Consider the following 288,358-nt stretch of genomic DNA (forward strand, 5'->3'; position numbering starts at 1 on the left):
AGCAAAGTGGACTGCGTGGATATTCTCGTATGAGAAAAGCTGAATTGATGGATTTACTCGGTTTGGAATACAACAAACCCCAGACTGTTAGAGAACTCAAAGTTCGCGCGAGAAACAGTGGGCTGAGAGGTTATTCTCGAATGAGAAGGGCTGAATTGATCGCTTTACTAGATAATAATCAACCTAATGATAATGTTGATATTGTTAATGTTGATATTGATAATGATGTTGAGAATAAACAACAAGAATTAATATTTGTACCCACATCCGCCGGCGTTGGTAAATATCTAAGAGGTTGGAAGATGGATATTAATTCCAACATGGATGTTAACAATATTAAGCCCATCATATCGAGTAAAATTAACGAGGAATTGGATGATTTACATAGTATAAAATACCAGCTGACAATTAAAATGACATTGAGTAAAAGTAACACAGACGATAGCACCGAATATACCGAACCATATTTCCGAAGCAATCAAGAAGTTATAACCGAATCCGATACTATAAACTCATCATTAGATACATCAATTCAGAGAATACAGGAAACTTTAGAACGCTGGACTAATAGAGGTTCGGGTTGGGGTGAGGATAAAATCGATAGTTTATATTTAGATATAGCAAATTATATGCCCTTCAAAGGTGGATCTTATATAGATTTACCCCCGTATTATAAGAAGAAAAAAGCCATAATTAACGTAAAAAATAAATCCGATGACTGTTTAAGAATGATGAAAAGATCTGCATTGTTCCCCGTAGACAAAAATCCGGATAGACCTTCTAGCTATCCCCAAAACGATGGACTCAACTTCGATGGTATAGACGAACCTACACCAATATCACAAATTGATAAGGTGGAAAAGCAAAATAATTTAGCTATAAATGTTTTCGGACATTCTAAAGGAATTGTTGTACACAGGATAAGCTCCGCTCCGGAAAATATCCCCAGAATCAATTCATTTCTGATCGAAAAAGATGGTAAATATCATTATACGTGGATAAAGAGTTTAAACAGGCTGCTATACGATCAAACAAAACATAAAGAAAAGAAATATTTCTGCGAAAGATGCCTACATGGGTACAGCAGACAAGATCTATTAGAAGCGCATAAAGAAGACTGTAGAGGTGTTGGACAGAATGCTATCAGGATCGATATGCCTAAAGAAGGAAAAAATATATTAAAATTTGAACATTATTGTAATCAAATGCCAGTACCGTACATAATTTACGCCGACTTCGAAGCGCTTATCAAACCCATAGAAAATACCAACCATAGTATTTTTAAGTACAAAACTCAAGAACATATTCCTTGTGGGTTTGGATATATAGTTGTAAGGTATGATGGGAAAACAAACACTCCCGTGATTTACAGAGGTCCCGATGCAGCGGGAAAGTTCCTAGAATATCTACAAAATGAAGAGAGAATAATCAGGGAAAAATTATCGTGTAAGAAACCCATGCGTATGACGAGGGATAATTGGAGGGCTCATAAGAAGTCAACGAGTTGTCACGTTTGTAATAAACCCCTGGATTGGGATTCCGTAAGAGATCATTGTCACGTCACGGGTAATTATCGGGGAGCCGCTCATAACGAGTGTAACTTGAAACTAAAAATGAATTCTCAAACAATACCCATCCCCGATGTGTTTCATAACCTTAGGGGATACGATTCACATCTCATTATGCAAGCTATCTCAAAGACCGACGGCGGTTTAACGTGCATTCCTAATAATATGGAAAAATACATATCGTTCTCGTTGACTAAACCTATACATTATAGGGACAAGGATGGGGAATCTAGAACAAAGCAAAGTAATGGGCTTAGATTCATAGACTCCGTACAGTTTCTGTTATCTTCCCTGGACAATTTAGCTAATGCGAACAATCCCGATGACTTTGCGATAACAAATCAATATACCGATAAGATAACTCGTCATTTGTTGCTGAGAAAAGGTGTATATCCTTACGAATATATGGATGATTGGTCTAGATTCGAAGAAACTGAATTAACACCCCTCGAATCATTCTATAGTAACTTAACAGAATCTAGAATAAGAGATGCCGATTATGAACACGCTCTGGCGGTCTGGGATAAATTAGGTTGTAAGAATTTAGGTGATTATCACGATCTGTACTTAAAAACCGATGTACTGTTACTCGCCGATATATTCGAGATATTTAGAAAGACGTGTTTAAAACAATACGGCTTGGACCCGGCATGGTACTATTCCAGTCCCGGACTATCGTGGGATGCATTGTTGAAGAAGACCGGCGTAGAACAAAAATTACTCACAGATTACGATATGCACTTGTTTATTGAGAAAGGATTAAGAGGTGGTATATCGATGGCAGCTAAAAGGTATTCTAAGGCTAATAATAAATTAGTGGAAGGATACGATCCGAGTAAACCCGACACGCATATATTATATCTCGACACTAACAATTTGTACGGATGGGCTATGAGTCAACCTTTACCCACGGGTGGTTTTGAATGGGTCGATGATATCGATATCCATAATAATGATGTGAATAAAGGGTACATATCCAAGTTCGTTACATAAAGATCATAACAGTTATCCGCTAGCTCCCGAAAGATTAATGGTTAATAAAGATTGGATGTCAGAATATCAACGCTCCTTGATGGGTAATAGTAGGTTAGCTAACGTAGAAAAACTCGTACCAAATTTGATGGATAAAACAAAATATATAGTTCACTACAGAAATCTCCAGTTGTATCTATCGTTAGGTATGAAACTTAAGAAAATACACAGAGTTCTAAAGTTTGATCAAAGCCCTTGGATGGAGCCCTATATAAGGTTGAACACAGATTTAAGAAAGATAGCTACCAGCGATTTCGAAAAGAATCTATATAAGCTCATGAATAACTCAGTATTTGGTAAAACTATGGAACCCCCATTACCTATACTACTACCGAGCCTGACCATCCGATCCCGTTAGTCGCCTTTTCTCCCAAGCATAGTCGCCTTTTACGGCAAGCATGGGTTGCTGAAGACCTATTCTATTCCGGATCTTCACGGGTCCACAAGCATATGTACACACACTGACATACACCCAATGACACACATGCTGGCACACACACACACACACACACACATGCATGCTCTCGGAAGCGTTCGGTTCAAAATTTAAATATGAAGAATCTAATCTACAGCTATACTATTTAAACTTTCAAAACCCAGATGACTCCTAATAATGACAATTTGATTCTTAAACACATGCTCACAAAGTCAAATCGTACAGTCGACTCTGTTGTTTGGTACATTTATCTTATGATTATGGAAAAGGTTTTACCGCCTTTGTTTACATGGACTGGTCGGCTCGGAGTCAGTATACTGTCTGAGGTTGGTATTCAGACAGTTGGTATTCAACTGCGGCATGGTATCTCACTGGGCTAGCACTATAAATCGGCATCAATCCGGACTAGGACAAGCAGCCACACACACACGTGCCTGCACGTCGCTATATAAGTGCAATAATCTTGGACGCGACGATAAACCCCATTTCACCTCATCTCACGTTGTTTTCAATAACATATAATAAAAATGTCCTACATTTTGGATGTTAGCAGTCTAAAGTATGTATGCCCCGACGGCCATACTTCGGGGAATAAGGGTTTGCAGTTGTAAAATGGTCTCTCTTATCCGTTTAATCATTACTTCATAGTAAACATAGATAGTAGGGGGCTTATAGAGATTATATCTAACAGTGGCATTGTTAAAACAATTCTTAATTCTGTATGATATTACAACATGCATAAATTTAAATGTAGTTTGTATTATTAAATCTGTATTGTTTTGAAATAGTTACAGATACTTTATAAAGTTATACAAAGGTATAGTTCCTATGCTTAGAAGTAAGCTTTCAATTTTGTAAGCTTTCATGGATCAGTATGCAGAGCACAGCAAGATTGTGGTCTTTTTTAATTATTTGAATTAAAGGATTTGAATTAGAATGATAGAATAATTATGCAACCAGATGACTCAAATTTAAAAAGAACTCAGGTTTAGAAAGCATTTTCTCAAACGTGTCTGACCTTTTCAAAATAATCTACTTTTGTTACAATTACATACATCAAAACATATTCGTGGCACCTATCCCTTCCTGTTAAAAAGGCAGTATGCCTGAAACATTTGAATAAACATGTCATTAATAGAGCCGATGCATTCACAAACAAAGGTTATCATTAAAAAGTTCATTTGCAACTGGTAAACTGTTTATGGAGTGAGCAGTAGCGGACGTGTGTGAATATGAAACAGCTTATTTGATCATGAATTTATTTGACCTAAACCAAGTGGGTTTTTTTCAGATTTGCCAGTTTAATTGAGTATTCGATCCATTTTTCAAGTTTCATAAAAGCATCCAAGTAGTGAGACAGAGGCAGAAACACATCTATTGACTCGTGTTGGCATATGTTCATGTCTGAAAACCTACATACCAGGGTGGATCAATAACGACGCTAGGTATTGATCACACACAATTGATAATGTCACCTTGAGCTGACGTCGGGATCAACAGAAACAGCACCATCACATCAAAGACAACACCAGCCATGCTTGGATCTCGTGGTTCTCCCAGGACTAGTGCCCACAACAGCCTTCCATCACTTCATCTCATCGACGTGCACAGGATGTATTTGCCCCTGCATCCGACTGTTCACCCGAGCAGTGAAACAAGTGGAATGAATCTTGATGTCCAGAAACCGGGGGGGTTCGAATTCCAGTTTCAGTCAGGACGACTTGTTCAATATTTTCAACAGTCGTTCATTTTTAAAATGGCGTAAAATTGTATTTTGTATTCGCTCAATGAAGAAGAAAGTAACCGCATCCTATTTCAAAGTTGAAAAGCCACACAATAATCACTACTAAGGATGTAACGAACACAAACCTATCATGTAAATGACTTTACTGCTCATATGGAAACACACACAAAATATAGTAAACTGATTTACAGGTCCATGGTAGATCTCATTTTCGCAGGATGTATTTTATGAAAGGTTCTGCCCAGCTGTTTCAACCATGTTCGTTTACCCAAAGCGTCAATGTAGCCCGTACTTGAAGATACATGTCTATGGCTGACTAATGTGTATTAATCAAAGTCGTTTCAATTCCCTTCACCATTTTACTTGACTGGACACAAATGTAAGTTCACTTATGTTCTAATTCACTATGTTCAACCGAACATAAAACATTTACTATGACAACATACTCCACTCATGGGTAATGCCTACCGCTGTTAACAGACGAGCGGGTTTATTTACAAAATCATACATGTAGACACGCGACTGTCGTGTTATATTCCGTTCCAAACACCGACACTCCATATTCTCTAAGGTATTCTTTCTGTAACAAAAACGTACATTTTAATATTTTTGGCACAAAACCGTTACGAAATACTGCAATATCCTTGTAATATCGCGCTTGAACATTTTATAAATTACTGCGAAATTTACTTTTTGAAAATATAAAGATAACTTTTCTGGACGGTGGGTCTTCTTGTGTATCCAAATCCGTGTCCGGAGTCCTGAATCACCTTTCTGTGGGATCACTCACTGAAAGAAAGCAACACCCTTCTCCGTGCTAAACAGCACTCAATGCCCTGCGGCAATTTTTTTTTTCCATACGGTTTTACCTGCCATTCGGCAACACTGCAATAACAGGCGGTCCAACACAGACAAGCAATACACTTAAAGTCTGATTACCTTTATATGTATATTTTTAACAAACAAAGAAGTCAACAGCTCGCCTGTGTGACGCGAAGGCCTCGGGTGATGTTTCTTGCCCTCTCCTCTGCAACTTAAGCACGTGACGCCACCGCTTTCACGTGCACAGCCTTCTTCAAATCACATTCGTTACCGTATTTACCCCATAGTAAATACATTTAAATGTGGAAGTATGCCGCGGGCATATTAAATCATCCTATACTTGGATTCTAAAAGGCCAAGTCAAGTCAACATGGCAACTTTGCAGATTTTAATACTTAAGGGCATACTTACTGGCCAAAATTGAATTTGAGAAACGGAAATAGCGTAAAACAGACGATTATGAACGACAGGCGAAATCGACATCCAAACGAAAATTTCCGCCACTGAGGGGATTCCCCTTACTGGGGTTAAAACGGGTTCTCGGTATTTGATGCTCTGGTCAATTTCAACGAGCATGACGATTGGGCCGGCGCCCGGTCTGCCTGTCTGCTCATCCATTTGATTACCGTGTCCAAAACTTATGTCACCTCAGTAACAAGACTGAAGATGCCTTCAGTTGTTTACTGGGGGGATAAATTATTCACAGGCATTTATTGTGTGGAATAGGGCCGAGGCAGCAGGTGTTTTAATGCCCTAACAGGATGTTAGTAATAAAACGCTAGTTATCGATTGTTAAGAGTTACTTTTATTATTCACAATGTCAAGTTCAAAGATCGTTTCACACATTTAACAGTGTATGCAATGTAGTTATTTTTGTGGGATTAACAGAAATAGCAGAAACTCTATATGTATGACGGCTAAGAATCAGAAGATAGATAAACGCGGCAGCCAACAGTTGTCACCTTTAGGCCACGCCCCCAAATAGCTGTGTCTTGGGAGCCGATTACTGAGCGTGTGATTTCAGCACTTTTGACATTTAAATACTTTCTACGAATATCATGAGCTTTTCCTCTCTGAAATTGACTAAATGTATCTAGGAAAATTGATATTCGCAACAAAATCGCCATCACTTTTTTTTAACTTTATTTCCACTTTAAGACTGTCACATTCGATGTCTTTGGAATCGTTATACATGCACAGTTGGCCCAGTCGCCTAAGGACGTGCAGAGTTGCGTCCCTTGGGCACGCCAGAAATCTACGATTGTAGGTTCGAATCCTGGTTCGCCCCGATTATGTTTCTAGGTTTGTTAGCACCATACCCCAGCTCGTGGGTTTCACGTCTGAGACCTGCATCACTTCGGGCTTTCCTCTCACATTAAGCTGACACGCCGCGATATAACTGGAATACTGTTAAAAGCGGCGTTAAACCTAACTCACTCACTCACTTACTTATCGCTTGGAAACAATTCACGTCCCATTAAGTACTTGATGTTGATATCGTGTTGGGCGACCTAACATTTTGTGAAACTGGTAATGACTGATGTCATTAATACAGACTTGTGTGGAGGAAGCAGTAACCGACACGCTCGTGTTGTGCTTGAAAACACTACTGATCTGAGGCAATATAAAGTCTGTAAATAGGAAACACTAGCAACAAGGCGTGCGAAATTCCATGTATAGTGAGTGATTATGGTTTTACGCCGCTTTTAACAATATTCCAGCAGTATCACGGCGGGGGGGACCAAAAGGGGCTTCATACATTGTACACAGGGTATCTATGGTGACGAATGCTCCCAGGCGTATTATTATTGAATGGCGATAATCGCGATAATCGAGGCAACTTTGAGCTTGAATATTTTGTTAAGAAAAACACCTTGCAACAATGTAAGTTTGTGGCAGACAATTTCTTCTTTTTTCAAAAGTCTAAAGCATGATTATTTTTTTCAAGAAATTCCTGGGACAATATTTTTATTTCCATAAAATCCCAGCACACCCCTACCACCACCAACCACCCACAGAATATCAAATGGGTATGGGTATGGTTAAGACCAACCATGGTACCAGCGCCATCCAACGATCAAAGAATCCTGGCACACGTCCAGACGTTATAATTTACCAAGCAACTGAAATATACAGACAGTTGTTATATTGCTAGCGTCGCCTTTTAATGTTACATTCTTCGTGGGATATTGATTAAATTTAGGCCCACGCACGGTGTATCAAGAACGGGTGTTTATTTTTAGTGCGCAGTTAGACTATGGTGACCGTAACTTATGTTACGGCAGCGAGAAAGCGAAAACACGAGACGAGAAAGTGATAGTTACAGGCACAACGATTTCGCGTGTGCCATCGCTTTCTCGTCTCGTGTTTTCGCTTTCTCGTCTCGTGTTTTCGCTTTCTCGTCTCGTGTTTTTGCTTTCTCGTCTCGTGTTTTCGCTTTCTTGCCTCGTGTTTTCGTTTCCCCGTCTCGTGTTATCACTTTCTTGTCTCGTGTTATCGCTTTCTTGTCTCGTGTTATCGCTTCCCCGTCTCGTGTTATCACTTTCTTGTCTCGTGTTTTCGCTTCCCCGTCTCGTGTTATCGCTTCCCCGTCTCGTGTTATCGCTTCCCCGTCTCGTGTTTTCGCTTTCCTATCTCTTGTTATCGCTACCCCGTCTCGTGTTATCGCTTCCCCGTCTCGTGTTATCGCTTCCCCGTCTCGTGTTATCGCTTCCCCGTCTCGTGTTATCGCTTTCTTGTCTTGTGTTATCGCTTCCCCGTCTCGTGTAATCGCTTCCCCGTCTCGTGTTATCACTTTCTTGTCTCGTGTTTTCGCTTTCTTGTCTCGTGTTATCGCTTCCCCGTCTCGTGTTATCACTTTCTTGTCTCGTGTTTTCGCTTCCCCGTCTCGTGTTATCGCTTCCCCGTCTCGTGTTATCGCTTCCCCGTCTCGTGTTATCGTTTCCCCGTCTCTTGTTATCACTTTCTTGTCTCGTGTTATCGCTTTCTTGTCTCGTGTTATCGCTTCCCCGTCTCGTGTTATCACTTTCTTGTCTCGTGTTTTCGCTTCCCCGTCTCGTGTTATCGCTTCCCCGTCTCGTGTTATCGCTTCCCCGTCTCGTGTTTTCGCTTTCCTATCTCTTGTTATCGCTACCCCGTCTCGTGTTATCGCTTCCCCGTCTCGTGTTATCGCTTCCCCGTCTCGTGTTATCGCTTCCCCGTCTCGTGTTATCGCTTTCTTGTCTTGTGTTATCGCTTCCCCGTCTTGTGTTATCGCTTCCCCGTCACGTGTTTTCACTTTCTTGTCTCGTGTTATCGCTTCCCCGTCTCGTGTAATCGCTTCCCCGTCTCGTGTTAATCGCTTTCTTGTCTCGTGTTATCGCTTCCCCGTCTCGTGTTATCGCTTTAATTGTCTCGTGTTATCGCTTCCCCGTCTCGTTTTCGCTTTCTTGTCTCATGTTATCCTTTTATCGGTCGTAATTGAAGTACGTTCAATGATATGGCTTCCTCTTCTCGTGTTTTCGCTTTTTCGTCTCGTACTATAGCTTTCTCGTCTCGTGCTATCGCTTCCCCGTCTCGTGTTTTCGCTTTCTCGTCTCATGCTATCGCTTTCTTGTCTCATGCTATCGCTTTCTTGTCTCGTGCTATCGCTTTTTCGTCTCGTGTTCTTGCTTTCTCGTCCCGTGCTATGGCTTTGTTGTCTCGTGTTATCACTTATAGCGGCCGTAATTTAAGTCGATGATGCGAGGTCCGCTCTTTTTTAGTATCATGAATATGCGATTGCCTGCAGAATCGTTGTCTGTGAATTCAGCATGGCTGCATCAAGATATTGCTCCCCCCTCCCCCCAGTATCCAGTGTAATTATATTGGTGCATGTTCACAGGTGTTCAGCCATACAGTGAGGCCAATATGGATATTATGAGGCCTAGATACTAGAGCCATTGTTTCTATGTAATTGGAGAGTAACCATTAACTGTTATTTTGATATACTAGTAAACAAAGTTAATAAAATCAACAAAACCATTTCCGTTATTCATGAGAAATCTCTGCTAAAAGCGAAGTCGATTGTACATTCCGACTATTTGACTTCATCATGAGCATGTGTTTATGAATCACTATCAAATATTGATGATACCAGGTATTTGCGAAAATGTGAGTGTATCCTGCCCCACCGGTGGCATCTGTCACACACACATGCAAAGGCAAGTCAATTGTTCACCTGACAAACACACAGGATATATATATATATGGCACAAGTCAAAACAGGGATTTTCTTCGGACATTATTTTTGTCACTGATGCTCAAATTTGGAAATGTTGGCCCATGGCAACTACAAAACATTTTGAAAGCTTCAGCCGCCTTGAATATTGTAACCTTGGTCAAACTAGTTTTGAGCACGAGTCGTACGACGCTCTTTGAAATCTTCGAAGAAAGAGCATGCTCGATTGCACCTCAAAACGTTGTCAAGACCACCATAATTATATTTAATGTGTTACCTTTAAACTCACTGTAAATTTTTTCTGGTTTAGGAATGTAATATTACTTTAAATGTAACTATCGTGAAAATATTGATTGTGATTTTGTTTCAAATATCAATTTTCCAAGATACATTAAGTTAATTCACAAGAGAAAAAAAAGTCATAACATTAGTATGAAATACAGACTTAACAGTTTGTTATATCTATTAGTTCATTATTAGAGTGTTCGTTATAAACATACTTTACTGTATTCAATTTTCAAAAAGGGCTGAAATCACACACTACGTCACTAGCAGATGTTTCAAGCCGTCATTGTCGCTGGCAGATGTTCCAGGCCTGTCATTCATCAACAGAACACACAAATAACAAAACCAGTTTTATTGACATACATATGGTACACCCCGAAATGATACAGGAATCTCTGGTCCTCAACTCTACCGGTAGCTACGGTTCTTTACATTGGACTCGGAGTAGAAGTGAACGCCGATCTTCTGTTTCCTGGCCTCCCGCTCTAGACGTCGGCGCTGAAACACAAAAGTTGGTTGGTATCAGGGTTATCAAAACCTCATACAACAAAGGATCAGGGCCCCGTTCCACAAAGCGATCGTAGCCCTAAGGTGATTGTAACACCCATACTTTAACATTAGCTTACGACAGTCGTAGTGCTACGTTCGCTTTGTGGAACGGGGCCCAGAACACTGAAATCGGGCAAAGGCCCTGCAGCTCAAACTCATGTTAACCAACAACTCAGTCAACAACTGTACAGCTGCAGAAAATCAGTTGTGGACAGTGCTATCAACAAGGTGACACATCGAAACCAGTACCACTTGATCTTAGCAGGATCTAAAACTAGTAATGGATAATGTCACCCATTGTGCCCCTGGGATCCCAAAATGGCACACAGGGACATGTGAAACAGATAAACTTAGATACCATGACAGACCATTGACCTATTCTTCCCAGGAATCCCCACCAAAAGCTGATCTTGGCCTATCTGTTTCACTGTGCAGATGGAATGACCTTCACCTCAGTGGTGTGCACATGATATGACCTTGACCTCACAGTGAAGTGCACATGGTATGGCTTTGACCTTACCTGTTTACTGTTCATTGGTTGCGGAGACTCCTCCTGAAGTTTTCGTTTCTTGGTTTGCTTTTTCTGTCCCCGTTTTCCAGGGTCCACCACGTCGACACAAGTCACTGCTGACGTCTCCTTCAGTTCGTAAAGACAGCCTTCCCCTTAACACAAGACACATCCTTAATATGTCATCTCAGCATTTCAGAGGCCAAAACACCAGAGAGCAAGAACAGAGTGAGTGAATGAGTTTGGTTTTACACTGCTCTTAATTGTATCAGATAAAAATGTCAACTGATGCAGGCGTGTTCAATGGATATGGTAGTGACACAGATCATAATGAAGATGAATTGTAGATTCAACTCCTGGGAGCTAAGAGATGCACCTCCGCACACAACAAATTGATAGTGCATACTTAATGGCCCAGGATGACTTACAGAAGTTTTCTCCTAATTATCTTTGTAACTTTCATCTCCAAAACAACTACCTACCAGACATATCTTTGACGTCTAATGGATAGAAGGCTAACTTTCAAGATGGAAGCTGCAAATGTAACAAGCAAAGGATGTCATCAGTGGGATGGCTGAACACTTTGGTACACCTGAAGACAATATCCAACCAGTACGTACCCGTCTGAGCCGGTTTCCTGCGATCAGTACTCGTCTGTGCTGGAAGAGCTGTGACAGTCCACTTCCCGCTGGCCACACTGTTGACTTCAGACCCTGCTTGCTCCTGCTCCACTAGCTTCTTCTCCAGCTTCCCAGATTCAGATTTCACATCTTTGGATTCCCCTCCATTTGCCAATGATCTCTGTGTCTTCTTCCTGCCAGCTGCCCTCACATTGTCCTTGGCAACATGAGAGGAGGACTTGTCCAGAACTGTACAAGATTCCTCACTTGATTGATTCTGTTCTCCTTTAGTCTCATCCACTGCCACATCTTCATCACTGTCCTCCCCAGCACTGTCTTCTCCAACAATGTCCTCCACTTCACTGTCCTCCTCCTCTGCACCGCTCCCACCATCCTCCTGAATGTCCTGTACATCGTCACCCCCGAATGTTGGCACCACACGGATCCTCTTCAGATCCTGCATCACCTTCGGCTGCTTCTTCCTACTGGCCTTCCCCTTGACCTCTGTGTCCCCTGACCCCTCTGTGTCCTTGACCAGTGTGTCCTTGGCCTCTTGTGTAGGTGTTGGTGTGTCTGTTGTCTCAACTCTGCTGTGATCCTGGAACATGTATTGAGCATCACATGATCACATTACACAAATGTAGAGTTTTCTATTTGTGCTAATTTAAACCTACACATGCTGTATGACAAACAAGAAAGAAAGAGCAAAATTTGTAGAATTGTATAAGTAATACGTTACCACTGTTATACCGAGGCTGTTGTCTCCCACAACTGCTCTTATAGCGAAATCTACCTCAGAGATTCAATTACCTCATGCAGCACGTGCTTAGCCACCTAGCTACCATGTGACACCCTTCACTCTTGTCTCTTGCGAGAGCAAGTGCTCAAGGGACGGTCGGGCGGGCATCAGCCAAGTGGTAACGTATTACTTATAGAATTCTACAAATTACATTTGGTAATATGTTATCACTGTTATACCGAGGCTGATTACCACAGTAGGCGGTGGGGAGCGCTACAACCCAAACCTGACTGCTCGTTTTTCCTTTTCCGACCAGCGGAAGTAAACAAGGCGGAAGCACTCGATGCGCATGCTCCCAGCTTGGCGTTACCCTATAGGAATACCAAAGCACTGTCAAGCGCATACCGTAAGGCTCAATCGTCTTTGCCAAACGATTGGTGACTCCAAACGGCCTCACTGGATAGGTATTTCATCCCCGCAGCGGATGAGAACACAGTACCCGTGTGAGCTGAACCTTAGATCAGGTTAAACAGCCGGGAAGAGGGAAATTAATTTCATCCGGACTCTATATCCCAAAGCAAGCCTACTTAAAGTATGCGTGACCTAATTCCAGTATTTGTAAGTATGCATTACAAGGTTCGAACACATGACGGACAATTAAATAAATAACTGTCAAAAATACAAATAAGGACAAAACACACAAAAAGACGCCTCACCTGTGGTGTGAGAGTGCTGGTTTGCGGGACCCCCACTCCTGTTACCCACAGCGGTGGGAACATTGGAGTCGACCCAGATTGACCACCGTGCAAAGGTCTGAAGCCTGAGGAGTTTGGAACTGCGCTAAGCACACCCCTTAGATGACCGCTTGTGCCGCGATCAGCGGCCCAAGACGGTGCACACCCTCCACGTCTTCATCAGAAACCTTTCTGAGGTAATGATTGGCAAATACCGAGTCAGAACGCCAGCAACAACCTCTCAATATTCTGTGAACAGAGATATTAGAGTGTAGGGCAAATGTTGCCGAGTTGGAGACGACCCCGTTCGGTGCAGTCTTGGGCTGATACAAGTAGCCCTAACAGCTATTCCCAAAAGTAAACAGTCTGTTGCACCGCTAAGACTTTGGCAATCATCGCCTGAATCTTGTGCCACCGATCTGGGGGGACAAAGAGGCGATGGGTCACCGTGGCGAAATGACCTCCGATGAACTTCTGCAAGTTCTGCAAGGGGGTTAACTCGCTCTTGGGGAGATTGACAATCCACCCCAATTGCTCCAAGAGCCGAAGTGCGAAATCGAGTTGGCGTGACAGGGTGTCCGTCATTTGATTGACCACTAGCGAGTCGTCCAGGTACGCGAAGTACCTGATACCCCTCTTGTGGAGGAACCCCAAAATGGGGGTGGTTAACCGGGTGAACAGCCAGGGAGCGGACGATAAGCCAGAATGGGAGTGCTACCCATTCATAGTGCTGGCCTTGAAAGACGAACCTGAGATACTTGTGATGGTCCGAATGAATCGGAACATGCAGATAAGCATCCTTCAGGTCGATTGATGCGAGCCAGTCGGCGGGCATGATCAGTGCTTACAGGTCCGCCAAGGTCAACATTCTGAACTTGGGCGGTTTGTGTAGGTAAAACTCGTTGAACGATTTCAGGTTGTGAATCATTCTCGGCACTGTCCTTCTTGGGAACGAGAAAAACCCCGGTGTTATTTCTGGTAGCGCTAACTCCCGTACTGCCCTCTTCTCCACCAACCTGCCGATGGTATCGGCCAAGATGGGAAGATCGGCTTCCGAATAGAAACCTTCCAACGGGGCGACGGTGAGTGGCGGACCCGCCTTGAGATCTAGCCGATAGCCGTACCGGATCGTGTTGACCACCCAGGGGACGTCGAACACTTGTTCCCAATTCTCCCAGTAAGTCTGGAGTCTGGCTCCTACCAGGGAAGGAAAGGGAGGCCTGACAGGCTGAGGCAGGCGCAACTGTCCAGGGGCGAGTGCGAGTCACCTCGAGGAGCCCTTGCCGTCCTTAGACGGTTTGGGCTTCCCCCAGTGTCCCTTCTTCCCGCGAAAGGGCGGCAGATTGCCCTTACTGGCGCCCTCGGGGCGGGGCTTCTTCCCGGAGGAAGAAGGACCTGACCCTTTGGACCTACCGGCCGCAGCACCCAGGCGTTGATGCAAGGACCCAACAAGATCCAGCGTGTCCCGAGAGGCCTCGGCGGACACAGCAGCCTGTTGTTCTTTGAGAACGCCAGGGATCTTGTTATTAAACAGGGTCCGTGCAGACCACGGCTGCGAAAGGAGGACCTCCTGGTTAGCAGCGTCCAACCCCGAGGCGGCAAGGTACGCTTGCCGTCTGAGGAAGTGGCACGTGCCGGAAAGAAAGGCCGAAGCCCCGGCGACATACTCAAGCGAAGCATTTAAACCGATTAAACAGTTGTAAATGTGCTGGTCTCGGTCTGTGGGAGAACCTTCGCTGCTGCCAAGTAGGTATCCCCGTGGGACATAGCGAGCATGGAGCGCCTAGCGAGGGTGTCAAATTGCTGCAAGGTAGCCTGTGGCACCGTAGCAGCCAGTGGGGCACGAACACCCAAACGCTCAACGTGGACCTCTGCGGTGGGACCGGCCTCGGGGAAGGCAAGGTCATGCACCGGGAATGAATCCTTTCTCCAGGGAAGGCTTAATACCACCCAACAAGGTTGAAGCGGGGAAAGCCTTGTCAGACGACTCCTCGTAGACCTTGGCGGAACCCACAGAGCCGTGGAATCCCCGCGGTACTGGCAGGGGCTTGGGCATGTCCTCAAAGAGGTCATAAACCATGGCCACGCGGTCCTTAACCGATAGCGGAGCCAACGGTTTCGGGGGAAGGACCGGTGACCATGGGAGCCCCCGTCTCAACGAAAGACCCCGCGTCCGAACCCCCGGCCACCAAAGAGGCCGGGGACAGAACAGCCAGTGGCCTATCCTGGGAAAAGGCTGCCAGCCTGGAGTCAACAAGTTGTGAAAGCAACGCAGTGACTGAATCCCCGATCAGCCCAAGTGCCGCCAGGGGATCCGCTGCAGACGTGGAAGTGGTACCCGCAAGGGGACCCCGACCGGACGAGCCGGCCACCACAGGGGTGGAGACAGACTGCACGTAGAGCCTGTAGCCCTCGGACGCCTCAGGCCCCAGACCGTCGCACAGGGCGCACCAGGTGTTCCGCAAGGAACCCTGCACCGCGGGCAACGATCGTGGGGATCCCGGGACGATCGAAATTTGCGGCACACCGCGTAACACCTAGTTGCGGGAGTGGAGGGGGTGGAGCATGGCGAAGTGTCCATGTCAGACATTGTTTAAGCTATAAACAAAGAACAAAACATGGTTACAACACAAGCGCCACAAATATTCACAATGAACATTTTCACAAGAAAATAAACGAGTAATGCGAATATAAAACATACACATATTTTAGTGTTAGAGAAATAGGTAATGTAAAAAAAACCAAGACGTAAGGCGCAACGTGCAGAAGAAACACCCTGTAAGTATATAGAGAAAAGGGCGGGAAAAGTTTTTCCTATTGGCGGGAAAAATATTTCCGAGTGTAGTTAAAGCAAACGCCCTCAATAGATACAGTTTATATGCTTTTAATAAACAGTAATAAATATCACCAAAGGATGAAGAAACAGGAACGCTTCCGAGCAGTCTATGAACGTCTTGCTGAGGCAAGTGAAGAGACAAGAGTGAAGGGTGTCACATGGCAGCTCAGGTGGCTACGCACGTGCTGCATGAGGTAATTGAATCTCTGTGGTAGATTTCGCTATAAGAGCAGTTGTGGGAGACAACAGCCTCGGTATAACAGTGGTAACATATTACTTAATGTAATAATATACTTTGTATGTTTTACTTCTTATTCTTCTGATAACAAATTGAAAACTCAAAGAAGACAATTTAAGTTGGAAGAAATTTAACAGTCTGAAAGATTTTACTCCTATTTAACAAAGAACATTCACCAACAGCCTTGACCTTACCTGTGACTCTGGTGGCCGGACGAAGTATGGGATCTTGCCTCGCTGCCAGTCGTTGAGGATCATCTTGGACATGGTGCTGACATCTGGCTCCGCACCCTGCAACATCCGCAACATTTGACAAACTCAAACACAATGCAGGACAATATGATGTTCTGTGTGTCAGGTATACACATGGATTGTGTTCAAGATGAGATGTATGTGATGTTGATTGATGATTTCAACACATACAAAAGTTCAGCCTCTCATTACCGAGTAAGATGTACTACACAAAAGAAGTTAAAGAACACACATCTTTTACATATGACCACAGTTAATCTGTCATCCCATGACAGATTAACTATAGTTGTATGAAAAAATCAGATGTTCTTCAACTTCTTTTGAGTGCATGAGTGAGTGAGTATGGTATTATGTTGCCTCAAGCAACAGTCTAGCAATCTCACAGTGGGGGACACCAGAAGTGGGCTTCACACATTGTACATGTGAGGAATCAAGCCTGGGCCTTGGGTGTGACGAGTGGATGCGTTCACCATTCTTCTACCCTACCGCCCCTTTCTTTTTGGTAGTTTACAGTGCTCAGGATACATGGTCTAACGTAATTACAGCAGAGCAATATATTCGCCTTCACCTGACCTCCCCTTTGTCTGCCCATTGCTTGTTTGTTTGCTTGTTTAACGCTACACTCAGTAATATTCCAGCCTCTCACGTAAAGCATGGGTTGCTGAAGATGTATTCTAACCCGGATCTTCATGGGTCATCTGGCCTTTGTATAAATGTCAGTTTGACATAAAGCAACCTGCATGTATCTAAACATCTATAGGTTTGTTAGGACAGTACTATTAGCCCACGCAAAGAGTATTGTGCTAACAAATCCTCGAAACAAAATCTGGCGAACCAGGATTCCACCCCCACAATCATAGTTTTCTGGCGTGCCCAAGGGATACAACTCTGAACAGCAAATTGCACCTTCAGACAACTGGACTACCCATGCCCCCTTGCCCAATGTAAAGGTATACTGCGGGCTAGTAGAATTCTGAATTCCAGGCTTTTGAAAGGGTGTCAGTATTATATATTACTATTCCTGCTATTTCCTTCCCTGGTAAGTACACACAGATACCTAGGCACTGACCTTCAGCAGCCGTCCTGACTTGCGTGCTATCTGTTCGATGAAGTCCTCAGGCCCTGTCCAACTGTCTATCTTGTACGTCTTGTTGATATACTCAGTCTTGACACGCTCCAAAATAGCACCAATGTAGTCCTCAGGATTCCGGATGTTCTCTACACGAACCTAGGGTGAAGAGGTCATATCAAAACAGGGCAGGTGTTACTAGCTGCAGTCACACTAGGACAGGTGTAGGCACCTAGCTTCAGTAATACTAGGACAGGTGTAGGCACCTAGCTTCAGTCACACTAGGACAGGTGTAGGCACCTCGCTTCAGTCACAATAGGGCAAGTGTAAGCACCTAGCTTCAGTCACACTAGGACAGGTGTAGGCACCTCGCTTCAGTCACACTAGGACAGGTGTAGGCACCTCGCTTCAGTCTCACTAGGACAGGTGTAGGCACCCAGCTTCAGTCACACAAGGACAGGTGTAGGCACCCAGCTTCAGTATCACTAGGACAGGTGTAGGCACCTAGCTTCAGTCACACAAGGACAGGTGTAGGCACCCAGCTTCAGTCACACAAGGACAGGTGTAGGCACCCAGCTTCAGTCACACAAGGACAGGTGTAGGCACCCAGCTTCAGTCACACAAGGACAGGTGTAGGCACCCAGCTTCAGTATCATTAGAACAGGTGTAGGCACCTAGCTGGAGTCTCCAATGTGTAATCAGGTTGAGAACATATTCTTATGAACTCATATCAATTCGCAGAAATGTTTCCTATCTAGAACCATCTTGTTTTGTAATACAACTGTGGTCAGCAGACATTCCACATTGCTCAGCCACAGCCAAGCATGGCACAAGGCAGTATCATTTACATAGCCAGTATAAGAGGAAATAAGTTTGCATCATAAAAATATTCTATTCCCTTAAATCAACAATCTGGTCAAAATCGACCTGCTGTCTAATGGACTGGTTGACACGCACTGGTTCAGAGCTATGCAAAGGAAGAGGTACAGCAGAGGGTATTAGATTACTTGATTGTCTCGTACTTCCTGCAGTTTTCATGGAGAATCATGATGATGCTGAATGCAGAACTTACAACTCCCTTGAGTACAATCTCCGTCTGTGTGGCTCCGGTCGGGTACACCACACCAGGACAGTCCACCAGGAAGATCCTCCTCATCAACGTCACGTACTGCCACACCTGCAGCACAGCATTGTGGGTAATGTCACATCTTACAAGGCAAGGATAAACAGCTGTTGGAGTGGGGTGGAGGTGGGGTGGAGGTGGGGTGGGGGGGATGGGGGATATATGTAAATGTTCAGTGAAACACCATTGTGTTGAAATTTGATGTGTCAAACTTATGTTTGTCTCGAAGTAAAAGCTTGGTCCCTTCATCCTTTTTGGTTGTGACGAACCTCGGATAACTCAAAGTACCGGGTATTTGCATACATCCCTTCAACACCGACATAACAGAGTTTTGACTGTAGTTTATCACAGGACCCGAATATGACACAATAGACGTAAGACTGACCTTGGTTTCTCCAGCGATGGGGGCGACCTTGCAGACTTTCTTTGCCTTCAAGGTGTTGATGATGGAGCTCTTCCCCACGTTAGGGTAGCCGATGAACCCTACACTGATCTGCTTCTTGTCAATGTGAAGCTGTAACACAAAGAGAAAGCTGTAACAGATGGATGAAGCTGTCTGTCTGTCTGTCTGTCTGCTGTATGATCGCAGTATGTAAATAATTAAGTCTTGGCCAGATAAACCAGTGATTGATATTAGCACTGACAGGTAGAATGACAGTCAATCAACAAAGCCACTGAGCCTGACAACCAGATCCACCGACTCTTACAACAAGCACAGGTTGCTGGGGAACTATACGAACACGGAATCCCCACTGGGTATGGAAAAGTGTAACAGAAATATGAGGCTGTAACAGAGATATATCACTCCCATACAGGAGTTGTCTCCCTTTACCTACCTTGCCAAACTGCCGGAGGAGGTTGATGAGAGCCCCCTTTCCGAAGGAGTTCGTTATGCTGGCATGGAACGCCATGGTCGGATGTTCTGCAGACAGAATGGCCACCCACTTTTGCTGTAAAATAACATAGAATCACAAGATGTTTCCTTACATACAAGGAACAGGACAATAATAAGCACACACATCTCCCAAATTCTGAGTTTTTAGTCAGACCTCCAACATCCGAGCAAACTGGGTATTTTAGGACAAAATCAGCAATGTCACAGTGTTGTCCTGTTCGCTGTACAGGTTAATCTGACTTGGAGCAGGCCAACTTGTGGTTGACAGTCTAGAACAGCCCACAGTACCCAATGCTACCAGGAGTACTTACAGTCACCCAGATAGGCACCAGGTCGACTTTGTTCAGAACAAAGATCAGATTCTTGTGTGACTTTTCCTTCTTGAGATATTTCTCCACCTGGTAGCAGCGCGTGCCAAGAGGATCCCGGGCGTCCAGGACTTGAACCACCACGTCAGAGGAGTCGATCACCTGCAGCACGGAGGGAAGCATTACAGGACAGTGACGATACAATTTGTTTGTTTGTTTGTTTGTTTTGTCTGCTGCCACAGTCTGCTGCATCACACAGATCAAATCTGGGCCAGACAAACCAGTGGCCGATATCATGAGCAATGTCATGTCCCACACTCACTGGTATCATTACCCACTATCAAGAACAAGACCACACAAATTAATCCAATTCGGGCACCATTGTAATGATGATAACAAATCTAGATCTTTTCCAAATTGGGATTCATAACGAGGAATCAATTTTGGGTTGTAATATCGCTGTCTAGTGTGCTTCAATTGGCCTCATTTACCATAGCCCAGTGTTCGAAATAAGCGCCTGCCCTTGGCAGATAGATCTTGTTTCAGCCCATGGTGTCAAAACTTGTATGGGTCCTTATGGTCTGCAGGACCTCCTCCGTGGTCTTGTGGTAGAGCGTCCGCCCGGAGAGCGGAAGGTCCAGGGTTCGATCCCGGGCCGCGTCATACAAAAAGACGTTAAAAGATTGTACTTGTTGTTACCCTGTCTGGCGCTCGGCATTAAGGGGCTAAAACAAGGACTGGTCAGCTCGGAGTCAGTATACTGTGTCTGAGTGGGGTATTCATGTTAAACTGCGGCATAGTATCTCAGTGAGCTAGCACTATAAATCGGCATCAGTCCGGACTAGTACAAGCAGCCACACACACACATACATGTACACGTGCATGCCATGTAAGTGCAATAATCTTGGACGCGACGTTAAACCCAATTTCACCTCACCTATGGTCTGCAATACATTTACATGTCAATTTATTTGTCACAATAAGCAGCAGTTATTTAAATGAGGGCCTGAAAAGCTTTGTCAGGGCCTGCATCTTCTAAAATCTGTAGTTCCTGATGCTAGGCTGGCATTTTTTATATATTTCAAACACTGCTATGAACCCCTCCTCTCCGTACCTTGTACAGTTCATTCCAGATTCTCTTGGACTGCCCTGCCTTGAAGACAATCTCTGGGGTCTCGTCCTTCACCCCAGTGTCCTCCTCCACTAGGTCATGGTCCTTGCTGATGTCATACTGGCCTCCCAACGTCTCCGCCTGCTGCACCAGCGCCTACAACAAGTCCGCCAGCCATCAACACATTGTCATACTTCCCCCTCAACGTCTCTGCCTGCTGTAATAGAATACTTTACCTATTAAGATCCGGGGTAGAATAGGTCTTCAGCAACTCATGCTTGCCGTTAGAGGCAACTATGCTTGTCATAAGAGGCGATTAATCAGTGGTCAGCTCACTGACTTGGTAGATGCATGTCATTGTATCCAAACGGTGTAGATTGATGCTCATGACGTCAATCACTGGATTGTGTGGTCTAGACTGTTATTTATAAATCGCTGTCATATGGCTGGAGTGTGGTGTTAAACAACAAACAAAACAAAAACACAAAAAACATCCAGCAATTGTTAGGTTCAGCAGATTGCTAGCATGCTGCCTATCAACAATTGTACTGTACTGTTAGTTTGATTCACGAATTAATTCTTCACAATTAGTTGACCTGTCCGTCTGCACTCACCGACATGTCTGCTACTTTCAGATTCGGACGTTTCCTCTGAGACTTCTTCCCAAATGTTGTCTCAAATGATTCTGTGTCAAGTAGATGAACTCTGGCGTTCTGGAACAACAATGATTCAATGAATCAAGCATTTCTACCTTCAGCATCTTACAACTGGCAAACAAGTTAAGCAACTACAAGATAGCTTCAAGGAATCACCTTCATGACTGATAAAAACATCAAAGTTATACTAGTTATTGTATTTGAAGTCATCAAATTGACAGACAATCGAAATATGCAGAGTATGAACAGAAATATAAAACAAGCGTATAGTTGACAAAGTCATCTATATCCCCCGCCCATTTTAACACGTTATGGTCCCAAACCAGGTAACTGACCCAACATTTCTCTTAGCCCATGTCAAAATAGCTGCAATGGAAATTCTAAAATAAACATTTCTAAAACTCCTTAATATCAAATGGCACTAGTTCAGTATGCGCTTTATATATAGACATGCAATGTTTGGCAAGGAAATATTTAACAGTTTATTTGTTATACTCCTTAAGTAAACCAATCCTATATTAAAACTTAAATCCAACTTATTGCCATGGAAACGTGAAAAATAAAAATTTCTAAAATTCCTAAATAGCAAGAGGCACCAGTCCAGTATGTGTCTGGTAAACATGCAAAGTTTTTGTTGGAAAGAATTGAATGGGTTTTGAGTTATGCTCCGAAAACAAACTCTACCCTATAGAACCTAAGTCCAACTTGTTGCCATGGAAATGTAAAAAATAAAACTTTATAAAACTCCTAAATAGCAAAAGGCACCAGTTCAGTATGTGTCTGGTAAACATGCAAAGTCTTGTAAGAAATTATTTAACGGTTTTTGAGATACGCTCTGGAAACGAACAGCATGCTCTGGAAACGAACAGCACCCTTTTAGAACCTAAGTCCAACTTGTTGCCATGGAAACGTAAAAAATAAAAAATTATAAAATTCCTAAATAGCAAAAGGCACCAGTTCAGCATGAGTCTGAAAGACATGCAAAGTTTCGTACAGAAATATTTAACGGTTTCTGAGTTATGCTCCGGAAACGATTTCGGGACGCACACACACACGCATGGAACCCATTTCTATATCCCCCGCCAACTTCGTTGGGGAGGAAGATAATAACATGTTGGCTGATCTGAGATGATTTATTACCATTACTTGTCATAATATCCAGATTTCAGACTGGCCAGTTGCCATCATGTAGAAACACATACAAGTTGGCCAGCCTGAGGTGAGGTGAGGTGAAATGGGGTTTAAAGTCGTGTTTAAGATTATTGCTCTTATATATGGCGATGAGTGAGTGAGTTGGGTTTAACGCCGCTTTTAACAGTATTCCAGTTATATCGCGGCGTGTCAGCTTACTGTGGGAGGAAAGCCCGAAGTGATGCAGGTCTCAGACGTTTACCCATGAGCACGGGTATGGTGCTGACAAACCTAGAAACATAATCGGGGCGAACCAGGATTCGAACCCACAACCATAGGTTTCTGGCGTACCCAAGGGACGCAACTCTGCACAGCGAATCGCGGCACCTTAGACGACTGGGCCATCCGTGCCCCTTACATATAGCGATGACCAACCTCAATGGACATCAAGACATCATAACGTTCCATATGATGTCATCTGCTCATCATATCATAATTGACATTTAATGTTACCATTCCGAACCCACTAGTGGTCGTAAAGCAGAACTGATATTGTCACACAAACACATTTCACTGAAAATAGGATGGGATGGGGTGGGGTGGGGTGGGGTGGGGTGGGGTGGGGTGGGGTGAGGTGAAATGGGGTTTAACATCACGTTCAAGATTATTGCACTATAAGAGCGACGTACGTGGATGCTTGTACTAATCTTGACTAATGCCCATTTGATAGTGCCAGCCCACTGAGATATCATACTGCAGTTTAACATGAATACCCCAGTATACACAGTATACAGTATACAGACCCCGAACTGACCATGCCGAGCACCAGACAGGTTAACAACATGTACCATCTTTTAACGTCTTTCGGTATGACGCGGTCAGGGATCAACCCGCTCTCCAGGCAGATGCTCCACCACCAGACCACAGAGGCGGTCGTGTCCCTAGAGGCGTGGACGGGATGTTACAAGCTTAATGTTTGGTCTCTTGGTGTACATGCCTACAGTACTGGTGAAACTACTGCGGGTAATTCTCAATGAGCATCATAGCATTAGCTCATGCTGATTGGGTATTTCACACCAATTTTAGAATCAATATTCATTGTCTTCCATGTTTTAAAGCGTCCATAGCAACCCGATATCGTATCAAGGCATTGTCGCAAATAGTTGAAGACCACGTCATCCATCATACATGTTTTGACAAGGCATTGTCGCAAATAGTTGAAGACCGCGTCATCCATCATACATGTCATGACAAGGCATTGTCGCAAATAGTTGAAGACCGCGTCATCCATCGTACATGTCGTGACAAGGCATTGTCGCAAATAGTTGAAGACCACGTCATCTATCGTACATGTCGTGACAAGGCATTGTTGCAAATAGTTGAAGACCGCGTCATCCATCATACATGTCATGACAAGGCATTGTCGCAAATAGTTGAAGACCGTGTCATCCATCGTACATGTCGTGACAAGGCATTGTTGCAAATAGTTGAAGACCGCGTCATCTATCGTACATGTCGTGACAAGGCATTGTTGCAAATAGTTGAAGACCGCGTCATCCATCATACATGTCATGACAAGGCATTGTCGCAAATAGTTGAAGACCGCGTCATCCATCATACATGTCGTGACAAGGCATTGTCGCAAATAGTTGAAGACCGCGTCATCCATCATACATGTCATGACAAGGCATTGTTGCAAATAGTTGAAGACCACGTCATCCATCATACATGTCATGACAAGGCATTGTTGCAAATAGTTGAAGACCACGTCATCCATCGTACATGTCATGACAAGGCATTGTCGCAAATAGTTGAAGACCGCGTCATCCATCGTACATGTCATGACAAGGCATTGTCGCAAATAGTTGAAGACCACGTCATCCATCAAACATGTCGTGACAAGGCATAATATTGGCATTGTTCCAACCATAGACTTACTGGGATGATGCAGTTTACATACATACCAATATTATTGTACTCTTCTTGATGAAATTTAGTAAAATCTAAATATTTTTTACATTTGTATACTTATCCTGCATTACTCCTTAATGCATTCACTGCTTACTTACGACAACTAGAAGGACAGCGCTGCGAAGGTCCTGGGTGAAGAAATAAAGTTGTTGTTCTCAAGTCCCAATCAGTGGCCTTCCGTCGCTGTCCTGTGACCTTGATGACACCTAAGGTCATCTTCACATCACTGCTTGTCGCCCAAGCTCTTAGAAAAACAAACTTTTGAGGTTTCTGAAGCCAAAGAGGGGAGGCAAGTCTTACGACGGGTGGGCCTTAAACGTAGTAATGCAGGATAAGTATACAAATGTAAAAAATATTTAGATTTTACTAAATTTTTTACTTATCCTGCATTACTCCTTAATGCATCTGTATCGGACGGTTTGGAGGTGGGTAAACCTTCAGAATACAGAAACCTCAATAATTCACACCCTGCAATACGACACCAGTTGGTCGATAAACCGTGAAGCGGAAAAGTTCAGACAAAAACGCCATTACGTTAGGGTTGTTCAAAAATCAAAAAGATTGAACATAGGAATTAAAGTGAAATTCCCTATACACACTTAGTAAAAAAGAAAATAATAGCTATTCAGCTAATTCTTTACATACTGCATCATACAGCCGTCGCTGACAAACAAGATTGTCTAATATTCTTCCACTGGTGGCGACTGAGTGACTGCACATGGAAGTTGACTGGCTCTGTATAGGGCGAGTTCATTATTTGCCTCAGGGGTTGGCAATCTGCAGGATAACAACCAGAGGGCCAAACTTCGAACATCTTGGACATCCTCGAGAGCCCCAAAGTGAAGGTTATGGCTAACGAAAATATGTGTCGAATCTCCAGAAATATCCTTCGGTGATTGTTCCAAAACCATAATTGCCGTGTTGAGCCCTGGTAAGGCTGACACCTTGAGATCTTGAGGGTAATTGCTCTCGGCGAGTTCCGTTTGACGATCTCGTAGGCCTGAAGGATTACTGCGCGTAACCATAGAGATATGGTGTTTGCGATTATGCGACTAACTTCTGTCCTTGGAGCGTCGTATGAAAACTCGAACTGCTCGCACCGAGCCCAGGAGAACTTCATCACGTACGATTCCCACAATAGTCGATATCAGTGGGATGGTGAAGGAACGGTCGGGTTGGCCTGGTAGTAGATTTTAGCAATAAAATCCCAGCATAACCCTAGATGTCCCGTTCTGTGTGTCCCATGCTCAAAACGGATCCGGGTTGAGTCGATCACATGTAGTTCGCTCACCCGTACCGCCATTGCTAATGCCAAGAGAAACCATTGTTTCCTTGGTGAGGTCATGAAATGAGGCAAGCTCCTCACAGCGATAGCCCGTTCGCGGAGCTCTCTATACTATACCGAGAGTGTAACGAAGGTGTCACGCGCTGGGAAGGAGCTTGAAAATGAGGATGCAATGAGGGGCTCGAAGGCGGCCCTCGCAAACCTCGAAGTACCACGTTCAAGTCCCAATCAGGTGGGCGGAACTTGGCCTTCTGATCCTCAAGCCTGAATTAGCATAATATGGCCTGTAGTTCCGTGACCTTAATCACATTGTGATTTTCCGGAAACGGCCAACACTAAGATAATTGCAGCCAATTATGTAGTAATGGTGCTACCTTCCAAGTGTTTTTGGGTACGCAAGGTAGGAGGTATTCCTCTAGGAATTGTGACGCAATCGTAGGGTCTTGATTCTTTTCTTCCCTGTAAAAAGTCTCAAGTGATCCCCACTTGTCATCGTATAGTCTCTGGCAGAGTAACGATGAACTAAAGCTATAGCTTTGCTGCCCGTGTCGAAATAACCCTTCGCACTTAAACGCCTTTTAAAGACGAACCATGCGTGCAGACGTTGGTTGAGGCAATTTGCTGTTGAGGGTGGATGAGTAGGTTGGGCCACTGTGAGAGGGGTAGTGAATCGTTTTCGGCTAGATTTTTCCGAGCTTGACGAACTACCCTCTCGCCGGTTACCAGGGTGCGACCAAAGGAGAGATCGAGATACCTTGTCTCCTTGATCCCCTGTATCACCTTGGGAAGTAAAAGTGGTGGCAGAAAAGTTTTTTGCCCTTCCCAAGTGATACTGAACTCGTCCAACGCCCAAGTCTGCGGATCCGGCAACGGGGCGATATACGTCATGAGTTGGTGGCCTAGGCAAGTAATAAACAAGTCAATGTTTGATTGCCTGAATTCCTGAAGCAGTAACTGGAATGCTTCTGTGAGAAATTATCACTCGGTGGGAGCCACCCTGTCTGGACGTGATAAAGTATCGGCCAGTATGTTTCTACATCCGGGGATGTGCTGAACTATGAACTTTAGTCACAGCCGATCCACTAGATGGAACAAATCTGAATGTCTGTAGAAGTAGAGAGTGGGAGTGTGTTGTTCCCCGATTGCACAGGCACCACACCGCAATGCTGTTGTCTGTGGATATTGCGAGTCGGGCTAACTGTAGTTGATTCTGCCAATGTGATATAGCCAGAATTAAAGCTTCCAACTCCAAGTTGTTTATGTGCCACTTCCATTGAGCGCCGGGCCATAGCCCTGAGCTTATCTGGTCTTGTTAGTGAAGACCCCACCCCTGAAAGGGGACGTCCACAAACAGGTGTGTATTCGGGGAAAACCCAAATAAAGAGACTCCGCAGACATTCAACGCCACAAATTGATGCAAGGCCCTAGCTTAGTCAGTAGAGTGATGGCCTTGAGTGGATCCTGACTCCTGATGTAAGGGTTCAGGAAAAAATTGAATTGGTCGCAGTTGTAAGCGGCCCATGCTAGTTAACTCCTGTGCCGAGGTGATTAACCCTAGCAACACTTGCCACTGGCGAAGTGTGTGTGGTTGGTGTAGAGTAGATGACAACAGAAGTAGAAACTTGTGCCATCTGTCCCTCGGTACAGATAGGATATCCTGGTCTGTCTTGAACTGGTCTCCTATGAACTGAAGTCAATAGGAAGGAGAATACTCCCGACTTCGCCTCGTTGATTGTCTATCCCAGTTATTGACATGTGTTGATGATACAGTAGATCGCCCTCCATCTACGACTCGAACCAAGTGTTCGTCAAGTGTAGATAGTTATTGGCTTCATTACTCCTGTAAATAGCCATAAGTGTCACTGACATGTCAAATGGGAAATACTACCATTGGTAGTGAACCCCAATGAACTGGACCTGAAAAGTCTATGGTTGGGATGGATAGTCGAGACTGATCAAGAATCAAACGTTCGTTGAACACAGAGAGATTGTGGATCATTCTCATCTTGTCTGGGTCCTTCATGAGTACCAGGTAGGTGTGAGGATAAAACCCTGGTGTAAAGACTGGGTTGTGAACCCACTCTACAGCTCTTCTTACCAACAGTATGTCTATGTTGGATTTTCCCAATCAAACTGTGGTCAACGGTGGGGTTATCTCTACCCTTATACGGACACCATGATATAGTGCGATAAGTACGAAATCGATCATCCTTGAGACTTGTCTCTGCCACGCCCTTTTCCCAGTAAGGGAATGTTGGTCTTCCCTGAGAAACGTGCGTCTAGGCTTATAATTTCCTGACTTGCCAGCCCGCTTAGACTTTCCAAGCTTTTTTGGAACTTGACATGCGTGTCTGCGATCTGTTCGTTGAACAGGGGAGTAGATGACCAAGGTTGACGTAATAGACTGCCCTTGAAACCAGAATCTCAGTTGGAAAGTCTTGGGTGTAACGGTAATCTCCGTCCGAATGGTCTCAAGATGAATTTTCCTGTGGTCAAACTGACGCTGTAGGAAAAACACCATAGTTTGGAAGTGATCTAATCAGATAGGGTTATCCTCTAATAGATTCTGATACACTGCAAACATTGACGATATTGGTCGCTTAAATGACGGAGCAAATGTTAGTTTTGGAGAAGTCTTCCTCCAACGACCTCGTGGTGTCCCTCTTATTTACCCCGTTATCAGGGGAGGGCATTACTGAGGAGCGCTTGGGTAGCAGTCAGACGCTGCGCTCGGCGCAGGTCTATGCTGGCTATGTTTGAACAGCGCTAAGCCTATTTGATTCGTTTGCGTAATAGGAGCGCTTGGGTATCAGTCAGACGCTGCGCTCGGCGCAGGTCTATGCTGGATATGTTGGAACAGTGCTAAGCTGATCGTGCGTCGCTTGCGTAATAGAAGTGCTTGGGTTGTAGACAAGTGCTGCGCTCGGCGCAGATAACTGAGACACAAAGCTCAAAGGTATTGACTGGATCAAGGCTTGCGTCTAATCTACCCCCATCATAGCATCTTGATACGCTGGTGCTGTCGTCGACGTCACAGATTAACATACATGTATCTGGAAGTGTCCGGCGGCTGAAAATATAGGAGCAGTTACGATACTCACAAAATCCTCCGGTATTGTTGATTTCGGTGGATGGTGTACTTCTGCAGTGACAGGCGTAATAATACCTGCCGATAATAACGGTTGGGTTGTAATGACCGAACCATGTCATTCGCTTTTCTGCGATAGTGACATTCCTCTCGTCTCACGACGGAATAACTGCAAAATATGATTGTGAGTAACCTGCTTTTATATAGTAAACTCGTTGGATTAGAGATTTACACAAAAATTACATTTTGAATTTTGGCAAGCACATCTACGTGCATGCCTAGGACCGTGGATAAAGATCTTTGGGCGATTATTCCATGACAATATGTACACCACACAAACATAAGTTACGCAATTTAACCATTGAAGAAATGGTACTGGAAGAACGCCGTAGAATTGAACAGTAATCTATCGGCAAAAATACGAATTGCAAGGGTATACAATATTTTTATATACGCAATTCAATGTAAACCAAGGCTATTTACATTTAGAGATTGGAGAGCACATCTGCGCGCAAACCAACCAACGTGGATGATAATCTTGGTAAGGTTTTTTCCACGACAATTAGTACCATGCTCAAAGGTATGTTACGCAATTAAACCCTTGTTGATGAGACAATACTGGAAGAGTGCCGAAGAATTTGAACACTAATCTATCGGCAAAATTATGAGTTGCAAGGGTATACAATATTTTGCAACTCAATGTAAACCAAGGGTATTTATATTTTCATTTAGGGTTTGGAGAGCACATCTGCGTACAGACCAAACAACGTGGATGATAATCTTTGTAAGATTTTTCCCACGACAATTAGTACCACGCTCAATCATAAGTTACACAATTACGCCATTGTTGATGAGGCGGTACTGGAAGAATGCCATAGAATTGAACAATAATCTATCGACAAAACTATGAGTTGCAAGAGTATACAATAGTACATATACGCAACTCAATGTAAACCAAAAAGACCAACAAAAAACTATTTAATCGCATAAACATAGGTATGCAATAAAAGAATTGTTGATGAAGCGGGACTGGAAGAAACCCGTAGATTTAATATTAATCTATTGGCAACCATATTTTTAACGAGTTGAAAAGGTATACAATAATTTGAGTATACGCAACTCACTCTTACGCCAAAGCTAGTAGTATTTAAGAACATAAGACTATGTTATACATACGTAGCTGAGAATTGTAAACAATATGACTACCTTGGCAGGCAAACGATTGTAACACAATTCAAAATGGCGGCGAACAACAATATTGTGGCGGGAAAAAAGACAAGAGTCTTTTCACGACTAATTAATTCACATAAAACTACACAACATGGTGAAAGTAATATGAAAAGAATACATCACCCATCGCAGATCAATTTAGGATTGTAGACAAACTGAAGGTCTAAAATTAATCCAAAAGGAGAGCTCCGCTGGGACACGTCCTAGCTGTGCTGCGACAAGCAGTGATGTGAAGATGACCTTAGGTGTCATCAAGGTCACAGGACAGCAACGGAAGGCCACTGATTGGGACTTGAGAACAACAACTTTATTTCTTCAACCAGGACCTTCACAGCGCTGTCCTTCTAGTTGTCGTAAGTAAGCAGTGAATGCATTAAGGAGTAATGCAGGATAAGTAAAAAATATCAGTATTATGGAAAATAACGCACTCAGATTTATTCATAATCTGTTCCCATTAAATAATGTTGAACATTCTCACCAAGGCTTGGCACAAAATTAAATCGGGAAAGAATCCACAAGTCCTCATAGTTCCAATATACTACTCAAAACAAGTTAAAGAACACCCACAACTGGCAGGCTGTTTAGAATCCCCACAACTGGCAGGCTGTTTAGAATCCCCACAACTGGCAGGCTGTTTAGAATCCCCACAACTGGCAGGCTGTTTAGAATCCCCACAACTGGCAGGCTGTTTAGAATCCCCACAACTGGCAGGCTGTTTAGAATCCCCACAACTGGCAGGCTGTTTCATAGTCATGTGATAAAATCGGGTGTTCCTTAACTTCTTTTGAGTAGTATATTATTCTCTTAATATCCGATACTTGAGTCTGATGATGTAATCAGATGAAACTGACCTTTGCAACCTCATTCAGCAATGTGATTGGTAGCTTTGTCTGCTGCATGACAACCTTGTAAGGATCACGTTTCACCTTGCCCATTTCATCTTGAAAAGTCTGAAGGGCTGTCTGTGTCACAACTCGTGTGTTTCCTAGAAAGAAGAACATCCTGTGTTCAAGCATACAAGTCAGCCAACCATCAACACATTGTCATACTTGCCCTTCAACGTCTCTGCCTGCTGCATCCCATCAAGATCTGGGGTAGAATAGGTTTTCAGCAATCCATGCTTGCCGTCAGAGGCATCAATGCTTGTCATAAGAGGCGACAAATGGGATTGGTTGTCAGGCTCTCTGACTTGGTTGATGCATGTCATCGTGCCCCAATTGCATGGATCAATACTCATGTTGTCAATCACTGGATTGTCTGGTCAAGACTTGATTATTTACAGACCGCCGTCATAAAGCTGGAATATTGCTGAGTGCAGCATTAAACAACAAACAAACAAACCATATCAATACAATACAAAATAAATTAATATAAAATAAAATAAAGACATTATTTCACTCCTATGATGTCATCCAGTCCAGTACCTGTAACCAGGGTATGCATTAATTTCCAATGTACACTGGCCAGGAGTTAAAATTTAACGTCACATCGGCAGTATTTCAGCCATATCGTGACGAGAAGTACATTAATAATACATATATTTAGACAATACAAAAAGCTGTCAACGATTGACAGTACAATAACTAGAATATCACAGAGTCGATTAAAAACTAGTTGAGAATATATAAAAGTCATAAGTATTAGTGAACAACACAATATAAAAATGGGCTAGAGATCGTCAGTAACTAAAGGGAGATCCCGTGTTAATAAAACATGTTGCAAACACTCATACTAACCCTACCTTATGGAGACCGTCATTGGCAATATGATTCAAAATAGTTTTGAGATTATAAAGCTAAACACTGGCGAAGCTGATACGTTTCTTGGTACTTTTGTCTGAGGCTTGTTGTGGTTCTTTGACTTTCACATGAATAGATAAAAACGTATGTATACTAGCCACATAAAGAAACTGTGCACGGAGAAAATTATATTCTGGATTGAAATACAACACAGCAAGAACAAAATGATGCAGACGCTGTAGCAGCTGAATGATCGGACCATAAGAAAATGTCAACAGGCCTGAACAACATCTGTTATGATGACGTCAGAAGATCAAAATGGAGTAGGGGGTCATACGACAAAGTCACAAAGTCAATAACGGGTATGACCACCCTGTGCGTGAATCACAGCAGTGCATCGACGACGCATGGAGTCCACCAAATGGGCATGGAAGGCCTGGGGTATGGCCTGCCATATCCTCCTCAAATTCTGTGCCAAGTCACGGACGTTATCTGGAGTATATGGAAGACGACGCAGACGGCGCTCCATTTCATCCCACACATGCTCTATTGGGGAGAGATCTGGAGAAACTGCAGGCCATGGCAGTAACATGACATTGTTATGGTGAAGGAAATCCATTGCGACCCTAGCCGTGTGAGGACGATGACGGGCCATGACGTTGCAGGAAAGGAATGACCACAAGCCTCAGAATCTGATCTCTGTAGCCGGTGAGATTGCCCTGAACAACCACCAAAGGGGTTTGGTGCCGTGCTGTTATCCCACCCCAAATCATCACAGAGCCACCTCCAAAACGATTCCTCTCTACAATACAGTTGCGTGCATAACGTTCTCCCAAACGCTGCTAGACACGTTGGCGCCTGTCACTGTGGGAAATGTTGAACCTCGATTCATCTGTAAAGACAATATTTCTCCACCATATTCGAGGTTAGCGAACATGATTTCGACACCATCTTAGACGGTTGACTCGATGACAGTGTGTCAGGATGGGACGTATGGCAGGGCGTCGTGGTCGAATCCCGTACTGACGTAAACGATTCCTGACAGTGTTGGGATGGATACGGCGCAGTCCAGGAATTGTCTGGGACGTCGTTACTGCCGTTTGGAACCTGTGTCGGAGATGTGTAACTCGAATCCATCTGTCCTGTCTTGGGGTCGTTACTCGGGGACGTCCTGAACGTGGGTGGTCGGCAACGTCATTTGTGTTCTGATAACGCCTCACCAATGCTGATATCGTGTTACGATGGCATTGGAAATGTGTTGCCACCTGTTGTTGCCTCATTCTCTGCTCGGATCATTCCAATGGCTTCATGATGCTGTGCAGCTGTCAATCTTGGCATGATTTGCTTGTTATATGCTTGTGTCTGCACCTGAGAAGTTTTAAATTTTTGGATGACCACAGATCATGCTTTCCAAAGTGACAGCGAATTTTGAGTTGCACATGCTGTGTACAGCTGCACAGGATGCACGTGCAGTAACACATTGCACGTCCATAGGCCCCCATCAATGACGTCATATCACATGGCACGTGCATGAGCGTTTGAATGTCTCCAATAATTGCTGTGTTCAAACTTATATTTCATATATGGACGGTGTGCCCTTAAATCTATATTTTCTCTGTGCACAGTTTCTTAATGTGGCTAGTATATATGCTTTGTTTTGTTTGTTTGTTTCTCCATTGTTTAACCACCCGATCCCGTTAGTCGCCTCTTACAACAAGCATGGGTTGCTGAAGACCTATTCTACCCCGGATCTTATTGAGTCGTATGTATATACTTATCAACAGTCATGATCAGTGTACAGCAAAAAACAGTTTCCGATAAACTACGAAATGAAAACAAAATGACAAAATACTTTGACATTAAATAACGCCTTAACTGACTTGATGATTCATTGAAAATGCTAGAAACAATTGAGTATTGACTACAATTTTCAATAAGATAGTCGGGCCAGATGGAAATGTAACTAGCCCAATCTAAAAGTCACCAGCATTTGGCTAGCAGGCAGGCAGCAGTGGGAAAAAACATGCAGTGCGCTTGTACCAACTTCAATATAGGTGGTATCTTGAAAGTGAATAAGGAGTGGTGCTTAACATTTTTCTAGCTGCATATAACATTGATAATTTCTCTCACCAAACCAGCGTCTGTTGGGTTCCACTCGAGCCACAGTCCCAGAGGCCAGGGTTGACTGGTACGGGGCCGGGGATAATATTTTCCCTTTCCTGTCTCTGTAAAGTCATGTTACCATGGTTACAGTAGGGAAAATTTTACCTTGTACCAAGAAACAGACACATATATAGAGACACATGAGAAATGTTATGCTCATTTTATGAAACTATTGTCTGATAGTCTGATAGACATGATGGTTAAGTGTCATGTCTTTATTGTGGCGTCACATCTGCTTTGCTCTCTATACTATCTTTGCCACCAGTCATATAGACTGTCCAAGGCAGCCTACTTCCATGTATGGAGTTTTAATCATAACCAAGTCTGGGCTATATTTTAAAAACTTGATTTAAAGTGCATCTGCGGCATTTTGACATAAAACCCAGTTTCACCAAACAAAACCAGATTGTACCCTGGTCCCATAAATTTATCAAAGTTGAAACATTGACATGAAAGATGCATAAACTAGTTTAAATATATATGATTGTATTGCTGTAAATATAATACAAGAATGTGCACATAATCTTAAAGTACCTGGTACCCACAATTTGATGATGTAAAGCCCAAGAAAGCAGTGTTGACAGTGTAGACATTTTGTCAATAATACTGCAAGGTGTACAATATCAGCATTACATATGTTCTTTGCATGGGTCCCTTTTTATCTAGCTTATTTTGGAAATAGATGGATAGTCTCTCAGGGATACAAATTAACCAAGAATGTCATCTAGCCCTGAATAGTAATAACCTATATCAAAACCCTCCAAAATGTCTGAAATTCTACCAGCCCATAGGATATCTTTATCATGTTTATCATTAACAATACTGGTCCAGACAGTGAACTAGTTAAAAAATTTAAGATAGTGAATACCAATGCAACCTCACACATACAAAATGCAAATTAGCAACTGTTACGATTTTTTAATATTTTTTTATTATTATTATTCCTTAAACAAAATGTTATTTATTCTACATTAGTGCAGAGCCATATGAGGTTAAATTTCACACACAGAATTAATTGAATCAACATTTCTTCCAAGTTATTAAGCTGGTGAAATCATTTTGACTTTAATGTATACCTCTTAGCCTTGAAGTTTTTGTACATGAGCAAACGCTTGATGGTAGTTTTATCTCTCATGTTGTGTCCGCCCTGGCCTTTCACCCGATCTGAAAAATCAAATAATCATTGTTACATCATTTACAATCGACCCTTGGTACAATTTGACATACCTCAATGTTACTGTATCTAGAAGGTGGGATGCAATAAATGTTACAGACGTGGTTGGAATAATGAATGATGATGGTTGAACTGATGGAGCTTGCAAAATCAATATCAGACTATTGTAAAATGTTATGAAGGCCTAAATCCGAGCTATGTGTCAGTGACCAGTGGATGACAGATAGAAATACCATTGCAACATATAGCTATGTGTCAGTGACCAGTGGATGACAGATAGAAATACCATTGCAACATATAGCTATGTGTCAGTGACCAGTGGATGTCAGATAGAAATACCATTGCAACATATAGCTTTGTGTCAGTGACCAGTGGATGTCAGATAGAAATACCATTGCAACATATAGCTATGTGTCAGTGACCAGTGGATGTCAGATAGAAATACCATTGCAACATATAGCTATGTGTCAGTGACCAGTGGATGTCAGATAGAAATACCATTGCAACATATAGCTATGTGTCAGTGACCAGTGGATGACAGATAGAAATACCATTGCAACATAAAGCTATGTGTCAGTGACCAGTGGATGTCAGATAGAAATACCATTGCAACATATAGCTATGTGTCAGTGACCAGTGGATGTCAGATAGAAATACCATTGCAACATATAGCTATGTGTCAGTGACCAGTGGATGTCAGATAGAAATACCATTGCAACATATAGCTATGTGTCAGTGACCAGTGGATGTCAGATAGAAATACCATTGCAACATATAGCTATGTGTCAGTGACCAGTGGATGTCAGATAGAAATACCATTGCAACATATAGCTATGTGTCAGTGACCAGTGGATGTCAGATAGAAATACCATTGCAACATATAGCTATGTGTCAGTGACCAGTGGATGTCAGATAGAAATACTGTTGCATCATATAGCTATGATTTCACAGCTACAAGAGGGTCTTCATTGTCTGACCCATACATAGACTAAGGTATTGGCCCTGTATGACACCTGTGGCGATAGCAGTTTAGAATAGATCCCAGCAACTTTGGTTTTTCTTAATAGGCGACCAAATGCATCAGGTGGTCAGGTTTGATGACTTGGTTGAATCTGTGTCAATGTATCCCAAAAGCATTGATTATTGCTTACAATAATAATCACAGGATTGTCAGGTCCAGACATGATTATTTACAGGCAGCAGTCATATACATGATACAGCTTAAATACTGCTGAATGCACCGTTTAACAACAAACAAATTCAGCTGAATATGAACTATGAACGCTAGGCCAGTCACATACAAATATGGCTATTGCCAAGTAACCATGAGGTTTTCCTGAAACTAATACGAAAGGAAGATATGTGCTGTTTTGTGTTGTGGAGAGGTTGATGTTTTGGTGTACGATTCAGCCTGGCATTTGTAAACAGGTCCCCAGCAATAATCAGGGCAATTACTAGGGGCAGGTTATAGCGTTAATTGACACAGGTTGTCGGCAATCCCTCTTGCTTCATTATCTTGTGTGCCTCTTGTAACCTAAAGGTTTGTTGTGTGAGAGTTAGGGTAGGTTAGCCTGAACTATCCTTAGCCCTTGGAACCCCATAGTGACAAGGGCGGGGACGGGTAACTCAGGTACTCGGGTCAGGTGGGTACTGAGAAGGACCCAGGTACCCACAGAACTACCCAGACCCGTGGTTAGTCACATGATATATTGTTTAATGACAATAATGATCTAGAACTATATGGTTACACTACAAGTACTAATGTTCGCATTCTGTGCATCTCTTTTAAAGATGTAATCTCATGAAAATATTACAATGTTTATGAAGTGTCTGTGTATGAGTTGCTGATCATTTGGTAAACGAGCACTAATTATTTGGTTGGACAGTGGTCCCGTGATAATGAGTTGGTTGACTCATTCGCCTATCTTCGCATTTAGCTGGCAACGCGAGTTCGATCCTCCGCTCGGCGCGAATGGAAATCCAGGCACCCGAAATCCGAAAAGTACCCCCGGTAAAGTGTGATGGTAAAGCATTTTTTATGTACGGTTTTCCGAGTGAACGAGTTGACTTGTGTTCGATTCCATATTACCATGTGTGACTGTGTCACAGAATCCGGCCAGGTTGTTTTCTTAAAAATGTATCAAAGTATTACCTGGGTTCATACTGTGTTGTCCCTTTTTCATCCCGTCTTTGGGGGCTGCTTTCTGTTGAATTTTACGTGTCTTAGCCATAGCTGTTTAAAGGAATCAAAGATATATTGCGGACTAAATGTTTTGCAACACGCAGGGAGCCAACGTGATCGGAAGCGGAAGTTAGGGAAGACAGACAAGGAGAGAAATATCTCTGTATTTTCATTCGTCGAAAAGACTTACTGCCGGAAGCGGGAATTTCGAGAAAAACATATCCTTGGACAAGCTGTTCAAGATCAAGTTCAGTAGTAGAAGTTATGATACCTCAGTGTCGAAAAGCTAGAGTCAAGGTTTCTATGAAGAAACATTTGAATCAATCCAGACTGAAAGGTACAAAGGTTGACAGCTTGGTAAGTGATAAACGAAAAGAACACGGACACGAATTTAGGTTACTTAGCTGTGGAAAAACAAGACACAAGACAAAAACCTAAGCAACATGTGTTTCCGTAGCATGAATTTGAAATGAGGAGTTCATTTATCATCATGGATTATATTTTGTTCGAGGGTAACAATGCAGTTTACCGGGCGCAGCTTACTAGCGCTAATGTTGGCCCAGGATGCCGACTGTGGCCCTCGAATCACAGATCTTACACGTGTGCCTGTTCGATCCTTTGGGTTAACTAGATGTGTTGTGGTTAGGGTACGTTACCCAGACTCTTAGCCCTTGGATACCCGATTTATGGTTGGGTACCCCTTTCCGTTCAAACACCCCTTACTTCTTTGGGTAATGCACTTCTTTACAATCATTAGGGTTGGTTGTGAGGTAGGGTATGGGTTAGCTCTTTAGAAGAATGAATCCAAAGTAATCTGAAGAAACTCCATACACGTTTCATCAAGTTTTGAGTTTCGAAGTCCAAATGGCTACTGGGCGTGCACATTATAGTGAACAATCGGGTGCTGATGACTTGGTAAACAAGCACTGATTATTTGTGATAGCGCATATGGTAGGGTGTTAGCTAAATAGATTAACTAATTAGCTTGGCTTACGTTCAAGCTGGCAGCATGAGTTCCATCCTCCTACTAAGGCAGGCTTGGTACAATCTCATTAAAATCAGATCTTAGTTCTCGCTACCGCTAAACAAAGATCTGAGGACATCCATTTCGGGTCACGTCAGACCGACCTTGCGCGAACTTTGACCGACCTATGGAATGACCAATCAGAAGGCAGCTTTCTCCAGCTTTATGGCACCAATTTCAAATTGGCGACTACGCTTCGTAACATATTTTGACAAATTCTCCATTACAAATTTGAAACCTGAACAAAAGAACATTCCGGAATGGCTAATAGATAGACTAGATTGTATGGATTCGGCCGTTAAACCCATAACTATCGTTCGGAATACCCCATGTCAAAGTTTTCAAGGTTGCATGATTAAAAATCACATTCCGACTGTCACTTTCATAATCTGGTAAGTGACGCTCTGATTGGTCGGATGAAAGGTCATTCTGACATGACCCCAAATGGGATGTCTTCAGATCTTTGTTTAACGATAGCGAGAACTAAGGTCTGATTTTAATGAGATTGAGCTTGGTCTGCTTCATCGCCTACTAAGCCAAACTTGGTATGAATCATGTCCTACTAAGGTGGACTTGGTATGATTCATGTCCTACAAAGATGGACTTGGTATTCTTCATGTCCAACTAAGATGGACTTGGCAGGATTCATGTGCCACTAAGGCAGACTTGATATGATTCATGTCCTTCTAAGACAGAATTAGTATGATTCATGACCTGCTGAGACAGACTTGGTATGATTCTTGTCCAACTAAAGCTGACTTGGTATGATTCATGTCCTACTGAGGCAGTCATAGTATGTGTGTCATGTAAAATTAAAGCGGACTTGTGTGTGTGTGTGTGTGTGTGTCAGGTTGTTATAAGTGGACTTGGTGTGTTTCAGCTGTGGCTTGACTACATGATGTTTCTCCGTCGCCTAGCAACCCAGGCCCATCTGGCCGCTGTGGACCAAAAGGAGAAGACGGTTGCCTTAACACATGTTAAGATGGTTTCCAAGGTAACAGTCAAATGTCAGTCGCAGTGTTGGAAGTGTATTATAATAGTGAGACCCAACTGTCATATCAGTGTCCATGGTGTTGGAACTGACTAATCCCGACATTGATTGTCAATAAGTAAGTTTCCAAGTGTCACGTATATTCACATGTAGGTATTTTCTTGGTATAATTATTTTTTCTAACAAATACTTTTCAACTGTGATAGCAGTCTCTGCCAAAAACATTTTATTCTGCTTGCCAATACATGGCTCTTAGCATCATTTTCAGTTGATTTTAGTGTCAATATATGGACTATTATTAACTGAGCTTACTAGACAAAATAGAATTGTACTAGCCTCGGGCTTCAGACTAGTGGCTAAAGTTGCAGTTGATAATGTGGTCAGCCAAATGTATCTTTATCTTCTCCATGTTGATGTATTGCAAGATGATTTAGGATTGTCTCATCAACCTTTTGGAGATGTTCAGATGGTACAGAGTATTTGAAGCCCCGAAAGTTTCATTGAAAAGTACTGCATTGGCCATTAGTAGTAATGTGAGAGAAAATTGTGAAATGAAAAATATAAATACTACTAAACGTTTGCTGAGAATCAAGCTTTGATGATAAAAAAAATCATCCAACAAGTAATGATTGAAATATCCCTATGCACAATGATTGGGTAACCCCTATAGGACCACAATTTCATGATGAACGGACACAGGCATGCAGTCATGGGCACAATGTGCACGAGGTGTTTGAAAACCTGTTTGGATGTATCGTGACAGAATCTTTGCATATCATTATCAGAGAGCACAACATTTGCTACTGAGGATTGCAACAACTGAATGCACTTATGCCCTGGCAAAGACGTCGTTTGACGACCAATTATATAGGCAGATGCATAGGCATGCTTGAAACTGGGTCAGCACAACATCACATTGCCAATGTCTTTGGTGTCAGCCAAAGTGTCATCAGCGGGGCATGGAATCAATCCCAGACTTTTGGATCAGCTACCCAGCGACATTCAGGAGGTCGACAGCATTCTACCACACAGCGGGAAGACAGGTTTCTCCTGAATGCAGCAATACGTCATCACTTCATGGCTGCCATCACACTTAGAAATGATCTGTGGAATGCCAGTGACATCATTATTGTCTCCAAGAGGCTGATCTCTGGTCACAGAGGGCATGCATTCACATCCTGCTGACCCGACATCACAGGCAGGTACGATGCCTATGATGTCACAGATCGTTGTGCTCGAGTGTGGCGTAAACAAGGAGAAAGATTTCAGGATTCCTACGCAGCCTAACATGACTGCTTTGGAGGAGGCTCAATCATGATTTGGGTTGGGATCAGCAGAGCTGTCCTACAGTTGAGCACGATGACAGGTGTTCACTACAGGGATGACATCCTGGATGTGTATGTGAGGTGCAATCAGACCGGACTTCATCCTCATCGACAATAATGCACCTCATCGTTGATGCCAACTTAGAGCAGGAGAGTATTGTCCATATGGAGTCACCAGCATGGTCACCAGATTTGTTTGTTTGTTGTTTAAGGATGCTCTCGGCAATATTGCAGCTGTATGACGGTGGTTTGTAAATAATTGAGTCTTGACCAGACAATCCAGTGATTGACATCATGATCATTGATCTACACAGTTGGGATAAGATGACATGCATCAACAGTCAACGAGCCTGACCACCCTAATCCCATTAGTCATCTCTTACAACAAGCATAGCCACCTCTCAAGACAAGCATGGGTTGGTGAAGACCTATTCTAACTCCAACTCTACAGGAACTCAGCATTGCTCTCAATGAGTGGAACAATCTTCCCTTGTATCATCCAGATACTTATTGGGAGCTTAAAACGACAGTGTCAGGCTGTGATCACATCAAGTGGATCACATATTGGCTACTGAGAGTTTTTTGGGGCATGATTTTTTTTTTTTTATGTTTAAGTTTTGGCCAGATACTCTCATTTTCATGGCTGATCTGACTGATTATTGGTCACATGGTGTTTGTTGGCGCTGTGTTGTACATGACAACAGACCTTTGTTCTTTCATTATGTAGACCGCCTCCGTGGTCTAGTGGTAGAGCGTCCGCCCGGAGAGCGGAAAGTTCAGGGTTCGATCCCCGGCTGCGTCATACCAAAAGACGTTACAAGATGGCACTTGTTACCCTGTCTGGCGCTCGGCATTAAGGGTCTTAAACAAGGACTGGTCGGCTCGGTATACCAGTCAGTATACTGTGTCTTAGTGGGGTATTCATGTTAAACTGCAGCATGGTATCTCAGTGAGCTAGCACTTTAAATCGGCATCAGTCCGGACTAGTACAAGCAGCCACACACACACACACGTGCATGCCGTCGCTTTATAAGTGCAATAATCTTGGACGCGACGTTAAACCCAATTTCACCGCACCTCTTTCAAAATGTCTTCATGCAATATTGTCTAAACAATTTGATGTATTTCCTTTGAAAGTGGTGATCCTTAGCAAACTTTGAGTAGTATATTTCCCTGGATCAATTCATTGGACATACTATTAAGCAGATCACCGTGTGCATGTCATTATGCCTTAGTTGTCATTGAAAGAAATGTCTTAACAATTATAATACCAGCAACAGTTTTGTGTTTTACAGGGCTCTCGTTTAAGGGATCTTGATTTGACTTGCACCAGGTGCATGTTGAAATGAAAACCTAGTTGCACCAAACAAACAAAACTAATTTCACTCTGGTTCCCTGAATTTATCACAGTTGAAACATAGATGCATAAACTAGTCTAAGTAAATAAAATCTGACATCTCTGATTCCTGTCATGATTTTGGATAAATTAATGGTGAATTGCTGTTGAACGTTCCCTGTAGGGAATGTGCACATGATCTTGAAGTACCCAGGGTTTGAGGACATCAAGCCCAAGAAAGCAAATTCCACTTATCACAGGGATTAGTGATGTTGTATCATATGTTGTGTTGTACATGAAGCTTAGAGGTAATGAGTGTGTACAAAGATAGTTATGTGGAAAAGTAAAGGTTCGTCACAAATTTGAATTTGGTGCAAATGCTGCATATAGACATAAATATTATGTTGCACTTTTCCGTAATAGGTTGCACGGTAGTCGGTACATGTTTTATATAGCTAAATCGAGTTCTGTTTGTTTGTTTTTTCTGTATCAATCGACCATGCCTACTGTTCTTATATTTCAATAATCAACAGTGACTAGATCCCATCCATCAAGTTTTGCAAAGACCAGGCATTATTTGAATAATAATCACTCTTCCCCGATTACTAGTCAGTGTGTGAAAGTTGTTTTATGACCCATTCACAGTCAGCTCTGCCGCCGCAACCTATAAGAGCTTTTCTGTTCCAAGTGAACCCCTGGTTTATTGAATTATTGAATATATCAATGTAGTGGGGGCATGATGACACAATCAGTCAGCAGCTTTTGCTTGTAATAGCTGACAAACAGCGTTACCTAAGGACCTTTTCTTCCCCGACCTCCCATGATTACCATCTTCCTGAGGCAAGGGAATTTACTGACATTAACAGTCTGGTTTCCACCCTTGCCAAACCAGGCTGGAATTTCAGGGCTCGACCCTAGCGCCACCAGTGGCTATTACGAGTTACAGTCTACACTTTCAGCAGGGTATTCCCCATTTTCTTCATTTTCCCGCGTTTTAATGGCCTCGCTTTGAGAATGTGAAATGTGATATCTGAAACTGGCCCCTAAGAGAGATAAGCAGTCTCTTCGATGACATCTAGTTCAACCGCCCCAGGAAAGCAGAGAGTAAGACACAAACATGGTGTCCTGCTATGTCTGCAGTAATATTTGTGTTAGTACATTCGTCAAAGAATAACACAAAACAATATACTTCAATATCTTTTAAATGTAATTATCACAGATAGAATCAAACTGTTATGTAAGTGACTGATTGTCAGGAATATCATAATGTTTATGTTACATTTGTTAATTATGCTAAAAAATACACAAGGATACTATGTATTAACAACAATATGATACAACTTTTACAAACTGTCAACATCACAGATATTGTCTTCATGCATTTACAAAGATGTTATTATGTTACAGTTCCATTTATTTCAACAGGCATGAATTCTGTGATTAAAGAGGAAATATAGGTTATTAACTGAGGATCATTATCATGTTGATGCTTTTGCCATATCATGATTAAAAAATCATGATAGTGTTGAGCCCCATATTTAATTTAAGTCAGAAAATTCCATTGACATGTGTATCTGTTAAAAGAATACATGTAATATATTTAGTTGTGTCAACAAGATAGTCCAACCATGCACGAACCTCCACCAGGGCAAAATTTCCATTATTGTTATCAAAATTCCTCTCCACTATCGCTGGACAATAGTTGGTACTCTTCATTAGGAATATTTAAGTAGTCTCCATCAAAATATGTGTTAAAATCATTCCATTCATAGTCTAATACCGTGTCAGTACCTTTTGAAACTATACTTTCTGTATCTGCACATGTATAGATATTATGCCACATTTGGAAGACGGGGAGTACAATGCAAACTGTATATACAGATGATAATTTCATATCTGTATGTTTAAAAATATATCACTTTCTTAATCCAATCAAGAAACAATAAAAAGAAGTATCTCCCTGGCATAACCTTGCAATATAAGTCTAAAAATGTATGGCAATTTGGAGCAGACGACGGTTTTCCATTTTCAACAAATCCGGCATCTTGGTTTGGTCACGTGACCTAAACACGTCATTATGGGGTCAGAATCAACTAGTGGCTTCTGGATGTTTTTCTTCTTTTGCCAAGATTCAAGTGCCAATACAATTTAATAAATTGTTTACTTAATTATCCCACAAGACTGTAGTAATGACAGTTTGCTTTTAGCACTTGTGAGATAGAAAGATCCTGGACAAGAAGTATGTGACCCTCCAGTCACATCGTTTACCCCTAATGAACAACTGTCCATTTGAATAGATGATATCATTATATTTACACAAAACAAAGACGATATATTTGACCTAGGGTGACAGGTCTTTCACCACGATCACAGATATCAGCGATAAAGTGTAAACTGTTGACACACAGTGAATTCCAGAACCAGCTATTTCTGAATGAAATGTTTCAGAAAGGGTGATGCTCTTTAACCAACCAGATTGCTACACTATACTAAAGCTCCACCTTTTTCTGTGATTGACTCTTTTCCAAATACACCAACAACCAATACAAAATGTAGAATAAATGCCTTATATGGCTTGAGATAAAAAGATCCTGATATTGAAGTTGAACTACACGGAAAAACTGTACAACCGGAAGTGTGAACATATTACTTTTGGACCGTTTACTGGAGCCAGGCTGTATCATTATATCATGATAATTACTTGTAATTGGAGGTGGACCTATGATGAATTCATATGTGAAAAAGTAAGGGCTTCTTTTATTTTAACTTCTAAGTAAATAAGATATTTCTAATGACACCACTTTCTTGTTGATCAGTGGTGTTTCAACCTGGTATCAAATTACATTCTCCATAGGCGCTGTAGAACCAGAACGAGGCGGGATTCCCCTGCTATAAGCAGGCTTTACTACTGAAAGTGTAAGCTGTTATGTCCCTTCTATGTACCCCTACTGACCATCCAGATTCCACCTCTCATATCACTTCATCAATTATAAAGATCTTTGTTTTATTACAATAATCATCCCCTCGGGAAGTGCATCAAATAAAGTGCGACCGACATAAAGTGCATCACTGTATCACCTTGATTAAAAATATTTTGTAAATCTTTCCATGTGTGTCAACACCCAGTTGACGGTACACATGCTCTCTAAATACTGCAACCAAACGAATTAGGCACAGCAGTTGCCTTGTTTATGAACCGGATGTCGAAATCGGATTTAGACTCAACAGTCCAGGCAAAACAACTATATTCTATATCTAATTCTATATCTGCAAGGGTGGAAACTGAACTATTAAGGTTTGAGTCAAATGTTGTTTTTTTCCTTTGGCAGAAGGTGCTCCAGAGCTGTCGTGGATGACCCCCCCTCCCCCATGTTCATAGATGAAACAGCAAAGATGTTTGTGACAAAACTTGATCTCGCTGTTCTATTGCCTTGACTGAGTATCCAAACAGCATGGATAAATGATTTGGTTTCCCCAGGGGCACTGTCAAGCCTATCCTCAGGAAATACCAGACCAAATCACTTCAGGTGCTGCTGTCTCCCACAGCTTGGACAGAAAACCAAACAATCTTGTCAAATAATATATTTTATTCATTAAGGTATGACACGCATCTCATTCACGCTGTGGCGGACATGTCTTAATATGTTGGCAGGAATGGTTGTATATGGAACATATGTTGGTGAAAGGGGGAGGAATGCTAGGAGTTCTGGATGAGCAACCTCACATCATACAGCCATCTCAGACTGCCACCGACATTTGTCAACAAGACAACTGAGATAGGCCATGTCTTAGTAAATCTGTATGAATACTATTGTCACTATGTCAGGCATTAACATCCTGAATGCTTTTGTCCATTTTTCTCTTGTAAAAATTTGTTTTTGTCTAGCTGCTGACTTGTTTGTTATTTGTAAATTCTAGATTCGAAAGCAATTTCTATAGCTGGGATGCCTCTATCATGTGGTCATCTTACGATCATGACTGTCATTAAGGGGACAGTTCGATGTCTGATAAAAAATCTTAAGGAATTAAGTTTAGAGATGTGGGTGTTAATGGCTCTGCAAGTTTTCCATCTGACAAAATCAACTTAGTAACTGAACCAATCCTATTTTATTTATATGCTGTTAGGAGTTGTCTTTCCACAAGTTATAGTTTCTCAATAGTCCATCTCGTGCTGTGCATAATGACAGATTTTATCTACAAATGATTGTCTACACCTAGATATACATAAACTTCTATCGATAATTGTTCCATAAAAACACAAATACATGATTTCATTTCAGAAGTCTAAAAACTTAAATTAAGTTTTTTATCCCGCATCAAACTTTTAAACTGGAATGTGTAGCACCATTCTGCTAGTCTGTGGTTATGTGTAACACTAATATATCAACAATTTGTACAATAAAAGAAAACTTGTACTACATTGTTCCTTGTCTGTTGTATAAAGTTTGGTAGCCTGCTTCAGTCTTGAAATACCACTGAGCATTAGCAGCAGACAGGAACCGTCCATGGTTATATTGCACTTGTCAGTAAACACACTGAAAACAACCATGCTGGGAGCCGCAACCCATAAAATAACAGACTGAAAAAACAGGTAACAGATGACAAACAAGATGTCAAAAAGAACATAAAGATAATATCAGATTGCACAAACGGGTAACAGACAACTAACAGAATATACAGATTACTAACAACACATAAGGGAGAAACACTTAATGGGTAAGCTCTTGATTGATCTGGGGAAAGATAAGTTCAATGCTGCCACTTCATCCATTCCTTGCATTCATATATTGCGCATGAAATCCACTAAAGTATTGCAAGATAGGTACATGGCCTATAAAACCTTCGGTGCTGGTGGGTGGCCCAGGACAACACTTCCCGAATCCAAGACCCAATCAGGGGTTAATTTGTGCCTGATGCTTAAGTACTGTTTTGGAAGGGCATGTAAAGAAATATGAAAGCATTCAAGGCAATGAGATTGTTGTGAGACAAGGCTGCATGTATAGGTAAGGACTGATGAAGGATACAGACTTTAAGCACCAGCTCTCAAGCTAAGTCAAACGTGGACACATGCCTTGATGAAGAATGAAAACAGATTATGTACAGGCCTAAAGCAGGATACAGTTACAACTCGTCTTTAAATTTGAGCAATGTATCTCCGTAGTCTGTGGCCTTGCTAGAGATGAAGTCCTCATCGTGATCCCGGATCTCTGCCAAGGACAGGAAGCCATCTTTGTTTGCATCAGCCTTGCTTGTCAAGTACTCTACCTCCTCGGTTGCAGTTTCCAAATTTCCCTGGGTGAGCCACGTCTTCAGCTCATCACCCTTGAGAAAGCCATCATTGTCAGTGTCATATTTCCTGAACCTCAGCTGGTCCATACTCGTGGCATCCTCATCATCTTCATCTGTCAAACAAACACCATTCAATTTGTCAAATATTTTTACCAAGTATGTACAGTGTAAAAAATCTTGCTCTTTATTATATTGTTTATTGTGAACTTTGTAAAGAAATGTCATTGTTTTTGTCCATGTGCTGTGAATCTGACATGACAATATGTCGACAGAGAAATGTGTCCATTTATTCCTACAAGCAACCTAATTTCATGATTTACAGTAGATTATCACTGGTGATGGGAAGAATGTAGTCTATAGAAAATCTGAAGGAATAACAAAGGTGACACATGGATATTTTTCTACAAAAGTAAATCTAGTGACACAGCTCTGTATTTAACCTGAGCTTTTCTACAACGTTTTCAGTTTTACATTATAAAGGTCATTATAAGAGGGTTTCAATGATTTTAAAATGCCATCCATCTTTTGAATCCGGTAAAAATTGTATAGGGAGCTGCCGGTCACAACGCTGTAAGAGTCATATATAAACCCAGAACTTTGAGAGATGTCTAAATATATCAAAACTGGATAATTGGTTAAGAGAAGACCACAGCCTGGCATGCATCATAGAGTGCATAGTGTTCATATATATGGATGACTACACGAGTTCCTGTAAACATGTTTGATACCACTTTTGCTACAAGTGAAGCAAGTTTGATCATTTAAAAAACAAGTTGCTATACAAACGGCATCAAACAGAAAACCTGCTTAGTAATCATGGTAATGTATTTTTTACTGACTAAAAGTTTTCTCTAATTTCATGTTGATAAAGATATGTCGCTGGTTTCGGGGCGTTGTATGCGAACAATATTTGCTGCGCAGTACAAGAAAGACCATGCTCTCTTGAATTCTGGTAATAAATCGGATATCTTTCTCCAAGATCAATTATCTTGTTACAGTTTACATTAGTGCTACTCCATGCCACCCCTACACTGTAGATTGAACTGTATTATTACTCCACAGAAACTACTTTACCTGTCATGCATAATTTATGTGTTAACTTTTGACAGCGAAACTATTCCTTTCCATGTTACCATTTTATGAAGTAGGGCAAAGTGTGTAAATTTACTGGAATGAAAGCAAACTGACACCACACATCACCATCTACCCCTCCAGACTGACACCTACCCCCCTACACTAATCACTGCTGACCTTCACCTTGGCCATCCAAATAACCTCCCCTCCCTTCCACACTGACAACCACCTCCACCCACATCTATACCTCCACCTGTACCCACATCTATACCTCCAGCTCTACCCACATCTATACCTCCAGCTGTACCCACATCTATACCTCCAGCTCTACCCACATCTATACCTCCAGCTGTACCCACATCTATACCTCCAGCTGTACCCACATCTATACCTCCACCTGTACCCACATCTATACCTCCAGCTCTACCCACATCTATACCTCCAGCTCTACCCACATCTATACCTCCACCTGTACCCACATCTATACCTCCACCTGTACCCACATCTATACCTCCACCTGTACCCACATCTATACCTCCAGCTCTACCCACATCTATACCTCCAGCTCTACCCACATCTATACCTCCAGCTGTACCCACATCTATACCTTCAGCTCTACCCACATCTATACCTCCACCTGTACCCACATCTATACCTCCAGCTCTACCCACATCTATACCTCCAGCTCTACCCACATCTATACCTCCACCTGTACCCACATCTATACCTCCAGCTGTACCCACATCTATATACCCACATCTATACCTCCACCTGTACCCACATCTATACCTCCAGCTCTACCCACATCTATACCTCCAGCTGTACCCACATCTATACCTTCAGCTCTACCCACATCTATACCTCCACCTGTACCCACATCTATACCTCCAGCTCTACCCACATCTATACCTCCAGCTCTACCCACATCTATTCCTCCAGCTGTACCCACATCTATACCTCCAGCTCTACCCACATCTATACCTCCAGCTCTACCCACATCTATTCCTCCAGCTGTACCCACATCTATACCTCCAGCTCTACCCACATCTATACCTTCACCTATACCCACATCTATACCTCCAGCTGTACCCACATCTATATACCCACATCTATACCTCCACCTGTACCCACATCTATACCTCCAGCTCTACCCACATCTATACCTCCAGCTCCACCCACATCTATACCTTCAGCTCCACCGACATCTATACCTCCAGCTCTACCCACATCTATACCTCCAGCTCTACCCACATCTATACCTCCAGCTCTACCCACATCTATACCTCCAGCTCTACCCACATCTATACCTCCACCTGTACCCACATCTATACCTCCACCTGTACCCACATCTATACCACCACCTCTACCCACACCTCCAGCTCTACATCGACAGATAAAGAAGATCAAAGACCACAGCCAGGTATGTGTCATAGAGTGCATAGTGTTCATATATATAGATTACTACACGAGTTCCTGTCAGCATGTTCGATACCATTTTTACTACAAAAAGTGAAGCAAGTTCTATCATTTAAAAAACACAAGTTGCAATACAAACGGCATCAGACAGAAACCCGCCTAGTAATGTATTTTTTACTCACTTAAAGTTTTCTTATTATCTAATTTCAATGTTGATAAAGATATGTCGCTGGTTTCAGGGTGTTGTATGCGAACAATATTTGCTGAGGAGTACAGGAAAGACCGTGCTCTCTTGAACTCTGGTAATAAATGGGATATCTTTCACCAAGATCAATTATGTGAAAGCATAAGATGCAGATTCTGAAAACAACAGCTTCACCACAAACATCCCCAACCCACAAACTTCCCCAACTCACAAACTTCATAAATGTCCCCAACTCACAAACCTCCCCAACTCACAAACATCCCCAACCCACAAACATCCCCAAACCACAAACCTCCCAAACTCTCAAACCACCCCGACTCGCAAACTTCCCCAACTCACTAACATCCCCAACTCACTAACATCCCCAACTCACTAACATCCCCAACTCACAAACATCCCCAACTCACAAACATCCCCGACACGCAAACATCCCCAACTCACAAACATCCCCAACTCACAAACATCCCCAACTCACAAACATCCCCAACTCACAAACATCCCCAACTCACAAACATCCCCAACCCACAAACATCCCCAAACCACAAACCTCCCAAACTCACAAACATCCCCAACTCACTAACATCCCCAACTCACAAACCTCACAAACATCCCCATGTCACAAACTTCCCCAACTCACAAACCTCCCCAACTCACTAACATCCCCAACTCACTAACATCCCCAACTCACTAACATCCCCAACTCACTAACATCCCCAACTCACTAACATCCCCAACTCACAAACATCCCCAACTCACAAACATCCCCAACTCACAAACATCCCCAACTCACAAACATCCCCAACTCACAAACACCTGCATTCAACTAGAAAAGTCTAGATTCTTATAGGATAAAATACCTCTAAATTATGGAAAATATTTTTTTTTGAAGAAAAATCGCAATTTTGAACAACAATAAATTCCCCCAATTTGTCTGACAAAGGCACTTTGTTTGGAGTGATAGATAAATCACTGAATGACACTGCCCAATGGGAAACACAGGTGCACATTGATCAACATGGTTAAACAGTGGTATCTTCGGTGGGTGAGTAATGATATATGTTGATATGCACACCACATACGGCACATCCAATTTCATGATCATACGTGGAAAAATGGTCGAGATATGAGCAAACTATTCAATTCAAATATGGCTGACATTTAAAATTAGCTCAGGAACCTAAGCATCCTTTGTGTGCTGTCCAAGTTCACTCTAACACAAATTTCAACATGGTGTTCACTCAGAGAGGTATCATAACGGAATAACAGATGTGACCTGAATTCTGTGGTCATATCATGCTTATAGTTTCAGAGAAGATGTAAAACTGTCATCATTTCATGATGATTGCCATACGAGTCACAACACAGCTCACTTGAAGTTTAAGTTTAGTTAAACTAACATACTGCTTGTTCATGTTTTTTAAGTTACCTTGTTTTGCAAATGTGGAAAGGGGGGACTACTGGAGTTGTGTTCACTGTTGCAATAGTAATGCCATAGCAGTAAACCAACTTTAAGGCTTGATTATTATAGTAATCATTGGAATAGAAATGAAGCATTGCAGACAATCTCAAAGACAGACATTTTCCTCCTTGTCACTACTAAAACCAAAGGAAGTAACCCTGTCCTACCTGCGAGAAACTCGATCAGAGACACAGCAGTGTCATTGTCCTGGTCAAACTCCTTCAAGCGGTGCTCGATCTCGTACGCGTGCATGTGCTCGTAGTCGTACGGATGCATGAAGGCCACATACTCGCTCTTGTCTAAAATCCCATTCTTGTCCTGGTCAGCTGCCGTGAAACGCTTTTCGTCCTCGCCTATAGTCTGCCAACATCACATGGACGTACTTGGTGATATCAATAGAGGCTGTGACGATATGTTGGGGCATTAAACAGTGTTACAGTTTACATTAGTGCTACTCCATGCCACCTCTATACTGTAGATTGAACTGTGTATTCTTACTCCACAGAAACTGTACATTACCTTGTCATGCAGAATATATGTGTTAACTTTTGACAGTGAAACTATTCCTTTCCATGTTATCAATTTATGGAGTATGGAAAAGTGTACAAATTTACTGGAATGAAACCAAACTGACACTACACATCACTACCACCACCTATACCTCCAGACTGCCACCTACCCCCTACACTAATCACCACCCTAACCACATCTATACCTCCAACTCTACCCACTGCTGACCTCCAACTCTACCCACTGCTGACCAGCTCTCCCACTGCTGACCTCCAACTCTACCCACCACTGACCAGCTCAACCCACTGCTGACCTCCAACTCTACCCACTGCTGACCTCCAACTCTACCCACCGCTGACCAACTCTACCCACTGCTGACCTCCAACTCTACCCACCACTGACCAGCTCAACCCACTGCTGACCTCCAACTCTACCCACTGCTGACCTCCAACTCTACCCACCACTGACCAGCTCTCCCACTGCTGACCTCCAGCTCTACCCACCACTGACCAGCTCTACCCACTGCTGACCTCCAGCTCTACCCACTGCTGACCTCCATCTCTACCCACTGCTGACCTCCAGCTCTACCCACCACTGACCAGCTCTACCCACTGCTGACCTCCAACTCTACCCACCACTGACCAACTCTACCCACTGCTGACCTCCAACTCTACCCACCACTGACCAGCTCAACCCACTGCTGACCTCCAACTCTACCCACTGCTGACCTCCAACTCTACCCACCACTGACCAGCTCTCCCACTGCTGACCTCCAGCTCTACCCACCACTGACCAGCTCTACCCACTGCTGACCTCCAGCTCTACCCACTGCTGACCTCCATCTCTACCCACTGCTGACCTCCAGCTCTACCCACCACTGACCAGCTCTACCCACTGCTGACCTCCAGCTCTACCCACTGCTGACCTCCAGCTCTACCCACCACTGACCAGCTCTACCCACTGCTGACCTCCAGCTCTACCCACTGCTGACCTCCATCTCTACCCACTGCTGACCTCCAGCTCTACCCACCACTGACCAGCTCTACCCACTGCTGACCTCCAGCTCTACCCACTGCTGACCTCCAGCTCTACCCACTGCTGACCTCCAGCTCTACCCACCACTGACCAGCTCTACCCACTGCTGACCTCAAGCTCTACCCACTGCTGACCTCCAGCTCTACCCACTGCTGACCTCCTGCTCTACCCACTGCTGACCTCCAGCTCTACCCACCTTTGGCCAGCTCTACCCAGTGCTGACCTCCAGCTGTATCCACTACTGACCACCAGCTCTACCCACCATTGGCCAGCTCTACCCACCGCTGACCTCCAGCTCCACTCACTTCAATCATGAACTTGTGATCATCATCCAGAGGTTTTTCCTTAATGGCCTTGAGCTCCTCCTGAGAGTAGTCATACTGCTGCTTGAGGTACTCGCCGAATGCCAGCTTCCCGTCACCATCACCATCCTCCTCAGCCAACTTTTTCAGAGCTTCCTCTTCATCCAGAGACCTGCCGACAGATGACCCAGGATATACAGACACTGGACAGAGCAATAATGCAATCAAGTCATTCATTCACACTGGAAAACACTGGCTATCTCTTCATACCTGAATTGCAAACAAGTAGATACGCCTGGGGAAGTTGGAACTGATTCTGCCCAGAGTTCCAACATTTGGAAAGACTCCAGCTACTAATGTATTAACTCCTAGCATCTGACCATGGTCAAACATTGTAGGAAGACATTGTGCTTATTTCTTAGTTGCCTTGTAAATATCTAAGCAGGATTATAAAGGACATGACATGACCTGGCCTATCAAAACGAATAAGTGTTGGTTGGTTTGTTGTTATATGGCGCACTCAGCAATATTCCAGCTATATGACGGCAGTCTGTAAATAATCAAGTCTGGACCAGACAATCAAGTGATTGACACCATGAGCATCAATCCACACAATTGAGATACGATGACATGTATCAACCAAGTCAGCGAGCCTGACCACCCGATCCTGTTAGTCGCCTCTTGTGACAAGCATAGTCACCTTTTACGGCAAGCATGAGTTGCTGAAGACCTATTCTACCCCGGATCTTCAGGGGTCCAAGTGAATAAGGAAGAGATCAGCATACAGAGGTAAGAAACATTTCATGGAATTGTCTCCAATTGGAGATTTCAAAGTCTGACTTTCTAACTGGAAGACCCATGGCCCCGAGTAGTGACATAGAACACAGGTTATATTAAACAATAATCAGATGATTGGATACAGTAACCACAGCTGGCATGCAGATTACAATCAAACACTGAAATACAAGTAGACATTGCACATGGACATTTTCTCCACCTACTTGAGAGACTGCAGGATCCATGTGATGAACTCTTCCTTAGAGATGCGTCCATCTTTATCCAGGTCGTGTGTCTTGGCCAGCTTCTCCAATCTGTTCTTGGCCTGCTCCGGAGTCAGGTCATCAGCATCCTGTGCTTCTTCCCGGGATCCTGGAACCAGATGTACCAATACAGAGTCTGACACACACTTATCTACCGGTAGCATCTATATCTAGCATCTGGCATCTACATCTAGCATCTACATCTATATCTGGCATCTACATCTACATCTGGCATCTACATCTAGCATCTACATCTACATCTAGCATCTACATCTACATCTAGCGTCTACATCTAGCATCTAGCATCTACATCTAGCATCTACATCTAGCATCTGGCATCTACATCTAGCATCTACATCTATATCTAGCATCTACATCTACATCTAGCGTCTACATCTACATCTAGCGTCTACATCTACATCTAGCGTCTACATCTACATCTAGCGTCTACATCTACATCTAGCATCTACATCTAGCATCTAGCATCTACATCTAGCGTCTACATCTAGCATCAACATCTAGCATCAACATCTAGCATCTACATCTAGCTTCTACATCTAGCTTCTACATCTACATCTAGCGTCTACATCTACATCTAGCGTCTACATCTAGCATCTACATCTAGCGTCTACATCTACATCTAGCGTCTACATCTACATCTAGCGTCTACATCTAGCATCTAGCGTCTACATCTAGCGTCTACATCTAGCATCTGCATCTAGCGTCTACATCTAGCATCTAGCATCTACATCTTACATCTAGCGTCTACATCTACATCTAGCACCTACATCTAGCATCTAGCGTCTACATCCCTGACCTGTGAAGATTGGGGTAGGATAGGTCTTCAGCATCCCATGCATAGGCGACTATGCTTGTCACAAGAGGCGACTAACATGATCAGGTGGTCAGGCTGATACATGTCATCATATCCCAAATGCATCGATTGATGCTCATGATGTCAATCACTGGATTGTCTGGTCTAGACTTGATTATTTTAAGACCGACATCATATAGCTGAGTGTGGCATTAAACAATAAACACACAAACAAACAATCACACTTGGCACATGCCAAAGTTAAACATTGGGGTTCTAATTTTGAATTCTTACTTCAGAGGGGTTTCAAATTATGAATTTTTTAACTCTTTGGTTGGTGGCAATTCAGACAATGATTCAAGGATGGCAGAGAATTCTGGGAAATGTGCCTGTATTTTAAGTGCTATATTTTTAGTTGCCACTGGTGTCCATATGTGATTTTTAAAAGAAATATGAGCCCATAACATTATAGAGAGACCAGGACCCAGTGTATCGAAACTTCATTAATTAAGGGTTCATTAACCCTACTGGTTCATTAAATTCTGGACCCGTGAAGATCTGGGGTAGAATAGGTCTTCACCAACCCATGCATGTTGTAAAAGGTGACTATGCTTGTCGTAAAGAAGCGACTAACAGGACCAGGTGGTCAGACTCGCTGACTTGGTTGATGCATGTCATCGTATCTTAATTGCATGGATCGATGCTCGTGATGTCAATCACTGGATTGTCTGGTCCAGATTATTTATAGACTGACATCATATAGATGGAATATTGCTGAGTGCGGCGTTAAACAACAAACAAACTTTAAATTCTGAATGTTTTATTTGTTAATGGGACCTTTATTATGGGTTTTACAAAGTCGTCCTTAAGCAATCATTAACTTAAGATACCTTAAGTGTAAAATCTCCATTGGCATATCATTAAATTAGGGGATTCCCCATAAGCTTCAGACAATTCTGTTTTAGCAAACAAACAGTCCTTCCTGTCATCTGCCAAGTGGTTTGAGTCGTAGCTGTTCCTTCTCTTGTAAGTTATAATTGCAGAACACATCACTTCAGATGTTCATATTGTCATGTAGCTTACATGTTTTGGAAGTTTCAATTCATCAAAGTTCTTTATCGGACCCCTGCATTTCATCAACATATTACCACATATGACTAGGCATGTTTCAGCTTAAGGAAAGCCTGAAGTGACTGAGGTCTCAGACATTTTACCACTTCGGTAAAACCCACGAGCACAGGTATGGTGCTGACAAATCTAAAAACATAATTGGGGCAAACCGGGATTTGAACCCACAATCATAGGTTTCTGGTATGTCCAAAGGATGCAACTCTGCACAGCGAATCATGGCGCCTTAGAAGATTGGGCCACCTGTGTGTGCTAATGCACAAGAGTCCTGCTTATTGTAGCTTAGACATGTAGATCACTGTCCTGATCTTACTGCATGAGAGATGTGAGACACTTGGGCACGCAGTGAATACCAGCTGTGGTAAGAAGTGGTTATCCAGCCAAGTGGTTAAAGCATCTGCTTGTCCTGCAGAAGATCTGTCTTTGATTCCCTACATGGGTACAATAAACCCCATTTCTGGTGCCCATCACCGTGATACTGCTGGAATATTGCTAAAAGCAGCAGAATACCATACTCACTCCATCTGTGATAAAACAATTGGATCACAAGTACAACAGGGGTTCAGGTTACCCAAAACAAAAATTTGGGGGGCCTAATCCACCCATGTCTGCAGCTATCCCAAAGTCTTATGAAATACTCTTCTAGTGTTTAAGATGAAGAACCAAATACATGTACTAACAGTATACCCTGAACCGAGATGCTGGCAGCTGTTGCATCCTGGGTCTCGTCGCCACAAAGGAGGCTGCCAAGAATCAATGGACAAAAGAGGCACAGGCTGGCTGCCTATTAAGCAAAATACCAGAGTCAATAGGCTGTTTGTATGGCTTTTCATGCTTCCCCTGTGACTGGCCTCATTGCCTGTGGAGCTATGTTGCATGTGGCACATCATCCACGTCACAACCTCAGCAACTCATACAGCCAGCAGTACAGACAAGATATTGTATGGATGACAACTTCTTTATTCTATTATGATGTGACATTTCAGTATGGATCATAGAGTCCTTGACACATAAACAACATCCTTCGAACAGACCTACTTTTATGCTGAGCTGAGGTATTCGTGATTGTGCTTATCCACCAAAAGCCAAGTCATTTTAGAATGTTGGACAAAAAGTTGAAAATGAAGCATGACAATTTCTGACACATCATCATCCATGAGGACTGAATTATTCATATTAGTACCACTGATCAAATATATGACTGATCAGAATAATTCCATCTAATTTAGTGATCATACTTATAATTTTATCCTTAACTTTGAGTTTCATAATGTTTTCTGCAGGTTGCATGTTCCAAGGGTGGAATAATGGGACATGACCTGGGTGCCAATTCACAATCTTAGTGCTATGACTGTCCTATGTCTATGTAAAAAGTAAGAGGTTAAGATCAGCTTAGCGCTAAGATCACCATGTGTATTGGGGCCCTGGACCTTTGTCTTTTTGTAGTTTTCCAGGGACAACCAGTGTTCCCGCTGGCTTTTGAAACTGCCAGTCCTTGTGGACTGGCAACTCTAAAAATTACCAGTCCCCCTAAATTTTACCAGTCCCAGCTTTTAACAAATAAAAAAACATATGGAAATTATTTGGTTTTTATTTTTTTAAAATCATGTTCAGTGCAAAGATGTCATGTCTGAAGTAACTTAGTTAGATCCATACCTCACTCACCAAGACTTCAGTCACAAGTTTCTCTTCTTTTTTTAATATTTCGAGACAAAGTCACTACAAATGGATATTTCACCTAGAAATAGACATGGGGAAACCCTGATGGTAACAGACTGACTTTGTTCGAAAAATTTACTTATATGAATATCACTGATGTTTTGTTCAACAACAAAGATTTATAAGGTACTTTATTTGCCGGTCCACAGGGACTGGCAGTCACATGAATTACCGGTCCAAGCCTAATTTTACCGGTCAAAAACTGGTAATCCCGTTAAACAGGAACGCTGGACAACATATGTTCAATCAAAAGTTAATGCTTTAGTATGTACCCATGTCCCAAACTGATATGCGCAGTGTTGGTGCTTAGTTCAGTAAGGTTGATCGTATTCATGTCGTGGGGCGAAATCAGCCGTGGTCGACCCAGCCCTTATTTAAAAAAATATTACCAGACATGATCCTTGGTAGAGACCAGCTCTTAACAGTAACTATGGCCCCTACTTGCACCTAACGTAGCACTAACATCGTCGTGCGACATGAGGCCCTGTTCCACAAAGCAGTCATATCACGAAGACATCTCCCCGAGGCAAGGGTGTCATCCGACCATATAGATAACTACACGATAAATCGCTAAGAACAATCAAGAACAAAGCAAGTTTCATTTCATGATAAAACACTGTTCTAACATGACGTCATTTTAAACATGTGCTTGCAACTTGATGACGTCGTATATTGGACTACAATATTTTTAAGAGAGGAGTGTCTAGTGAGTTGTTCCCCATACATGTAGTTGGGCAACGCAGATGAGGGTGAATAAAACACTGCAGGGCATATAAACCACTTGGTGCTGCGCGTCACATGGTTTATTCTCGCTGCAATGTTTTATTGTACAATAAACAATGACCATGAGTCGTTTATTTCTTAAATAAAAGTCCAGTTTCACCCTTGCCAAACTAGGCTGGAATTTCCAGGCTCAATCGTAGTGACACCAGTTGCAATAATAATAGATCTATAGTATAACCCTGCGAAGTGTATCATATAAGTTGAGCACCTCGATTAAAAACATCAAAGATTTGCAAAATCTATTTTGACGCCCAGCTGACGATACACATGCTTTGCAAATCATGCAGTTGACCAAAATGTGCATGTTGATTACGAACCATGTTTATGAGCAGGATGTCTATTTTGTTACACGATTTTGATTGGACTATGCAAAGACTTGTTAGTCTAGACAAAATTTAACTCGGGAAAGATCAATTCTCAGCTGGAGCTTGGCTGATCATGTATCATTTTACCCTAACATTATTGATTGTTGCTCCTAACACAGACAACTGGTTTGTCTGACCCAGACTTGATGACTTCATAAGAGCCTGTGACATAGCTTACAAATATTGCTGACGACTCACTCCTTGCCAATGCCCTTCACTACAACCACACAACCCAAAACAAAGATGTGAAAGTTGGGTTGATATCACCTTGCTATGAATGAACAAAAAAACACTTCCCCTTCTGAACACGGAGAAGCTCCATGAAGCAAGTAAAAAAAGCATTGACACCATCTTCACGGGCACCCCATCTCTTAGAACCATCCTCCAAGCTTATGGCCACAACCCCCATCCAACAAGCAAGCCCCCAGAGGAGTAATCTATAAAATTAACTGTGACTGTGGTGAGTCGTACATTGGTGAAACCTCCCGTCCAGTAGATACTCACATCTAAGAACACAAGATTTCAACAGAAAAGCAGACAGCAAATCAACCCTCTCAGACCACTAGCAAAAATTCCCTAGCCATCAAATTTGTATCACAAAGTACAAATCCACTCTACAAAACATCAGAACTTCACCCCAAGAAAACTCTCAAAAGCTATAGAAATCAACCGTCAAAAACCATAGATGAACAGAGATCAAGGGTATTATACCTCACCTGCCTATTAAGATCTAAATAAGCAATAAACTAGTTTAATTAGGTCACAATCAGCTTGTCACAACTGTATAATCTCTTTAATCCTTAGCCTTACTTTACATCTGCCCTCACTTCCCGTTTGCTTCATTACCTGTGTGTAATTTGTTATCCTTACTGTACATTTGGCTTCATCCAGTTATCTGTATGCTACTTGTTATCTAATACCATTGTTGTCAATGTTAACCTGCTGCTTATCATGTCATGCATATATACCTCTCATCACTTTGTTATTGCACTCCCGCTTGATAACAGTGTAAGAATCTACATGGAAACATCACTATTTGCAACAAACAAGAAGTTGTTGTCCATAAAGTTGTACTTTTTTTACTTATTTATGAACTTCTAGAATGCCAATCAAACAGTCCATGAAGCAAGACATCAAATGTGATGTTTGTTTGTTGTTTAACGCCGCCTTCCGCAATATTCCAGCTATATGATGGCGATTTGTAAATAATCAAGTCTGGACCAGACAATCCAGTGATTGACATCATGAGCATTGATCCACGCAGTTGGGATATGATCACATAAATCAACCAAGTCAGCGAGCCTGACTGCCCGATCCTGTTAGTCGCCTTTTACGACAATGTGCCGAAAGGCGACTATGTTTGTCGTAAGAGGTGACTTACAGGATTGTACTTGGTTGAATGCATGTGATTCTACTGTGATGTACCGGTAAACAGTAATTCAACCACAAAACTAGAACCTTGAGTACTGTGCTCCACAGCCTGTGTGGCCATTTCCATTCTTCTATTTTCTAGGTCTAGACATTCTGATAACTAGGTGAAACTAGAACACTGTTTCTGTGTAATTAGGGTACACATTAACTACATTGTGTATTATATTTTATATTCATCATAAAAGTAGAGTTAGCACACAACGAACGTCGGAAATTGGAAGAATCCTGTAGATAACAACCCCAGTATGCTAAATAACCATAAATGATAACTGTGGACTCTGCTTTCCATTGATGATGTGCCAGTTGTAAGTGCCCACAAAAGGTTAGTTAGTTTTAGGCACGCAGTACTTACAACTCACCTAAGACTGCTTCGTGGTCGCGATGTTTGTTCCTCTCCCCGTCAGCTGTCTCGTTCACTCCCCCCAAGGGGTCGTGTTGGGCGTGGGCAGCCGGGGCTATCTTTTCTTTATTCTCTGCATTCACTTTGGTAACGGCGAGTACCAGCGTCATGGCCAGGCACATTGACAACACACACGTGAAGCCCTTCATCGTCACACGAACCTATAAAAAAAACAAAACACACGTGGTTTATCATCTGCTGTACGGGTACAGAAAACGAATTTAAGCAAAATCACCCCCAATACTTACGTTGTCACTTTCACTTACAGAACTAGAGTCCAGAAATGGAAAACAACGATTCAACTCTTTCTGAACACGCAAGTGCTCGCGTGTACACTTATAGGAACCGGATGTAGCAGTAGTAGCGAGTTGTCGATTCCTCATTGGCTGTTATCACAATGCCCTTGTTATTGACTGCTATTAAGGCGCAGGTTGTTAGAAGGCACATGTTAAACGTGGACGGGGACAACATGCTTGCTATAGATTACCCACATCTCATTTACTTTCATATTGATTTGCCCGTAGCCACTTTAGACTTTTCAATAGCAACTGGAAAGTGTTCAAATATTTTAGAAGTGTTGGATTGGGAACAGCTCGTAGACTGACCGTCTGTAATCACATCTCGTTATTGTATATATTTATTATTATAATGTACATGGGTGGTATTTCGGTGTTTCTTAACTTCACCTCACACGTCATTTGGTGACATGTCACCAGGAGATGGAGCTCAGTTCTTGGTCCCAGCTGTGGCGGCCGCGTGTCCTTAGCACGTTTGTTAAGTTCTTTACAACGTTTGAATTAATGGATAAGTTACGAAAATTGCAACTGAATGAGAAACATAGTTCGAAATAACTACCCAGCCCATAAACTTATCGTTTTAATGTCTGAATGAGTGGACGCAACATCTCCTGGTAAGAAGTCGGAGTTGATTACCTTTTAAGACTCATTCTATGGCGTGGATCCAGCTTTATAAAAGGAAGGATTGCATTTTGTAATTCTTTTATTGACATTACAAAATGAAATATTGACATCACAAAATCGATTTATGATGTAATAATTATTGTTATTACATTATATTTAGTTCAATTTAGCGATTAAATAGCTGAGTCCATCGTGTCAATTGAGATGAATAGTGAATTTAGAAATTGTGATATCAATAAATCACCTTTAAGGGATTTCATATTCATATTATATATCTGTTATTCAGTTTATTGATCTCTAAACATCTAATTTTTTTATATCAGTAAATGTAGACACGCCTCCTTTATACCGATATATGGATCGGGTGGTCAGCCTCGGTGACTTGGTTGATTGCATGTCATCGTGTCCCAAATGCGTGGATCGATGCTTATGATGTCATTCACTGGATTGTCTGGTCCACACTCGATAGTTATTTTACATACCTCCGTAATATCTGGAATATTGCTGATTGCTACGTTAAACAAAAGACAAACAATCATTTAAATCATGCATGTATAGGAGAATGTCCGAAATCTCGCGATTATTGTCGCACGTTAAGATTGTTCAAGGCCGTTAGGCCGAGAACAAGTTTCACGTGCGATAATAATCGCGAGATTGAGGACTTTCTCCTACTTAAAACAAAGTCTGATCAAGTTGATGCCTCAAACTAATCTTCAAGTGATATTCACGTGCCAAACTAACGGAGGTGTGTTCTAGTTGTACATGGTCATGACAAACCAAGTCGCTAAAACACACCAATAAACGTGCAAAACTATTGGAGTGTGGTGTGTATATCTGCACATGCAACATGATATTTTACGATTTTCGATGAACGACGTTCGACTCGGCAGGATTGTCAGCATGAGTGCGAATGATTCCGACAACGATGTATTTGTCACACAAAATAGTTTCACGAACACTTTTGAGGTGGACGTTAATTCAGATTTTGAAACTTTACTCAATTTGGATTCAAATGAACTTCCAAACTTTGATGTTGGTAAATGTGAGATGATTGATCTCGAAGGGTTTTCCTCAGGTTCTGACACTGATCTGTACAAAGCAAGCCAAGCAATTGAATCTCACCTTGTTAATATGCTACCTTGTAACACTCGCTCGCCATTAACTTCATCAGAAATACCCCAATCACTGGCGCTTCTGAAGAAAGCGTAGATTCAAGTTCAGCAAGGTTTGCCAAGCCAACATCTGATATTGACATTAAGAAGTGTGATTCAGCATACTCATCAAATACTGAAAACAAGAGTATGTGGGCAGTTCGCTTGTTTCAAGGGTGGGTGAAGGAACGGCGTAAGAGGGGCAGAACAGAGAACATGGTATTGAACCCTGACACTGTGTCACTGGCTCAGGAGGAAAGGGAGTATAAAATATTGATGTATTTTATGATTGAGGTCAGAAATCAGAAGGGCGAGGAATATCGCGGAAATACTCTTTATGAAATTGTCTCATCCCTACAATATTATATATATATATCAGAAGAAACGGCACTCAACTGAATTTTTTCGAATCAAGGATTAAGGTCCGTGCAAGATGCGAGAATGAAATATTTGGCAAGACAGGGAATCGGGATAGAGAAAAGACAGGCTGAAGTGATCAGTGTGGACCAGGAAGACATGTTGTGGGAGAAGGGGATGCTGGGGGAGGGTACCCCCAATAGCTATTTGATACAATAGTGTATTTAATTGGCCTCAATTGTGCTCCGAGGGCTGGTGATGAGCACAGATATCTTAGAACGGGTCCGAATGCACAGTTCGAAATAACAGTAGGTGCTGATGAGTTGAAATGTCTAAAATATATGGAAGATCTGTCCAAAACAAACAGAGGTGGCTTAAAACATCGACAGTGTGAACGAAAATGCGTCAAAGTGGGCTAGAACTTGGAACGTCCAGAGAGGTGCCTTGTTCGGTTTTATGAAAAGGACATGTCTCTCAGGTAAGTTATCAATGAATTGGACAGTAAAATTTAATGGTAATGGTATCAGTGAAGTAATTTTTAAGAGTATATTGGCAAGTTGATTTAACTGTCTTGGAATTTTCAACTCAAGTGATATAACACGTCACCTATTATTATGACTTCATTACAATTTAGTGACGCAATTTCCGGGGTAGAATAGGTCCTCGGTATACCCTGGCTGTCCTAAAAGGCGACATAATAGGAGTGGGGTAAGTGGTCATGTTATGTGTTCTGATTGTTGTCGAGCCTTCGTAGATCGTTGCTCATGCCGTCAGCCACTGGCTGTCTGGTCCAGCGCTTATGTTAATACTGCTCCATGCATTACGACCGCCTCCGTGGTCTAGTGGTAGAGCGTCCGCCCGGAGAGCAGAAGGTCCGGGGTTCGATCCCCCGACCGCATCATACCAAAATACGTTAAAAGATGGCACTTGTTGTTACCCTGTCTGGCGCTCGGCATTAAGGGGTTAAAACAAGGACTGGTCAGCTCGGAGTCAGTATACTGTGTCTGAGTGGGGTATTCATGTTAAACTGCGGCATGATATCTCAGTGGGCTAGCACTATAAATCGGCATCAGTCCGGACTAGTACAAGCTTAAGCAGCCACACAAACACATGCACCTCGCTATATAAGTGCAATAATCTTGGACGCGACGTTAAACCCCATTTCACCAACTCACCATGCATTACACAGAAGACATAATACAATAAATGCACCAATGAAGGTTAGATGTAACAAATGAATTTGACATGTCAAGCTAGATGTTTATATGTAATTAAAAAAATTGCAGTTCATGTTAAACAATTCATTTAATTGAAAATCTGCCAGTTTTTAATAAGAAGTTTTGAATAAAATCTAATGTTTGGATTTGCTCTTTACTCAAATATGAATTTCCGCGTAGCACTGTTTGTAAAGAATAACCATGTTGGTAAAAATAATTTCATTTCGAAGAACATAGTAATTTGTACACACAAAAAAGAAGTGAAATCATCTTCGGTATGATTATCAGATATCCACAGGAATAAGTTTTTGTATCCAAAATATATCTACCATACTGATCTGCGTTAAGATCGCTGCAGCAAAGCCCGAGGCGACTGTGAATAATTTGACATAATCTGTTTCCATATTTTAAATCCCCGTGTGTATCATTATCTCCCCTTACGTGAAGCAAATTCTTAAGTTTTGTAACGGTCTCTGCCCCCGTTAGGTTTTCTGGTAACATATTCCAAAGTTGTGTTGTAGCTGGTATAAATGAATCTGCATAAGCTTTTGTTTTACACTTCACTTCACTTCACTAATTTAACATTGATTTAATGTGTGAATCATGTCTGACACAATCTAACTATGACCTGTCTCTGCATGTCAAAGGAATCCACTGTAACCAGCGCTAACAATGACAAATGGCTTCCATCATTCCTTGAAGGATAAATATCCTCAACATGCCTCAACTGTTGGCAAGTAGAAAGGCAGGAACGAGGTATAAGTGAGATGTTGTCAAGCTACAATAGTCACGACAGACAGCTTATAGAGCAAATCAAACGCCTTGACAGTGTTAAACCAGCTACTAACAACTCGTACAGTGAGTGAGTTGGGTTAAACGCCGGTTTTAACAGTAGTCCAGTTATATTGCGGCGTGTCAGCTGAAATGTGGGAGGAAAGCCCGAAGTGATACAGGTCTTAGACGTTTACCACTTCGGTGAAACCCACGAGCACGGGTATGGTGCGGACAAACCTAGAAACATAACCGGACGTAACTCTGTACTGCGAATCGCGGCGCCTTACGCGACCGACCCACCCAAATGGAGCGCCAAGATCGCCAAAAGCGCTAACGGATCTCCATGATCGCCAAGGTCGCCGCCGGTTGACTCCCCTGCACAAAGATCCGTGGCGCTCCGCCCAGAGCGCCATCAGATCGCTAATTGATCGCCTCGATCGCCATCGGAGCGCTACTTGATCGCCAAGGTCGCAATCGGAGCGCTATCGGATCACCATAGAGCGCCGCCGATCGCCATAAAAGCTGGCCTACCGATCTTCGGCGCTCCATGGCGACCTGATGGCGCTCCTCGGAGATGCATTGGCGCTCCGATTGCGCTCCGATGGCGCTCTGATTGTGCTTCACTGTTTGGTTCACGATTAGATGGCGCTCCAGGGTCTCACCCAAAAAGCCTTCCTTCTCCTTCTTCGAGGCTGCTGGGCCAGAAAAGCAATCTGCTGGTTCACGGTGGCATGGTTCACGAGATTGTAAATCACTTGTAATATGGCAGCATCTCTATGGTTCATGGTGATACCCGTCTGCTGCCAAGCACAGAACTGAAGAGCGCGGCTTACTTACTTACTTACTTTGGAGATTTAACGTGCGCTTTCCGACTGATGCGTATTTCGCACACTGGCCCGGCCAGGCCATTTAATGTGTTTCCGAAAGGGTCGAAAGTGGTCTGTGCAACCCAAGAGGGGGCTTTAGGGGTTGCTTATATAGAATTTGGGAATTTTTAGATTTGGAATAGATAGAGCGCGGCTGAACGCCACAGGTTTTTATAGGATCGGGCCCCTTTGCGGCGATCAGGTCGCAATAGGATCGCCTGGAGCGCTTCTTGAGCTCTAACGGATCTTCATACATCGCACTCGATCGCTATCGGATCAGAGAAGAGCGCCATAGATCACAATGATCGCCATCGGATCGCCAATAGAGCGCCATTGGAGCGCATCCTGATCACATCGGATCGCGAATGGAGCGGGATCGCCACATTTTGGGGTGGTTGGGTGGCAATCAAGCGCCATCAAGTCGCTATCGGATCACATAGATCGCTATTGGATCGCAATCGGATCACAAGTACCCCTATATCGCCTCATTATATGGCGATCTATGGCGCTCCTTCAGATCGCATGGATCACCGTGGATCGCCGTCTAGTGGAATCGGGGTATAAGTAGCCTTTTACGGCAAGCATGGGTTGCTAAATAAAATAACAAATACGCTCACCATATTCATAATAAAAGCGTCAGGAACATACATATTCGGGAGTGTGATATGTAACCTAGGTGTCCTCCCATTAGTTAGACGTCCCAATAGTTAGACAGCTTATAACAACACTTTAAACGGTTGGGTGCACACTAATACTTATGCTTGTTACCTCAGACTTTTAAATGGAATAGTCCAGATAAGATCTGACAAACAAAGCAAAGCAGCTTTAAATAGACACTTTAATATTAATGTCGCTCTTCCCTTCTTCCTCTTTAACCTCTATCAAAAAGAACTCACCGAATAAAATAAAAACTAAAAACTAAATCACCAATCACCCGAACCCAATAATGGAAGGACTAAATATTTTTCAGTGAAACGCCAACGGACTCACCTCCCACGGCCATGAACTAAAAACTAAATTTAAACTAAATAAAGGCCCTCACATGTATTTGCTTGTATACAGGAAACCAAATTCTCAAAAAAATCCAAATTCACACTACCTAACTACAACTCAGTTAGAACTGACAGAGCTAAACCGAAAACAAGAAGATCCGCAGGAGGAAACGATCTATTCGAGTGCCTATAAACATAAAAACATGAAACCCGCCTCCCCAATCCTCCAGCTAAACAATCAATCAAATTTCAAAAACAAACCAAATTCTTAGGACTTATTTTTGATGAACATCTCACCTGGGATTCTCACATCCAAAACCTAACAACTTTTCCGACTGATGCGTATTTCGCACACGGGCCCGGCCAGGCCATTAAATGTGAAAGGGGCGAAAGTGAAGTGTGCAACCCAAGAGGGGGCTTTAGGGGTTGCTCATATAGAATTTGAGAATTTTGAGATTCGGAATAGATGCCGATGGGGTTGGGGAGTACAACTAAGGGAGCTGGGTATGGTGGATGTTTGTTTGTTTATGTGATTTTGATTTGGTAGATTATAGTGTTTTTAGATGCGTTTTATTAATTCCGTTTTTATTAAGAATACGCCTAAGGCCTTGAAGTTTTCTTGTTTATTTTGTGGGTTTAGTATTGTTTCTAGAGTGAGAGCCTTGTTTAGATTGAGGGTGGTGTGTAATGCGGTTTGATGTGTTAGGTAGTGTGTGCAGTGGATGAGTGCGTGTTCTGGGGTTTCTACTTCTTTGCAGTGTGGGCAGTTACCTGTAGTGTGTTTTTTATAAAAAAAATTGATGGATGGAGAATTTTTGGTTTGGTTAGTGGTTTGCTTAGTACTTTTTTTATTTGACAATTTGAGTTTAGATATAGGTTATGCCATTTTTTGGTGATTTTTTGCATGTTTACGCTTTTAATTTCTGATTTTGAGATGGGTAAGTTTAAGCTTATTTCTTGGATTTTGAGGGATAGTTTGGCTGCCTTATCGGCGTTTTCAATACCGTATATCCCTACGTGGGCGGGTATCCACAAGAAGGTTATTTGTTTGCCTGCCTTAGTTAGGACGTTGGAGCTTTTGAGTATTTGATTTATTAATTTAGGTCAGTTTTTGGTATTTAATGATACGTACCCCAAGATCATTTATATTTGTTTGATGAGTAGATAATCTCAACTCAACTCAGTTTACATGTGCTGAGAGTAAGGTATTTTAGATTAATTAAACGAAATTGTAACATATATACTCCCTAAACTGTGAGTCCCCTATCCCTACTCAGTACTTTAATCTAATTAGGACTGATCCATTACACCTGTAGGTACAATCCCTCTTTGCCTAAGTAAAATTGTCTAACAATTGGGACGTCTAACTAATGGGATATAATTGCCTGTCCTGGAGAATCAGATAATCGGAATTCACACATCATAGAAAATATCTAATTTACTTACACTATTCATATACGCTTATTTATAAACAAGAAACAAACAAACAAACATTAAATTGTAAACTACCTTGAAAGTACCATGTCCTCAAAATGTGCCCACTTGCTTCCCGTTGTCTGTGGACCAGACAATGCAATAGCTGACATCATCAGCGACCATATGACATTGTATAGTCTCTGATATCATGTACAATGTCCACGTTGTTGGGGTATGTTGGGAGGCAATCAGCCGAGTCGCCTCTTCCGACCAGGTTAGATTGCTAGGTCACCCACGGAACTCGGAATCTCCACGGGTCCCCACTGTACGTTGTTCTGTACAGTCTCGCAAGTATACCCCCTTGTATATGTTGTTGTGTACAGTCGAGCACGTACACCCAGTACAGTCAAGCACGTACCTCCGTTCGTGTGTGTTGTAATATATAGCCCGATCTATGACTTGCTAGTTAGATCTATCAGGAGGACCTCGTGTCCCAATGGCGTGGGTCATTGCTCGTGCTATCAACCACTGGTTTATCTGGTCCATACTCGAGTATTTACAGTCTGCCGTGTAAGAACTGGAATATTGCCGACTCACTTCATTCGCTGAGCTTTCATCAGATGTTTGTCACCAAACCCCAAGGACACTCCGTTCCCTCAGTAACACACGGTGTCATGTTCCTACGTGTATGTTCTGCACTGAAGGCTGTGTACAATCGTATTATAAAATTGTTAATTGATACCACTTTCTTCCCTCACTAAACTGACGATGTACTTAAATCGGCACAAAGCGGTGTACAACCAGTGGTGAGAGGGAAATCAATTTGAAGCTCTCATAAAATCAATAATATATTTGTCAAAGTATTTGTCTAACAACCAACTGTAACTAACGTGCGTGTACGACCCAGTACCCACCACCACCCATGTATGACCCACTACCCACCACCACTCATGTACGATCCACTACCCACTGCCCACGTGCGACCCACTACCACCACCCATGTACGACCCACTACCCACCACCCCTACAACCCACTTGCGACCCACTACCACCATCCATGTATGACCCAATACCCCCACCACCCATGTATGACCCAATACCCCCACCACCCATGTATGACCCAATACCCCCACCACCCATGTATGACCACATACCACCGACCATGTACGACCCACTACCCACTACCCACCACCCACATGCGACCAACGTGCGACCCACTACCACCACCAATGTACGATCCACTACCCACTACCCATCACCCCCACAACCCACTTGCGACCCAATACCCCCACCACCCATGTATGACCCAATACCCCCACCACCCATGTATGACCCAATACCCCCACCACCCATGTATGACCCAATACCCCCACCACCAATGTATGACCCAATACCCCCACCACCCATGCATGACCCAATACCCCCACCACCCATGTATGACCCAATACCCCCACAACCCATGTATGACCCAATACCCCCACCACCCATGTATGACCCAATACCCCCACCACCCATGTATGACCCAATACCCCCACAACCCATGTATGACCCAATACCCCCACCACCCATGTATGACCCATCACCCCCACCACCCATGTATGACCCAATACCCCCACCACCCATGTATGACCCAATACCACCACCCATGTATGACCCGCCACCCCCATCACCCATGTATGACCCAATACCCCCACCACCCATGTATGACCCACCACCCCCACAACCCATGTATGACCCAATACCCCCACCACCCATGTATGACCCAATACCCCCACCCATGTATGACCCACCACCCCCACCACCCATGTATGACCTACTACCACCACCCATGTATGACCCACTACCACCACCCATGTATGACCCGCCACCCCCATCACCCATGTACGACCCAATACCACCCCCACCACCCATGTATGACCCACCACCCCCACCACCCATGTATGACCCACTACCACCACCCATGTATGACCCACTACCACCACCCATGTATGACCCGCCACCCCCATCAACCATGTACGACCCAATACCACCCCCACCACCCATGTACGACCCAATACCCCCACCACCCATGTATGACCCACCACCCATGTATGACCCAATACCCCCACCACCCATGTATGACCCACCACCCCCACCACCCATGTATGACCCAATACACCCACCACCCATGTATGACCCAATACCACCACCCATGTATGACCCGCCACCCCCATCACCCATGTATGATCTACTACCCTACCACCACCCATGTATGACCCAATACCCCCACCACCCATGTATGACCCACCACCCATGTATGACCCAATACCCCCACAACCCATGTATGACCCAATACCCCCACCACCCATGTATGACCCAATACCCCCACCCATGTATGACCCACCACCCCCACCACCCATGTATGACCCAATACCACCACAACCCATGTATGATCCAATACCCCCACCACCCATGTATGACCCACCACCCCCACCACCCATGTATGACCCACCACCCCCACCACCCATGTATGATCTACTACCACCACCACTCATGTATGACCCACCACCCCCACCACCCATGTATGATCTACTACCACCACCACTCATGTATGACCCACCACCCCCACCACCCATGTATGACCCAATACCCCCACCACCCATGTATGACCCAATACCCCCACCACCCATGTATGACCCGCCACCCCCACCACCCATGTATGACCCACCACCCCCACCACCCATGTATGACCCAATACCACCACCCATGTATGACCCGCCACCCCCATCACCCATGTACGACCCAATACCACCCCCACCACCCATGTATGACCCACCACCCATGTATGACCCAAACCCCCACAACCCATGTATGACCCAATACCCCCACCACCCATGTATGACCCAATACCCCCACAACCCATGTATGACCCAATACCCCCACCACCCATGTATGACCCAATACCCCCACCCATGTATGACCCACCACCCCCACCACCCATGTATGACCCAATACCACCACAACCCATGTATGACCCAATACCCCCACCACCCATGTATGACCCACCACCCCCACCACCCATGTATGACCCAATACCCCCACAACCCATGTATGACCCAATACCCCCACCACCCATGTATGACCCACCACCCCCACCACCCATGTATGACCCACCACCCCCACCACCCATGTATGATCTACTACCACCACCATCCATGTATGACCCAATACCCCCACCACCCATGTATGACCCAATACCCCCACCCATGTATGACCCACCACCCCCACCACCCATGTATGACCCACCACCCCCACCACCCATGTGTGACCCACCACCACCACCACCCATGTACGACCCACTACCCTCCACCTATGTATGACCCAATACCCCCACCACCCATGTATGACCCACCACCCCCACCACCCATGTATGACCCAATACCCCCACCACCCATGTATGACCCAATACCCCCACCACCCATTTATGACCCAATACCCCCACCACCCATGTATGACCCACCACCACCACCACCACCCATGTACGACCCACTACCCTCCACCTATGTATGACCCACTACGTACCACCCCCACCACCAATGTACGACCCACTACACACCACCCCCACCACCCATGTACGACCCACTACACACCACCCCCTTCACCCTTGTACGACCCACTACACACCACCCCACCACCCATGTACGACCCACTACCCACCATCCCAACCACCCATGTACGACCCACTACCCACCACCCCACTACTGATGTCCGACCCACTACCCACCACCCCACCACCCATGTACGACCCACTACCCACCACCCATGTACGACCCACTTCCCACCATCCCAACCACCCATGTACGACCCACTACATACTACCCCCACCACCCATGTACGACCCACCACCCCCACCACCCATGTGCCACCCACTACACACCACCCCCACCACCCATACTGGGCTGTACAGTACTGGATGCCCTTGATAGATACTGAGCTGTACAGTACTGGATGCCCTTGATAGATACTGGGCTGTACAGTACTGGATGCCCTTGATAGATACTGGGCTGTACAGTATTGGATGCCCTTATTAGATACTGGGCTGTACAGTACTGGATGCCCTTGATAGATACTGGGCTGTACAGTATTGGATGCCCTTGATAGATACTGGGCTGTACAGTACTGGATGCCCTTGATAGATACTGGGCTGTACAGTACAGGATGCCCTTGATAGTGGGCTGTACAGTATTGGATGCCCTTATAGATACTGAGCTGTACAGTACAGGATGCCCTTGATAGTGGGCTGTACAGTATTGGATGCCCTTGATGTATACCGGTTGTACAGTTGGTTGGTTGGTTGTTTAACGCCGCACTCAGCAATATTCAAGCTATATGACGGCGGTCTGTAATTAATCGGGTCTGGACCAGAAATCCAGTGATTGACATCATGAGCATCGATCCTCACAATGTGGGATTGATGACATGCATCAACCAAGTCAGCTGGTCTGACCACCCGATCCCGTTAGTCGCCTTTTACGACAAGCATGGGTTGCTGAAGATATATTCTTACCCGGATCTTCACGGGAACTGTACAGTATTGGATGCCCTTGATGTATACTGGGCTGTACAGTATTGGATGCCCTTGATAGATACTGGGCTGTACAGTACTGGATGCCCTTGATAGATACTGGGCTGTACAGTATTGGATGCCCTTAATAGATACTGGGCTGTACAGTACTGGATGCCCTTAATAGATACTGGGCTGTACAGTATTGGATGCCCTTTATAGATACTGGACTGTACAGTACTGGATGCCCTTGATAGATACTCGACTGTACACATGGTCCGGTACTGGATACACATTATCGATAAAGCATGTGGTGTCTCCTCAGGCAAGTGACTTTGTTTGAAATGTGCCTGTTCACCCAGATACTTGGCTGTTCCTATGAACATGGTGCCCAGTATTTAGATACAGATATGTGTGTCAGCATTGATAGAAAGTGGACTGTTTGGAATTGTGTATGCGGATCCACACCTTGCTGCCATTATCTCCTACACACAGCACCTTCTCCCAGGTCTGTTTCAGACACTCATTCAGCAATCAAACACAAACACATTATGGGTAGTTTATGTAATTTAATCACAGACATGATTACTTTACTACAAAGGAAACATATGTCAGCAACATGTAGTACTGTTAGAAATCAACAAGTGCAAATTCTCATTTCTTTATATCTTTTCCTCCCACCCTCTCTCTGTCTCTTTATTCCGACCACACTCTCTATACTATCTGTTGATCAGACTCCTACTCCTACTATCCCATGTCAGCTCTGGGTACCACAGGCCAGAGTGGAGCCTAATATCCGGGTACCACAGGCCAGAGTGGAGCATAATCTCCAGGTACCACAAGCCAGAGTGGAGCCCATCTCTGGGTACCACAGGTTAGAGTGGAGCCTAATCTCTGGGTACCACAGGCCAGAGAGGAACCTAATCTCTGGGTAAAACAGGCCAGAGTGGAGCCTTATCTCTGTGTACCACAGGCCAGAGAGGAACCTAATCTCTGGGTAAAACAGGTGAGAGTGGAGCCTAATCTCTGGGTACCACAGGCGAATGTGGAGCCTCATCTCTGGGTACTACTCTCAAGCTCAAGGCTCCATGATTCTCTGTAACCCTAGATGAACATAGTGGGATTGGAAGTGTTTTGACTGATTTCACTGGGTTTGGTTGGATGGTGAAACTGCCACATCAACTGCCAAGGCCTTACCGTGGAATTCTATTCAGTTCTAATCCAGTTGAATCTCATTAAGTAGAAACAGAAAAAGGAATGAGTAGCCACTCTTGCTGAGTCTGGACTGTATTTATCATCACTGGAAACTGGACAACCAGAAGTGTTTAAGTGGAAACCCCAATTAGGTCATACATACCATTGGTCCCCTGGGTCACTGTACATTCAGGTGACACCTAGTCATAATTTTATTTCTCAATTAGAAGTATAGTATGTCATAAGTAGATACTTTGGGCTCAGTCTCTTGATCTGCCACTTAATGAGTCAACATTGTTTTCATGTTCATAAAAATACCTCCACCTGGCCAGTCTAGCTTGACAATCAATATTACTCCCCATTTTGTTCAAGCGCTCCATGCATTTGACAGTTTGCATTTTGAATCATATGCTGTGTTTGATATAAGATGAAGTCAACAACAATATTTGAAAAAAAGCAGGCTTTGATCTTTTCGCTTAACAACAAATAAAGATTGAAAGCTTTAAAATAACAAATAAATTTGATCATAAAATAGGTCCTCATCACCAGAGAGATATTTGAAAGTCAGGTGACCATGTCAGTTTCCAAGTTAAAGTGTGGTTGCCCAGGTCACTAGCTGGTCTACAAGGCAACATGCTCAACAGAACCCCCAGTTTACAGTAAATCAATCTGTAAGTAACCTCGCATTTTTATGTTTCCATCTGTAGGAAACCTGCCATTTGTAGTCGGTAAGTGATCTTGTAGGTAACCAACCAGTTCGCAGGTAACCTAGGCAGGTACCTGGGCATATGTAGGTAACCAAGCCATTTGTAGGTAATTTAGCCACTTGCAGGTAACTTAGCCAGTTGCAGGTAACCTAGCCATTTGCAAGTAACCAAGCCATTTGCGGGTAACCTAGCCACTTGCGGGTAACCTAGCCACTTGCGGGTAACCTAGCCACCTGCGGGTAACCTAGCCACCTGCGGGTAACCCAGCCACTTGCAGGTAACCTAGCCACTTGCAGGTAACCTAGCCACTAGCGGGTAACCCAGCCACTAGCGGGTAACCTAGCCACTTGCAGGTAACCCAGCCACTTGCGGGTAACCAAGCCACTTGCGGGTAACCTAGCCACCTGCGGGTAACCTAGCCACCTGCGGGTAACCCAGCCACTTGCAGGTAACCTAGCCACTTGCAGGTAACCTAGCCACTAGCGGGTAACCCAGCCACTAGCGGGTAACCTAGCCACTTGCAGGTAACCCAGCCACTTGCAGGTAACCTAGCCACTTGCGGGTAACCCAGCCACTAGCGGGTAACCTAGCCACTTGCAGGTAACCTAGCCACTAGCGGGTAACCCAGCCACTTGCAGGTAACCTAGCCACTAGCGGGTAACCTAGCCACTTGCAGGTAACCCAGCCACTAGCGGGTAACCTAGCCACTTGCAGGTAACCTAGCCACTAGCGGGTAACCCAGCCACTTGCAGGTAACCTAGCCACTAGCGGGTAACCTAGCCACTTGCAGGTAACCTAGCCACTTGCGGGTAACCTAGCCACTAGCGGGTAACCTAGCCACTTGCAGGTAACCTAGCCACTAGCGGGTAACCTAGCCACTAGCGGGTAACCTAGCCACTAGCGGGTAACCTAGCCACTTGCAGGTAACCTAGCCACTTGCAGGTAACCAAGCCACTTGTAGGTAACCAGTCACCACATTCTCCTCCATGAAGGGTCAACACACACAATACCTTGGTCCTCATATTCCAACCATTGTTTGATGTCTACCTGACTATAACACATAAATGGTCCAGGTACCTCTATGCAACAACAAACACCAACCACGTCACCAGACAATGACCAGTAAATAATGCCATTAAACATTATGTTGATATCAGACATTGGATTTCATTCATTCACATCCTGAAGAGTCACCCCCCTTGTCTCCACACAGCAACATCCATGTCTAATGCCTCTTTCATACATTCCTTATATTCCAATATTTCATGACAACTACAATATGTTCAAATATTTCATGAAAACAACAACTTTTCATTACATGGCACGTCAGGATGATGTTTAAAGCCTTTTCAGTACAAATATATACATCTGACTGGAAGAATTAAAACGTGAAGTGTATGTAGCTATGTCACTCTCCTGTGATGCAACTAGTAGCTTGAAGAATTCAGGTCAGGCCTGTACACCAGAACAATACACTGTAAGTAGCTAGGGACCGGTCATTTATTGCAGGGGTATGAATATATATGTGTGTGTGTGTGTGCGTGTGTGCGTGTATTTTAGAGTTTTTTTATGCACTTATGTACAGAAAATAAAGACCCCCTAATGCTTGTCACATTTTTGGACAACCCTCCCCATGACCTTGTACCTTTTTTGGATGACCCTCCCTCAAAAGACAAAATGCAAAAGCATGTTATATTTTATTATAAAATGTCCATTGTCATGACCCTCCCAAAATATGTGTAGATATTGTTTATGACCCTCCCATAGAGACTGTAATTTTTGGGGGGACCCTCCCCTGATTACCTCTGACCCACCCTCCCCTGTAATACACGCCCAGTGCCTTACATTCATTAAAGCACATCATAAAGTGCCTCCTGTCTCAAATGATTCTTAAAAGGATAAAAGTATGGCGGTTTCTTCCTTGTGCTTGGTGATTAAGTAAGTAGAAGGGCTTGTCTCTTTGGTTTGTGTGTCTCTCTGTGGTTCTGTATTGATCATAAAATTAAGGTCTGTTACTCAGGTCTAACACCTCTCTGAGGACAGACCTTTCCATAGGAAGTCACGTCACATGAACCCTGAGTGAAGTCTGACTGTCCAGTTAAATGAAGAATTATTGATCTACATTCAGAAGTTGTTGTTTTCGATCAATATCGAGATATCAAATTCAGAAATGCTTGTCTGAATGCCTTGCTCACTCTGCTGAGAAATGAAAAGCCTTGATGCTGATTGGCTGATTAGAACATTCACTGGACGCGACTCTTCATGAATGAGTCCTCAGTTGTTTGTGTGGAGAGGTATGCTATCAGCGTAATAGATCTGATCTTAATGAGATTTTGTCTGGAATTGTTTGTTGCCGGTGTTTGATGTGTCTGTAGGTGTTACTGTTGATGTGTCTGAAGTTGTGTTTATAGGTGTGTCTGAATGTTTGTCTGTCGTCGTGTTTGTTGCCGTGTCTGTAGTTCTGTCTCATTTATGTCTGTATTTGTGTCTGGTTAAAGCACACTGGGTACCCAAGCTACTGTTTTCAGTCAGAAGCAGGATACATCTATGGAGTTTTACAAGAAAGCTATCGGTTACACACTTCCATTCAGACAGACAAGCAGCACACCACTCATGATTCAAATAACATGGCAACATGACAAGAAACTGCCATGGTGAAGAATGAAAAAGAGAGTATGTACACGTCTAGAGCAGGACACAGTTACAACTCGTCTCTCATTTTCTCCAATGTCGTGCCATAATCTGTTGCCTGGCTGCTGACAAACTCCTCCTGGTGTTCCCTGATCTCGGGGAAGGTGAGGAAGCCATCTTTGTCCCCGTCTGCCACATCCATGAGGTGGTCCACCTCCTCCACAGCAGAGTCCATGTTGTCCTGCACCAGCCACTTCTTCAACTCACTGCCCTGCAGGAAACCATCACCGTTCTTGTCATAGCCCTTGAACTGGGTCTCCTCTGTCGTCCTGGACTCCATATCATCAACATCTGCCAGAGAACAACACACAATTCTGTAGTCAGCACAACAACACACACATGTAGCCAACACAACATGCATCTGGGCCCACTTACACAAAGCGATCTTAGCGCTAAGACGACCGTAAGCCAATGTCAATGTGTGGGAGTTACGATCATCTTAGCCCTAAGATCGCTTTGTGCAAGTGGGCCCTGTAGTCAACACATCAACATACATCTGTAGCCAACACAACAACACACATCTGTAGCCAACACAACACACATCTGTAGTCAACACAACACACATCTGTAGCCATCACAACACACATCTGTAGTCAACACAACAACACACATCTGTAGCCAACACAACACACATCTGTAGCCAACACAACACACATCTGTAGCCATCACAACACACATCTGTAGTCAACACATCAACATACATCTGTAGCCAACACAACAACACACATCTGTAGCCAACACAACACACATCTGTAGCCAACACAACACACATCTGTAGCCAACACAACAACACACATCTGTAGCCAACACAACACACATCTGTAGCCAACACAACACACATCTGTAGCCAACACAACAACACACATCTGTAGCCAACACAACACACATCTGTAGTCAACACAACACACATCTGTAGTCAACACAACACACATCTGTAGCCAACACAACATACATCTGTAGCCAACACAACACACATCTGTAGTCAACACAACAACACACATCTGTAGTCAACACAACAACACACATCTGTAGCCAACACAACAACACACATCTGTAGCCAACACAACAACACACATCTGTAGTCAACACAACACACATCTGTAGTCAACACAACAACACACATCTGTAGTCAACACAACAACACACATCTGTAGCCAACACATCAACATACATCTGTAGCCAACACAACAACACACATCTGTAGTCAACACAACACACATATGTAGCCAACACAACAACACACATCTGTAGCCATCACAACAACACACATCTGTAGCCATCACAACAACACACATCTGTAGCCAACACATCAACACACATCTGTAGCCAACACAACAACACACATCTGTAGTCAACACAACACACATCTGTAGTCAACACAACAACACACATCTGTAGTCAACACAACAACACACATCTGTAGTCAACACATCAACAGACATATGTAGCCAACACAACACACATCTGTAGTCAACACAACACACATCTGTAGCCAACACAACACACATCTGTAGTCAACACAACACACATCTGTAGCCAACACAACACACATCTGTAGTCAACACAACAACACACATCTGTAGCCAACACAACACACATCTGTAGCCAACACAACAACACACATCTGTAGCCAACACAACAACACACATCTGTAGTCAACACAACAACACACATCTGTAGTCAACACAACAACACACATCTGTAGCCAACACAACACACATCTGTAGCCAACACAACATACATCTGTAGCCAACACAACACACATCTGTAGCCAACACAACACACATCTGTAGCCAACACAACAACACACATCTGTAGCCAACACAACAACACACATCTGTAGTCAACACAACAACACACATCTGTAGTCAACACAACAACACACATCTGTAGCCAACACAACACACATCTGTAGTCAACACAACAACACATCTGTAGCCATCACAACACACATCTGTAGTCAACACAACAACACACATATGTAGCCAACACAACAACACACATCTGTAGCCATCACAACAACACACATCTGTAGTCAACACAACAACACACATCTGTAGCCAACACAACAACACACATCTGTAGCCAACACAACAACACACATCTGTAGCCAACACAACAACACACATCTGTAGTCAACACAACAACACACATCTGTAGTCAACACAACAACACACATCTGTAGTCAACACAACAACACACATCTGTAGTCAACACAACAACACACATATGTAGCCAACACAACAACACACATCTGTAGCCAACACAACACACATCTGTAGCCAACACAACAACACACATCTGTAGCCAACACAACAACACATATCTGTAGTCAACACAACGCACATCTGTAGCCAACACAACACACATCTGTAGTCAACACAACAACACACATCTGTAGCCAACACAACAACACACATCTGTAGTCAACACAACACACATCTGTAGCCAACACAACAACACACATCTGTAGCCAACACAACAACACACATCTGTAGCCAACACAACACACATCTGTAGCCAACACAACACACATCTGTAGTCAACACAACAACACACATCTGTAGCCAACACAACAACACACATCTGTAGCCAACACAACACACATCTGTAGCCAACACAACAACACACATCTGTAGCCAACACAACACACATCTGTAGCCAACACAACAACACACATCTGTAGCCATCACAACACACATCTGTAGTCAACACAACAACACACATCTGTAGCCAACACAACAACACACATCTGTAGCCATCACAACAACACACATCTGTAGCCATCACAACAACACACATCTGTAGTCAACACAACAACACACATCTGTAGCCAACACAACAACACACATCTGTAGCCAACACAACAACACACATCTGTAGCCAACACAACAACACACATCTGTAGTCAACACAACAACACACATCTGTAGTCAACACAACAACACACATCTGTAGTCAACACAACAACACACATCTGTAGTCAACACAACAACACACATATGTAGCCAACACAACAACACACATCTGTAGCCAACACAACAACACACATCTGTAGTCAACACAACGCACATCTGTAGCCAACACAACACACACCTGTAGTCAACACAACAACACACATCTGTAGCCAACACAACAACACACATCTGTAGCCAACACAACAACACACATCTGTAGCCAACACAACACACATCTGTAGCCAACACAACACACATCTGTAGTCAACACAACAACACACATCTGTAGCCAACACAACAACACACATCTGTAGCCAACACAACACACATCTGTAGCCAACACAACAACACACATCTGTAGCCAACACAACAACACACATCTGTAGCCAACACAACAACACACATCTGTAGTCAACACAACAACACACATCTGTAGTCAACACAACAACACACATCTGTAGTCAACACAACAACACACATCTGTAGTCAACACAACAACACACATATGTAGCCAACACAACAACACACATCTGTAGCCAACACAACACACATCTGTAGCCAACACAACAACACACATCTGTAGCCAACACAACAACACATATCTGTAGTCAACACAACGCACATCTGTAGCCAACACAACACACATCTGTAGTCAACACAACAACACACATCTGTAGCCAACACAACAACACACATCTGTAGTCAACACAACAACACACATCTGTAGTCAACACAACAACACACATCTGTAGTCAACACAACAACACACATCTGTAGTCAACACAACAACACACATATGTAGCCAACACAACAACACACATCTGTAGCCAACACAACAACACACATCTGTAGTCAACACAACGCACATCTGTAGCCAACACAACACACACCTGTAGTCAACACAACAACACACATCTGTAGCCAACACAACAACACACATCTGTAGCCAACACAACAACACACATCTGTAGCCAACACAACACACATCTGTAGCCAACACAACACACATCTGTAGTCAACACAACAACACACATCTGTAGCCAACACAACAACACACATCTGTAGCCAACACAACACACATCTGTAGCCAACACAACAACACACATCTGTAGCCAACACAACAACACACATCTGTAGCCAACACAACAACACACATCTGTAGTCAACACAACAACACACATCTGTAGTCAACACAACAACACACATCTGTAGTCAACACAACAACACACATCTGTAGTCAACACAACAACACACATATGTAGCCAACACAACAACACACATCTGTAGCCAACACAACACACATCTGTAGCCAACACAACAACACACATCTGTAGCCAACACAACAACACATATCTGTAGTCAACACAACGCACATCTGTAGCCAACACAACACACATCTGTAGTCAACACAACAACACACATCTGTAGCCAACACAACAACACACATCTGTAGTCAACACAACACACATCTGTAGCCAACACAACAACACACATCTGTAGCCAACACAACAACACACATCTGTAGCCAACACAACACACATCTGTAGCCAACACAACACACATCTGTAGTCAACACAACAACACACATCTGTAGCCAACACAACAACACACATCTGTAGCCAACACAACACACATCTGTAGCCAACACAACAACACACATCTGTAGCCAACACAACACACATCTGTAGCCAACACAACAACACACATCTGTAGCCATCACAACACACATCTGTAGTCAACACAACAACACACATCTGTAGTCAACACAACAACACACATCTGTAGCCATCACAACAACACACATCTGTAGCCAACACAACAACACACATCTGTAGCCAACACAACACACATCTGTAGCCAACACAACAACACACATCTGTAGTCAACACAACAACACACATCTGTAGCCATCACAACAACACACATCTGTAGCCAACACAACACACATCTGTAGCCAACACAACAACACACATCTGTAGCCAACACAACAACACACATCTGTAGTCAACACAACAACACATCTGTAGTCAACACAACAACACACATCTGTAGTCAACACAACAACACACATCTGTAGTCAACACAACAACACACATCTGTAGTCAACACAACAACACACATCTGTAGTCAACACAACAACACACATCTGTAGTCAACACAACAACACATCTGTAGCCAACACAACAACACACATCTGTAGCCAACACAACACACATCTGTAGTCAACACAACACACATCTGTAGCCATCACAACACACATCTGTAGCCAACACAACACACATCTGTAGCCAACACAACAACACACATCTGTAGTCAACACAACAACACACATCTGTAGCCAACACAACAACACACATCTGTAGCCAACACAACACACATCTGTAGTCAACACAACACACATCTGTAGTCAACACAACACACATCTGTAGTCAACACAACACACATCTGTAGTCAACACAACACACATCTGTAGTCAACACAACACACATCTGTAGCCATCACAACAACACACATCTGTAGCCATCACAACAACACACATCTGTAGCCAACCCAACACACATATGTAGTTAACACAATCAGGATGCATTTTCTAATCATGCAACCGCGATAAGGAAAACACTGCATGCATTTCAAACCACAGTGACGGGCGGTACGACTCATTCTGTCAAAATCATCATCTATCGTTCGCTTCAAACATTTGAAATGGAAGAGACTTTCCAAAGCCCATAGGAAGTATTGCATTACAATCTCAGCCATCTATAAGACATTTCAGAACTTGTTCTGGTTCAAATTTTGAACCATTTTCAAAGTGTAGTTAGAAACTTGTGCTGTAATGTTGACTTCCCGTTAACCATTTTATCATGTCCATTGGTTGGCCAAAGTTTGCAAAAGGTCATTCTGACATGACCTGTAACAGAGTGTCTTCAGATCTTTGTGTAGTAGCAGCGAGAAATAAGACTGAGATTAGGTGCAATCATTGAATACATGTCTGATACTAAAATTGGGTGAATCTAGGATTTGAATCTAAGGTGACAGGGTTTTTTATTTCTTGGTTTACTGATGCGCCGCTCTTTCAGTCCAAATGTTAAAAAGAAATAAAAATGAAAATTACCCATTTTGTATTACCGCCGATCTTTTCGTCAAAAAGTTCAAACAAAACAAGATTTCATTTCCTCGTCGAGCATAAAGCAAAGGGAAGTCACTCTGATATTTCCCACTGGGATCCTTCTCTAATACCATCAAAGCTTATCAACGCAAAGTGCAGTGGTGACCATTTTGACTATTTCAACACTGTTGGCCGGTACACCGGCCAAGCCATGAGTCACCAGACACTACAGGGTAGACCGGCCAAGTCTCATCAAAATAGTTTATAATTTTAGTAACCTACTTGTTATATCATTCATTTATTAGATCTATCACATTTCACAATGTCTGAAATACATATTCCATTTAATTTTATCATTTCTTATCAATAGATTTAATAATTATTCACTATTTCCCGCAATGTTAATGAAAATAAGATTCTCGGACACACTTCAACAACGGGTCCTCATCGAATGTGTCAAACAGCAAAATAAAGACGTTTCAAGCAAATCTTTAAATATATTATACAAAGTAATAAAATCAACAAAAATATATCTAAAAGTTGCCAAACTGACATCTAAATTATTATTTCCATTTTTCGTGCGATCCTGTGTAATGTAAGTCAAATGACATCTCGGCTTTCGTCGCCTCTATTCCTCGGCTTGTACACAAAGTTTAATGCCAAAATATATGCATGAATAATCTTTGTCACAGCTTGTAACCTATCACTATACATCCATGAAGTTCCTTATTTTTAATATAGACTGCAATTTCCTGCTTAAAACGTTCAGAATAACATGATTTAATCAAAACCCTTCGTCAAAGTCTGAAAATTACCATACATGAGCGACTGTACTGTTGCTGAAATTTGATTGGCTGCCTTAAGTCACATGCTTACATTTGACCAATCAAGAACCTTGTAGCAGATTTCGTCAAGAAAGCATCACTAGAAACCAAGTTTTACATGTCACAGCCACGAAAAAACTTCTGTATTATCATTATGTCGGTGAAACAATGTAAGTTTTTGTTATGGATACTGGCATGTCAGCCTTCGACGTACGTATTATTCATAGGAAGCTTTGAAAACGGAGGTATTTCCTCATGATAGTGAGCGGAAAGTCACTATTGTCGGGAAATGGGTGATGACAGATATTATTTGTAATTCTTTTTAAAAATAATTTGCTGATTACGTTAACCATGAAACTAAAAAAGAAATAGGCAAGTGGATTTTACAAAATCTAATATTTGACGAAAATTGTTAAATTTTCGCCACCTTGGTCCTTAACCTGGACGTTATGAATGTGCTAGCTTTATTGCAAAATGAACTCAATTGAGTTGTAAATGAATTATTTAAATAATGTGATACACGTAACTTTCATATTTATAATCAATAGGATTAATTAGACCTTTCAAATGGTGTAGTAGCAAAGATGTTTTACAAGCAGATAATTTCCTTGATAAATGTTGGCTTCATCTATCACACAAGAGTCTCTGGGAACTCGGTGTCACAGCAGTAATCTTCTGGTTGGCTGGCGTTGAAGGAGTTAATCGTCGCCCATATTGTTAGGTTGCCATTTGTGCACAAGCAGAGTTTCAGGGATATAATAAAAGGTACTTGAAAAATTGAGTTATTTTACTTTTGTTTTTAGGATATTTTTTTTCATACCTAAACTTTTTAGGACAAAATTCAAGTAAAAAAAATGTGAGAGACTTCTTTTTTTTAAAAATTGGCCTGCCTCACTTTTGAAATGAGTTTGAAATCCGTAAACCAAGAAATAAAAAAAGTGTCGCCTAAGATGCTTTGGAAGAAAACTCAGTACAAGTACAACACTAAATGTCACTGTATGAGCATCACATCAAAGTGAAAACTAGTGTTAATAACATCTTGAAACATACCTCCAACAAACTCCTTCATTGAGACCTGGCCATCACCATCCTTGTCATAGTCCTTGATGCCTCTCTCAATCTCGTACTGGTGCATGTGCTCAAAGTCATATGGGTGATAGAAAGCCACATACTCGCTCTTGTCTAGTGACCCACTCTTGTCCAGGTCAGCGCCATTGAACCGCCTCTCATCCTCATCCACCATCTGATAACAAGAGCAAATACATCACACACCCATAGTCATAGTAGAGCACAAGATGAACATCTAAATACAGCATTTTTTGACACACCTCTCCACCTTCTGACACGCCTCTCCACCTTCTGACATACCTCTCCACCTCCTGACAAATCTTCCCACCTCCTGACACATCTTCCAACCTCCTGACACATCTTCCCACCTCTCCTCACCTCCTTCCTGAGACACCTCCCCACCTCCTGACACACCTCTCCACCTTTTGACACACCTCCCCACCTCCTTACACACCTCTCCACCTTCTGACACACCTCTCCACCTTCTGACACATCTTCCCACCTCCTGATACCTCTCCTCACCTCCTTCCTGACACACCTCCCCACCTCCTGACACATCTTCCCACCCCCTGAACACATCTCTACCTCCCGACACACCTCCCCACCTCCTGACACACCTTCCCACCTCCTGACACATCTTCCCACCTCCTGAACACATCTCTACCTCCTAACACACCTCCCCACCTCCTGACACACCTTCCCACCTCCTGACACATCTTCCCACCTCCTGACACACCTCCCCACCTCCTGAACACATCTCTACCTCCTGACACACCTCCCCATCTCCTGACACACCTCCCCACCTCCTGACACACCTCCCAACCTCCTGACACATCACAGCACCTTCCTGACACACCTCCCTATCTCCTGACACACCACCCCACCTCCTGACACACCTCCTGACACACCTCCCCACACAATTCCCCACCTCCTGACACATCACAGCACCTTCCTGACACACCTCCCTATCTCCTGACACACCACCCCACCTCCTGACACACCACCCCGCCTCCTGACACACATCTCCGTCTCTAGACACACCTCCCCACCTCCTCACACACCTCGCCATCTTCTGACCCATTTCACCCCAGTGCCCACCTCAACCATATTCTTGTTATCATCCTCGTCAGGTTGTGCCCTCATCTTCTTCATATCCTCCAGAGAGTAGTCATACTGCTGCTTCAGGTACTCGTCCCAACCAATTATGTTGTCGTGATTAACATCCTCCTCTTTGAAACGCTCCAATGCCTCCTCCGCATCCAGTGACCTGACCAGTTATGTTACATTTATGTATTGGGTTAAAAACAAATTTTGTTCCTTCAGTCTAACAAACCACCACCTCATACCATGCATGTACCACTCTCACATATACACCTTTATTTATTGTGTGTTTGTTGCTTAAAACTGCACTCTACAACATTCCAGTTATATGACGAAAGTCTGGCAATAATGGAGTCTGGACCAGACAATCCAGTGATTGACTTCATGAGCATCAATCTATATAATTGGGATGCCATGACATGCATCAACCAAGTCAGCAAGCCTGACCGCCCGATCCCGTTAGTCGGACCGCCCGATCCCGTTAGTCGGCTCTAACATCAAGCATAGCGGCCTCTTACGCATATGTTGCTGAAGACCAATTCTAACTCTGATCATCACGGGGGACACCTTTATGTAACCTTAATACACACATTGGTAATTTTGAACTATAACGAAAGATAATTTGTGTGATGTTAAAAAGTGCTGTCAGCATTATACATATACCCACTTGAGGGGCTGAGTTGGGTTTTTTTTAATGCTTTTAGCAATATTCCAGCAATATTCCAGCGGGGGAACACAGCAATGGGCTGAACACATTGTACCCATGCAGGGATTAAGACCCAGGGCTTCGGCCTGACAAGCAAATGCTTTAACCAAAAGACTACGCCACTGCCCCTGTACCCACTTGAAAGACTGCAGAATCCATGTGATGAACTCATCCTTGGAGATACGTTTATCTCCGTCCAAGTCGTGTTTCGTGGCCAGCTTCTCCAGCAGCTCTTTGGCTCGTTCTGAGCTCAGCTCATCAGCTTCCTCAGCATCATGACGGGATCCTGTAACCATGGCAATATATGTGAGTACATGCACTTGTAAAAATTGTTCACTGACTGTCTACATGGTGGACTATCTGTGTAGATGACTATATATGTAGACGAATGTGTTGAGACTGTCTGTATGGTGCTCGGTTTGTGTATGGGGCTGCCTGTGTAATGGACTTACTATGTTGCGTGGAGGACTGTCTGTGTAGTGGACTGTCTGTGTAGTGGACTGTCTGTGTAGTGGACTGTCTGTGTAGTGGACTGTCTGTGTGATGGATTGTCTATGTAGTGGACTGTCTGTGTGGTGGACTGTGTGGTGGACAGTCTGTGTGGTGGACTGTCTGTGTGGTGGTCTGTGAAGTGGACTGTCTATGATGTGGACTATTTGTGTGGTGGACAGTCTGTGTAGTGGACAATCTGTGGACTGTCCGTGTGGTGGCCTATAGTGTGGACTGTGTAGTGGACTATGTAGTGGACCGTCTTTGTAGTGGACTGTCTGTGTGGTGGACTGTCTGTGTGGTGGACAGTCTGTGTAGTGGACTGTCTATGATGTGGACTATTTGTGTGGTGGACAGTCTGTGTAGTGGACAATCTGTGGACTGTCCGTGTGGTGGCCTATAGTGTGGACTGTGTAGTGGACTATGTAGTGGACCGTCTTTGTAGTGGACTGTCTGTGTGGTGGACTGTCTGTGTGGTGGACTGTCTGTGTAGTGGACTATGTGTGGTGGACTGTCTGTGTAGTGGACTGTGTAGTGGACCATCTGTGTGGTGGACTGTCTGTGTAGTGGACTGCCTGTTTTATGGACTGTCTGTATAGTGGCCTGTAGAGTGGACTGTCTATGTGCGATGGACAGTCTGTGCAGTGGACTGTCTGCGTGGTGGACTGTCTGTGTGGTGGATTATGTAGTGGACTGTCTATGTGGTGGATTGTCTGTGTGATGGCCTGTTTAGTGGACTATCTGTGTAGTGGACAGTCTGTGTGGTGGACAGTCTGTGTGGTGGACCGTCTGTGTGGTGGATTATGTAGTGGACTGTCTATGTGGTGGATTGTCTGTGTGATGGCCTGTTTAGTGGACTATCTGTGTGGTGGACAGTCTGTGTGGTGGACAGTCTGTGTGGTGGACTATCTATGTGATGGATTGTCTGTGTGGTGGACTATCTGTGTGGTGGACTGTCTGTGTGGTGGATTGTCTGTGTGGTGGACTGTCTGTGTGGTGGACAGTCTGTGTGGTGGACTATCTGTGTAGTGGACTGTCTGTGTGGTGGACTGTCTGTGTGGTGGACTATCTGTGTGGTGGACAGTCTGTGTGGTGGACTATCTGTGTGGTGGACAGTCTGTGTGGTGGACTATCTGTGTGGTGGACTGTCTGTGTGGTGGACTATCTGTGTGGTGGACTGTCTGTGTGGTGGACAGTCTGTGTGGTGGACTGTCTGTGTGGTGGACAGTCTGTGTGGTGGACTATCTGTGTGGTGGACTATCTGTGTGGTGGACTGTCTGTGTGGTGGACTATCTGTGTAGTGGACAGTCTGTGTGGTGGACTATCTGTGTGGTGGACAGTCTGTGTGGTGGACTATCTGTGTGGTGGACTGTCTGTGTGGTGGATTGTCTGTGTGGTGGACTGTCTGTGTGGTGGACAGTCTGTGTGGTGGACTATCTGTGTAGTGGACTGTCTGTGTGGTGGACTGTCTGTGTTGTGGACTATCTGTGTGGTGGACAGTCTGTGTGGTGGACTATCTGTGTGGTGGACAGTCTGTGTGGTGGACCGTCTGTGTGGTGGACCGTCTGTGTGGTGGACTATCTATGTGATGGATTGTCTGTGTGGTGGACAGTCTGTGTGGTGGACTATCTGTGTGGTGGACTATCTATGTGGTGGACTATCTGTGTGGTGGATTGTCTGTGTGGTGGACTGTCTGTGTGGTGGACTATCTGTGTAGTGGATTGTCTGTGTGGTGGACCGTCTGTGTGGTGGACAATCTGTGTGGTGGACTGTCTATGTGATGGACCGTCTGTTTAGTGGACTATCTGTGTGGTGGACTGTCTATGTGGTTGATTGTCTGTGTGATGGCCTGTTTAGTGGACTATCTGTGTGGTGGACTATCTATGTGATGGACCGTCTGTGTAGTGGACTATCTGTGTAGTGGACAGTCTGTGTAGTGGACTATCTGTGTAGTGGACTGTCTATGTGGTGGACTGTCTATGTGGTGGATTGTCTATGTGGTGGACTGTCTGTGTAGTGGACTGTCTGTGTGGTGGACTGTCTGTGTGGTGGACTATCTGTGTGGTGGACTATCTGTGTGGTGGACTATGTAGTGGACTGTCTATGTGGTGGATTGTCTATGTGGTGGACTATCTGTGTGGTGGACTATCTGTGTGGTGGACTATGTAGTGGACTGTCTGTGTAGTGGACTGTCTATGTAGTGGACTGTCTATGTGGTGGATTGTCTATGTGGTGGACTATCTATGTGGTGGATTGTCTGTGTGGTGGACTATCTGTGTGGTGGACTATCTGTGTGGTGGACTGTCTGTGTGGTGGATTGTCTGTGTGGTGGACTGTCTGTGTGGTGGACAGTCTGTGTGGTGGACTATCTGTGTAGTGGACTGTCTGTGTGGTGGACTATCTGTGTGGTGGACTGTCTGTGTGGTGGATTGTCTGTGTGGTGGACTGTCTGTGTGGTGGACAGTCTGTGTGGTGGACTATCTGTGTAGTGGACTGTCTGTGTGGTGGACTGTCTGTGTTGTGGACTATCTGTGTGGTGGACAGTCTGTGTGGTGGACAGTCTGTGTGGTGGACCGTCTGTGTGGTGGACTATCTATGTGATGGATTGTCTGTGTGGTGGACAGTCTGTGTGGTGGACTATCTGTGTGGTGGACTATCTGTGTGGTGGACTGTCTGTGTGGTGGACTATCTGTGTAGTGGACAGTCTGTGTGGTGGACTATCTGTGTGGTGGACAGTCTGTGTGGTGGACTATCTGTGTGGTGGACTGTCTGTGTGGTGGATTGTCTGTGTGGTGGACTGTCTGTGTGGTGGACAGTCTGTGTGGTGGACTATCTGTGTAGTGGACTGTCTGTGTGGTGGACTGTCTGTGTTGTGGACTATCTGTGTGGTGGACAGTCTGTGTGGTGGACTATCTGTGTGGTGGACAGTCTGTGTGGTGGACAGTCTGTGTGGTGGACCGTCTGTGTGGTGGACCGTCTGTGTGGTGGACTATCTATGTGATGGATTGTCTGTGTGGTGGACAGTCTGTGTGGTGGACTATCTGTGTGGTGGACTATCTATGTGGTGGACTATCTGTGTGGTGGATTGTCTGTGTGGTGGACTGTCTGTGTGGTGGACTATCTGTGTAGTGGATTGTCTGTGTGGTGGACCGTCTGTGTGGTGGACAATCTGTGTGGTGGACTGTCTATGTGATGGACCGTCTGTTTAGTGGACTATCTGTGTGGTGGACTGTCTATGTGGTTGATTGTCTGTGTGATGGCCTGTTTAGTGGACTATCTGTGTGGTGGACTATCTATGTGATGGACCGTCTGTGTAGTGGACTATCTGTGTGGTGGACTGTCTATGTGGTTGATTGTCTGTGTGATGGCCTGTTTAGTGGACTATCTGTGTGGTGGACTGTCTATGTGGTGGATTGTCTATGTGGTGGACTGTCTGTGTAGTGGACTGTCTGTGTGGTGGACTGTCTGTGTGGTGGACTATCTGTGTGGTGGACTATCTGTGTGGTGGACTATGTAGTGGACTGTCTATGTGGTGGATTGTCTATGTGGTGGACTATCTGTGTGGTGGACTATCTGTGTGGTGGACTATGTAGTGGACTGTCTGTGTAGTGGACTGTCTATGTAGTGGACTGTCTATGTGGTGGATTGTCTATGTGGTGGACTATCTATGTGGTGGATTGTCTGTGTGGTGGACTATCTGTGTGGTGGACTATCTGTGTGGTGGACTGTCTGTGTGGTGGATTGTCTGTGTGGTGGACTGTCTGTGTGGTGGACAGTCTGTGTGGTGGACTGTCTATGTGATGGACCGTCTGTTTAGTGGACTATCTGTGTGGTGGACTGTCTATGTGGTTGATTGTCTGTGTGATGGCCTGTTTAGTGGACTATCTGTGTGGTGGACTATCTATGTGATGGACCGTCTGTGTAGTGGACTATCTGTGTAGTGGACAGTCTGTGTAGTGGACTATCTGTGTAGTGGACTGTCTATGTGGTGGACTGTCTATGTGGTGGATTGTCTATGTGGTGGACTGTCTGTGTAGTGGACTGTCTGTGTGGTGGACTGTCTGTGTGGTGGACTATCTGTGTGGTGGACTATCTGTGTGGTGGACTATGTAGTGGACTGTCTATGTGGTGGATTGTCTATGTGGTGGACTATCTGTGTGGTGGACTATCTGTGTGGTGGACTATGTAGTGGACTGTCTGTGTAGTGGACTGTCTATGTAGTGGACTGTCTATGTGGTGGATTGTCTATGTGGTGGACTATCTATGTGGTGGATTGTCTGTGTGGTGGACTATCTGTGTGGTGGACTATGTAGTGGACTGTCTATGTGGTGGATTGTCTATGTGGTGGACTATCTGTGTGGTGGATTGTCTGTGTGGTGGACCGTCTGTGTGGTGGACCGTCTGTGTGGTGGACAGTCTGTGTAGTGGACTATCTGTGTAGTGGACTATGTAGTGGACTGTCTGTGTGGTGGACTGTCTGTGTGGTGGACCGTCTGTGTGGTGGACTATGTAGTGGACCGTCTGTGTAGTGGACTGTCTATGTGGTGGATTATGTAGTGGACTGTCTATGTGGTGGACTGTCTATGTGGTGGATTGTCTATGTGGTGGACTATCTGTGTGGTGGATTGTCTGTGTGGTGGACTATCTGTGTAGTGGACTGTCTGTGTAGTGGACTGTCTGTGTAGTGGACTGTCTGTGTGGTGGACTGTCCGTGTGGTGGACTATCTGTGTAGTGGACTGTCTGTGTGGTGGACTGTCTGTGTGGTGGACTATCTGTGTGGTGGACTATCTGTGTGGTGGACTGTCTGTGTGGTGGACTATCTGTGTGGTGGACTGTCTGTGTGGTGGATTGTCTGTGTAGTGGATTGTCTATGTGGTGGACTATCTGTGTAGTGGACTGTCTGTGTGGTGGACTGTCTGTGTGGTGGACTATCTGTGTGGTGGACTATCTGTGTGGTGGACTGTCTGTGTGGTGGACTATCTGTGTGGTGGACTATCTGTGTGGTGGACTGTCTGTGTGGTGGACTATCTGTGTGGTGGACTATCTGTGTGGTGGATTGTCTGTGTGGTGGACTGTCTGTGTGGTGGATTGTCTGTGTGGTGGATTGTCTGTGTGGTGGACTATCTGTGTGGTGGACTGTCTATGTGGTGGATTGTCTGCGTGGTGGATTGTCTGTGTGGTGGACTATCTGTGTGGTGGACTATCTGTGTGGTGGATTGTCTGTGTGGTGGACTATCTGTGTAGTGGACTATCTGTGTGGTGGACTATCTGTGTGGTGGACTGTCTGTGTTGTGGACTATCTGTGTGGTGGACAGTCTGTGTGGTGGACTATCTGTGTGGTGGACAGTCTGTGTGGTGGACAGTCTGTGTGGTGGACCGTCTGTGTGGTGGACTATCTATGTGATGGATTGTCTGTGTGGTGGACAGTCTGTGTGGTGGACTATCTGTGTGGTGGACTATCTATGTGGTGGACTATCTGTGTGGTGGACTATCTATGTGATGGACCGTCTGTTTAGTGGACTATCTGTGTGGTGGACCATCTGTGTGGTGGACCATCTGTGTGGTGGACCGTCTGTGTGGTGGACCGTCTGTGTGGTGGACCATCTGTGTGGTGGATTATGTAGTGGACTGTCTGTATGGTGGAATGTCTGTGTGGTGGACTGTCTGTGTGGTGGATTATGTGGTGGACTGTCTGTGAAGGTGGATTGTCTGTGCGGTGGAAAGTCCATGTGTGTGGTTGGCTTTGGGGATTGTTTCGTAACTGAGAAAACAGGCCACTCAGGATTAAGTGTGTGAGTGAGTCAAGTAACAATCTGACCTTAAGAAAGGAAGTAATTCTATTGACAAGAATTTCATGAATGCTGCTGGTCCATGTATGTGAGAGGCAAGAGGGGTAGAGCAGAACAATATCTGACCATTCATCAATAAACACTCAAGACATTAGATCACTTATCCATGGCCAGGAGACTAGTAAAGCATAGTCGCCTCTTAAAACAAACATGCATTGTTGAAGACCAATTCTAGCCCAGATCTTCACAGGTCTCGATGTGACTAGATGTCTCAAGTCAACTATACAGCAATATTTCAGTGAAGTAATGGAATCTATTTCTTATGTTAGTCAGCAATAACTACAACTATAAGACACATAGGCATTTAGCAAACAGTTTCCTCTGAATTGAAAAGTATTTATTTTCTTTTTGTTCAAATGTCTTTCAATATATAGTAAATAGGAGCACCAAGAATCACTTCATTTTCAGAAAACTGAAGAAATAGTGACTTGTCAAAATGGTCGAATATTGTGGACTTTGGCTTGAGTATGAAGAGACAGGAGACAGGGGCCAGGGGCCAGGGGCCAGGGGCTAGGGACCTTATCAAACATGGAATCCCCACTGTGATCAATATTCTGTAAAGACACTTTTACCAGGAACATTCATGAAATGTTTCCGCACCAAACTCCTTGTTAAGTTGTGGAGATTGGACTCACAGATGACAGGGAGTATGACATGATGAACTAAACACCAACTGTGAGTCCATGTGGACAAAATACAATAACAAAACACTTTTCAGCATTTTTTACAGTTTATACATGGGAGACTCAAATCCAGATTATCTTTTGACATGGAAACAATTTAGTTAACATTCTTCATTTTCATCTGCGACACATGATCACTGTGATTTGAGAACGTTTTGGTTTCCTGGCAACACATTTGATCTCACCTCACAAACATAAATATTTAATATTTGACATTCCTTATACTCCTACCTGGAGTATCGGTTACATCAGAGACAGTTGCCATGACAGCAAAAAGCAATGACAATCAATAAGTCTCAAGCATTTCATAGAAAGTCCAAAATTGACAAAAGCATTAAAACTTGGATACAACGAACTCAACAAAAAGCTAAAATCAGCTTGTTATATCTGTAGTTTGTTCGTTAGTCGTGAAATGAAGCGTATGTTCACCATCTTGGATTGAAATGTGAAGTGATAAAAATAATAAAAATATCACAATTATTTTCAACCAATGTTGTTCATTTTGTTCAAAAATATATTCAATAGTGTTAACATTAACTTCTGAAAAATCTTGAATGTTTCGCTATAGAGTACATGGTAAACATGATTATCAATGACAAAATATAGAGCTGCATTTGGGACTTTTTAAATAGTATCTTATGTCCATTTGTTGGCAATATCTGTGTTCGTCATGAACGTGTTCTACTCTACTATATGTAATAACCAGAATGATCAGATACATTATCATACCTCAACTTTAGAATGATGAGATCTGATTGGTTCACGTTGACTTGATAAAATACGATGTATTGCGCCTTGGAGGGAAATAAATTTCTCAGCAGGATATTAAATCCCTTCTACCCTGCCACAAACTCTTTTTCCGAGTCAATGAAATTCATGTGATATAACACAAGTTAACCGCAGCTCAATTGAACAGCTGTTTCCTATCAATTTTGAATATGTTTTACTTCTTTTACAATGCAATCTCATTAAAATCAGACTTTGGTTCTCACTACCACTAAACAAAGACCTGAAGACATCCCATTAGGGGTCACGTCAGAACGACCAATCAGAGCGTCGCTTATCAGATTATTAAAGTGACAGTCAGAATGTGATTTCTAATCATGCAATTTCGAAAACTTTAACACAGGGTATTCCAAACGATAGTTAAGGTCTTAACGACTGAATCCATACAATCTAGACCATCGAGTAGCCATTCTAGAATTCTAATTTGTAATCGAGAATTTGTCAAAATATGTTTCGAAGTGTAGTCGCCAATTTGAAATTAGTGCCGTAAAGCACGAGAAAGCTTCCTTCTGATTGGTCATTCCATTGGTCGATCAAAGTTTGCGCAAGGTCGGTCTGACGTGACCCGTAATTGGATGTCCTCAGATCTTTGTTTAGCGGTAGCGAGAACTAAGATCTGAGTTTAATGAGATTGTTTACAATGTCATATCTAAACATGTCGGTAAGACAAATGTGTTGTAGCAGTATCACGAGGGGAACATGTGGTTTTATGCATCCTGTGCAGGACAAATGCCTGTACATATAGAAATTGAGAATGGATGCAAATGATATGTTCTGTGAGTCCCAACAGATGAAAAATTATATTTTGTCCGGGTAGAATAGGTCTTCAGCAACCCACGCTTGCCCTAAAAGGCGACTATGCTTGTCGTGAGAGGCAACTAACAGGATCGGGTGGTCAGTCTCAGTGACTTGGCTGATGCATGTCATCTTATCTCACTTATGTGGATCGATGCTCAAATGCTCATGATATCAATCACTGGATTGTCTGGTCCAGACTCGATTATTTACAGACTGCCATCATATAGCTGGAATATTGCTGAGTCCGGTGTTAAACGACAAATAATCAAACAAATCAAGAAAACTAGTTCAATTGTAGCATGCACTTTTTACTTCACTGACATTTATCTCGTAAGAAATAAAGCGAAAGTTCAGACTATTCTTCATTTTCTTTACTCAATCACTGAGTTTTAACTAGGAACTTAGTTTTAATGATTACTGCAGGGATTTAGAGAATATGGAAGGTTTTACATATGACATTATTAAAATTGCATGTGGCCAGCTCGAGACATTGTGGTGAACCTGGATGCCCTATTTCATGGGGGAGCACACGGCCCTGTCGTCTAAGGCACCATAATTCTTTTACAATGTCATACTTAAACATGTCAGTAAGATAAATTTGTTGTAGCAGTATCATATGGGGTACATGAATGCATCACAGCACAACAATCTATTCATAATAATTCCTTGGTATTGATATTACTGTTACCATGGTAAAGAAATAAGCACAGGAAGTTTTAGCTGTAAAAAATGAATTCCTTTTTATTAGTGATACACAGCCATACATTTCTGTGTCCCCAGTGTCAACATTGGACATGCCAGGAACTGTGCGTGTCATAACCAACAGGAAACCACAGACAGAGACAATGATTTGTGTACGAGGTGCCATATTTAGTTCATTTACATGTAAACATTACTGTCGCTCCTGCAAGGTTCATACAGATATGGACAACAAAAATACAAGGCCTTTTCAAGGCTTTCAACAGTTATTTTCAAGGCTTTTTTAGTTGAATTATTAGCCTTAGTCGGTCAATATCTTTTTTAATCCAGCATACTATATATTAGTCGTGAGAACTAAAAAGCAGTATGAACATTACAAATTTCCAACTAGATTATTTTCACAACCAACAAATAAAATAAACTAAGTCTGTCATGAACCCGTCATGGTCTTTGGCACACTATGACAAATCACACTTAAACATTTATTCAAAAGTTCACGCATATGTCACTTTGTACAAATTCAACGCTTTTCAAGCTATTTCGGTTAATTTCAAGACTTTTTTAGGGTGATGCAAAATATCAAAGCTTTTCAAGCTGGACCTTAGAATTCAAGGCCTTTTCAAGCCTGTATGGATATTGTCCTGCTTAACATGCAGTGCAGCAGTACTTATCAAATGTAAACAAATTCTTTGTTACAAGTCAATATGTTGAACCTTACATTAACCTTAACCATTATGAACTTTGCACCGGATTATCCAAAAGAACTACCCCTAGTTTCAAGCCAACCAACCTTCACCATCCAGGGTTAGAAACTAACAGATTTTGTCCACTACTCCTTATAATGATAACATAAAGCAAAACCCTTAAAGCCAATTTCTACTAGCCTAGTCCTTAGGATACCTTTACCATTGGGCAGTTCGGTAAGGACTACAGGACTAGTGCCAATTTCTAACGCTGCCATCATCAGTCAGATCAGAACTACTGTATGTAACTGAATGTGCTGATGAATATTAGACAATACGTCATTATGCAAACGCTTTTATTTTGCTTTATAAATTGAAAATATTAACGAAATCATGTATTCAGTAAAAAACATATCTGTACGCCGAAATTAAAAACACAACAATAAAGTTAGTTTTAAAAGATTACTGCCTGGCCATTTAGTGGGCGTTGCACCCACCCATGTCTACTCACCCAGCACAGCTTCATGGTCCCGGTGCTTGTTCCTCTCTCCATCAATCTCTTTCTCCCCTCCCAGAGGGTCGTGTGGAGCGTGGGCCTCCTTCACAGCCAAAACCACCGTCAACGCCACGCACAGTGACAGCACGCACACCAGACACTTCATCATGACGATCTGTCACAATAACAAACAATTTGTTAATTTGAGTGATGAACGCGCATTCAGCATAATAAAAGGAATATATGCAATTTGAAACAAAATGCAATACTTGCAATGCAACTTTAATGCAAAATGCAATACTTGCAATGCAACAGTAATTCGGTCTTCTGGAAACAAAGCAGGATGGCAACTTTCTCTCGGTTTCTCTCAACACCCGCTCGCTGCTCGCGTTTACAAACTCAAAGTAACCGGAAGTAGTTGTAGTAGCGAGTTGTCGATTTCTGATTGGCTTGCAGCAGCGGCAACTGAGCGGTCTAAATTCCATGTTGCTTCGAGCTGCCACATGCACTTCGTGTACGGTGACAGCCTACCTGCGATTAATTAACTACATATCGTTTACTTGCATGATTAGCGTTTAGTCAACCGAGATAACTATAAAGAATCATAAATCGTTAATCGGCAACATATTGGAACATATGCCACTAAAAAAAAACAGACAAGCTTTTATCAGTCCCTTTAATTTTGGTAGATCTACAAACAATGTGTAAGTTGTCTTTTCTATGTGTGTTATGCCATAAATGATAAGAAAATCATCACATATGGCCATATGTTACTGCTGACGAAGTCGGCGCAAATCATTTACCATGTGAGCAGAATTGTTTTAGTGAAGCAGCTGCGTATTAGAAACATTAGAACATGTGATGATGTGCAAATATAAAACTATATATACGTCAGCCAGTATTCTCGATATGTGTGTGTATGTTCTGATTGTCGCCTTAATGTTGACGTTCATATTGTTGTCGTTGCATGGTGGTGCAAAGAGCTAGATGACATTGTCAAAAATATCTTTGTATGCTATACATGCTCATATAGAAATGAATGAGCATGTGTGGTTAACGTATTATAATACACTACGTGTATAGAGGTATCGCGTGCATTCGAACTTGGTGACAATCAATTAAAGGTAGCTACATTGTATTTCAGATTATTTCGGAAGTGCATGATACGGTGGTACAAAGAACAAACCAACATTCCACACATGCAGGAGCTAGAATAAAGGTTTTGACAGAACCTATTCTGTGTACTAAATATAACCAAGTCATTGTACCGGCATATAGGTCCATACGCCAGGCAATATGTACAATCAGCGTCTCTACAATGGTAGACTCGTCACAAATGGTCACAATTAAGTGTTTGGGCAAACTGCTATTTCATACCATAAATCCAGCCACATAACTTTCTGTTGTTGAAAAATATGTATTTTTGGGTCGGGTAATTTAGTTCTGTGTTTTTTAGTTAATGTTAAGGGTGTGGGGTTGCAGGGGTGTGTGGGGTATCCAGCTACCCCTTCATTATAAATAAGAACAATTAAATAAACCATGAACGATATGAACAATGACCAAACGATATATTTGTGTGGTGTCTAACTATTGATGGTCGCTTAATTTGTTGTTTTTTGCCAAGTAAGCAGTTTCAATTCTGAGAAAACACAGATCCACTGATGCCGTTGATGTTTTATCATTAACGATTTCTGTTTCACACCAAGATGTATCAGTGTCGATGCTTCAATCAATATCTCCAAAACAGAACAAGACGCCCTTTCAACAGTTCATACGTATCTGACAATTGAATGTCCGGATATCTGGGGAACCTTCAGTGGCTATATATACGCGGGGTTTTACGTGACGCACAAATGTGCGCCAGTTCGCACAACTGAAGAGAATGGACACCGGAAAAAATTCTTCTGCGTCCCGAGGGACACACAATAACCTTCATTGTACCCACAGTTCATCAAGAGCAGTTATAGGTGTCTGTTATTTCACCCATCAATCATGACCATTGTCCACATGACCATTGATTCATTCCAGGCTGTAATGTTATTATCTAAACGTACAGTACACTACATTCATTCATTTACAGGATCCTCCTATTGCCCGCAAGGACCTTTAAAATCAAATATTGGGGGTCCCCTGAACCTCCACTTGGTTAGTCAAGGTAAAAGCCTGTATAGGTATCTATTATTCAGTCGGCGGTAAGACGCTACCCGTATTGGGTTTCAGTCAGCTATAACATCACTGATCAGATGAATATTTTATGCAGAAGATGAAAATATGTGGTATGAGGTTCTCTGTCATAGCCATATATCAGCTATAGCAGGTTGTGGCAAAGGTCGAACACGAACAGCAGTATAGAAAGTACCTGGAGAGACATTTTGTAACCATAGTGGGCGGTCAATGTTTTGTTTGTTTGTTTGTTTTTTAACGCCGCACTCAGTGATATTCCGGTCATCTGTAAATAACCGAGTTTGGATCAGACAATCCAGTGATTGACATCATGAGTATCGATATACGCAATTGGGATACGATGACATTCATCAAACAAGTCAGCGAACCTGACTTCCCGATTCCGTTAGTCGCGTGTAACGAAAGCATGGGTTCTGAAGATCATTTTAAACCCGGATCTTCACTGCTGAGCTGTCAATGTAGCCGCCAGTGTTGTAATAGTGATGCGTTGTACCCTGCCGGGCAAAAGAAAGTATGCACTAGCAAATTGGATTTGACTCCAAACTTTCAAACTTTCTCAAAACATTACTATAGGCTTAAAACAAGGGCCAATATACTGCACACTTCAGGTCAAAAACACATCAAATACATCATCATCGAATAACCATGATTGTCTTGTTTGGGTCATTTTTAGCCACCATCAAACATGGGTGCATATCTTCTTTTGCCCGGCATGGGCCCGCGAAGATCCGGTAGGGAATAGGTCATCAGCAACCCATGCTTGTCATTAGAGGCGACTAACCGGATCTGGTGGTCTGGCTCGCTGACTTGGTTGATGCATGACGTCGTATCCCAATTGCTTGGATCGATGCTCATGATGTCAATCACTAGGTTGTCTGGTTATTGACTCCATAATTTACAGACCGCCGTCATATAGCTTGGGTATTGCCGAGTGCGGCGTCAAACGACAAACAAACAAACAAACAATATTAAACGTGCATCATGCATCATCATGGTCGACGGGGCACAATTCTTTGTTCATGTCAACAATGTCTGTTCAAAATGTTCACGACTCGTATCCAAGTTGAAACACCCTTCCTGTCATTGCTGATTATCTTACTGATGTCTGTATCACAGGTATGTGTCTTTAACAGAGCGTATTTTCAAATCTATGGTAGAGTTAATATGTTTCCTGATTGCAAATCCACGTTTCGAATTACCGCATTAACCTTTGATTTGTAGCCGTCGTTGCTATCTCTCTGCCCGGCAAAGGTTAACGCGACGCGCGTTCTCTGATAGCGCGTTGCCTGGTGTTACGTCACACGCACCAGCATCATCAACGTGTGTCAAGGAAGAGACCGTGTTTATGGACCGCCCTGTATTATCTACAATGACATGGGAAGGGTTTCCAAAATTATGACAAGCATGAGGGGAGGGTCATTATTTTCAGTTACTGTACATTAAATTGGTGCATCAAAAGGGCGCAGTGTTTAGCGTTGAGAATATAGTGTTTAGCGTTGAGGGTGCAGTGTTTAGCGTTGAGAATATAGTGTTTATCGTTGAGGGTGTAGTGTTTAGCGTTGAGAATATAGTTTTTAGCGTTGAGGGTGCAGTGTATAGCGTTGATAGTATAGTGTTTAGCGTTGAGGGTGCAGTGTATAGCGTTGAGAATATAGTGTTAAGCGTTGAGGGTGTAGTATTTAGCGTTGAGAATATAGTGTTTAGCGTTGGGAATATAGTGTTTAGCGTTGAGGGTGCAGTGTGTAGCTTTGGGGATGTAGTGGTAATTGTGACATTGTCGTGTACAGTATTGGAGGAGCTGTGTATGGCTGTGGCGTCATGGATGTAATATGACGGTTCTGTGTTTATCATTGACATTGTTTAGCAGTGATTGTGTCGTGTATGGTCCAGTATCTACAAGATATAGGTAGTTATTGCCTCATCCTGACACTGAGATAATGATTACTGTCTGTGATAAACTATCATTTACAGCTCGTCAATGTTGTTTCGGAGGTAGAAGAAGATGCGATGGCGGTCATTCACAGTGCCGTTATGGCCAGTCACGCCGTACTCCGAGGAACAACGTACAGGTAGGAGCTGATAGGAGTCGGGGCAACGTACAGGTAGGAGCTGATAGGAGTTGGGGCAACGTACAGGTAGGAGCTGATAGGAGAGGGGACGACGAACAGGTAGGAGCTGATAGGAGTTGGGGCAACGTACAGGTAGAGCTGATAGGAGTTGGGGCAACATAAAGGTGGGAGCTGATAGGAGTTGGTGCAACTTAAAGGTGGGAGCTGATAGGAGTTGGTGCAACTTAAAGGTAGGAGCTGATAGGAGAGGGGACGACGAACAGGAAGGAGATGTGGTAAGGGGCAACGTACAAGTAGAGCTGATCGGAGTTGGGGCAACGTACAGGTAGAGCTGATAGGAGTTGGGGCAACGTAAAGGTAGGAGCTGATAGGAGTTGGGGCAACGTAAAGGTAGGAGCTGATAGGAGACGGGGCAACGTTCAGGTAGGAGCTGATCAGAGATCGAGGTAACGTACAGGTAGGAGCTGATAGGAGTTGGGGCAACGTAAAGGTAGGAGCTGATAGGAGAGGGGACGACGAACAGGAAGGAGATGTGGTAAGGGGCAACGTACAAGTAGAGCTGATAGGAGTTTTGGCAACGTACAGGTAGAGCTGATAGGAGTTGGGGCAACGTAAAGGTAGGAGCTGATAGGAGTTGGGGCAACGTAAAGGTAGGAGCTGATAGGAGAGGGGACGACGAACAGGAAGGAGATGTCATAAGGGGCAACGTACAGGTAGGAGATGAGAGGAGACGAGGCAACGTACAGGTAGGAGCTGATAGGAGAGGGGACAACGAACAGGAAGGAGATGTGATAAGGGGCAACGTACAGGTAGGAGCTGATAGGAGACGGGGCAACGTACAGGTAGGATCTGAGAGGAGACGGGGCAACGTACAGGTAGGAGCTGATCAGAACGAGGCAACCTACAGGTAGGAGCTGATAGGAGTCGGGGCAAAGTAAAGGTAGGAGCTGGGAGGAGACGTGGGCAACGTACAGGTAGGAGCTGATAGGAGTCGGGGCAAAGTAAAGGTAGGAGCTGATAGGAGTCGGGGTAACGTACAGGTAAGAGCTGAGAGGAGAACGAGGCAACGTACAGGTAGGAGCTTATAGGAGAGGGGACGACAAACAGGTAGGAGCTGATGGGAGGGGGCAACGTACAGGTAAGAGCTGATCAGAGAACGAGGCAACGTACAGGTAGGAGCTGATAGGAGTCGGGGCAAAGTAATAGGAGCTGATAGGAGACGGGGCAACGTACAGGTAGGAGCTGATTGGAGTGTTGTCGTATACAAATAATCAACATGGTAGGTTTACAAGTTAATATTCACTGGTGTAATGCTGATGTTATTGTCCCAGCAGCTGCTGCGACGTTAACCCAAGTGTTATAAATCACCACTCTCCCAAATCATTGCACTGATCGCGACTGTTATCCCCTGATGGCTGTGCCACACCAACCGGGCCACAGTTTGATATCCGAGTCCCTAGCTGCTGAAGCCGAGGTTGGAGGTGTTGGTAACGCCTGGCTCCATGCACGTGATGTGTCGTGTGGGGGTTCAACCCCAGGAGGTCCAGGGACACCTGTGGAAGCAAGACAGGCTTGCAAGACAGGTGTTGTCACAATCTGTGTGACCTCCATCGGGACATTATATCTGGGTCGTTTTGATATAAATCAATCAACCATATACTCACTCACCAACAACGCAGTAGTGGTTACGGTTTTACGCAATTTTGGGCAATATGCCATACAGAGAGCGAGATAGACAGTCACACAGAGAGCGAGATAGACAGACACACAGAGAGCGAGATAGACAGACACACAGAGAGCGAGATTGACAGACACAGAGAGCGAGATAGACAGACACACAGAGAGCGAGATTGACAGACACAGAGAGCGAGATAGACAGACATACAGTGAGAGGAAAGCATCGACAGAGACAGACAGTGACTGATTATGACCCATAGAAACAGACAAAGACGGACTGACAGACAGAGATGGGCAGAGCCACAGACAGACAAAGGCACTGGCTGACTAAATGGAGGGACTGCTCCATGCACACGTGCCGGTAAGGTTCAAGATGGGGATGCTCTAAGTTTTAACTCACCTATGCTCCTTGTCTTCCGTTCAAGGCCATCCTCATCAACACAGAGTATTTCGTGAGCAAAGCCATAATCTTTGACGGAGGGACATGACCATGAGAGACAGCCTGAAACACTTATTTATTAATAATCATTTCAAATCTTCCATTTCAAGAGGCCATAACAGTTGTTAATTGTGATGTGAAATGACCATTAAGCTTCATTTAGCCTTACTTGGAAGATACAAATATAAACATATATAAATAAAAGAGTTTTTTGCAATAACCTAAACTGACGAGCAAAAGACACGTTACCAACCAACGGTGAGTGCCATTCAGAAGAACTGGGCTAAATGATATTGGCCTCTAACATTTCTTGCACCTGTCTGGAACATTCTTTCCTAATGACTGCGTTTTGGGTCTAATGGGTCTGACGTCACCTGTTCTATTTTGTGATGATGTAGTAAAGTGAGTATTTCCTAATTCTGACCATGCAGATGCAAAACCTGATCTTTGTGATTGGGGAAATGCATTCTACTGTATACTTGTACTTTCAATATTTTTTAAATGCTTTTGGGGACAAAAACTCCACGCCTTCCACGATATTGATATTGTATATTGTCAATTCAATAGCTTTCTTTAAAGCTTAATTCATCCAAAATACTTAATTGTTTCAAAATGTTTCCAAAGTGCACTGAGTGCACTCCTTTGTCTGTTTATTGTATTGGGCAAACATCCTGCGTATCTCCTCTAATCATAAGCCCCCTCCGGGAGGGACCCTAAATGCACAACACTATCTCTAAATTAACACCTGCTTATGTCGCCGGATCGTCTGTATGTACAGGTACGTGGGTCACCACATGGTCAATCAGGAGACATGCCCAGATCATCGACAGAAGCGGACGCATTGTACGGCTAGTTGTGGGGCGGCTAGGGCCGCCGCCTCACCAACGAACATGTCGACAACGAAGAATCGCCGTCCGACTTCCTGCCTGTGTGTAAGTGCCAGAGCAATGGGAACATTGGCTACTCAGTCCTGGTGTGCGTTCTGTCACATGATTACTATCAGCATATACCTTTTCCCCATCAGCAATAAACATGGCTGCTGTCATCTTAAACGTCACCACTGACTTTTGTCTCCCGTCGCCCATCCTGTACTACCAACAGAGGGCAAAACACGCCCTTGGACAGTACCGACACGGTCTTCTGGACACTGTCCAGTGACTGACAGGATGACTGTCTCAGCTGATGGTGTCATCATGATAATACGATTCCTCAGATGGAGCATGTGTGGTTGTGGTGGTGGTTTTCCTGGGGGATGGTGACAGGATGTTTGCCACTCCTAGGCCTGTCTCCCGGCCGTCCAGTTTGCCTCCAGCGGACCATCAGCCTGGTGACTGTCATTCGGCTACAGCCTTGCGACGTGATCATGCGTTGCTCCTTGATGTATCATACCAATGGCTTGTTCTTTCAGTTGTACCGTTAGCATGTTCACTGTCCAACGGGTTGGGAGTGAATATGCAATGCATCGTTCCTTTTATACCATATCTTTGTAGGTTGGCATGCTGCTAGGGCTGCAACGATACACCTAGGTCACGATACGATACGTATCTCGATACTTACATTACGATTCGATACGTATCTCGATACGCTACGATACACATAGTGACAAGAGAAGAAAAGAGATAAATGAATTAAACTTAGTTTATTAAAATGAAAAATTGAATGAAAGTGAATGAATGTTCATGAGTCAAAAAATGTATACTGTAATGAGTATTTTAACTTAATGAATCATCTGCCATTTCCATGTAAATGGCTAGCAAACACAAAAGTAACAGTCCTACATATTTGTTAGTTGTGACCAGATGGTAGATTCTAGGAGTAAATACTAAATGTACCAGTGTCCAGTAACTAATGATTTGCCATTTTCATGTATAAAGGCAAAAAAACAATTAAAAACAATTGTAGCAACAGCCATGTTATACACCATTTGAAAGGTCTAATCCTGGTGGTTATAAATATGAAAGTTATGTTTATAACATTATTTACAACTTGACAACTTAATTAAGTTCGTTGTAAATGTACAAAATGTAAGCTAACACATTCATAACATCCAGATTAAGGACCAAGGAAGCGAAAATTTGACGATTTGGGGCAAATATAAGATTTCAAAAGATCTAGATCTACTTATTTCTTTTTTATTTTCATTTACGTAATTGGAAAATTATTTTAAAAAGAATAATGAATAGTATCTGATTTCACCCATTTCCAGATAACAGCGGCTGTCCGCTAAGTAACATGAAGAAATACCTCCGTTTTCGAAAGCTTCGTATGAATAACACGTTCGTCGAAGACTGACATATGACACATCGTTAGAAAGCTCGTTGTTTCATCTACACGCTCGTAACATTGCCTGGAGTCTTTTCGCAGGTATAACATAAGATTTCATTGGATAAAAAATGGTTCCTAATGACGCTTTCTTGCCGAAGTCTGCTACAAGGTTCATGATTGGTCAAATTTGAGCTCGTGACCTGAGGCAGGCAATCAAATTACAAATCCTCGTGTACGATGAATTTCAGATTTTTACGAAATATTTTGGTTAAATCGTGTTATTCTGGACGTTTTAAGCAGGAAATCGCGATCTATATTAAAAATATGGAGCTTCGTGGATGTATCATACTAGGTTACAAGCTGTGACAAAGATTTTTCATGCATATATTTTGGCATTGAACATCGTGTCCGAGCCGAGAATTCGAGGCGACGAAAGCCGAGATGTCATTTGACTAACATTACACGCGATCGCACGAAAAGATGGAAATAATAACTTAGCTGTAAGTTTGACCACTTTTAGATATATTTTTGTTGATTTTATTTATCACTTTGTATAATATATTTAAAGATTTGCTTGAAACGTCTTTGTTTTGCTCTTGGACATGTTCGATGTGCACCCGTTGTCGAAGTGTGCGTCCGAGAATTATATTTTCAATAACATTGCGGGAAATAGTGACTAACTTTTTAATCTATCGATAAATAATGATAAATTGAAATAGAATTCGTATTTCAGACATTGTGAGATGTGATAGATTTAATAAATGAATGTGTATGACAGGTAGGTCCATAAATATATATACAATTTTGACGTGACTAAGGCTTGGCAGGTGCCTGGGGACTCGGTTCCTACGGTGTTGAAAGAGTTTAAACACATTTAAAACGTATCTGTGATAAAAGTTTATGTACAAAAACAAAGACGTACGTGAAAAATCGAGATACAGCACCTCACAAATCGCACAACGTATCGTATGGAGTGAATCGCGATGCATCGGTGTCCCGGGATATCGTTTCAGCCCTACATGCTGCAGGTTTCACTTCAAACTCAAGTTCCACTGATCACGGCACAGCAAACTGTTTTGGTCGTGTTTGAGCGATTCATTCTCAACCATTTTGTTATTTATGTCCATCATCCACTATCTTAGCAATTGAAGAGTACATTCCTGAAGTAGTTGTGTGTACAAACATGTCAAGTTGACCAGGTTTTTATCAGTTTGAAGAAAACTTCACACTGGGTTTTGCTACACATGTTGTTGTAAAAATGTCTTTTATGATATAAAAATGTTTTATTATACTGCTATTTTCATTGTTCTGTTTCGAAATCACCTACTCTGTACAGTTTGCTATGTTTTAGTTGACAGAGAAAACATTTTAACATTTTTCCCATAGGTTGAATTTGAAAAGTGCGGTAAAAAACATCTTAGCCCCCAAGACAACAACAACAAAAAACAACAAAAACAAACGCCACCACCTCCCTAAATATTAAATAGTCCGCCCCTAAACGTCTTGTTTCTTTAATTAATTTCACTCCACCAACATTACCTTTGAGTGTCCCGTTTTATAATTTGATTTTAATTTTAGTTCTGATCATCGATCCAATGCTTTTGTAATCGGCAGAAATTGAATAAGCATTCATAGTACTTCTGTATCAATTTGGCGTTGTTCAGACGCTCGATTTCCATCAACTAACGTTTACACAGGCGTTCCCTGATAACAGTATGAACACCTATAATCAATAGCCTACTGAAGAATGTCATGGCCACCTTCAGTGTATAACAATGTGTTTTGCCATCTGTCTAGCGGGCTCATTCCGAGGCTTATTCTGACACCACCAACTAATTCCTGCTGTGCGAACGTCATGTAAGTGTGGTGTTATTCACGGGGAACAGATGTCCCAGCAGTATAGGTCGCCACAATCATTATGTTGCGTCACTTCGTTAGACGTGACAGGACCCGGTTCGAATCCTAGTTTATTACCCTTAGTTTGTCAGCACCATACCGTGCTTGACTGAAAAAGAAATAGCGTCATTGTTGGCGGTCCTTCAACTTTAAGCCATCTTCCCGATGCAAGGGAGTAAACTGGCTATAAAAGTTCGACTTTCCACCTTTACGAGCTATTACGAGTTTTATCCCTTCTATGTCTCTCCTATTGACTAATCAGATTCCACCTCTCATATCACTTGCATTTAATTTTTAAAAAGGCGGCGCCCATTAGGAAGCGAATTACATAAAATCACGTTAGCACCTTGATTAAAAACAAGAACAGATTTGGAAAATATCTGTTGTCTCCTAGTTGGCGGTGCACATGCTTTGCAAATCCTGCAATCGACCTAAATCTGCACGGCAGTTTACGAACCGGGTGTCGATTTTGACTGGAGTATGCAAGACACGGGAAGATGCATTAATTTTTTTACGACTGTTCAAAGCAGCGTGGAACTAAACTCTATCACTCCTATCCTTCCTGACGACGACATGTTTACATCTACTCAAACCCAGGTCTATTCTACCCAGATTGTCACCCCTCGACCCCCCTCCTATCACCCACCCACTCATCTGTGTCATCACCCTACCGTAACCATGGCTCCACCCCATGGTGACGGCGGGATATGTCCATGGTATATTTATCTCGAGTGTATATATAAGAAGATGATGGCGTCAAACAAGTACGTTGACTTTAAAGATTCGTCGACGCCCTACACGTACTTCAGATGATAACCGTCAAGTATCAAGTGAAGATTTAGACAGATTGGCAGACTTCAGTTATTTATTGTCGTTACAGACCAGAGAAGATCCGGGGTAGAATAGGTCTTCAGCAACCCATGCTTGCCATAAAAGGTGACTTTGCTTGTCGTAACAGGCGACTAACGGGATCGGGTGGTCAGGCTCGCTGACTTGGTTGAAGCATGTCATCGATCCCAATTGCTTGGATCGATGCTCATTATGTCAGTCACTGGATTGTCTGGTCCAGACTCGATTATTTACAGACCGCCGTCATATAGCTGGAATATTGCTGAGTGTGGCGTTAACCAACAAACAAACAAAACATTGTCGTTACACTCCTGTCGCCACTATTGCTGCATAGAAGGCTGAACAGTGTAGACCAACAATAAATACATCACCTTGTACATTTCCAGTACATTTCCACATAGCAACAGCAACAAGTATTATTGGAAACTGTATGAATATTTATGGGCATAAAACAATATGATTATTACATGCCATTAACGTAAAGGATTTCCATAAAGGCTTCATATCAAATACATATCGTGATACTGAGAGATGGTTCTACACACAAACAAGTACCACCACAGTTACCATTATAGCGATAACAGCCTCGTGGATTCTGCGATGCGATGAAATATGCATGTATTGTGTAGATAATATGCAATGTGCCGCACGTGTTTTCTATGCGTATTCATATTGAAGAATTGATTAATCAATCATTTAATTCCAGATACAGGCATAGAATATAAAGAGGACGTGGGAGTATTTATTAAAAAAAATTAATAGCGGCGATAATAAATGATGAACCTACCGATACAGTGGCAGACGCGTGAAGATCCGGAGTAGAACCAATGCTTGCCGTAAAAGGCGACTATGCTTGTCGTAAGAGGCGACTAACGAGATGGTCAGGCACGCTGACTTGGTTGATACATGTCGATGCTCATGATGTCAGCCACTGGATTGTCTGTTCCAGACTCGATTATTGTCAGGCCGCCGTCATATAGCTGGAAAATTGCTGAGTTAAACAACAAACAAACAGTGTCAAACAAAAGTGTTATTGCCCTGCGTGATTAATCCAACCGACTCAAGGGAGAGAAATATCCCTATTCAGGGAGTCATCATTTATGAAATATCTTTAAAGCGTGTACTTTTTGCTAACATCCTTATAAATATTGTTTAATTAAGTGTAAAGAACTAAAACAAAAGTGAAAGACAGAGCCAAAATTTTAAACATATTCTTTACTGGGGCTTCTTTCTCAAGAGGTAAACAAGAATGTAAAATAGTAACAAGCCTAATTGTGGTACTTGCCCTCATCTTTTACAATGTTGTTCTTTTACATTCAAAGACGGAAAAACTTTCTATGTCCGTGAAAATATTAATTGTGCTTTGAAAAACTTGAGATATGTCATACAATGTGCTGTATGTAAAGCCGAATACATTGGACAGACAGGGGACACCTTAAGAGCGAGAGTGAGGGTCCACCGACAACAAATAAGGGACCCCTCTTGCCGGTGTATCCCACTCAGTCAATACATAGCCCAATGTGCCGTGAATAAAACACCGAATTTTGTGATATTCCCGTTTTACAAATGTGAAAATGATGCACTGAGAAAGATAAAAGAAAGTTATTTATCAATACTTTCAAACCAAAATTAAATGGCTTCAAATAATTGAATTATTTTATACAATTTTTGTACATTTTACTGCCACTATACACCTCATCTTTGACTTTTGTATTATATATAATAAACGACTCGTGGTCGTTGTTTATCGTACACTACAACATTGAAGGGAAAATAAACCATGAGGGGCACGTATTGTTCTTCATTGTTCTTTGCGATTTATCGCGTAGCTATCTTATATTTTATATTTTTACGTTTCACGGCAGCGAATTGCAGTTTGTGGAAATAGGTCGGATAGAGCCGGTATACGTAGACTACATAGGGTGTGCAGATCCAGTTTATATCAACAATTGTATTATACCAACTGTTTCTAAAAGAATTTAAGGATGCACTGAAAATGTGATCATTGTACGTGAATACAAGTAATTGTCTTTTATGGTAAGTAGTGAGGAAATAATTTCACAATCATTAGGGAATAATCAACAGTAACAGGTTAGTATAACGTGGGTGCAAGAATACATTGTATTCATGATATATTGCAAGGGAATAGAACAGATTTATATAATTCTGATGAATTTAGAAAGAAATATGGTATTAAAACAGAGGCCATTAGAAATGCCTTGCTTGAATATTGTAAAAAAAAGGTAGAAGTTATTTAAATAAAAGATAAATTTAATATGCCCTTTCAATCATTTGACGTTATGCTGGAAAAGACATAAAGGGTAGCAAAATATTTTATGATATTTGATAACAAGAATACATAGTGGTAATAAAAGGAAGATGTTTTTCACAAGCATGAAGACAAAGAATTGGAAAATTTGTATTTAATCTCAAATGTGTACACAGAGTATAAGTATGAAGGGTTCAAGTTCCATATCATTCACAATATCCTTACAACACTTTCTATACAAAAATCGGATATATGTAGATTCCAGCCGTTGTTCGTTTTGCAACAGTTCCCTAAAATAGTTATACATTTTTCATGTGAAGAGGCTGGCCAGTTGGCATGGAAACATGAGAATGACCACTAAATGTAACAACGAAAGCATGTTTTTAGGGATTAAGGCTAAAAAATATCATCCCTAAACCATATCTAGAATCTCAGTAATTTGCCATCACGATATATTCGCGTGTTCAGGGTGACGGTCTGATAAGTTGTCTTAATTAACGATGTATTAAGACATATCACGAAGGTGGGTCAGGCTCGAACACTTAAAAAGCAATCAGTCGATCGAGTCGAATCTCGATGTGCCAATCACCCACTCTGTCTTGTCCTTGTTGTGTATAGAGAGATGGACTGATGCTTGTAAAGTTCACGTCAGTATCAAACCTTGGGTTGTGTCATGGGTACTTAATACTAAATTTAGGGTCCACGGTTGTGTTAATACTTGTTCGCGTGTGCGCCGGTACATGAATGCTTATGTAGGTAATTACGAGCAACGATTGTCACCCTTGACTTTGCGCACCGCTCCTGAACAGACGAGTTGTAGAGTCAGGGCTTACATTGACCATGACGACACGAACGGCAATACGTTAAGGTAACTGTTGTTGGGCCCCTTGACACCCCAAAGGCAATTACGACAATAAGGTACACATATCAATTGTGAGTTTTTAATATTGATAACATATCATGTTTCATATTGATATGATTACATTTTTCATTTTTAGAAATAGATCGAATATTTTAGGTTGCTCTGTTTATATACTTTCGAGTTAGTTTGACCTTCGCTATTGCATCTCTGACAGACAGACAGTTTTATTTCGTGTGTTGAAGCCCGTACGTGGCCCAGAGTAAATCTTACACACATTGCCAATCGTGTGTGCTATAGAAATCTAAAATGTACATTTATCATAAATTCTTTGACGCCATTTGACATTAATCATGAAAGTTTCAATTGAATCGCCTTTTAAAAACTATCTCTTGGTGACACTGATGGACATCGTTGGAGTATATCACACGTGGAAATCAAGTTACAAATCCACACGATTCTGACCTGATGAAAATTGTTATAAGGTTAAAATGTATCTCAAAAACATTAGGAATTAATAGAGAAAGGATATTTCACATTTATCATCAATCTCATTAAAATCAGATCTTAGTTCTCGCTACCGCCAAACAAAGATCTGAGGACATCCCATTAGGGGGTCACGTCAGAACGACCTTTCATCCGACCAATCAGAGCGTCGCTTACCAGATCATGAAAGTGACATTCGGAATGTGAATTCTGACAATGCAACCTCGAAACTTTAACACGGGATATTCCGAACGAAAGTTACGGGTTTAACGACTGAATCAATACAATCTAGACCATCTATTAGCCATTCTGGAATGTTCTTTTGTTTAGGTTTCAAATTTGTAATCGAGAATTTGTCAAAATATGTTTCGAAGCGAAGTCACCAATTTGAAATTAGTGTCGTTAAAGCCCCACCCTGACTATAAATAGCCCGCAAGGTGGCGGTGTTTCAGTTTCGAACAATGACTGACAATGTAAACACAACCGAGTGTCGGGAGACGTTTTTTGAAAACCATACGGGAACAAGATCACCATTGACCGTCAAACTTCGTATCAACTTGAATGACAAACCATGGATACAACAAATGGCTCCATATCAAGATATAAGTCAATAATTTTTCTGTAGTGTTATTCTAAAAAATCGAATCGATCGTGTTTGGCGTCTGCATCGATCACAGTGGGCGGAGCTTATTTACGTTTGCGCTATAAATAGCAAAGCACATGGCCATGTGTACATGTGGCACATTTAATGCATTTGTGGTCAAAGTGTATTGTGTTGTATATTTTTACGGCAGAACAGCAGTTTCAGTTAATGTAACAGTAACGATACAGTAAACTACGGTTATAACGAACACGCTTATAACGAACTAACGGATATAACGAACTAACTTTTTAGTCCCGACTTTTTGCTGTAGTTGTACAGTATATATCGTCCCGTCTCCATTATTCGACGTTCTCCATTTTTCGACGGCCGATGTTATCGCGTTATTTTCCGAGAACACGTGCGAGGTCAGAGGTCACAGGGAGTTGTAAACAACAACCCGACCCCCGCATCTCGCAAACAAAATTTTGCCGATAATGGAGATTCGTAAGGTAAGTTAAACAAAAAATACACACCACACTGCATATAAAGACAGGATTACTTATTCCCAAAAAGTCTTCACTTTTAATGTCAGATTTCATCAAGTCAGTCGGTCAAAATCCCACCAAAGTCAATCGTCTGCTAGCACTTGTCAATGGCCTCAGTAAATACACACTTTCTAATGACGTCACGCTCAAACTGCTAAAAAAAGTACGGAATCTTGACTGGGCCATCCTTACTGAACGTAACAGTACGTTGTTGACTTCCTACATCAGTTAGATTTACTTTTACGCGACCAGTGTTCTTTGTAATTGAAAAGAGTCACATAGCAAGATATAGCAACAAAAAACAGTAAATATTGTGTACAATAAATGGGTTTAATTACTTGCAGCCACTTCCTTCAGCTCGAGGGTCATATAGGTCGTCCTTATACACAGGAAGACTTACACAACTCATATATGACAGTTTTGGAGGAGAATGTCCCTGTTCAGCAAGCTGCAGTACGGTGGGGGGTTCCTATTACTACCTTGAAAGATCGTGTGAGAGGCAGAATCCATATTGATGTCGTTAAATCTGGCAAAACCACTATGTTCACACAAGAGGAGGAGTCCCTGCTTGTTGATCACATTAAAGTCATGAGTGAGATTGGGTACGGCTATACCAGACATGAAACAATCAATTTGGCAACTGATTATGCTCACCATCTAGGACACAGGGACAGAATCACGCCTCTCAGTTTACGTTGGCTGTATAATTTTCTTTCACGTTGGCCTGATATTCGCGTGCAGAAGCCCAGGAAACTGGAATACGCCAGAGCTAGATGTGCTACTCGGCAGTCAGTTGATAGCTATTTTATCGAGCTAGACAAGATTATGAAAAAGCACAGTTTCCAAGACAGACCTCAAGACATCTTCAACATTGATGAGAAAGGTTTACAGACCGATATCACACCTCCTAAAATAGTATCATCGTCGAAGTGTAAACCCCAGGCAGTAACCACTGGAAAGTCCAAAACAGTAACTTTGATTTGTGCCGTGAGTGCGACTGGCAGTTCGATCCCACCATTCTTCATTTTTCCTGGCCAACGGATGAGAGAAGATTTGATGGCAGGAGCTATACCAGGTGCTGATGGAACTGTTTCAGAGACTGGATGGTCCAACACTGATATCTTCAATAGTTATATGAAGACTCACTTTGCGAAGTATGCTAAAAGTGACAGTGCTGATTCTCCTTTGCTTGTACTGTATGATGGACACAGAAGCCATGTTTCACTGGGACTCAGTCTCATCCAATGGGCGAAAGAGCACAACATAGTCCTATTTGTGTTGCCACCTGCTGCAACCGCTCGACATTGGGTGCTATGGACCTGTCGAAGCTGGATGGACAGCTGCATGCCACAGACATCTGCGAGAATCGGGAGGCAAAGCTATCACCAGCTATCACCAGATACGATGTTTGCAAGATTGCCTGCAAAGTTTTGGCCTGCACATTAACACCCAACAACATCTTGTCTTCATTCAGACGATCTGGCAACTTTCCATATAACAAAGACGTTGTGACAGATGAGGCAGTAGCACCAGCCATGACATTCAAGCAGCAGACACTCTGTGAAGTAGCAGGAGATTTGTCACTTGCCCGTGATTTCTTAGGGAAGAGAGGGGGTGAGGTTCTAGAGAATGTCCAGACAGCCAAAGTCAGAAAAACCATGAGTAAAATCGTTGGAGGGAAGCCCATTACTGAAGATGAGGTTACTAACAAACTTATTGAACATCAGGAAGCACAAAAGGAAATAAAGCCCACTTCAATCAACAGTCATCAAATAACAACTGAAAAGGAAATGGATCGAAAGGAAAGGGGAAAAGAAAGGCTAGAACACCTAGACAAGTGCCAGTGATAACTGAAGATTCACAATCCTCCGACAGTGACGACAGTGGAGATGGTGAAACGTGTTGTGTTTGTGACAAATTCACGCCGGATGAACTTAGGCAATGCACAAATGTAACTTTTGTGAATTGGGCTCAGTGCACGAGACCTACATGTGGACATTGGGTGCACTTGAAGTTCTGCACGCATGTACGATTTGTACGAAGACATGGCGAATTCTTTTGTCCCCACTGTCAGCCAACATCACATGAGGAATAAAGCCTAGATGGTGTTCAGACTGTATATACGTTGTTATTTGCAAAGTTTAGTTGATTTTGAAGGGCTACAAGTATTCATATGAAGACAAACACTCAGTGTCGGCATTCCCGATTTATGGTGAGTAAATATTTCCATACATTACGTGCATTACACGTTGTCGTCGAAAAATGGTGACGTCACTTGTGTGTACACAAATATAGGCCGGCCATTATCGATCGCTGCACCGGCGGAGAGAAATATCGAAAATATATATAAACAAATCAAAGTAAGCTGTTTTAAACACTTGATTAATGGATTATGAAAGGATACGTTTTGGTTTTGATTAGTCCGCAATCGATGACATTATTCTCTTACACCGTCGAAAAATGGAGAAACCAGGGTATGCTTATAACGAATTACGGTTAGGCCTATAACGAACTAAAATTAGTAGTCCCTTTGAGTTCGTTATAGTTGACGACGCGATTCTTTCAGTTCATTCCGAAAATTACAGATATTTGTTTAGTTTTGGTCATTTGCATTAAACAGTTAGATTTGTGCCACACAATAATCAGTTTATATTCATAAAACGTAAATTATTACAGAGATTTTTCAACTAGTGTATATAAGGGGCCTAATTTGAAGCACCAGAAGTTGCGCCAATATTTCTCAGCTTGACTACAATAGATGAATATGTTACGTGTATCAACATAACAATGCACATAAGCAACTGGTAAATAAGTAACTGAATATTCTAGATGTTTTGGCCTGCAGGAGGCGTATCCGGATAATATTGTACTTACGATAGACGAAAACTCCAATACACATATTCCAAGACAACTCTAATTATGAACTTCCTATTCTTTCACAGAATTTTCACACACAAAACTGAGTTTGATCATTAGATCCACACCTGTCCCATGTATTTTTTGTTCGGGGTATTTGGATACACTTAGCGCACAAGTTTTAAAATACAATCTGGGATCCCTTTCCCGTTTTGTCCACACCAATCCGTCATTTGCTGCAACGTATAATTCCGTTTCTTCAAGTCAAAGTATCTACGATCTCTCCAAACACTTCGTTTATTTAGCTCAGTCCAGAAACAATGTGTTCGAATCGACGAATTTCTGCAACATGGTGGCCGCACCATTCCCTAACTGCGATTGTCTGTGCCGTGTCACGCATGGTTGACAAAAGAAGTGTGAACATACATATTCGGCTTCATCTGGTTCCACAATGAAATCTCGCTGTGACACTGATTCACTACTCCCAAGAATCGGCACTGAATTTGTCAAAGTTTCTGTTGCACTTGCAAGGGCGGGAAGAGAGGCGCCATCTTGTCGATTCGAGTTGTGAATCGGAATCAAGTCATCTTGAATTGGAACTTTCTCCACGATAAAGTCACCAATGTCGCAATCGAAATGACCAAAGGCTCCCTGATTATCTCGAACAACTCTTCGTCAAATTAGGATTTACATGAAAATGTTTTGTTGCTCATATTGAAGACAAGCGAAATTGCAAAGTTCTTGTCAGTTGTAAGCTGCAACTCGATGCACTCATGGGGCGTGGTTGCTAGGAGATCGCGAGGTCAGAAAGGGGAAAACAAAAAATTCTATAGAGTAATAAAAGAAATCCGCAGTGCAATCCCAAAGTACCATGTACAGGATATTTTTGAATAATAATATTCACGAAAAAAAATCTTTTCTAAAAGTGCAAATTAATTTATTAATTCATCCCAAGGTCGTAACCCTGATCACGTGGTGGGTATTTGGAAGGAAACTTTAGAAGAAGCCGTGAATGAGGCCGTGTGTATAACATTGTTGAATTCAACTGACCAAGAAGGTTGTTGAGGCACATTATGACAGATGCTCGTCATGGATGGAGAAAAAAATGTATCTGAGAGAAACATCGTTGCTTTGAGCTTCGCGACAAAACATGTGTTAATGCCGAAGTAGTTTACAAGAGAGGATGATCTGTGCAGCCAGCGACCTGAATAAGCTTGATGAAAATAATGTTGAAATCCATTTTCTCGCACATGACAGAATTAATGTGAACAAATATTTATTTGAACATCGTTTCGAAGTCTGTGAGGCTGTCCGTATTTTAATATTCTTATTTCCATTGCGACGTGAAATAATATAATGTTTTCGTGTCTTAATTTTGCTGCCGCTGTGGAAAATTGCGCACCGATCTATTAAAAGAAATACTACTAGCTCAACTTTATAAAAGAACCAGATCAACTTTATCTTTGTTCCGTTGTTTATTAAAAATTCGCTTCCGAAGCAAAGCGAATCGATCTACATAATAAACAAATTCATAGACTAGATTCTAGTACCAAGTGTTTAAACTTTTTTTTTAAATGTCATAAAATAACTTACACAATTATTGAAAGACATTTTTTGACAAGTAATATATATTTTATCTCGTCCGGCCGCTCTCTGGTTAGTTTAGGCTTGAGGGTAGAAACACATACAAAAAATATGGATGGCCTTATGCAAATGACACTTGGCATGCAAATCAAGAGGGATCTGGGTCACTGGGACCCGCCAAGTTTCACGGATCGAGTTACTTCGGCACGAAGAGCTTCATCGGACAAGTGTGACTTTGCCAAAATACATTGCTATACTGGGCAATGAAAAAATGTCACGGAAACGACAAAAAAAACTACTTTGATCACGTGAAAATATTTTTGAACATTACCAGGGTTTTTTACACGATCGTTGTCATCCAGATTCAAGATGGAAGGCAAGACGAACACAACGAAGAAAAACACTGTTGAAATCACCGATTACCGTGTATATGTGAGAAATGCTATTTATAAACTGCAGATATACCATACACCACAGGATAACGATTGGTGCCGTGACACATATTATGTTGTTTTTTTTGTTCAATTACACTGTTCATATTCATCACGACAAACGTATTAATTCGTTGTCGTCGGGAGATCTAGAATAGCTCAGAACAAGAACGTCTATAATTTCTGTGTTGGACTGCGTTGGATATATCGTGGACATTCCGCGGTATCATTTTATGAAGATGTGAAGTCGACATGGCAGGTAGGTTTTGAAACCAAAGACCTACGCGTTTGTTGAAAAGTCTTGGAATCGTTTGATAGATATTTATTACCATTAAAACTTACGTCCTTGTTGTCAAACGGCCCACGTGGGTGGGTGTTTACATGACGTCACCCGTTTACGCAATAACCAATGAAATGTGTGTGTTATCATGACGTCTTATTGACCTGTGAGATCACTCGTATAAGCTCCGCCCACTAGAGTGCGGTAGTTCCTACCGCAGATGGGGCTTTAAGCACGAGAAAGCTGCCTTCTGATTGGTCAATCCATTGGTCGGTCAAAGTTCGCGCAAGGTCGGTCTGACGTGAGGGTTACAGGCCGGCAAAGCCACATTTCGAAAATAGATAGCCCAAATTGATGTGGCTCTCGCGGCAATGGTTATGGTTGCGTGATTGTATAATGTGGCTCTCGCGGCTATGCTGTCACAACATGCTTTGTGATTCTAACAGGTTACCGTATATAACAAAACAAGTCTTGTTTTCTCCTTTTTTATTCAACAAGGATAACATATTCATCAAAACTTTACATTGATGAATATGAATAGCATATGAATATCATAATGGATTTAATGTCATTACTGCAGATGAAGGAGGTCGCCCACGTGGTCAGCATATTCAATCTCACTCAGGTGTTGGTTCAGGAGCTGGATCTTGAGGGACGCAATACGTGCATCGATTGCCTTGTACTTCTTTCTTCGTGAAGGTTCTGACCACTGGTGAGAGAGTCTCAGGGCTGCAACCTCTTTGAGTGACTGCTCTCGCTGAAATAGCTTCACTACCTCCTAGATGTTCGGGTAGCACTTCTTGGCAAGTTTCTTTATCTTGTTGTGCCACACTTCAAGGTGATTGTTGGTACGGTGACCTTGGTTTTCGAAATGGTTCCAAATCTCTGGCATGAAGGCCCCTCCTTGAACCCAACTGGTTGTCACGTAGTCCATGAAGGCAGTCACTTTAGGGCCAGCAGGAGAGTCAGCAATGACAAAACCCACACATCATCCACTTTGTCACGAGGTAGTAGAGGGAGGGCAGCAGCTCTTCTCACCAGCTTCTTCACCTCCTCATCTTCCTTATAGTCCATCACCAGATCTTCTTTCTGCACCCTCCTCCAGATACATTGGGTGAAGTGAAAGAAACACCCTCTAACTAATGTCCCAGGAAATACATCAGTCACGGCATTGTGAGCTGCACGTTCAAAGTCCAACTAATGTGGGACACTCATTTAAAGGTATCTCTAAAGAACACCACGCTTAATAATTTAAATGTGGGACACTCATTTAAAGGTATCTCTAAAGAACACCACGCTTAGTAACTTAAATGTGGGACACTCATATAAAGGTATCGGTAATCGGATTAAGTAATTACCCGCTAGAATAGGTGAAATGCACTCAGCTGAAAATGTGGCTCTACCGGCAATAGCCATTTCTGAAATGTGGCTCTCCCGGCTAGACACCGACGTGAGCCCTAATGGGATGTCCTCAGATCTTTGTTTAGCGGTAGCGAGAACTAAGATCTGATTTTAATGAGACTGCATTTATCATCGGAGTGTTTCCGGACATCTCACATCTGTCATTGGATTGGTTCCACATTATCGTCGATTAATTCATGAATCAGCAGAGAGTCAAGATACTTTTTCATTTGTAGAATCCGGAGTGAGTCACAAAATCAATAAAGTGATGCTAAATCTGCCACGTAGACTGTGGTTGTCTTCCGATTACAACCATGGTCAGATCGAACTTTTAACGAATCAAATAGAGATATTATCACAAAGAAAGGTCAAGGCTAGATCACCTTAAAACGATACGTATAGCTCTAGCTGATGCGTGCGGTCTTTGCGGGTTACTGAGACCCATGGCCATCAGTCCGTTTTCCCATTCTGTGACGAGTCTAATCTGTCTTGTTTAGAAGAAGTCTTTGGAAGACGGGCTGCAGCGTTATTAAACGTATGTGAGTATAACCCACGTGCTGTGTTGATCAATGAGAGCAAGGGCCAGCACATGTATGCTGATGGAGTCGAAGGGCAAATCATTACTTGACTAAGATGACCCGATTCTGACAAAGTGATTTGGAAAGTCATGGCTTACCTTGACTATGACATGGGACAATAAAGAAGGCAACAGTAGTAGGGTCCAGGTAACCCCAGAACGCAGTAATGACAAAATGTACGATACTATATCTATATCATGAACGTACATGAACGAATTTCCATTTATATATCATTAAATTTCTTTTAATGAAAATGGCTAAACCTTTCAAAGCTTTTCTATTTCTTGTTGACATCAAATCTATTAGCTTCCGTCTCTTGGCTTTAGGAGACCTACGACAGATAGCGGATCTAACAGCAATTCGTGTCTCAACCGAGCCCAGGCTTGAGCATGGTCTTGACATTCCAGTCTGCTTTTTCATTTCCATGAATATCAATGTGAGATGGGTGCCGTCACAGCTGTTTAACCGATAGTTTTGTGTATTCGTATAGAATATTGCTGACGATGTTTGGCCTGGAGTTTCAGTTTCTGTCGCTGATTGCATGAAGTACACTTAGCAAGCCTGACAGGATGACTGCCTTTAGGGCTTTACTTCCGGTAGATCCGGTATGAGTTTGAGTGCAAGATGAATTGCCTCCAATTCAGCAGTGAATACTGACTGACCATCAGGCAGGCGAACCGAATGTGCTTGTGGTTTGGAGCTGTGGGTATGGATCCCGTAAACAGCACTGTTTGTTGATACGATTCTTGGATTCATCAGTGTATATATGGGGCCAGCTGTCCCAGGTAGTTTGAATTTTCGTTATAGCTACTGATCGTAGTAGATTTCATTTTTAGTGACTTCTGATGTTAAAATAGTGTCAACTTTGGGAGGGTTTTTTTAAGTCCAGGGAGGGTGTAACCTAGACTAACCTCTGGTCTCTGAAATGAACATATTTTACAGAATAAAAAGTTGTTAAATTATATTTATGAAATAGAAGGAGCGAGGACACTTTCTTCATTTCCTGATACTGCAGTAATCTAGACTTGCCAAACATTATAGACTTACATGGGCTGTATTGGATATATTTGTTTCAAGGTCTGTATGACAGACTAGGTCTAACCCTTTGTAGTGACTTTATGGTGGCTGAATGTTATTACAATTGTGACTTCGGATATGAGTTCACGTAATAATATACAAGATGGCTTTAGTGAGGGATTTTTCCTAGCTAGGGTTTCATCACGGGTGTTTTTGTCTTGCCATATCTTTTTCACCACAAACGTATGGGTTGTAATGGAAACAACTTGTCAATATAATAATAAATATTATGATACTAAAACAAAAAGATATAACAATGGTTCTCATCTGTTTACATATCATACAGATCTTGTGGGATAGTCAGTTTAATTTGTTGTTTACTACTATGTTAAGAGCATGATTATCAGAATTCTGTAAGAAATTATGGATCAATGAATTAACACCTGTGATTACTCAAAACACACTTTATAAGATGCTGAATATACCGTTTATGATGGGGGTTTTCCGTCGTGACAATTCGTCTTTTAGTTGAAGACTCAACAAATGTTGATATTCTAAACTAATAATCACTACAAAATATGTGCTAGTTAAAAATATTCAGTTGTAAACCATAGGGATGGGTATTTGATGTTTAAAGTGTATCACAATATTTTCCAGTACACAAGGTCGTATTGCGATGTCACGATATATTGTATAATTTTTAAATCAGCAGCAATCTGATACATCAAGGTGTGAACTGAAGTTCACAAATGGAACAAAACAAGATGCTGGTACAGCATATAATGTTTACTCATTCAATAAATAAGTTTTCAAAACAGTCGCACAAAGTTCGCCGAGGAGGTTGGTTGCTCCAATGTGGCTCAAAGGAGGCAGAAGGGAGGCACAAGCATTGCCGTTGTTGCAGAATGAAGGCACAGTGGTCGCCACATGGTCACCAGGTAATAGATGCGTTCTGCTGAAATATTTTCCTGTCAATCTGGGCGGTGCTTCCCTTGTGCCTCCTTTGGGCGACCAACAGCGTGCATTGAACATGACTGTGGCGACCGCCGTGCCTCCATTCGGCGACCACGTCAACCCATGAGATACCATGACAATACTTCTGCTTCTTTTCTGCCTCCTTTGAGCTACCTGTAGTGCCTCCTCAGCCTTCCTATAAATAGAGGGTTTGTACCTGCAGTGTTTCATTTTGGTTGCAGACGCTGAACAACTCGAGCAGTTACTGCTGAACAACTGCTGGAGCAGTGACATAGAAACATGATTTTCTTGGTTTAAGCAACCAATGAGCGTCCTGGCCAGTTTTTGATCGCTCAAAGGTGGCACAAAGGTCGCAGCCCTGCGTAAAAGGGGCCTTTAGCTTGGTTCCTTCTCTACATGTCACTAGATGACGCAGCGCTCATTGATCAGGGAACCGGTTGGACCGTCGCTTATATCATTAAAAAGGGGAAGTTATTGCCCTTTGGAACAAAATGATCGCCAAAAAAGAACGCTAAAACGAATGGTTAGAAAGGTTTTTGCACTTTCATGAATACTGTTGCAATGTGTACGTCACGGGGTGACCATGCATGTATTGATACCGGGCGCTATATGGTATCTGTCGAAATGTACACAGTGACACACGTGCGTTAATATTTCGTTATGACGGAATCGTAGATACAAAATATATCGTGAGATCACAGGTTTTCGGATGCCATACGTTTTCGGACGGACGTGTTTGTCGCTATTACTCGCGCTATAACGGGGGCTTTAGCATCACACAGACATTGTAAATACTCAGATGTATGGCTTGTTTGTAAGAGAAAATTGTCTTTCATAAGTGAATGAGAAGTTTTACAGTGTTAACGTGAATAATGAAAAAACTACGAATAAAGACATTGTGCAGAGCTACAGATAAAGAGCATATTTGCGTGACACCCCCCCCCCCCCCCCCCCCCCCCCCCGAAATTAAAATATAAACCCAATTACTTTCAATTAACTTGCAGCATACAGAAACGTATGCATCAAATGAAAAACTCAAATATATAAAAACAAGGAACCTTTTTCAGCATGCGTAGTAAGTAGATAATTTCCAAAACACAATTACGAGCTAATTTATTTTCCGAGTCAGGCCTATCTATTTAGAACATTTCTGTACATCTAAAACATTTTTATATATTCTTTTTAATCTTAAAATGTTCACTAATTTTGGGAAAACCCAATAGAGTGATGAATAGGTGAGTGAAAAAATATTGGTTACCCAATGTAAAATGTAATAACCCAATTATAACAGAAACCCTTGATAAAAAACTCAATTGCTCATTCAGAAGCCCTAAGTATTTTTATTCTATTTTTTTATTGGTATTTTATTCTAGGTATGCATAAACATATACAATGATATAAGATCACAATGTACAATGGGCTAATAATAAGGCAAAGTTCATACCAAAGTCAGTATAATAGACAAAAGAGACAAAATGTCACTGGTGTAGTCTTTGTAAGACACACTGGAGATGAGTCAATATAGATCTATACAATGGTTGCTTTCATTGGTTAGTGTTTACAACAGAAGAAGCTTAACAATTACCTTTGTATAAAGTATAACAGAAAAAGCAATGAATTTAACAATATGATTTGCATTAATACTTTCCCTTTGTAACAATTCTCGCCTAGAACTATCTGTAAATGGTCTTAGTTTGAAGAGAAAATGGTTGACAACAGAAGATAGTGAACATCAATTCGTTTTTCAGAATATCCAAACAACACATTTTTCGTATCCAGTTCAATTGTTTCCTTATATGATGTGTCGTTTTGCATTCATAAGAGAACTGAGTAAGGCTTTCAAACTACGAGTTACAGATAGAATTCATATCATTGTCTGCATATGACATCTGGAAAAGTAGTGATTTAGTTGGCAGGATTGTATCTAAGATAGAATATGGAAATTATGTTTATAGCTTCCCATTCCAAACTGTTTGTTGCACATATCAAATCATCTTCCCATTTTGTTTTATAGGGGTAAAGTCTAGTGTTTAGTTTACTTTATATCGAAGATCTTCTACATCCTTTATAGCTTCTGATTATTTCCTGCAAGTTGTATGGTAACAGTGGTGTTTCTAGCTTATTTTCTATTTCTATTTGAAAGGTTTTGCATTAATGTTGTATTGCATGCAAGATGCACTTGTCCATGAAAAGTTCCTGAAGATGGTGAAAAGAAGATGGCTTTCCGTCTTAGAAGCGCTAATTTATCTCCTCAGCTTGGATCTATGGGTAATCCTATACTCCACTCACAAATTGTCCTTCTCGACTTTCATAAACCTTCCCGAATATTTATTTATAACAGTAGTTAAAAAGAATCCTGCTAATTCTATCGAAACAAAATAATAATACAGCTGTCCACTCCACCCACCACTTACAGAATAGACCTCTGCCAGCCTGGATATACTTACCACATTATATATAGTTTCAACTTACCCTGCATTACTCCTGAATGCATTTACTGATGGTTTTTGACAAAAAGATAAAGCGGTGAGCGGTCTAGCTGCAAACCAGTTGTGTGGTAATACCCTCAAATAGCTGCCATGTGACCCGGAAGTGGTGAAGTCACACAAGAGCACATTGCTGCTTTGTCACTCAAAACAACTAGACGTGTTTGTGATTATAAGCCTCTACGGAATTTCAGCATTTTTTGCATGTTATTACTACCATTGGTTTCACTTGATATTGTTGTGTTGTTTATGGTGTGTGCCTTTTGGTCTTACCCATTTGTTATTTGTAATAAATTCACGATTGTTTGTGGATCTCACTCACAGTAATTACAGGCATATTTTTGTTCCAACCCGCCATTTTAAATTTCTCATGCCCTATTGGAAATTCATTCATCTGAAATTTCATTCTGAAAACTGATGAGTTTTTGAGTTATAAATCTTTTCCTGTTGTCTGCTTGCATGATTTGTGAATATGACTTTGCTTAAATTACTGATGTATGCCATGTTATATTAATTGTCATGGCAGGGATCCTCACCCTCTGTGTTTGGATTGCCCGAACCCCTGCTTTTGCCGTCCTCTCTCGACGTAAACTTCTCTCTTTTCTTGAGAGCTGCCAAGAAACGCCAGGCTTGAAGACACCCAAAGATGACCGACTCTACTAAGACTCCATCCACCATGGCTATCTCTGATATACTAACTACTACGGCTGAGTTACAACCTCCCACCACAGCAACTTTGGATGCGACTTCACCTTTGATTCATCACATGCTGTCGCTGGACCAGATGGTCGCGTCTTTTCAGACATTGAGGACTCAACAGGAGAATGTCTTTCTCCAGCCATCGACAACTACATCGATCTGCATGTCTGTCACCTCTCCACTTTCCGAGACGACCTCCTGGAATTGTTAGCGCCAGAGCACTTCAGCCACTACATGGCACCAGCCACCACAGGCACCCTAGGTTAAGGAGCTATCCCTAGCTTACCAGCTGGCACCACATCCGCTCCTTCCAGCATCTGTTGTGGATCCTAACTGACCAATGTCTTCTGCTAGGGATACTGTCTCTCTCAACTAAACAACCCTCCTTTGATGTCCACACCCATGGCAAAAGCCTACAACCCCAATCAACACCAGCTCCTATGTGACAATATAAATATTCTGCTCCACAAGGTGGCCATCAAGATTGTTCATGACCCGGCCCGACGTTTGGGATTTTACTCCCCCATTTTTCTGGTCCCCAAGGAGGATTCGGACAAACTTTGCATGATTCACAATCTTGTCGTATTCAGCCAATGCTACCTGGAATGTCCACCATATCTTCATGTGCCTATCCAAGTAACAGGCGGTTCATCAGGTTCATCTTCTATGATATCCATTACCAGTGGTGGTCCTCCCATTTGGCATTTCCACAGCCCCATGGCTATTTACACAGATCACCAAGCCAGTAATCTGATGCCTTTTCCATCACCTGGTGTGTATTATCAACAAGTCCAAGTCCGATCCCAATCTCTGTCCTTCCATGTCCAATTTATTGGAGGTCTGTTTCTGACTGACCGGCACCTCCTTAAATGTCTCAGGGACAGGCAGTTCTTCAATAATCCGACACTCCGCCAGTGGCAAGTGCTGTTGAGCTTACTCACTATGGCACAGACCTGACATCTAGGGCACGTCTCCAGTTGCCCCCGATCCAACAGTTCCTTGCCCACTTCATCAGGCGCCAGAATTAGTCTGTCTCCATCGTCCTCCCGGCTCACCTGCAACCTTATCTCTGCTGGTGGATAGTGGAGTTGAATGTCTCAGGCGTCATCTCATTGACCGCTCTAAAACTAACTCTCCAATTGTTTGTCAACGCTTCCATGCAAGGGTGGGGAGCTCATCGGGAGGCACAGATGACCTCAGGGCTATGGTCAGGAGAACAGTGTCACTGCCACAGCAACAATCTGGAATTGGAAGCTCTAATTCTGGCTGTGGCGCATTGGCAGGCCATCTTCTGACAAACCAAGTTAACAATCAGCCATGGACAACGTAATGTGGTTTCTTGCAATCAGGGGACCTTACACTCCTCCTCACTGATGATGTTCTGCTTCTTTTGGCTGTTAGAGTATCTCGACCTGCACTTTCTTGTCCAACACATTTTTGGGTGCTGAAACGGATGCCCTGTCTAGACTGGACATTGTGGCTCCCACAGAATGGAAGTTACATCCCAAGTGGAGCCATGATCTGCAAACAGATCGACCACATCGACTTGTTTGCCACCAGTCAGAACTTCCAATTGCAGACCTATATCTTCACCAGTTCCGGACCCACAAGCGAAGGACTAAAAGCATAAACTTTTCTGCCACTTGTCCTCCTTCCCAAGGTTCTACTAAAGATCAGGGACACTCGGAGCCAAGTTCTGATTTTGGTAGTGCCTTGGTGGCTGAAGAGAAGTTGGTTTGTGTCCTCTTGAACTTCCAGTTTGGCCAAACCTGCTGCTCCACCCTACAGCAGGTTACCCCATCTGCTTGGTGTATCTGCAGGTTCCAAGGGCTGCTCATCAGGGGCTTTACTATGACAAGTGGTGACCCTTTGAGGCCTTTTGTAAGGACAGAGGACAGGATCCCACCTCTGCTTCCCGCAATTCCCGGATGAATATTTTCTCTTCCTACAACGCAAATGTCACCTTAAGGGCTCATCCATCTCGCCCTACCTGGTAGCCATTATTTGTCTTAGCCTTTCCGGATGATTGCATGACGAAGATTCCAGAATTACAAGCTTTGCTGCACTCGTTTTGACTGCAAGATCAGAAGGCCAAGTTCAGACCTTTGGCTTTGGATCTGAACCTAGTTTCACCGTTACTCTTTGCGACTCCCTTCGAGCCCTTTCACTCATCATCTTTTTATGACCTCATCAAGAAGACGTTTTTTCTCTTGGGTCATGGCTTCTGCAGATCGGGTCAGCGAGCTACATGCAATAGCCATTACAGTAGTACAAGACAGTGGTATTGTAATTAATCAACCGAACATGCTGAAGACACTTCAGTGTGAGGTTGTTGAAAAGATATAAAGGTCATGCAAAATTGTCACATGTATTGTATGAAATGGGGTGGGGGGGTCTGTCGGCAAAATATAATACAGCTTAATATTCTGAAATGTTAGAATATCCCTGTATTTGCTGCAAAATATGTGGTGGACCTGAGATGTCTTGTTTCAGAGACTGAGGAACTGTGACAGAGAAGGAGATCGCTAGCAGGAAGCCATGGAGCTAGGTCTTGCACTAGAAGATGAGGACATGGGGCAGACACGAGATCGGAGTAACATCCCGACCCTCACATCGTTCAACGCCAAAGTGTGCTCGCCACTGGTCAGTACCTCGACAACTGTGTGGAAGAGAAGGGGTCAAGTATTTGTTTCCTTGTTTGGCAAACCAACTTTGTGGAAAGTCTCAAGTACATGACATGAGGAATACTCCAAATAACTCTGAAACCATCAATATTAGATACACAGTGGGGACCTGGTTAAGAATGTGTCCCTGACACTCTAGTCGGGTGAAAGAGGATTGTATCATTGAACCCCGTGTATGTCTTCAGTCACCAGTTTGCCTGCTCCACATTCAGTTAATTCCAGGCTGATATGATATTTCTTGACAATCTCATTAAGGGCAGATCTTTTACTAATAAGACACCTTACTGCATCAAGATCTGATGACTCCTCCATAGAAAGTCACTTCAAGTGAACCCTGAGTGAACTTTGACCACCCAATCTGAAGGAAGGATACATGAGTTCTTGAGCCAATCAGATGTTAGTTTACTGAAATAATTCAGCTTCATTTTTTACCACCTCAGTTCAGAAATTTGGATGTTAGACAAAACCCTCCTGAACTGAAATATCCCTTTGATAGTACACCCTTCTGCCATGCCAATCAGAAATGACAGGATGTATAAAATATCCACAACAATGTGTTAGTGCTGTTTTAAGTTTTTGCATTCGGAACTCCCTGACTGTGAAGGTGTCGTATTGTTGTGGAGTAAAAGATCTGATTTTACTGATATTGTGGCAATGGGATGCTTGGGACCTATTTTATCCAAGGTCCACACAACATCTTCCATAGAAACCATATCAGGCTTATGAAGAAAACATTATGCATTGATAATCCTAAATTAATAATGTCATAAAATATAGAAATAAACTTCAAAATCCATTTTAAACATACCCACATGTTTCATGTTTCAGTGGTTCGAGTCCGAACTGAACCTGACAGATGACAGTGTGTCCGAGACAAACTCTCAGTTGCTGAAGTTCAGTGGAGACCTTCACTATCGCCATGGCAACTTTGCATCAGCAGCTGAGATGTATTCAAAGTCCTTCAGTAAGAGATGTAACTGTGAGAGAGCTAGGGTCTGGCCACACAGAGATGCATGAGAGAAGTCACCCAATTAAATTGATGCCAGGATGTGATAATACTGAGGATAGGATATCTTGTGGCACAGCTGTCCCCTTGGACAGAGTACATTAAACTTGCACACATATCACTGTACCTAGTGAGTGAGTGAGTGAGTATGGTTTTACACCGTTTTTAGCAATATTCCAGCAAATATCATGGCGGGGGACACCAGAAATGGCCTACACACATTGTACAGATGTCGGGAATCGAACCCGGGTCTTCGGCATGACGAGCAAACACTTTAACCACTAGGCTACCCAACTGCCCCACTGTACCTAGTATGTTGAAATGAAATCAATCAGGGCTTCTTTCAATGGTGTTCAAAATGTAGGAACTGTAAAATTAGTCCTTTGTGGACAGAAATTTGAAATAATTCTGGCATGACAGTTGCTTCTGCTATCCCATTCGGGTTTTTCAGCAGAGTACTGTGTATTCGTTGTAAAGGCTGTAAGGCTGAATGAAAAGATAATCAGACAGTTGCAGTGTGTAACCATTTTACATAATTTATGTGCTGGTTGCAAGGTTACCTCTGTTCTGTCTAATGTTCTGGTTTCAAGGTTTCCTGTGTTTTGTCCAATGTTCCTGTTACCGGGTTTCCTGAAATGTTCCATGTTGCCAGGTTTCCTGTGTTCTGTCCAGTGTTCCGTGTTGCCAGGTTTCCTGTGTTCTGTCTAATGTTCCCGGTTGTTCTGTGACAGAGGTACTGCCCGGACACGCCCAGGCAACCCGACTAGACCTCCACCAGTCCATGACAAGATGCTACCTGAGACTGGGGCGTGTACAGGAGGCAGCGGACACCGCACAATACTTGGTGGGTTGCTAGTGTGACAGAGGGTATGGTACGTTGGGTTGGGACAGGTGATTTGGGGACTCGGGTTGGGTGGGTACTGAGTCGGACCCAGGTACCCTCTGTAATTACCGTACCCATGATTAGTCACGTGAAAAAGTGACAAAAAATCTCTATAGCTCCATGTTACACGACAAGTCATGATTTCTTCTGACTTTTATGTGTTTGAATATATATATAACACATCAGTCAACATCAATGTATGCATGACCAGATTGTTTTATATGTGTATCTAAATACTCTTTGACAGGGCTCCAGTAAAACAATTCCCAAGTAGACATTTTGTACCCAACTCTTGAGACCTACAGGGGGTACCCAGGTTGGGTCGGGTACCCAGGTAGTAAATTTGGACTCGTCCCAGCCCTAGTGGTATCTCAGATCTTCAGCAGGGATGTGCAGTGGGGGACATTTTATATCGATTTAGACATTCATACCTCCATATCTTTTTTTACCAACCTTGAATATTGTCAAACTGAAGACTGTAAATGTTCTTCTGGTCTTTTTGTTGTGCAGTGATGTACTGTCAGTGTTTTGTTTATTTGTTGTTTGACGCCGCACTGAGCAATATGGTCGGTAAATAATCGAGTCTTGACCAGACAATCCAGTGATTGACATCATGAGCATCGAGATATTGGATACGCTGACATTCATCAACTGAGTCACTGAGTCTGACAACCTGATCCCGTTAGTTGCCTCAAGGGAGGTTGCTGAAGATCACTTCTAAGACGGATCTTCACGGGTTTCTGTCAATGAAAGACATGTCCTATAGTAATGGTTTGGTGGTGACTGAAAGGCAGTTAAGGAAGCTGATGTCATATTTTAAACGGTTATCAAATAATATTATTGGCAGTTCCTTTTGAGGCCCAAGGCAAGTTGTAGCCATAGTAAAGACACATTTTAGTTGGTTGGCTATTCTGTTCAGGCATCATGACATAATGTTGTAGGTCATGTCACATGTGGGGATGCTTGGGAGGAAATGCCTGTCTTAAAGGCAAGCTATTGAAGATCAGGTGGTTACTGTGTGTGTCATTGTGCTGGACTGAGTGAATTGTTGCTCATGATATCAACCTCTGGTTGTCTGACTCAGACCACTGTGATATAGCGGAAATATATTACTGTGCCTTAAATCAGCCTTAAGGTTGGACCATTCACTTTGAAGGGCCATAAACTCCCGCCTCCGTGGCCTAGTAGTAGTGCATCCGCCTGGGGAGCAGAAGGCCCGGGGTTCGATTCCTGGCCGCTTCATTCCAAGAGACGTTAAAAGATGGTACTTGTTGTTATCCTGTCTGGCGCTCGGCATTAAGGGGCTAAAACAAGGACTGGTCGGTTCGGAGTCCGTATTCTGTGTCTGAGTGGGGTATATGTTAAACTGTGGCATGGTATCATTGAGCTAGCACTATAAATCGGCATCAGTCCGGACTAGTACAAGCAGCCACACAAACACACAAATGTGGATGCATGTCGCTTTATAAGTTCAATTATCTTTGATGCAACGTTAAACCCCATTTCACCTCACCTCACTTTGAAGTGCCAATAACTCCCTGCTATTGAGACATACTCATGTTGCATGGACTGATCTGTGAGTTCTCCTGATTGCACCATGTTCTTTTGTAGGTGGAAACAGCTCAGAATATTGATCAAAAGAAGCAGAGTTACATTCTTAAGTCTGAGGTTGCCATAGCAACACATAACTGGCAGGAAGCTGAGAGTTGTCTCCACTTCCTGATTGGTCAACAGCCACACTACACTCACTTCTGGCTGCAGCTTGCACAGATCTGCCAACAGGGGGCACTACATGACAGCCACAACCACCAGGGTGAGCTCATGGTAGAAGAGTGTAAGCGGATGAAGTTGATCACATGCTACCTCCGAACAAAGTGAGTTCTGTGATGCTGTCTCTACAACCCTCACTATGTTTGTCAATCAGTGCCTGAATGTTCAAAAAATGTTGGCGTTGTGATGTGATTTTTTGCCTTACTCATTTACCTGTTGTTCCTAACCATTGCTTACAATCCAACTGTGTGTCTAAAGTTAGTGTAATTATGGTCATATAAATCTATTTGAACAAATATGAATCATTACAGAGATTTTATGAACAAACATGGCTGATCCAAAGTGAATGAACAGTGATCAGAAGTGACACACAATGACTTGTTTCAATCTTGCATCCAATGTTGAAACAACTTGATTTCAGTTTCATGTGTGAATAGTGGGATGTACGGGGTTTACAAGCTAAATGGACACCTTTCAGGGATTTATCTAGACCTGCTCAGAGGCCGATATTTGGCCCCGAGTCTGCAGAGCAAATGTCATTAAAAAATTCCCCAAAAGGAATGTAAAGTTGCCCAATTTATGTTAATATATAAAACAAGTGGCTCATGTTATGGCTTTGTAAAATTACATGTACTTCACTGATAACAGGATGAATACATAGCAGGAGTTGTAATGCTTGGTATATGTCATTGCATTGAGTGCAAATCTCAAAATACCATGTTAGAAAAGGCCTACCTCTGAAATTGGAATAGAAAATTGTTCCCACGATAGAGTTACATTGGGAATCTTTGTTCCTACTGGAACTAATTCCATTTGGAACGGATCTCCACTGACATCAGCATTCAATCACACCCTGGTTTTATATTTATGAAGCTGGAACAGCTGGAGGTCTCCCATGTTTCTTTGTTGTTTAGGGGCAGTCGAGTAGCCTAGTGGTTAAAGCGTTCACTCATCACGCCGAAGACCCGGTTTCGATTCCCGACATGGGTACAATGTGTGAAGCCCATTTCTGGTGTCCCCCGCCGTGATGTTGCTGGAATATTGCTAAAAGCAGCGAAAAACCATACTCAGTCACTCACTCACTTTGTTGTTTAACACCAAACTCAGCTGCATAATATTCCAGCTGCATAATGGTGGTCTGTAAATAATCAAGTGATTGGCATGACATTGATCTACGTAATTTGGATACTCTCATGTTTGATAGACCAACATGAATATTTTGCAGACTGCTACTTCAGAGTGTGCACCGTAGTGTGAGTGAAGTGATCCGTCAACGTGATCAAGCCCTTCTGCAGCAGGTACATGTCATCCAATAATCTTGCACACCCGCCCTACCCACCTCACAACCAATTTCTTCCATGCCCTACCCACCTTCCACAGCATTACCCCTTTCACTCAGACCCCAGTTAATCTTGTTTGATATTAGTTCATGATGCTGGTTGTTGATGTTGCTGGTTGTTATGTTACAGTGGTTGATGTTGCAGTTGTTGATGTTGAAGTGGTTTATCTTGCAGTGGCGGATGTTGTTGGTTGTTGATGTTGCAGATGGAGGAGAGGCTGGAGGAGTTGGAGGTATCTGAGGAGATAATGGCTCGGGGGTCGGAGGTAACGTCCTAATGCTTGAACGCATGCCATCAATAAACACACCTCCATAAACAGAAATACTTACTCAAAAAATATCTTAGACATTATATTTTATTTTTTCTTCACATTTTTAATAATACAGTGAATCAGTTTGCATTAACAAGGAAATAAATACTAAGGAATGTACAGCAGTCCACACATCCCCTCAGATAATCACCATGATATACAGTAACAAGATGGTTCTAGAGAAATATTTGTCTGACATACAGCCCAGTAGGAAACATCCTCTGTGTGTTGCCTACCCCCACAATCCCAGAGTCTGAAATGATGATGGAGCTGTTAGACACTGTTGTTCAACAGCTGCAGTACCAATGTGTTTCATGTTTCAGTTTCTGGGGCGGGACATTCGTCTGGAGAAGTGGGATGGTGATGATCTTGAAAGCAACAACCCTGACAAAACTCTCGACAAAACATTCAAGGTCAGAAACTTATCACACATAGTGGATGTACAGACATGACACCAACCCTGCAAAGATATGCAGTCAATGTTCATGATATTTGCTTTTTACAAAAAGAAGTTCAAATACATATGTATATATTCCTCATAATCATCACTGTCCTTTTATTGCAGCTTCCCGTAGGGGGGCGGGAGGACTTCAACATTCGATGGTTTGCTTGGTCCTCAGTTACCTCCCCTTCCGACGACAAAGTGAAGGTCAACACATGACAACCATTCCAGTATTGTCAAGTGTGTAAGACCCAGATTCCGTCACATCATATTGACCTTAGCTCTGCTCCCGAGGTCCCACAGAGACCTTGGCATCACATGACGCGTGTCTAGGTCATCTTGAGGCACACTATGGGGAAGCCGTCACCCTTGTGTCGACTGACCAGGTCCAGCATGGTCTGTTTCTTGTGCAGCGCACGTGAGGACTCCAGCTCATACAGAGTGCACAAGTTGAAGAGGATGCCCTCGTGGAGGTTGTTGGCAGGGTCGCGGTGGACGAGGGACTCCAGCGTGTTGAGGGCGTCTTTGAGGCGGCCCAGGTACAGCGAGCACACCGCCATGTTGTTGACAGCCTAGACAGGAAAGGGGATTCTCATATGACATGTTTTGTTATTAATAAAATTCTGTGCTGGTATAAAAGCCTCTCTTTGTAAATTAGATTTGACCACATTGCATTATGACATAACATGGAATGTAGACTGCTGCTAAAATATTGCATTACATGGACCATAGTTTCAGTGTAACTGGAGACTTGCCACCTAATACATTACATTACATTACATGGACCATAGTTACAGTGTAACTGGAGACTTGCCACCTAATACATTACATTACATGGACCATAGTTACATTGTAACTGGAGACTTGACACCTAATACATTACATTACATGGACCATAGTTACATTGTAACTGGAGACTTGACACCTAATACATTACATTACATGGAACATAGTTTCAGTGTAACTGGAGACTTGCCACCTATACATGACATTACATGGACCATAGTTACAATGTAACTGGAGACTTGCCACCTATACATTACATTACATGGACCATAGTTTCAGTCTAACTGGAGATGTAATATTTTAGTTGTCACAGGCTCTCCTACAACAACCTTTGTTAATAGTGTAACCAGACATCACCATGGTAACACATGGCGTCACAACTTACGCATGTATTGAGTGGTTCCAACTGCACAGCTAACTTAAAGTGACCATACGCCTCCGAGAAGTTGTTCTGACACATGGAAGCCAAACCCCTGAAGACAAACATGAGTGAATTGGGTTTAACACCGCATTTAGCAGGATTCCAGTTATATCACAGCTTGACATGGAAGGGAAGCCCGAGGTGATACAGGTCTCAGGTTTTTACCACCTTAGTGGAACCCGTCATCAGGGTATGGAGCTGACAAACCCATAAGCATAATCGGGGTGTACCTATATTGAAACCAACAATCATTGATTGCCTAACGGATGCAACTCTGCACATCAAATTGCGGCGCCTTAGACAACTGGGCCACTCTTGCCCCCAAGACAAACATGAAGGGAGAGATTCAATATTTTTCACATATCATTGCACACATAATTTATAATGATGTCATTTGCAGCTTGGGTCATTTTGTATTGGATGAAAGGTTGAGCCCGTTTCCAGCACTTTTTCAATGCAATCAAATAAATCTTTATGAAACAGCAACTTTTGCAAGGAGATGGGGGAAATGTCCTTATGTTTCTCTCTTGAACCCTCCTCCTACATTACCTGTTGACAGAGTTCCTGCAGCTGGTAGTGTTGTCTCCCTTCTCAGACTCTGCTTCCAGCTGCTTGAAGATTGTCAGGGCATCCGGAACATTACCCATCTGTAACAGAAGATCAGATTATCACCTCATGACCCTTGGTGGTTTGGAGGCCAGGACTCTAAAGTGCTGCAATTCTAAGTGCAGAGTGGTGTACCTTAGCCATGCCAGGATCTGCTTATCCTCAGGTTGAATCCTAGATAATGACTCTTCATGCTTGTCAGCACCACCCCACTGCTGAATATGCAGTTCACAAAAATGGTAAGATTCTTCAACCTGAACAATTTTTGGATTTCAGCCAACACTGAAACAACCCTGAAAATATCTTGATTCTATGTCACCATACGCCATTATGGGCCATAGCTCTTATTGCTGACAGCAGAGTAAACAAGCGTATAGTTGACAAAGTCATCTATATCCCCCGCCCATTTTAACACGTTATGGTCCCAAACCAGGTAACTGACCCAACATTTCTCTTAGCCCATGTCAAAATAGCTGCAATGGAAATTCTACAATAAACATTTCTGAAACTCCTTAATATCAAATGGCACTAGTTCAGAATGTGCTTTATAGATAGACATGCAATGTTTGGCAAGGAAATATTTAACAGTTTATTTGTTATACTACTTAAGTAAACTAATCCTATATTAAAACTTAAATCCAACTTCTTGTCATGAAAACATAAACAATTAATATTTCTAAAAGTGCCATATATCAAAAGGCACCAGTTCAGTATGTGCCTGGTAGACATGCAAAGTTTTGTAAGAAAATATTTAATGGTTTTACACTCTGGAAAAGAACACCACCACTGTAGAAACTAAGTCCAACTTATTGCCATGGAAACGTGAAAAATAAAAATTTCTAAAATTCCTAAATAGCAAGAGGCACCAGTCCAGTATGTGTCTGGTAAACATGCATAGTTTTTGTTGGAAAGTATTGAATGGGTTTTGAGTTACGCTCCGGAAACGAACACCACCCTTATAGAACCTAAGTCCAACTTGTTGCCATGGAAACGTAAAAAATAAAAATTTATAAAACTCCTAAATAGCAAAAGGCACCAGTTCAGTATGTGTCTGGTAAACATGCAAAGTTTTGTAAGACATTATTTAACGGTTTTTGAGTTACGCACCGGAAACGATTAGCACCCTTATAGAACCTAAGTCCAACTTGTTGCCATGGAAACGTAAAAAATAAAAATTTCTAAAATTTCTAAATAGCAAAAGGCACCAGTTCAGCATGAGTCTGACAGACATGCAAAGTTTTCTTTGGAAAGTATTGAATGGGTTTTGAGTTATGCTCCGGAAACGAACTCTACCCTATAGAACCTAAGTCCAACTTGTTGCAATGGAAACATAAAAAATAAAAATTTATAAAATTCCTAAATAGCAAAAGGCACCAGTTCAGTATGTGCCTAGTAGACATGCAAAGTTTTGTAAGAAAGTATTTAATGGTTTTTGAGTTACGCTCCGGAAACGTACACCATCCTTATAGAATTTAAGTCCAACTTGTTGCCATGGAAACGTAAAAAATAAAAATTTATAAAATTCCTAAATAGCAAAAGGCACCAGTTCAGTATGTGTCTGGTAAACATGCAAAGTTTTGTAAGACATTATTTAACGGTTTTTGAGTTACGCTCCGGAAACGAACAGCACCTTTATAGAACCTAAGTCCAACTTGTTGCCATGGAAACGTTAAAAATAAAAATTATAAAACTCCTAAATAGCAAAAGGCACCAGTTCAGCATGAGTCTGATAGATATGCAAAGTTTCGTAGAGAAATATTTAACGGTTTCTGAGTTATGCTCTGGAAACGATTTCCGCACGCACGCACGCAGAACCCATTTCTATATCCCCCGCCAACTTCGGGGATAAAAATAGTCTTTCATACAGACCCTGAAATGAATATATTCAATACAGCCCATTCAAGGGTATAACAACAGGCTAGTCTAGATTACTGCAGTTTCTGAAAATGAAGAGAATCTCCAGGATCTTCTTATTTCATCAAGATAATTTGACAACTTTTTTTTTTCTGTAAAATATTTTCATTTCAGAGACTAAATGTTAATGGTAAAACAAACAACAAAATCTACCTGCAGATATATTCGCCCAATGCCACTCCTCAGAGACTCCATGTTGTCCTTGACCTTCTCCTCCAGAGACTCGTAGACAGAAAGAGCAGCTTCGTAGTCCTGGGGAAAAGTTTAGCATGTAAACATGAAGTAAAGGCATGTTCACGAATAACAGCTGACACTACCTAGTACATATTTTCTGAGCAGACCTTCTTAATAACATGACCTGTGAAGACCTGGGGTAGAAAAGGTCTTCAGCAACCCATGCTTGCTGTATAAGGAGACAATGCTTGTCATCAGAGGCGACTAACGGGATCAGGTGGTCAGGCTCACTGACTTGGTTGAGGATGCATGTCTGCGATCCCAAATGCGTGGATTAATGCTCAAGATGTCAATCACTCGACTGGTCCAGCCTCGATTATTTACAGACCACCGTCACATACCTGGAATATTGCTGAGAGTGGCGTTAAACAAACTAATAACATGACAGTTGTTACTTATAAACCTGTCACCTACCTTTACGAACACCATGACGCCAGCAATCTTGTACAAAGTCTGAACCTCCCGTTGACGCCACAGTTCCATAGACTCTGCAAGAAAGCGAGTGTCATCAATAACCTGTAGAGACCTTTATATATCTTGACACACATTCACACACATGCACACTTTCACAGTTATGTTTTTTACAGGGTATTGAGGTATGTCTCAAAACAAGGTATTAACATATATTTTCCTTCACTGAACTATTGAACTGCTCCCTAACACAAACATACCCTAGGGGGAGACATGTTGAGACATGAGACTTGGTTGATGCATGTCATCTATCCCAATTGCATGGATCGATGCTCATGATGTCAATCACTGGATTGTCTGGTCCAGACTTTATTATTTACAGATCGCCATCATATAGCTGGAATATTGCTGAGTGCGACATTAAACAACAAACAACAGACAAACAAACAAACAAACAAACAAATGCACCTAAAGACATCTGTGGACACAGAGATTATCTGGGACTCCAAACTAAGTACCTCTGTCTAAAATTAGTTCTTAACTTCAGAGGCTATTAACATTGTCTATAAACATTACATTTGACGCAATAACGTAAACATGAAAGCCTCTTCTTCTTCATTGGTCCTGTTGTTATCAGTGGGATACAAGTCGTCTCGACCAAGCCATCACATTAGTTATAACAATACATAATTAATCAACTGTTCAGAAGAATGTTTTTTGAAATGCAGACAATATTTTGTATTAACCAAAACACTGAAGCCCATCCAATAGATATGGCCATGTGTCCTCCCAGGTACGGTGTACTCACTGTTCCTGCTGTCTGCTGACATCTCCCACACACTCCCATCCTCCGCCAGCCCTGTGTCCAGGTTACACAGCATCTAGCAACACAGATCACACATGCCAAAGCATAGACCGGATATAACGTACCACAGTATAGGTACCACAGTATATGTGGGCTATATCACACATGCCAGCATATACACGACATATCAAGTGTCATAGCATACACCATATTTATCACACAGGCCACGGTGTTCTTGGGCAAAATGTATGTCATACAAGTCATAATGTACATTATACATTGGACATACCATCTTCCTGAGGGAAGGCGTTAACTGACTGCAAGAATCCAGTTTCCACCTTTGTCGAAATGGCCTGAATTTCTGAGCTCGATGATAGTGCCACCTGTGACTATTATGAGTTATGTCCCTCCTTTTGACCACTCAGATTCCACCTCTCATATCACTTGTATTAGCTTCAAATAAAATCGTGTCACCCAGTGAAAATAATCCGATTGATTTTAAGATGTATATTGTAATAAAACATGTCTTACTTCACAAAGTGTGTCTCATCACATGAGCACCTTGATTAAGAACATGAAAAGATTTGAACAATATCTGTTGACTCTAGGTTGTCTGTACACATGCTTTACTTATCATGCAATCAATCAATATGTGCATGCCAGTTGTATGAACCGGATGTCGATTTCGATACGCGATACTGATTGGACTATGCAGCTGAAATGTTACTCCATAATTTCCAGCCAAGTTCTGCAAGCATGGAAACTGGACTTCTATGGTCAGTTAACTCTGCTGTCTCGGGAAGATGTGGTCATACAGGGATCCCACATGCCACACAATAGACAGGATATAAGACACATACAACATTATTGTTTCATCACTCACCCTGTTGATGACAGCCAGCACGTAGTACAGTTTGTCCAGAGCCTCCTGATTGCGTCCAAGGAAACTTGGCAGCTCGGCATGCAACAGCCTCATTCCGAACGGCACCATGGAGCCTTGAATACAAACACCAGGAGCATAAACACCATCTGTCCACACACAACACAGGGTGCACTGCAGGGTTGACATAGTGTAGGGGGAAGGAGAGGCCACACACAACACAGGGTGCACTGCAGGGTCGTCATAGTGTAGGGGGAAGGAGAGGTCACACACAACACAGGGTGCACTGCAGGGTCGACATAGTGTAGGGGGAAGGTGTGGTCACACACAACACAGGGTGCACTGCAGGGTCGACATAGTGTAGGGGGAAGGTGTGGTCACACACAACACAGGGTGCACTGCAGGGTCGACACTGTGTAGGGGAAAGGGGTGGTCACACACAACACAGGGTGCACTGCAGGGTTGACATAGTGTAGGGGGAAGGAGTGGTCACACACAACACAGGGTGCACTGCAGGGTCGACATAGTGTAGGGGAAAGGGGTGGTCACACACAACACAGGGTGCACTGCAGGGTCGACATAGTGTAGGGGGAAGGGGTGGTCACACACAACACAGGGTGCACTGCAGGGTCGACATAGTGTAGGGGAAAGGGGTGGTCACACACAACACAGGGTGCACTGCAGGGTTGACATAGTGTAGGGGGAAGGAGTGGTCACACACAACACAGGGTGCACTGCAGGGTCGACATAGTGTAGGGGGAAGGAGTGGTCACACACAACACAGGGTGCACTGCAGGGTCGACATAGTGTAGGGGAAAGGAGTGGTCACACACAACACAGGGTGCACTGCAGGGTCGACATAGTGTAGGGGGAAGGAGTGGTCACACACAACACAGGGTGGACTGCAGGGTCGACATAGTGTAGGGGAAAGGGGTGGTCACACACAACACAGGGTGCACTGCAGGGTCGACATAGTGTAGGGGGAAGGGGTGGTCACACACAACACAGGGTGGACTGCAGGGTCGACATAGTGTAGGGGGAAGGTGTGGTCACACACAACACAGGGTGCACTGCAGGGTCGACATAGTGTAGGGGAAAGGGGTGGTCACACACAACACAGGGTGCACTGCAGGGTCGACATAGTGTAGGGGGAAGGGGTGGTCACACACAACACAGGGTGGACTGCAGGGTTGACATAGTGTAGGGGAAAGGGGTGGTCACACACAACACAGGGTGCACTGCAGGGTCGACATAGTGTAGGGGAAAGGGGTGGTCACACACAACACAGGGTGGACTGCAGGGTCGACATAGTGTAGGGGAAAGGGGTGGTCACACACAACACAGGGTGGACTGCAGGGTCGACATAGTGTAGGGGAAAGGGGTGGTCACATGGTTGGTGACCACACATCTCTCCCTCCAGAGCAAACATGGCACAGGTAGTACTGATCACCTCTCCTATCAGGGCTAAAGGTTTGGGCAGCACTGATGACCTCTCCTGTCAGGGGTATTCAGGGTAGCGCTAAATAGTGGGATGGTGTCAATCACTTCTCCTATCATTTATTCAGTTAGCACCATAGTAACTCAAAACAAATATTCGGGGCAAACATGCGATTCTATACGGAATGTGCCATAAACAAATCTCTCTTATCACTATTTTTTTCCCTATCTGCTACATAATCATGGTTACTAGGCATTGTCTAAATATGCACTAATTAGAACAGTGTAGTACTTAGCACTTCTATTGCACCTGTAAACGGTAGTTAGAATTTCAATTTTCAGTTTGTACTCCTGAAATGAGGACCAGCAATCTTTGCTGTGGGATAGTGTCAGTGAAAGGTAACTAGCTCCCCCAGCCAGGAGGACCAGCAATCTTTGCTGTGGGATAGTGTCAGTGAAAGGTAACTAGCTCCCCCAGCCAGGAGGACCAGCAATCTTTGCTGTGGGATAGTGTCAGTGAAAGGTAACTACCTCCCCCAGCCAGGAGGACCAGCAATCTTTGCTGTGGGATAGTGTCAGTGAAAGGTAACTACCTCCCCCAGCCAGGAGTACCAGCAATCTTTGCTGTGGGATAGTGTCAGTGAAAGGTAACTAGCTCCCCCAGCCAGGAGGACCAGCAATCTTTGCTGTGGGATAGTGTCAGTGAAAGGTAACTAGCTCCCCCAGCCAGGAGTACCAGCAATCTTTGCTGTGGGATAGTGTCAGTGAAAGGTAACTACCTCCCCCAGCCAGGAGGACCAGCAATCTTTGCTGTGGGATAGTGTCAGTGAAAGGTAACTACCTCCCCCAGCCAGGAGGACCAGCAATCTTTGCTGTGGGATAGTGTCAGTGAAAGGTAACTACCTCCCCCAGCCAGGAGTACCAGCAATCTTTGCTGTGGGATAGTGTCAGTGAAAGGTAACTAGCTCCCCCAGCCAGGAGTACCAGCAATCTTTGCTGTGGGATAGTGTCAGTGAAAGGTAACTAGCTCCCCCAGCCAGGAGGACCAGCAATCTTTGCTGTGGGATAGTGTCAGTGAAAGGTAACTAGCTCCCCCAGCCAGGAGTACCAGCAATCTTTGCTGTGGGATAGTGTCAGTGAAAGGTAACTAGCTCCCCCAGCCAGGAGTACCAGCAATCTTTGCTGTGGGATAGTGTCAGTGAAAGGTAACTACCTCCCCCAGCCAGGAGTACCAGCAATCTTTGCTGTGGGATAGTGTCAGTGAAAGGTAACTAGCTCCCCCAGCCAGGAGGACCAGCAATCTTTGCTGTGGGATAGTGTCAGTGAAAGGTAACTAGCTCCCCCAGCCAGGAGGACCAGCAATCTTTGCTGTGGGATAGTGTCAGTGAAAGGTAACTACCTCCCCCAGCCAGGAGGACCAGCAATCTTTGCTGTGGGATAGTGTCAGTGAAAGGTAACTAGCTCCCCCAGCCAGGAGTACCAGCAATCTTTGCTGTGGGATAGTGTCAGTGAAAGGTAACTAGCTCCCCCAGCCAGTTTGATTTTTGACATTGTCATTCACTGATAATATCGATCACCAGGTGTCAGGTATTCTGGTTGTGATAAGGGAGTGTGGTAGTATTGATCACAATTTCTTTCAGAGTTTCTGTGGTAGAGAAACAGGGTGAGGTACAATTGGACACTACTGTTTCCTGGGTATGGACGAGGATAAAGACGGATGTGGACTATTACTGAGCTTCACTACAGTGGGTTTACCTCTCCTGCCCGGGTAGAGATGGGGGTAGAACTCATAGTAAAGGTCCGGTGTGTCAAGGGTCTGGAAGCCACGCAGCTCTGTATCAGCAACATCGTAGAGACGAAGACGAACCAGCAGCGACAGACGGCAGAACCACAGCTGTTCAAAAAGAAGGTACAATAATGGACTCAACCCAAAAAGGTACTAGTACTTTATTAAGAAAGTGTTATCCCAAGAATAACATTTGCTAAATTTGACCATTTTCTAAATGGCATTGAGTATTCAAAACCCATTTAACCTCTTGATGAGAGTAAGCAGTCCATTCTAAAGTCACAAGTGAAGGCTACAACGCCTGGCAAGAAAATTTCTTGCACTTCACATAGCTTCCGAGAATAGTGAGGGGGCAATTTTCTCAACACAGCTGCGGAAGACAGCCACAATGTATTCACAAGTCAATATTGAAATGGTAATACATGTGGCAGAGGACTACATTTGTCAGCCCTTGGTGCAGACTTTGTATATTCGAATCCTGCTAGCGACACATTTTGAGTGAAATTGTTCTATCATCAATACAAATGACAGGAAAAAGTTCCATATGCATCAAGTGGTGCTTAACTAACAATTTAGTTTAATTCATGCACAATCAAAGAGAGCCATGGCTTAATTTGTTTACCGTCATTGAGATAACAAATGATAAGACCGGACAAAGAGTGCAGACAAAGGCTTCTAAAACAAGCATGAAATACTCATATCCCCCGCCAATATGACATGTTCGGTTGTGTGCAATGCATTAGCTCCTGTGAACTATGTTCACTGGGCCTTTTTGTAAATGGCCTAAATGCAGCACTAACAAGTCCAACTTGTTGCAATGGAAACGTAAAAAATAAAAATTTCTTAAATTCCTAAATAGCAAAAGGCACCAGTTCAGTATGTGCCTAGTAGACATGTAAAGTTTTGTAAGAAAGTATTTAACGGTTTTTGAGTTACGCTCCGGAAACGAACAGCACCCTTATAGAACCTAAGTCCAACTTGTTGCCATGGAAACCTAAAAAATAAAAATTTATAAAGTTCCTTAATAGCAAAAGGCACAACTTCAGCATGAGTCTGATGGACATGCAAAGTTTCGTAGAGAAATATTTAACGGTTTCTGAGTTATGCTCCGGAAACGAACCGGAACCCATTTCTATATCCCCCGCCAACTTCGTTGGGGCGGGGGATAATTATCATAAATGATTACCCACCCCCATGGTAATCTCAGTCCCTGTGTGTATGCATACATGTATCAGTAAAGACTATCAAGAAGGTGGGGTGAGGTGAACATGGTGAAATGGGGTTTAACATCAAGTTCAAGATTATTGCACTTATATAGCGATGTGCATGCACATGTGTGTGTGTGTGGCTAAAAAAAAAAATAGGCTTGGTTCTCAGGCACAGCCCACATCATCATAAAGTATGCCACATGTTTCGTTTTTATTTCCAATTTTAACAAAAATAAAAACATCCTAATACTTAAAAACAATGCGATCCAAAAATAGCATGCTGTTACTTCCCTCTACACGTGCACAGCATTACTGCACATCTCATGTTACGGTCATGCTGCAATAGGATTTTGTATGCTTGTTTCTGTAGGGAGGTCCTTTCCCAGGTTGATTTACACAACTGTTTATCTGGTTACATTCTAGTTTGAACAAGCCAAAAAAAAAAAAAAACACCACCCACCCGCACTTTATTTTCAAAAGTAATTGCAGGAGAACAAATACTTTCTTTTTTTTAAGCCTAATGCCGATTTTATAGTGCTAGCGGACTGAGATTCCATGCTGCAGTTTAACATGAATACCCCACTCAGACACAGTATACTGACTTGAGACGACCAGTCCTTGTTTCTGCCCCTTAATGCCGAGCGCCAGGCCAAGTAACAACAAGTACCAGCTCTTAATGGCATTTGGTATGACGCGGTGAGAATCGTCCCTGCACCTTCGATTCCAGGCAGACGCTCTACCACTAGACCACAGAGGCAGTCAGACTATTAAGGATCTCCTTGTACCTGCAGTGTGTACTGGGACTGCTGAGTTGGCTCCCCACCAGTTGCCTCCCCTTGTCCAGCATCAGCCAACATCTTCCCTGTCAGATCAACAGCCGCCCTCAGACACCCTGCAGACTGAACATAGAATACACCCATAACAACGATTGAGTTTTATAACTTTACAATATTTTGACACAGACTTTAGGGATTTGCAATGCAGATTGGTCAGTTGAAGTGATCACACTGCATCATAGTTAAGTGAGTGAGTATGGTTTTACGCCGCTTTTAGCAATATTCCAGAAATATCATGGCGGGGGACACCAGAAATGGGCTTCACGCATTGTACCCATGTCGGGAATCGAACCCGGGTCATCGGCGTGACAAGCGAACACTATAACCACTAGGCTACCCGACCGCCACTGCATCATAGCTAAGAACAAAATCCATAGATCACGATGTCACAACTAAACAATATTATGTCATCTGAACAAAGGACTGACTTCAGATTTCTTTTTTAAAACTTTAGGTTGACATTTTGTATATTTTCTAATTTTTACTTCTTAAAACAACAATGAGTAACATACAGAATAACAAACTCAAAACTCGTAATGATGGACTATTTGTGCCTCTAGTGATATAATTCTTAATTGCTCACTGCTTCTATGATCGCAGTTTCAAAATATCATACAGTTTAAGTCCCTGGTATCATACATGTGATTTCCAAGAATTGTCTCACACAACAGTTAGTTATTTGAATGCTTAAATATTACTAAAAATCAAAAACAATTATAATGTATATGACAGGGATGGAAATTAACCATGAATGCCTACTACTCCGAATGGTGATAATGAATAGCAATACACCCAAAATGTTTCAAATTCTACTAGCCCTTAAGATATGTTTAACATTAACAAAACTGGTCCAGGCTAGCTGGATACATCTAATTTCCATCCCTGTATGATACAATCTGGTTTATTGTTTTGTTTGTTTGTTGTTTAATGCCACACTCAGCAATATTTCAGCTATATGACTATAATCAAATCTGGACCACTCAATCCAGTGATTGACATCATGAGCATTGATCAATGCAATTGGGATATGATGACATCCATCAACCAAATTAGCGAGCCTGTCCACCCGATCCCGTTAGTCGCCTCTTTCAACAAGCACAGTCTCCTTTTAGGGCAAGCATGGGTTGCTGAAGACCTGTTCTACCCCGGATCTTCACAGGTTGAGTTCGCTTAATAACACCAAAGTAGGCAATGATCCATCTTAATCAAAGTGTTTGTAAATGATCAATGCTCATCCAGGAAAACCAGTGATTGATTGAATAAATGACATCTGTTTCCTTATGTGACAGCCACAAAATGTCAGAGGTCTGTGATGGGATTCAAACCACAGACCTTATTATTCATGGTCAGATACATTGTCCTCATGACCAAAGAGGTTAACATGGTCAGCAAGTTGACAAAGTAAGGATGTGGTGTCTGAAATAGCTGCCTGTTCGCTGTCTTGTGGATGGTAACATTTCTATCTGGATAGGTGAAATTTATTCCTACATGCCCGACTAGCTAGTAGAAGTTTTATCACTTATGATTCTATTTATGTTGACAGTCAGCGTAGATATACTGTATTTAAACACATTTAGTGCAAATCATAACTAAATTTCATTCCAAATTGTGCATTGCCTCATTATCAGCTTCTGTGAACTATGAACTGTTAAAGAGTGCATCTGATTGGTTTATCTTGGGAGGCCAATCAGTAGCAGTGGGACGATACACTGATGCATCGTGATTTTTTACCGCTCAATACAAGTATCAATCACAGTTGCAGACTAAGTAAAAAATAAAATTCTTACCTAAAACATTTTCTTTAATAATTGTTACACCCAACACTAATTAGTAGTGAAAATTAATAGTGAAAATGTTCATCTATTGTGCCATACTTGACATTGCCAACTGTAAATCGTCAGCGTGCCAGGTATTTGGCCATCTTGTTTATGAAAAAGAAGCCTTACGCACCACAGATAACAGCACATGTAAGTATCATGATACGTATCTGATCATGTGCAAGGTATCATGATATGTATCAGATCGCACAGTTGGTGTATCGTCCCAGCCCTACCAATCATAGTAGTGAAGAAAAATGACAATTTGTTTGTCATCAACTCTGGTATGTATTCACAAATGCAGGCCTGCAACTTCAGGACGGGCAAGTTATCCTTATGATTCACCACCATCCCTGGCTCGTTGGGGGTCCTGCTACACTTACAATGAGATGCTCCAAGCCAGCAAAGTCCTGTGGCACAGATAGTGACGTCAGTACTTTCCGCTTGACCGATTCCTGCTCCCCCATGTAGCGGTACACCAGGTCACGCACCGGATCTCCCTGCAAATTTTAAACTCAGAAATGTCTCTTGGGGCAGATATACACTTGAAAAAATGTATCAATACATTTGCAGATAGTTTTGTCATTTAACTGATCAAGTTCAGGATAGTATGCTATGTTGTCTGCTAGTCCTGAGAAAGTGAAAGTATTAATGGACCACTTGTTTTCTCCCTAAATCTAGTTACGTTACTTGTAAGCCACTGAAATGAGCTGAGGACAGGTTAGATTAACTCATGGTTGTTCAGCAATGTTCCAGCTATATGACGGCGGTCTGTAAATAATTGAGTCTGGACCAGACAATCCAGTGATTGACATCATGAGCATTGATCTAGGCAATTGGAATACAATGACATACATCAACCAAGTCAGCGAGCCTGACCACCCGATCCCGTTAGTTGCCTCTTACGACAAGCATAGTCACCTTTTACGGCAAGCATGGGTTGCTGAAGACCTATTTTAACCTGGATCTTTATGGGTAAGCTGACAACGTAAGGTTGCCATCTGTGTGATGACTCCAAACTCTTCTTCAATAACATATAAGTGAGTACACTCATTATTGACCTTTATCAGTCAAACCGTCGGTCTCCTACCTGGGGCTCACTGCTCATCACTCTAGGACAACTGAGGTGTTCAGCTGGTGGAACGTAGCTTCCAGGAGCACTGGTTGCCATGGTCACCAGAATATGTCGTGTGGCATCTGAAGGCAGCCATGCATCATATCTGCGGTCAGCATCACTAGTGGAGAGACTGGATGTGAAGGGGTCATCAGCTCCATCTGTGAATGTAGAGAAGGCTGGAGGGGTAGTGGTGGCGGGGCCGTCAAACTGGCGGAATGGGCTCGGAGGGGCTGAGGGGACAGACGTCTGACGGTCAAGACCAGGAGGCTGGGAATAGGAGTACGCCCCTGGGGACTGCTGTAGTGGAGGGGCACTTGTTGCAGTCTGGTGAACCGGAGTTGACAGGGGAGACAACTGTGTGGGTGTTGTTCCTACACTCGGCGTCTGATGAGCCTGTTGGTACCCTGGAAACAGCATGGACTGCTCAGCTGTCTTCAGACTCGACTCTTGATTTGATGCCTTCATCATCTCACCGCCATCTCCACATGGACCAAGAGTTTCCTCCCCTTGTGCTGTGAAGGATTCAAATCCACTTTTACTGAGCAGATCCTCACTGCTACCTTGCAGCTCCCTAGGTGCCAACAGTGTCTCCCCCTCAAAGGGAATGCTCTCCGGCTCCCTATGGATGGGCTGGGTATCTGAATGAGCTGCTTCCTGCACCAGATCTACTTCGGGATCCTCCAACTGTGACACCTGCAAATCTGACTGTTCCATCTCACTCACTTGATCCCCTCCTGTCAAGCTGTCAAACTGACTCTCAGTGAGAGCTTGCAAGCCGGATGTGTCAGCTTGAATAATGTCTGACTGATGCACAGTCTGAAGCCCAGGACTTTCAGGTGGACCTGAGATAGAGTCAAAGAAGTCAGTGGCATCAGTATCCCCAATAGGACTGTCAAAGTAGCTACTGAGACTTGGTTGAGGTTGGTTTGCAGTTTCCTGATTCCCAACCTCGACCTGGGAGAAGGTGTCAGTGATGTCAGTTATCTGCTGCTCATTACTCAGTGTTTCACTGGTGGGAGACGTATCATTGGATGTATTGAATGTGATTGGCCCTTGTTGGTCACTCTCAGCATCATTTATTCCATCAGTCTTTTCTTCACCATCATCCTCGTCAGTAGGCGAAGGTTCCAAGGCCACAGAGTCCAGGGTGTCTGTTGTTGGGGAGTTGACCAGTGTTGCAACGCGACTCGGAACACCCAGGACCTCCACTGGAAGTGCTCTGTCAAGATCATCCTCAAGGATGTCTGTCATGTCAGGGGACTGATCATCCATAGCTGAATTTCCTGCTGGTAAATAATGGGAGTGAGACTAAAGTAAAGTGAAGACTTAAAGTACTACACAACCTATGTACGAGTAGGTCATATCAAAATTAGATAAAATCATGAAAATGTTCTAATGCCATTTTTCTGCAGCAAATTCACTGTTGTACAGTGCCCTGAGTTTTTCCTAAATATTTACACAGCGTATTTTGTTACACAGAGCGTACACTCAGGCAATTTGTAATGGGTGCTCAATGGAGATTGGAAAATATATTCATTTCAGTCACACTTGAAAGACACAGCATATCTACATGAAGTTTATGCAAATACTGATCAGCTGATGTGGTGTCTGAGCAGAGGGGTAGAAGAAGGGGTACTTCTGTCATAACTATTTCATCTACCCTCGCTTAATCTTAATTTGTGGATATAAGGAAAGTGCACTGACATTTGTGGTTCAAATGTACAATTTCATTTTGAATACTCACTGATCAATAATTCATTTATACAACGAAAAGAAAATGCCGAAGATTTGTCACTGAAATGTTTGTCTACTGAAGCCATAAGTATTCACCATCCATTCATGTGCACACAAAATGTGACGCCACCTTGATTCCTTGAGTAGGTAGTAGTAATGTTTGTTTGTTTGTTGTTTAACGCCGCACTCAGTAATATTCCAGCAATATGGCTACGGGCTGTAAATAATCAAGTCTGGACCAGACAATCCAGTGATTGACATCATGAGCATCGATCGATGATGACATGCAACAACCAAGTCAGCGAGCCTGACCACCTAATCCTGTTAGTACAACACCCCAGTACAGTTAGTGTGTAATAATTAGACAAGCAGATAACAAGATGCTGGTGTTACGGTATCTATTTTATTTTACTTTTTGTGAACATAAAATTTGATATTAGTGATCTAGGGTTATTTATTGCAATGTTGGACTTTTTTTTTACATTACTTACATGTAATGCAGCAATTCGAAAATGTTTTGTCAGCAAAGTGTGGGAGTGTGTGTACATCAAAAGTACGGCTGTGTGACGTCATTAAAGACGGAGCACCTTTAGAATACAGTACCACAACTTCTCGTGAGGACGTGACTTTAGTCTACGGACACATACGAATGACCCAGATGCCATTTGGCACTCTTGTCCCATTCCGTAATCTACAAGACACCAAGTGCTGAGGAATGATCCGATATGGCACAAAATGAAAATGGCTCTAGGCTCCAGGCGTCGGACATCAGACGTCGAACTCGCGAGTACACATGAATGACATGGTATTTAATAATTTGTTGGGTGATTTTTGTGACAGAAAAGTGTGGTAGGGAACCCTGTAAGGATGATGTGGATAATAGTAAGGAACTAGGGAGTCATGAGCAGGGCTAGTGACGATGCAACAGTGAGTTCGCTTTTGAATCAGTACTGAAAAAATGTAGCCAGTGAAAGTGTCTTGTGTGAATGTTCCACGACAGTTTCCAGTAGTCAAAATATTCGACACAAACCATTTCATCCTTTATACTTGTTGTTTTTGTGTGAAGAATATTAGGAGCCGCTATAGAACCTGTAATAGCCACTTACGGGTACCTAACCCTAATGATCATAAACGGGTGATTGATCGTAAAGGGGATCCAAGGGCTATGGATAGAGTTCGGGGAATCTAATAGCCTCCAAACGGGTACCTAACCCTAATGATCGTAAAGGGGATCCAAGGGCTAAGGATAGTTCAGGGTAACCTACCCTAACACTGGCGACATTTGGATGTGTTCAGCGCCAATATAATATCCCTAATAAACTGCATTCTTAGTAAACAAATATTCAAAAACTCTCAACACCGCTGGGTGTATTCAATGACATTGCGTGTAGAGATGATAGATCACTGGGAGGAGCTTATGCACACTCGATGACCCCTGACGTCACAGGGCATTGTTTCACCGGTGAGACTGGCAACAAAATACTACAAATTATGTCATAGGGTATTGTCACGTGTTTGAAACGTTTGTGGTACTGTATTCTAAAGGTAAGCCAAATTTTCATATTAGTGATCTGGGGTTATTTATTGCAATGTTGGACATTTGGTTTTACTTTACTTATATGTAATGCAGCAATTCGGAATTTTTTGGTCAGCAAAAAGTGGGAGTGTGTGTCAATCAGACTTACCGCTGTGTGACGTCATTCAAGACTTAATTTACGAGATATCACAATAATAATACCGCGATCAACGAAGCAGGTTATCCACGAATTTAGGTAACTGCATGCTCTGTACATCAGGACTAGTCTATTTATTTGATTGTTGTGACATACACAACACCCTGACAAATAAAAGGGGAAATAAGAATGTTTAATCATTTTCGAAAACCTGTCTTTTGAACGCCCCTCCCCGTAAGCTAACTAACAGGAATCTGACAGTGAGAGCCACTGAACTATGGTCGTATTGACATTCACAGGTTTAACAAATTATCGTTCGAGCCAATATACCGTATATGTCTGATTGCAATAATATAGGTGTAAGGTGCTACCACTAATTTTGCATCATGGTGTATTTAGTGAAACAAAATGTAACGCGTAACAGAACATAACACGAAACAGGTGTATTTACCGATCAATGCTCAGCTCTTGGCGAAGATTAACTGGGTTATCAACCATTGATATCTAACAGGCTAAGTATACAATTGCGTCTGCGTATTATAACAGCGGTGCCAGTTTAACGATGGTGTCGGGGCACGGTGCCATTAACAGGTCGCATTTCCATCGTCTGCAACCAAAACGACTTTCATTTATGTGGGTTTTTATGTTTATTTGTTTATGTTATGTATACCAGAGGACATGTCCTATTTGCCTCACGTTTGTCGTCTTTTAAAGTAATTGATTCTTAAATATTATGAAGTATTCTTAAAAACAAACTTTTACGACAAGTGTGCAATAGGCCTTGTGGCTGTCTGCTTCAATTCCTTCAAATCTTCATCATCATGGACGAGGAAGCACCGGTCATCTACGGGCTTGAATTTCAGGTGGGACGACAGTATGTTCATGAGATGGATATGACGCTGTCTTTTGAGAATAAAAGAATCTACTTTTTGACTGAAACTTTTCAAATCGGCTGTATTTGGACAGGCCTTACACACATCTCTGTCATGTAGCTTGCTGAATTATCGTTTTCACTAGAAAATGATAAACATTCACTAGATCATATCATGCACCGTAGATGAGTTCATGCGTATGCTAAACAAACTCCCCGTATCCTCTACTAACATACTGCGACTAGTTTTAATCGGGTCACTTAGACACTGTCGATATAAGTAGGAATGGTGAGTGCAGTCAATGAATATTTGGCAACAATGCAGTTAACACCTACCAAGTTGGGCACCACTTGCTAATCAAACACCCATTTACGATCCCTGTGAGGTAGCGTACGGGATACCTATCTCCTGTGACGAATTAATCCAATGTACTGTGAGGAAAATCTGAAAATAATCAAGTCTGGACCAGACAATCGAGTGATTTACATCATGAGTGATCCACGCAATTGAGATACGATGACATGCATCAACCAAGCAGCAAGTCTGACCACTCAATCCCATTAGTTGCTTCTTAGTCACAAGATTGACTGATACTTACCATGTTTATACTGTAATGTAGGACAGATGTTTCAACCCTTAAATGTAGATATACTACGTATAGGAATTAGATGTTTTAATTATGGGTTACTGATTGAAGGTCCATCTTTCTTCAAAGTAATGCTGTTTCTCCCACCCTTCAGGCCCGGGCACTGACTGCACAGACAGCAGAGACAGACAGCATACGCTTCCTGGTGGGCACACAGTCACTTAGAGCTGAAAACCAGGTAGGGAGTGCTTATAAAGTTACATTGATCATTTGCTTTGTATCAGCTGTAGTACTAAATTATTTCTATTTGGAAAAGCAAAGTTTGAACAGAAACTTCATTCATCTATTGCAGCAGGATTTTGGATATTTCCATCGAAAAATGTGAATATGATAACTTGGGGCACAGTTGGCCTGAGAGGACAAAGATGAAGCAATTCACTGTAAAGGGTTGCGTTGCTTAGTCATTCCAGGATTTACTGATCATGGGTTCAAATCCCAGATTCACCCTGAGTAAGAATTAGTGATTATGAACCTTGGTTTGACAGAACGACTGCACCATGCCTGTACTGTACTAAAAGGGTTTACCATGATATAACGGAAATGCTGTTCAAAGCATCATAAAACAAAACTTACTTTCTTACGTATTATAGTTAGTTGTACTTGACTCTCAGATATAGTGACTTCTGATGTCCATGGAGTTATTTCTATATAAAAAGGCTGAGACATTCAACATAACGGCACAACACAGAAATCTTTGTTTATGGGGTTTCGATCAAATGGAATATCAAGGTGCTCAAGGGATCCCCATTTGTAATTCCCTTTACCTTTAATAACTATTCATTTCATACTAAATTATTAGATCTAGTTGAATAACTGTATGAATGTTTCTGATTATAATAATATTATTTAATGCAAAGATTTCCATCATATTCATTGGCCAAGAAGAAGATGCATGTCATTCGATAGAAATGCATACTGTAAATCTGGAAAATTTTGCGACACCCTGTTGATGAGATAACCAAAGATCAAAGCTACTTCTGCACATCTTTTTTTTTTATATGTGGGAAGTGGCATTATGAAATGGTAACTCAGGGTCAGTCAGTGATTTTAAAACTATAGATACATGTGTTGTACTTGACAAGGAAGGTTGGAGTAGCGTGTTTTTCTAACAGTATGGAAACATAAGCGAAAGAAATGTCTCCGTTTGTTGGAACTTTTGTCTCTTTATTATAATAAAATAATATTGTCTTATTTGTGCTTTATGTTCAACAGATTCACCATATTGACTTTGATGATGAAAACAATCTTATAAACAAGAATGTGTATGTCCACCGTGAAGGAGAAATCTGGTCTATGAGCGCATCAACATTTGACAAGACTCTACTGTCAACATGTTACAATAACAGTGAGTCAGTATTTCTGGTCAGTGAGAATGTGGACATCATCACTTTGGTTTTATTAATATTTCAGTTCCAGTTTAATGGTAGACTAGCGCTTAGTCTCTGAAACTATATATTTTTGATGGAAGCAAAAAACATCTAAACTGAAAAGGAGACCCAGTGAGATGGGAGATTCAGAACCTGATGAAAATCTATACTTGCTTCCTTTGGGGCTTTTACATTACAGTAAGGGCTGGGCGGAAGGCCAAATAATATGGTTCAGGACTGTAAGAGACTAAAACTGTAGGGCTATATTTTGTCACTTTGTCATGGAAAATCCTGTGTTTGTTTTTCATACTTAGAGCTGCAAATGTGCTTAATTTTTTTATGAGATAACCTATTCAAGTATTTGCATAATTGATAATTTCGGGAATTCCCCATCAGCTGCCGATGCAAAGTCCGAGATGCGGGCTGCAGTATGGCAGCTCCCGGACAGCTTCAACTCAAGCAATGTTGTTGATGACCAGTCCAACTCCCATGAGTCATTGCAGCTTGTGTGTCACCTGGACACCAGTCAGTTCGGAGATATCAAGGGGTGAGGTGTTTGTTTTTAACAGGATGCTGTACCTGTGTGTGTGAGAACATGGACAGATGAGGTATTGCCTATCAATCTATTATCAAGGGTGCTTGGACATTCCTGTGACAGAAGTGTCTGCTTAAATCTGGCAGTTTCCATATTTTATCCAACTATGAATGAAAACAATTTGTTTACAGTTATGTTCATGTACTGTATTGTTTTATATAAGTTGTATCCCAATAGTGCAATAAGTTCCCCCTGGTATGCAGAGTTCATTCAGAGTGTCATGTCAAACTTCTGAAGAGCTGTGTTAGAGCACGGCCTATTCCATTCTAGATCAGTGACTCATTGAACAGAGTGTCAAAATGTTTTGTTTTCTATGTAGAACAGCTAAATGCATGAAAAGCTCCAAATGTGGACTTTCACAAGTCTCTAAGACAATAATTATTAGTTTAAATGATAATTTTTAGATTATATAAATAAGAACAAGTTGTCCCTATAAAAGACTGGCATCCTTGGACTGTCTGCTTATCTAGACTTGCTTGTTATAATGATAGAATTACCATACATCCATGGACTTAATATTCAGTATAGCCCTGGAGCAAGGCTACTCCTTTGCATTGTACTTCCTGAGATAGTTTTACTTATCAATGATGAATTCTCAGAATCTCAGAATTGCCAATCTTTTTCTTGTCACCATTTAAATACAAGCCTATAATGCTGACTGCAGCATGTTCTGATGACTGACTGTGTGTATCAGGACGCTGTGGCACCCAGCGGGGGAGAGTCACACGGTGGTAGGGGTGATGGACACTCACATCGTACAGTGGGATCTCGACACTGCTGCATCCACAGCCAAGGTAAGGCATCTGACAGAGTGAGTGAGTTGGGTTTCACACTACTTTTAGTAATATTACAGTAATGTCATGGTGGGGAACACAAGAAATGGGCTTCCCATTGTACCCATGTACGGAATCAAACCTGGACTTTCGACGTGATGAGAGAAGTGTTTCACCACTTGTCTCAGTCTTCCAGTTTACTGGTAATTACCAGCTTTTACCAATTAGATTAAGCTTGGACAGGTAATTCATGTGGATACTATTCCCTGTGGACCGGCAAATAAAGTACTGTGGACCAGCAAATAAAGTACCTTATAAATCTTTGTTGTTGTACAAGACATCGGCGATAGTCATATTATTATACGAAGTCATCTTGTCTGTTACCATCAGGGTAGAACTTGGTGAACAATTTCTGTACCAATAGGAGAGTCGCAGTGTGAAGTTTGATTTCAATATTTGGATTTTCTCAAAAATACAGCTATTTTTCACTTTTTGACAAAGAATGTTTTTGCTTAAATATTTGTGCGACCTATAACTTGAAAACTACTGCATGGATTCCTTTCAAATTTAGGGACCAGTTTCCATGCTAATAGAAGAAGGAGTCCAAAGTTTTCAGAGCAAATATAAGTTTTTACTTGTTTTGAACATAGAATGTTTTTTCTTCAACATTTGTGAGACCAATAACTTAAAAACTTCTTCATGCATTCTTTTCCAATTGGGGGTACAGTTTCTTTTCCAATATGAGAGGTTCAGTGCAAAGTTTGATTTCAAGAAGTGGATTTTCCAAGAAAATATTGCTTTGTTTTTAATCTTAGAATAATTTTATACCCCCAACCTAAAAGGGAAAAGCTTGCTGATGATGTACCAGTGCATATTTGAATCATGCCATTACTTTGTTATATTATTGTGCTTTTTAAGAAAAACTAGCTCAGTCATTAAGGCATCAATATATCATTGATTGATTGATTGATTGATGTGCACACTGAGTTTTCACGCTGTTCTGTAGTTGATTGGATCCACCATTGTGGAGGGGCGTGGCCATCCAAAGCTGACGTGTGGGCGATGGAACCCACATCACAACTGTACTCAGATAGCCACAGCTAACGACACGTCCATCCGAGGCTGGGACCTCCGTTCAATGAAGTAAGTTGTAAGGTGGAGAGTGTGAGTGAATGTTGTTCAGCAATAGTCCAAGTATTTCATGGCAGACTGTAACTGATATAGTCTCAGTCAGGCAAGCCAGTGGCATCTTCCCGTGGCAAGGGAGCTAACTGAATATATAAGTCCAGTTTCCATCCTTGCCAAACAAGGCTTGAATTATGGAGTTATATTTTGGCTGGACTGATGAGTCTATGCATAGTCCAATCAAAATCACATAACGAAATCAACATCCAGTTCGTAAACTGCCATGCGTCAACAGATATTTTCAAAATCTTTCATGCTTTTAATCAAGGTGCACACATGATCTTATGCACTTCGCGAAGTAAGACCAATTTTATTGCAATGTAATTTTTTATTATTGATCAGATCGTCTTGGCTTGGCGTGGCCATTTTTTTTTTTTGGAATCTGATTGGTCAATAAGAGGGACATAGAAGGGACATAACTTGTAATAGCCACTGGTGGCACTACGATCAAGTCTAGAAATTCCAGCCAAGTTTTAAAGTCTTTTACAGTCAGTCAACTCCCTTGCCGGGAGGATGGGCAAACTGTAAATAATCTAGTCTGTCAGGCAAGCCTGTGGTTGTTTCCATGAACATCAATTCACACCTTAGAGGTACAATTACAAACCAGGATCATACTGTTATACTCCATCCTTGTTTTAGTCAGTTATTAAGTTACCAATTTCTTATATACAAAATACATGTCAAATGTTGGTGCCTAAATTGACATTAACTCTAAATAAAATATATTCAGTTTTACTACATATGGTAATAATTTCTTTCATGTGCCTCGAAACATGTTAAAGATCACTGAAAATTTTTGAAAAATAAGCAGAAATGTGGTGCTTGAAACTGTTCAGTCCCTCAATGTAATGCAATGTGTCATCGCCATTCGCTGTCAACACTATACCCAGGTTAATGGTTTGCACCAGGTGGTGAACCTTTAGACCTGCATGAATTCAGGCGTTCTTCCCATGTTAAGGTGACATGCCGTGAGATAACTGGAATACTGCTCATTAACTCACTGTGTGCTCCACCCGCAGGCAGGTGTACCACATGGAGAACGCCCACGCCCAGCTGGTGCGAGACTTGGACTTCAACCCCAACAAGCAGTACTACATGTCCACGTGTGGGGATGACTGTAAGGTGAAGTTCTGGGACACACGCAACACCACAGAGCCACTCATGGTCCTCTCCGAACATTCTCATTGGTACGTACTTCGTGGTAGTCAAGTTTCCTGCCTTTGTTAGGATACCGATCAGATGACACGACAGATCAACTTATGGTCTTCTCAGAACATTCTCATTGGTACGTACTTCATGGTAGTCAAGTTTCCTACCTTTGTTAGGATACCGATCAGATGACACGACAGATCAACTTATGGTCTTCTCAGAACATTCTCATTGGTACGTACTTTGTGGTAGTCAAGTTTCCTGCCTTTGTTAGGATACCGATCAGATGACACGACAGATCCACTTATGGTCTTCTCAGAACATTCTCATTGGTACGTACTTCGTGGTAGTCAAGTTTCCTGCCTTTGTTAGGATACCGATCAGATGACACGACAGATCTACTCATGGTCTTCTCAGAACATTCTCATTGGTACGTACTTTGTGGTAGTCAAGTTTCCTGCCTTTGTTAGGATACCGATCAGATGACACGACAGATCAACTTATGGTCTTCTCAGAACATTCTCATTGGTATGTACTTTGTGGTAGTCAAGTTTCCTGCCTTTGTTAGGATACCGATCAGATGACACGACAGATCAACTTATGGTCTTCTCAGAACATTCTCATTGGTACGTACTTCGTGGTAGTCAAGTTTCCTGCCTTTGTTAGGATACCGATCAGATGACACGACAGATCAACTTATGGTCTTCTCAGAACATTCTCATTGGTACGTACTTTGTGGTAGTCAAGTTTCCTGCCTTTGTTAGGATACCGATCAGATGAAACCACAGATCAACTCATGGTCCTCTCTGAATATTCTCATTGGTACGTAGCGCTTGTGATAGTCAAGTTGTCTCCCTTTGTTAAGATATGGATCAGATGACACCACAGATCCACTCTTGGTCCTCTTCGAACATTCTCATTGGTCACATCTCGTGATAGTCAGGTTGTCTCCCTTTGTCAGGGTACCCGTCAGACAAAAAAGCTTCATTTATGGTCGTCCCTCTGATCATTCTCATTGACTTGTATCTCCTGACAGTCAGGTAATCTTCCTTTGTCGGTACACTTATTTTGGATTCTCTCCCTTGGACAAGGAGTTGTTGGTAATTATTATGACATTTAAAACCTACAACAGCAGTCAAGTGGGGACTCAAAGCTGGGTCTTTGTTGTGACAAGCATATGCTTTAACCACAAAGCTACAGCAGTGGTACACACCCACTATTATGGGTGGGGGTTATATGGCTAGTGATGTAAGATTGACAGCTGTAGTGGGTGGGGTTATATGGCTATTGATGTAAGACTGAAAACTGTAGTGGGTGGGGTTATTAGACTAGTGATGTAAGATTGACAGCTGTAGTGGGTGGGGTTATATGGCTAGTGATGTAAGATTGACACCTGTAGTGGGCTGGTTTAAATAGCTACTAATGTAATCTTGACACCTGCGAGGATGGGTCTGATTAGCTTTTTGGTGTAAGATTATCAGCTGTAGAGGGTGGGTTTCTGATGTAAGATTGACAGCTGTAATGGGTTGGTTTGTGAGACTGTCAGCTGTGGTTGGCATGGTTTTGCAGCTGCTGATGTAAGATTGACAATCACTGTGGATGAGATCACGTAGATAGAGATATAAGACTGACAATCACTGGATGAGATCACGTAGATAGAGATATAAGATTGACAATCAATGTGGATGAGATCACGTAGATAGAGATATAAGACTGACAATCACTGGATGAGATCACGTAGATAGAGATATAAGATTGACAATTACTGTGGATGAGATCACATAGATAGAGATATAAGATTGACAATCACTGTGGATGAGATCACGTAGATAGAGATATAAGATTGACAAATATGGTGGATGAGATCACGTAGATAGAGATATAAGATTGACAATCATGGTGGATGAGATCACGTAGATGGAGATATAAGATTGTCAATCGCTGTGGATGAGATCACGTAGATAGAGATATAAGATTGACAATCACTGTGGATGAGATCACGTAGAAACAGATGTAAGATTGACAATCACTGTGGATGAGATCACGTAGATAGAGATATAAGATTGACAATTACTGTGGATGAGATCACGTAGATGGAGATATAAGATTGTCAATCGCTGTGGATGAGATCATGTAGATACAGATGTAAGACTGACAATCACTGGATGAGATCATGTAGATACAGATGTAAGATTGACAATCACTGTGGATGAGATCACGTAGATGGAGATATAAGATTGACAATTACTGTGGATGAGATCACGTAGATGGAGATATAAGATTGACAATCACTGTGGACGAGATCACGTAGATTGAGATATAAGATTGACAATTACTGTGGATGAGATCACGTAGATGGAGATGTAAGATTGACAATCACTGTGGATGAGATCACGTAGATACAGATGTAAGATTGAAAATCACTGTGGATGAGATCACGTAGAGAGAGATATAAGATTGACAATCACTGTGGATGAGATCACATAGATGGAGATATAAGATTGACAATCATGGTGGATGAGATCACGTAGATAGAGATATAAGATTGACAATCACTGTGGATGAGATCACATAGATGGAGATATATGATTGAGAATCACTGTGGATGAGATCACATAGATAGAGATATAAGATTGACAATTACTGTGGATGAGATCATGTAGATACAGATGTAAGATTGACAATCACTGGATGAGATCACGTAGAAACAGATGTAAGATTGACAATCACTGTGGATGAGATCACGTAGATAGAGATATAAGATTGACAATTACTGTGGATGAGATCACGTAGATGGAGATATAAGATTGTCAATCGCTGTGGATGAGATCATGTAGATACAGATGTAAGACTGACAATCACTGGATGAGATCCAAGGATACAGATGTAAGATTGACAATCACTGTGGATGAGATCACGTAGATAGAGATATAAGATTGACAATAACTGTGGATGAGATCACATAGATAGAGATGTAAGATTGACAATCACTGTGGATGAGATCATGTAGAAACAGATGTAAGATTGACAATCACTGTGGATGAGATCACATAGATGGAGATATAAGATTGACAATTACTGTGGACGAGATCACGTAGATGGAGATATAAGATTGACAATTACTGTGGATGAGATCACGTAGATGGAGATATAAGATTGTCAATCGCTGTGGATGAGATCATGTAGATACAGATGTAAGACTGACAATCACTGGATGAGATCACGTAGATAGAGATATAAGATTGACAATTACTGTGGATGAGATCACGTAGATGGAGATATAAGATTGACAATCACTGTGGACGAGATCACGTAGATTGAGATATAAGATTGACAATTACTGTGGATGAGATCACATAGATGGAGATGTAAGATTGACAATCACTGTGGATGAGATCACGTAGATACAGATGTAAGATTGAAAATCACTGTGGATGAGATCACGTAGATAGAGATATAAGATTGACAATCACTGTGGATGAGATCACATAGATGGAGATATAAGATTGACAATCATGGTGGATGAGATCACGTAGATAGAGATATAAGATTGACAATTACTGTGGATGAGATCACGTAGAAACAGATGTAAGATTGACCATCACTGTGGATGAGATCACGTAGATAGAGATATAAGATTGACAATTACTGTGGATGAGATCACGTAGATGGAGATATAAGATTGTCAATCGCTGTGGATGAGATCATGTAGATACAGATGTAAGACTGACAATCACTGGATGAGATCACGTAGAAACAGATGTAAGATTGACAATCACTGTGGATGAGATCACATAGATGGAGATATAAGATTGACAATCATGGTGGATGAGATCACGTAGATGGAGATATAAGATTGACAATCATGGTGGATGAGATCACGTAGATTGAGATATAAGATTGACAATCATGGTGGATGAGATCACGTAGATAGAGATATAAGATTGACAATCACTGTGGATGAGATCACATAGATGGAGATATAAGATTGACAATCATGGTGGATGAGATCACGTAGATGGAGATATAAGATTGTCAATCGCTGTGGATGAGATCACGTAGATAGAGATATAAGATTGACAATCACTTTGGATGAGATCACGTAGAAACAGATGTAAGATTGACAATCACTGTGGATGAGATCACGTAGATAGAGATATAAGATTGACAATTACTGTGGATGAGATCACGTAGATGGAGATATAAGATTGTCAATCGCTGTGGATGAGATCATGTAGATGGAGATATAGGATTGACAATCACTGTGGATGAGATCACATAGATGGAGATATAAGATTGACAAATATGGTGGATGAGATCACATAGTTGGAGATATAAGATTGACAATCATGGTGGATGAGATCACGTAGATAGAGATATAAGATTGACAAATATGGTGGATGAGATCACGTAGATAGAGATATAAGATTGACAATCACTGTGAATGAGACCAAGTAGATGGAGATATAGGATTGACAATCACTGTGGATGAGATCACATAGATGGAGATATAGGATTGACAATCACTGTGGATGAGATCACATAGATGGAGATATAAGATTGACAAATATGGTGGATGAGATCACATAGTTGGAGATATAAAATTGACAATCATGGTGGATGAGATCACGTAGAGATATAAGATTGACAAATATGGTGGATGAGATCACATAGATGGAGATATAAGATTGACAATCATGGTGGATGAGATCACATAGTTGGAGATATAAGATTGACAATCATGGTGGATGAGATCACATAGATAGAGATATAAGATTGACAATCATTGTGGATGAGATCACGTAGATAGAGATATAAGATTGACAAATATGGTGGATGAGATCACATAGTTGGAGATATAAGATTGACAATCATGGTGGATGAGATCACATAGTTGGAGATATAAGATTGACAATCATGGTGGATGAGATCACATAGTTGGAGATGTAAGATTGACAATCATGGTGGATGAGATCACATAGTTGGAGATATAAGATTGACAATCATGGTGGATGAGATCACATAGTTGGAGATATAAGATTGACAATCATGGTGGATGAGATCTATGTACAAGAAATCAATGTGGCTGAGACTTCCATGGTTTCTCTTTCCATCAGGGTGTGGACTGTCCGCTACAATCACTTCCATGACCAGCTCGTTCTCACATCGAGTAGCGACAGTCGGGTCGTCCTCAACAACATTGTGTCCTTGTCCTCTGAACCCTTTGGCAGACTGGTTGAGAAGGATGATGAAGACAGTGAAGACGAGGATGATGCAGAGGACAGGTGAGAAGGGATAGGAGCTTTTTCACAGGTAAAAAGTGGATGGGCTTTTTACAAGTGATATGGGGGAAGGGCTTTCTTCGGGTGACAAGGGGAAGGGAATACAGGGGGGTATACAGTGGGGTTATTAAGGCAAGGGGAGTGTCTTAAAGGTGAGAAGGGGGGAATGTTTTCTAAAAATAGTATGGGGGTAGGGATTTTCTACAGTGATAAACGGAGGGGCCTTTTAATATGCGAGGAATGTTCCACAAATGGGGGAGGGTATTGTTGCTGGTGAGAAGGGTGGAGTTCTGAGAATGCAATGGAGGATGGGCTCTCTCATCACAGGTTCACGGGTCGTCTTTTTTTGTGCAGACCAAGGGAGCCCCCCAAGGATGGAGTAATATCTACATATGAGGAACATGAAGATAGTGTTTATGCTGTCGATTGGTCAACTGCAGACCCCTGGGTATTCGCATCGCTCAGCTATGATGGGCGTCTTGTCATCAACCGAGTACCTCGCACAGAGAAGTACAAGATCCTGCTGTAGCCTGGGGAGGCACCACAGCGCACAGCCACGTATACGTGTGTATTATACATATGTCAGCACATTCCACGGTGGTTTTGTTTCACCATCAGAATGTCCAGAGAAACAGTGAGAAATACCTGTGATACACATTTCTGTATGACAGAGGACAGAGGACAATATCGCCAGGTTGCATTGTGCTGCCTCATCACTTGTGTGGCATCAATCTTTGGAAACAATACAGAATATCTCCATGTATCTTTTCTGGACAAGTTCTTTCACTGTAGTGTTGCTGTTTGTATATTGTACATGTCTATTGTATAGAAACAGGGCTATTTTACCTTGGATGAAGTCCTCTTTGTTCTAGATTTACTCATAAATGTAAAGTCTGTAAATATATGTATATGCCCAGGATATTAAAAAGGTTGGGGGGATAGACACTTGTTCATGAAATGTCTTGGAATAAATCTTCTAGCTGTCATGTATTGTGGCTGCCATTTGTTTTGGTTGGATAACAGGTATGTCATGTATCCAGTCTATTTTAACATGCACTGCCATTCTTCATGGTTTGGTAAGTGCTGTGCACTGTTCGATTACTCCATGTCAAGTATAGTCACATACACTCTATAGGGTTCAGATCTGGGCCCCTGGAAACCAAGCCGTAATGTTCATACTTCAGCATTGTCCTGAAATAAAAGTCCATTTCTATGTGCATGACTTTCTACATGTTGAGTGCGGTCATCTCCATGAATTTTGTTTCTTTCAACCATTAAGAGTTTTCAGTATAGTCACATGATGCACTTAACAGTTGTAAGAAATACAGCTACAGATCATAACTATTGAAACAGTTGGACACCCGGACCAAATCTCCTCCTGATGCAGCAAGGGTCAACAGAAAGAGAGCACCTCATGGGGATTCCAGTTGAGAACAGGCCCCCAGCAACCTATGGTGATCATAAGAGGCTGCCTTTGGGTGGTCAGATTTGGTGACTTGGTTAATAGCATAATTCCCTCATACCCCAACAGCGTGGATTGATGCTCACAATACCAATAACATAGTTGATGCTTGTCATCCTATGCCAATTCTGTGGGTTGATGCTCATGATGTCAATCACTGGATGGTCTGGTCCAGACTTGAATATTTACAGACGACCGTCATACATCTTCCTGAGGCAAGAGAGTTAACTGACTGTTAAAGTCCAGTTTCCACCCTTGACAAACTAGGCTGGTATTATGGAGTTACATTTTGGCGGGACTAACGAGTCTATGCATAGTCCAATCAAAATCTCGCAATGAAATCTGGTTCGTAAATTGTCGTGCAGATTTCAGTCGATTCCAGGATTTGTAGAGCATGTGCACCGCAAACTCATTGTCAACAGATATTTTCCAAATCTTTTCATGTTTTTAGTCAAGGTGCTCATGCGATTTGATGCATTTTGCGATGTAAGACCTTATATAGACAATATAGACCTTGATTATCATCAGATTGTCTTGAGTGGGAGCCACTGTTTTGTTTGAAGCAAATGCAAGTGATACGAGAGGTGGAATCTGCTTGGTCTATAGGAGAGGCTTAGAAGGGACATAACTCGTAATAGCCACTGGTGGCGCCACGATCGAGCCTAGGAATTTCAAGCCTAGTTCGGCAAGGATTCAAACTGGACTTTTAAAGTCAGTTATTTCCCTTCTAAGCCTCTCCTATGGACCAATCAGATTCCACCGCCCGTATCACACAAAATGGTGGTGCCCAGTCAGGACGATCTGATCGATAATCAAGATCTATATTGTGATAAAACTTGTCTTACATCGCGAAATGCATCAAAACACGTGAGCACCTTGATTGAAAAACATGAAAAGAGTTGGAAAATATCTGCTGACAACAAGTTGGCGGTGCACATGCTTTGCAAATCCTGCAATCGACCGAAACCTGCACGACAGTTTACGAACCGGATTTCGATTTCTTTGCGCGATTTTGATTGGACTATGCATAAACATACTAGTGGCGCTACGGTCGAGTCCAGTAATTCCAGCCTTGTTCGGCAAGGGTGGAAACTGGACTTTTAAAGTCAGTTAACTCTCTTGCCTCGGGAAGATGCTGAAAGACGGCTAATTACCAAAAATTAATTGTTTTCTTTCTTCGAATGGCTATAAAGTCAATATTTGGGTGGTTTTGATATATTTTACGTTTCCAAGCGCTTTCCATATAATATATCCTATAACACGTGGTGCGGTCAGAGACCAATAAATAATATGGTCTCTAGTACATTTTCCGCAAGAGGTCACGTTACCAGCCCCTAATGCATTATGGTCGGAAATTGTTTGAACCCAATTTGGACGTGCTGAAGATGTATAGAGCGTGCTTGTGCAGCATGATGGTCAATATTGTGAGATCATAAAGGTAAAACAATATATGTTTAAACCTGCCTTCTGACCAGTCATGAATGCTGCATATATTCCATATTCACATATAATCTATATGGTATGGATTTGTGTTTGTTTTTTATATATTTTCTTTTGTATATTTCACTTTTCACCTGTCTGGGTTTGCACCCTAGGCACGCTGGGATATATGCTCATAACTGTGAATAAAGGAGAAGCACCCATTGAAACAGACACACATAACAACACATCGTGTTTTATAACTGTTGAGTTCACACTCAGTAAAATGTCATAAAGCAGGCTTCTAGCATTATCGATTTAAAAGATTTAGTAGCTCACGATTCAAGCTGTTATTATTCCAGTATTATCATGTTATCTGATATAATGTAAGTACTAGGTAAATGTAGTAATATGTTATGGAAAACTTCAGGTAATACATTATCTATCTGACATCAAACTTTTGAATTGCTCCTTTTGTTTGTTGTTTAATGCCAAACTGAACAATATTCCAGCTATATGACGGCATCTTCTCGAGGCAAGAGAGTTAACTGACTTTAAAAGTCCAGTTTCAACCCTTGCCGAACTAGGCTGGAATTCCTAGGCTCGATCGGGGCGCCACCAGTGGCTATTACGAGTTATGGCCCTTCTAAGCCTCTCCTATAGACCAATCAGATTCCACCTCTCTTATCACTCGCATTTGCTTCAAACAAAACAGTGGCTCCCACTCAAGACAATCTGAACGATAATCAAGGTCTATATTGTCTATATAAGGTCTTACATCGCAAAATGCATCAAATCGCGTGAGCACCTTGATTTAAAACATGAAAAGATTTGGAAAATATCTGCTGACAACGAGTTTGCGGTGCACATGCTTTACAAATCCTGGAATCGACTGAAATCTGCACGACAACTTACGAACCAGATTTCGATTTCATTGCGAGATTTTGATTGGACTATGCATAGACTCGTCAGTCCAGCCAAAATGTAACTCCATAATACCAGCTTAAAACTCTCTTGCCTCGGGAAGATGTCTTTCAGTAACTCCTTATACTACAAGACCAATGTCGAAAACCCCTGAAAGAGAAGTCCATTTGCATATACATTAAGCTGCTGAAAATTTGCTCGTAAATTTTCCCAAAGTTCCAAATACATTTTGAAGGTCCTTAGGGTATAACATCTGTGACTGCATACCAGAAGGGTTAGAATAAGTGTTCCAGAGGGAGAGCAAACCCAAATGTATGTTGCAGGCAGTAATATTATCTGAGAGAGGATTTTGATATTTTAAAAATACTGGACATGCCCTTGTTGCCATAAAAGACGACGATGCTTGTCGTAAGAGGCGACTAACGGGTAGTCGACCCTAATTCCAAAAATATGTGTTGTAACTTGTAACCCCGGTCTGTGCTTAGGATGTAGACACAAACTGATAAATGAGGAAAGGATGGAGGGATACGGTACGGTAGGTACATTTCCCTATTCACTCCAAAACGTCGGCACATCAAGGTGCATACATAGATATACTATTATGTGCAACAGATTATTCCACAATCAGGAATATTACGTATTTCCCAGTATACTGCCATGCAAATCTATTTTACGAAGGGGAAAAGTAAGGGAACGCATACATCACAACTATTGACGGGTGACTGCAAAGAAACTGCTACAATTAGTGCGACAAACGCAGCAATGACACTTCCGTGCACGTGGAAATCGTGCCAACGGTGTTGTGGACACAAACAGACATGTGCAGGGTCAAACTTCGAGTGTCGTGGAAACAGCAGACAAAGCGTTAGTTCAGTACAGATAGCAGTTTATTGGTAGAATAAGGCAGACTGTCAGCCGTCTGTCAACGTGGCATCACGACCGTGGAACATCTATAGGCAAACGACGCTGTGATGAGACGTGATCATGGACGGAAGCTCAAAACAACCCCTCGTGACGATCGCGAAATAAGGCTCGTTTCAATACGGGATCGCATTCAGTCCTCTTCTCAAGTGGACCCGTGAAGATTCCGGGGTAGAATAGGTCTTCAGCAACCCATGCTTGCCGTAAAAGGCGACTCTGCTTGTCGTAAAAGGCGACTCTGCTAGTCGTAAAAGGCGACTCTGCTAGTCGTAAAAGGCGACTAATGTGATCAGGTGGTCAGTCTCGCTGACTTGGTTGATGCATGTCATCGATCCCAATTGCCCGGATCGATGCTCATGATATTAATCACTGGATTGTCTGGTCCAGACTCGATTATTTACAGACCGCCGTCATATAGCTGGAATATTGCTGAGTGTGGCCTTAAACAACAAACCAACCAACTCTTCTCAAGTGAATGAGTGAGTGAGTTAAAATTTCACATCGCATCGGCTATATTGCAGCCATATCGCGATGTCTCAAGTGAAAGTTCAGAGCAAGGACAAACATCAGACTTATAGTGACCGCGCCGTCCGAAATCGTCTCAAATTGACGGGTCTCAAAAGTCGCTGTCCTGTAGGTATCAGAATGGTTCTTTGGTTTGTTGTTTAACGTCGCACTCAGCAATATTCCAGTTATATGACGGCGGTCTGTAAATAATCGAGTCTTGACCAGACAATCCAGTGATAAATATCATGAGCATCAATCCACGCAATTGGGATCGATGACATGCATCAACCAAGTCAGCGAGACTGACCACCCGATCCCGTTAGTCGCCTCTTACGACAAGCATAGTCGCCTTTTACAGCAAGCATGGGTTGCTGAAGACCTATTCTAACCCGGATCTTCACGGGTCAGGCATCAGAATGACCAATGCATATACTGACGTTAACGTTTAGGGTGGATATGGCGTCAGAGATCTGCGCCAATGATGTCATATACCAAGTTCAGTGATGAGTCCAGGTACCTTCTTGAGCTTTCAGATGCCCGGGGTCGCGTTTTGGGATGGTCCATGAACGTTACATGCCAAGCACCAGCAAACAGCATGACAGTCATGTTGGGGGATTCGTGATGGTGTGGGGTGGAATCACGTTTAACAACAGGACTGGCCTCATTCGCCTCGGGGGTAGGGTGACTGGTATCCGTTACTGTGACGAAGTGTTGAGGCCAGTCGTCGAACCATTCGCCTTGGGGAGGGAGCTACTGTTTGAGTTTCATGAGGACAACGTCCGTTCATTCGACTCGTGAAGATCTGGAGTAGTATAGGTCTTCAGCAACCCATGCTTGCCGTAAAAGGCGATAAACGGGATCGGTTGGTCAGGCTCGCTGACCTAGTTAGTATATGTCACCGTATCCCAATTGCGTGGGACCCGTGAAGATCCGCGTAGAATAAGTCTGTCAGGCTCGCTGACTTGGTTGATGCATGTCATCGTATCCCAGTTGCGTGGATCGATGCTCATGATGTCAATCACTGGATTGTCTGATCCAGACGCGATTATTTACAGACCGCTGTCATACAGCCTGAATGTTGCTGAGTGTGGCGTTAAACAACAAACAAACAAACGATACGATGTTGAAACTCATCATGTTTATGAATATTGTTTCGGTATGTGTCAATCGTTTTGACAGAAGCAATTTCAGAGGTCTTTCTTCTCACTTATTATGACTATACTGGCAATGAAGTGTTTGGTTTTCGTCGCTTCGAACTGTATAACAGTCATATCATTGCGTGTCAGCTTGTGGAAGCAAAGACCGAAACGCTGCAGGTCCTAGATGTTTACCACTTTGTTGAAACCTCCGTGAGCGCGTATGGTGCTGACTAACCAAAAAAGAAAAGTCAAGAAGAATCTGGGATTCGAACCCACGATCATAGGTTTCTGGCATGCCGTGGGACGCAAGTCAGCACAGAGCGCTAGACGACCAGGCCATCCGTGCCACCTGTCCATGAAGAGTGAGTGAGTGAGTGAGTGAGTGAGTGAGTGAGTGAGTGAGTGAATATGGTTTTACGCCGTTTTTAGCAATATTCCAGCAATATCACGGCGGGGGACACCAGAAATGGGCTTCACACATTGTACCATGTCGGAATCGAACCCGGGTCTTCGGCGTGACGAGCGAACGCTTTAACCACCAGGCTACCCGACCGCCCCCTGTCCATGAAGAGACGAGCGGAGATATATATATATGTATATATATATATATATAGCCGGTTTTATAGTGCTAGACCACTGAGATACCGTGCCACAGTTTTACCTCACTCCGGCACAGTCAACTTACGTATACTGACTCCGAGCCGACCGGTCCTTGTTTTGTCCCCTCGATGGCAAGCGCCAGGCAGGGTAACAAGTACCATCTTTTAACGCCTTTGGGCATGACTTGGCCGGGGGTCGAACCACTGACCTTCCGAGCAGACCTCTTGACCACGAAGGCGGTCGGCAAACGTATGGTACCTTTAGTATAGTGTATTAACTGAAAGTGGGTGAACAGTGTTTTACGTCACAGGCAGCAATAGTAAAGCCATATCCAGGAGGCATGTAAATAACCGAGTCTGGGACAGGCAAACCAGTGATTGACAGCATGAGCAACAATCTGCGCTAGCAGAGAAAAATGACAAAATCTTCCAAGTCACGTATTGTAACCACGTGACCCGATTATTCCAGTTGGGTTTTTTTATTTCAGAATTCGTGTTCCAGATGATCAAACTTGTAATTCCACTCAAATTACAGCCACAGACATTCTGTGGAGAGCTACTGATGGGAGAAATGGTGAAGTCACTTCCTGAATATTGCTATGGTGGCCAATGGGTCCAGGGTATTTATCATAATAGAACCGAGTCAACACCCGGGTTAGAATAGGTCTTCATCAGTCCATGCTTGCCGTAAAAGACGACTATGCTTGTCGTAAGAGGTGACTAACGGTTGATGCGTGTAATCGTGTCCCAATTGCGGATCGATGCTCATGATGTCAATCACTGGGTTGTCGATCTGGTCCGGACTCGATTATTTAAAGGACGACCGTCACATAACTGGAATATTGCCGTGTGCGGCGTTAACCATCAAAACAAACAAACTTTAGCATCAGGGATATAGATATAGATTCTGCTAAGGGAACCCGAGTGTATATGCATCATTATATAGACTAAGTGAATCTTATATGGACCCCATTGTGGCACTGAAATCAACAGCTATTGAAGACAAAGCAACATGTCATTTGTCGAAACTCCGACATCGCCCCTGAGAGGGCTAACTGTACACTGTCGGGTTACATAATAGCGTGTTACAAGGACTTACCGTGAGGATAATTCGAAGGATAATTATTATTTGTCACAATTATTGATCATTTTCACTCAATCGAAAACTATTGAAATCAGAATATTTATTACCGTACCACATTTCGAAACCGCATAACAGTGAAATATACACAAGTGTCGGTCAATTAACAAAGACTCGGTTTCCAATATGTGTACAATACAACAGGTGCGCGTTGCAGGCACATGTTTGCTAAATGTGTGACTGTCGTGATTGTGTTGAAGATTGTAGGTTCAACAATGTTGCAACTTGTTTCTGGCGCGACCCCTCATTAGGTCGAGTAACAGTTATTGAGAAGTATCCGTCAGCCTCCCTCTCCATGAAGTCGGTACCCTGACAAGACAAAGCACGCCACATATGTCCCCGTTATCGATCCGGCACGCGACAGCTGGCGACTGACACGCGCTAACAATCAGCCGCCATTCATTCGAACTTCCAGCCACGCAACTTACTCAGTGAGCATGCGCACTTCTGTTGATATTATGGGATGTGAGCTTGCCGCAGCTTTGTTGAAACTTTACAGCGCGGGCTGAAATGCCCGACTTCGAACGGCACATTTACGCACTGATATCTAGTGGATATGGATCTTTGCACAACAAGCATTTCATGAGGTATGGCGATATGTTAACACTAATATATCTCATTCGGATTTATTGCAGCAATTTGAACATGATGTATTACACGCGGAGCTCACTGTAAAAGTTGATCATCGTGCTTGTTGCCCATGTTGGCAGATCAAGTTGATAAATACCGCGAATCAATGTGCGCCAACAAATATAATTATCAACGGCTTCCTTAAAAATTATGTAGAGTTACAGACACAAAACAATATTTCCAGGTGAGCGCTGAAAAGTGGTGTTGAATATTGCTGCGACTGTGACGCTTGTCGCTTTCAGTCCCCAATGTTTACAGTAGACAGCTCGTGCTATAACGCGGAATGTCACGTGATCACAACATTGGCACAACTCGGAGGACATTGTGTTTTTCCACAATTTAGGGTAGAATGGAGTCCGGTGGACCTGTAGAAAATAAACTGTTGCCACCTACTTGTATGTATGTAGATCTACTGTATTCCTCAGGTTCGTAGGCGTTTTTTTTAATTTCAGGACTAAAACTAATATATGGTAATTGGAAAGTGGTGAATGCAATAGTTAGCATAGGCCTACAGTCTGACCTGTGTTATACACACATAATGAATGCTGAGAAAGGAGTTGTTGGTGGCCATGTGGTTTAGTGTTGGTTCTCAACCTAAAAGACTGGGTTTGACTTTCAACATTATTACATTGTATGTGTGAAGTCAAATTCTGATGTCACCTTCAGTAATATTACTGGATTGTTGCTGGAAGTGGCATGGAACCATACTCACCCATAGACTACAGTCCATTGATTCCATTTGAGACCGATGAATTGCTCACTAACTCAAAATCTAATAATTGCAACAAAACCAAAATGTGCACAGCGACATGAATTGGACAGACCAACTCTGATGGTTTGTCTCATAATTTTGGACACCCGAATAAACAAATTGTTTAACAAACGATCATCATATTGTTGACATTTTTCGCCATCCCATACCAGGGAGGACCAGTCGCTCATGGAACAGCCAGGTAATGAACAAGCATGTGCACCGTATATGGGGGGGTCATCTCTAAAGCCGTTTTGGGTGTTCAATCGGAGTCACTGTTGCAGGTTTCTGAAGCAGTGACAGTGCATTCGGAATCGGTGTCGCTGTTGTCCGAATCGCTATCGCCGCTGTCTGAGTCTACCCTGATGATCACTGGCTTGATTGTGGCATGGTCCAATCCACTATGATCCCAATAATGTCTCTCTATTTCATTCTCAACTTTCTCAACACACTTTTGCCCAATTCCTGCGTGATGGTGTCTATTGATTGTTGAACCGGTTTCTGTACATCCCGCAGTTTGAATGTTGTATTTTTCCTGGCAACATCCGATTTAATGATACCCCAAATTAGTTCTATTGGGTTTAAATCGCAATGATAGGGCGGCAATCGCAAAACTGAATGGCCATGTTCTTTAAGATACTCGTCAACTTTAAAGACAGGTGTGGTTTTATTAGACTTTATAATATCATGCAGAACAGGTTTCGTTGCTTTTTGTGGATACGGTATTGCTTTGTGTGTCAACCATTCTATCATATCGCCCTTCCTACTGTTAGACGTTGGGGCTTTTGTGTTAGGTACCTGAACGCCATGATATGGAGCATTGTCCATGACAACCAGGCTCTTGGGGGGCAACACCGGTACCAGTTGAGTTTTAACCCATTCTAGGAATACCGCTCCGTTCATTTCGGTAAGATAGTCTCGGTTGTCCTTGGATTTTGCCTTGAAGACTAGCGAACAGCCTGGTAGGAATCCCCGACTCTTGCAGCCAGCATGGAACACAATAAGCCGCTCACCCTTGCCAAGTGGCAATTTCCTGGCACAGAAATCAGAAGAGTGTTCCTGTGGTATGGGAAGCGTTTACCCACGTTTCGTCCAAGTATACAGGCTCATAACCCTCGTAACGTTTTTCTCGTATTGTGCGTAAGAAATGGTTCCTTAGTTGAACAATATCAGACCTCTCGCATAATGCATGTCTATTTTCGGAGCCTACATTTTTGTAACGGAAACCAAATTGGTGTAGCAATTTCCATAACTGATATTTTGAAATGGTCAAAGAATGATTTGTCTCCATATATTTTTTTAGAGTACGGAGAGAGACATAGATATTTTGTTTATACAGAGTCTTAATGGCGTTTCTAACCATCTCTTGTTGAAATGAATCGACTTTAAAACATCGCTTGGGTTTTGAGATGGTCCCCTCAGGTGTGTCACTGCAGGTTGAATCAGTACACTTTTTTAACATAGTTTTTAACTTCCCTTCTGTTATCCCAACTGCACGTGCAGTTCGTAAACAATACTTTTTCAAAGCATATAGTGGTCTACTTCTTTCACATTCTTTTTAAAAAAAATTGAAGACGTTGCAAATTATTGACTTCACGTCGAGTGATGTTCTCATTGTTTCAGGTATAGCAATCACGCATCTATGGTTTGCTCAGCAAGCCTTACGTCACTTTCGCACATGAAACTCGCCCACCTGGCTGTTCCATGAGCGACTGGTCCTCCATGGTATGGGATGGCGAAAAATGTCAACAATATGATAATCGTTTGTTAAACAATTTTTTTATTCGGGTGTCCAAAATTATGTCCATCAGAGTTGGTCTGTCCAATTCATGTTGGAACAGGAATATCTTTTTGATCGTATAGCTGTATTATAATTTATATGTAGCGTCCACAACTGAGCGTAATATCTGGAGGGACTCTTCTCAATGCATGGTTCTCTGTTGGAAAGCATCTATCCCTCTGTAAGTCTTTGCTGTCTCAGCAAAGGTTAGTACTCACACTTGAAGGATCTTCTATAGTTTGTCTATCATGTATGGGCTAGCTGGGAAATCAAAATGGTTAAGAATGATACTTGAATCTTGATGAAGCTGGCTTATAGACTGGCGCAGGTTTATTAGCTCATCAATCAACGTCCATATTTTACATTTTTAACTTCGACCAAATTTGGTTTTTGATGTTTGTTACTGTAAAGGTGTTCAAAATTGTTAAAGACATCAACATTGGAATTTCAGTATGGCCATCTTTAAAATTGATATATAGAGGTTATCACGAGAGTGTGTTTGGGGATGGTAAATATCCTACATTAGGAATAAACATTGTATTTGGCGAGCTAAATACATAGTGTTTATTCCTAATAGTACACACAAGCATGATAACCTCTTTATCATATAATGTCATTCTTTAATTCTGTGCTTGAAAATCGCTTTCCCTCTCTCACAAACATTACCGAAACATTGCAAGTTTTCCTGGAATGCCCGCATTAATATTTATTACGTCACAGAGTAAGTGATGTGTCAGTCGGACAGTGACAATAGCCAATATAGCTCCAACTAAAATCTGTTTCTTATACAGTGGCGAAGCAACATATACGCAAAACAGTGTTTTTACTTGACTTTCGCAGCAATCCATCAGTCTGTCCACTAGAGTAACTGCCCTTTGTCAAAGGGAAGCTACTCTAACCCTAGTCTATGAGAAGTCACGGCCACAGTCAGTCGTTGTTGACAGAGTCGGCCTGTCCTGTCTTAACGTTACGAAGTGCAGTCAGATGTACACACAGTGACAACAAAGTAACAATTCAAACATATTTCGGCCAAATCAAACTATTTTAAATTGTGGAAAAGGTTTCAAGCCGCAGAGGTCGACAAGCACAGATATGGCTACTGATCCAGCTTAGCTAGGCCTAGTGCCCTCTCAAAATTGTTTCGAAATTTATATCTCCAAAGTTGCCAAAAGTTATATAATGTCTTACCTACATCACAGTTAGACACTGATTTTCAGTATATTAGACTGTTCTTTTGATAATGATAGCAATTATCCCTTTAGTTTATCCAGGTTACCGATGGTTAATTCTGACTCGATCGCCGAATGACAAGGGCGACGCCATGTTTGTTTGTAAACACTGAAAGTAGTCCCTACTTGACCTTTGATATTTGCAATTCTATCCGCATATGACACCAACAGATATCGTTTTTATCCGTTGGCTTTATCCTACTGAGAAGCCTACCCATTATATGATAAATATATATACCTGTATGTCACATTTTGTTTTCCGAAGCAGAACTCCGAAACCTTAAGAGATAAGTTTACAAAACTTGGTACACACATTCACCATATACATAGTGTAGATGTGCTTTTTGCTATATTATTTCCCCCAATGAATCATTTTAGACTTGTATTGAATGGGAGGAATCTTAACCAATTTACCTCAGTTCTATTATTTACATCTCTCCGAGGCAAGGGAGTTTACTGACTATTATAAAAGTCCAGTTTCCACCCCTTATTATGAAGTTATATTTTGGCTCGACTAATGAGTCTCTGTATAGTCCAATCAAAATCGTGTAACGAAATCGATATCCGGTTTGTACACTGTCATGCAGATTTCAGTCGATTTCAGGATTTGCAAAGGATGTGCACCGCCAACTCGACATCAGTAGATATTTTCCAAATCTGTTCATGTTTTTAATCAAGGTGATCGGGTGGTTTGATGCACTTTGCATTGTATCACCCGTTATATCACAATATAGATCTTGATTATTGATCACATCATCTTGACTGGGTGCCGCCATTTTGTTTGAAGCAAATGCAAGTGATAGAAGAGGTGGAATCTGATTGGTCAGTAGGAGAGGCATAGAAGGGACACAACTCATAATAACCACTGGTGGCGCTACAATCAAGCCCAGAAATTCCAGTCTAGTTTGGCAACTGTGGAAAGTGGACTTTTATAGTCAGTTAACTCCCTTGCCTCAGGAAGATGGTTATTTACTTCTCAATGAAACTTTGTACAATATCAGTCTAAGGCTGTTGTGGAGTCTTTGTTCTGTGGAGATTTTTAAACAATTCTTTTTTCTCAATTAAATGAGGCACCAGTAGACACTGCAACAAACAAAGCTGTCAAAGGATTCATTTCATAGTAGATGTGTTAGAAATTCACCAGGTTTTGAGGGGTCATCATTCTCACAACTTTTGTACCTTATCTGTACTGTGTACCTTAATCTGGTAACTACCCGTGAAGGGTAGGGCTGTAGCAATACCTGCCTGTATAACAATGCTGTACAATGCATTTCATAATATCTAAATGAATGAATTGTGCACTGCTCAATGATACAAAATATTCTCAAAGATATTTGGTGTTTGTTTAGTTAGTAGGTGGACTTGACACATATGTTCTGTTTTTCGCAATAATATATATTTCTGCCTTGATTTGACCATTTAGTGTTTGGACTACAGTATATCTTCTCATAATCCCCCAACATGCACGTTTGCACTGTAAACATCATCTCCTCAGGAAGTACTGATGCAGTATTTAGTTGACATTTCACAGACTTGTTCCCACCAAAGATGACAACCGAGGATGTTCAAGGTCATATGTGGGCATTGCACCGTTATTCAATGGTTGGTCTGGATCCTGTTTGCCCCAGTTGTGTTTCTAGGTCTGTCTGCACCATACCTGTGCTCGTGGGTTTCACCAAAGTGGTAAATGTCTGAGACCCGCATTACTTAGGGCTTTCCACCCACATTAGGGACGGTCGGGTAGCCTAGTGGTTAAAGCGTTCGCTCGTCACGCCGAAGACCCGGGTTTGATTTCCGACATGGGTACAATGTGTGAAGCCCATTTCTGGTGTCCCCCGTCGTGATATTGCTGGAATATTGCTAAAAACGGCATAAAACCATACTCACTCACTCACTCCACCCACATTAAGCTGACATGCCCTGATATTACTGAAATACTGTTGACAGAGGCATTAAACCCAACTCACTCACTTACTACAGGTCATACCCTCAAAAATGTACCATGTTCACAATAGAGGTAACTCAAGTGTTCATTGTAGTAGGATATAATTTGGTACATTTCATCCATAGGGTGTGGCATTGAAGTGGTAAGGTTTTGAATGACCTTCTCTGAAGGTCATGGTCACTGGAAGGACAATATTAAGGCAGTTCAAATTCATTAAAATCAAATCTTAATGCATCAATTGTTTTTCCTGATGCAATGCCTCTGTGAGAAGACTTCCCATTATGTCCTTCGGAAGTCGCGTGAGGTGGACTTCCTAATCAGCCAATGAGCATTGATGCTTCTAAATTCTCGGTATGAGTAAGCAGGGTATGTGATTTTCTATATCTTGAAATTGAAGTTAAGAATACCAAAAAACCTGCACTATTATATTGTTGTGGATGTGTTATGGATCCTGTCGTTTCAGAGCGCCATGGCATCTGTACTTAAAAGGGTGTACAATCAAGTGTATGTTTGTGTTCTGTGGTGGTTTTCTTTTGGCAAATTTCTGAATAACCTCAATTCAGAAATTTGCCACAAAAAATAAGCTGTGTAATTTTCTGAAAGCTGACATGCTTCAGATTGGTTGGTCAAAGTTTACTCATGGTTCACCTGATGTGACCTCCCGTGGATGTGACCTCCCGTGGAGGTGTCCTTAGACATGTTAAGTCTTCTCTTAGAGTGGTACCATATCAGAGTAAAAGATCTGATTTTAATAAGATTGATTTTAGTTCCATTTCATTGTGTACTGAACTGTTCCTCTGTCATGTTTGTTAGAGCTTACATCCATGTTTTCAGCAAGAAATAATCAAGCTTGTTATTAGTTGAAACTAAGGGTCAAGGTTTTCGACCAGAAGTGTATTAGTTTTTATTGGCATGGGACTTTCTGTTTTTAAGATGTCATATTTTAGACAAAGCAGAATTGCTTATAACTTTCTTGTTATCATTGTTTTAAGTGTGTATACAACATTCTTACCACGCTTGTTGAGATACCTGGAGGAGTAGGACTTTCTGTTGTCAGTCAATGGCATGTATCTTCTGAAACCAAAAGTTATGTCATCAGCTGGTATTGGTATCATTACTGTGAAAATGCCCTGAACATGTTGGGGCTCTTCATTATGGCAACTTGAGGCAAGGTGATTTAACGTTATTTAATCTGGTATGAGGTTGTAGTACATGTAGTTGGTAATGATATCACACTGGAATTGTGGGGCTTATCATGCTTATGGTATGATTTGGGTTTCTCGTTTATTTTTTTTGCAAATTCTTGCAACAAACATTTTTCTTGTTGAAAAAAACTATTTACAGCCATTAATCAACCTTTTTGTTCAAAAGTAATACAATGTGGTATATGTTTAGTTTTTAATGAAACAAAACTCATATGTTGATCTGTTTTTCACAATATCTTAAAAATGTTTTAGTTCTATAAAACAGCATTATGTTATCTCTCTGAACTGCTGAACACTGCCGCAGTTGCGAGATGGAGGAAACATGTTTTTTTCTCCTTCTTAGGACGTCATATTTTGTTCAACATTTTTACATGTTTTTAAGGATTTTAGTTCTCAGTATTTATACAGAAAATATTTAAATATCAATGCGGACCAGCTGAAAGCACCTTTTGTTAAATGCCTGTCTTCCTAGATTTGATACTGTTGACTAAATAGCCAGATGGGCTGGTACAGAACAGTGGCGCTATTTGTACCAAAGAATTATAGTTTGATCTTCATTTGACATGGTGTATGTATTAACAGTCTTACACATGTATATATCTGAACCAGGTAATGCATGACATGAGACCGCTATCCACTGTATTATTTTTATCTTTCTGTTAAGATAAATACACCATAGCTTTGTTTTGAATTCATTTTGATGGCAATGCTCAAACTCGCCATCCACTCAAATTACAGCCACATACTTTCTGTGGAGAGTTACTGATGGGAGAAATGGTGAAGTCACTTCCTGAATATAGCTATGGTGGCCAATGGGTCCAGGGTATTTATCACAATAGAACTGAGTCAACATCCGGGTTAGAATAGGTCTTCATCAGTCCATGCTTGCCGTAAAAGGCGACTGCTTGTAGAAGAGGTGACTTAACGGGATCGCGTGGTCAGACTTGCTGACTTGGTTGATGCATGTCATTGTATCCTAGATGCGCGGATTGATGCTCATGATGTCAGTCACTGGGTTGTCTGGACAGAGATTTAAATGTGTGATACTATTCAGCAGACTCAGAATTTATTACTGGTCACACATGGTTGAAAGTTTCAGATAGTCATTTTAGAATTAATAAAAAGGGAGACACCAGTGGTAATATCCAACTAGTCCGCAGCTTGTTGTGGACTAGTGTTTATGTAAAATAACAAACTTTTGGGATAAAACAACTAGTATGTCTACATTATTACTAGTCTCAGATGAAAAGTCTAGTGGTCGTGTCTATCCCTGAAAAATTGTTACTGTTATTTAGATGCGATCCAAGTGCTTATAACCACCATGCCCATGGTGACAGTGTGCATGCGACTCGCTACAACACTGCAGAACTTGTAATGATCTCTACAACAGTGTGGGTTTCAGTCTCAGCTAACTGTTTCTGTACATTGAGCATGTTGAAAGAGCAAGCCTCAGGTCGGGGATCCATCAGGCAGGCAGATTATGTTAATCAATAATGAGAATAACTGTGAAGTTGCCCAGCTCCTCGAATTCCCTTTGTGTGAAGCAAAGCAGGTGTTCCCTTTTCTGTCTCCAGCAGCCAGCACACCTGGTGTCACCTGTCCATTAGGGGATCACTGTCCCTTGTATTACTGCCTGAAGTAGAGCTCAGCATGCTGCATGCTGTCTGCTTGCTTGCCTGCCCATGGTTTCAGCCAATCACATCGCTCAGTGCCAGACAATGGTCATTTTCATAATTACTGGTGATTCTGTGACTCCAAAGTGCGTGGATCAATATCTGTGAGCTGTGGGGTGGTGGAAGTGACCCCCACCCACCTTACCCATCCTTGTCCCCCACTTGGCTTCTCCAAGGAAGCAGCAAGTCCCACCAAGTGATTATGTTAATGTGTGGTGTGACAGCATTGCAAGCCTGGCCCACAGTCAGTGTCAGATGATGATGCTATGTGATGAATTATTTATGTGTTTGGAGGTTGTCTACTAGTTGGCTGTCTGTCTACTGCCACCCATTCCACCCAGTGCGGAGTGGCTTATACCACCCTGTTCCCACACACACCGGACTAACCCATGTGACACAATGTTTCAGCTGACAAATCATCACCCTATCCAACTTGGCTCTATCGTCACTACAACGTAGACACCAGTCATGTCGGCAAGAAAAAAAGGTAATTTAAATCTTCTCAACTTATTGAAAAAATTACACTTTGGAAAATAGCCATGTATAATGATACATTATTTTGTGAGAGTGCATGGTCCTTGTACGGCAGTACACTTGCAATCCTTTGCGTGTTATGGGAGGAAGGGGGTAAGGATGCTGCTATGTTTACACTTATGTAATAACTGAGTGGATCAATGCTAGCTGGCCAGGGAGAGGAGAGCAGGTGGTTCAGCAGCCACAGTCAGACATGCCGGCCATGGAAGGCGGAATCAATCTGACACTTGTACAACAACCAGTGCTGTCGGCATGCTAGTGCCGTAGTGAAACACAGGCAGGCATGGATAGCTGGGGAGACCCAGTAGAGACTTTTAGGGTGAAGTAAGCAGGTGGTGGTGGGGGTCAGACGGAGACAGGTGGTGGTAGGGGCCAGGTGATGTGTGAGGAGAGATGGATAGACGGTAAGGGATAGACAGGTGATGATGGAGGGAGAGACAGGTGATGGTGGCGAGACACAGGTGATATGAGGGACAGGTGATGGGGGGGGGAGGGACTGAGAGGTGATGGTGGGGAAAAAATGATGTTGGGGAACAGGTGATGGTGGGGGACAGGTGATGATGGGGGAGACACATGTGATGGTGGGGGACAGGTGATGGTGGGGAGATACGGGTGATGGTGGCGAGACAAAGGGGATGGTGGCGAGACATGGGTGATGGTGGGGGATAGGTGATGATTGGGGAGACAGGTGATGATGGGGAGACACGTGATGGTGGGGGACAGGTGATGGTGGGGAGACACATGTGATGGTGGGGGACAGGTGATGATGGGGGAGACACAGGTACTGGTGGGGAGACAGGGGTGATGGTGGCGAGACATGGGTGATGGTGGGAAATCATGTGTAATCAGAAGGGGGAGACTTGGTTGATTATAAGGGGGAGACTTGGTTGATCATGAGGGGAAATATGGTTGATCATGAAGGGAGACTTGGTTGATCATGAGGGGAGATATAGTTGATCATGAGGGGGAGACTTGGTTGATCATGAGGGGAGACTTGGTTGATCATGAGGGGAGATATGGTTGATCACGAGGAGAGATATGGTTGGTCATAAGGGTGAGGCTTGGTTGATCATGAGGGGAGATATGGTTGATCATGAGGGGGAGACTTGGTTGATCATGAGGGGAGATATGGTTGATCACGAGGAGAGATATGGTTGATCACGAGGAGAGATATGGTTGGTCATAAGGGGGAGACTTGGGTGATCATGAGGGGAGATATGGTTGATCATGAGGGGAGATATGGTTGGTCATTAGGGGAAATATAATTGGTCATAAGGTGGAGACTTGGTTGATCATGAGGGGAGATATGGTTGGTCATTAGGGGATATATGGTTGATCATGAGGGGGAGACTTGGTTGATCATGAGGGGAGATATGATTGATCATGAGGGGGGACTTGGTTGATTATGAGGGGAGATATGGTTGGTCATGAGGGGAGATATGGTTGGTCATTAGGGGAAATATAATTGGTCATAAGGTGGAGACTTGGTTGATCATGAGGGGAGATATGGTTGGTCATTAGGGGATATATGGTTGATCATGAGGGGGAGACTTGGTTGATCATGAGGGGAGATATGGTTGATCATGAGGGGGGACTTGGTTGATTATGAGGGGAGATATGGTTGATCATGAGGGGGAGACTTGGTTGATCATGAGGGGGAGACTTGGTTGATCATGAGGGGGAGGCTTGGTTGATCATGAGGGGGAGACAGGTGATTATGAAGGGGAGACTTGGTTGATCATGAGGGGGAGACTTGGTTGATCATGAGGGGGAGACTTGGTTGATCATGAAGGGGAGACAGGTGATCATGAAGGGGAGACATGGGTGATCAAGAGGGGGAGACATTGGTGATCATAAGGGGGAGACATTGGTGATCATAAGGGGGTGACACAGGTGATCATAAGGGGGAGACATTGGTGATCAAAAGGGGGGACATGGGTGATCATAAGGGGGAGACATGGGTGTTTATAAGGGGAGACACAGGTGATCATAAGGGGAGACACAGGTGATCATAAGGGGAGACATGGCGGATCATAAGGAGGAGACATTGGTGATCATAAGGGGGAGACATGGGTGATAAGGGAGAGACATGAGTGATCATAAGGGGGAGACACAGGTGATCATAAGGGGAGACACAGGTGATCATAAGGGGAGACATGGGTGATCATAAGGAGGAGACATTGGTGATCACAAGGGGGAGACATGGGTGATCATAAGGGGGAAACATGGGTGTTTATAAGGGGAGACACAGGTGATCATAAGGGGAGACACAAGTGATCATAAGGGGGAGACATGGGTGATCATAAGGGGAAGACATTGGTGATCATAAGGGGGAGACATTGGTGATAATTAGGGGGGACATTTGTGATCATAAGGGGGAGACATTTGTGATCATAAGGGGGAGAAAGATGATCATAAGGGGAGACTTGGTTGATCATACGGGGAGACTTGGATTATCATAGGGGAGACACAGGTGTTGATAAGGGGAGACACAGCTGTCCATAAGGGGGAGACACAGCTGACCATAAGGGGGAGACATGGTGTTCATAAGGTGGAGACATAGTTGATCATAAGGGGAGACACGGGTAATTATAAGGGGAGACAGGTGATTATAAGGGGAGACACAGGTGTTTTTAAGGGGAGACAGGTGTTTATAAGGGGGAGACATTGGTGATCATAAGGGGGAGACATTGGTGATCATAAGGGGGAGACAGGTGATCATAAGGGGGAGACAGGTGTTTATAAGGGGGAGACATGGGTGATCATAAGGGGGAGACATTGGTGATCATAAGGGGGAGACATTGGTGATCATAAGGGGGAGACATTGGTGATCATAAGGGGGAGACAGGTGATTATAAGGGAAGACAGGTGTTTATAAGGGGAGACACAGGTGATCATAAGGGGGTGATCATAAGGGGAGACACAGGTGTTTATAAGGGGAGACATGGGTGATCATTAGGGGAGACAGGTGTTTATAAGGGGAGACATGGGTGATCATAAGGGGGAGACAGGTGTTTATAAGGGGAGACATGGGTGATCATAAGGGGGAGACAGGTGATTATAAGGGAAGACAGGTGTTTATAAGGGGAGACATGGGTGATCATAAGGGGGTGACACAGGTGAATATAAGGGGACACAGGTGATCATAAGGGGGAGACATGGGTGATCATAAGGGGAGACACGGGTGATTATAAGGGGACACAGGTGATCATAAGGGGGAGACATGGGTGATCATAAGGGGGAGACAGGTGTTTTTAAGGGGAGACCTAGGTCATCATAAGGGGGAGACATGGGTGATGTAAAGAGGGATGATGGGGGGCAGATAGGTGATGATACAAGAAGTACAGGTGATGATGGAGACAGGAGATTTTGCTCATGTATATGTTTCTTACTTGGAATATGCACTTATATGCCAGTATTGGCAAGTATTGAATCAGGTATGTTTGCACCATTCTTAGAAATTTGTCATAAAAAAAACCCAAATAGGTCTATCTTTTTCACGAGACTGGTGATGGCTTATTGAAGAAAAATAGTTCTTGTGTATTCTGTGTCCTTGTCAACATTGTTTTTTTGTTTGCAGCCAGTGCAGACACATCTAACACCCAACTTGTCCTCACCGAGATCAAGGTAAGTGAACTTCGTCATGAAGCGTATTGAGGTCGAAAGAACATTCTGGCACTTCAATTGTGAACATCTACCTGAGGCAAGGGAGTTAGCTGACTATAAAAGTCCAGTGGAGTTATATTTTGGCTGGACTAACGAGTTTATGCAGAGTCCAATCAAAATAGAGTAATGAAGATGAATTGTGAACAACAGATGAAAGAATTGTGAATACACAATGCCATTTAGAAAGTGGTCAAATGTAACAAGTGTTATATTTGGGATAACACTTTCTTAGTAAAGTACAGATTCTTGTACTTTTTTGGGTTGAGTCCTAGACGGTACTCAACCCAAAAAAAGTACGAGATTCTGTACTTTACTAAGAAAGTGTTATCCCAAATATAACATTTGTTACAGATGAAAGAATTGTTCAAGACCTGTCTGTCACTTTATATCAATTCAACTGTTTGCCTTTTTCAAAGACTATTCAAATGTTTTTGTTCTATTCATGAATGACTGATTTAATCACCTGTGACTTGTTCTATTGCAGGTAGAAAATGGAGAATCAACAAAGAAGGACATTGTCAAATCTGGTAAGTTTATTTTATGATAATCCATATATGAGTCACTGTTTAGAAACTTTTAGATATATATGGCTGCAGTTTAGGTGTCACTGGTAAATTTTATCGGCATGCGCACAGTTAGAATTACTTCTCATTACTTTGTACGGCTTTGGTGTTGCTATGGATGGCAGCTGGAGGATGTTTGAGGTTGGGGTGGTGCAATATATGCAACAGGGTGGGGCATTGCTAGGTATGCCTGAGTGGGGTGTTCCTATATATGCTAGAGTGGGGTGTTCCTATATATGCTAGAGTGGGGTGTTCCTATATATGCTAGAGTGGGGTGTTCCTATATATGCCTGAGTGGGGTGTTCCTATATATGCTAGAGTGGGGTGTTCCTATATATGCTAGAGTGGGGTGTTGCTATGTAAGCTTGTTTGGGGTGTTGCTATGTAAGCTTGTGTGGGGTGTTCCTATATATGCCTGAGTGGGGTGTTCCTATATATGCTAGAGTGGGGTGTTCCTATATATGCCTGAGTGGGGTGTTCCTATATATGCCTGAGTGGGGCATTGTTAGGTATGCCTGAGTGGGGTGTTCCTATATATGCCTGAGTGGGGTGTTCCTATATATGCCTGAGTGGGGTGTTCCTATATATGCTAGAGTGGGGTGTTCCTATATATGCCTGAGTGGGGCATTGCTAGGTATGCCTGAGTGGGGTGTTCCTATATATGCCTGAGTGGGGTGTTCCTATATATGCTAGAGTGGGGTGTTCCTATATATGCCTGAGTGGGGTGTTCCTATATATGCCTGAGTGGGGTGTTCCTATATATGCCTGAGTGGGGTGTTCCTATATATGCCTGAGTGGGGTGTTCCTATATATGCCTGAGTGGGGTGTTCCTATATATGCCTGAGTGGGGTGTTCCTATATATGCCTGAGTGGGGTGTTCCTATATATGCTAGAGTGGGGTGTTGCTATGTAAGCTTGTTTGGGGTGTTGCTATATAAGCTTGTTTGGGGTGTTGCTATGTATGCTAGTGTAGGGTGTTGCTATATATGCGAGAGGGTTTGGAAGTGTTCTGCCAAGCGACAGCGACCCATTCAACGTAAATACAGGGGGTCAATTTCAAAGCTTATTGGGCCACATCATTCATAGGTTATTAATGCAGAATTACCATCTTAGAGTAACGTTAGCAGTACACAGGATGTTTCGCTTGCCATCTTTCTCAGATGCAATGTATTGAAGCAACATGTTTGTTTGTAATGTTGCTGGCGTTAGCATCTCTCATCAGTGTATTAGTTCTAAAGGTTGAATGTAGTTTTGTTGTTGAATTAGATTTCACATGATTTATACAAAGCTGACATATTCATAGTTAACCTGCATCCATGTAGTCACGAGCCATGCTCACTGAGAGTTTCTCAGTCTGTCACCATGGGACCGCCTCCGTGGTCTAGTGGTAGAGCGTCCGCCCGGAGAGCGGAAGGTCCGGGGTTCGATCCCCGGCCGCGTCATACAAAAAGACGTTAAAAGATGGTACTTGTTGTTACCCTGTCTGGCGCTCGGCATTATGAGGCTAAAACAAGGACTGGTCGGCTCGGAGTCAGTATACTGTGTCTGAGTGGGATATTCATGTTAAACTGCGGCATGGTGTCTCAGTGAGCTAGCACTATAAATCGGCATCAGTCCGGACTAGTACAAGCAGCCACACAAACACATACACGTGCATGCGCGTCGCTATATAAGTGCAATAATCTTGGACGCGACGTTAAACCCCATTTCACCTCACCTGTCACCATGGTCACTATTAGGTGCGCCATTCAAAATACTCTGTATCCCTGACATAACTTGTGTATCCCTGATATACACTCTGTGTATCCCTGACATAACTTGTGTATCCCTGATATACACTCTGTGTATCCCTGACATAACTTGTGTATCCCTGATCTACACTCTGTGTATCCCTGACATAACTTGTGTATCCCTGATATACACTGTGTATCCCTGACATAACTTGTGTATCCCTGATCTACACTCTGTGTATCCCTGACATAACTTGTGTATCCCTGATCTACACTCTGTGTATCCCTGACATAACTTGTGTATCCCTGACATAACTTGTGTATCCTTGATCTACACTCTGTGTATCCCTGACATAACTTGTGTATCCCTGATATACACTGTGTATCCCTGACATAACTTGTGTATCCCTGATATACACTGTGTATCCCTGACATAACTTGTGTATCCCTGATATACACTCTGTGTATCCCTGACATAACTTGTGTATCCCTGATATACACTCTGTGTATCCCTGACATAACTTGTGTATGCCTGATATACACTGTGTATCCCTGACATAACTTGTGTATCCCTGATATACACTCTGTGTATCCCTGACATAACTTGTGGTCAGCGATTCTGCAATACTTGGGTCATTTGGAGCAGAATCATCATTTGGCATTATCGGAACTATGATTACTCTATTTGCAAAAATGTGTCAACTCGATTCTGATTGGCCCATTTTTTACTTTCAACCAATGAAAGGCATTGATAGTTATTTCAGACACACAAGGCAATAAAAATCACAACGTTCACATTCAATAAAAGAAGCAGCTGTCCAAGGGGTGTAAACTGTGACAATTAGTGTCTCACATTATTATCATGATTATATAAAATAAACCCATTTACATGAATGCGCTCGATGTCCCATTGAGTGTAAATATCATGCGCCAATACGATCAATTATTGGGAGAATCCAGGGAAGCGGCTGTCTCGGCAGAACACTGGTGGGGTGTTGCTATATACAGTAAACTACATTTATAACCTGATAACGAACTGACGGATAAAACAAAACATGTTTAGGTCCCCACCATTCGCTGTTGATATATGCTTATAATGATCTATGTTTATATAGAACTGAAATCAGTGGTCCCTTTGAGTTCGTTATAACCATAGTTTATTGCATGTGCTAGAAGGTGGGGTGTTGCTATATGCTAGAGGGTAGGGTGTTGCTATATGCTAGAGGGTAGAGTGTTGTTAACCCCAGATTGGTAGGTTAAGACCTTTTTAACCCGTGAAGATCCGGGATAGAATAGGTCTTCAGTAACACATGATTGCTGTAAAAGGCGAATATGCTTGTCGTAAGAGGCGACTTACGGGATCGGGTGGTCAGACTCGCTGACTTGGTTGAAGCATGTCATCGATCCCAATGTTCATGATATCAATCACTGTATTGTCTGGTCCAGACAGCCATCACATAGCTGGAATATTGCTGAGTGTGGCGTTAAACAACAAACAAACTTAGAACTTTCTCCAGGTTGTTTTAACTCTTTTCATTTGTCCCCACAGCTGCCAGCCCCAATACAGACACTGCAAGGTATGTCCCACTTTCCATGGATACACGATCATGTAGAGACTTGTCTAGTGATCGAAGAATGTAACTTGCTGTATAGAGTTTCACCCCTTCGCTACACCAGGATCAAATTATTGTGGCTTTCACTGAAACGATGAGCATCTACCGCCAGTATCTCTTCGATGCGCTTACCCGACATGACACAACTGTAATCCTGTTTAAAACACCGTTAAACCGTTTTAACTTGCTTATTGTAGAGATTGGAACCTGTGTTGAAAGTGCCATGATTACACGTCACTGAGGACACTTACATTCGGCCTTACACATTACTGAGTGCTTGTAACTGTTTTTTAGACATTAACGGACAGTTAAAGTAATACTGTGATTGAATTTTCTAGGTATATACTGACTGAGTTGTGACAATGAATAAATATTTTTGGGAATGTGACATGAATATTTTTCATATGCATTTCAGTTTTGTTGTCACTATCACTATTTGGTATTTTGTTTCAGTGCTGATGCACCTAAAACTCTAGTCAACTGTACATTCCCAGGGTGTGCCGGGCAGGGCCACGTTACCGGCAAATACGCTCGCCACAGAACGTAAGTACAGACAGGACCACTCTGTCTTCTACTCCCATTCTGTTATTTTTCAAAAGGCATTTCTTTTTTCCCCATCAGTGTTCAATATTATACAGGAAAGTCAAGGGGTTCTTGTTATAACACTAATATTAAGAATTCTAGATTAATGGGGTATCTAGATTTGAATTTGTGAATAAAAAATGTAATAATTTCATAAGTCATGGGAAATATTAGTAACTGTGTAAATAATACCAAATATCAATATTTGTCAAAAAGTATTGGAATAATATGTTGATACTTCATTTTGCAGTATTTCACTCTGTGCCAAAAACTTCCCAGACCAAACATGGCACTTGGTATCATTTTTAGTAGATTTTATGTAACCACATGGACTATTGTTTGTTTAAGAGCTTAAGAGACTGAACAGAATTTTACTAGACACAGGCTTTGGACAAGTGGTTGAGTCGCAGACTGATGTGATGTATTGTTAAATTCTCCACCCGATGTAGATTTAGCACCAGATTGCTTGTTTCCCCAGGATCATGGCGTGTCCGCTGGCGGCCAAGAAGAGGAAGCAGGAAAAGGAGGATGGCCCAGCTGCCAAGAAGAGCCGGAAGACTGGCAGTGTGGGGCCAGCCGATACCCCCGACAAGATGGAGACCGTGGATGATGGGGACGAGGCCCAGGGTGAGGTGGAAGAAGATGTAGATGAGGTGAAGTTGGAACCCAGTGAGGAGCAGGACAGTCAGACAGGTTCCATTACAGCAGCTTCCACAGAGGAAGTGATGGATGATGAACAGAAATGTTTCCGTGAGGCGGAAAGGGCTCTCCGCAGTTTGTCCGGAGATGACTCTGCCCCATTCCAGTACATCTACTCAGCTTCCTCGGACTGTGAGTCCACTGAGCCCTCGAACATGGGTCAGGAGGAGGTCACAGAGGCAAAGGTGAAGGACGAGGATGATTCGGCTGACTCTGAAAACAGTGAAAATATTGACAATGCTTCTAGCTGCTCATCAGCAGATGATGCAGACATATTGCTTAAGATCCAAGAACAGTGTGCCAGCATTCAGTCTCAGGCAGTCACCGTGCCAACGACTGACTTGATCATGGCGAGGGGTATGTGTGAAACTGCTGGTTTACGGGAAGGGAAAGAAGACACCTTCGGGGTGACCAACCGAGTTGTCAGTGACCTGGCCCAGTCGAGTGACAATGGTGAGGCACAGAGTGGGGATGCCACGCCCAGTTTCACTGTTTTGGCAGAGTGGAGTACGGGTTTAGCTGGGAAGAACAAGGACACGGGTAGTGATGGCACCAGTGATGAAGATTCTGATGGTGGCAGCGAGGACACCAATAGGAAAGGTAAGATCTCCTTCAGGTAACATATCTGAAAGAAGGGAAGAATGATGAATACTGTTAAACATTGTTATTTTTACCTTATTTTGTCACAGTGTGCTTATGTCATGGGTCCAGTTCAATCAACTTATCAATATTAACTTCAAAATGAGCATGTTTTAGGAATATGTGACCACAAAGAATGATTTAGTGCATTTCATGGCAAGAGCATGTTCATCATTTTCATAGGCTCCTGTACTACATTGATGCACCGTTGAAGAGAATGTTATGATGCGGTGATATAAAATTTGCAAATTACCATGTTCAGTTCCAGGTTAAGGAATGAAATAAGCTTGGCGAACACTGCACACTGGTATCTTACTCAGTACACAGGATATTCAAAGTCCTTTTACACGCGCTTCAGTGACTTTGCCCACGCATGCGAACAACCAGGTCCTGTAGTAGGAATTGAAAATCCACATTCCAAAAAAAGTCACCCTGACTGCTCATGTAGCCTTTTGAAGGGCAAAATAAGTAATCTAAAATGTCTGTTTATTTTTGTATGCATTTCCCACCAACTTGCAATTTTGTTTTATATAACAGATCTGGAAGCCAGGACTGTAAATCAAATCAAGTTTTGCTTTGTGAGGAAACATGATTATGTTGTGTTCCCTTTGGCCTGTTTGGCACTTGAACATGTTGAAATTCATGAATTTGGTTAAAAAACCTTGTCACCAAATCACATTTTAATTGGGTGACCTTTGGTTACTAGTTGTAGTCATGATGTTTGTTGGTCAGTCACGTAGCCTTGTGGTTAAAGTGTTCGCTCGTCATGACCAAGACCTGGGTTTGATTCCCGACATGGCTACAATGTGTGAAGCCCATTTCTGGTGTCCCCCTCCATGATATTGCTTGAATATTGCTAAAAGTGGTGTAAAATCAAACTCACTCACTCATGATGTTTGTTCTGTTCTGGGATTTATCTTGACCTGCTCAGAGGCTGATATTCAGCACCAAGTCTGGAGCAATCGTTCGTAAAAATTCCAAAATCAGAATTACAAAATTCCTATCACATGTTAATTTGGTTATGACTAATTATTGCGATGGCTTGGTCAAGGTTGTATTCCATTGATAACAAGAACAAGAAAGAAGAGGCTTAATTTTTTATTTTATTGAATGCAATGTTACAACGTAATAGAGTAACTATGAAAATAAGTACTCTAAATAATCAAAATAACTATTTTTTCCCAATTTACCTGCCAAGGACATTTAATTTTGAATCATTGATAAATCCCTGCTGTTAAATCTTGGATATATTTACTTACATATGTATGAAAACAGAAGTATTCCTGTAATTTTGGATTCAGCCAACAATGTTGTGTCAGTGAGTGAAATGGGTTTAACGCCGCTTTTAACAGTATTACAGTTATATAGCAGCGTGTCACCTTAATGTGGGAGGAAAGCCCGAGGTGATGCAGGTCTTAGAAATTTACCACTTCGATGAAACCCACGAGCATGGGTATGGTGCTGACAAACCTAGAAAAATAATCGGGGCGAACCGGGATTCGAACCCACAATCATAGGTTTCTGGCGTGCCCAAGGGACGCAACTCTGCACAGTTAAACGCGGCGCCTTAGACCACTGGGCCACCTGTGCCCCCATGTTGTGTCAGGAGTGCCAAAGGGTTAAGTTTTCATTATCATGCAATAAAGCAAGACACATTCATGACATAAAGCACAACTGATATTAAGACGTTTGGTAACAAGCACTAGCTACAGTGAAACTGCTGATGAGTAACCAGATTATTGAACGGTCTTAACGTGCCCCATCCATGGATTTGTAACTTACCAGACTGTATCAGCTGGTGTGGCCGTCTCATCAAAGACTTCTCTTTCAGACCCGTGAAGATTCCGGGGTAGAATAGGTCTTCAGCAACCCATGCTTGCCGTAAAAGGTGACTCTGCTTGTCGTAAAAGGCGACTAATGGGATCGGGTGGTCAGGCTCGCTGACTTGGTTGATGCATGTCATCGATCCCAATTGCGTGGATCGATGCTCATGATATTAATCACTGGATTGTCTGGTCCAAACACGATTATTTACAGACCGCCGTCATATAGCTGGAATATTGCTGAGTGGGGCGTTAAACAACAAGCAAACAAAACAAAACTTCTCTTCCAGCCGCCATATTGTATACCAGGGCTCCAGATAAGCTTTTGGTGTTGTGGGTATTTTACCCATGCATTTTAAAGTCATTGGGTATCAGTAATTCTATCTGGTTATTCAAATTTCTGTTACCCACTAGTTTCTACACATGTGGGTATTTAAGTTAAATATTTAAAAACACTATTCATCTAGTCACTGCAAACTGGTGTCGTGTGGGTTCGAGAGCTTTATAGGACTCAAAAATACCACAATACTTCCACAAGAAAGTGTGATGGCAAATGATCATGATGTAACTGTCATCGTGGAGTTTGGCAAGGTTGTTGACGGAATGCCTGTTTATAATTTCAAAATAAGTTGCTGATTTGCTAATATTTTGATGATACGCACAAGTTTAATTTTTGTAGCGTATCTGTAATGTTCGTTGCATATTTGATACGCTTGGATTTTATTTTACTGCATATTTCTGCATTGCTGATGCGTATTTTACGCAGATACGTAGCTTATCTGGAGCTCTGTATACATTTCGGTGAACACATGGATATGTTTCAGGTGGTCTTGTATTGTTACATATGCAATGATATGGGCATGAGATATGTTTCAGGTGGTCATGTATTGTTACATATGCAATGATATGGGCATGAGATATGTTTCAGGTGGTCATGTATTGTTACATATGCAATGATATGGGCATAAGATATGTTTCAGGTGGTCATGTATTGTTACATATGCAATGATATGGGCATGAAATATGTTTCAGGTGGTCATGTATTGTTACATATGCAATGATATGGGCATGAGATATGTTTCAGGTGGTCATGTATTGTAACATATGCAATGACATGGGCATAAGATATGTTTCAGGTGGTCATGTATTGTTACATATGCAATGATATGGGCATATGCAATGATATGGGCATGAGATATGTTTCAGGTGGTCATGTATTGTTACATATGCAATGATATGGGCATAAGATATGTTTTTATTGTCCATAGTTGATGTTTCAGGGATCCTTTGGGATATGTTTCAGTGATCACTTACTGACCCCATTGGATATATTTCAGTGCCCTTGTGATATGTTTCAGGGTATGAAACATAAAATTCTTATTGGAGGCAAAAACTAAATATATCCTGTGTTAAACTTAATGAGTTCACAAGATTGTCATCCATTCATGTTCCTGTTCCAGAGAGCAAATGTCCAACTCCTGGCTGTGATGGAACTGGGCATATAACAGGCCTGTACTCCCACCATAGAAGGTAACTAACCACTTGTATATCACAGGCCTGTATTCCCACCACAGAAGGTAACTAACCCCTTGTATATTACAGGCCTGTATTCCCACCATAGAAGGTAACTAACCCCTTGTATATCACAGGCCTGTACTCCCACCATAGAAGGTAACTAACCCCTTGTATATCATAGGCCTGTATTCCCACCATAGAAGGTAACTAACCCCTTGTATATCACAGGCCCTTATTCCCACCATAGAAGGTAACTAACCCTTTGTATATACAGGCCTGTATTCCCACCATAGAAGGTAACTAACCCCTTGTATATCACAGGCCTGTATTCCCACCGTAGACGGTAACTAACCACTTGTATATCATAGGCCTGTATTCCCACCGTAGACGGTAACTAACCACTTGTATATCATAGGCCTGTATTCCCACCGTAGACGGTAACTAACTACTTGTATATCATAGGCCTGTATTCCCACCGTAGACGGTAACTAACCACTTGTATATCACAGGCCTGTATTCCCACCGTAGACGGTAACTAACCACTTGTATATCATAGGCCTGTATTCCCACCATAGAAGGTAACTAACCCTTTGTATATACAGGCCTGTATTCCCACCGTAGACGGTAACTAACCACTTGTATATCATAGGCCTGTATTCCCACCATAGAAGGTAACTAACCCTTTGTATATACAGGCCTGTATTCCCACCGTAGACGGTAACTAACCCTTTGTTTATACAGGCCTGTATTCCCACCGTAGACGGTAACTAACCATTTGTATATCACAGGCCTGTATTCCCACCGTAGACGGTTACTAACCCCTTGTATATTATAAGCCTGTACTCCCACCATAGAAGGTAACTTAACCTGATTGTGTAATAATGGTCTAACTTGCTTATTTCAGTACAGATCTTGTTGACATGCTATTTCCAGTGTTACATGTCAGCAGTAATGTCTTTACACTGGGAAAAATAATCAAAACTCACTGGCTGCATGTATTGTGGGACCCCCCAAAACACCCTCTACCATATCTAGACAGCTGTATTTTTGTATATGATAAACGGTAACCATCCCCTCTGCTCTCAGAATGTTGTAGTTACCCGTGATGATCCGGGTTAGAATAGGTCTTAGTCTGTCATAGAGACCCTGTAACAAATATATCCAATACAGCCCATGCAAGTCTTGATTACTGCAGTATCTGAAAATGAAGAAAGTCTCTGGGCTCCTTTTTATTATATTTTATAACTATATGTTAACAACTGTTTTTTCTGTAAAATATGTTCATTTCAGAGACTAGATGTTAGTCTAAATAGGTCTGTGCAACCAATGCTTGTCGAAAGAGGCGACTAATGGGATCAGGTGGTCAGGCTTGCTGACTTGATTGATGCATGTCCTCATATGAGTCATATCCCAACTGCATGGATTGATGCTCATGATATCAATCACTGGATGGTCTGGTCCAGACTCGATTATTTACAGACCGCTGTCATACATCTGGAATATTGCTGAGGGAAACAGAATACTGTAGTAAAATAAGGGTTTCTGGACTGCCTATTTTAAAGCCTACAGCCAACTGTTGTTTCCCTTGCAGTTTATCAGGATGTCCGCGGAAAGACAAAGCAACTGCTGAACGTAAGTGGGACATTGACTGGCACAGATTGGTATTATTGACTCAAATAAGTAGATAATTTAATGTTCCGACATGGTGTGGACTGCCGGCGTGGTCTAGTCAATAGTGCATCTACCTGGGGAGCAGAAGGTTGGTGTTCAAACCCAAGCAGCTTCAAACCAAACGATAAAATATGGTACTTTTTATTTATAAGGGAAGGGAATGAACAAGGACTGGTCAGTTCAGTCTGTCTGTTTCTCAGTGGGCTAGCACTATAAAACTGTCATTTGTCTGGACTAGTACAATCAGCTACACATGTGTGTTGGTCACGGTATAAGTGCAATAATCTTGAACGCGACGTTAAGCCCTATTTCACCTCACATGCGGTAATGTCTGATGGAGGTAGACTGAAAGTTGATGTGTGTGATGCTGTGGTTGAAGACGTCACTGTAGATTCCTTTTCTCTGTTTCAGTCTTGGCCCTTCAGGATAATGTTCTCAGGTAAGTCAACAAACTTGAAATCTATAAGTATCTTATCTCGTGTCAAGTAGTTACCTTTGTAGCTATCCATTGGGATTTAGAATATGTCCCCCATAAAGCTAGGATTGGCGGTCCAGCTCAGTGACTTGGTTGAATGAAGGTCATCACACCCCACCTTTTGTGGGGATTGCTAATAATAATGTCATCACTGGTTTGTCTGGTCCAGTCTTGATTATTTACAGTCACCGTGTGACTGCAGCGTGAAACAAAACGTCTCAAGTAGTAGGGTACCTCAGTTATACATATATATGGCATTGCAGTGTGTGGATGATGTGGTACTGTGTCAACATGTTGCAATTGTTTCTCCCTGTTTCAGATGTCCCACACCGGGCTGCAACGGCCGTGGTCACATCAACAGCAACAGGAACTCACACCGCAGGTATGCAACATTTTCTTATTGAGAAGAAACACTGAATCAATAGAAGTGCCAAGAGTCACTTTTGGTGGTCTCCATTGAGGTGTTGACCTGTGGGTATTTCCACTTATAATAGAATTCTACTTTTTGTAAGAGCCATCTAAACTAGAGATTGGGTGGTTGAGCTTTCCTCGTGGTGTTGATCAATGTTCATGTCTGCAGTCACTGGTGTGACTGGTTCAGACTTGGTTATTTACAGACTACCATGATGAAATATTGCTGACTTCAGCATTTAACAACATTCACTCACTCACCACACTAGTGTCCTGTCAAGTGTATACTAGTTTAGTGTCATGAGTAACCAGAAATTAGTGTCATGATGTGTTCCATTGCCTTCTGTCAGTGTGTTCCGTAGGGTTCTGTCAGTGTTGCCTGTTGGTTGCAGTTTGTCAGGGTGCCCTATTGCTGCCATGGGGAAGCTGATTAACACCCAGAACCAGAAGAAGCAAGGTATTGTCAATCTGTACACCACATCACTTTGAGCTCTATTAATCATTTGCAATTACTTACAATTCAATTGCTACTAACCGATTAATCTTTACCATTTCAACAAAACTAAAAATGTCAACATTTCATGTTATATTTGTTTATCAAAAACCGTTTTGTTTGTGAATGTGTACAATGACAGCTGATAGCTTGGTCCAGCATCAAGCAGCATCCACCTTGTACATGACCTTGAACTGGCTTCCTGGCAAGTCCCCCTTGTACCTCTGTCCCTCCTCCCACCTTTGCCCTTCCACCTACATTTACTTGCAACTTATGCTCTCCTCCACATAGCGCAGACTTAGTGGTGAGTACTGTGTTCTGACTTCATTTCATGCTCTGTTTACTGCCATTGTGAGCTGCATGAGATCTGGAAGACTCTGTTAGTAGCCAACAGATATGTTACAGCCAGCCCAACAGGGGGATCTACAGAAGGCTTGGGCTGTGATGGTAACACGCCCAGTGCATTTCCAGGCGAAGACAGGCTACAGGCACCTACACAGACATTAGTTGGGACAGAGCCGCCAATCACCCCATCTCCAGGGGGTCTCACTGAAGGTTAGAATACAACAGCTCTTCTTGTGCATGTCCAAGTGATATATGTGACCTGCCCCTCTACTGCCCTCCTGACTGTCTGTCCTCTGTCTGTCTCTCTCTCCTCTGTCTGTGCTCTGCTTCTCTTTGTGTATTTAGTTGTATGCTTTTCTGTTTTGTTGTTCCCTCTGTGGACTTGCCAGAAACATTTATGGTGGTGAAGGCAGTGCGGACCAAGTTAGCAGCTGCTTGACATGCTCATTGGCAAGTTGAGCTTTGGTCATGTGACTTGTTTCCTTGTGGCAGGACTCCACCTGGTGGTGCTCCCGAAGAACGGCGACCCAAACCGAGCCGTGCTGGCGGCATGCAGTGAATCTGAGCTGATCAAGATTGCAGCCAAGCAGTACTGTGACACTGGTCCGTACCTACACGTTTCTCTCTCACCTTTCTCCGTTAGCTTTCAGTTCCGGTGTCAGCTATTGTGGGGCCAACTTTTATGTTGCTGCCATGCTCCCTCTCTCAGTACATTCAGTTGCTCACATTATTGTCTTCTCATGTGTCAGTGTTGTTGCTCACACAGTTGATTTTTTTTCTAGATCTATATAATGATATATATATATATATGTGTATGTGTACATAATTTATATATTTCTATACATATTTAAAAAAAACATATTTTGGTGTATCTTTGTAAAATTCTACCCAGTATATCTCCCACCTTGTATCACCTGACCCATATCTCCCGCCTTGTATCACCTGACCCATGTCTCCCACCTTGTATCACCTGACCCATATCTCCCACCTTGTATCACCTGACCCATATCTCCTACCTTGTATCACCTGACCCATATCTCCCACCTTGTATCACCTGACCCATATCTCCCACCTTGTATCACCTGACCCATATCTCCCACCTTGTATCACCTGACCCATATCTCCCACCTTGTATCACCTGACCCATATGTTCCACCTTGTATCACCTGACCCATATCTCAGATCTAATATCATCTGACCCATATCTCACACCTCCTATCATCTGACCCATATCTCACACCTCATATCACCTGACCTTTATCTCACACCCAATTTCACCTGACCCATATCTCACACCTAATATCATCTGACCCATATCTCATCTCGTATCACCTGACCAATATCTGCCACCTAATATCCCCTGACCAATATCTGCCACCTAATATCACCTGACCCATGTCTCCCACCTTGTATCACCTGATGCATATTTTCCACCTTGTATCATCTGACCCATAGCAACCACTTTGTATCACTGACCAATATCTCCCACCTAATATCATCTGACTCATATCTCACACCTCCTATCATCTGACCCATATCTCCTACCTCGTATCACCTGATCCATATCAACCACCTTGTATCATCTGACCCATAGCAACCACTTTGTATCACTGACCAATATCTCCCACCTAATATCATCTGACTCATATCTCACACCTCCTATCATCTGACCCATATCTCCTACCTCGTATCACCTGATCCATATCAACCACCTTGTATCATCTGACCCATAGCAACCACTTTGTATCACTGACCAATATCTCCCACCTAATATCATCTGACCCATATCTCACACCTCGTATCACCTGACCTTTATCTCCCACCTAATATCACCTGACCTATATCTTACACTTCATATCATCTGACCCCTATCTCCCACTTCATATCATCTGACCCATATCTCATACCTCCTATCATCTGACCCATATCTCATACCTATCATCTCACCCATATCTCACACCTAATATCACCTGACCCATATCTTACAATTCGTATCATCTGACCCATATCTTCCACCTCCTATCATCTGACCCATATCACATACCTCCTATCATCTGACCCATATCTCACACCTATCATCTCACCCATATCTCACACCTAATATCATCTGACCCATATCTCACACCTCCTATCATCTGACCCATGTCTCACACCTAATATCACCTGACCCATGTCTCCCACCTCGTATCACCTGACCCATATCTCCCACCTTGTATCTGTACCTCCTCCATCTCCCATCTTGTGTTATTTTCCTTAATAATAGAGTGATTGGTTAAAAAAGTACAAGGTTCCTTCAATGTTAGTTGAGGTAAAAAAAACATTGTACTTTTAAGGGAATGACAAGTCTAAGGATTACATCCCATACCTTATGGCCATAATTTAAGTGTTTTTTCTTGAAGGAAAGACAACAAATCTAAATTATTATTTTTCCCACATTTGTAAAATTTGAGGGTTAGTGATCAGTAAACCCAGTAATTAAAATTAATATAAAGGGACCAAGAATAGCCCGGAACTTATGTTATCCCAATTTATTTTGACCGTAAATTGGTTATGTTGTTTCTTTATGATATTTCTTTTCTGTGCACAGGTTGTGATCGTGTCCTTCGACCAATGATTCTAACGAAGCAGCTGGACCTCAACACATTTGACTACCCACCTGTGGTTTCTACGACAACGCCCCGTAACAATCTAGCCAAGGAGCTGGAGAAGTACAACCGACCAACTACTGATGTTGGTCAGTCAGCAGCCAAAGCAGCTCACAAACCCAAGCCTGTCCCTAAAATCAAAGACACTGCCCCTGACAGGCCCAATATTCTGAGCCGACGCCCTCACTATAAGCCCCAGTACAGGTACGACCCCAGTCGGCCGACCTCAACAGCTTCAACAACTGTGCCAGTGCCATCGCCAAGTGCACTGACAGTGTCTGCTTCACTGAACCTGGGCAAGGGAGGGAGTGGGGCAGTGCAGACAGTAGATCTCAACATGCCCGTCACGGCCCAGCTAGCAGCCCAGAGGCCTGCTGCCACTGCTAGTGCAAGCTTGCTCCTGGCTGGGCGGGGCACAGCGCTGAATATCCCCCAGCCAAGTGTCAGCAAGGCTGTGAGTCTCAGCTCAACACATGTGACAGCAGTCACCCACAGCATTGCCCCTATACAGCAGGCACCTGCCATCACACACAACATCAGCAACATCAGTAACATCAACATCACCACCTTGAACAACGTCACCTCCAACACTACCTACCAAGAGAACGGTTGCATCACGGCTGCTCCAAGCAATGGGTAGGTTGCACTGACTCTCTGTCCTAATACCAGGCAGCTTGACGGGTTCTGGTCAGTTGAATGGTAGACTCACTGCCCGCTGGCCACTGTGGTCCCTCGAGCCTGCTGGTCAGGTGACAGGCAGCACCCGCAGTTGGCTCTGCACCCAGAGGGTCACGTTGAGAGAACCAGTACTTGGACAACTGCAAGGCATCACTGGTGGAGTTATGTGACAGACTCAATGAATATGTTCCATACCTTCTGTGTTACAGATTGTGAACTTGTACTATAAAATATTTGAATAAATGAGATCATTTTATGTGAACTGTATTGAACTGTTTTCAGTGAAAATTAAAGAAACTTGTTTGATTAAACGGTATTTTTCTTGACTTTAGCATGAACAGCACGCAACCCTACAATTTATTCGTGTGAAATAACAGCAATGAATGAGCATGAAGTTAGTGCTTAGGACTCCAAGCCCACCCCTCCCAAACCCCACCCACCCGTATTAACCTGATCTCTCTCTTCTGACGCAGCACGCACTCCGAACCCGACCTGACACTGCTCACTCAGCCTCTCTCCCCCAAAGTGCGGGAGGGACGTGAGCTTCTCACATGCCCGACGCCTGGTTGTGATGGATCTGGTCATGTGACTGGAAATTATTCCTCTCACCGCAGTCTTTCAGGCTGCCCATTGGCTGACCGAGCTATGGTACAGGCCAATCAGGTGGAGCAGAAGTAAGTGATCCTACGTAGGCTGCAGATACAAGCTCTCCTCGTCACTCACACACTCGTTTGGCCGTCTGTCACTCTTCAGTTTGTTTTTGGTTTTAATTTCGCATTTTGATGTTTTCTTTTGTTCAGCATTCTTTTGGTTTTGCATGATTCGATGTCCTATTTTCAGCTTTGGTATCACCATTTTGAGTTTTGCATGCATTCATACAGGTGTCTACAGTGGATCAAACATCTTCCTATGAAATGACCTTGACCTTTCTGCCAGGGAGACCTTGACCTGTTACAAGTTGAACTGTATCACTGTATACATCTGTTTTTGTTGTCAGTTTTTGTTACCATTTGATTTAGTGTTTATTTGTTTTCTAATTTTTTGTTTTTCTTTCTATTTTTGTGTTAACCAGTATTATTTGTTGCAGTTTCTATAGTTTCCTATGTCATTGTTTGTGGTACTGTGTGAGAGAGCACCTGCCGTCCGGCTGGTGCACAAAACAAGTAGGTCTTGTTTCTACTTATTCCTAACTCCTAGATTTAGTCTATGATGTTGCATGGCTATGTAATTTACCATTAGTGTTCAAGAGAGTGTACATACATATCATTGTGATTTGTGCCCAAACCATGGCCAAGAATGACTTTATGCACATTTTGTGATATAGACCCGTTGATTTGTTATATTTGTGTTGTATGTGTATTGTATGTCCCCAGCATGAGCTCCAGGCTCTAGTGGGTGTATGTTGGGACAGTGGTAGGGGCTGCATATAGCCACCAGTGTTGGAACATGTACAGCCTTTGCAACACTGTGTACTTACAGGCTCACCAGAATCAAGGCTTCACAAAACACTAGAGTTGTCACTGAAATCTTATCTGTTCCACTGCTGGTCATTGCCGTCAGTCACGACAACTCATTGTGTTCTTTGTTATGACCATTAAGAGAGGCAGGCATAAGAGAAAGTATTTCTGGTTGTACTCTGGTGAGAGTTAGATTATTGTTTAAGTCCGAAGTAAGGTTTTCAGTAAGTTGTGACCAATCCAAAATGGCTGACTGGAAATCAAGATGTTATGGAACTGGTGAGCCTCCCGCATCTCTCCCTGCCGGCATGCTCCAGTGTTATTCTCTGTTGTAAGCTTCACTTTGTTGATGAGGCATCATATAATCCAGGCCACAGGGTAAGGGGGTCCAATCATCACGTGATCTGCTTTCACTGCGCAGTGTTAACCACTTTAGTGCCCAGGATCCGATCTCATGGGTTCCAATCCCAGATTTGTACTGATTATGATCCATGTCAGCACCAAAGTGGTTAATGTTCTGCATCACACCAGCTTTCCTCCACATTAAGGTAACATGCCATTCTGAAATGAAACACTTTCAAGAAAGGTGTTAAAACCAATTCACTCTCTCACTTAGATATGTGATCAGGGATAGATTGTGAAACCGATGTCAGGGAGGGATTGCAATACCGATATCTTCTGGGTTAAAGGGTGATACCTATATCTTCAGGGTTAAATGGTGAAACATGTGTTTTAAGATAGATTGGGGAACAAAAATCACCATGGACACATCAGGATACCAATATCAGCAATAGATCATGTACTTGTACCTTTTTAGCTCACCTTTCTGAAAGTCAAGTGAGCTTATGGCGTGGCCTGTTTTACATCATCTGTTGTTTGTTGTAAACATTTTCTAAAAAAACAAACTGGACCGATGAAGCTGAAACTTCACATAATTGTTCCCACTAATGATTACCCCTGATTTTGTTCAAGAAGTTTGAATCGGATTTTCAATATGTCAGCCGTTTTGAACAAAATCTTTGTGGCCATTACTTGTCCATTTTTGTTAAAAATATAATGAAATTTGGTTGTTGTGTAGTTAGCATGGTTAGTGTTGGGTGTCAACACATATTTACGACCATGCTCGCAAATTCTCACAAAATTTCCTCTCACTGTAAACATCATCCCCTCAGAAATCACAGGACCGATGAAGCTGAAAGTTCCCATGATTGTTCCCACCAATGATGACACCTGAATTTGTAAACGGTTCAGATCTGTTTTGCAGTATGGATACCATGCCAGCAACAGTGAAAATCTATTTATGGCAGTTACTCAGTTATTTTTGCTGCAAATTGAACAAAATGTGATACATGTAGTTATTAGTGGTGCTCAACACATGTGATCTGTTTATCACGACATTGTTTATTTTCACATTGAACTGATCTATACACGTTGACCATTCTGAAACTGAAACTTCTTATGGCCATTTCTGTTTTATGTTTGTGCAAAATGTAATGAAATTTGGTACATGTGTAGTTCGTTCGTTCCCTCAAAATGCCCATATGCCTCTGTAAACTTGTCTGAAATTGCCGGACCTGAAGGAGCTGAAAATTGGCATGTATTTTTTTCTGATGATGACAGTATATTTTCTCAAACTATTAAGTGTTTAGTATTTATGCAGAAAATATTTGAATATCATTGGTGATGCAACTTTTGTTCTGTGGTTGTCTTTGTTTTTGAAACTGATGACTACATATTAAGGTGAGCTACAATGCAATGGCACTATCTTGATATGAAGTATTTTAACTGTCTTGCCATCAAGTGATCAAGTCATGCTTATGTATTGATACTAGTGTAAGGGAAGTATATAATCATTTATACATCTAAAAGGGTGTTAAGGGCCATCAAAATCTTTCATGTTACTATAGTTATTATGAAAATATTGGGTTGTCCTTAATTAGTAAGTATCAGTAAGGAGTAGTATCGTTGCAAACCCTCCATGAGAATCGGATCAGATGACGATCAATGCTAAGCTTGCCTTACTAGATTTCCCATCTATCCCAAAGAAAAAAATTCGAGTCCTATGCCCCCTCCCTTATAGTCTGATGAGTGCAGTGGTACCCTGCCCCACACTATGATCACCTTCTCATGTCTTCTCTGTGTCAACAATAACAGGTGCCCCACTCCTGGCTGTGACGGCTCAGGTCATGTGACCGGCAATTATGCGTCACACCGGAGTCTGTCGGGGTGCCCGCGGGCGGCCAAGTTCAAGAAGACACTCGGATGCAAGGAAGGCGAGAAGAAAGAAATGGACGAACCACTTCGGTGAGCATTTTCTGTTTATCATGTCAGAGTAGTCACCACCTCAATATTCCTGAGCCCATAGCAGGAATTTGCTGATACATCATTACCATATATTCTGTTTTTACATCTCAGCACTTGGGCTGCAGCTATACACCTTCACAATACAATGCCAACATGATGTAATGAAGGGTAAAATACACTATGCTGCAACAGCTTTTAACAAATTAGAAACAAAAGCGTTTTGAATATGTTGGACAGTGACCAAATTGGTATCCAGCTGTTGAAGAAATGTTTGGAAATGTTTGAAATCGTCATGTATGGTATTGTGAATCAAAGTATTGTGATGCCTAGATGAATTGTTCCACCCTTCTCTGCATACAGGACTGAACACTCCAGTCTAGAGCTGCATGGGAGGCTGGAGTCTTGGCCTTGTGAAATATCACTAAAGTAGGGGTCTGTTAGAACAGTAATCTCCTTGATTATGCAATGTATCTATTATCAAACATACCTTGGACCCATTTGCCACCACAGATTTTTGAGTCGAGTTTGAATGGTACAATAAATAAATTTAAACTTAGAAGGAAACAATATAAGTCTTCAACCGATCTCAAGGTGTACATGGTGTGATATACCCTGTGTGTGAGCCTGTGTACCCTGAGCCGTCAGGCGTCACACCATGTGCCTGAGGGTTTGGTTGACAACAAATATATCATTCATTTATTCATACAGACCCGGAATAGATGTCCAAAGTTTCACCGAGTGAAAAGCTTTGATTCAACCGTTTTGACAGCTGGCAGACGATGCAAATGAAGAGTTACTTCCCTTTACCCCCATTTATTCGGATAAACATTGGTTCATTTCATTAAACGATACTTATGGGAGAAAAGCAACTTACCTAAGGCAGGTTCTGGTTGATTTCTCAGTGGGGTACAATTATTTTCCATGTTGCCCACTCCTTAACCAATGAGAAGCTAGTATTTAATGTGGGATAACGGGCAATATCACCAGGACTCAACTCAACGTTCCGTCTCACAACAGGCCTTCCCTTGAGAACATCTTTTCAGCCAAAAACTATGACAGACATTGTTTTTGATTAGATCTATCGTAGCTCCTTCAGTGAATGTAGGTCTGTCGACATTTTGATTGGTTGTTGATAAGTAAGTGACAGATGTCACTTCCAAAATGAGACTAGTGGCAAATGAGTCCAGGTCACCATGGCTGTATGTTCAGAGCTACAGATAAGCAGCCTTTTTGACTAAAATACCCCGCCCCCAATATTCAAAACCCAGTTACTTTCAATTAACTTGCTACAGAAACGCATGCATTAAATGAAAAACTCAAATGCATTAAAAGAGCCCGCGTAAATTCCCAATGAAGCTCTTTCAGCATGAAAACAAAGGAGCTAATTTCCGAAACACAATTACTAGCTAATTTACTTTCCAGGTCAAGCCTATATATTAAGAACAGTTATGTACATCTTAAACATTATTCAGTTTTTTTTAATCTTAAAATGTTCCCTAATTTGGGGAAAAAGAACATAGTGATGAATAGATGAGTGAAAAAATATTGGTTACCCAATGAAAAATATAATAACCCAATTAAAATAGAAACCCTGGAGTAAAAGCTCAATTGCTCAAAAAGTTATCTGGAGCTCTGATGTTTACACAATAGAGTGGAGGTATGATACAGTGGTAATTGGAGGATGGCTCAGGAGCTGCTGTGTGTGAATTCTGTTTGGATGGGTGAGCACGAGGAACACCAACTTGCACTTGTGACCATTCTGATTCTATACCCAGATGGTGTGGATCGTTGCTAATATCAACCTCTTGTTTGTAAAGGACAGGTTTCATTGGTTGTATGCTGTTGGGGTATTGATGGTATATGTAACTTGCTTAGCTAATGTTAATTATATATGTCTATATATGTACATAGTAATGAATAAAAAATATAGAATTGAGTAAAAGCTACTGCTCTGGCACTCATACAGTTTTGTGGAAGCTATTACTATTGAACAACATGAATAACAAGATGGAACATGATGCCCTCCAAGATTGTTGATGTTTTAATTTCCAATGGTCTTTGGAAATTTGATCCGGATAATATTTTCATGTCGCAATTTAGGGGATGTGAATTAGTTGCAAGTTGTTGGAGATGTGAATACCCTTACATCAGTCATGCACCTCTGTGTGTGGGGTGAAGGGGAGTAAGGTGGATGTTGGGTCAATGTATGTATGTGTATTGAGTCTGGGTGTCGGTGAATGTATGTATGTGTGTTGTGTCTGGGTGTGGGTGAATGTATGTATGTGTATTGAGTCTGGGTGTGGGTCAATGTATGTATGTGTATAAGGTGTGGGTCAATGTATGTATGTGTATAAGGTGTGGGTCAATGTATGTATATGGGTTGTGTTGTGTCTGGGTGTGGGTGAATGTATGTATGTGTATTGAGTCTGGGTGTGGGTGAATCTATGTAAGTGTATTGAGTCTGGGTGTGGGTGAATGTATGTATGTGTGTTGTGTCTGGGTGTGGGTGAGTGTGGGTATTTGTATTGAGTCTGGGTGTGGGTGAGTGTGGGTATTTGTATTGAGTCTGGGTGTGGTGTAGAGCCTGTTTACAAAACCTGCTGTTGCGTTGTAGATGCCCTGTGCCAGGGTGTGACGGGTCTGGTCATGTGACAGGCAAATATCTCTCTCATCGCAGGTACTGGTTGGTTGGTGTTGTGGTTGTCCCACACGGCATGGTTTAGTTCCTGTCTGCAGACAACTCCGTTTACTGTCGTGTTTGTGTTTCTGTGTCCACACTGGGTCCCCTGATGGTTGCCTCATTCAAATTCTCTCTGTGCAGTTACTGTTGTGTGGTACCGCTGTTTTCAGTTCTGTTTATGCACACTATGATGAACGTGAGTCCCACCGTGCTGTTATGATAGATTTACTGCACCTTGGTGTCTGAATATTACTAAATTTATTTTAGTTTCATACAGAAAGTATATTGTGTCAATAGTGTAGTGTGTAGGATTCTTCTTTTAATTCTATCAACCCTTAACCACAAAGTCCATCATCACCTGACTCCTCCCCAAGCCTATCACCTCATGACTCCTCTCACTAGCCCATCACCTCATGACTCCTCCTCCTGCCCATCACCTCATGACTCCTCCTCCTGCCCATCACCTCATGACTCCTCCCCAAGCCCATCACCTCATGACTCCACCCACTAGCCCATCACATTGTGACTCCTCCCACTAGCCCATCATCTCATGACTCCTCCCCCTGCTCATCACCGCATGACTCCTCTTCCTGCCCATCACCCCCTGACTCCTCCCACTGGCCCATCATCTCATGACTCCTCCAACTAGCCCATCACCTCATGACTCCTCCCCTGCCCATCACCTCCTGACTCCTCCCCTGCCCATCACCTCCTAGATCTCCCCAGACCACACCTCCTGACTCCTCCCCCAGCCAATTACCTCCTGACTCCTCCCACTAGCCCATCAGCTCATGACTCCTCCCCAAGCGCATCACCTCATGACTCCACCCACTAGCCCATCACCTACTCCTCTCCCTAACCATCTGACTCTCCCTCTTGACTCCTCTCCCTACCCATTACCTCATGACTTCTCCCCTGCCCATCACCTCCTGACTTGCCCTACCCATCACCTAATGACTCCTCCCACTAGCCCATCACCTCATGACTCCTTGTCCTACCCATAACCTCCTGACTCCTCCCCTACCCATCACCTCCTAGATCTCCCCAGACCACACCTCCTGACCCCTCCCCCAACCATTCACCTCTTGACTCCTCCCACTAGCCCATCAACTCATTACTCCTCCCCCTGCCCATCACTTCCTGATTCCTCCCCCTGCCCATCACATCCTGATTCCTTCCAAGGCCCGAGACTATCTGATTTCAGCCCTCTGTTCATCAACAACACTAACAACACCCCCCTGTTCATCAACAACACCTGACAACAACCCCCTGTCCATCAAGAACACCTGACAACACCCCTCTGTCCATCATCACCCCCCAACAACTCCCCTCTGTACATCATCACTCCCCGACAACACCTCTGTCCACCATCACACACACACACACCCCGACAACACACCTGTGGTCATCATCACACACCCCCCCCCCCCCCCCCCCCCCCAACAATACCCCCCTGTTTATAAACAACACCTGACAACACCCCTCTGTTCATCATCATCATCATCACCTAACAACACCCCTCTGTTCATCATCACCCCCGACAACACCCCTTTGTTCATCACCACCTGACAAAACCCCTCTGTTCATCATCACCTGACAACACCCCTTTATTCATCATCACCTCCGACAACACCCCTCTGTTCATCATCACCCCCGACAACACCCCTTTGTTCATCATCACCTGACAACACCCCTTTGTTCATCATCACCTGACAACACCCCTCTGTTCATCATCACCTCCGACAACACCCCTCTGTTCATCATCACCCCCAGACAACACCCCTCTGTTCATCATCACCCCCGACAACACCCCTCTGTTCATCATCACCCCCGACAACACCCCTCTGTTTATCATCACCCCCAACAACACTACCCTATACATAAACAACACCTGACAACATCCCTCTGTTCATCATCATCACCTAACAACACCCCTCTGTTCATAATCACCTGACAATACCCCTCTGTTCATCATCACCCCCCAACAACAGCCCCCTGTCCATCAACAACACCTGACAACACCCCTCTGTTCATCATCATCATCACCTAACAACACCCCTCTGTTCATCATCACCTGACAACACCCCTCTGTTCATCATCAACCCGACAACACCCCTTTGTTCATAATCACCTGACAATACCCCTCTGTTCATCATCACCCCCCAACAACAGCCCCCTGTCCATCAACAACACCTAACAACACCCCTCTGTTCATCATCACCTGACAACACCCCTCTGTTCATCATAAACCCCTGACAACACCCCTCTGTTCATCATCACCCCCAACAACACCCCTCTGTTCATCATCACCCGACAACACCCCTCTGTTCATCATCACCCCCAACAACACCCCTCTGTTCATCATCACCCCCAACAACACTACCCTATACATCAACAACCCCTGACTACTCTCCTGTTCATTATAAAAACCACATGACTCCTCACCCTATTCATCATCATCACATGACCCCTCCCTCTATCTGCCACCACCAGCAACAACACCACCCTATACATCAACAACACCCCCAACAACACCACCCTATACATCAACAACACCTAACTACTCTCCTCTGTTCATTATAAAAACCACATGACTCCTCACCTCACTCCTCCGCCACCACCAGACTCAAGAGAAAGTGTGTTTTTGATGACTGATGGTAATGTTATATGAATGATATTTGTCTTATCTACTAAACAATATGCTGAAGAAACCTGGCTGTCATGGCTGTTGTGTTGATAGATTCTGTTAATGAGTTCTGGAATTTCATAGCTGGTACATACAACTTTTATAAATTTTGAGGAGTAGAGTATTTACTGGCAAAATGGAGGTGCATCAAGTGTCTATGATTTATTTTTTATTATTATTTTAGTATTTGTTTCTGTAGTTAGGGTTGTGACAAGCCCTCTTTTTGCATGTTTCAGTGCTTCAGGATGCCCAATTGCTAACCGCCACAAGGTGCCACCACCAAGGCCGATGCTGCCGGGGATTGAGAACCAGGACCCACTGCTCATGATGGAAAAAACAAATAATTGCATTAAGATGGATATAAGGTAATCCTATTTCCTAACCTGTGAAGATTGGGTTAGAATGGGTGTTCAGCAACCCATGCTTGTCGTAAGAGGCAACTAAAGGGATCGGGTGGTCAGGCTAACTGACTTGGTTGATGCATATCATCTTATCCCAATTGTGCATATCGGTGCTCATGATATTAATCACTGGAATGTATGGACAAGACTTCACTATAGCTTGTATATATCAGTACCGCTGACAATAAAGATTATTGCTCACTCAACACACACCACTGCTCACAGAGCTCAGACCATTGCTCACACAACACAGACTGCTGTTCACACTGCAAAAACCATTGCTCACAGAGCACAGGCGGATGCTCACACAACACAGACCGCTGTTCACACTGCAAAGACTATTGCTCACACAACACAGACCGCTGTTCACACTGCAAAGACCATTGCTCACAGAGCACAGGCGGATGCTCACACAACACAGACCGCTGTTCACACTGCAAAGACTATTGCTCACACAACACAGACCGCTGTTCACACTGCAAAGACCATTGCTCACAGAGCACAGGCGGATGCTCACACAACACAGAGCATTGCTCACACAACACAGACCGCTGTTCACACTGCAAAGACCATTGCTCACAGAGCACAGGCGGATGCTCACACAACACAGACCGCTGTTCACACTGCAAAGACTATTGCTCACAGAGCACAGGCGGATGCTCACACAACACAGACCGCTGTTCACACTGCAAAGACCATTGCTCACAGAGCACAGGCAGATGCTCACACAACACAGACCGCTGTTCACACTGCAAAGACTATTGCTCACACAACACAGACCGCTGATCACACTGCGAAGACTATTGTTCACACAACACAGACCGCTGTTCACACTGCAAAGACCATTGGTCACACAACACAGGCGGATGCTCACACAACACAGAGCATTGCTCACACAACACAGACCGCTGTTCACACTGCAAAGACTATTGTTCACACAACACAGACCGCTGTTCACACTGCAATGACCATTGCTCCCACAACACATATCAATGTTCACACAGCACACAGATCAGTGGTCCAGCTTGATTACTGTCATGACTATGGTTATATGAAAACATAGGGTGTTCTTTAACCTCCTTTAAGTCGTATACATTGCTCTATGATACATTGCAGCTGTCCCACCTTGGGCTGTGATGGCTCTGGTCACTCCAACGGCAGCTTCCTCTCCCACCGCAGCTTATCCGGCTGTCCCCGTGCCACCCTCGCCATGAAGAAGGCTCGCCTCACCCCCCAGGAGCTCTCCATGCTGCAGCACAAGATCGCTCTCGGAGAAGGTAACATGTCTGCTACTTGCTAGAGGTCCACAAAGTGTGCATTTCCATTAAAGATTCTCTTTTCAGCAAATTAAATGTGATCTTAAGAGACTAGCTACCCTGGAAAGAGTGGGTTACATTTTATGTTGTTTCATGTGAGTGTTCATATACATCCGTGGGGATTCAAGGTTAATAGGTACCCAGTAAATATGCTGTGGATTTGGTGGTCATGCTTGGTTGGCTGTCATTATACCACCAATGTTGCTCTTGATAACACCCACTGATGTGTCTGGTTGAAACTTAATTATTTACAGGCCACTGTCATGTAGCTTAAATATCAAAACCACTCGCCTAACCATGAAGCAAGTTGTACCACAGGGCAGTCAGTACCATCGCAGGAATGTGCATATGAGCCTGTTGCCATGGACAGATAATATTCACATGTATTCTGTTTTTGTTTAGTGGACTTGGACACTGATGAGGAACTACGCCAACTTGATGAGGAGATTGAGATGTTGAAGTCAACGACAATCTCCTCGGAGCTGCAGATGACGAAGCTGCGAGCGGAGGTGACCTGTCTGGAGACTCGGCTGCACCAGAAAGAGGCGGAGAACGAGCTGCTGGATGACAAGAGCCACAGCATGCAGGAGTACCTGGCCTCACTCCGCAACAAGGTGGTCACATGTCTGCAGCGAGTGCCCCTCCCACCCCCCATGGAGCCGGTCTGTGATGACACACTTGATCTCTACATCGGCAAGATTCAGGATCTAGTAGCAGAACGTAATGGGGACTCTAATCTCTTGTTTAGTGCAATCAAAGCAGCCATGGCAGAGATAGAAGTGTGAATAGATGCTGTTTGCTTCTACTTGACGCAGCTAGCCTCCAGCCAGCTGTATACTGCATTGCAGTCTGCATAGTGCTGACTCGTCTTACTCAGCTGCTAGGTTCATCATTGACAGTGCTGTTCCACAGAGACAGAAGAACATTTGAGCATCTTGTCAGTCTTGGACGATGACGAGATATAACATGAAAGAAACATGACTAGAATTGTTATGAGAGAAGCAGTCTCAGTGATTTCACAAATTGAAAGAGCATTCGTGATTGTGTTGCATACATAGACAGTCTGTGGGCTGAAGAACAATCTGATTCTGTTGTAGGTGATGGTGAACAGACAGATAAACAGACATTCAGCTTTGTAGTGAATGTTCATTGGTGCTTGTAGGTCGCATCACCAGCACTGCACCATCTTTGTTACATATCCTGTGGCTGTATAAACACACATTGTGACATAGGTCAGGGGAGACAACTCTCCTGGGAAGACAAGAAACATATCATTGTTAAGTTATTATTTATGACATTGTTTTAATTTATGTCATTGTTTTAATTTATGTAATGTACGACATTCCTGTACATTTCAGTCATTCCATGTGTTCCTGTATTTATTCCTAACTTATTTCCTTGTTGAAAGTTGGAGCCATGTATACACTCTATACACTTGTTGATATTTGTACTCAACATTTCCCAAACTATTTATATGTTTTTTTCATGCTTTTTCCAAACAAAGCAATATGACTACGTACTAAAGTTCTGCTTGTGCTCATACTTAGATACAACTGATTGACCATGACCTTTTGACAAAGTCAAGGGCATAAGAATCACACAGCTTCCTGTCAGTACAAATGCTTGGGTCACTTGCTTTGATTGGAAAGAGTTGTCTACATGAGAACTTATTTTATTCCATTGTCACCGATGTTTGTTCCTAGTCTATGGACTTGTCATGCGTTTTTATGTCTTTTTCCCTTAAAGCCATTCTAGGTTTATTATTTACTTATGTGCAATATGGTATTTTCACAGCTTTTTTACTCCAGATCTTTTTGGATCTGTGTAGAGCGTTTTAACCTTTTATAAGAAGCTATGTTTATGTGGACTTGAGTGTGTTTGTTGTGGCGGCTCCCTTGGTTCACGGCGGCCGGAACATCGCACGCTCCCTCACAGCCTGCTTGCTGTCCGCCCCACAAAATCACACACGTGGAGAATTGCTAATAAAACATATACTGCCAACTTAAAGTGTCTCTTTTATGTAGTGTTGTCAGCTTCTGAAAAAACTGGCATCATTAATCACCAGGAACAAGGTATCCGACTCCGTGTGCTCATAACAACGCTGCAGCTAAACTATGGCTGGGTGTCCAGACCAAGGTCAAACTTGTGACTTTCTGCAGTCAACCCACTAGTCCCAAGCCTAAGCCTAGTTTTGTTCTGTACGCTCAGTTAAAAGTCCTTGCTGTTTCTGTGTGATGAACAAGTACACTATCCACTAGACCCCAAGCCCAGAAACTAGGATAGTATAGAGCAAGTTGATTTATTCATGCATCTTCACGGTATCTAAAACATGGGTTGTATGTCGAGATTCTCCTGGGTTCACAATGACAATTAACAATGCTGGGCAGTCGGGTATCCTAGTGGTTAAAGCGTTCGCTCGTCATGCCGAAGACAAGGGTTCGATTCCCGACATGGGTACAATGTGTGAAGCCCATTTCTGGTGTCCCCTGACGTGATGTTGCTGGAATATTGTTAAAAGTGGCGTAAAATCAAACTCACTCACTCACTAAACAATGCTACTTTACACTGGGAAGCATAAGTGATCAGGTATGATGCTGTTATCTGCAGTTCTGGGCTGGTCATGTTGATCCCTGGTAAAGTACAATATTATGTCAATTGCTGTGATATTGCTAAAAGTAAAAGTAGAATGGAAGTTTACTTTATAATGTCCAAGGTAAATTTAGCACCCAATAAATTCTTCAAAGCATACACTTGCTAAGGAATATTCAATCACAAGCTTTTATGGACTCTTTTTATATGCCAGTAAATCTGTACTGGAAATGTTTGGGTTAAGATTCATGCCTTCTCCAGATTTATGGTGGTATGTCTTGCTATGTGCCATACAAGGAAATGAGTGTTTTGTTTGTTGTTTGAAACCACACTCGTCAATATTCCAGATATATGACAGCGGTCTGTAAATAATCCAGTCTGGATCAGACAATCCAGTGATTGATATCATGAGCATAGATCTACATAATTTGGATACGATGACATGCATCAATCAAGTCAGCAAGTCTGACAACCCAGTCCTGTTGGCGGCCTCTTATCACAAGCATAGTCACCAGTTACGGCAAGCATGGATTACTGGAGACCTATTCTAACCCCGATCTTCATGGGTCAGAAAATGAGTTAATAATCACTGTGATACAACACCCATATCACTCCAGAAGATAACCTGATACACCTTCGTAAAACAGCAGCCTTATCATTGAGTGGTATTCATCAATAAAGCTGAACAAAACAGCATTAAATTTTGACAAAGCTTCCTGCCAGAAATGACTGGAATCACCAAACTGTAGTACAGAACAAGGTTTGTAGGTGGAATTTGTGACACAAGTACACTTCCATGTTTTATTTAATGTGATATTGATAAGAAAAGTATTTTTCTTGTTTTCATGCATTGTTGGGAAAGGGGTCATCTATTTCACAGTTGCACCAAAGAATGTTTTTCGTTCTCCCAGGATGTTCGAACATTATTATCATAAAGTGCCAAGCGTGTAGATGTTTGTTTACGGCTTTATTCCCATTATTGGCTCACATATCATGCTGAGTTTTGTAACCCACTGTTTTCCCACTGATCTACCAGGGCAGGTGATCAATGTTCAATGTTACGTCATGACTTCAGTTGTGTGCATGTTACACATGGTATTTGTTTTGCAAGCTTGGATCGAATTCCTGTTATACGACACATTGTATTGTTTCAATATAAGGTATCCCAATGTTTTCTTATTTTTTCTTGTATTTCTTGCATTGAGACAGTTTAGTTCGTTTTTGGTTGAAATTGTAAAACCTCGAGCTTGGGAAAAACCCTTACTCGCAGTTGTACATTTTCAACAAAAACATTGTAGTCGTGTTTTATCAATAACAGAAAAATACTGATATGATAGTAATGTAACTAAGTCCAAGACAACTGTTGTAGCCATAAGAACTCCATTTCTCTTGAAGGAAAACACTGTCATCAAGAACAACATCAAAGAGAATAATAGGATTTATTTTATCTCATATTTACAACTTCTAAGAAAACAGTTTATAAAGAGCACAAAATAAACATGATGGACAAAGGACACTTCCACCTTTGCATTGTCTGAAGTAATGTTGGCAGGTGACTGACCATAATTGTTCCACCAAGCACTCCTGTCACCGTACCAGGTAACTTCTTCTCCAACTGACCGATCCCTTACAGTCTCCATCTACGTCTACATGATCATGTACAGAGCAAGAATGGTATCCTTGTTCCCCCATCAGTGATAAAGAGGTACGATTGATAGTATTGAGAATTTACCATTGCTCCGGTTTACTCCACCAGAATTTAATATTGAATTTGAACAGAATGTTTAAAAAATGCATATTAATATATACTCTTTTGTCCCTGAATACCTGTTCTGAAACAGTGTAAGTCGTATGGACAACTTAAGGGCAAGGTGGTTTGAGTTTTTACTCTGATTCCACACAAGCAATTCAAATCAAGTCAAGAGACAATTGTAAATATGGTTACCATGGTGACAAAGAACACATTTGGTACTGAACACTAAATTCAACAACAAAGAAAACAAACTGAAATCCAAATAAAACAAACATGATATTCAAACAATGTACAAGATAAAGTCTGGGTAAGAGGACTTACAGACAGAAAAATGCTGAATGGTCTTTAATCTGCAAATGTTGAGTTATCTTCCTTTGTACACCAACAGAAGTGGTCCAAGGTCCTTGGCTTTTTGCTGTAGTATTCAAAGGACCCTCAAAACTTTTATTTTGAACATATGGACTACAGCAAGGATACCATGCCTTTCCTCCTTAACATTATATATATATATATTGGTGTATACATGTTGTTTTGTACATGCTGTAGAATATGTGTAAACATTTCGTTCCCACAATCACAAAGGTGTCCCAGCTTATGATTCAGACAGAACTTTCTCACCTGTGGACTAGCCAGAGTGCCACACCTGTACATCATGCAACCATAATGACTGCAAAACAAACTTCAGAAAATAATGACATGACAACTGATCTTGTGGATCTGCACAATTCGTGCAGCAGCAAGGGCGGATACAGCTTTTTTGAAAAGGGGGCGTGCACAATTAAGATCTATTTATTGTCTTTGGTGGTAATTTATACAGAAATAAAGATTTTTTTCGAAATAAAAAGGGGTGTGTGCGCACCCCAACACCCCCCCTCTGTATGCGCCCATGAGCAGGGGGGGGGGGGGGGGGGGGGGGGGGTTTCCTGGAATAGGAATTGAAATTTATATTACTCCCCCCAGACAATTTCTGGGGCAAACAAATGTGTGATTAATTTCTATGCAGTCAAAGATAGCTAATATATTTGTCTACAGCTTCATCAGTGATGTGCATGTCATACTTCATCGCAGTCCCGTCCAATGGAAATGGATTTTTCCGTTGCAAACGGAACTACTTCTTTCCCAAAACATGTCTTTCACAGCATTTTCTCAAGTTTCTTTAGCAACGCAGCCCAACACTATAGTATCCAGACAAACTTACAGGTGTGGGGTGTAAAACAACACTCACCCACTCACAACATTCCAGTGCAAATAGAATGAATGAAACCTCCTTTAAGTACAGCCGAGGTGATACTTCTTCCAGGAGCCAAAGGTTGCTGTTAAGTACATCATGACACTTTATATATATTTTACATCAGGTATATACAAGCATGGGTAAAACCTTTTTTAAAAAGAAAAGCCAGGGTGCCTTTTGTGATTTGAAAAATTTCATGAGGTGATATTGTTGAAATCACAAATGTGTTAATTATAACGTATTATGTTTACTTTAAGTATACCCGATCATCTTTCAAGTTTCAAATGTATGAATGACATGGAAGTGTGCACAATCCTGCATCTCTGGATCTGCATTCTTGACTGCACTCAAAACAGGGATTTATCTGGGAATCCAAACCAGGTGACTTTTCTAAAAGCTCTTATTTCCTTACTCCTGAGGTATTTCAACACTGCATTCAATGCAATATGTGAATGCAGCATAACATCCTCTTCCTTTTCTTTGGTCCTGTTAACAGTGAAATATGCATCACCTCTACCAAGCCATGAAATTTGCAAACATACTGACATGAATTAGGAAGTTTTTAATTCCAACTGGAAAATTTTACTGACATGTGCTGCAAGTGTTGATAAATCCCTATAACAACTGAACGTGCTGCAAGTGTTGATAAATCCCTATAACAACTGAACGGTCATATGAGGAGAAACATGCAGTGAAGATGAAATCAGGTGTCTGACTACAGTGATCACCTCGGTACACACATAATAGGGATGAAACGACACATCATGCCCTGGTGCATCGTGGGTTTTCATGCGACAATACAACACGTTTTTTCTGTATCGATACAGGACAAAAACACTTGCTAAAATAACTTACTCATTACTTGTAATGACAACCCCCACTCCAGTGCTTTTGTCAGTCAAATATCACAAAATGTGTTGTAATTAGCTCTTCAAAGTTCACAACTGAAAATAGATACTACAAACATGTGTCTACGGGTAGCTTTTTCTTTGGGACCTGCTCTGAAATATTTATAGTCAAGAAGTTTCCTCGTGATTTGATGTAAATATGGGCATCATTATGTGTATTGTATCTATGTATCGTGATACATATCGTATCATGACCTTGATGTGTCATTTCACCCCTAGCACATGCCATGTTCCCTTACTTCTTTCCCTCAGTAGCTTTCAAATAGATCTACCATCTAAAAATGTCCAATGTATCATGTTCTGATAAAGTTTATGTTCCAGTGTGACTCTCTGTGGCTAATGAACTGACTAGAATGTGTAAAATGGTGGTTGACCTTGCTTCAAGGTCATCTGCCTAACAAAATGATGAAGACAATATAAATATAACAAGGAAGAGCACTGAGAGAAGTCAACAAATTAAACATGCTAAATGTAAAGTTGCCCCAAATGGACATCTGGTGAGAAGTTGTGCTACTTTCCAATGACTCATGGTAAGTTGTGTGGAAAATAGTAAAAACAATCTGGCCTTGATCAGATCTGAGAAGCTAATCATGTTACACAATTATCAGACAATAATGCTCTGTACATAAACATTATTATTTAAAATTCTTAACCTTAACATATCACAGATATATCTTGTTGAATTTGTCCTGGAAGCCATTTGGTATATAGGATATGCCCCTCCTCCATTGTCAAGGATGTCAACACTTCCCCAACATTCCCAGAACGTGTTACATGATTACGGCCTGTAAATAACCATCCAGTCAAACCATGTCAATCTCACAGCCCACAGATAATATTACAGTGAATACCTGCACCAGTTAGCACTGAAAAGAAAGGTCAAGTCTTTATGGCAGGCCCTTCAACAAGCAGCAACTGAAGAATGTTACTGTATTTTTCAGAAAAAAGAAATATGCAAATAAATATTATGTGCATGTGCCTATTTATTAAAAAGTTTTAAAATAATAATAATAATTTATTCAGACAAAAAAAGTGACTGAAATGTTAATCATCATAGAGGAAATTAATTCAATTTCTGTGAGAACAATAACCTTAGTCGCAATGCAGTGAGCTGTCTCTATTGCTTGATTGGTAGGTTAAGTAAAGACGTATCGTGTTAATATGGCACATAGCAGTGTTGGAATATGGGGGACGTAGTGCATACATTGCTCTGGGAGTCTGCCACGATGGAAGTTCAGTTACATGAGTGTTCAAGACAGTAAGTTTGACAACCAAGATAGCTTGCTGGTACAATAAAATTCAACAAAAGAAAGTAGTAGGGCCGCAACTTTGAGATTTTTCATCTATTTTAATATTTGAGAAAATTGAGAGAGGGTGTCACAATAAGACGGGATAGATGGGTGTGGGTGTCATGTTAGATGGGTGTGGGTGGTGTGTTAGATGGGTGTTGGTCATGTGTTAGATGGGTGTGGGTGTCATGTTAGATGGGTGTGGGTCATGTGTTAGATGGGTGTGGGTCATGTGTTAGATGGGTGTGGGTGGTGTGTTAGATGGGTGTGGGTGGTGTGTTAGATGGGTGTGGGTGGTGTGTTAGATGGACGTGGGTCATGTGTTAGATGGGTGTGGGTGGTGTGTTAGATGGATGTGGGTGGTGTGTTAGATGGGTGTGGGTGGTGTGTTAGATGGGTGTTGGTGGGGTGTAAGATGGGTGTGGGTGGTGTGTTAGATGGATGTGGGTGTCATGTTAGATGGGGTTGGTGGGGTGTTAGATGGGTGTGGGTGGTGTTAGATGCCTGTGGGTGGTGTGTTAGTGTGATGGGGTTGTCCGAAAGGATGTTGGGGCTGAAAGTCTCAATCTGTATATAAGCCTTATCACAGAAGATAGAAATTGATGTCTGTGAAAAAGGGTGTGGCTGCGAGACTGAACTGGACTGGTGGGTATGGTTGTATTGTGAGTTGTTAGAGCAGGCATTTCACCTGCCCTGGTCAAGTAATAGAATCTATACATACATACAAGTCCAGTCTAACAACAAGAAAAAACAAAATTTGATGTCTACTCATTCAAGTCAAAAATGGCAAAATTTGATTTCCTTCTCCCCAAACCAAGCACTGAGACAACTAGCACAATCGTTTCAAACATGGCACTTATATTCAAAACATATGTACACAAATATTTACACGGTGAAATCCTCCCCTTATCTATCACAGACGATTGGTCAATTTATTCCACATGTCCTGACTAACAGGTACCAACACATGCTTGCTTTGCTTGTGGGTCTTTGTCACTGGGATGTCACACAAATGGAAGCTGAACTGTGACACTGGTCAAGTCACACATGTGAAATCTGGCTGTGACACTGGTCAAAACACACATGTGAAAGCTGGCCGTGACACAGGTCAAATCTCACATGTGAAATTTGGCTGTGACACTGGTCAGATCACACATGTGAGGGCTGGCCGTGACACTGGCCAAATCTCACATGTGAAATCTGGCTGTGACACTGGTCAAAACACACATGTGAATGCTGGCCGTGACACTAGTCAGATCACACATGTGAGGGCTGGCCGTGACACTGGTCAAATCACACATGTGAAAGCTGGCCGTGACACTGGTCAAATCACACATGTGAAAGCTGGCCGTGACACGGGTCAAATCTCACATGTGAAAGCTGGCCGTGACACTGGTCAAATCACACATGTGAAAGCTGGCCGTGACACGGGTCAAATCTCACATGTGAAAGCTGGCCGTGACACTAATCAGATCACAAATGTGAAAGCTGGCCGTGAATGGGTCAAATCTCACATGTGAAAGCTGGCCGTGACACTAATCAGATCACAAATGTGAAAGCTGGCCGTGAATGGGTCAAATCTCACATGTGAAAGCTGGCCATGACACTGGTCAAATCACACATGTGAAAGCTGGCTGTGACACTGGTCAAATCAAACATGTGAAAGCTGGCCATGACACTGGTTAAGTCACACATGTGAAAGCTGGCCGTGACACTGGTCAAATCTCACATGTGAAAGCTGGCCGTAACACGGGTCAAATCACACATGTGAAAGATGGCCGTGACACTGGTCAAATCACACATATGAAAGCTGGTGAAGTAAATCATGTGAAACCTGGCCGTGACACCGTTCAGGTAACATGTGAAAGCTGGCCGTGACACCGTTCAGGTAACATGTGAAAGCTGGCCGTGACACCGTTCAGGTAACATGTGAAACCTGGCTGTCATCTCATTTGAGTTATATCCATACAACTTGCAGTCCCTTACATCTGTCACAGTGCAATCAGATGATTGAGCTTGAACACTTTACCAACATTATCCATCAGCTGTTACAACCCTCAAACACCATGACTTGGTGGGCGTGGCTAGTTGCGGTAGTACATCAGGTATGTCTTCAGTGCAATAGGCAGCGGCAGCTGTCCTATCCTATCCCTCAATATCGTGCCCACCACTTCCCGTGGTCGTCCGTCCTCCTGTTCTGTGCAGTCCATGGGGTGGTTGGCGGAGCCCTCAAAGCTGCTGGCGGGAGAGGCCTTCTCACTGTTGTCATGTGACGTGTCAGCTTCCAGCGGGTCATCTCCTAGCGACCCGATGCCTGATGTTTCAGATGTATCAGCACTTGTGTTGGATGAACAGCGAATCTTGCGTGGGGGACTGAGTCCAGATTTTGCAACATCGCTCAACTGCAGCATTTCCACAATGTCAACACCTTCATCATCATCATCATCATCATTATCATCATCATCGTCGTTGTCAGAATCATCGGAGGAATGGGCATCGGCCAGAAAGCGGCCTATACCATGAAGTCTGCTGCTGCTGTTGGTGGTGGTCGTAGTAGAGCTGGCGTGGCTCCCTGAGGATGCAGCCCCGTTTTTAGTTGGGGCACTCTTTGCTTTGGCGGTCTTTACTTGCTGGTCTCCAGAGGCACCAGCCTCTGCTTCCCCCTCCCTCTCAGTCTCCCCCTCTGCCCCACCATCCTCCATCTGCTCACCATCTTCCTCCATGCCTTCTTCCTCCTCTTCCTCTTCCTCAGCATCAGCAACACTGCGTAGGAAGCGTCGCCTGCGAATCAACCGAACTGGGTCACCCCCCTCCTCATCATCACTGTCCTCAAATTGCCCAAGGATCATCATCCCCATGCTCATGGGCACAATATTGATACGTCTCTGTTTGCCTGCACGTTTCTTGACAGGTTCACGCTTCTTCTTGCGGACATTCTTGAGGTGAGGAAAGGAGGCTAGGATGTTTACACGCAGGATCTTCCTGATGGTGATGCGACATACTTCCTGCAGCATCGGCAGTGACACATCAGCTGCAACAACAAACATCAGCTGCAACAACAAATGTGAGCTGAAAAAATACAAACGTCAAACAAAAGGCTGGGCCACTCTGGACAGAAATCTCATTTGAGGGTTTCACTTTGGACAGAGATCTCATCTGAGCGTTTAAGACAGGACAGAGATCTCACTTGAGGGCTTAAGCCTGGACAGAAATCTCATCTGTAAATTTAAGCCAGGACAGAGACCTCATCTGAGGGTTTAAGCTAGGACAGAGATCTCATCTGAGGGTTTAAGACAGGACAGAGACCTCATCTGAGGGTTTAAGACAGGACAGAGATCTCATCTGCGGGTTTAAGCTAGGACAGAGACCTCATCTGAGGGTTTAAGCTAGGACAGAGACCTCATCTGAGGATTTAAGCTTGGACAGAGACCTCATCTGAGGGTTTAAGACAGGACAGAGACCTCATCTGAGGGTTTAAGAAAGGACAGAGATCTCATCTGAGGGTTTAAGACAGGACAGAGATCTCATCTAAGGGTTCATGCCAGGACAGAGATCTCATCTGAGGGATTTAGCTAGGACAGAGACCTCATCTGAGGGTTTAAGACAGGACAGAGATCTCATCTGAGGGTTCATGCCAGGACAGAGATCTCATCTGAGGGTTTAAGCTAGGACAGAGACCTCATCTGAGGGTTTAAGACAGGACAGAGACCTCATCTGAGGGTTTAAGACAGGACAGAGATCTCATCTGAGGGTTCATGCCAGGACAGAGATCTCATCTGAGGGTTTAAGCTAGGACAGAGACCTCATCTGAGGGTTTAAGACAGGACAGAGATCTCATCTGAGGGTTCATGCCAGGACAGAGATCTCATCTGAGGGTTTAAGACAGGACAGAGACCTCATCTGAGGGTTTAAGCTAGGACAGAGACCTCATCTGAGGGTTTAAGACAGGACAGAGATCTCATCTGAGTGTTTAAGACAGGACAGAGACCTCATCTGAGGGTTAAAGACAGGACAGAGACCTCATCTGAGGGTTCATGCCAGGACAGAGATCTCATCTGAGGGTTTAAGACAGGACAGAGATCTCATCTGAGGGTTTAAGACAGGACAGAGATCTCATCTGAGGGTTTAAGACAGGACAGAGACCTCATCTGAGGGTTTAAGACAGGACAGAGATTTCATCTGAGGGTTTAAGCCAGGACAGAGACCTCATCTGAGGCTTTCACCCTGGAAAGAGATTTCATCTGCAAAATGTCTTACTGCTGACTAGAGTTAAGGCTTCTTCCATCTAGGTTTCAACAGAAACAAAACTTTTGATTGTCCAAATGTTTTTAGACTACACTTACCCCAAAGTACCAGAGTTACAGAAGTTGCCAGAAGTTATTAGATTATACAAAACAGGTGTTGAGGATGCGCGTAAACCACCCAATTTGCCCTTAAACCAAACCATCTAAAACTTGGATACCAGATCTCATTGCCATAGTCTGAGTTCTTCTCTTAACATTTTGTGAAACCGTTTTTATACTTATGAATAATGAAACAGAAACATCTAACTGTGACATATTACTGATCAAGATAAGTTTATTGTATGTTATATTCATAAAAGAAACCTGGCCCTTTTCTGCAGGCTATCTTCTTCATTACAGCATGTCAAGCTCACTTTGGCAATACATATGATATAATATATACAGTTGATCATTTCTATCATTCCGTCTTCCTAATACTGTCCCTCTCAATTATAAACAAATGTTTGGTTATACCATCCAGTGATTAAATTCTAACAAAACTGTACATTCTTCTTAAACATTTTGAACAATGACAAACCAGTAATCGTTATGCCAAGCAGGTAGTTGCCTCAGTGGGTTAATACTGGAATTTTTCTGACCATGCTATCACAGAGGAGGTACTCACGGAGATCAATCATGTCATCCTCCTTTGATGGAGACACAAGGGTGGCAAAGGAAACAGGAAGGACGTTCTTTGTCTCCCATGTTGTCTCCGAAGTGCGGCGGATCTGTAGCAGCTGAGGGGAGACACAAACCCAAATACAGCAAGCTGATATTGTGCCTCGGTAACACATCCTGAAGCAATGACTCTTTGTGATTCTTAATCGCTGACCTCCTTATCACTGAGTACCATCACTCACTCTGAGTTTACATACAGTGAGGGAGTGAGTTGGGTTTAACGCCGCTTTTAACAGTATTCCAGTTATATCACGGTGTGTCAGCTTAATGTGGAAAGCCCAAAGTGATGCAGGTCTCAGACCTTTACCACTTCTGTGAAACCTACGAGCACGGGTATGGTGCTGACAAACCTAGAAACATAATCGGGGCGAACAGTCATAGGTTTCTGGCGTGCCCAAGGGACGCAACTCCTTATCGCGGCGCCTTAGACGACTGGGCAACCCCTGCCCCCCGAGTTTACAAACATGTCTCCTACCAAGTTTGAACTTTGTGTAGAAAGAAAAACATCTAAGTTTACAGCCTTTTCACAGGTTTGAAGCTGCAGCCCAAAAGGGAAAGTAACAGCAATGGAGATACAATGAAATTGTCCCAGCAACTTCTGGTGATGTGAGGATTGTGTCCTATGACCTACCTGATCATTCAGGGGCATAACCAGCACCCCCCCAACATTGATGAGATTCTTCATGTAGTTCTCGTGTTCCTTCGGACAGGCGGCTCCACAGTAGACGCGGTCATACTGACGGCAGCAGGAGTTGATCTGGAGGCAGTTCCCCACCACAAACATTGGCTCGCAGAAGTCAAACTCGTCAAAGGCATCACAGCTCTTCTTGAATTCCTCCAGCCTCTCCTGGGCATAGTCCACCACGTCCTCATAGAGCTCCACACCATGGTTCACACCATAAGGCCCTGAACACAATGCAGCACATGGGTGAGTGGGGTTGCGTACATCTCAACACTATACAGCCCTGAACACAACGCAGCACATGGGTGAGTGGGGTTGGGGATACATCTCAACACTATACAGCCCTGAACACAACGCAGCACATGGGTGAGTGGGGTTGGAGGTACATCTCAACACTATACAGCCCTGAACACAACGCAGCACATGGGTGAGTGGGGTTGGAGATACATCTCAACACTATACAGCCCTGAACACAACGCAGCACATGGGTGAGTGGGGTTGGAGGTACATCTCAACACTATACAGCCCTGAACACAACGCAGCACATGGGTGAGTGGGGTTGGGGGTACATCTCAACACTATACGGCCCTGAACACAACGCAGCAGATGGGTGAGTGGGGTTGGAGGTACATCTCAACACTATACGGCCCTGAACACAACGCAGCACATGGGTGAGTGGGGTTGGAGGTACATCTCAACACTATACAGCCCTGAACACAACGCAGTACATGGGTGAGTGGGGTTGGAGGTACATCTCAACACTATACGGCCCTGAACACATCGCAGTACATGGGTGAGTGGGGTTGGAGGTACATCTCAACACTATACGGCCCTGAACACATCGCAGTACATGGGTGAGTGGGGTTGGAGGTACATCTCAACACTATACGGCCCTGAACACATCGCAGTACATGGGTGAGTGGGGTTGGAGGTACATCTCAACACTATACAGCCCTGAACACAATGCAGCACATAGGTGAGTGGGGTTGGGGGTACGTCTCAACACTATACAGCCCTGAACACAATGCAGCACATGGGTGAGTGGGGTTGGGGGTACATCTCAACACTTTACGGCCCTGAACACAATGCAGCAAATGGGTGAGTGGGGTTGGAGGTACATCTCAACACTATACAGCCCTGAACACAATGCAGCACATAGGTGAGTGGGGTTGGGGGTACATCTCAACACTATACGGCCCTGAACACAACGCAGCACATGGGTGAGTGGGGTTGGGGATACATCTCAACACTATACGGTAGTAGTGGGAAGATAGACCAATGCATCGGTGGATTGCATTTTTTTACTTCTCAATACAAGTATTGATCACAATTGCACCCGAAGTAAAAAGCATTGATTCTTACTTTAAATGTATTCTTCAATAAATGTTACACCAAACATTAAATACTAGTGAAAATGAGAAGTGAAGACATAAATGGTTCCATCCATTGCACCATACATGATACTGCCAACTGTAAATCGTTAGTATGCTAGGTATTTGGCCATCCTGTCTATGGTAAAACAAGGCTCACGCACCACAGATAAAGTGCACATGCAAGTATCATGATACTTATCTGATCATGTGCAAGATATCATGATATTATCATGGAACACCACCTACAGATTACAGAGAGTTTGTTACTCAGGATATGTCTGGTCATGGCAAGGAACACTGCCTACAGATTACAGAGAGGATGTTACTCAGGATATGTCTGGTCATGGCAAGGAACACCACCTACAGATTACAGAGAGTATGTTACTCAGGATACGTCTGGTCATGGCAAGGAACACCACCTACAGATTACAAAGATGATGTTACCCGGGATGAGTCCGGTCACAGCAAAGAACACGACCTACAGATTACAGAGAGGGTGTTACCTAGGAAATGTCTGGTCATGGCAAGGAACACCACCTACAGATTACAGAGAGGGTGTTACCTAGGATATGTCTGGTCATGGCAAGGAACACCACCTACAGATTACAGAGAGGGTGTTACCTAGGATATGTCTGGTCATGGCAAGGAACACCACCTACAGATTACAGAGAGGGTGTTACCTAGGATATGTCTGGTCATGGCAAAGAACACCACCTACAGATTACAGAGAGGATGTTACCTAGGATATGTCTGGTCATGGCAAAGAACACCACCTACAGATTACAGAGAGGATGTTACCTAGGATATGTCTGGTCATGGCAAAGAACACCACCTACAGATTACAGAGAGGGTGTTACCTAGGATATGTCTGGTCATGGCAAGGAACACCATCTACAGATTACAGAGAGGATGTTACCTAGGATATGCCCGGTCATGGCATGGAACACCACCTACAGATTACAGAGAGGGTGTTACTCAGGATATGTCTGGTCATGGCATGGAACACCACCTACAGATTACAGAGAGGATGTTACCTACGATATGTCTGGTCATGGCAAGGTACACCACCTACAGATTCAAAGAGGGTGTTACCTAGGATATGTCTGGTCATGGCAAAGAACACCACCTACAGATTACAGAGAGGATGTTACATAGGATATGTCTGGTCATGGCAAAGAACACCATCTACAGATTACAGAGAGGATGTTACCTAGGATATGTCTGGTCATGGCAAGGAACACCACCTAAAGATTCAAAGAGGGTGTTACTCAGGATATGTCTGGTCATGGCAAAGAACACCACCTACAGATTACAGAGAGGATGTTACCTAGGATATGTCTGGTCATGGCAAGGAACACCACCTACAGATTCAAAGAGGGTGTTAACTAGGATATGTCTGGTCATGGCAAGGAACACCACCTACAGATTACAGAGAGGATGTTACATAGGATATGTCTGGTCATGGCAAAGAACACCACCTAAAGATTACAGAGTGGATGTTACCTAGGATATGTCTGGTCATGGCATGGAACACCACTTACAGATTACAGAGAAGGTGTTACCTAGGATATGTCTGGTCATGGCAAGGAACACCACCTACAGATTACAGAGAGGATGTTACCTAGGATACGTCTGGTCATGGCAAGGAACACCATCTACAGATTACAGAGAGGATGTTACCTAGGATATGTCCGGTCTTGGCATGGAACACCACCTACAGATTACAGAGAGGCTGTTACCTAGGATATGTCTGGTCATGGCATAGAAGACCACCTACAGATTACAGAGAGGATGTTACCTAGGATATGTCTGGTCATGGCAAGGAACACCACCTACAGATTACAGAGAGGATGTTACCTAGGATATGTCTGGTCATGGCAAAGAACACCACCTACAGATTACAGAGAGGATGTTACCTAGGATATGTCTGGTCATGGCAAAGAACACCACCTACAGATTACAGAGAGGCTGTTACCTAGGATATGTCTGGTCATGGCATGGAAGACCACCTACAGATTACAGAGAGGATGTTACCTAGGATATGTCTGGTCATGACAAGGAACACCACCTAAAGATTACAGAGAGGATGTTACCTAGGATATGTCTGGTCATGGCAAGGAACACCACCTACAGATTACAGAGAGGATGTTACCTAGGATACGTCTGGTCATGGCATGGAACACCACCTACAGATTACAGAGAGGGTGTTACCTAGGATATGTCTGGTCATGGCAAGGAACACCACCTACAGATTACAGAGAGGATGATACCTAGGATACGTCTGGTCATGGCAAGGAACACCATCTACAGATTACAGAGAGGATGTTACCTAGGATATGTCCGGTCTTGGCATGGAACACCACCTACAGATTACAGAGAGGCTGTTACCTAGGATATGTCTGGTCATGGCATGGAACACCACCTACAGATTACAGAGAGGATGTTACCTAGGATGTCTGGTCATGGCAAGGAACACCACCTACAGATTACAGAGAGGATGTTACTCAGGATATGTCTGGTCATGGCAAGTAACACCACCTACAGATTACAGAGTGTATGTTACTAGGATACGTCTGGTCATGGCAAGGAACACCACCTACTAATTTCAAAGATGATGTTACCCGGGATGAGTCGGTTCACAGCAAGGAACACCACCTACAGATTACAGAGAGGGTGTTACCTAGGATATGCCCGGTCATGGCATGGAACACCACCTACAGATTACAGAGAGGGTGTTACTCAGGTTATTTCTGGTCATGGCATGGAACACCACCTACAGATTACAGAGAGGATGTTACCTAGGATATGTCTGGTCATGGCAAGGAACACCACCTACAGATTCAAAGAGGGTGTTACCTAGGATATGTCTGGTCATGGCAAAGAACACCACCTACAGATTACAGAGAGGATGTGAGTGAGTGAGTGAGTGAGTATGGTTTTACGCCGCTTTTAGCAATATTCCAGCAATATCACGGCGGGGGACACCAGAAATAGGCTTCACCCAGAGAGGATGTTACATAGGATATGTCTGGTCATGGCAAAGAACACCACCTACAGATTACAGAGAGGATGTTACCTAGGATATGTCTGGTCATGGCATGGAACACCACCTACAGATTACAGAGAGGGTGTTACCTAGGATATGTCTGGTCATGGCAAGGAACACCACCTACAGATTACAGAGAGGATGTTACCTAGGATACGTCTGGTCATGGCAAGGAACACCACCTACAGATTACAGAGAGGGTGTTACCTAGGATATGTCCGGTCTTTGCATGGAACACCACCTACAGATTACAAAGAGGATGTTACCTAGGATATGTCTGGTCATGGCAAGGAACACCACCTACAGATTACAGAGAGGATGTTACCTAGGATATGTCTGGTCATGGCATGGAACACCACCTACAGATTACAGAGAGGGTGTTACCTAGGATATGTCTGGTCATGGCAAGGAACACCACCTACAGATTACAGAGAGGATGTTACCTAGGATACGTCTGGTCATGGCAAGGAACACCATCTACAGATTACAGAGAGGATGTTACCTAGGATATGTCCGGTCTTGGCATGGAACACCACCTACAGATTACAGAGAGGCTGTTACCTAGGATATGTCTGGTCATGGCATGGAAGACCACCTACAGATTACAGAGAGGATGTTACCTAGGATATGTCTGGTCATGGCAAGGAACACCACCTACAGATTACAGAGAGGATGTTACCTAGGATATGTCTGGTCATGGCAAAGAACACCACCTACAGATTACAGAGAGGATGTTACCTAGGATATGTCTGGTCATGGCAAAGAACACCACCCACAGATTACAGAGAGGCTGTTACCTAGGATATGTCTGGTCATGGCATGGAAGACCACCTACAGATTACAGAGAGGATGTTACCTAGGATATGTCTGGTCATGACAAGGAACACCACCTACAGATTACAGAGAGGGTGTTACCTAGGATATGTCTGGTCATGGCAAGGAACACCATCTACAGATTACAGAGAGGATGTTACCTAGGATATGTCCGGTCTTGGCATGGAACACCACCTACAGATTACAGAGAGGCTGTTACCTAGGATATGTCTGGTCATGGCATGGAACACCACCTACAGATTACAGAGAGGATGTTACTCAGGATATGTCTGGTCATGGCAAGGAACACCACCTACAGATTACAGAGTGTATGTTACTCAGGATACGTCTGGTCATGGCAAGGAACACCACCTACAGATTACAGAGAGGATGTTACCTAGGATACGTCTGGTCATGGCATGGAACACCACCTACAGATTACAGAGAGGGTGTTACCTAGGATATGTCTGGTCATGGCAAGGAACACCACCTACAGATTACAGAGAGGATGATACCTAGGATACGTCTGGTCATGGCAAGGAACACCATCTACAGATTACAGAGAGGATGTTACCTAGGATATGTCCGGTCTTGGCATGGAACACCACCTACAGATTACAGAGAGGCTGTTACCTAGGATATGTCTGGTCATGGCATGGAACACCACCTACAGATTACAGAGAGGATGTTACCTAGGATGTCTGGTCATGGCAAGGAACATCACCTACAGATTACAGAGAGGATGTTACTCAGGATATGTCTGGTCATGGCAAGGAACACCACCTACAGATTACAGAGTGTATGTTACTAGGATACGTCTGGTCATGGCAAGGAACACCACCTACTAATTTCAAAGATGATGTTACCCGGGATGAGTCCGTTCACAGCAAAGAACACCACCTACAGATTACAGAGAGGGTGTTACCTACGAAATGTCTGGTCATGGCAAGGAACACCACCTACAGATTACAGAGAGGGTGTTACCTAGGATATGCCCGGTCATGGCATGGAACACCACCTACAGATTACAGAGAGGGTGTTACTCAGGATATGTCTGGTCATGGCATGGAAGACCACCTACAGATTACAGAGAGGATGTTACCTAGGATATGTCTGGTCATGGCAAGGAACACCACCTACAGATTACAGAGAGGATGTTACCTAGGATATGTCTGGTCATGGCAAAGAACACCACCTACAGATTACAGAGAGGATGTTACCTAGGATATGTCTGGTCATGGCAAAGAACACCACCTACAGATTACAGAGAGGGTGTTACCTAGGATATGTCTGGTCATGGCAAGGAACACCATCTACAGATTACAGAGAGGATGTTACCTAGGATATGCCCGGTCATGGCATGGAACACCACCTACAGATTACAGAGAGGGTGTTACTCAGGATATGTCTGGTCATGGCATGGAACACCACCTACAGATTACAGAGAGGATGTTACCTACGATATGTCTGGTCATGGCAAGGTACACCACCTACAGATTCAAAGAGGGTGTTACCTAGGATATGTCTGGTCATGGCAAAGAACACCACCTACAGATTACAGAGAGGATGTTACATAGGATATGTCTGGTCATGGCAAAGAACACCATCTACAGATTACAGAGAGGATGTTACCTAGGATATGTCTGGTCATGGCAAGGAACACCACCTAAAGATTCAAAGAGGGTGTTACTCAGGATATGTCTGGTCATGGCAAAGAACACCACCTACAGATTACAGAGAGGATGTTACCTAGGATATGTCTGGTCATGGCAAGGAACACCACCTACAGATTCAAAGAGGGTGTTAACTAGGATATGTCTGGTCATGGCAAGGAACACCACCTACAGATTACAGAGAGGATGTTACATAGGATATGTCTGGTCATGGCAAAGAACACCACCTAAAGATTACAGAGAGGCTGTTACCTAGGATACGTCTGGTCATGGCAAGGAACACCATCTACAGATTACAGAGAGGATGTTACCTAGGATATGTCTGGTCTTGGCATGGAACACCACCTACAGATTACAGAGAGGCTGTTACCTAGGATATGTCTGGTCATGGCATAGAAGACCACCTACAGATTACAGAGAGGATGTTACCTAGGATATGTCTGGTCATGGCAAGGAACACCACCTACAGATTACAGAGAGGATGTTACCTAGGATATGTCTGGTCATGGCAAAGAACACCACCTACAGATTACAGAGAGGATGTTACCTAGGATATGTCTGGTCATGGCAAAGAACACCACCTACAGATTACAGAGAGGCTGTTACCTAGGATATGTCTGGTCATGGCATGGAAGACCACCTACAGATTACAGAGAGGATGTTACCTAGGATATGTCTGGTCATGACAAGGAACACCACCTAAAGATTACAGAGAGGATGTTACCTAGGATATGTCTGGTCATGGCAAGGAACACCACCTACAGATTACAGAGAGGATGTTACCTAGGATACGTCTGGTCATGGCATGGAACACCACCTACAGATTACAGAGAGGATGATACCTAGGATACGTCTGGTCATGGCAAGGAACACCATCTACAGATTACAGAGAGGATGTTACCTAGGATATGTCCGGTCTTGGCATGGAACACCACCTACAGATTACAGAGAGGCTGTTACCTAGGATATGTCTGGTCATGGCATGGAACACCACCTACAGATTACAGAGAGGCTGTTACCTAGGATGTCTGGTCATGGCAAGGAACACCACCTACAGATTACAGAGAGGATGTTACTCAGGATATGTCTGGTCATGGCAAGGAACACCACCTACAGATTACAGAGTGTATGTTACTAGGATACGTCTGGTCATGGCAAGGAACACCACCTACTAATTTCAAAGATGATGTTACCCGGGATGAGTCGGTTCACAGCAAGGAACACCACCTACAGATTACAGAGAGGGTGTTACCTAGGATATGCCCGGTCATGGCATGGAACACCACCTACAGATTACAGAGAGGGTGTTACTCAGGTTATTTCTGGTCATGGCATGGAACACCACCTACAGATTACAGAGAGGATGTTACCTAGGATATGTCTGGTCATGGCAAGGAACACCACCTACAGATTCAAAGAGGGTGTTACCTAGGATATGTCTGGTCATGGCAAAGAACACCACCTACAGATTACAGAGAGGATGTGAGTGAGTGAGTGAGTGAGTATGGTTTTACGCCGCTTTTAGCAATATTCCAGCAATATCACGGCGGGGGACACCAGAAATGGGCTTCACCCAGAGAGGATGTTACATAGGATATGTCTGGTCATGGCAAAGAACACCACCTACAGATTACAGAGAGGATGTTACCTAGGATATGTCTGGTCATGGCATGGAACACCACCTACAGATTACAGAGAGGGTGTTACCTAGGATATGTCTGGTCATGGCAAGGAACACCACCTACAGATTACAGAGAGGATGTTACCTAGGATACGTCTGGTCATGGCAAGGAACACCATCTACAGATTACAGAGAGGATGTTACCTAGGATATGTCCGGTCTTGGCATGGAACACCACCTACAGATTACAGAGAGGCTGTTACCTAGGATATGTCTGGTCATGGCATGGAAGACCACCTACAGATTACAGAGAGGATGTTACCTAGGATATGTCTGGTCATGGCAAGGAACACCACCTACAGATTACAGAGAGGATGTTACCTAGGATATGTCTGGTCATGGCAAAGAACACCACCTACAGATTACAGAGAGGATGTTACCTAGGATATGTCTGGTCATGGCAAAGAACACCACCCACAGATTACAGAGAGGCTGTTACCTAGGATATGTCTGGTCATGGCATGGAAGACCACCTACAGATTACAGAGAGGATGTTACCTAGGATATGTCTGGTCATGACAAGGAACACCACCTACAGATTACAGAGAGGGTGTTACCTAGGATATGTCTGGTCATGGCAAGGAACACCATCTACAGATTACAGAGAGGATGTTACCTAGGATATGTCCGGTCTTGGCATGGAACACCACCTACAGATTACAGAGAGGCTGTTACCTAGGATATGTCTGGTCATGGCATGGAACACCACCTACAGATTACAGAGAGGATGTTACTCAGGATATGTCTGGTCATGGCAAGGAACACCACCTACAGATTACAGAGTGTATGTTACTCAGGATACGTCTGGTCATGGCAAGGAACACCACCTACAGATTACAGAGAGGATGTTACCTAGGATACGTCTGGTCATGGCATGGAACACCACCTACAGATTACAGAGAGGGTGTTACCTAGGATATGTCTGGTCATGGCAAGGAACACCACCTACAGATTACAGAGAGGATGATACCTAGGATACGTCTGGTCATGGCAAGGAACACCATCTACAGATTACAGAGAGGATGTTACCTAGGATATGTCCGGTCTTGGCATGGAACACCACCTACAGATTACAGAGAGGCTGTTACCTAGGATATGTCTGGTCATGGCATGGAACACCACCTACAGATTACAGAGAGGATGTTACCTAGGATGTCTGGTCATGGCAAGGAACATCACCTACAGATTACAGAGAGGATGTTACTCAGGATATGTCTGGTCATGGCAAGGAACACCACCTACAGATTACAGAGTGTATGTTACTAGGATACGTCTGGTCATGGCAAGGAACACCACCTACTAATTTCAAAGATGATGTTACCCGGGATGAGTCCGTTCACAGCAAAGAACACCACCTACAGATTACAGAGAGGGTGTTACCTACGAAATGTCTGGTCATGGCAAGGAACACCACCTACAGATTACAGAGAGGGTGTTACCTAGGATATGCCCGGTCATGGCATGGAACACCACCTACAGATTACAGAGAGGGTGTTACTCAGGATATGTCTGGTCATGGCATGGAACACCACCTACAGATTACAGAGAGGATGTTACCTAGGATATGTCTGGTCATGGCAAGGAACACCACCTACAGATTCAAAGAGGGTGTTACCTAGGATATGTCTGGTCATGGCAAAGAACACCACCTACAGATTACAGAGAGGGTGTTACCTAGGATATGTCTGGTCATGGCAAGGAACACCATCTACAGATTAAAGAGAGGATGTTACCTAGGATATGTCCGGTCTTGGCATGGAACACCACCTACAGATTACAGAGAGGCTGTTACCTAGGATATGTCTGGTCATGGCATGGAACACCACCTACAGATTACAGAGAGGATGTTACTCAGGATATGTCTGGTCATGGCAAGGAACACCACCTACAGATTACAGAGTCTATGTTACTCAGGATACGTCTGGTCATGGCAAGGAACACCACCTACTAATTTCAAAGATGATGTTACCCGGGATGAGTCCGTTCACAGCAAAGAACACCACCTACAGATTACAGAGAGGGTGTTACCTACGAAATGTCTGGTCATGGCAAAGAACACCACCTACAGATTACAGAGAGGATGTTACCTAGGATATGTCTGGTCATGGCAAAGAACACCACCTACAGATTACAGAGAGGCTGTTACCTAGGATATGTCTGGTCATGGCATGGAAGACCACCTACAGATTACAGAGAGGATGTTACCTAGGATATGTCTGGTCATGACAAGGAACACCACCTAAAGATTACAGAGAGGATGTTACCTAGGATATGTCTGGTCATGGCAAGGAACACCACCTACAGATTACAGAGAGGATGTTACCTAGGATACGTCTGGTCATGGCATGGAACACCACCTACAGATTACAGAGAGGATGATACCTAGGATACGTCTGGTCATGGCAAGGAACACCATCTACAGATTACAGAGAGGATGTTACCTAGGATATGTCCGGTCTTGGCATGGAACACCACCTACAGATTACAGAGAGGCTGTTACCTAGGATATGTCTGGTCATGGCATGGAACACCACCTACAGATTACAGAGAGGCTGTTACCTAGGATGTCTGGTCATGGCAAGGAACACCACCTACAGATTACAGAGAGGATGTTACTCAGGATATGTCTGGTCATGGCAAGGAACACCACCTACAGATTACAGAGTGTATGTTACAAGGATACGTCTGGTCATGGCAAGGAACACCACCTACTAATTTCAAAGATGATGTTACCCGGGATGAGTCGGTTCACAGCAAGGAACACCACCTACAGATTACAGAGAGGGTGTTACCTAGGATATGCCCGGTCATGGCATGGAACACCACCTACAGATTACAGAGAGGGTGTTACTCAGGTTATTTCTGGTCATGGCATGGAACACCACCTACAGATTACAGAGAGGATGTTACCTAGGATATGTCTGGTCATGGCAAGGAACACCACCTACAGATTCAAAGAGGGTGTTACCTAGGATATGTCTGGTCATGGCAAAGAACACCACCTACAGATTACAGAGAGGATGTGAGTGAGTGAGTGAGTGAGTATGGTTTTACGCCGCTTTTAGCAATATTCCAGCAATATCACGGCGGGGGACACCAGAAATGGGCTTCACCCAGAGAGGATGTTACATAGGATATGTCTGGTCATGGCAAAGAACACCACCTACAGATTACAGAGAGGATGTTACCTAGGATATGTCTGGTCATGGCATGGAACACCACCTACAGATTACAGAGAGGGTGTTACCTAGGATATGTCTGGTCATGGCAAGGAACACCACCTACAGATTACAGAGAGGATGTTACCTAGGATACGTCTGGTCATGGCAAGGAACACCATCTACAGATTACAGAGAGGATGTTACCTAGGATATGTCCGGTCTTGGCATGGAACACCACCTACAGATTACAGAGAGGCTGTTACCTAGGATATGTCTGGTCATGGCATGGAAGACCACCTACAGATTACAGAGAGGATGTTACCTAGGATATGTCTGGTCATGGCAAGGAACACCACCTACAGATTACAGAGAGGATGTTACCTAGGATATGTCTGGTCATGGCAAAGAACACCACCTACAGATTACAGAGAGGATGTTACCTAGGATATGTCTGGTCATGGCAAAGAACACCACCCACAGATTACAGAGAGGCTGTTACCTAGGATATGTCTGGTCATGGCATGGAAGACCACCTACAGATTACAGAGAGGATGTTACCTAGGATATGTCTGGTCATGACAAGGAACACCACCTACAGATTACAGAGAGGGTGTTACCTAGGATATGTCTGGTCATGGCAAGGAACACCATCTACAGATTACAGAGAGGATGTTACCTAGGATATGTCCGGTCTTGGCATGGAACACCACCTACAGATTACAGAGAGGCTGTTACCTAGGATATGTCTGGTCATGGCATGGAACACCACCTACAGATTACAGAGAGGATGTTACTCAGGATATGTCTGGTCATGGCAAGGAACACCACCTACAGATTACAGAGTGTATGTTACTCAGGATACGTCTGGTCATGGCAAGGAACACCACCTACAGATTACAGAGAGGATGTTACCTAGGATACGTCTGGTCATGGCATGGAACACCACCTACAGATTACAGAGAGGGTGTTACCTAGGATATGTCTGGTCATGGCAAGGAACACCACCTACAGATTACAGAGAGGATGATACCTAGGATACGTCTGGTCATGGCAAGGAACACCATCTACAGATTACAGAGAGGATGTTACCTAGGATATGTCCGGTCTTGGCATGGAACACCACCTACAGATTACAGAGAGGCTGTTACCTAGGATATGTCTGGTCATGGCATGGAACACCACCTACAGATTACAGAGAGGATGTTACCTAGGATGTCTGGTCATGGCAAGGAACATCACCTACAGATTACAGAGAGGATGTTACTCAGGATATGTCTGGTCATGGCAAGGAACACCACCTACAGATTACAGAGTGTATGTTACTAGGATACGTCTGGTCATGGCAAGGAACACCACCTACTAATTTCAAAGATGATGTTACCCGGGATGAGTCCGTTCACAGCAAAGAACACCACCTACAGATTACAGAGAGGGTGTTACCTACGAAATGTCTGGTCATGGCAAGGAACACCACCTACAGATTACAGAGAGGGTGTTACCTAGGATATGCCCGGTCATGGCATGGAACACCACCTACAGATTACAGAGAGGGTGTTACTCAGGATATGTCTGGTCATGGCATGGAACACCACCTACAGATTACAGAGAGGATGTTACCTAGGATATGTCTGGTCATGGCAAGGAACACCACCTACAGATTCAAAGAGGGTGTTACCTAGGATATGTCTGGTCATGGCAAAGAACACCACCTACAGATTACAGAGAGGGTGTTACCTAGGATATGTCTGGTCATGGCAAGGAACACCATCTACAGATTAAAGAGAGGATGTTACCTAGGATATGTCCGGTCTTGGCATGGAACACCACCTACAGATTACAGAGAGGCTGTTACCTAGGATATGTCTGGTCATGGCATGGAACACCACCTACAGATTACAGAGAGGATGTTACTCAGGATATGTCTGGTCATGGCAAGGAACACCACCTACAGATTACAGAGTCTATGTTACTCAGGATACGTCTGGTCATGGCAAGGAACACCACCTACTAATTTCAAAGATGATGTTACCCGGGATGAGTCCGTTCACAGCAAAGAACACCACCTACAGATTACAGAGAGGGTGTTACCTACGAAATGTCTGGTCATGGCAAGGAACACCACCTACAGATTACAGAGAGGGTGTTACCTAGGATATGTCTGGTCATGGCAAGGAACACCACCTACAGATTACAGAGAGGGTGTTACCTAGGATATGTCTGGTCATGGCAAGGAACACCACCTACAGATTACAGAGAGGGTGTTACCTAGGATATGTCTGGTCATGGCAAAGAACACCACCTAAAGATTACAGAGAGGGTGTTACCAAGGATATGTTTGGTCATGGCAAAGAACACCACCTAAAGATTACAGAGAGGATGTTACCTAGGATATGTCTGGTCATGGCAAAGAACACCACCTACAGATTACAGAGAGGGTGTTACCTAGGATATGTCTGGTCATGGCAAGGAACACCACCTACAGATTACAGAGAGGATGTTACCTAGGATATGTCTGGTCATGGCAAGGAACACCATCTACAGATTACAGAGAGGATGTTACCTAGGATATGTCCGGTCATGGCATGGAACACCACCTGCAGATTACAGAGAGGGTGTTACCTAGGATATGTCTGGTCATGGCAAGGAACACCACCTACAGATTACAGAGAGGATGTTACCTAGGATATGTCTGGTCATGGCAAGGAACACCACCTAAAGATTCAAAGAGGGTGTTACCTAGGATATGTCTGGTCATGGAAAAGAACACCACCTAAAGATTACAGAGAGGCTGTTACCTAGGATATGTCTGGTCATGGCATGGAACACCACCTACAGATTACAGAGAGGATGTTACCTAGGATATGTCTGGTCATGGCAAGGAACACCACCTACAGATTACAGAGAGGATGTTACCTAGGATACGTCTGGTCATGGCAAGGAACACCATCTACAGATTACAGAGAGGATGTTACCTAGGATATGTTTGGTCTTGGCATGGAACACCACCTACAGATTACAGAGAGGCTGTTACCTAGGATATTTCTGGTCATGGCAAGGAACACCACCTACAGATTACAGAGAGGATGTTACCTAGGATATGTCTGGTCATGGCAAGGAACACCACCTACAGATTACAGAGAGGGTGTTACCTAGGATATGTCTGGTCATGGCAAAGAACACCACCTACAGATTACAGAGAGGATGATACCTAGGATACGTCTGGTCATGGCAAGGAACACCATCTACAGATTACAGAGAGGATGTTACCTAGGATATGTCCGGTCATGGCATGGAACACCACCTACAGATTACAGAGAGGATGTTACCTAGGATATGTCTGGTCATGGCAAAGAACACCACCTACAGATTACAGAGAGGATGTTACCTAGGATATGTCTGGTCATAGCAAAGAACACCACCTAAAGATTTCAGAGAGGATGTTACCTAGGATATGTCTGGTCATGGCAAGGAACACTGCCTACAGATTACAGTGAGGGTGTTATCTAGGATATGTCCGGTCACAGCGAAGAACACCACCTACAGATTACAGAGAGGATGTTACCTAGGATATGTTTGGTCATGGCAAGGAACACCACCTACAGATTACAGAGAGGGTGTTACCTAGGATATGTCTGGTCATGGCAAAGAACACCACCTACAGATTACAAAGAGGATGTTACCTAGGATATGTCTGGTCATGGCAAGGAACACCACCTACAGATTACAGAGAGGATGTTACCTAGGATATGTCTGGTCATGGCATGGAACACCACCTACAGATTACAGAGAGGATGTTACCTAGGATATGTCTGGTCATGGTATGGAACACCACCTGCAGATTACAGAGACGATGTTACTAGGATATGTCTGGTCATGGCATGGAACACCACCTACAGATTACAGAGAGGATGTTACCTAGGATACGTCTGGTCATGGCAAGGAACACCACCTACAGATTACAATGAGGATGTTACCGAGGATACGTCTGGTCATGGCAAGGAACACCACCTACAGATTACAGAGAGTATGTTACTCAGGATATGTCTGGTCATGGCAAGGAACACCCAGAGATTACAGTGTTTGAGTGAGTTGGGTTTAATGCTGCTTTTAACAGTATTCCAGTTATCTCACGGCGTGTCAGGCTTAATGTGGGAGGAAAGCCCGAAGTGATGCAGGTCTAAGACGTTTACCACTTCGGTTAAACCCACGAGCACGGGTATGGTGCTGACAAACCTAGAAACATAATCGGGGCGAACCGGGATTCGAACCCACAATCATAGGTTTCTGGCGTGCCCAAGGGACCCAACTCTGCACAGCGAAATGCGGCGCCTTAGACGACTGGGCCAACCATGCCCCCTACAGATTACAGAGAGGATGTTACCTAGTATATGTCTTGTCATGGTGAGGAACACCAACTACAGATTACAGAGAGGGTGTTACCTAAGATGAGTCCAGTCATTGTGCTAAGGTAGCCAGTGCCACTGCCCAGGTTAAGGAAGGAGAGGCCCTCCTTCACCTGCAGTGACTCCAGGACCTCCGAGTAGATGCACGGTGCAGACAGGTGCAGGTGGCCATGTTTCCATGCCAGGTCCTTGTATGCGCTGTCTCTGTGCCCATCAACGTAGTAATCGGCTCTGTCAACAGCACGGAACACTTTCTCCACGAGGGGACTCTTGATGTAGTCGGCTTCCACCAGGTTGTCAACCAGTTCATTGTTATCAGCGCCAGTACTGACGGCGCCACCCATGCTGATTGTCACGGATGAATGTAGGTGACTGATCTGCTAGACTGTCACATTTAACTGAAACTGATCAGAAAGAACTGCTCACATAGCTGTACCTGATCAGCTCTATGTAAAACTCAAAATACACCACACATGGCTGTAAACATGATAAATACTCACACTTTTAAATTTATTACATTCATACAAAAAAAGCCACTATTGTATATCAACCAGAAAATGAGCATACATTGATGTCCTTTATTGAACCAGGGTTTTATGTGATGCACAAATGTGCGTCCAGTATGCACAAATGTTAAGATGGGGCGCAGAAAAGAAAATACTGTGTACCAAAGGGACGCACAATAATATTCACTGTACCTACATTGCATCAAGAGCAATTATGGGTTTCTGTCATTTCATCCATCAATCATGACCACTGTCCACATGATTATTGATTAATTCCAGGCCCTAAAGTAATTACCAAAAGAAGACAGTCCACTACACCATTGCATTACTTTACAGGACCCTCATATTGCCTGGAAAAGGACCCTTAAAATTAAATATCGGGGGTCCCCTGGACAGCCAATTTTGTTAGTCAAGATAAAGCCCTGTAAACATGGACATTCTTCTCAAAAACACCATCATGACACCTGCTCTTCATTTTGTGAACATTAATCGAAGCTTCTGCTAGTGTTTGCCAACTGAACCAGAATTACTTACTATAGTTTACCATAATTTGCTGAGCCAAAATAAAACTGATTTTTAGAAAATTTGTACTAACAGCAAAGAATATATTCAAAACAATATCAAAACCAAACACATAAAATAGGAAATGACATTTTAGTTCCTGCCATCCTTGACAAAGTTGCATGGTTGCAAAGTACAGAAGAATATGTATCTTAAATGCCATACAAAAAATCATTAAACCCAGCCAACTTTATTTATTTAAAGTTAAAAAATAAAAACAATCACTTATATTGAGTAGAAATAAAACATGTTTTTGACATTATTCATTAACCTTTTTGCGATCACTCCACACAAAGATCACCCGATCCCGTTAGTCGTGTCTTACGACAAACAGTTCCTTTTTTACAGCAAGCATGGGTTGCAGAAGACCTATTCTACCCCAGATCTTCACGGGTTGTTGACAGATGTGATTTTGCAAATTCTTTTACATCTGTAGGACAAAGATATTACCAAGTCCAATTTGAACAGTTAAGAACCCAACAGTAGCCCTGGTAATCCAGACTGTTTCAGTGAAACTGTCTGGATTACCAAATTTCAAGATCAAAGAATTATAGGTATGTATGGTGGCCATTCCCAAAAGTAATCGCCTGTCAGTTTCCAGTTTTTATCCCTCAGACCAATGTATCTGGAAGTGAATTTCTATATCTAGTAGTAATACTAAGAAACCTGAGGGGGTGAGGGGAAGAGAATATTAAGTTAATTACTCAAAGCGAATGGTGTCAATGTTATAGGGCTGGGACGGGTAACTCAGGTCTGGTGTGTCCTGAGTAGGATCCGGGTACCCACTCGACTACCCAGACCTGTGGTTAGTCATGTGATATAATGTTTAAATACAATAACAATAAAAGTTGCTTATGTTTGTGTCTCTTTATGACTATGCAAGCATTGTTTCTGACTTTAGTATGTTTGAGAAAAAAAGTCGACTTTAATGTATGCACAATCTGATTGTTTTGAATGTGTCTGTAAATAGTATTTGCTAGGGCTCCAGTAAAACAATTCCCAATCGGACGTTATGTACCCAACTCTTGAGACCTGCAGTAGGTACCCGGGTAGGGTCAGCCCTACTATGTTATCAACTATCAAACTTTAGTATGCAAGGACTTTGGTGATCCCCAAAATGTTTATGAATTTTCTTGCCACCAATGAAATGCCTACAGTTGATTCTTTGAATATTCCTTTGGTTCCAGGAATAAGGTTGTTTGACTATCATCACATATACAACTAGTATTACTGTTCCTTGAAAATAATTGTCTGCTATTATGTTTGTTTGTTAGATGACATGCATCAACCAAGTCAGCAAGCCTGACCACCCGATCCCGTTAGTCACCTCTTACAACAAGCAAGGGTATCTGAAGACATATTCTAACCCGGATCTTTACAGGTGGTCTGCTATCGTGAAATTATTAGTTTCAAAACATGTGAAGTAGAGCAGCTTCAAAAATTTAATTCATACAAAAAATTAAATTCTGAATGAAGCATATATTTATCTGAATCAATTTCTGTGAAATCAAAGTATTTCTAAAATTTCCATTGCATTAACAGCATGGCTAACTCAAGTCCCATTGATGAACTAACCCCTACAGTTAGTTAAGTTGATAGTCAAAAACAACTTCCAACAACTAGTAAAATCCTTCTTTTGCTAAAATACATTCATTATTTTGGTGAGGAAAGGATTCAGTTGCAACTGACAAAAACATATTGACATATATGACAATGTCAAGGTGAGTCATCATGGTCATGCAAATCTTTTTTTTTTCAGAAATACAAAGAAAATCAGTTAATTGCAGAAGTGAACATTTTACAATTTCTGATGATACAGCTGTTGACTTAAGCTCCTATTGTTTTAAGATCCATACAAAACTGTTGGTAAAATATGTTCCTTGTGACAGACCCATTCACACAACTCATGCCCATCATGTCTGCAGACAGGAAGCCAAGTCCTGTCAAATCTATACTTGGCTTGCAAAAGTGCATACAAAGGCTAACTGCAATGCTGAACCTAACAAATATGCACTTAAAAAAGTAGAGCAGTCATTTCAAGTTAACAAGTCAGTTTTGTCCGCGACATTTTGTACTGTCTGAACAAGGACAAAACCAATATTTGTTTTTCTAATGTAGGCCTAATTTCCCTGTGTCTTTGTGGACGCGACTGACAGACATTTAAATAATTTGATTGTGAACATATTGGAACAAACTAGTTATCGTCTTGCGACAGAGTTACTTGACTGTTTCTGCTTCCTGTCCATTAAACGAGTCAATTGCGATCTAGCGTGCAGCCTTCGCCCGACTCATGTCTGACAGTCGATGAAATCTCGTTCTATCGTCTGAGCAGCGAGCGAGCGACGTACACTTCTCTCATGGCAGACACTAGACCCCCGTCAACATTTGACTAAACGCAACCTTTCTTTTGCTGCGATATATACATCTGTACGAGGCAGACGTATAAGACGAGAGTGTTACGGCATGTTTAGCCAGGTTACCTTCTTTTCCCCTTGTACTTCAGCTGCTCGACCAAAACAACAACAACACTGACGTCACGCATAAACAGGGCAGCATCCTGGGAAAAGGAAAGGATTTTTCTTTTGAGGTTGACGACATGTGCTATATTGCATTTCATGCTGTGTTATCATATGATAACATAACCTCATCGTCAACTAATTTTATTTTTATTGCCATTTATGCCAGAATTAACAAGTAACTTTCACAAGAACATGGTCACGGTTGCAGCAGTTGTCTCCCCTAGCTTCGTGATTTAGCTTCGCGGACGGCAACAGGTGCACGTAGGAAATTAGCCCTTGATTATCCAAGCCGACCAATCATCTTGTTGGCTGTTCCGTTCAACTCCCTCGCAATTTTGATCCTGTTAAATGGCGTTTGGGAAAGTCAAGGAAGGGTAGGAAAATTTTGTTTTTCTCGGAGTAAATGAATTATACGGAAAAGACACGCATTTCCAAATTTAGAAAACTACTTGTTCTAAACTTTTGTCGTGTTTGGATGGTTTTATTCCATCAAAATATTCACATTTACGCTGTTTCCATATCTTACTGTGATAAGTTTATCCACAGGTTTGCGCACATAGGGATGGATCGTATAGTGAGTTTTAAGGAAAAAATAATGTTTATCACATTTCTGAAAGAGTGAAAGTGAGGAAAGGTGTTCCTCCAAGTCATTGTGAGACAATTCAAGGATAGACAAGAAGGTGTCAGTTTGTTTAGATTAATTTTATTTAGATCAGAGCACTGCAAAGTCAGTTTTTGCCGACGCATAATGTTGTTATCCAAAACGAGGCTGCAAAACCCTATCTCTCTTGTAAGGAATATTCCTGCAATTTAAATTGGTATAAAAATATAATCTTCTCAAGTTACTGCTTGAAACACTGCAAGGCTTAAAAAGCAACTTTTGTCTGTAGTTTTGATACAGATTTTGATGTTTATTAAAGTAATTTTCGCAACTTTCGCATTGCGGGTATATTTCCGCCATTGCCGTGCTCGTTATGTCACATGTCCTGTCGTCACACACGGTATGAGTTTCACAGATGGATGAGGCGCTTTTCTCAACATCCACATCAACTCCATCGGACATGCATGCTTTCTGTGATTTATGTCATTCATTGTTGTACAATCAGACGGAAAGGAAATTGCAGTTGTAAAAGCTACAATTTGCCTGTGATAACTTTAGTATTAGTTAACACTGGAGAATTCTTTGTAGGACATTGTTAATAATGTGTATATTTTTTGCTGAGGCATAGAAGTATAGAAGAAAACTGTTTGCTTATTAAATGCCTTTGCAGAAGGATTTTTTTAGTAAGCTTGTTTCGATATATGTGGCGTGTAATAAATATTTTATGTGGGCAATTTTATTGCATTATAAAGATACATGCTCTAAGTAAATCATTTGATCATTATTAGAAAAAGTAGGCACATCAAACTAACCAATTTGAAACTAAATGATTTTTAAAAATAAATTTCAATTTTGTAAATTAAGTTCTGTTTTGTTTTAAAAAACAAACAAAATTTGGGATTAATAATCTCAATGGGATCCTCTTATTTTACAGAACTAACTGAAACCTATAATTAATGTTTACTTACATAAAATTTGTATATATATTAACCTAAATTGTTGTCTCTCTTACATCTGTGTTAGTATGAACTGTACATACTAATTTCTGATCATCTGACAAGATTAGCTTGAATAGTGCTATATTCCAACATGAATCAATGTTGTTTTACATTATAATCAGGAAGATTCCATCTGTATTTGTGGCAGATAGAGCTTGGTTTAGGCTGACCAGTGGTTGACTGCATGAGCAACAAGTATGTTTAATTCACAGGTACTGTAGCATCACATATAATGCAATAATGTAGAAGTAAGTGTTAAAGCCTTTTGTCCTTTTCAGTCATGTTATTAGTGTCATACAACCATTGCAGGAATATAGGTCCTAAACAACCTTTGCTTGCCGAATAGTGGTGGTCAGGCTGTATGAGGTGGCTGAATGTCATCGTGTCTCAATTGCATGAATTGATACTCTGATGTCAATCACTAGATTGTCTGGTCCCAACTTGATTTTTTGCAGACCACTTTCAATTATGGCTGCTGAATGCAGCCTTGAGCAACTAAAAATATCTTCAGCAACCCATGTTTGTTGAAAGAGGCGAAATGCTTGTCGTAAGAGGAGGCTAAAATAAATAACGGGATTGGGTGGATGCCGATTAGTTGATGCATGTCATCGTAACACAATTTACCATCCCAAACTGGTTCCTACAGGAGATATCGCTTGGGTGAGATCAAGAGATATCTACATTGTAGACATGGTAGATATCGCTTTTACAAATCACTGATTTTTTCCCCCGCATATTTCGATTTAAGAATAATGAATGATTAATAAAATCTCACCCTCATGTCTTTTGATGTCAGATATATCAGCACTTGTTGATTAAAGTGGAAAAACTCCACTTTTATCAACTGGTGTTAATATATCTGATATCAAAAGACACAAGGGTGAGATTCTGTGTTTGCGTGGATGGATGATCATGATATCAATCACTGGATTGTTTGGTCTCGACTCAATTGTTTGCAGACCACTGTCAAGTAGCTGGAATATTGCTGAGTGCTACGTTAAACAACAAACAAACAAACACCTGTCATACAAATCACCATTGCATGGATTTACCTGCGTGTTTCTATTCGCCAGTCCTGGTCAAGCTACCATGGCTACAGCTGAATTGGTTTTATTGATTCAAACACTCCCATGGGATGTGCAGGACAGAATTATGTGCATCCATTCTCAGTTTCTATGTAAGGAGGATGAAATATTTTTCATCTGTTCAAGCCTTGCCATTGTAAAGCTGATAACATTTTATCTCAGCAGGTTTGTTGAAAATGCTGAAAATCCACTGTTGGATAATTTGTTTGCTATGTCCTGCAAGCCTAAATATGCAGTTTGACTTGTTGGTTCAAGGCCAGTTAAAAAATGTAATGTGTCAGAAGATAGGATTGTATTGTTTTGATTCATTTCTTTAATGGCTTACAAATCTATCAGTGTAAGTTAATAGTAATCCACCACATTTCATCAATTGGCCACACCCCCTAAGGCTTGTAGTTTGGAGAGACAGCCACATGGCTCATTGTGTCAGTGAGTGAAGATTGGGTGGCCACAATGTATCCCCATGACTCATTGTGTCAGTGAGTGAAGATTAGGTGGCCTCAATGTATCCCCATGATCTGTTGTGTCAGTGAGTGAAGATTGGGTCGCCACAATGTATCCCCATTGCTCATTGTGTCAGTGAGTGAAGATTGGGTGGCCTCAATGTATCCCCATGACTCATTGTGTCAGTGAAGATTGGGTGGCCACAATGTATCCCCATGACTCATTGTGTCAGTGAGTGAAGATTGGGTGGCCACAATGTATCCCCATGACTCATTGTGTCAGTGAGTGAAGATTGGGTGGCCACAATGTATCCCCATGGCTCATTGTGTCAGTGAGTGAAGATTGGGTGGCCACAATGTATCCCCATGACTCATTGTGTCAGTGAGTGAAGATTGGGTGGCCACAATGTATCCCCATGGCTCATTGTGTCAGTGAGTGAAGATTGGGTGGCCACAATGTATCCCCATGGCTCATTGTGTCAGTGAGTGAAGATTGGGTCGCCACAATGTATCCCCATTGCTCATTGTGTCAGTGAGTGAAGATTGGGTGGCCACAATGTATCCCCATGGCTCATTGTGTCAGTGAGTGAAGATTGGGTGGCCACAATGTATCCCCATTGCTCATTGTGTCAGTGAGTGAAGATTGGGTGGCCTCAATGTATCCCCATGACTCATTGTGTCAGTGAAGATTGGGTGGCCACAATGTATCCCTATGACTCATTGTGTCAGTGAGTGAAGATTGGGTGGCCACAATGTATCCCCATGACTCATTGTGTCAGTGAAGATTGGGTGGCCACAATGTATCCCTATGACTCATTGTGTCAGTGAGTGAAGATTGGGTGGCCACAATGTATCCCCATGGCTCATTGTGTCAGTGAGTGAAGATTGGGTCGCCACAATGTATCCCCATAGCTCATTGTGTCAGTGAAGATTGGGTGGCCACAATGTATCCCCATGGCTCATTGTGTCAGTGAGTGAAGATTGGGTGGCCACAATGTATCCCCATGGCTCATTGTGTCAGTGAGTGAAGATTGGGTGGCCACAATGTATCCCCATGACTCATTGTGTCAGTGAGTGAAGATTGGGTGGCCACAATGTATCCCCATGGCTCATTGTGTCAGTGAGTGAAGATTGGGTGGCCACAATGTATCCCCATGGCTCAGGAATAGAAATGAATGTTTTCTCAAGTGTGGCACATGGCACTCATACACATGTTTTGGTGTTCCCTTTGAAATTAAAGTCTGCAACTAGAAGAACACCTTGATCTGTCTTCGGGGTCGATGAATGTCTTCAAACGAAGGGTAGAACATTTGAGACTGTACAACTCCCCTGATAATAAGTTCATTTTTAATAATTAATGCCCGTACATTTTCAAATCCATCCATCAAATCTTGCTCTCAAAGGTAGCTTTCAGGAAATTTAAGGTCATTCTGCTTCTGAATCGGTTATTTACATTCTGCTTGTTTTTATCATTACTTTATGGGCATTTTGTACAAGATAAATCAATTGAAAGATATATGTTCAGGGAAAATTAATAGATGTATTGTATGTATATCTGGTTTATCAAGAACTTGTAAAATAATTGCAACAGCTTTTGAAATAAATGCCTTATTGAGTTGACTGAAAGGTAAGTTCTGATGTAAAATGATTGGAAAGTGATACTTATTATTGAAGGTCTACTTACAAAAGTGTACTTATTTATTGAGAAAATGGTATGAAATTAAACTTCAGGACACTATTGTGGTGTGTGCGATCATTTAACAAAATTCCCTTCATCAAATATCACAAATCTACAGCTGATGGACTGGTAATGCAATATCAGTTTGCTGTGTGACCTGGCCTTAACCATTGTTAACTCTGCCCTAGATAATTATGCGACTTGACCTCAACTTGCACTCTACCCCCTACCCTCTCCAACCTCACTTGCTTATGACCGAGCCACTGTGACTAACAAGGTGTTATGCAAATGTTTGTTTGTTTGTTGTTTAATGCCGCACTCAACAATATTCCAGCTACTTGACAGTGGTCTGCAAACAATTGAGTCGAGACCAAACAATCCAGTGATTGATATCATGATCATCCATCCACGCAAACACAGAATCTCACCCTTGTGTCTTTTGATATCAGATATATTAACACCAGTTGATAAAAGTGGAGTTTTTCCACTTTTATCAACGAGTGCTGATATATCTGACATCAAAAGACATGAGGGTGAGATTTTATTTATCATTCATTATTCTTAAATCGAAATCTGCAGGGGAAAAAATCAGTGATTTGTAAAAGCGATATCTACCATGTCTACAATGTAGATATCTCTTGATCTCACCTAAGCAATATCTCCTGTGGGAACCAGTTTGGGATGGTAAATTGTGTTACGATGACATGCATCAACTAATCGGCATCCACCCAATCCGGGGCGGTCAGGTAGCCTAGTGGTTAAAGCGTTCGCTCGTCACGCCGAAGACCCGGGTTCGATTCCCGACATAGGTACAATGTGTGAAGCCCATTTCTGGTGTCCCCCTGCCGTGATATTGCTGGAATATTGCTAAAAGCGGCGTAAAACCATACTCACTCACTCCACCCAATACAGTTATTTATTTAAGTCTCCTCTTACTAGGAGCTGTATGACGGCAGTCTGTAAATAATTGAGTTAGGACCAGACAATCCAGTGATTGACATCATGAGCAAATGGAGATCGATGCAGTTTGTAGTGGTGTTTCCAACTGATGATGGAGGGTATATGCGTCTTTGGTAACTTGTATAAATTTGATAATTTTACGTTAAATTTGATTTTTAATACCTATCCTGTCTCACATATTGCAGTATGTTTTCTTTTTTAAAACAAAAAATGGAAACATTCCTCACATACTCATCCCTTTGAAGACCCTTGGAACACCAATCCTGAACACAGCAATCAGGACACACAAGGCCTGCCACCATGCCATCAGTCTTGTCTCTTTCGCCATGTAGAACACATGTGGGAAATTGCTCTGTGGTAAATCCTTAATCTTCAGCTGTATATTTTATCCAAATAATGATGTCAACTTCAGGAACAAGAAGTTCTGATTCAAGCTTTAAGTTTCTTTTACAATCCAAAACTCATCCTCAATTCCCGTCTATTATCGCCATTCTACTTGTATAGACCCTGGACCCTTTCACTGACACGGTTTCCTTGGAGTCCAAATCAAGTGGTACGACACTAAACACAGCTGCCCCATCAAATTACTTTCTTAAGTAAATCCTGTGCTAAATCAGAGATAGGAGGGATGGAGGTGGTGATGTTGCCATCAAACAAAGCTTGGTGGTTTATTGATCCGGGGTATGCAGCATAATTGCGATATACGCTACTCAGTGTTTGATAGGGGTAATCAGCTATGTCATTCTATTGTAATATACTTGACATTATATGAGGATCAGTTTTGTGAAGATCCGGGTTAGAATAGGTCTTCAGCAACCTATGCTTGCCGTAAAAGGTGACTATGCTTGTCGAAAGAGGCGACTAACGGGACCGGGTGGTCAGGCTCGCTGACTTGGTTGATGCATGATGTTGTCATGGATCACTAGATGATTTATAGAATCGAATATTTATGAATATGCAATCATGTGCATTTACATACCCTGTACCTAAAAATATCCATAAGAACATATTATATGCATAGATGTCCTCAAAAGACAACACTCTCATAATATTTAATTTGACAGTATTGTGGTCACTGGTCATTGTCGTATTGTCCCCATTAGATTGCATTTTTATTTCAAAATGGTATTTGACATGGAAAAGTGTTATAATTTATTCATTGCTCACGTTGATGTTGCACATTATATACATTCAACATTAGAAAAAGACAACATTAATAGCTGATGATCCGACCATAGATTGTTCTGTTGGGGTGTGACCTGGCTGGCAATGAAGTGTGCAGCTTTCTCTGAGATCGTGTATAAGAAACGTTAGATATGTTTTTCAAAGTATATTCATTATAGCCTAAACACAAATATCACCTGGTTGCAAACATCTGCATTCAACAAGAAAACATTTCCTTGTTATATATGAAACTGGGTTTAGTGAAGGTGAGGGAAGCTGGAGAGACGATCAACTCACCGAGTCTTGGCTACACACGAGTCATATGATGGTTTGAAGTAAACTGAATAAAACTGATTGCTATTTTGTTGTGAATATCTTTCCTAGATACATTTAATCAAATTCCAAGAGAGACAAATTCGTAGAAATTATTTTAATATCCAAGTTATGACAACATTTCTGACAACTGTTCACTTGGTCCAAGGGGGCCACTCTCATTTGCAACACAAAGTTCAAGGTCAAACTGCAGCAAGGAATGTTCTGACATCCTTTGACATAATAGGGGCGGTGGGGTAGACGAGTGCTTTAAGAGTTTGCTCGTCACGCCGAAGGTGAATGACTGCTGGGAAACAGAGAGCATGTGTATGTACATGTAAGAACAACAAGAGTAATATGGCAACACAGATGGAAGCTTGGCAAGGGAAGCCATTAGCAAGCCTGAGATGAAATAGCACTTATTGATGCTAAGCATAGGTGGCCTCGTTGTCCAAGGCACTGAAATTTGCTGTGTAGAGTTGTTTCCCTTGGGCACACCAGGAACCTATGATTGTGGGTTGAGTCCTGGTTTGCCCCAGTTATGTTTCAAGGTTTGTCAGCACCATACCCGTGCTCGTGGATTTCACCAAAGGGCTAAACATCTGAGACCACCCTCACTTCGGGCCTTTCTCCCATATCGAGCTGATACACTGTGATAGAATTGGAATACTGTTCTACATGTTCCAAGTGGCATTTAACCCAACTCACTCATTAACTCACTCTAACAATTTAAATTAATTAAGTGACAAAATTGGATATGAATTAAAATAGAGGACACCGGAAAAACAGATCCTGATTTTGAGAACACAGGACTGACCAGGCTAATGTTAGCTAACCACTTATGGAAGAAAGAAATAAGTGATGTTACTTCAGGATCAGTAGGCCACAGGAAATATGTAGGAAATACGGACATATAAAAAAAAAAGAGAGAGAATGAGTTGGCTGGGGAAATCACGTGTGAAGCGTATGTGTGTCGGTCGTTATGAAAAGCATGCATGACCCAGATTGATGAGAGGTGACCATGGTGATGCTAGGTTTGTTGGGGTGAATTGTTTTTTAAAAGCTGGTAACTTTTGTTTCGACACGTTTCCACTTAATATCATAAGAAGAATGAGAAATGCATAGTGTGAGATAGGATAAATATTATAAATATACAATTTATTGTAAAATGTACAATATTGTAAATATAAAATATGATACATGGTTTGTTTTTTGTTTTTTGTTGTTGTTTGGTTGTTGTTGTTTTTTGGGGGGGTTAAATTGTTCATATGGGGTAATGTCCTATATCTTATGACACCAAAGATCAAATTTAGTAGCTTGGTTTGTTTATTATTAGGAATTGCTAATTGCTTGTGCAATGATCCCAGGAACTGACCAGATTCAGATTCAGTCTAGGTATAGGTCAGGTGGACTGATCCATGTCACACTAATTGAGGGGTGTCATGATATCCATTTTGATTTCATTGTTTGGATAATCATGAGAGTAATATGTTCTCCCATGAAGAAAATAAATATATGTTAGAGAGATAGATGAATAATTTGAAATATGTCAACATATTCTTGTAAGTAGAAGAAGACTTTCTTGGATTTTTTATTTGATTGTTTGAATGCTTTGTTTTAGATCCTACCATCCCTGCTCTGAACATGAACTGTTCCATTCTTTTGAACTGTGTGTTTTGTCTTGTCACTAACACAGAGCATATATATGCTGTCAAGGTGAATGTCACAGGTGGTGCAGTTATGGCTGAATGTATCAGATGGAGCTTCCAATGAAACTAATTACTATTGATATTTGACAAATAATATTTTATTTACCCTATACATGTGCAAATGGTAGATAAATAGAAGGATTGGAGACTGACTTTGCATTAGTGTATGGAAACTAAATATTTAACAATACTTGTATCTTTTGAGAACAAAACGGCACACTTTTCAAATTTTGTAGATATTTTGGGTGGCACAATCACAGGGGATGTATTCAAAATGTTAGCAACATGTCTTTTGGAAGAAGAAATATCTAGAATTCTGATCCGATTTTATGACACGACAACCAATGGCTGACAGATGTCTGAACCAAGATTAAGTGCAGTGGCTTGGCTGTCATGGCAACCATAAAGAAAGTAAATTTTTGTACTATATCTCAAAACGTTCATGCATAATATTCAAAAGAAGTTAAAGAACACCCAATGTTTTCATACCGTAAAAATCAGGTGTTATTTAACTTCTTTTTTAGTATGTGTAATTTAAAACAAGAAAATGGCTGTCATGGAATTTGTTTTTGGATATATTGGATTTTGGTTTAAGGTGAGGTGAAATGGGGTTTAATGTTGAATGTGTGTGTGGGGGGGGGGAGCTGCATGTACTAGTCCAGACTGATGCCGATTTATAGTGCTAGCACATTGAGATACCATGCCGCAGTTTAACATGAATACCACTCTCACAGTATACTGACACCGAGCCGACCAGTCCTTGTTTTAGCCCTTTAATGCCGAGGGCCTGATAGGGTAACAACAAGTAACATCTTTTAACGTCTTTTGGTATTATGCGGCCAGGAATCAAACCCCGGGCCTTCCACTGTCTGGGTCAAATTTGGTTTAAGGTGTCATCTTAATAAATTCCAATATTAATCTCTGATGATTTTGTAAATATTTTGGTACATGGAGATCAGAGTCTCTTGGTTCCATTACCCCGGGGTAATACATTTCCCACAGATATTCAATATACAAATACACTTTGTGAAATAAAGTTATGAAGACAACTCATCATCATTTGTATGTAAATAAATTAACTATTAGGATGCATTGTTTTCACAAATTAACATATTGCAGCTACTGGTACATGTTAGTTCTCATGGCAAATGTGGGGCTATTAACCATGATTTATACATGGTGTATCAGTGATATATGCACAATGACAAAGAAGTAATGTGAGTGTATGAAATCTTTCTTTCATACATAGTGAGACCACCTTTGTGTTCTAGTAGTCTAGAACGTCCACCCAGAGAGTGGAAGGTCCAGAGTTCGATCCCCAGCCGCGCCATACCAAAAGACGTTAAAAGATGGTACTTGTTGTTTCCCTGTCTGGCGCTCAGCATTAGGGGGCTAAAACAAGAACTGGTTGGCTCGGAGTCAGTACAATGTGTCTGAGTGGGGTATTCATGTTAAACTGTGGCATGGTAGCTCAGTGAGCTAGCACTATAAGTATGCATCAGTCCGGACTAGTACAAGCAGCCACACAAACACATGCACACACACACACACACACACACACATACACCTGCATGCACGTCGCTATATAAGTGCAATAATCTTGGACGCGATGTTCCACCCCATTTCACCTCACCTCACCTCACCTCACCTCATGCACAGTGATGCAATGTTTTCTTCTGGAGTGTAACAGTATCATTTACTGGTGACAGTTAGTGTCATATGCCCTTCCCAACCACCTGATTGTGTGCAGGGTTTTACCTTGACTTACAAAAAACCCAAATAATTAATTTAAAGTGCTCTGGAAAAAAAAGTAATGAAATGGTTTAGTGTAGTGTACTGTACTGTTCATTTTGATAGTTAATTTAATTACTTTATAGTTCCTGGTATTATTGTGTGTCCCTTGGGATGCAACATATTCTTGTTTCTGCATCTGTTCTATACATTTGTGTGTAGCTGTACTGTACACACATTTCAGCATCACATAAAACCCTGGTGCGGTTTTGTTCATGTTAAATCTTTATTGCTGTGAGATTGGTGAATGTAATGTGACAATATCTCAGAATCGCGTCCTTGTTCCTCAGAATATTAAAGCAAAACAAGTAGTCGGTGTGTTGAGCAGGACAGATTTGTAGCAGCTGGGGGTGGACCAGCTTGTCCTATTGTTGGGGGCCGTTGTTGGGATGGCGGACATCATGATTTGGGCCTCCTGTGACACAGTGAGTCAGGCATCAGTAGAAATCACCTTAGACATTCGTGTTGTTTCAGTCTTGTTTCTGTGACCTTGACCTTGTGACATGTTGAACACTCCATGCACAAGGAACAGTTGTGGGAGAAAGTGTGTATGGGGTTCTACTGTGGAGTCATTGACTAGGGGTGTCAGTATTCAAAGATGCATCACAAATGTACACCTGATGACATATGTGATACACCTACCCATGCGTCCATTCATGTTTCAATGAGTAAGTGACTTAGATTTAATGCTACTTTGAACAGTATTCCAGTTGTATCACAGTGTTCATGTTTTTATGATGTATCAATTTTCAAATTTTACTATTTTTTGCAATAACCTGGCAATAAGGGCTATAACAATTCACCGATACCTACGATATCAGTGATACTTAGGTACACACGATACTTGAATCGTCAGCTTGCGAGGTAAATAGAACAGGGACTAATAGAGTTAGTTCCCATAATGGTAGAAGTATCATAGCACATACTGTAAGCATGGCAGAACACAAGGACGTGGCAGCTGAGGACGGGGCGGGTCGGCCTTTACATTTAATAACCATCCCTTCATGATTTGTTCTTCTGGTTTTTCTTCATTAAAATTTTGGAAATGACAAGTAAATGTATGAAGATAGAGGTTTTAGAGCTGTATTTCAGTGATTTCATCATTTCTTACTATTTGATGTGGTGTATTGTGATACCAGTATCAGAAGGTCCGTGGTTCAAATCCCATCACGGGACTCGGAAATTTTATGGCCGCTATATTGGCGCCCAACGTGGAGCTGAGCAAGTTCATATTAAATTTGAGCAAAGTAAGCCTCAGTGCCCTACTATGTGGTCTGGGACGTGCTTCTGTTGACGGGGACTCGGAAATTTTATGGCCGCCGTAGCAAGATACCAGACAATACAAAGCTCTACTGGCTCACAACTACTAAGTATAGTGTTTCCTTACGGCATATCCAGGGAAGGAATAGACAATGCCTCTGGTCAATACAGCCTGTCTAAGGGCCATTATCATACCTCCATGTCAGAATGATGAGATCTGATTGGTCCACGTGATCTTGATAAAATACTGTAGATCCTGCCTTGGAGTGGGATAAATTTCTCAGCTGGGATTAATCTCTTATACCCCACATCAAGCAAGTCAGGCTGCATGTGGATTTCTGAGAGGCAGAATGAATTCCCTTATACCCTGCTTCAAAGTCATTGGAAGTCACGTGATATAGCACTTGCTAACCTCAAGTCAATCGTACAGCTCTTTTCTATCAGTTTTGCGTTTGTGTTAATTCTATTATGATGTCATATTAAAACATGTCGGTAAGATAAATTTGTTGTAGCAGGATCATGAGGGGTACATGGGGTTTTATGCATACCTCGTATAAAACCTCACGAGGGACGCATGAAACCCCACCTTTAACAAGGCCAATATAAAAACACCCATTTAATGATATGTTTGTTGACTATGTAAACTATGTTTCTAAGTAGTACAGAAAAATGTTACAAGAAAACAATATGCACCTTCTAACACGTACAAAGGGTGTGCCCAGTAATGGTGGGTGTGCATTGAAAACAAGAAAATACCAATTTAGCCTGATAAATTCTTAATACAATTTTTTTTGTAGTTTTCCTGCCAGTTCTTAGTCCTGAGGCCTTAGTTCTATCCTGCCAATTTGGTGCAAAGAGTCTGTAATACAAGAAAAGTAATTGGTCTGGCTGTTTTGATCTTGTAGTCTGCTCGTCAGGTGATCTGTTATGCTGCAACAGGCTATAGTGATCTTTTACATACTGTTGTGATCTCATACTTACTATCGTGATCTGTCACAAACTATAGTGATCTGTTAATCTGCTGAGACTATGGTCCTGATGAAATCTGTTAGACTTTAGTAATCCGTCACTGACTAGTGTGATTCTGTTCCTCTGTTACAAACAAGTTAACTGTTAATCTCCTAAAGACTAAAGTGATCTGTTAATCTGTTACAGAATGCCTTTATGAAGAATGAACTCCCAGCCACCAAGTGGTCAGCCAGGGCCGGCCCCTGTGGCGCCAACTGCAACATCCACACCAGCACCAGCAACCACAGCAACATCAGTTCCAACCACACCAACATTAATCACACCAATGCCAACTTTACCAACAACAATGGCTACCATACCAACACCAATGCCCACTTTAACGAAAGAAACCAGTCAACCTCCTGCCAAGAAGATGAAGCTTGGCACACCACCATCAGTTGTTCATGAATCTGCAGCTAGCATTTCTTGCCCGGCATCTAAGGTCTTGACCAATCAGACGTCATCAGTATTGACCAATCAGACACCACCAATTGCGACCAATCAGATGTCATCATTTCCTCCAGGTACCATCAGCCTGACTATCACCAATGGTAAGTCTTACAATGGCGTGTGGACAGTCATGATGTATATTTTACTACTGACATTTGTGAAAAAAACATTGTTGACAGGCTTGATATACATTTTGGGATGTATGTTGAAAATACTTTCTATATGTACCCGGATCCCAGAACAATATAACCGTGCACATTACTTATCAACATCCCTAAAAACTAGTTTGTTTGTTTGTTGTTTAACGCCACACTCGGCAATAGTCTAGCTATATGACGGCAGTCTGTAAATAATCAAGTCTGGACCAGACAATCCAGTGATTGACATCATGAGCATCAATCCACGCAATTGGGATACGATGGCATGCATCAACCAAGTCACCGAACCTAATCACCAGTTCATTTGGTTGCTTCTTACGCCAAGCATATGTTGCTGGGGACCATACTCTTTCCCGGAATCACCATGGATTTTACTATTGCAGTCATTATGAGCTGTGATTGGTCATGGTATGTGACAGCTATTAAGTGCTTCAGTTTACCAAGGGCCCTGCATCAGGAACGGGGTCAAAATAGACTTGAGCAATATAATATAATTATGGCTTCTTTTAGCATTTTTAGAGAAAACACTGACCAAAATATATCTATGAAAAAAAATCCTCCTCAACCTGACCAATTGGTTAACCTGGTGCAACTTATGATTTGGCATACAGAAACGTACCCTGGCCAGAATCAAAATAACAAAAGTCCCTACCTGGCACTGCCAAGTGATGAGTCCAGGGTGGGTGAAACCAGTGCCTCTGCAGACTTCTGGTATGCCGAAAATCAATCATGGCTGTACACATTGAAGTTGGAGAATCTATTTTTACAAAACAAGCCAGTTTATTTGACGCTACAGTAACCATCTTCCAACAGCAATCTGTTCCTGCAGCATGCATCAATTTCTATTACTATGATTACAAATGAAATCGAAACAGGGTACAGGGTTCACACATTGATAGACTTACCCAGTCTCTTTATTGACATGCAGTGATCAGCTATGGTAGGGGCGGTCTGGTAGCCTAGTGGTTAAAGCGTACGCTAGCCCCCCCCCCCCCGAAGACCTGGGTTTGATTCCGGATATGGGTACAATGTGTGGAGCCCATTTTTCGCTGTGATATTGCTGGAATATTGCTAACAGTGGCGTAAAACATACTCACTTACTCACACAGCTATGGTATGCTTCTGTACACAACCCCTTCAGCCCAACTAATTGTCTAGGTTTTATGCTGACACAATATGCTACTGGTTTTAGCCAGGTGTGGGTTCTATGCGGACACAATGGGCTACTGGTTTTAGCCAGGTGTGGGTTCTATGCGGACACAATGGGCTACTGGTTTTAGCCAGGTGTGGGTTCTATGCTGACACAATGGGCTACTGGTTTTAGCCAGGTGTGAGTTCTATGCGGACACAATGGGCTTCTGGTTTTAGCCAGGTGTGGGTTCTATGCGGACACAATGGGCTACTGGTTTTAGCCAGGTGTGGGTTCTATGCGGACACAATGGGCTACTGGTTTTAGCCAGGTGTGGGTTCTATGCGGACACAATGGACTACTGGTTTTAGCCTGGTGTGGGTTCTATGCTTACACCATCGGCTGCTGGTTTAGCCTGGCCCGGGTTCTATGCTGACACTATGGGCTACTGGTTTTAGCCTGGCCCGGGTTGTATGCTGGCACTATGGGCTACTGGTTTTAGCCTGGCCCGGGTTGTATGCTGACACTATGGGCTACTGGTTAGCCTGGCCCGGGTTGTATGCTGACACTATGGGCTACTGGTTTAGCCTGGCCCGGGTTCTATGCTTACACCATCGGCTGCTGGTTTAGCCTGGCCCGGGTTGTATGCTGGCACTATGGGCTACTGGTTTTAGCCTGGCCCGGGTTGTATGCTGGCACTATGGGCTACTGGTTTTAGCCTGGCCCGGGTTGTATGCTGACACTATGGGCTACTGGTTTTAGCCTGGCCCGGGTTGTATGCTGGCACTATGGGCTGCTGGTTTAGCCTGGCCCGGGTTGTATGCTGGCACTATGGGCTACTGGTTTAGCCTGGCCCGGGTTGTATGCTGACACTATGGGCTACTGGTTTAGCCTGGCCCGGGTTGTATGCTGGCACTATGGGCTACTGGTTTAAGCCTGGCCGGGGTTCTCTGCTGACACTATGGGCTACTGGTTTAGCCTGGCCCGGGTTGTATGCTGGCACAATGGGCTACTGGTGTCCATAGTTCCCTAAAATAAGGATGACCCTATTGGAGCTACTGGTTTGCCTGATCAAGCTTCCATAATAACTCTTTGGGTTCTATTTCAACACTACTGGTTTGCCTAGTCCAGGCGTGAATATTCCTGACATGACACTACAATGAAGACCTATGCACTGACTTATTCTAGTATTTAAGATGTACATCCTTCATGGTATCTGCTTTGCTTTCTTAACCCAGCACCTCATGCTTGCAATCACTTTGCTTTAGCTTTTTCTCATGACGTTGGCACAAAGGAGGTTGGTGTCAGTGCCAGCATTTGGTTCCAACTGCTTTATTATACAGGATGGTAAATGGTAGTAGGCATCACTGGCAATTGTGATATTCTTTCCAAGGGTGTTTCTAAGATGATTTGATATCTTACCTGTAAGCTGTGTTTGTGTTGCCCACAGGTAGAAAGCCAGATGTTTTTCTAATGTTACTGTAATTACCTTTGATAACATACTCCAATATTGCCAATGTGACGTAATTCCTTACATACTCATTGCCTATGCCAAGTCGGGGACATCCATTGTCTGTATTCCATCTCTGACAGCCATATTCCCCATCCATTGTCTGTATTCCACCTCTGACACCCATATTCCCCAACCATTGTCTGTATTCCACCTCTGACACCCATATTCCCCAACCATTGTCTGTATTCCGCTTCTGACACCCATATTCCCCTTCCATTGTCTGTATTCCACTTCTGACACCCTTATTCTCCATCCATTGTCTCTATTCAACCTCCGACACTCCTATTCCCCATCCAATGTCTGTATCTACTTCTGACACCCATATTCCCCATCCATTGAATTCCACCTTCACGATCCATATTCCCCATCCATTGAATTCCACCTTCCCCATCCATATTCCCCATCCATTGTCTGCATGTCACTATTTAGTATTACCCATCCATTGTGTGAGGGTTTCCACAGTTGTGGCAGTGATGGTGCATGCTGGTTGTGGTAGCGTAGGTGCCGACTCATCTGTTGGGGATCATTGGTTCTTCATCCTCACTGGACTCAAGGAACATTTCTCCTCTAGGTGTTATCAACCTGAACGCACCACCAGGTGGTGTTGCGGGAAAGGCGTCCAGTGTCCCCCCAGGTCTGCGGGGTGCCCAGTCCACAGTCCTAGCAGGGGTAGCAGGAAGTCTGGTGAAGGGTAATATTGGTTTCCTGTCCTGATGCATGATGGGTAGACAAATCAGTGTGTCTAGAAAACTTACTAAAAGTCTTTGCATGTGATTCCTGAATTCTACCGCGTGTTTGTTTATTTCTCTTTGTTTTAGTGCCTTCTTTGATGATTTCTTGCATGCATTCATCTACTAACATATAACCTGTTCTTTATGATCATGTAACGCTGAACAGAGTTGAATCTCTTAGCTACCAGGATCTGCAGATCATGGGGTGTAATCCCAGAATAGTCCTGATTGTTACCCATGCTGGGGAATTTCGCCAAAGTGGTAAATGTCTGTAACCAGCATCATTTTGGGCATTCCTTCCACTTTCAGCTATGATGCAGGTTTTCACTTTGGTGAAACCCACACAAGCATTGTGATCCAGGGATTGATCTGGACCCGCTCACAGCATGAATTTCAGCCCCAAGTCTGCAGATTATGTCATTACAAATTCCTAAATTGGAATTCAAAACTTCCCAATTCATGTTAATATATAACTAATAACTAATTTATGGCTTTGTAGAGGTTAACCTGTATTTCACTGATCACAGAACCAGTAAAGAGAAAGAATTAATAATGCTTTGAATTATTTTATGGCATTGAATGCAATCTCAAAATACAATGTTAAAAGGCTCTGCATTTAAGAAATAAGAACTTACAAGAATTCTCTATTTTGAACAAAAGCGATTATGTTGCCTGTCAAGGGCACTTAGCTTTGAATCCTAGATACAAATCCTTGTGCTGACATGGCTTAACATTATCAAGGTGGGTCTGGACTCAAACCCATGCTCACGTGTTTCTGGCCAAACAACAGGCTGCACTGTGGTGCCTTAGTTGACCCAGCCTCGTGCCACTGGATGGACATGGCATCCAACAATGAATGATGTCATCTGCTTCCATGACAATATGTCTTTCCCGGAAAGGCCTTGTATCATTAGCTCTTAGCTCATGTGATAGTATTTGTGTTCAGTTTGTCTGTTGTGGCTGCATGCACCAACACATGGTCAATACACCGCTGGTTTGTACACACCAAGTTCCTCTATGTCCCGTTAATACTAGGGCTGTTACAATTCACTCATGTATTCGGTGAATCGAACCGTATCCATTCATGAATTGAATTCGTTATTCGTGGCCACTAGAATCGAATATTTATGAATATGCAATCATGTGCATTTACATACCCTGTACCTAAATATATCCATAAGAACATATTATATGCATAGATGTCTTCAAAAGACAACACTCTCATAATATTTAATTTGACAGTATTGTGGTCACTGGTCATTGTCGCATTCCCTGGATAAGTGCAGTATATAAATGTATAACATGGTATAATACATTAATAATTAACAAACCATGTCAAATAGTTTTTGTTGTTATTGTTTCACTGAATATAACAAATACCGGTAATACATCAACTGCTGACTTGTTATTGTATTTGTGAATTGCTATTCGTATTTGTTACCCTATATTCGTGATAAGAATCGTATTCGTCTCATAGTTAATACATACAACTTCTTTGCAGTGTTGTCTATTTTTAGCCAGCTAATGAAATGAGGCTGTATTACTCACAGGAGTGAAGTAATCCCTGCTCAATGCATGAACTTAGTGCGAAGATATTGCCTGATATTGATGCAATGTGTAGCATTGTGTAGAGCAGACGGTCACAATATTACTGAAACAACCGTGGTTATTTAGGTCCATGGTCTTAATACTCACTGGATTTCCTTTTGTTTGAACCTGGCAGTGTCTTGATTTGTAGGTTATAAATAGCTAGGAACGCACTGTATTACCAGTACACTGAAATACACTTTTCAAATGATACGTTTTGCTTTATTTTTTCTGTGTCTATATTTGGTATAAAAAAAAACTGTTCCGTTATTATTATGTCATTTGACCTAAAATCTACACAGAAATTCATTCACAAATGATGTTTCCCTTTACATTTTTTTTTGACAAGACATGGATGTGATTTTATCTCCCCTGTATCCATGACCACAAGATGGCGGCAACTGACAATGCTGTGTAATATTTACTTAAATTTGTAGAAAATAGGATTTGCATGTACAAACAGTGTCAATTACTGTCAAACACTTTAGCTCCCAATATATTGCAAATCAATTTTTGGCCAGTACACAGCCCTATAAATAGCTGCACCACTCGGCAGTTTGTTTGTATGTAGTCATGGTTGATAGAGGGACAGTGTGTATTGACAATATCACAAAGTTTTGAAACCTTGAATGAATAATACTTTTACTGATCACACTTTCTAGTTTGTATAAGAAAATCGGGGACATGTATACTAGAACCTAAATCAGTTGCAAAGCATCACAGGGTGTTGAGGTGGAAAACAATAGACTTTGGGAAATCACGATGTTGAAGCAAATCTTGTTCCGGTAAAAACCTAAATCAATTCTGTTCCATAAACTATTAACCTACAAGGTACTTACAAAGTACATGAGTATTGTTAAGTGCCCCGCACTTCTATGTGCTTATTTCTGAGGGTTCTGAGGCCTGATGTCAATAGCTCTGCTCCTTAAGAATATCATGAGTGGAAAAGATATCAGAACATTGATACAGGCAAACTTAGTTCATTAAGTGGCATCTCAAATCTGCTGAAGGAATGTGATGTTGAATGTACATGACCGTGTGAGCTTCAGTGCCGCTGCACAGATTGGAATATTTGGTTCATTCTTCTAAGTTCCTCTGAGTACTGTTCTTCAGCAGCAACATTTGACAGCATAGACTGTTGGCACAATAGACAATCGAGGACAATGTCCTACAACCATCAATGCTAGAACAAGTAATGTATTCCATGTAATAAGCGCCCCGCTGTAATAAGCGCCCATGGTGATATTTGCTAATATACTGGCTGGTGAACAATCCCAATTAGCACCCCTTCCGATTGATCAATGTACACAAGACTTATTTATTCGCGTACAATACGCACTCGTGTGTTATATGCACCCTTAATTATGGGCAATTAAATTCTGGAAAATATATATATGTCGTACATAAACATTTCAGGCTGTCAGCATAAACCACGAAATTTATCTTTCACCAAATGAATATTCTAATAAAGAGCCCCCTAATTCTAATTTTGAGAGCGCCCTGGGCGCTTATTATGTCGAATACGGTAATAACTGAACTTATTCTCTTTAGCTTTTATCAGCATTTATTACCCAGTCTATTGTTTTCGTCATCGAAATGGGATAGTTGACGTCTTTGGATTCTTATGGTGACGTAAAGTCGGAATGTAGTTGAAGATTGTAGCTGAAGATTGTTGTAGTCATTTGACAGTCGTGGTTTCCTGAGACAGGTCGTGATCAGTGCATTTTTCTAAAGGGGATATTAAAAGGATTAAGAAATTATTACACTCGCATGTGTGTCATACTGAGTGTAAGAGTGTCAGAATTCATGCATTACCCTCGCTTGGAAAATACAAGAATACTGACACTCATTTTGTTGCTGAGGTTGATATGAGTTCTTGTTCATGTTACTTATTTTTGAGAAGTAAAGATATGTGCAGATACTTTATTAATCTGTGCTTGTTTGTCACAGGTCCGAGATCTCGCATGCCCTTAAAGGGCCACTCTCAGCAAGCAGGAGGGATGTTAGCTACCAGTATGCCCTTAAAGGGACACCCACAGCAAGCAGGAGGGATGTTAGCTACAAGTATGCCCTTAAAGGGACACCCACAGCAAGCAGGAGGGATGTTAGCTACAAGTATGCCCTTAAAGGGACACCCCCAACAAGCATCCAGCTCACCCAACACCATGGTAACAAGTCACACACAGCTCAAGATTCCCAACCCTTCTACATTCCCCATGCGAGGCCCCACTCCCATTCTTTCCCCCAGCCAGGCCCTGCCCCCGGGGGCCACCTTGACCGTGACTCTTCCTGCTCGCACATCTGTGCCCCTACAGACAGTGGCTACAATAGGGCAGCCCATCATGACCGCAGGAATGACCGTCAAGGCACTCGCTCAGGATGGCACCAGTCACTCGGCCCCTGGTCATTCCATTCCGTTACAGCACATGTCAGCTCTTCCTCGACAACCCGGTGCAGCTCGTCCTCAACATCAGGTTACGTTACATCCACTGACACTGTTACCACGACAACCTCTGCACCCACAAAGACAGCAGCTATTGCAACGCCCGACCCGATTTGCCCAACAGCCGATAAACCTGCAGAACGCTCGACTGCCAGCCACCCATCCCAGCTTGCGTCCAGTGTCTGCACCACAGCTTACCTTCCAGATTGCACCTGGATCATCTCAGGCAGCACAAAGTCTCGGTCCAGGTCAACAGCTACTGCAACAAAGGCCACAGTTACTTGCTCAGGCTCGTCCACAGCTGGTGATTCAGACAGCTCGGCCTCTGGTGCCAAGCACCCAGGTGACCAGCCCCATGCTGCACTCTCCTCTCCTTCTGAAGGATCCCATGCAGCAAGCAATGGTTCACACACCCATCATCCTGAAGGACCCACCTCCATACCCAGGGGTGAAGGCGGACGGCATCACACAGATGGTGCTGCAGGCCCAGCAGGGCATGTCAGGCGGGGTCATCATGACCTCGGATCCCAACATCCGACCCCAAAATGTCATCGTGCCACCCCCTGTTCCGTCTTCCTTAGAAGCAGAAAGTGCTGGAAAGCCTGCACCAACAGCAGTTATTGCACCAACTACGGATGTAGTTCATGGGGATGCAAGAACAGCCATGGATGCCAGCGAGACAAAGAATGACGGAAGAGATGCTACTGGAGCACAGAGAGGTCCCGAGGCACATGGAGCAACTGAGGCACGCAAGGGTCCCGAGACAGCTGGGGAAGAGAACAAGACAAAGGAAGCAGGCAGCCAGCCAAAGAATCAGGTCAACGAACAGAATCAGTCCAATGTTAAGAATCAGTCCGGTGAACTGAATCAGTCTGGTGTCCAGAGTCAGTCCAATGACCAGGGTCGGGCTGAAGCAGCTAAGGGGAACTCTGGGAGGCAGAATCGAGATGATGCAGCAACAGAGGAACCTGCTGACCCGATGGATGCCATGGTGTGGGAGGATGGAGTGGCTACACTGCCTGGCAGCGACTTCAAGGTGACCTCACCCTTCTCTCAGATCGACTAATTTAACATGATCTCTGTAGGATCAGTTTCAGGTGTACTTTCTAATGTAGGGGATTTTAAGCATTAGTGTGAAATGGGGTTGAACTTTGTGTTCAAGATCATTGTGCTTATATAGCAACATGTATGTGTGTGTGGCTGCTTGTACTAGACCGGTTTAATGTGGATTTTATAGTGCTAGCCTGCTGAGATACCATGGTGCACTTAAACATGAATACCCTACTCAGACACAGTATGCTGACTCCAAGACGACCAGTCCTTGTATGAACCCCTTAATGCTGAGCGCCAGGCAGGGTAACAACAAGTACCATCTTCTAATGTCTTTTGGTGTGATGCGGTTGAGGATCAAACGCCTGACCACCTCCTCCCTGGGCAGACGCTCTACCACTAGACCATGGAGGCAGCCTAAAGGTTTTATGCTTTAGGCAGCCTGTTTATTTAAAGTTAATTTCTGACATTCTATTTGATGACATTAAAGATCATTGAATATGGGACATGTATCAAGATAAGAGTAAAAATATTTGTCGTCATGATCTGTATGTTGTGGTGTCAAAGACATCAGGAGTCACAGTTTGAACCATGAGCAGATACATAAGAAAAATTGGCTTGTGAAAACAATAAACTTTTAGCGAAGTGATAATAAATTATGAACACAGCTAGTGTGTACCTTGACATTGATAGTGTTTCTAATGTTATTTTAGAGACATTGTTTGTGGTTTTAGTTTAAGATAAACGAGTTTGGTGCTATGGAGTTAATCACAGACGATGGTGCTGACATCGAGAGTGCAAGAAACTCAGCAGCCATTACCAACAACAACCATTTGTCCGCAGGTAGGTACACCCACAGGACACACCGCGTATCAACAAGCACATCTGCCAGGACACACTGGGATATCAGCCAGGACACACTGGGTTATTAGCCAGGACACACTGGGATATCAGCCAGGACACACTGGGTTATCTGCCAGGACACACTGGGATATCAGCCTGGACACACTGGGTTATCAGCCAGGACACACTGGGTTATCTGCCAGGACACACCTGCACATCTGCCAGGACACACCTGCAAATCTGCAAGGACACATACAGGGTTATCTGCCAGGACACACCTGCACATCTGCCAGGACACATACAGGTATATCTACCTGGACACATACAAGGATATCTGCCAGGACAGATACAGGGTTATCTACCTGGACACACACAGGGTTATCTGCCAGGACACACACAGGGTTATCTACCAGGATACACACAGGGTTATCTACCAGGACACATACAGGGTTATCTGCCAGGACACATACAGGGTTATCTACCTGGACACACACAGGGTTATCTACCTGGACACACACAGGGTTATCTACCAGGACACACACAGGGTTATCTGCCAGGACACATACAGGGTTATCTGCCAGGACACACACAGGGTTATCTACCAGGATACACACAGGGTTATCTACCAGGACACATACAGGGTTATCTGCCAGGACACATACAGGGTTATCTACCTGGACACACACAGGGTTATCTACCTGGACACACACAGGGTTATCTACCAGGACACACACAGGGTTATCTGCCAGGACACATACAGGGTTATCTACCTGGACACATACAGGTATATCTACCTGGACACATACAGGTATATCTGCCAGGACACACACAGGGTTATCTACCAGGACACACACAGGGTTATCTGCCAGGACACATACAGGGTTATCTACCTGGACACATACAGGTATATCTACCTGGACACATACAGGTATATCTGCCAGGACACACACAGGGTTATCTGCCAGGACACACACAGGGTTATCTGCCAGGACACATACAGGGTTATCTACCTGGACACATACAGGTATATCTGCCAGGACACACACAGGGTTATCTGCCAGGACACACACAGGGTTATCTGCCAGGACACACACAGGGTTATCTGCCAGGACACATACAGGGTTATCTACCTGGACACATACAGGTATATCTGCCAGGACACACACAGGGTTATCTGCCAGGACACACACAGGGTTATCTGCCAGAACGCACAATGTCATATTAAAACATGTCGTAAGATAAATTCGTTGTAGCAAGATCATGAGGGGTACATGTGGTTTTATGCATCCAGCATTATGTTTTATATCATGAGCCGGAGGCGAGTGGTATAAAACCTATTGAGGGATGCATAAATCCCCATGTACCCCTCGTGATCCTGCACATCGGGTTATCAGCCAGGACACACACAGCTGTATCTACTGGGGCTGACTCTACTGGGCCTGCCTCTTCAATATAGAATTTTGAAAGTTTACACGTGCATGTCAATGTATGCTGTGCTAGCAATGACCTGTCTTTCTGATTACAGCCCCTGTAGATGGGCAGCAGCAGCAGCAGCAGCAGCAGAGTGATCCTCGACCTGACACCACCAAGCCCTGTGACACCACCATGGCCTGTGTGGACACTACAGCCACAGTGTATGTCTCGACCACTTCAGCCCTTGTCACTTTGGGACAAGTCAATAATCATTGGGGAGAGTGCAGGGGTGGGGCACTGGTTGGAGAGAATAAGGGTAGAATAAATAAAAAACAGTTTTGGAACAAAGGCATGAAAAAAGTAAACTTAAGATAACAATAGACTATAACCAACATGACTGTTATATGCTACTCCACTCTGTATAACTGATTTTATAATATGTCAAGTGTATATTAAATATTTATATAGGATGACATTATCAAAAGTGGAGTAATATGTTTCTGTATTTGTAACTTGTTTCTTGTGAAACTTTTTACACTCATTTATGATTGTTGTGTAAAAAGTATAGATTATTTAGAAAAAACAACAACTAAATAACTGGTCAGTAATGTTTGTAAGGCCCAAAAAAGTAACAGTCTTGGTTCTCAGGCACTACCTGCATCATCATAAAGTTCATTGCACATTTCGTTTTTGTTTCCATTTTCAAATTTTTTGTGTGCATTATGTTAAATTATTAGGATTTTTATATTTTTTAGAAAATGGAAATAAAGCAATACATGCGGCGGACTTTATGATGATGCTTGTGGTGCCTGAGAACCAAGACTATTATTTATTTTAGCCTAAGTAAAGTATTTGTTCACTAGTAACACTTGATACAATCACAATAAATAGGTGATTAAACCAGGTTGATTGTTGATATTTCAGAGTGAAGGTGGAACCAGGGACGGAAACAGGAAGTGAAGTGGTTGCTGTGAAGGAGCGTGTGGGTCCAGGACGACCAAGGTTGTTGATGGGGATGAAGAAAAAGAAACGCAAATTAATGATGGGAGATGATGGTCGGCCAAAACTAAAAATCAGCATTCCTGGAAATGAAGAAGATGGTTTGAGTAAACTTCCCACCGCGCCAGGTGTGTATTGAGTTAATACTCTCTCTAATGACAGATATACAAGTTGTAGCACGAGGGGTACATGTGCTTTTATGCGTCCTGCGTTTACCCCTCGTGATACTGCTGCAACATATTTATCTTACCGACATGTTTTAATCTGCCTTTGTAAAAGAAATTTAAAAAATTCAAAATTGATAGAAAACAGCTGTTTGATTGAGCTGAGGCGAGCTTGTGCTATGTCACATGACTTCCATTGACTCAGAAAAAGCATGTGGCTATTTGCTTCAAAACTGGGTATAAGGGATGTATTATCCCACTCAGAAATCCACATGCATGTCTTCTTTGTGGCGGGGTATAAGGGATAAAGTGCAATCTGAACGTGGAATGTGCAGAAGAGACATGTGAGTGTGGCTTAGGCAGGTGTCCTGATTAAAGATGGCAGTACAATTATGTGATAAGTTAGTCCTTTGTACCACAGTTTTAATCAGGAGTCCAGATTCAGCAGGTTTTAGTTTCAGATCAAATAACAGTAAATTCAGAACTGTAAATTTAGCCCAGTACTGACAGGTCTGGATTAATCCGAGTCTGGTGTTGATACATCCCAGAATGACATATACCGTATATCGCTGTGTATAAGGCGAGTTTTTCGTACCTAAAATGAGGGGGCTAAGCAGGGGGGTCGTCTTATACACGGAGTCGAAGATCTCACATTTTTTTCCACTGGCGAGGTCAACCAGCGTCCGATAGCCAGCCCAGCATTTGACAAAAAAACTTCGCATTTCGTCCTAAATAACTGTTCAAATAACTATTTCCATACATAAACATGATTTGTATCTCTTTTCCTTGAATAAAGTTGAATAATTTCTGCAAATAAAGTTGAAATGACCCTCTCCTCGATGCAGATTGTCAAACCAGCGGACACGGTAAAACAATCAACTTCCGTGAGTAGAGAGCCGGAAGTACCGGTAATCATTTGCATATTGCACATGTGACCTAACATGTGATAACCGGTGAAGCTGAAATCAATTCCCGCTGTTTTTACAGTTGTATTAACAAGTGTTGGAGACGGTGTGTACAAGTGATTGTGGAATAAACACGCTGAATGTGAAGCAAACATAAGCCTAGTTAGTTACAACATAGTTAATTGGCGATTAAATTACTCACCATTGTCTCTTATATGTTATTACTTCATAAATGAATTTTATTTTACGGGCACCAATTTGGTGTCATACCGTGTAAACACAAAATGGCGACGTGTGCCGGAGTTACACACGCGACCTATCATTGTAGAAAAAAAAACAACGCAAGATAAACATATTTTTATTCCATATATAAGGTTTGTGTGCACACTTGTGATGTGTGCGAAATACGCATCAGTCGGAAAGCGCACATTAAATCTCCAAAGTAACTAACTAATTTGTGATGTCCGTGTGCGAAATACGCTACAGTCGGCAAGAGCACGTTAAATCTTCTACCGGTATTTCAGTCAGACTTGTGATGTGTTTCATTCCAGGTCGCCTTATACACGGAGTATAGGATTTTGGGTTGATTTTTAGGCGTGTACAGGGGGGTCGTCTTATACGTGGGGTCGCCTTATACACAGCGATATACGGTAGTTTGATAAATGGTAGACAGGAACTGGCTCACTCTGGTGAGGTTATGTTGAGTGGGGAATGATGATGTCACTGTTGCAGGTCGCAAGTCACGGACATTTTCCTGGACCCAGTATCTCGAGGAGGAGAACGCAGTGGAGGCACCTTCCAAATTTTTCAAAAATGTGAGTTATTTGTGATGTCATATGTGATTTAATCCATAGTTTCATGTGTGTCTTGTAGTGTGTAGTTTAGTGTGTAATTCCATATGTGTGTGGTAACCCATAGTTTCAGGTGTGTACTGAAGTGTGTAGTCTCATGATTGATCCTACGAAAGTTTTCTAACAATGCGTTGCAGCCATTCCCAGCCAGCCAGAAGCCTGGGTTCAAGGTTGGGATGAAGCTGGAAGGCATCGACCCCCGCCACCAGTCTCTCTACTGCGTGTTGTCAGTAGCAGAGCTGCAGGGACATCGCATACGGCTACACTTTGATGGCTACTCGGAGTGCTACGACTTCTGGGCCATGGCTGACTGCGCCTTCCTCTTCCACGCAGGCTGGTGTGAGAAGAACGGCAAAACTCTCCAGCCCCCCAAAAGTGAGAATTCGCTCTTGAAAATTAGATTGTCACTTTTGGGGGTCTTTACATGTTTATTCACCCTCTCATTCTAATATTATTGTAAAATCTGATGTCACCTGATGTCAATTAGGTCACCTGAAGTGAAAGTCTTGAATGGCATTGTATGTTTGATGGCCAACTGACTGTTACAGATTATGCACCAGAAGGGTTTTCCTGGAACACCTATCTGAAGATGTCGAGGGCACCAGCGGCACCCAAGTCCCTCTTCATCAACCTGCCTACAACAGTGAGTGTACACACAGCACGGCTTACACCATTGCTTTGTCTTAGATAGATGGACAAATACTGCTTATTACTTAAGAACAGTTGGATACCTCTCTCCGCTGTTACTTGTCTATGTCACTGTCTGATAATCCTGTTTGATGCCTCGGTCTGATGCATCGGTGGCAAATGAGGTGCCTCTCGATACCTTTGTCTGATACGTTTGATATTACTGTTTGGTACCAGTTTGATAAACATCTGATGCATATTTGATGCCCCTTTCATGCTCCTGTTTAGTAACTCTTTAGTGTCTGTGTCTGATAATATCTATGTTTGAAACCTCTCTCTGATAACTGGTGCCTTTTGTTTGTTCCCTTGACTGGTGCCTGCTGTTTGTTTGTTCCTATGTTTGATGCCCTTTTTGTTCTTATGTTAGATGCCCCTGCCTGTACCTCTGCCTGGTGCCTCTTGTTTGTTTGTTCCTCTTTTCAATGCCTGTTTGTTCCTCTGTTTAATGCCTGTTAGGACCTCTGTTTGTACCTCTTGTTTGTTTGTTCCCCTTTTCAATGCCCGTTCCTCTGTTTGATGCCTGTTAGGACCTCTGTTTGTACCTCTTGTTTGTTTGTTCCCCTTTTCAATGCCCGTTCCTCTGTTTGATGCCTGTTAGGACCTCTGTTTGTACCTCTTGTTTGTTCCTCTTTTTGATGCCTGTTTGTTCCTCTGTTCCTCCATCTGATCCTCTGTTTAATGCTCCTGTTGCTCCTCTGTATGATACTCTGGTATGTTCCCCTCTACCTCTGTCTGATGCCTCTGTCCTTGGCTCCAGATGGTGACCCCTACAGCATTCCGAGTGGGCATGAAACTGGAGGCAGTGGACAAGAAAAACGTCAACCTAATCTGTGTTGCCACGGTGACGGACACGTTAGGGGAGAAAGTGCTGATCCACTTCGACGGCTGGGAGGATAGCTATGATTACTGGTGTGACATCACATCCCCCTTCATACACCCTGTCGGCTGGTGTCAAGAGAACGCTCGGGCTCTCTCTCCTCCATTTGGTAAGTGGCATTGCAGCTCAAGATGACAAACAGTCAACATGAGTAGAATTCCGGTGCTAGATAAGGTTCTCAGTAATCAGTGCTTGTTGTAATTGGTGACTAGGTGGATCCTGTGATGACTTGTCATCCTACCCTGACTGATTGAGTTGTTGCTCATAGTATCAGTGTCTGGTTTAATGAACACGGTCATGGCTAAAAGATTTCAACTTCATTATCCTTTTATCCGACTTAAGGTACAGGCGTTAGACATTTATCAAAGAAGTGGACAAACAGTGGAAGTCACTGTTTCTTCTGGTCCCGACTGGATTATGTACATATTATGATATAGCAGGAATTTGCTAACTGCGTAGTTAAAGAAACAAACAAACAAAGCATAAGGCAGGTTACAGCTCCAGGGAGAGGGTTCATGGGTCACACTTGAAGAGATTGTTTTAACTTATCCTGCATTACACCATAATGCATTTACTGCTGGGTGTTTTAGACCACTTCCGGGTCATGTGGCATCTGTGTTAGGGTATTGCTACACCGCTGGTTGGAACAACTTCTTCTACAGCTTGACCTCTCACAGCTTCGTCTTTCTGTCACATAACAGCAGTAAATGCATTAAATAATAATGCAGGTATGCAAATGTAAAATATATTTAGATTTTTCTAATTCTGTGTCATAGCATTGCATTGGTTTTCATTAAGTTTTAGTCATTGCTATGATTTGGAGACCCCTACAATTAGATATCCATTATGCAGAAGACATGTTGGTGTCCTCTCAGACTGGCTGCAAGATTGCTGATTGTTGTGACGCATTATTTACTCACTCACTCTGACTTGAGCTTTTTTGGTGGCAGACACGAAGGATATAGAGAAGTTCACCTGGGAGGACTACCTGCAACAGACCAAGTCTTCTGCCGTCCCGGCAAGAGCTTTCAAACCAGTAAGCTACATCAGGGTTCGAAATTCCTTAGTAGAGTTCCAAAGGCTCAATTAAAATTGTAAAGGCACAGTTATAATTAGGTTCTAGCGCCTTATGGTCACACTTTCTGATGTGTACTATAGGAAGCCAGTGATAAATGTTGTCTAGCAAAGTATATCTAGATGCATTTGTTGATTAGTATCATTTAAGTGGCAAAATGTGCAGGTAGGACATTTCCTTGGTCATATTTTGTACAGGCAAGTTAATTAAAGAGAAGGAAATATCTCATGCAAACATTCTCTAGTGGATGTCAGCTCATAGCAACTGACACCAGTTGAAGATCTGGGTTAGAATTGTCATCAGCCCACTAACGGGGCCACATGGTCAGGCTCACTGGCTTGGCTGATGCATGTAACTTGCTTGTGATGTCAATCACTGGATTGTCTGTGCAGACTTAATTATATACATACCGCCATCATATAGCTGGAATATTGCCAAGTGTGGCGTTAAACAACAAACAAATGAGTGAAGTATAATCATGTTTACAACACGTTTACAACACCAAATACAAAGACATTATCACCCTACAGAATGAGATGATATGAGTCAGGATAAGTATTAATGATATTTTTACCCTAAAAAATACATATTTGTAGCATTACATGACTTGATTCATTTAGTTTTGTTTGTGAAATTTTGAATAAAGTCCTAATCAATGATTTAAGTTCTGAATTACACAAGAAAATTAATGCTAGTTTTCATATCAGTGGATAAATAGTACCCTGACTGTTGTGATACATTGTGAGCTGTTTACAACCTGCATGCTCCACTGCGTCCTGTGGGTGAGTGTGAGACAGGGCTGGTGTAACATGGGATATCCTTGCAGCGCCCCCAGGTGGGGTTTGACCCCGGCATGAAGGTCGAAGTAGTGGACCGTCGCAATCCAAGACTGATGCGTGTGGCTACTATAGCTGAGGCAGAAAACTACCAGGTGAGGATCCATTTCGATGGCTGGTCCGACGTCTACGACTACTACCTGGAAGATGATAGCTTGGAGATCCGCCCGGTCGGTTGGTGCCGCAAGACAGGACATGTCCTCGAACACCCTCTCAGTGAGTCACATAGTTAGTCTTGGTCACTCACTCACGTCATTAATCAGGACCACTCAGTCACATAGACAGGACCACTCAGTCACATAGACAGGACCACTCAGTGAGTCACATAGTTAGGACCACTCAGTGAGTCACATAGTCAGGACCATTCAGACACATAGACAGGACCACTCAGTCACATAGTCAGGACCACTCAGTCACATAGACAGGACCACTCAGTCACATAGTCAGGACCACTCAGTCACATAGACAGGACCACTCAGTCGCATAGACAGGACCACTCAGTCACATAGACAGGACCACCCAGTCACATAGTTAGGACCACTCGGTGAGTCACATAGTCAGGACCATTCAGTCACATAGACAGGACCACTCAGTCACATAGTCAGGACCACTCAGTCACATAGACAGGACCACTCAGTCACATAGTCATGACCACTCAGTCACATAGACAGGACCACTCATTCACATAGACAGGACCACTCAGTCACATAGACAGGACCACTCAGTCACATAGACAGGACCACTCAGTCACATAGACAGGACCACTCAGTCACATAGTTAGGACCACTCGGTGAGTCACATAGTCAGGACCACTCAGTCACATAGACAGGACCACTCAGTCACATAGACAGGACCACTCAGTCACATAGACAGGACCACTCAGTCACATAGACAGGACCACTCAGTCACATAGTCAGGACCACTCGGTGAGTCACATAGTCAGGACCACTCAGTCACATAGACAGGACCACTCAGTCACATAGACAGGACCACTCGGTGAGTCACATAGTCAGGACCACTCAGTCACGTAGTTTAATCAGGGCCACTCAGTCTGTTAAGCACATATCACTTGCATACTTCAAATGGACCAAACTTTCCAAAGTTGAGGAAAGTTTTCTTAGCCATCTGGACAAATGTTTAGACAGTTATTTTCACATCACCTTTTATTCCATCAAGGTCCATCGGAGCTAGCGTCCTCCCCCAGTCAAGGTGGGTGTCCCACCCCCGGGTGCAGGGGTGTCGGCCACATAAAGGGGGCCAAGTATGTCGGCCATCACAGGTGAGGCTAAATGTTTTTAGTCGTTATCTCAATCAGTTGGTGCTAAAGTAGCTCTTCTTAAGGTATTTAAACATGCACTGATAAATATGTATTTCCAGTCCTGGAATAACGTCTTGAACAATAGTTCCAGGTACAGACTGTATAGAGAGTTCAAAACGTTATTAGAGCATGAAATATATCTATCTGTAATCTCAGACAAGAAACGCCGTAGCCTGATTATTAGACTTAGAGCAAGACTGTTAAAACTGAATGTAAATTAAGGTAGGTGGTTGGGAATAGAGTTACCACTACACATGTGTCCTGTTGTAAACTTGGTACAGAAAATGAACATCATTTTGTTTTAATCTGTAACTCAGAGAATATTACCGAAAATGTATTGTTAATATCCAACTCTGAATAAGTTTCAAATGCTGCAATGTGGAAATTGCTAAAGAAGCCATGTAAATTTGTGTCGCAAACCTATGCCAAGAGACAGATAGTTATAAAGACAGGTTAACCTAGATGTGTTGAAGTATGCTTTCACATATTCATGTAAATATCATCATGGGCCAGTGGCCTTCATGAGAAGTAAAGACTTAACTTGACCTATGTTGAGGGTATGGTAAATGTATTTTCTCCACTTGAAATTAAACAAGTACAGAGGCTTATACCTTGTTGATGTTTTGTTCAGTCTGATGGATGTATTTTTCTGTGTTGTATGTTGTAAGGCAGGTGATGCTTACTGGGTCAGAAATCTTAAGGACGTTTTGTACATATTTGAGTACAGTGTCGTACCTGTGTCAGATGTAAGTCAAGTGGGACGTGTTTTGACACTAGTGATGACAGTGTATTGGTCATAACCTTTGTGTCGAAAGATTAAGATTACTGTAGTCAAAGATCTCAAGGACCTCCTGACTCCTCATATATTTTATCACTGAACATGCTCCGTGTATCTAAACAAAACCTCCTTTGTTCCAGTGCATTCGGCTGCCCGTATTCTACGATGAACATGAACAAGGAGACAACACTGCAAGACCGCCTCGGCTCCACCCGGTCCGAGGATTCTCTCCCCACCCCGTTGTCAGCTCGCAGCAAGCTGGACTACCCCTCATCACCGGAGGCCAAGTTAGTTGCACCACCCTCCCTTCCTCACCCCTCCACTTCTGCCACCCTCCCCTCCTCTTCTGCCACCCTCCCCTCCTCACCCTCCTCTTCTGCCACCCTCCCCTCCTCTTCTGCCACCCTCCCCTCCTCTTCTGCCACTCACCCCTCCTCTTCTGCCACCCTCCCCTCCTCTTCTGCCACCCTCCCCTCCTCACCCTCCTCTTCTGCCACCCTCCCTCCTCACCCTCCTCACCCTCCTCTTCTGCCACCCTCCCTCCTCACCCTCCTCTTCTGCCACCCTCCCCTCCTCACCCTCCTCTTCTGCCACCCTCCCCTTCTGCCACCCTCCCCTCCTCACCCTCCTCATCTGCCACCCTCCCCTCCTCACCTTCCTCTTCTGCCACCCTCACCTCCTCACCCTCCTCTTCTGCCACCCTCACCTCCACATCTCCTCTGCGCCTTGCCTCGCCTCGTCTCACCTCACCTCACCAGACACACACCACACATACGTGTCACTATGTATGTGCAATTATCTTAAATGCGATGTTAAACCCCATTTCACCTCGATCAAGGTATTACATTATGATAGGATAAGAAAAGGAGAAGAAAGTTGGTGGCTTTGATGGTGTTTGTTGTGTGCAGGCAAAGATAGGCACAGGTGGCCTGATATACATCTCGTCCCTTCATGTTTCAGGAGATGTCCCACCCCAGGCTGTGATGGGTCGGGTCACATCACGGGCAAGTTTACCGCTCATCATAAGTTGTCTGGCTGTCCTCTGGCAGAGAAAAACCTTCTCAAGTTCAAACAGAAAGAAGACAGTCCTCCAAAGCCATATTTTGGTGCCAAACGAGGCCGAAAAAGGTATACAAGGAACAGACAGAGATTCACACTCGCCAGAGCTAGTTCTTCTATTGATAAGAGTCATCACAGTCAATTTGGCTGCAAATGAGAACGATGAACTCAAAATCAGGAATAGTTTATTAAATGTCAATACGGTAAAGCTGTTTGTTATTTTTATATGTTTATTGTTAGGTACAAAGTATTCATTGCAAAATGGACTGTAGTTGTCTGTAGAATCGCAAGTATGTTAGGGCATGTTCGTTTATTCGGGATGGAAGTAGATCTTCTGATTGTTAATTGTGTCCTAAGAGACACCCAGATTAATCCTTGGTCTGCCAGCATGTTACTGCATAACAGGTTTCATCAAAGTGATAAACTACGGCAACCTACATGGGTGTGTGACCAGATCACTGTGGGTCTACGTCAGTGTGAGACCAGATCACTGTGGGTCTACATCAGTGTGAGACCACATCACTGTGGGTCTACGTCAGTGTGAGACCACATCAATGTGGGTCTATGTCAGTGTGAGACCACATCACTGTGAGTCTACGTCAGTGTGAGACCACATCAATGTGGGTCTACGTCAGTGTGAGACCACATCACTGCGAGTCTACATCAGTGTGAGACCACATCACTGCGAGTCTACGTCAGTGTGAGACCACATCACTGCGAGTCTACGTCAGTGTGAGACCACATCAATGTGAGTCTACATCAGTGTGAGACCACATCAATGTGGGTCTATGTCTGTGTGAGACCACATCAATGTGGGTCTACGTCAGTGTGAGACCACATCAGTGTCAGTGTGAGACCACATCAATGTGGGTCTATGTCTGTGTGAGACCACATCAATGTGGGTCTATGTCTGTGTGAGACCACATCAATGTGGGTCTACGTCAGTGTGAGACCACATCAATGTGGGTCTACGTCAGTGTGAGACCACATCACTGTGGGTCTACGTCAGTGTGAGACCACATCACTGTGGGTCTATGTCAGTGTTGGTCTACCTCTTCATTGAGCTGACAAGACCTAAACTTAAATACTGGGGCGACATTAAACCCAACTCACTCACAGTGTGTAATTCTTGCCTCATCTGTTATCATGTGGTATCATGTAAAGGATAGTATGAAGGTCAAGTTTCATGGTGTATGTTGTGTTTCAGACACAAGTTCCTGAGGTTTGGTGAGCGTGTAGAACGACCGTTCCGTGTCAAGGAAGAGATCAGTAAGTGTGGTCAAGGCCTTCTGTTTGGGAACAGTTCAGTTAATTCAAGTATGACAGCTTACAGGTAGATGTTTGTTAAGGCTTAACTGAGGAAAACAGGTTATTTACAATGTTTATAAAGACATACCTTAGTGGGGGTACAGATTACCCTATCTCAGTGGGGTACACGTTTTTATTTTTAAAATATAAAACCCCATCAGAGGTGACGTGGCCCTCTGTCATTGAGCATAGTTGAACCAGAAAATAAAGATCAACAGATGTCATTATACAGTAAATTAGAGTAATAACAAACTTAATGGGACCACTAATTTTAGTTCATTATAACCATAGTTTGTTATTAGCATATATACAGCAAATGGACGGGACCAAACGAAAGATTTGTTAGATCCGTCAAATCGTTGTTCGTTATAAACATAGTCTACTGTACCAATAACACAAGCCTCAAAAAACAAAAGAAGACATCACAGGAGTATGTGTGAGTAACAGGGGAGGGTTATGTGTGTGTTGGTGATGTACGTGGCTGTGACACTGAGGCTGTGTGTGGGGGGGGGGGGGGGTGTAAGTCCAGGGCTGTGACAGACATGTTCTCTCCCACAGGGGAAGACACTGAGGCTGTTCACCAGGAGATCCACCAGTCGGTCTTCATGTCGGCCATGGCTCCCAACCCTGCCCGTGACCTCCCTCTGTGCTGGGAGCAGCACTCTAAGCTGTTGCCTGGTGTGGACAAGATCAGGGCGGGCACCGTGTCCAAGTGGACCATCACGGAGGTGGCTGACTTTGTGCAGACTCTACCAGGATGTGAGGAACAGGGCAAGGTCTTTCAGGAGGAGGTAACTCTAGCTTGACAGCATAGAAATAGGATAAATAGGATGCAGGTGGAATGTGTCAAACTGACAGTTTCATTGTCCCACTAGACAGCTGTATCCCAGAAGGCTGCTGTTTTGTCTCTGTAGCTGGATGTCTTGTCTTGATAGGCGGCTGTTTCCTCTCAGTTGACATATAACTGATCCATCTTGGTTCATGCCTGGTTTGTCACAGTAGATAACTGTTTTGATCAGCTGTTTTGTTTTCATTGGCAACTGTTTGGTCTCCATAGGCAGCTGTTTTGTTAAATTATGCTGAGATTAATTTTCCACCTAAATAGTCAGTACTATATTATCAGTAGAACCAATACAATATTATTATCAAAGTTCCTGTTATCCCTTTTTTCCACTTCATTATTAGTGAGTGAGTGAGTATGATTTTAGGCCACTTTTAGCAATATTCCAGCAATATCACGGCGGGGGACACCAGAAATGGGCTTCACACATTGTACCCATGTCAGGAATCGAACCTGGGTCATTGGCGTGACGAGCGAACGCTTTAACTACCAGGCTACCTGTCCAACCTCCTTATTAGTAGAATGGTGTTAAGTCAATATGTTATCACTACCATATCAAAGTTGTATCATCGAAACAATATTGTGTGTTGAATAGTATCACTTGACTTTCTCTGTTCCAGCAAATTGATGGAGAAGCATTCCTTCTCTTGAATCAAACTGATATTGTGAAGATCATGAACATAAAGCTTGGTCCTGCTCTCAAGATCTTCAACAGCATACTCATGTTCAAAAGTGCCAATGAAGCGTGATGCAGACGGGCATAGGACAAGCATCATGCTGGGTTACCCAACACATAGTGTAGCATAATAAGCAGGATGGATGTTGTCGTAGTCCCGTAGAGGTCAAGGTCAGCTGCTGGCTGTAGATGTAGTTCACTGTGTAAAACACAGAATAGGGCGTGTGACACACATAATGTGCGACATACGTAATGTGCGACATACATAATGTGAGACATACGTAATGTGCGACGCACGTAATGTGCGACACACGTAATGTGAGACATACGTAATGTGCGACACACGTAATGTGAGACATACGTAATGTGCGACACACATAATGTGAGACATACGTAATGTGAGACATACGTAATGTGAGACACACGTAATGTGCGACACACGTAATGTGAGACATACGTAATGTGCGACACACGTAATGTGCGACACACGAAATGTGAGACATACGTAATGTGCGACGCACGAGTGAGCACCATGTTGTAATGTGTGAAGAGTGTTGTAATGTACAAGACATGGTCGGGTGAATACAGGAAATGCCTTTGTGTTTGAGATACGTGGAATTGAGTTTTATCAGTGACACGTGCCATGGTCTGGCATCAGCCACAGAAGACTCGGGATGGCATAAGTGTAATGTGACAGTCGGCAGCTGTGAAGATCTGTATGTGTGTTAACTGACATCTCTCTGTATGACGGAGTGTGAGTGACTGAAACTGCTTTGTGTCAGTGATAATCTGAGGTCATGATGGGGTCTTTGCAACATTGTGTAAACTGGCAGCATGACTTCAAGTGATAACTCCATGCATAATGAGTGAAGGTGATGACTTGGTGCTGTCTGAGACATAATACAGGAACCATACTCACGCTGTGTTGGAGAGTACAAGTGATAGAACCAGTTCTTGTGTGATGTCTACTGGTGATACAGGTGATAGTTTATGCATTCTTGTTCTCATAGAGTCTGGAGATACTGTTACAGCTTGTTGTTTGGTTGCACTGCATGTGTAAGTAAAATGTGAATGCATGTTGATGGAGGTTACAGCAAAATGTGCACCTTATTTCCTTATTTCTTTGCACTTCTCACTGACCTCTGGTCGTAGTGCAGACCTTAACTAGGACGAGTATAAAATGCTCAGAAAATGTAATTCTAGCCTTTGTGGATGACATTGCAACAGTTGGCTGACCCCTAGAGGTGACCTTGCTACAGTGGGCTGACCCTTGAGGTGACATTGCTACAGTTGGCTGACCCCTAGAGGTGGGTTGACCCCTGGAGGTGACATTACTACAGTTGGCTGACCCCTGGAGGTGACCTTGCTACAGTGGGCTGACCCTTGAGGTGACATTGCTACAGTGGGCTGACCCCTAGTGGTGACACTAGCAGTGATCGTACTACCTAGCTAATCTCTAGAATGGTACAGAATGTACACTTCACAAGGTAACCAGTGTACCTTTGACTGATCTGTAGTGGTCATAGGCTTACCACCAGAGGGGTGACCTTCTTGTCTGAGATACACCTCTAGAGGTGCCCTTGGTGCCTGAGTGCTAGTAGGGGTGACTTTGGTACCTGAGCTTGCTTGATAAGATGACCTTGGTACCTGAGTGCTTGTCGAGGTGACCTCAGTACCTGAGAGCTTGTAGAAGTGACCTCGGTACCTGAGTGCTTGTAGAGGTGCCCTCGGTACCTGAGTGCTTGTAGAGGTGCCCTCGGTACCTGAGTGCTTGTAGAGGTGATATCGGTACCTAAGAGCTTGTAGGGGTGACCTCGGTACTTGAGTGCTCGTAGAGGTGACCTAGGTACCTGAGTGCTTGTAGAGGTGACCTCGGTACCTGAGTGCTTGTAGAGGTGCCCTCGGTACCTGAGTGCTTGTAGAGGTGATCTCGGTACCTAAGAGCTTGTAGAGGTGACCTCGGTACCTGAGTGCTTGTAGAGGTGACCTTGGTACCTGAGTGCTTGTCAAGGTGACCTTGGTACCTGAGCTTGTAGAGGTGACCTTGGTACCTGAGTGCTTGTAGAGGTGACCTTGGTACCTGAGTGCTTGTAGAGGTGACCTCGGTACCTTAGCGCATTTAGAGGTGACTTTGGTACCTCAGCTTGCTTGTCGAGGTGACCTTGGTACCTGATTGCCTGTAGAGGTGACCTCGGTACCTCAGCTTGCATGTAGAGATGACCTCGGTACCTGAGCTTGTAGAGATGACCTTGGTACCTGATTGCCTGTAGAGGTGACCTCGGTACCTGAGCTTGCATGTAGAGATGACCTTGGTACCTGAGTGCTTGTAGAGGTGACCTTGGTACCTGAGCTTGCTTGTCGAGGTGACCTTGGTACCTGAGTGCTTGTCGAGGTGACCTTGGTACCTGAGCGCTTGTAGAGATGACCTTGGTACCTGATTGCCTGTAGAGGTGACCTCGGTACCTGAGCTTGCATGTAGAGATGACCTTGGTACCCGAGCTTGTAGAGGTGACCTTGGTTCCCGAGCTTGTAGAGGTGACCTTGGTACCCGAGCTTGTAGAGGTGACCTTGGTACCCGAGCTTGTAGAGGTGACCTTGGTACCTGAGTGCTTGTAGAGGTGATCTTGGTACCTGAGTGCTTGTAGAGGTGACATAGGTACCTGAGCTTAGTTGCAGAGGTGACTTTGGTACATGGTATAACCCCTAGAAGCAACCTTTGAACAAGAGGCTTTATATGTTGAGTAATTCCTAGTGCCTTCATAAGAGGCAATCTGTGACCTGGCAGGATCATTATGGTGGACAGCTCCGGTGGCTGTGTAGAGGGTGGTCTGTTGATTGTTTCTATAGCCCAGTGGGACTTTGTACTACTATTGTTTCTATTATTATTGTTATTGCCTTACTGGTATCTGCTGACAGCTAACAGTGCTCAAATCTGGGGATATGTTATTGAGGGTACACTAGATGCTAGTGATATGGGAGAGACTAGATGCCAGTGAGATTGGTAAATGCTAGCATTATGGGTGGGGAACACACACTAGTGATATGCAAGGAGTACACACACTAGTGATTAGGGTGGGATACGCATGTGTAATGATGGTAGGATTCAAAAGATGTTTAATGATATTAGTGCAGTACACAGGCGTGATATGTTTAAGGGGGACACACATTTGTGATATCGGTGGGGTACAAACGTGTAGTGTCTGTGGGATCCAAAAGATGCTATTGATATTAGTGGGGTACACAAACTCCTGATATTGTTTGAGGGATACATACACTAGTGATATGGGAGGGGTAAACTAGATGCTAGTGATATGGGTGGGTTTCACAAGATGCCGTTTATGTGGGAGGGGTACACACTTGTGATGTGGGTGGGTACATCGATGGGAGTTGATGCATTGGGTGTTGCACACCAGAAGGACATGGGTATCTATGGAGAGGGATGGGTCTTGTGGGTGATGCTTTGTTAGGTCTTACTGAAGATGTTTCTTGAGGGTGAAAAAACTTGTATTCAACACATTCATCTTTGTCTCAAATAAAAGATTTTTATTCACCATTCAGAGTTGTGTGTCGTTTAGTGAAAAGCGTTCTCTAAAATTCTTTGGAATAGATGTTCATAAAAACTGGATAAAAAATGTCCTTAAGCTTGGACTCCCCAACATGTTTGAGATTCCAGTTTTATATTGGTCCCTAACGCCCTATGTTTGTCATAGTGTGACTTGGTTGATGCATGTCATGGTATCCCAATTGCGTAGATCGATGCTCATGATGTCAATCACTGGATTGTCTGGTCCAGACTCGGATTATTTACAGACCGCCGTCATATAGCTGGAATATTGCTGAGTGCGGCGTTAAACAACAAACAAACAACATTGTGTCAACTTAATGGATCGGTCTGTGAAGCCTGGTAACATGTTGGATTGCCTGTCATCATACCATACTGGCAGGGACATTGCTGATAACATAGTCATTGTTTTGTCATGACTTGATTGTTTTCGGGCTACAGTCATATAGACAAGTACTGCTGACTGAGTTAAACAACAAACTTGGGACTCTTAAAACCTAGATTCCAAATTGCATGCTTGTACCTATCTGTGGAGTGTGTCCTTCCTACATTTTATATATTATCACACATCAAGTCCCACTCACAGTAAACCATGCACTAGAGGGACTGTAGCTCAAGCCCTAGATGACTGACATAACACAGGCCCTAGAAGATGGAGTATAACAGGGCCTAAAAAACAGACATACCACATGCCATAGATCATGGACTGTAACACATGCCCTTAAAGATGGACTACAACTATAACACATGCCCCAGGTGATGGACTGTAACACATGCCCTAGATGATGGACTGTAACACATGCCCTAGATGATGGACTGTAACACATGCCCTAGATGATGGACTGTAACACATGCCCTAGATGATGGACTGTAACACATGCCCTAGATGATGGACTGTAACACATGCTCTAGATGATGGATTGTAACGCAGGCCCTAGATGATGGACTGTAACGCATGCCCTAGATGATGGACTGTAACGCAGGCCCTAGATGATGGACTGTAACGCATGCCCTAGATGATGGACTGTAACACATGCTCTAGATGATGGACTGTAACACATGCCCTAGATGATGGACTGTAACACATCCCCTAGATGATGGACTGTAACACATGCCCTAGATGATGGACTGTAACACATGCTCTAGATGATGGACTGTAACACAAGCTCTAGATGTTGGACTGTAACACATGCTCTAGATGTTGGACTGTAACACATGCTCTAGATGATGGACTGTAACACATGCTTTATAGATGATGGACTGTAATACAGGCCCTAGATGTTGAACAGTTACACATGCCCTAGATGATGAACTTTTACACAAGCTCTAGATGATGGACTGTAACATTTGCTCTAGATGAATGACTGTTACACAAGCCCTAGATGATGGACTATAACACGCCCTAGATGATGGACTGTAACACAAGCTCTATAGATGATGGACTGTAATACAGGCCCTAGATGTTGAACAGTTACACATGCCCTAGATGATGGACTGTAACACAAGCCCTAGATGATGGACAATAACACGCCCTAGATGATGGACTGTAACACAAACTCTAGATGATGGACTGTAACACAAGCTCTAGATGAAGGACTATAACATGCCCTAGATGATGGACTGTAACACATGCTTTAGATGATGGACTGTAACACATGCTCTAGATGATGGACTGTAACACATGCCCTAGATGAAGGACTATAACACGCCCTAGATGATGGACTGTAACACAGGCCCTAGATGATGGACTGTAACACATGCTCTAGATGATGGACTGTAACACAAGCCCTAGATGATGGACACTAACACAGGCCCTAGATGAAGGACTATAACACGCCCTAGATGATGGACAGTAACACAGGCCCTAGATGATGGACTGTAACACATGCTCTAG

At 42.8% G+C, this 288,358-nt stretch overlaps 11 protein-coding genes across 40 annotated transcripts; 5 read left to right on the top strand and 6 right to left on the bottom strand.

The window, feature by feature from the left end:
- Positions 1–10,422: 10,422 nt before the first annotated feature.
- On the bottom strand, positions 10,423–37,828 carry LOC124111797 (nucleolar GTP-binding protein 2-like). The gene is made up of 15 exons (XM_046471619.2): positions 37,656–37,828; positions 35,406–35,493; positions 34,297–34,391; positions 31,279–31,412; positions 21,681–21,779; positions 21,070–21,222; positions 19,959–20,117; positions 19,589–19,702; positions 19,138–19,266; positions 18,702–18,806; positions 17,630–17,788; positions 16,504–16,599; positions 11,763–12,360; positions 11,155–11,297; positions 10,423–10,583 (listed from the first exon to the last, which is right to left on the bottom strand). Exons 1-15 carry the CDS (start codon positions 37,732–37,734, stop codon positions 10,494–10,496), a joined length of 2,241 nt encoding a protein of 746 aa, XP_046327575.2. The 5' UTR covers positions 37,735–37,828; the 3' UTR covers positions 10,423–10,493.
- An 8,105-nt stretch (positions 37,829–45,933) lies between these two features.
- LOC124111799 (reticulocalbin-2-like) lies at positions 45,934–61,740 on the bottom strand. 3 transcript variants are annotated; one of them, XM_048399873.1, is made up of 7 exons: positions 61,598–61,740; positions 61,291–61,492; positions 54,653–54,800; positions 53,655–53,823; positions 51,972–52,164; positions 50,323–50,439; positions 45,934–47,763 (listed from the first exon to the last, which is right to left on the bottom strand). In XM_048399873.1, exons 1-7 carry the CDS (start codon positions 61,712–61,714, stop codon positions 47,483–47,485), a joined length of 1,227 nt encoding a protein of 408 aa, XP_048255830.1. In that variant the 5' UTR covers positions 61,715–61,740; the 3' UTR covers positions 45,934–47,482. The 3 variants fall into 3 exon arrangements, with proteins under 3 accessions (XP_048255830.1, XP_048255829.1, XP_048255832.1); XM_048399872.1 differs by having other exon boundaries at positions 61,580–61,740; XM_048399875.1 differs by lacking the exon at positions 50,323–50,439 and having other exon boundaries at positions 61,580–61,740.
- LOC125382062 (glycine-rich cell wall structural protein-like) lies at positions 47,773–50,313 on the bottom strand. 11 transcript variants are annotated; one of them, XM_048399883.1, is made up of 3 exons: positions 49,846–50,313; positions 49,490–49,711; positions 47,773–49,451 (listed from the first exon to the last, which is right to left on the bottom strand). In XM_048399883.1, the coding sequence occupies exons 1-3, from the start codon at positions 50,171–50,173 to the stop codon at positions 48,904–48,906; spliced, it is 1,098 nt and encodes a 365-aa protein (XP_048255840.1). In that variant the 5' UTR covers positions 50,174–50,313; the 3' UTR covers positions 47,773–48,903. The 11 variants fall into 11 exon arrangements, with proteins under 11 accessions (XP_048255840.1, XP_048255839.1, XP_048255835.1 ...); XM_048399882.1 differs by having other exon boundaries at positions 49,490–49,735; XM_048399878.1 differs by having other exon boundaries at positions 49,490–49,783.
- An 8,341-nt stretch (positions 61,741–70,081) lies between the features above and the next one.
- On the top strand, positions 70,082–74,679 carry LOC125381928 (extensin-like). The gene is made up of 2 exons (XM_048399291.1): positions 70,082–71,244; positions 74,607–74,679. Exons 1-2 carry the CDS (start codon positions 70,082–70,084, stop codon positions 74,677–74,679), a joined length of 1,236 nt encoding a protein of 411 aa, XP_048255248.1.
- LOC124111796 (calumenin-like) lies at positions 74,122–98,905 on the bottom strand. 4 transcript variants are annotated; one of them, XM_046471615.2, is made up of 6 exons: positions 98,711–98,905; positions 98,421–98,580; positions 88,060–88,207; positions 87,213–87,381; positions 86,097–86,289; positions 74,122–78,450 (listed from the first exon to the last, which is right to left on the bottom strand). In XM_046471615.2, exons 1-6 carry the CDS (start codon positions 98,888–98,890, stop codon positions 78,170–78,172), a joined length of 1,131 nt encoding a protein of 376 aa, XP_046327571.2. In that variant the 5' UTR covers positions 98,891–98,905; the 3' UTR covers positions 74,122–78,169. The 4 variants fall into 4 exon arrangements, with proteins under 4 accessions (XP_046327571.2, XP_046327570.2, XP_046327573.2 ...); XM_046471614.2 differs by having other exon boundaries at positions 98,675–98,905; XM_046471617.2 differs by having other exon boundaries at positions 98,707–98,810.
- A 15,534-nt stretch (positions 98,906–114,439) lies between these two features.
- Positions 114,440–135,902, top strand: LOC124111794 (uncharacterized protein C8orf76 homolog). 6 transcript variants are annotated; one of them, XM_046471610.2, is made up of 9 exons: positions 114,440–114,490; positions 129,327–129,476; positions 130,346–130,481; positions 131,255–131,367; positions 133,018–133,280; positions 134,402–134,474; positions 134,722–134,781; positions 135,150–135,239; positions 135,392–135,902. In XM_046471610.2, the coding sequence occupies exons 2-9, from the start codon at positions 129,372–129,374 to the stop codon at positions 135,485–135,487; spliced, it is 936 nt and encodes a 311-aa protein (XP_046327566.2). In that variant the 5' UTR covers positions 114,440–114,490; positions 129,327–129,371; the 3' UTR covers positions 135,488–135,902. The 6 variants fall into 6 exon arrangements, with proteins under 6 accessions (XP_046327566.2, XP_048255844.1, XP_046327565.2 ...); XM_048399887.1 differs by lacking the exon at positions 114,440–114,490 and adding an exon at positions 123,813–123,836; XM_046471609.2 differs by lacking the exon at positions 114,440–114,490 and adding an exon at positions 124,040–124,171.
- LOC124111793 (trafficking protein particle complex subunit 12-like) lies at positions 134,858–153,520 on the bottom strand. Of its 2 annotated transcripts, none has more exons than XM_046471608.2 (12): positions 153,385–153,520; positions 149,500–150,812; positions 148,793–148,909; positions 146,542–146,655; positions 144,518–144,656; positions 141,329–141,441; positions 140,449–140,521; positions 139,644–139,717; positions 139,149–139,247; positions 137,025–137,122; positions 136,440–136,527; positions 134,858–135,840 (listed from the first exon to the last, which is right to left on the bottom strand). In XM_046471608.2, exons 2-12 carry the CDS (start codon positions 150,796–150,798, stop codon positions 135,598–135,600), a joined length of 2,457 nt encoding a protein of 818 aa, XP_046327564.1. In that variant the 5' UTR covers positions 150,799–150,812; positions 153,385–153,520; the 3' UTR covers positions 134,858–135,597. The 2 variants fall into 2 exon arrangements, with proteins under 2 accessions (XP_046327564.1, XP_046327563.1); XM_046471607.2 differs by having other exon boundaries at positions 149,500–150,809; positions 153,385–153,496.
- A 175-nt stretch (positions 153,521–153,695) lies between these two features.
- LOC124111792 (EARP and GARP complex-interacting protein 1-like) lies at positions 153,696–166,019 on the top strand. Its single transcript, XM_046471606.2, has 9 exons — positions 153,696–153,796; positions 154,546–154,629; positions 155,664–155,796; positions 156,215–156,365; positions 157,108–157,207; positions 158,193–158,329; positions 159,391–159,558; positions 164,638–164,805; positions 165,157–166,019. Exons 1-9 carry the CDS (start codon positions 153,755–153,757, stop codon positions 165,329–165,331), a joined length of 1,158 nt encoding a protein of 385 aa, XP_046327562.1. The 5' UTR covers positions 153,696–153,754; the 3' UTR covers positions 165,332–166,019.
- Positions 166,020–173,363: 7,344 nt separating this feature from the next.
- On the top strand, positions 173,364–215,054 carry LOC124111790 (myelin transcription factor 1-like). 5 transcript variants are annotated; one of them, XM_048399890.1, is made up of 20 exons: positions 173,364–173,501; positions 182,536–182,614; positions 186,242–186,288; positions 186,812–186,854; positions 190,687–190,776; positions 191,294–192,114; positions 195,437–195,506; positions 197,083–197,123; positions 197,574–197,601; positions 197,957–198,019; positions 198,441–198,505; positions 198,947–199,096; positions 201,474–202,167; positions 202,683–202,883; positions 205,821–205,970; positions 206,331–206,396; positions 208,585–208,647; positions 211,573–211,701; positions 212,854–213,014; positions 213,456–215,054. In XM_048399890.1, the coding sequence occupies exons 6-20, from the start codon at positions 191,298–191,300 to the stop codon at positions 213,836–213,838; spliced, it is 3,081 nt and encodes a 1,026-aa protein (XP_048255847.1). In that variant the 5' UTR covers positions 173,364–173,501; positions 182,536–182,614; positions 186,242–186,288; positions 186,812–186,854; positions 190,687–190,776; positions 191,294–191,297; the 3' UTR covers positions 213,839–215,054. The 5 variants fall into 5 exon arrangements, with proteins under 5 accessions (XP_048255847.1, XP_048255848.1, XP_048255849.1 ...); XM_048399891.1 differs by lacking the exon at positions 198,947–199,096 and adding an exon at positions 199,379–199,489; XM_048399892.1 differs by lacking the exon at positions 206,331–206,396.
- Positions 215,055–222,669: 7,615 nt separating this feature from the next.
- On the bottom strand, positions 222,670–246,236 carry LOC124111789 (protein-L-isoaspartate O-methyltransferase domain-containing protein 1-like). Its single transcript, XM_046471596.2, has 5 exons — positions 246,164–246,236; positions 242,654–243,020; positions 226,416–226,690; positions 225,732–225,843; positions 222,670–223,854 (listed from the first exon to the last, which is right to left on the bottom strand). The coding sequence occupies exons 2-5, from the start codon at positions 242,958–242,960 to the stop codon at positions 222,908–222,910; spliced, it is 1,641 nt and encodes a 546-aa protein (XP_046327552.1). The 5' UTR covers positions 242,961–243,020; positions 246,164–246,236; the 3' UTR covers positions 222,670–222,907.
- Positions 246,237–246,466: 230 nt separating this feature from the next.
- On the top strand, positions 246,467–286,455 carry LOC124111787 (lethal(3)malignant brain tumor-like protein 3). 5 transcript variants are annotated; one of them, XR_007222251.1, is made up of 20 exons: positions 252,302–252,324; positions 259,359–259,762; positions 263,033–263,152; positions 266,730–268,258; positions 269,007–269,115; positions 270,641–270,749; positions 271,453–271,655; positions 273,329–273,411; positions 273,585–273,822; positions 273,996–274,090; positions 274,892–275,120; positions 275,962–276,047; positions 276,913–277,138; positions 278,099–278,201; positions 279,159–279,305; positions 279,979–280,146; positions 281,285–281,346; positions 281,944–282,176; positions 282,847–285,410; positions 285,492–286,455. XR_007222251.1 is itself a non-coding variant. In XM_046471593.2 (19 exons), exons 2-19 carry the CDS (start codon positions 259,375–259,377, stop codon positions 282,973–282,975), a joined length of 4,257 nt encoding a protein of 1,418 aa, XP_046327549.2. In that variant the 5' UTR covers positions 246,467–246,576; positions 259,359–259,374; the 3' UTR covers positions 282,976–286,455. The 5 variants fall into 5 exon arrangements, 3 of the variants coding, with proteins under 3 accessions (XP_046327549.2, XP_048255852.1, XP_046327550.2); XR_007222250.1 differs by having other exon boundaries at positions 282,847–284,146; positions 284,210–286,455; XM_046471593.2 differs by lacking the exon at positions 252,302–252,324 and adding an exon at positions 246,467–246,576 and having other exon boundaries at positions 282,847–286,455.
- The last annotated feature ends 1,903 nt before the right edge of the window (positions 286,456–288,358 follow it).

This window comes from Haliotis rufescens, unplaced genomic scaffold, assembly GCF_023055435.1.
Source record: "Haliotis rufescens isolate VD_foot unplaced genomic scaffold, xgHalRufe1.0.p SCAF_2, whole genome shotgun sequence".
Classification (NCBI taxonomy): Eukaryota; Metazoa; Mollusca; class Gastropoda; order Lepetellida; family Haliotidae; genus Haliotis; species Haliotis rufescens.

Excerpts from the sequence above, each read along its gene's own strand:
- LOC124111790 (XM_048399890.1), top strand. The coding sequence starts at position 191,298 with ATGGCGTGTCCGCTGGCGGCCAAGAAGAGGAAGCAGGAAAAGGAGGAT. Across the intron at positions 202,884-205,820 it reads GCCAATCAGGTGGAGCAGAA|GTGCCCCACTCCTGGCTGTG; the intron begins GTAAGTGATCCT and ends CAACAATAACAG. Across the intron at positions 213,015-213,455 it reads CAAGATCGCTCTCGGAGAAG|TGGACTTGGACACTGATGAG; the intron begins GTAACATGTCTG and ends GTTTTTGTTTAG.
- LOC125381928 (XM_048399291.1), top strand. The coding sequence starts at position 70,082 with ATGTATGACCCAATACCCCCACCACCCATGTATGACCCAATACCCCCA. Across the intron at positions 71,245-74,606 it reads CCGCCACCCCCATCACCCAT|GCGAATGTGGAGCCTCATCT; the intron begins GTATGATCTACT and ends TGGGTACCACAG.
- LOC124111793 (XM_046471608.2), bottom strand. The coding sequence starts at position 150,798 with ATGGATGATCAGTCCCCTGACATGACAGACATCCTTGAGGATGATCTT. Across the intron at positions 146,656-148,792 it reads CTGGCTTGGAGCATCTCATT|TCTGCAGGGTGTCTGAGGGC; the intron begins GTAAGTGTAGCA and ends TTCTATGTTCAG. Across the intron at positions 135,841-136,439 it reads TGGAACCACTCAATACATGC|GCTGTCAACAACATGGCGGT; the intron begins GTAAGTTGTGAC and ends TTTCCTGTCTAG.
- LOC124111792 (XM_046471606.2), top strand. The coding sequence starts at position 153,755 with ATGGACGAGGAAGCACCGGTCATCTACGGGCTTGAATTTCAG. Across the intron at positions 153,797-154,545 it reads TCTACGGGCTTGAATTTCAG|GCCCGGGCACTGACTGCACA; the intron begins GTGGGACGACAG and ends CCCACCCTTCAG. Across the intron at positions 155,797-156,214 it reads GTCAACATGTTACAATAACA|CTGCCGATGCAAAGTCCGAG; the intron begins GTGAGTCAGTAT and ends ATTCCCCATCAG.
- LOC124111787 (XM_046471593.2), top strand. The coding sequence starts at position 259,375 with ATGAACTCCCAGCCACCAAGTGGTCAGCCAGGGCCGGCCCCTGTGGCG. Across the intron at positions 259,763-263,032 it reads CAGCCTGACTATCACCAATG|GTGTTATCAACCTGAACGCA; the intron begins GTAAGTCTTACA and ends TTTCTCCTCTAG. Across the intron at positions 273,412-273,584 it reads CTTCCAAATTTTTCAAAAAT|CCATTCCCAGCCAGCCAGAA; the intron begins GTGAGTTATTTG and ends AATGCGTTGCAG.
- LOC124111794 (XM_046471610.2), top strand. The coding sequence starts at position 129,372 with ATGGAGCTAGGTCTTGCACTAGAAGATGAGGACATGGGGCAGACACGA. Across the intron at positions 130,482-131,254 it reads GATGTATTCAAAGTCCTTCA|AGGTACTGCCCGGACACGCC; the intron begins GTAAGAGATGTA and ends GTTCTGTGACAG. Across the intron at positions 131,368-133,017 it reads CGGACACCGCACAATACTTG|GTGGAAACAGCTCAGAATAT; the intron begins GTGGGTTGCTAG and ends GTTCTTTTGTAG.
- LOC124111789 (XM_046471596.2), bottom strand. The coding sequence starts at position 242,960 with ATGGGTGGCGCCGTCAGTACTGGCGCTGATAACAATGAACTGGTTGAC. Across the intron at positions 226,691-242,653 it reads AATGACTGGACTCATCTTAG|GGCCTTATGGTGTGAACCAT; the intron begins GTAACACCCTCT and ends CATTGTGTTCAG. Across the intron at positions 225,844-226,415 it reads TTATGCCCCTGAATGATCAG|CTGCTACAGATCCGCCGCAC; the intron begins GTAGGTCATAGG and ends GTCTCCCCTCAG.
- LOC124111796 (XM_046471614.2), bottom strand. The coding sequence starts at position 98,890 with ATGGAATTTAGACCGCTCAGTTGCCGCTGCTGCAAGCCAATCAGAAAT. Across the intron at positions 88,208-98,420 it reads GGACCATGAAGCTGTGCTGG|GATCCCGTCATGATGCTGAG; the intron begins GTGAGTAGACAT and ends CCATGGTTACAG. Across the intron at positions 87,382-88,059 it reads TGGATTCTGCAGTCTTTCAA|GTCACTGGATGCGGAGGAGG; the intron begins GTGGGTACAGGG and ends ATAACTGGTCAG.
- LOC124111799 (XM_048399872.1), bottom strand. The coding sequence starts at position 61,714 with ATGAGGAATCGACAACTCGCTACTACTGCTACATCCGGTTCCTATAAG. Across the intron at positions 52,165-53,654 it reads ATCACAAGTTCATGATTGAA|ACTATAGGCGAGGACGAAAA; the intron begins GTGAGTGGAGCT and ends TGATGTTGGCAG. Across the intron at positions 50,440-51,971 it reads TCTGATCGAGTTTCTCGCAG|AGTTCAAGAGAGCACGGTCT; the intron begins GTAGGACAGGGT and ends ATTTATTACCAG.
- LOC124111797 (XM_046471619.2), bottom strand. The coding sequence starts at position 37,734 with ATGGCTAAGACACGTAAAATTCAACAGAAAGCAGCCCCCAAAGACGGG. Across the intron at positions 35,494-37,655 it reads ACAACACAGTATGAACCCAG|ATCGGGTGAAAGGCCAGGGC; the intron begins GTAATACTTTGA and ends TTGATTTTTCAG. Across the intron at positions 21,223-21,680 it reads TGAAAGTAGCAGACATGTCG|GCGCTGGTGCAGCAGGCGGA; the intron begins GTGAGTGCAGAC and ends GACTTGTTGTAG.
- LOC125382062 (XM_048399878.1), bottom strand. The coding sequence starts at position 50,173 with ATGAACACTATGCACTCTATGACACATACCTGGCTGTGGTCTTTGATC. Across the intron at positions 49,784-49,845 it reads AGGTATAGATGTGGGTACAG|GTGAAGGTATAGATGTGGGT; the intron begins GTGGAGGTATAG and ends ATGTGGGTATAG. Across the intron at positions 49,452-49,489 it reads AGATGTGGGTACAGGTGGAG|GTATAGATGTGGGTACAGGT; the intron begins GTATAGATGTGG and ends GTACAGCTGGAG.